The 283,695-nt window shown below is 50.2% G+C and overlaps 5 protein-coding genes and 1 long non-coding RNA gene across 14 annotated transcripts; 2 read left to right on the forward strand and 4 right to left on the reverse strand.

Annotated features, from left to right (window-relative positions):
* The first annotated feature begins 32,032 nt into the window (after window positions 1-32,032).
* Window positions 32,033-43,289, forward strand: EMILIN3 (elastin microfibril interfacer 3). Its single transcript, XM_040079974.2, has 4 exons — window positions 32,033-32,223; window positions 35,312-35,434; window positions 38,298-38,545; window positions 39,051-43,289. The coding sequence occupies exons 1-4, from the start codon at window positions 32,033-32,035 to the stop codon at window positions 40,943-40,945; spliced, it is 2,457 nt and encodes an 818-aa protein (XP_039935908.1). The 3' UTR covers window positions 40,946-43,289.
* A 2,899-nt stretch (window positions 43,290-46,188) lies between these two features.
* Window positions 46,189-54,895, reverse strand: LPIN3 (lipin 3). Its single transcript, XM_040079926.2, has 20 exons — window positions 54,686-54,895; window positions 54,258-54,353; window positions 53,270-53,490; window positions 52,942-53,046; window positions 52,419-52,539; window positions 51,832-52,261; window positions 51,125-51,221; window positions 50,842-51,005; window positions 50,666-50,759; window positions 50,417-50,486; window positions 50,238-50,327; window positions 49,607-49,668; window positions 49,355-49,459; window positions 49,032-49,161; window positions 48,643-48,791; window positions 48,400-48,486; window positions 47,331-47,483; window positions 46,945-47,056; window positions 46,750-46,853; window positions 46,189-46,643 (listed from the first exon to the last, which is right to left on the reverse strand). The coding sequence occupies exons 1-20, from the start codon at window positions 54,875-54,877 to the stop codon at window positions 46,532-46,534; spliced, it is 2,694 nt and encodes an 897-aa protein (XP_039935860.1). The 5' UTR covers window positions 54,878-54,895; the 3' UTR covers window positions 46,189-46,531.
* Window positions 54,896-62,637: 7,742 nt separating this feature from the next.
* On the forward strand, window positions 62,638-109,749 carry ZHX3 (zinc fingers and homeoboxes 3). Of its 7 annotated transcripts, none has more exons than XM_040080241.2 (4): window positions 62,658-62,705; window positions 80,710-80,816; window positions 100,435-103,155; window positions 104,556-109,749. In XM_040080241.2, exons 3-4 carry the CDS (start codon window positions 100,585-100,587, stop codon window positions 104,619-104,621), a joined length of 2,637 nt encoding a protein of 878 aa, XP_039936175.1. In that variant the 5' UTR covers window positions 62,658-62,705; window positions 80,710-80,816; window positions 100,435-100,584; the 3' UTR covers window positions 104,622-109,749. The 7 variants fall into 7 exon arrangements, with proteins under 7 accessions (XP_058278726.1, XP_039936175.1, XP_039936181.1 ...); XM_040080247.2 differs by having other exon boundaries at window positions 100,435-102,678; XM_040080242.2 differs by lacking the exon at window positions 62,658-62,705 and adding an exon at window positions 63,354-63,375.
* Window positions 109,750-110,332: 583 nt separating this feature from the next.
* On the reverse strand, window positions 110,333-151,262 carry PLCG1 (phospholipase C gamma 1). 3 transcript variants are annotated; one of them, XM_040080248.2, is made up of 32 exons: window positions 151,061-151,262; window positions 134,125-134,277; window positions 133,677-133,770; window positions 133,183-133,230; window positions 128,785-128,869; window positions 127,668-127,751; window positions 127,470-127,492; window positions 126,332-126,404; window positions 125,256-125,357; window positions 124,434-124,552; window positions 123,575-123,660; window positions 123,116-123,236; window positions 122,572-122,740; window positions 122,010-122,132; window positions 121,043-121,144; window positions 120,622-120,809; window positions 120,124-120,324; window positions 119,687-119,806; window positions 119,216-119,396; window positions 118,865-118,942; window positions 118,288-118,391; window positions 117,946-118,042; window positions 117,773-117,845; window positions 117,395-117,552; window positions 116,789-116,885; window positions 116,140-116,364; window positions 115,160-115,308; window positions 113,274-113,388; window positions 112,925-113,086; window positions 112,342-112,430; window positions 111,552-111,739; window positions 110,333-111,250 (listed from the first exon to the last, which is right to left on the reverse strand). In XM_040080248.2, exons 1-32 carry the CDS (start codon window positions 151,260-151,262, stop codon window positions 111,208-111,210), a joined length of 3,852 nt encoding a protein of 1,283 aa, XP_039936182.1. In that variant the 3' UTR covers window positions 110,333-111,207. The 3 variants fall into 3 exon arrangements, with proteins under 3 accessions (XP_039936182.1, XP_039936183.1, XP_039936184.1); XM_040080249.2 differs by lacking the exon at window positions 151,061-151,262 and adding an exon at window positions 138,685-138,905; XM_040080250.2 differs by lacking the exon at window positions 151,061-151,262 and adding an exon at window positions 138,685-138,900 and having other exon boundaries at window positions 110,334-111,250; window positions 111,552-111,736; window positions 117,773-117,842.
* A 4,857-nt stretch (window positions 151,263-156,119) lies between these two features.
* On the reverse strand, window positions 156,120-223,371 carry TOP1 (DNA topoisomerase I). The gene is made up of 21 exons (XM_040079976.2): window positions 223,231-223,371; window positions 222,710-222,734; window positions 194,236-194,338; window positions 184,491-184,617; window positions 183,902-183,960; window positions 181,078-181,173; window positions 177,267-177,342; window positions 176,232-176,329; window positions 171,741-171,856; window positions 168,352-168,473; window positions 167,556-167,678; window positions 165,939-166,126; window positions 165,160-165,304; window positions 163,978-164,121; window positions 162,762-162,947; window positions 161,193-161,261; window positions 160,479-160,593; window positions 159,668-159,795; window positions 158,528-158,622; window positions 157,661-157,810; window positions 156,120-157,529 (listed from the first exon to the last, which is right to left on the reverse strand). Exons 1-21 carry the CDS (start codon window positions 223,261-223,263, stop codon window positions 157,427-157,429), a joined length of 2,301 nt encoding a protein of 766 aa, XP_039935910.1. The 5' UTR covers window positions 223,264-223,371; the 3' UTR covers window positions 156,120-157,426.
* Window positions 223,372-241,228: 17,857 nt separating this feature from the next.
* Window positions 241,229-269,212, reverse strand: LOC120760132 (uncharacterized). Its single transcript, XR_005703307.2, has 4 exons — window positions 269,173-269,212; window positions 245,790-245,911; window positions 244,136-244,246; window positions 241,229-243,653 (listed from the first exon to the last, which is right to left on the reverse strand). It is a non-coding gene; the product is annotated as an uncharacterized LOC120760132 (long non-coding RNA).
* Window positions 269,213-283,695: the final 14,483 nt, after the last annotated feature.

The raw sequence follows: 283,695 nt of genomic DNA on the forward strand, positions 1-283,695 counted from the left end.
GCCTCGAGCAGGAGGTGGGAGATGTTTTATGAAAAGCAGTTACAGCCATTCTTGGAAGACTTTGGCTCTGAGCCCCTCTGCCACATTCCTAGGAGAGATCATATCAAAACCCCTTTTTTTACTAAAATTGTGGTGGTAACCGGCTCCAGATGTCTGTTGTTATGTAATCGGGTTTGTTCTAATGGATCCAGATGTGGGCTCAGGGTGTCTCCTTGGTCCTCTGTGGACCAGGGGGAGCAGCCAGCCCTCCCTGCTGTGCCAGAGGAGACAGCTGCCTCCATGGCAGATGGGATAGCTCCTGCTTCATGAGCACTGCTCTTCCTTGTCCTTTCAGGTACAGCTTTATTCATCCAGGGTGCTCCTCTCGGGTTCCACATCTCATTTTGGGATGAGAGCAAGAAAGGTCACTGGGTACTGGTTTGCTCAGCTCTGCATGGGACAGGAAGGAGCTCACTGGCAAGGCTGGGATGAGGAACAGTCCCTGGCAGAACTGTGGTCCTCCCATGGGACTCATTGGGACTCTCTGTAGGTATCACCATCACATACAGGAGAAGAATTGTTGGGGATTCTGATTAAACAGTGACTGAAGATTGGAAGCTAAAGGGAATTAAGGGACTGACCATGTCTTGATTTCCCAGGGCCCATTTTGTGCTTTCCCTGCTTTGAGAAAAACTTGGGCAGGAAAACTATTAGGAGCAATGAACCAGACAGAGTTTTCCTCAGGCAGAAATATTTTGGACTTGGAAGTGAAGAGGAAAAGCATCTGAGGAAAGAGATTGTCACCTTCCCATTGAGTCTGTGGGAACAGCTCAGTAAACACCAACGGGACCAGCCCACACGTCCTCCTGGACCAGTTTCTATGCTGTCATTGATGTTTTCCAGCTGAGCTCTTGCCTTGGTTCACTCTGCTTGGTGAGGTTCCCTTCCCTTCCCTTCCCTGCTGGAAGCTGAAGGGGAGGTTTTTGAAGGCATTTCGAGGCCTGGGGGTTTCCCCTTCCCTCAGTGCAGGTCTCGGTGCCACAGGATCAGTGTCCCCCTTCCCCAGCTCTGCAATTAGCTGGAAACATTGGCTGTCACCCATTGGATAGGAAGAGCTCCAAGGAGGGATGCAGCAGACGTCTGGATCCTGGCTGCTAGGTGGACAGGGGGATGAGTGCTGCATGCTAAGCCAGGGAGGATTTGAATTCAAAGTATGTGGCTCTGTGCCATTGCTATTAACATCTGCTAATGAAACGCTAAGACCCCTTAAGTGTCCAGATCGAGGAGGGAGATTTAAAGGGATGTACTTGGACTGAAAGCAAGAGGCTTAGGTGCTTTCTGGAGAGCAGAGAGAAGGGAACGCCCCGGGTTTGCTTCCCTGAGGAAAAATGGAACTGCCACCTGATGAGAGAAGGAAAGAGCTGGAGAGTCGATACCAGCCCCATAACACCCCATGGGACATGAGTTGAGCCGCAGCTCCAAGGAGAGGGGGAGGTCAGGGGGACAGATCTGCACCTGTGGAGGGGCACTGACCCTGCCCTGACATCGCTGACCAGCCAGGCTGCGACCTCTGAGGCAGCTCAGGAAAAAGTGTGCTGAGAGTAGCTTCCTTTGGGTTTGCCGTGTCTCAGTTCAAACCTCCCCGGTGCCAAAAAAATAAACAGAGGCCAGTGGGACAAAATCAGCGCTCCGCTGGAGCCTGGGAAGTCCAAGGGGGGAAAGAACTGGTCTGGGTTCTCGAGTTCACATCCACTCTTGTGATTGATTTTATCTGCAGCAAGGCTTTTGCAGAGCTGGTTTTGCTTTGCATTGCAGTCACGTGCTTGTCTCAGTGGTTTGGTTTTCTCTCTCCTCTTTGCAAAGCAGCACAAGGCGGGCTCTGGGGCTCTGCTGTGCACACGAAGGAGGCCTCGGCCACAGAGTCAATTGGAAAGCCATCTGCTCCCAAGAATGAGGATGTTTCCATGGTTTTGTGAAAGAAAGGGACTCTTCTTCTCTCTTTTTCCTTTTTCTTTGCTTTTTTTTCTTACGAGGAAGCCATACGTGTGCACAGACAGCCTTGCCAGAAACGTGGTGTTTATCAGAGGTGTATTCCCCCCATTGCAGTGGGACAGAGCCTGATGGAGGGGTGAGAGGGGAGGGGAGAGTGGACACAAAGGCATCCCCAGCCCAGGAGACAGCCTATGGAAGGTGTGGAAACAAAGCTGGGCAGGGGAAATGAATGAACACTTCATCCCAGGCCCTTCCCCCCAGCACGTCCATGTAAAATGTGGAGATTAGGTGGAAAATCCATACAGAAGGGAAACGTATGCCTTTAGCAGAGCAAGGCTCCCCACAGGACAGCTAATTGTTTTGAATGGATGTCCTGGCTCACAGACAGTCTCCTCTTAGTTTGTTTTCCTGCTTTGACCAGTGTTTCTGCTCTTAACCCTTCTTCCATGAGAGGACAGCGGGTGGGACAGGGAGAACTGTCCCTACCCTGTTTAACCAGGGCAGCAACACCTGACCCCTCCAAGAGCTTCCAAAAGTCACAAGGGGGGAAAACATTTCGAGATGAGGTGTGAGAGGTGAACACACAGGTCTGACAACAAACAGCCAAGGAAGGAGGGAAGCACTCTTGCTTTTTTTCTGGCCGGCTCCCAGACTGGCAGGGATAGGACACAGAGGAGACTGAATTAATTTCCAGGTTTAACCATTAGTTATTTTTGCAGTGCAGAAGAATTTCTCCAAAACCTTCAAATGACAACACCCTTAGGGAAATGAAGCCTCATGCGGCATTCAGAGCAGGTGAGTAAATGTGGAAAGATGAGCATGGAAGAGGTACCTGGACTCTTTGCCAGTGGGAGGTCACATCTGCCAGCTGGCTGTGCTGGGCACACTGGTGCAAGGCAGGGAGAGGGCACTGCCCTCCGAGGTCCTGTCTTGAGCCACCCCAGCCCCAGGTGTGGCCTTCACACCTGGTCCCTTGCATGGTAAAGAGGTGATTCACAAGGAAAAGGGGAGGGAGGGTTGTCAGACATGGGCCAAAACCAAGATGGGGAAAGCTGATGTCCTGGGGACGTTCTTCTCAGTCACACCAAGCACCCGGCTCATCCAAGTGCCAATCCTCTGGGGTCACCATTTCTTAGGGCCTGGGCTGCTCAAAGCAGCTTGGGAAGGGAGGAGGAAGCATCCACAAGATGGGAGAGTGGAGAGCCAAAGCAAGGGGCACTCAGTGCCCTGCTGAGGCAGGCAAGGATCAGCACCATGCAGGCGAACAGGGGAGGGTGGGACAGGCAGATTCAGCCCAGGTGTGAGGGGATCTATCAGATCTCTCATGAGGGACCATTGGGAGTCCTTCCAGCCAGCCTTGGTGAGGGTTGGGGATCAGGGTATGGGCAGGCAGGAGGCACAGGGTGGGATTCACAGCCCAGCTCTTGCTCAGCTTCGCTCCCTCCCTGCAGCCTTGGGGCAGGATTTCTGCTGCTGTGCTGAGCTCCCAGCGAGGGTATCCCATGGCTGCAGAGATCCTGGTGATGGCTGACAACTGCAGGCAGGCAGCAATGGTTCTGAGCCAGAGCCTCCAACTCAGCCCCTCACCCTGCCCCAGGTCTTCTCCTGGACATCAGACAGGTTATGGCCACACACATCCCCACTCCAGCCAGCTCCAAGCGGGATGCCAGAGGGATGGAGGAGAAGGCAAGCCCTTATCTCTTGCTTTGCCACAACCATCTTCAACACTTCTGTGGCAGACACATCCTGTACCCCCCGCTGCCCACTCACGTGGGGCTCCCAAGAGGTGCAGTAGCTCAGGAGAGGAGGGCAGAGCGTGGCCAAGGCAGCGTGTTGAAAATACGACCGCTAATTACACAATGGGTTCCTTATGTTCCCTGGAAATGCAATATGCGGCAGCACTCCCAGCCAATTCATGTTTTAGGGCAAATCAAGGCGATATATTACTCGACTCAGCTCCTAAATTTGGTCATACTTCAGCTGGTGTTTTCAGACGTTTGTGAGTTAGGCTGGCCGATGCCACAGAGAAAAGCGATGGGGCAATTAACCTAATGAGGAACAAATGCATTACTTCTGCAAGTTATTTGGTGCTTGGAACAAGCCCTCCCCGTTGCGTGACTTACTTTGTACGGAGTTAACCCCTGCTGAGACCTCTGGGAGGTCATTCTTCTGGAAGATGAGAAGGAAATTCGGTGCCCATCAGATTGCTGGGGTTAAACACTGCGCAATGCAGGGAGCTTTCATCTGGCAGCAGCCTCAGTGGCTTCAGTGGCGCTAAGCAGCTTTTGCCCTTCACAGGGGTCATGGATGAGCTGTGTGTCCTGCAGAGGTGTGAAGGACCAGCCTAGGAAGCACAGCTGCCTTTGGGCCCAGAGCAGCCCTGCAGAGATCAGCCTGGGCAGTGTGACTTGGACAAGGCAGCATCTTCACCACGTGGGTGAGCAAGGTTTCTCTCCCCCTAAATCACAGCCTGCAGGTGCTGGTGATGCCATGTGGGTGTCTCTCTCCTTGCTTTTAGGACCCTGGAGAGGAGCAGGATGAGCTCAGCCAAAGACCTGACCCTTCCCAGTTGGCTACTGGCTCTGTAGACTTGTCCCAGCACCCAGGGGGATTCTGAGAGAGCCAGCAGGAGTTCCTGGCCCGCTTGGCCCACCCACTATGCCTCATTTCCCCCTTTTTAGCAACATCCCCAGGTGATTTAGAGGCAGTAAGGACCATCCTGCCTCTGACCACATGCAGCCATCTCCATGCACAGACCGTCCAGGATTCACAGCAGCTCTGCTCTCAGCCCTGTTGGAGAGCCCATAGGCCAGTGGTGTTCAGGCTCTTGTGTGGCCTCAGTCACCGAGGGGACAGAACCTCAATCAATTCCCCAGAACCAGCTCCAGAGCTTTTAAATGGGCTTCCAGCCCTGACATCCCAGCCTTGTTTTGGGGATTCAGCATCTCAGTGGTGACTGACTGCTGTCCCCATGGCTGGGTGCCCTGTGGCGAGGGGGGCTCCAGCAGCTTGCTGCACCTTTCTGGCAAGCAGCCCCATCCAAAGCCAGAGCCCCAATCTCTCTGTAGGAGCCTGTGGCTCACACCAAGCTTCCATCACCTGCCCCAGCCCCATGGGGAATGCTGGGTGGGTGTCACGGGACACGGTGGCATTGCAGGGACATTGCAAACCCCCACCGTGCAGGATACACACAGCGGGTGCAGGAGCTGCTTGTCTCCAAATCCCTTTTTGCTTTTGTATTTTTCTTTCTCCTTTTCCTGCCTTCTCCAGAAGGGCCCAGATGCCTTTACTTTGGCCGGGCTCCCTTGGCCAGCAGCCCGTGGAGGCACCAGGAACGCCGTGTGTGAGTGCGTGAGCCTGTGTGTGCAATATTAATACACAGAAATGGAAGAGGACCAGCACATAAACATTCTTTACTGTTTGGGTCACAGCCCGGGGAGCTGTAAGAGCTTTTGTGCTGTTTTGAACACACAGACTAAATAGAGAGGGAGCAAGCAGAGCAGAGAGGATGAGGAGCTGGGAGAGACAGAGGGGGAGGATGAGCGGAAGGAGAAGGGAGGAGGATCCCCTGCACACCATGGGGTAGGCATGGGAAGGTGTTGGTGCAAGGCTGGGAGCTCCCAGGGACCCTCACATCTGCTCCTCACAGAGGGCCAGGCTGGAGGTGGGAGAGACCAGCTTGGGGCTGCTCATCACGCACATTTTTCTGCATTAAAGTAAAAGGTAAAATAATAACAATAATGACAGAAGTTGGCTGAAGGCTGAAATAACCAGGATTCCTGTGCAGATCTCGTTAGAGTGGCTTAAGTGTCAATTTGGGAATAAGGAGGAGGGGGCTGTGCTGGAAGTATTTCTGCAGCAGGCGAGGGGAAGGACGGTCTCTCCGGAGCTAACAAGACCCAGCTGGCTCCCAACTGCAGCCGAGAGTGTTAAATCAGAAACTATTCCGTCAACAGCCAGTTTGGCCAAATATGAAACATTTCCAGGGAATCAATGGCCGGTGCTGGTGACGCAGAAGCCAATAGTCTTGACTTCTTTTCCAGAGCCTCCAGAAATACACTCATCATTTTGGACTTAAAGGGACAGGCCACGCTTTTTCCGCTCATCTCGGCGGTGCTGGGCTGAGAAATCCCCGTCCCAGCAGTGAGAACGGTGGCTGGGCTGGTTTAATCCACTGGTTAATGCTTGCACAGGGCCCCAGGGGGGTTGGACCTGCCAAGCTGCTCCACATGACAAATCTGAACTGGACGTGTCCTCCCCAAATGTTTTCCGTGGAGATGAGCTCAGACAGAGCCTTGAGCTCGGTGCAGCTGAGCTCTGACTGCTGCTGCCCTCATCCTCCGCCGGTGTCTGAGCCTTTGACCCTCACCTGTGCAGAGCACAATGGAAACCAAACGCTCAGGCTTGGCCCATGGGGCTCCAGGAGGGCGGGGAGTCACCAAAGCCTCTGCGCAGACAGGGCTGACTGGTGTCCACCTTTGCACTTGGTGACACATTTCATGTCTCATTCTGGACATGGGCAAGGACAGCAGCAGGGCTGCAGCCAGCGTGTCTCAAGAACATTTAGATCCGTTATGAATAAAACAGAGCAAATGGTGTAACTTTTTCTCTAGGTCCTCAGCCCCTCAGCTCTTCTTCCACTTTTTAAGACACTGGGATATCCCAGTGGTTTGTCCCAGCCTTCCTTCCAGCCTGGGTCACACTTGTCTCATCCCAGCAGAGGAACAGCACCCATGGCACCTCACAAGGCACTGCTAAGCAAGACAGATAAATCACTAGAAGATAAAATAATGATCCCTGGGGATAACAGGTTGAGGAATACATTGAGCGCAGGTAGCCTGGGGTGCAAGCTGCAGAAAAGTTTCCTTAACAGACAGAAGGGGTAAAAGTGGGGGAAAAAAAAAGAGTATCAAATAATAGTAAATTGCTTGACAATGCAGCAGTAAGGAATGTGGAGCTGTTTGTGCTGCTTCTTGGCCTGTACTGCAGTTTGGAGCAAGGCAAAACGTGCCCAGGTCTGAGCTTGGCAGTGGCCATGCATCCGTGTCCTCTGGCATCCTCCCTGTCTCAGAGGGATCCTTCCCCATTCCTGTCCCTGATGGGTCAGCAGAGATCTTCTTCCCAAATGGCATTTGGTCGAGGACATGCCCACACCTGCAGCTTGGCACTCTAAAAAAGCCCTAAAACCCAATCTCCCACCGTGGTTAACCAGGGTTTTCTTCCACACAGCCAAAAGCTGCTGCTCAGGGCTCCCTGGAGCACAGCTGTCCAGCTGCTGGGACACTGGTGACATGGTGTGGCTTTTCCCAGGGTGCTCAAGCACACCTGGCTCCTCCTGCTCTGCACAGCTCCCAGCTCGAGCAGGTGAAGGGCACTCTGCAGCCACAGCTGAATGTGTACTCCCAGTTGTGCCTGCATTTTAAGGGCTGGGTTGGTGGTCTGCTCTGGTGGTCATAGCTCTTTCCAGAGGCCAAGGAGCTGGAAAAAGGAGCCAAGCATCCCGTTTCTCTTTTTCTGCTGTGAGCAGCCTGCATTCCCACCAGCTGCTCTGGCCACAAAAATAATCCTGGGAGTTCTCCTGTTGAACAGACCTGGGGAAAGAGTGAAGTAGATGGAGAGGTTAACCTGGGGTGGGGGACAGCCAGAAGCTGGGCAGAATTAGAGGCAGGGCAGGAGGCATTTGGAGCTCCCCAGAGAAAGGGGCTCTGCTGGGGCATGGCAAATGTGTCCCATTGCTTTGGAGGTGATAATGGAGCAAATGGTGTCCAGAGGGCACTGGGGTGACACATGCCCTCCCATAGCAAAGGATCAGCAGGGCTCCCTGGCTCCTGGGCATGGGCTCTGGATCCAGTCTTGCAGTCGAGGGCAGAGCATGGCAGGGAGACTTGAGCTGACGGGTGGAGAAGGAGATCGTGGTCATGCCACAAGGAAAACGGAGGATGAGCCATGAACCCACCAGCTGTGTCCCGTTCCCCATCCCTTGCACCTTGCTGTGCCTGCACCTATCATTCATGCTGATGCTCCCCCTCCACTGTGTTTCCAGAGGTACTTCCAGCATGGAAAGTTCTATTTAAAGGGTATTTTTCCTTTCTATTTCTTTTTTCCCCCCGTTTGAATGGGAAGCCAAGGGCCTGTAAAACACAGTTTCCCACCTAGCTGAACCAGAGGAAATGATGCTGACAAAAAGCTTAATTTTGCAGCATCAACAAATTGCAGCAGTAACAAGCACCAGTTTTTGGAGACGGACAGAAAAGCTGGAGCGGATGAGGTGGACTTTGGCTTGAGAGGAGAGGGGCTTGGCTCTTCCACTGCTTCCCAAGCAGCGTGCAAGGCACAGCTGGGAAGACCAGGGGGGTCAGAGCAGAACTGTCCCCACGGCTTCTTCTGCATGGCCCAGAGCACGGTGACACACCTCTGGGCACAGAGCAGGGCACCTCCCGTTCCAGCCGAGCACGGATGAGCCGAGCAGAGCGTGCCGAAGCTCCCGCGCCTCCCACGGCTCCAGGTCACCCCTGACCAGTCGCGTTCCCGTCCCGGGATGTGCCTGTGGAAGCGCTGTCCAGGTCACCTCTGACCCGTCACTTTCTCGTCCCGGGATGTGCCTGTGGAAGCGCTGTCCAGGTCACCTCTGTCCAGTCACGTTCCCGTCCCGGGATGTGCCTGTGGAAGCGCTGTCCAGGTCACCTCTGACCCGTCACTTTCTCATCCCGGGATGTGCCTGTGGAAGCGCTGTCCAGGTCACCTCTGTCCAGTCGCGTTCCCGTCCCAGGATGTGCCTGTGGAAGCGCTGTCCAGGTCACCTCTGTCCAGTCACTTTCTCGTCCCGGGATGTGCCTGTGGAAGCGCTGTCCAGGTCACCTCTGACCTGTCACTTTCTCGTCCCGGGATGTGCCTGTGGAAGCGCTGTCCAGGTCACCTCTGACCCGTCACTTTCTCGTCCCGGGATGTGCCTGTGGAAGCGCTGTCCAGGTCACCTCTGACCCGTCACTTTCTCGTCCCGGGATGTGCCTGTGGAAGCGCTGTCCGTGCCGGAGCCGGCGCTGCTCCATCCCGGCGGGGCTGGCTAACGAGGCGCCGCGCACACGCCCCATCAAACCCGGCTGGAGCGGCCCTGGGCTCGGCAGGGAGGTTAATCAGCTCCTGGGAAACCTCTGGGAAGCAGGCGGGGGGCAGGTCTGTCCGAGGCGCCGAGGAGGAGGGGAAAAGAGGAGCTGCCGTCCGAGGTCACTGCTCCCGGGGCAGCGCCGGGAAGGCTCCAGGGTCCCCTCGGCCAGCGGCTGCCCGGGACCCGCCAGCCTGTCTGGGATGCAGCACACCCTGTGCCACACGTTGGGGCGATTCTCTTGGGGGATTAGGCTTGATTAATGCTAATTCCTCTGCCGTGCCGCGGTTTTCCTGCCTTGCCGGTGCGCTCGGTTCTAACACATGCCGGGGGAGCCGCTGGAATGAGTGGGCAGCTGTCCTGGTGGAGCTGATGATTGTCTCTCACTGTTCCTTGCTGCTGGGACAGTTATTTCAGGGAATACTCGGCTCTCAGAGTCACAGAAACACTGATGGGACACGAGCAGGCACCAGAGAGGGACAGTGAGACCCTGTATCCACCTGCTGCTGCTCCAAGCAGGCAGGGATCTGGGCGTGAGGAAGGCAAGAAGCACATCTGTGTCCCTGCAGGCACCAGGAAAGTGATGGGCATAGGTGCAAAAGAGCTCAGGGGCAAGTCTCTGCTCCCAACAGAAGGACAGCTAGGCAGCTGAGATATCTGGGGGGTTTTGGTTCTCCTGAAAGCCTTTTTCAGACTCCAGACCGCCAGCATTGGGGTTGCAGTGATAATGAGCTCTAGGACCATCCCATGTTGCAGGAGGGGTGAGCTAAGGAGTGCCAATGCAAATGCTGGGGCAAGGGGCCAAATCCAGCTCCAGCTGAAGGTTTGGCTGTGCTGGCACTGCCAAGGAACACGAATCCTGGCCCTGCATGCACTGGCCAGAGGGTTGATAAGAGGCAGCCCCTCCTCCCTGAGCAGTCACCTCTCCACAGCCTGCACAGGCAACCGGGTCTGACCAAACACTGGAGGTCAGGAACCTCCTGGAGTCACTCATTCCCAATTAACAAGTCAGCTGCACACCAAGATCTGCCAGGTTTTGCAAGAAAGCATCCAGGGACAGACAGGGGCTGGCTCTGTGAGCACTGTACACCTCCACCATGGGACCTTGCCTCTGGCCACAGCCACAGAACTCTTTCTGGGCCAGGGCCAAGCTCCCCAGGGGTGCTCCAGAGAGCAGCTGAAGATCCTGGACTTGTTTGCACCCTTCACGGCGAGCATGCCGGGATCTTCCTCTTGCATGTGAGCAGATCAACATTTCCCTTTGCTCTGCTTCTGTGCTCTGGCCTGGGTGGATTTTGGGGTAGTACTGCCTGACTGCCTCTGGTCCTCAGCTGTTGAATGCCACTGCTGCGTTTGTGGCTGGGATATTCATGTGGGCTTCAGCCTCTGAGACTGCCCAAACTCAATGACGCTTCAAGGCAGCCTCAGTTTTGGGAAAATTCTGGCACCCTGATGCTTGGGTCACTCTCATGCTGTGCTCTTCCCATGCTGAGCTCAGCAATGGTCCAGTCACACAGGCAGATCCCCCTTTTATTCAGAACAAAGCGAACAAATAATTATTTTCCAGTGTTCTTGGTAATGGTACACCCTTTTTTGCAGTCCTCTTGGATGTAAGGAATTCTGCCTTGGCTGTGCCCCATTCTCTCTGGATGATGCCTTGGGTGAACCTCTAACAGCAGTGGTAGTCAAAGCAATACCCCTCTTGGGACAATGTCCTTCCTGAAGGCTGCAAACTGCCTTGGGGTTATCATTTTCTACACCAGACTCCACCGATGGGGACTTTTAAATTCAGACTCCCCATGGTGAAATCTGCACACGCTGCAGCTGTGCCCCAGCAGTGCCTCTAAATGCTGTGCTTCTCCAAACCGTGAAATATTTAGGATCTAATTGTGAGTTTACCTCCACCCTCAGATTCAGAAGTCACACTGGTAAGCTCAGTAAGCTTTGCATGCTGCAACACTGGGAGAAAACGGAGATAAAAACATCCTGTAGAGCAGGAGCAGGATGGTGATTAATCCTTGGAAAAGGCTAACTGACATGATCATCAATAACTACAGTAACTTGTTATGGCTGCCTCATTCCAGGAGGATTACATGCCTGAACACTCCTTAAAACATCTAATGAATGTCATTTTGTTTTTACTCTCGGTGCTCATGCAAGTGAAGCACTTGGCAGCGCTGGCCAGAACCATGGGGAGAGCCAGCAGGGCTGCTCCAGCTTCCCACACACTGATCCTCCTGCACCTCCCTGCTGACCTGAAATATCCTTGCTGGGTGCTCCTGCTGTCCTGCTGCCAGCTCTGTCCCACCAGGATCCTTGCTGTGGCCAAGTGCTGGCTCTCCCTGCCTTCAGCTGGCTTGGGTGACGTGTGGCTGCAGCACACCTTCCCATGGCACAGGCACTGTGGCTCTCACCTTGCTCTTGATCTGAAAGCAGAGTTTTAATCGAGCAGAACGTGGGTCAGATTTCCCTGCCTCGCCCCCATTTGGGGGATTTCTATGGCAATATTCACAGAGGAAGACGGCAAAGGCACAAGGGCTGACACAAGTTGTATTTCACAGAATCGAAGCGTCACAGAAGGGTTTGGCTTGGGAGAGGCCCTTAAGACCATCTATTCCCACCCCTCTGCCATGGGCAGGGACACCTTCCACTAGAACAAGTTGCTCAAACCCCACCGGGCCTGAACTCGAGCACTTCCAGGGATGGGGTTTGTCTGCTCCACCCTCAGGTTTATCCTCCGTGTCCCTGCTGAGAAAACAAACCAAACCAGCCATGAATCTGCCACTGAAGGCCGATAGCCACGAGCTCTGCAGGCATCAGCCAGCCAAGGCAAGGTGTGGAGTGTCCAGAGAGGGTTTTCCAGCCCCAAGTTTGTCTTGGTATGCACCACCCCAGCCATGAAAGTTCCTTGCATCTGTGAGATCCATTTCCTCTTAATTTTGCCAAGGAATGTTCTTTAAAAAGGAAGAATAGTGAAAGCAAAGCTGTGAAAGGTGTGTTTTGCACTGCAGGACGGTGTCATTTTGCCTCTCCTGAGCAGACAAGCAGTGATGAACTGCACCCCAGCAGGCTGGGGCTGGGAATCACTGCAGAGATGCTCACCTCCCTGCCACATTCCAGGGTGGGGCAGAGGGACTTTGGCAAAGGCTATGTATAGCTGCAGATCCTGAGGGTTAATTCTCTGCCTTGTCCATGCTGTACAGGGGCGTTATCGCTGAAATACAGGGGCCACTGTTTTTCCCCAAAACCCCACCATGAATCCACATGGCCCCAAGGAAGGCTTTTATATTTTCTGCTGGCAAGGCTGCCTGGGTTCATTCCAGACTCACCCCTCATCCCCACACCAGGGGCAGCCAGGACTCCTGCCTCACCCTGCTGCGGATTCATTTTTTTCAAGGTGCTGACAGTTTCTTGCCTGCTGATGCTGCGGGAGACATTCTGGATCCCGAACAAAGGATTTTAAAAAGGTCTGGAGATGCTCTCTGGAGTCACGCTGTCTGACCCCACCAAAGTCTGCAGCCATGCAAAGAGACCTTGGCGCTGACGGGGACATCAAAGCAGATCCAGACACCGGGATCCCACCCCGCTCCTCCCCACACCCTGCCCTACCACCAGTGAGTTACTGGAATTCCTTAAACACGAGCCTGTCTGCAGGGATGCAGGCGGAGCCCAGCCCCCTGCACAGCTCACACCTGACCTTCCCTGATTTCCTCAGCCCCGGACCGCTTGGCTTTTCCTATTAGCAGAGGACCTTTTTGCCGCTTCTTGTACTCTCAGCCTCATATTTCAAATTCCTTCGCGGCTGTGTCTGGTTTTCATTTGAACATATTACATTTAGATAGATCTATACGTATATAATACAACGAGAGAGGATTTTCAAGGTAATAAATGGAACATGCGAGCCTAATTATTCAGGATGACCCAATGCAATTCGGTAAGGCCAGCGAGTTGTTTATACTGGCAAGATGAGAACAAAATATCATTGGATATGGTCATTACTCTTATAAGATTCCAATATATATACATTGTCAGGAGTCCCTGAGTTATGAAGTCCTCCTCACTGGAGGAATAAACATGCTGGGTAGTAATCCTGGAAGCAATCAAAATGCCTTCAGCTCGGTGCCTGCAGAGCCCCTCTCTCTGCAGCCAGCCCCGAGCCCGTGGGCCTTGCTCACAGCCCAGACTCACCCACAGATGGTTTATCTCTCTCTGAGCCCACGGGCAGAGCTTGGAGAGCGAGCAGAGAGGCAGAAATAGGATTCTCGGCGTTTCAGGTTAAATTACTGGAGCTGACTATGACTGGCCCCTGTGGTCAAATAGGAAAAAATAACAGGAGGGAGCTGGCTTCGCTTTCAATATGGCTGGGGGAGCTGATGGGCGCCTGCTCCTGCCTGCTGGCCTGGGAATGGCCTCAGGTGTTGTGGGATGGGGGAGGCAGGACTGCCTGCTCTGTGGTTTGTCCAGGATATCCCACCTGGGGACGCTGCCCCTGTTCCCCACCCAGCTGAGTATGCCTGGGCAGCAGCTCCTCCCTTTGTGGATGCAAGAGTGGGCTTTGCTGGGAAGGATGCATGGAAAAGGGCTGGCCTCCACTCCTACCTCTTGTGCACACCTTCCTGCCACCCGAGAAAGCTTTTGGAGCTTCTTTATTGCCATTCTTTGCCCGTGATCCAGGGGAGCGGGGCACTGCGGGGGTGCAGGTCAGGGCAGCACTGAGACAGCAATGCCAGAAATGCCACCACATCAGCCCTTCAGCCACCACGGGAGGCCTCCAGCTGCACAGGAACCTCTCTGTGGTGGTGATGCACAAGCTCCTCCAAGAAACAGGGAGAATGGCACCCTCCCAGCTCCTGTGCAGCCCTGGGTTTGCCTCTCCTGGGACCCCGGGGAATGTCACAGGGTGCAGGGGCACCAGAGCTGAAAACACTCATCAACTCCCAGCCGTGGTTACTGTTTGTCTGTCCAGTGACACACAGCTTATCCCCCACAGCTCAACCCCTGCCTGTTCCCAACAGGGCACCCAGGAAACTCCTGGCAAGGTTCTCCAGTGGGTAAAGGACTCACCCCTCAGCTGGTCCTGTGTCTGGGGGATATAAATCAGCCCCAAAGACAGCACCTTCTCTTTCGGGGAGAAGTTAACTTTCCACTGAATGCACTGAGCTGACAAGCAGTGAAGCCTTGGCTGTTTACCCCAGAGCCCAGGCGTCATGGTCCACATGGCTGGAAGTCTCAGCAGGGCTCTATTCACTTTGATTTTACACCAGGGTTAACTAGACCCCGGTAATTATCCCCTTTTAACAAGGCAGTGTTTACACCTATGAGAAAGGGTCAGCCCCCGACTTGCTCACTTCGGCTGGAGGGAGAGTATTGCTCATGGCAGCTGGAGAGGTGATGTGACCGTAGGGGGGAAAGAAAAGATGGGAAGAAAGAAAGAAGTGGAAATAGGAAAGGTGATCTTAAAGCTGAGATGAAAAATATCCCCCATGATCCTTGACTCCAGAGCTTGCTGCCTCCCCGTCCCTCCTTCCCCCACCACGATGCGATGCAGCCTCGGAGCGCACACAGAGATAGTTGGAAGCTGGGATATGTTGATGGATTTCTTAGCTCCTGGGCTATTAAATGTCTGGACCAGCTAATTTTAAAGCAAACAAGCAAAGGCCAAATGACAGATTGTTTGGGAGGCCCTTCAGGAGGAGGATGGAGTTTTACGACCACCAAGGGCACTGTTGCTGCCATTAAATCTGTGGACATAGGGGAAAAATAAGATCTGATTTATTTGGTGATGGTGGAAAATATTATCCAAGCTATAATTTATTGATCATTGCATCCTCCCAGTTTTCAAGGCCTCTTTCTTGTGCATATGGAACATATACATATTTTTTCCACACATATGGGGCTGAACACATAGTGGCTGCTGCACCTGAGGAATTCTTGCATGCTCTGCTGGCTGTGGGGCAGGAGCCAGCAGAGCATGCAGCTCTCTGCAGTGAGGGATGGGTCACCTTGGGGCTGGGACTGCTCTTCAGCCAGGCAAGGAGCTGTGGGATTACTGGGAATCACTTGAGACTGGCAGGTCTCTTCCTTCCTGCTGGACACTCACCACCAGGTCACTGCTAGAGGATCCTTCCTCTCCCATCCTGCCCCTCTCAGCCCCGTGCCTGCCCTGCCTGCTGATCCCCAAAGCATCGTGGAGACACAGAATGGTTCCTGTTTGGAAAAACCTGCAACATGTGTCCAAGCGTGCCATAGGCATGAGGCACAGACACCATTAACCTGGCACTGCCAAGGCCATCACTAAGCCGTGTCCCCAAATGCCACATCTAAGCATCTTTTAAATCCCTCCAGGGATGGTGACTCCACCACTGCCCTGGGGCAGCCTGTGCCAAGGCTGGACAGCCCTTTACATGAAGAAATTTTTCCTAATCTCCTATCTAAACCTCCCCTGGCACAAGCTGAGATAATTTTCTCTCGTCCCGTTGCACCTTGCTTAGGAGAGACCTGCCCTTACCGCACACCCACAAGAAGAAATGCTGTCCCTGGGGAAGGAGAAACTGGCCAAACACCCCTGCACACCCGTGGTGAGGGGAAAGCAGACCTTGAGGAGGTTTGGTCTTTGCAAAGGGGAGCAGGGACACACAGCAGCGTTTCCCAATGCTCCCAGCCAGGCTCAGAGGCTCGAGGAGCCCAGCTGCCTCTGGTACCTGGCTCAGGGAGCAGGATTGCTTCCCACAGCCAGCACGGGTGGTGGGAGCAAAATTCAAGATGGCAAATGAAAAGAGGGCAGCTTTGGGCCTCCGGGAGCCTTTCTGGAGCTGGAGGCTCTCTAAGCCAGTCCATCTGGAGAAGAGAGAGCCAGGCTCTGCAGGGATAGCCGGAAATAACAGCAATTTATGCAGTTATGTTTCCAGATTTTTTTTTTTTTCCTCTAACCATCAAATAATACCATAAGGAAAAAATAAAAAAAAAAAAAAAAAAAAAAAAAAAAAAAAAAAAAAAAAAAACCCAAAGGAGAAAGGAAATAGAAAAAGCAATATAGGGACCAGAGCTTTTAATCCTTCTGCTTTCCCAGAGAAATCCAGGGCCTCTTTCCACCCTTTAACTCACTCCTGCTCTCCATTAAAGCCTCCTCCAGTAGACCCAGGGAGAGGAGCCCAATTGTTCTACACACATCCTGGGACACCTTTTCCCTGTGCAAACAATCGGGTACAAAACCCGATCCCTGCAGCCTGGGGGTGACCGTGGTGGCCCTTCTGTGGCAGGTGACATTTGCAGAGCCCCAAGCTCCTCCAGCCTGGCAGCCCAGGGGAAGCAGGAGGTGCTGGGGGATCTGTGTGAGCCAAGCACTGCTCCTGGAGCAGCAGGGAGATCCCACCCAGCCAGGACAGGCTGATTCCCGGTCAGACACGGCATTTCCCTGGCTGTGTCCATCCCTCAGCACCTCAGCCCCGCTGTGCTGCTGAGCCCTCGGTAGCTGCAGCTCTGCCCCGCTGGGGAGGGACAGCAAAAGAGCTTGGACAGAGGGAGGCAAAGCCTGCCAGCCCCTGCTGCACAGCCGGGTGCCCACCTGCGACCCCCAGCCTGAGAATGCCATGGGCACTCCCAGAGCTCAGGATGAGCTTTGGCTCAGGGCAGAGCCCTGCTCTCTCTGCTCTCTGCAGTCCCCGTCGCCCAGCCCAGGGTGCCACATGGACACGCCCGGATCTCCAGCATCCTGCTTGGAAGGCGAGCGCAGGCAAAGAGCAGCTGGGAAGGCGGTGAGGTGGAGAGCCCTGTGAGCACAGAGCCCCTGCAGCGCCACACTTGTTTTCCTTGGTTTGGGGAGCAAAGGCCGGGGCAAAGGTGGGTTGCCCAGACCACCCAGAGCCCTTGGTGGTGACAGGGAGCGATGAGCCCCGAGGGAGCTGCCATCCCCTCCGCAGCACGGCCACAGCCAGGCAGGGCATGCAGAGGGCATGAGCACAAGCTGCAGCATGGATGGGTTCCTCTGGTGGTGCCTGGCTGCTCCCAACAGCCTGAGGATGGGTGAGGGCCTGGAGCGCCTGGACAGCAGCGTTAAAGCTGGTAAAACATAAACAGCACAGTCTGCTTTTCTTCTAGCATAGCATCTGGAAATGAGGTGAAGAAAACATTTTTGGGTGGATTGAGTGTTCCCATTGCTCCTATCAGGTTGGGAATCAGGGAGAAGATGGATAACTGCGTCCTCCCACTTGTCAGGCAGAAAATAAACAGTGTTCAGAGAGCTGCTGGGGCTCTTGCCTCTGACACAGATAGACCAGAGTACAGGTCCTCATGCCCAAATCTCCTCTTTGGAGACCAGTGAGAGTATTTAAGTGAATGGAATGTCCCAATGAACACCTCTTCCTAAGGCTCTTCTCTTGCTGGGGTAAGATGATGTGGTACCCAACCAGGCTGTCCTGATCAGTGAGGAGAGGGGGCCCTGGGAATGATGATTTCCTGCCTCAGCCCTGAATCAAATAGCAAATATTTTTTCCTTTTCTTGGAACAAACTGGGAAGAGAGTTGTGCTGCTTCCAGGAGAGAGCAGAGCCTTTCAGCGTGCTCATGCATCAGTTGGACTCGGTGCCCAAAGCACGGTGCAGCATTTCTGGCATCACCCAGGCTGGCTGGACGAGCTTCCCGAGGGACAGACAGAGCTCAGGGTGAGCCAGCCCCTGTCAGCACAGACCCCCCTCGATGGGTGCAGACAGAGGACATGCAGCCCTCTCACTGTGCAAACAGAAGAGGATCTCTCTTGGCACCGGAGATGTTTTCCCTTCCCAGAGTAAAAATGCCCAAGTACTTGCTATATTTAGACACCGGGGCTGTTCAGGAAACACAAAGAAGCTTGTGTGAAGCTCCATATTCACCTCTGGAGATGGCTCCTGGCCTCCTGACTAGGGCTGGCTCCAAAGCCCATCGTTGCATCGGCGCCAACCCCACATGTCCTTCCTGCCCCACGGGCCTCCCACAGGCACTGGGGGTGCCTGAAATGCCCTTGGCCCAGGACAAGCTCTGTGGGCTCTGACCAGCCCCCTTCTCACACGGGGAAAGGGCTGGAAAAGCATGGGGAGGGCCAGCTCTGCCATGGGGAGGAGCAGCAGTGCCTGACTCCAGCTGCCCCCAGCCCTGGCAGCTGAGGCTGCTGCTGCAGGGTGGCAGAGGGCACTGAAGGTGGCACAGCCGTCCCACAAAAAGAGCTCCTCCAGCCTTTAGTGCTTTTACCTTGAGAGAAGAAGAAAAAGGTGGCGTTTGTGACTAAGTTAAAGGCTTGCCACCCCTCCTTGGGGTGCCCGGGCTGGGGTCCCCTTCCCCGTCACCCAGCTGCAGGGCAGCCCTCCCTGCAGCGCTCCCCTTTTCCAGCTGGATGGCTTCCCAGCAAGGAGCAGCAGGAGGAATCTTGGCTTCTGGTGGGGAAAGGCAGCCAGCGGCAGGGAAGGGCGGGGAGGAAAGCGCTGCATTTCCAATGCTCGAGCGCACCATCCTCGCAAGCATCCCCGTAATTGCAGCCACATGCCGGCTCCCGCAGCCCTCGCCTCCGAGCCCCAGATCCCCTTCTCCGCTCCTGGGGCTCCTGTAGAGCCCTCCCCGACCCAGACGTGCCTTTCATCTCCTGCTTTAGGCCAAGACAGAGCTGCACCCGTTCTGCATCACGGACCTGTAAACCCAGCGGGGGCCGCGGGGGAACTTCCAACACACCCTTAAACCGCGGAGAAAAATGATGGACCCTGGATTATACCGGTCCCCAGGCCCTTCTTTCTCTTTCTTTCCTCCCTCTCTCCTCCAACATGAATATTTATCCCCTCGTCTGGGCTGTCTTCTCTCCGGCCGTCGCCATCGGCATTCCTGCAGGAATTCCTCCTTCTCCCGCCACGGAGCGCGGCCCGGGGCCGGGGCGAGGGGGGGCAGCGCTTTTCATCCGCAATCCCCCCATCCTCGGCGGAGGGTAAACATTGTTCCTCTCACAAAGGCGGGCATTGTGGCAGCACGGGGGGAAGGCGAGCGGGAGGAGGCGCGGGGGAGATGAAGTGAGAGCTGCGGGGAGGGAGGGCACGGGAGAGCCCCCTGAGAAGAGGGAGAACGGGATGTGAATGTAAATTCTGTAAATATTTTCTTTGAGGTGCTGCGCGTAATCCCAGGAAATAGATCCAGTTTCACGGGAGAGTGGGGGCAGCGGGACTGACTTGGCCGCGGGTTTCTCCACATGATGGAGAGGTTGGGGGAGCACCGCAGGCAGCTCGGGAGAGCACCAGGACCTCCCTCTGCCGCCGTGCTGCCTTCCCTCCACGGCCAGCCTGCAGCCAGCAGCGCCTTGGCCCCTGTGCTGTCCCCACTTGCCCTTCTCCCTCAGGATAGCACCTGGCCAGGGTGGCAAAGCAGAGGAAAATGAGGCTCCAGTCCTGCAGCGAAGGGTTGAGACTCCATCAGGCACATCACCCTGAGCAGGGACAAGGCTCTGGGCTGAGGTGGGGGCAGGTGGCACCCAAGGGAGCTGTAAGGACAGCTCAGCCTGGCCACGACCCAGTAAGTCCAGCACAAAGATTGAGGTTTATCCACAAGGGACAACCCTGGTGATAGTGTCCCATGGGAAAGAGCAGCAGCCTTGGGACAGCCCCACCATCCCCTTTCCTGCCCAGGAGCTGCTGTGCCCATTCCTCACCCACCTGGGCCGGCTGCCCTTTGCCAGGGAGGGCACAGCAGGTGGGATGCCTCGGACTGGCGCTGCTGGCCATGCCACAGGGGACACTGCTGCCTGCCCCCCTCGATGGGGCAGGGGCTTTCCCAGCCCTCCCACAGAGCTGCTCCGGGAGGATGAGCCTTTACCCCGTTCCGGTCGGACGAGCCATTGAGTCTCCTTCAGAAAAGGATTACCAGAACATCCAATTATGCTTTCCTTTCTGCCTGTCTCGCCTCCTTTTGATGCACTTTGTCTTTGTATGAAATGACTGTGTCCAGAAGTCAGGCTTTCCATGGACACTTGCTTTAATGGTGATTCTTCACATGCCCAGGTTTATCCCAGAACCTCATTTACACTCCTGCAGGCACGGCTGCTCTCCCCACCCCACAACCTGCTGGTCTCAGGGCTCTGAGCAAAGCACCCACTGCTGGACAGGAACCAGGACCAGCCCTGCATCCCACCCCTCACGTGGGAGCTCCTCCACAGCCTCAGGTCGTGCCTCTGGGGCAGAGGAACGACCAATGATTTTGGTTATCCCACATCATCCCCCCACAAAGGGGAAAGGCTGGGAGGCAACCATGTCCCACCTGCTCCCTGAGCCACGTGCAAGCACAGAAATCCCTGATTCTAAGGCATTTCTAGGAATTCAACTGTTACCCTCTATAATTATTATTGTCCCCCTGCTCACAGGGGATCCCTGCCGCCGCCAGCTGGTCCCCCACGGCCCCAGGGGAATGCATGCCGTGGTCACAGTCCCCTTTCACCAGGGGCACCGTGAAATGTGGCATTGGTGGTGGGGCAGTGGGGAGGTCAGAGGTATGACCGCATTGCAGAAGAGATTAGAGAGGTTCAGGGAGGTCCCGGGGGGCTGCAGGGGGCTGACCTGGAGGTGTGCCTCACCCTTTCAGTGCCAGGAGCATCCCTGCACACTCACTTCATTCCTCCAGCCCCAGTTCCTGTCTCGGGCTCATATTTGAGAGGTGACGTGCGGCTCCCCAGGCCTTTGATCTGCTCCAGCACAGCTGTTCCCAGACCTTTATGTAAGGGACAAGAAATGTGACTGAAATAACCGACAGAGTGAACAGAAGCAAGTGTGAAAGGCTATAAATAAATATGACACAATAGCTGTGGTCACTGCTAAATAAGTTTTAAATTGACTTGATGGTATAAATAGAGTCGAAAGCAAAGATGCCACCAGCGGGTGACATGGATTTGAGGTGGGGAGCGACCGGGGTGATGCAAGTGCAAGCACATGGAGGTCCCACATGTTCTCACTGCCCTGCTCCACCCTCGCTGTCTGTCAGCCATGGAAGTGGTTGTTTTTTGCCCTCTCCTACTCTGCAAGGGATGTTGAGCAATAGCCAGTACTCAGCAGTGAGTCCTGCTGAGGGTCAGAGTGCCCCTGAGAGGGGAGAGGGGGACAGTGGGATGGGGAAAAGCCAGAGGGACCCTGAGCATCCTCCTTCCTTCCCCCCCTTGCCCATGCTGGACCTGGCTGATCCAGGCAGGCTGGGATGTGCCAGCCCAGCCCTCGAGGTACATGAAGAAGGTTGAGCCCCTTCGAGGGATGTAGAAGCTCGAGCCCCTCTTGCCACCCTCCCAGAGCCCCCTTGGACAGCTGACAGCCTCACATGTGGCCTCCATGCAGCTATTAAATGGAGTTTACATTTCACTTTCAGTGTTTAAAATCTTTTCTCCCTTTCCTTTCCCTTCTTTCCCCAGCAGATGTGTTGTCCCTCGCTCCAGCAGGTCCTGGCCTTTCACGGGGCTGCAGCACTTGGCAACAAGAGCTGTGCCTGCATTGACTCCCTTGCTGGCTGATGCAGAAGCCTCGTGAGCTCCTTAAACCGGTCATTTTGCACCTATCCCTCAAATTCCAGAGGCACAAATGCTCTGGACACCTCAATTCCAAACCCATATAAGAGTGCAAGGGCTGCTTCTGGTATAAGCACTGCAGTTCCCACGTAACCAGGGCACTGTCCCTTGTGCTTGGCCACAAAAACAGACCACGGAGCAGAGCCAGGGACCTGCCCCCCTTGGCTGACCTTACTCTTCTGGGCACAGCAACTCAGCAATACTCCAGAGAAGCCCAGCAAATGCTGAACACTGAGATCAGCCACGGGAGATCCTGGTGGGGACAGTGATGTGCTGCTGTCCAAGCCGTGCCACAAAGGGGCTCACCCTGCCAACCTCCATCAGTGCCAGCACAGGATGCTGCCAGCTCCACAATGCTCAGCAGCACGTGGGAGGACATCCCACCAGTGGTTGGTGGGGCAGAGACCTCTTCTGATTTCACCCATGGATGATTTGCCCAGCTCGGATTCGCAGCGATCCTGGCAGGCTGGAAAACTTGGCCACTCTTTTCTCCCTCTTTTCCACCTTCCTTGCTGTGGGTCCAAACCAATCCTTCTCCCAATTAATATTTGGGCAAACACCCCCCTTGGTAGAGAGCTCTGGGCTGGCTTCAGCTCCATGCAGGGGCGCAGCGGGAGGACAGGGGGGAACGTGTGGGAAGGGGCGAGGGGCTGCAGATCAGGGCTGATGTGGCCTGGCATTTTGGCAGAATTTTCTAGGACAGTTTGTACAGTGTCTTCCCCATACAATGGTTATGTCTAGCCGCCGCGCTGCAGCTCTCATTTCCATGAGCAAGGAATTCAACCGAAAAGTAAACAGGAAAAAACGTTACATCTCGCAGTTTATAAATATATACGGAATTATTTAGGCAGTCAGGCCAATTTGCACAGATGCCACATATACGCTGTGACAGATCTCTGTGTTGTTTTGGAGCCACCCCTTGTGAATGGGAAACAGGGCTGGTTTCTCGCCATGTCTGCATGAAATATCGGTATCCTCCTGCAAGCTGGCTGCCAGCAGCGAGTGCTCGGGCTCTTGGGAACAGCTCTGTGAGCTGATGTGAGCTATTTGCACGTAGTGCTCACAGATTCGAGCCCCTACATTTCCAACTGGGGCTGCACAAAGCCTTGGGAAGAGGCAGGGGAGTTTTTCCTGGGGATTTCAGCCTGGGATCGGCTGGGACAAACGGGGCTCTGCTGGGATGGGGGCAGGATTGCCCTGGCACACACACCTCCATGAGGGTGAGTCAGCATTCTGGAGCCCCAGTTCCCTGTGTCTGACAGGCTGGAGCAACAGGTTCCCAGGGCCTGGGGGCAGAGATGGGCACAGGCAGGGCAGAATTGCCTCCAGCTCCACATTGCCATGGGGAGCAAGGGACCTCATCCCTCATCCCTCATCCCATCAACCTCCTCCACAGGGAGCATCCCACCGTGCCCCAAACCTGGAGCCACAGTTGACATCAAAATGATGGGACTGGGCTTATTCCCTTCCTCCCCCTCTCACACCCAGCCTGAGCCCAGAGGTTTATTCAACCTGACAGCCGAGTGACTTGATCGTTCGAAGCGATGTCTTAATTACAGGACGTCCTCCGTGGCGTTTTCTGGCTAGCGCCGGTAAAAGAAACTTCTCTTTGCCTTCCTGCCGCTGCCCCCCCAGCACCAATGAGCCATGCCGAGCCACGAGAGCTGCTCAGACAGTGGAGATATTGTTTTGCCCATTGCCTGAATGGCCCAGCCTCCTCAGCTGTAAAATTACCTAGAGGATAACTAAACAAACCCCAGACAAACAGTTCTTTAAAGGCACTGCTTACTTTGCAGCAGCCATTTCCCCCTGCTCGCCACATGTGCTCATGCTGGGTTTTCTTTTCCTCCCTCTCTCAAGGGTGACATGCTTGCAATGCCCCTGCAGGACGTTGGATGGGGAAGGAGGGACAGCGAGACACGGGGGGACCTGGGGGATGCTGTGGGCTCTCCTGGACCCGGCTCTGCTCAACCCAAACACAGGAGATGGAGACCTTGCAATGCCGAGACATCCCGAGCAAACAGGGAGGTAGCGAGCAGCTCCCTGGGCTGGCTGTGTTGGAGCTGGGAGGAGGATGGTGTATCTAAGGGTTCAGCTCTGACCCATTGCCTGCAGGCTCTGGGGATTTTTTCCCAAAATAGCATTGCTGGCTCGCAGGAATTCTGGTCCAAAGTCCACTGAAGCCAGTGGAAAAGCTGTCCCAGACTCCAGCACCACGCATGACCCAAGGGGGCTGCTGAGCTCCTGGGGACAAACCCAGGAGTTAAGGGATGATAAAACCCCTCTGAACTGTAGTGGTTAAACGGGGAGGTCAGGACAGGTCCCCTCTGGGAGGTTTTGCTGTTTTCCAACTATCTTTATAAATAGGAGGAAAGTTCTGGCCAAATCCTCCTTCAGAGTCAATCTAAGCATTTCCTGAGTTGGTGTTGATTTCACAGATTAAAGCTGGTCAAAAACAACCTGGTTGCAATCCAGACAGCATTAATTTTTGGAAAAAGACCTTGAGGAATTTCGTTTGAGTTTGTTCTGAGGGTAGGGGCTGCGCTCTTCCCACCCAGGACCTAATTTGCTTTTGGAATACATGCAATAAACATATGAACACCGAGCCCCAGCTATAAGCAGAAAGGCTGCCTTCTGCTGCAAAAGGGGTTTTTAGGGTTCTTTTTGGTAAAAATATGGGTTACTAGTTAAGCTGAGATTATGCCTTTAATTCCAGGTCTGCCAGTGAGCCACTAACCCAAAGTATTACAGCTGCACCCAAGTTTCCATGTTCACGAGGGCTGCAGTAAAAGCCTGGGTTTTGGCATGTGGAAGCAAGACAGGAATTTAGGACCAAAAATCCCATTGATCCCATAATAAAGGGATGTTAAACAAATCCCTCTGTATCCCTGCAGCCTGTCTGTTGTAGTTGACCCATTCAGAGGGAGCGTGCCCTCGCAAAGACAGGGGTGGAAACCTAAAACACACCGCCCCAGCGTGTGCTCTGGAAATACGCACAGCCCAACCGAGGCAGATCCCAAATTTTGGCAGATTCCTAAGATCAGGAAATTCCTTGAGAGTTCGGGAAATTCTCCAATACTGAACCCAAGCTAGTTCACTTGCAGAAGATATCAAGTTCCCCTCCTCCTCCTCCTCCTGTATTTTTTCTGTTGCTGGTGATGGGTCAGTGGGACCTTGGCGGGCGCACGTTGCTGTACAGTGAGAGAGGATTAGCACACGCTGCCAAAGGCCAAGCGCAGATGCGGGGCCTGCAGGAACAGCTGCTTGCAAAGGGAAGAGGGTGAAGCCAAGTGTCAGCCATGAGCTCCAAGCAGGGCTGGAAGGAGCCCAAGCTGGTATCAGTTACTCTTTCTTCCCTGTGCATAAATAACCACCTGTTATTTACGGCCATTCTCGCCGCACCCGCGTGCCTGCCGTGTTGCCTCAGAGGATGGGGCAGAGCTGGCTGCAGCAACAGGACATGAAGGGCCTTCCTTTGAACCCAAAAATAACTGCCACTCATCCCCTTGCCTCAAGTGCAGTGGATGATGGCAGGGTTTCAGCCCAGCTGTTCCCACATTTGGTATATCCAGAGTCACCCAGCGCTCGGGGACATGTGGGAGCCGTGCTGCCCGTGGCTTGGAAGAAGCAGCTCATGAGCACAGCCAAGAAAAAGCAAACCTGAGCTATGGGAAAACTTCCTGCTGTCCCAGGACCCCCATCTCCAGGCAAAATGTCCATGGCTTGGCAAAAATAGGCACAAAATAGAGAATCAGGTGTGCAGGATAACTTATCCCAGGTGGGCTGCTCTCCATCCTTCACCACAGAAACACCCATTTGCCAGTGGGACAATCCACATCCAAGTGAGTTGTTGGTTCATCCAGGGAAGTTCTGTGTGGCTTGTGCCTCTAAAATCCAGGAGATGGGGGAGAGAGGACAACGTTCAGGCTGCTGCTTCACAGAGCTGTGGAGCAGCTTCTGCACTTGGCCATCATCCCTGCGGGCCCATCATGTACAGGGAAACCCCTATCCACAGCTGTCCCTCACATCCCTCTCTCTTGCTGAAGTCACCCCAGCAGACCTGGCTTCCTGTCCTTCCCTTCCCTGCACAAACCAGGTGCCTGTGGGTGAATTTAAAAAAAAGAAAAATCACCTAGGAAGTTCATTTGTATTATTGCCCTTCAATATTTTCCACATCCCAAAGGAGAAGTTTTTTCTTTCTGCTCCTGTGGGGCTTTTCTTCCTCTGTGTGCAGCAGTGAGGACACTGAGCAGAGGTTCTGTGACTCAGTTGCTGGGTGGTTGCCATCATCCCAGGAAAGGCAGAAAGAAGGTGACTCAGCAGGACATGGATCTTCCTAAAACCCAAAGGCACAGCCCTGCAAAGGGCCGGGCTGAGCCATGGAGAAGCAGTCAAATATTCCTCTGGTTTGGGCTGGAAGGCTCCTTAAAGGTCATCTAAACAGTTCTGGGGCATTTACTTAAACCAAAATCAGTGAAAGTGTTTCTTGCACCAGGGACAGTCCCTAGAGATGGACATTGACACAGGAGCCCTGAAGCCACACAATTCAAAATCAGGGCCCCTCAAGCCCTGCAGACAGCAGAATCTGTAGGATAATGTGCTGCTGCTGGGGATGAGCTGGCACCAAGCCCCTCTCCCACATCCATGGGACTGCCAGCACATTGCACCAGGGACCCCACAGTCTCAGCCAGGCTGAACAAGCCCAAGACCTGCTGCCAGAGCCCTCTCCAGCAAAGCCAGAATGGACAAGAATCACCTTGCAAGGACCCCTGCTGCCAAAGCCCTCCAGCTGCCCCAGTACCTTCCCTCACAGCACGTGGCTTCAGTCCTGCTGCTCCCAGAGCAGCTCTGTGCCTGACACAGCCTCAAGCCGCACTCCAAAGGCATTTCCCTCTCCTACTACCTTCCTTTGGCTTCAGGGATATCCTTTCAGGTAGGCAGGAGCTGAGAAACATTTTTCTTGCCCTAGGGATCCCTCCCAGACCTTTACCTGCCCCCAAAGCAACCTTTTTTCTCATACCCTGGATACCCTGAGAATCAAAACCCCTCCTCCTCCCTGGCCCTGGGCAACAGCCTTTTACTGCATTCCCAGACTCCTGCTCAGCTGGGATCAGGGCTGCTCCTCCTTGGGGCTCACAGGGCCAGCTACCCCACCACCACAGGGCCCCAGCACCCCACCATCAGCATGCTGGGGTTCACTGGGAGGCTGTCAACTCCTCCTTTCCTCAGTCTTCATCCTCTCCATCCTGACCCGTGTGCTGCTAAATCCTGGGACTGCTCCTGCTCCACCTCCATGGCTGTTGCTTGTTAATGCTCTCATCCCTGGAGTCCTGACATAGCTGGGAAAGGTTTTTTAAGCACATCACCTCCTGCCTGCCCCTCACCCTGGCTAAATCTCCCACTGCCAGTCTCCCCGCGCGTTTTCCTGAAGGAAAGACGCTAATGGATATATAAATAAAGCAACCTGTGTATTCTTTTCCCTGCTCAGAGCTTGTATAACCTGTGGTTGACCCCTCCTAGTCCTCCCCAAACCACAACCCCAGTATGTGCCGCCGCCGCCGCCGCTGCTCTGGCATTTTTATGAATGGCCGCGAGCCCAGGGAAGAGATGTGAGCATGGATTTGGAACAGCTCCATCCCTTCTACCGCACGCGCTAATCTTGACAAATGATCAGCGTGTGGCTTTCGAAACCAGAGATAAGGCTGTCTGACCACTTCAAGTCGCTCTGCTTTCCCACGAAGAAAGGGATTTTGTTCTCAGCCCCCGGCCGCAGCTTCCTCCATAGCCTGGGCAAGCCCAGGTGCCCCCAGCCCACAGTTTGGGGGACACACGCTGCAATCGCACCCCTGGGACCGGGGCCAGGGGCTAGTTCAGAACAAATACTGGGCAACCTCCGGACAAGGCGAATGTTGTGACCTTGCCTGTGTTTCTGCTGCACCAGGGACGCCTCCTGCCCGCACACCTGCATCCCCTTCTCCTTGAGACCAATGGGAGAAGTGGTCCATGCCCAGCAGGGAGCAGGGATGTGGCAAAAGGATGTGCTGGGAGCCAAAAAGAGCTTCCAGTCCTGGAGCTGAATCACGAGCATGGTGGACTTCCTTGAGCTCAGTTTTAGCTGGGAACTGGAGCAACTGCTGAGCTATCACTGTTCTCCTTGAACTGGCATCCCACTGCACTGCTGTGGCATTTGGGACACCCGTCCTGCCTGACAGTTTGGGAACCACAGCGTCCCCATCCCTCCCAGGGGCTGGGGAAGCAGTGTGGGATAGCTGTGGGATCTTCCCAGGGATTATGACATGGGAGAATGAGCCCTGAGTGAGTCCTGATGGATGTGCACCTGGGAAATCCAGGCTGTCCAGAAGGTTCCCTCTCACACAGACACAGACCCGCTGCCAAGAGAAAAGGCCTCTGTGAGTGCCAATTCAAGGAATGCCTTTGATCCAGTGGGAATCACTAGGGAGAAACTCTGCCTCTAAATAGAGCTGCTCTCTTGCCTTGCCACTTTGGGAAATGAATTTGTACTTGGAAAAACTCAGGCTGGGAGAGCTCTTGGGAAGCCATCCAATCCATTTCCCTACCCCAAATTGGTCCTGACAGTTTTTTTTTTTAATCTAACCTCTCCTTTAAAATCTCCAGATGGCTCAATACAGTCTCCTCCAGGGCTATATTATTTTTACTAGCAGATACCATTTTATTATTAATATTTAACTTAAATTTCCCTTTTGCTGCAATCTGCTCCTATCCCATGGCAACAAGAGAGAGCAACTGCCCTCTTATTGCCCAGCATGGTGGGGGGTTTTCCACCAGTGGTACCTATTTAAAGCTTAGCATTAGGGTGGGAAGGCTGGTCTTGGCCAAGATCACGCTGAGTTGCAGAGTTCCTGGGCTGTGCTGTCACTTTTGCTGTCCCTGTGGGTCTGGTGGAACCAGAGCACACAGCCCCTGTGCCCTGTGCAGGCACCAAACCTCGTGCCCAGCTGGGAACGGGAGGTCAGGGGCTGCTGGCTTGTTGACCCATGAAGGGAGGCAATTACCCAGCTGATGAGGCCATGCAAGTGTTAATTAAAAAGCATGGGAAGCAGAACAGGTCACTGTTTGGTGTCATCCGCTCGTGAAATTAGCCTCGTGGTGGTTCCCCCAGCCCTCCCCAGGAGTCGGAGCAGGGGAGTAGCTGCCTGTAGTGTCTCTGCTCTTGCTCCCACCTCTTCCTGCTCAGCTCCTGTTTTCTGGCTGCCTCCTGTGTCCTGCAAAATGTCGTCTGCTGGATCCTCGGTAGGGAAAAGCTTCTACCTGTACCTTTCTGAACTGGCTTGGAGCGTAGCTGTGTGGGAGTGAGAGGTGGAACCGAAACAATCAGCTCCTGGCAGTCCAAGAGAAGAAAGAAGCTCCCTAAGCACGTGGTGAGCCACTGTGGGGTGTGCTCATATGGAATTGCTGATGGACACAACCCTCCTGGTTAGGCACCCCTGTGGGCAGGGTTTTCCCAGCATCCAGATTTGAGCAGCAGCTGTGATCGGAGCCCCTTTACTCTCTAGGTGAAGCCAGAGGAGAAGCGGATTTTTCCCCTGGGAAGCACCAAGAGCTGGTGCTCCCTGACCAGAGAGCAGCTCTGCAGAGCCTTTTGGGAACAGTTCAGTGTGGCAAAGCCCTTCCATCCTGCTGGAGAGCTCAGTGCTCGGCATGTGCTTCACATCTCTGGGAAATGGGGCTTGGCACCTCTATCAGCCCTGGGGCGTGCCCATGTTGGAAGGATGCCCCGCAAGGAAGGAGTCTCCTGTTTGTTCTCTACATCAGACCTCTCCAAAGCCAGGTTGCCATGCCAGGCTCCTCATGGGCACCCTTCTGTGCCTGGCCAGGGCTTGCATTGTTGTGGGGACTGGCAGAAGCACAGCTGAGCACCAAAGAGTTCAGCCTGAGCTGCTCCCTGATAAGAGCCACTTTACAAACCCCAGTTTCCTGCTGCTCTGTCTCGTGGCTGGATTAGCTCACTGCTTTCCCCATGGTTTGGGGCACCCATAATGGCTCTCTCCTGTATGGACCCCTTGATGTCTTACAAAAGACTTGATGATGAATCCATTTCCTCTGTTGGGACCTAAGTTTGGCGTTCTCTCGTCTACTCAGATGTCTTTTTTCACAAACAATTAGACAATAGAATAAGAAAATGGGACTCAGTCTCTCTGAGGACCCTGCCTCACTCTGAAATCTGGCAGAAAGGGATCTGGTGTTTCAAAGGTGGGTTTGGACAGACAGACAGACACACCCACCCAAGAGCAATGTCTCCCACCTCCCTCCCTTTCCCAGCCAAGCTGGTGAGAATGAACGAGCACTTTTTCCTCAGCCCCGTTGTACCCATTCAGCACAGCTCAGGCTCAAAGGCCGGGGCCAAAGGCTCTTTCTGAAACCGTGCAACACCAGATGTTTTTTTCCGGAGGCCTCAGACACACACGTGCAGCATGCTGTTATTAGAACTGGCTCACACTCCCTGCGCACAGGGAAAAAAAATTAAGGCTCTGCTCAAGCTTCGTTCTCCACTTTGGCATCCAGCATTAAACCAGGCAGGCTCGGTCGGCTTTTGTTTGTTTTTATAGAGTTGCTTATGGACCGTCCCTCCTGCAGCATCCCAGCGGAGCGGAACAATTCAGTGCACCAGCTGGATGAGGAGTGCTTCATGTGCTGCCAAACATACCACGTACAAAGCACGCTGCAGCACCTCTGGGGTGCAGCCTGACAGGCGCAGGGCTGCTCAGCAACACCCTGCAGCAGCTTGAGCCGAGAGGATGCGCTGCCTCAGTGCTCAGGCTTCCTCCTCTTGGTTTTCCGCCTGGTCTGTCCAGCTTGTCTCTCCCAGCTCGGCCTTCTGATGGATTTTTCTTCTCCTGATAATGTTTCCGTACTCACCTCAGACTGAGCCAAAGACTCACTTTAACTGAAAAAGGCTGTTTGTCTCAGTATCTTACCATCTCTCTCTCAGCCCGAGCTTTGATGTGTCAGTGTCAGCCTGAGCCTTGATGCCTCCTTCCCCCAGCAGCAGGTTTCACTCCTTCATTTGGAGTTTCACCCAGCCACCTTTTCATAGCCACCTCTTGTTTTCCTCCAGGAGTTCTGGAGAAGCATGGCACTCCTTGTCACGGTGCTTCCCTGGCTTAAATCTCACTTCTGCCAGCCAAGACAGGAGTCTCACCAAAAGACCTCTGGTGAGGTTTTGGTGATACCCAAGGGTGTAACTGTCTACACATTATCACAAAATCTCCTGCTCCCTGGCATGGCTTCACCTCCGCAGGGCTTCAATATGACCTCCACTGGGTAGCACTGGGGATGTCACCCCCTCCCAAAATGCCCAGTACCCCAGGTGGGGGTCCTTCCCCCCTACCCAACAGCTGTGGCTCACACAAAGGGCCTTGAACCGCTGTGGTTAATGGTGTGGAGCATGGGGAGAGCTGGGCAGGGTGCTCAGGGTGCACCGCTGGGTGGGAGCATCGGGGTGGAGGTTAGCAGGGATCTCTGCAGAGCAGGATGGCAGGGAGACACACACATGCCTTCCAGAGCCAGGAAAGATGAAATGTGCCTGGCTATGGGAGATCCAGGGTTCTGCAGGGAAAGGTGAGAGATTTCTCCCTCTCTCCCGGAGCCTGGATCCAAAGCCAACATCTGGAGAGGGCTCCAAAATAGCACCGTTTCCCTCTCCCCCCTCCTGCAGGTGCTGGGTTCGCTGAGGGATGCTCGATGCATCAGGCTGGTGCCAGCCATATGACTGACAGCTGCCAAACTCCAGCAGCGCAGATACCCTCGGGGGGCAGAGTTAGGATCGCTGCAGCCTTTCTCTCGCTTGTGCTCCGCGATGAAGCAGGGCAGAGCTGGGGGCTGAGGGGAGCCAGAAGCCGGAGAGCTCCAGAGCCCGCTGCACCTGCTACCCCGCGGGGGCAAACGCCCAGCGCGCAGGGAGGGGGCATCGGGAGAGGGGGAGAAGAGGGAGCCGGGGCCGGGAGAGGGTGCGAGCCCCTCGCATCCCCCGCCGGGGTCGGCAGCGCGCTCCTCCCGGGCTGCGCCGGGCGCCGCAGCGCCGCTGGCGGGGGCTGGACGGGGGGGAGAACGGGGTCGGGGGGCTTCGCTTTGTCTCCCCGCCCCGGGGGCCGGGGTCGGCGGCCGTGGGAGGGCGGGAGGAGGAGCGCGGCCCGCCCCCGCCGCCGCCGTACAAAAGGGGACGGGTGGGCGGCGGAGCGGCGTGTGCCGCCGGGCAGGGCCGGGCAGGGACAGGGACGAGGACAAGGACAGGGACAGGGACAGCCAGGGCGCGGCGGGCGGCGCTCCGATCCCCTCCGCAGCGCTGTCCCGGCGGGGCGGCCCCGTCCTATCCCATCCCTTCCCATCCCTTCCCATCCCGTCCCGCTCCACCGCCGCCGGGCCGGGACCATGCGGCGGGCGCGGGCGCTGCGCCGCCGCGGAGCGCTGCTCGCCTGCCTCTCCTTGGGGACGCTGCTGGCCCTCGCCGACGCCAAGGGTGCCTTCTACCCCCCCGCCGCCCCCCTGCCCTACGGCGGCAGGTACAGCCTCTACACGGCCGGCTCCAGCCCGCAGCTCGGCAAGCCCGTGGGCAAGCACAAGTAAGCCACCCCCGGCCGCGGCCGCGCAACCCATCCGGAGGGCACCGGGAGCCGCCGCCCCCGGGCACCGAGCCGCGCCTCCGTCGGGCATCCCTTACCGGGGACAGACCGCGGGCACCGGCTCTACCGGCAGCATCCCCGGGGGACGGGCTGCGCGGGGACACAAAGCCCGGCGCCCACCTCGGGCACCTTCCCCGGGGCTCGGTGCGGGCATCCCCGGCTGGGCAGGATTCCCTGGGTACCTGCCGCGGGCATCCCTCTCTCCCTGTCATCTGCCAGCTGCTGGGCAATGGCTGGCGGCAGCGCAGCAGTGTCCCTGTGTCTCAGTGCCCCCCTCCATCTGGAGGAGGATCCGGGAGCTGTATTTCCGAGAGGGAACGGGCTGCGTGCGCTGGGGACGCGTGTGCTACGGTCCGGTGAGGGACGGGGCTGGCGGAGGTGGGGATGGGGATGCCCGTGTGTGGTTTTTGGGGTAGGTGCATGTGCCCGTGTGTGGTTTTTGGGGTAGGTGCATGTACCCGTGTGTGGTTTTTGGGGTAGGTGCATGTACCTGCTCTGCGTGACACGGGCACGGGGGGGCAGGGGGTGGTGATGTGCGGGAGGGGAGGACGGCAGCGCACAGACCTACGTGTGAAAACAGGTTGGTTTGGAGGGAATTTGCAAAATACATACATACTGGAGTTTAAGTACGCTTTCAAAGAAGCTGGAAAGCTCAGGCAGTGAGGAATGTGGGTTTTACACATACTATAGACTTTTTCCGTTTAGTTGCATAAGAGCTGTTACACTGGGGACGGAGAGGGGGGTGTCCCTTCCCTCTGCCTCTTTGCTAGAGCAGTTTCTGCCGGGCTCCTTTGAACGAGGGAGGATGTGGGGTTATGAACAAGCTGAAACGAATAAAGTTACACTCGGGACAAACAATACTGGCAGTGCCAGTGAGAGCTTTCAAAAACCCGTAACATTTTCCAGCTGCTCACTCTAAAAACATCAGGCTGGAGCTATAAAACTGCTTGCCACAGGTGTGTGAGGAGGGAAGGGGTTCTGAGAGGGAGAGCGAGCCAGAGCCACGCTGACCCGAGCAGTCCCGGGTCGGCAGTGTTCATTAGTAGTGGCTGGCAGATCTGCCTGCATTGGCCACTAGCTAACTTAGAGGCAGCTGGTGGTGTGTTTGTAAGCAGGTCCTGGATTTATGGATAGACAGTGATCCTAAGTTTCCACCTACACACATGAACCCCCTTGCCTCCAGCTAAGAGAAGTGGCTGGCCCTCCTCCTCCTGTGGTCCCGTGCATGGATGAATGACTCACTTGTGGAGGAGCAGGCGGCAGCAGCGCAGGGCCCTGCTCATGCTCTGAGCCCGGCAGCCCCTTGCCAGGACAGAGCTGCTCAGGTCTGGGCAGGCTGGAAATGCCAATCACAAGTGGGAGCTGTGTGCCCATCCCAGGGGATCAGAGACAGCCCTCGGTGAGGGGCTGGGATGGAAGTGCTGGTGCAGCTCCTGGGGGGAGCAAATGGGGCGTGCTGGAGGCGTGGGATCAGGGGATCCCTGCTGGAAGGGGGCAGAGAAAGGCTTGGAGGGAGGATAACCCTGCTCACATCTTGCTGCTTCACAGAGAGAACTCCTGCCCTGGGCAGGCATTGGAGATCGTGTAACCTGCTCAGGGCCTCTGAATGGGGGCACTGGGAGGCAGCTGGGGCTGCTGCAGCTCAGCTGCCTGCTCACAGGCTGGGATGCAGAGTTCCCTGGCATGGCCATCACATGGCCTGTGGAGAGCAGCCTCAGGGCCTCAGCCCAGCTCTCATGGGCTTGCCACGATGGTCTGGATGGTGTTGAGACACCTCTGGCAGGTGGAGGCAGAGGAAAGGGACTGTGAGGATGGAGCAGAAGGGTTTGGTAAGAAGGTGTCTCCTGTTGCAGTGTGTGTGTGCATGCACAGGGTGGGTGTGCACAGCCCTCCCCCCGCCCCCACCATGTCACTCCCAGGGGCCAGAGCAGCAGGACTTTGGCTCGCCCTGAGTGGGGAAAGGTCGATGAAGGAGGGAAGAGCACTGATGGCAAACAGGTGAAGACAAATACGTTCCCGACCCATCCATACCAAGCCCCCCAGCTGGCACAGGGGAAGCCACGTCCTCCCGCCTCACTGAACACCTCTCTGCACCTGCAGCTTGCGCTGGCCCATCTGCTCCATGCCGCTGACCTCCTGCCTCAGCTCTGCTCTGCACCGTGGGCCTGTGCCCTCCTCTCCTCCCGCTCTGCCGTCTGCCACATCCCCCTGTCCTTAATCCCTGCCTCAGCACACATCCCTGCTGTCTCTGCCCCTGTGGACCAAGTCCATCTGCTCCTGCCGGCAGCCCTGCCTTCGGCTGGAACAGCCTTGGCCTCCATCTGTCCTACCAGCAGTCCTGCACCCTTCCCACACTCTGCCTTCCTCCCAGCCAGCTAATCCTCAGCGCCTGGCTTTGCTGCTTGGCTCAGGAAAGCTGACTGGTACCTGTGGCACCCAGCTGCAGGTGGATGGCAGGAGGGAAGAGGCTCTCTACTAACTGTCCTAGAGATCTGAAGGGGTTTCCAGCCTCCATCACAGATCTACTCCGTGTCCCTGCCTCCGTGATGGAGGGACCCATGATACTGCAGCCCTACAGAGCAGCATCTCCTCTCTGTGCCTTGTCTGTGGCAGCACCCACAGCAAGGGCTGAAGGCTTTTGGGTTGGCCCCTGCACTGGCAGCACTCCAGAAGCTGCAGCAGGACAGATCACCCCTGCCAGGCACTGCTGGAGCTATTTCTGGGATGCTATTCCTACCACCGCTGCTGCTGGGATTCTGATTGTCCTCACAGCCTGCCTCACCACACAGTCCATGCTGTGCCAAGCACAGCTCAGCTCCGGGGACACCACCAGCACTGGTGACAACGTGGCTGTGACTGTGACAGGAACCACGCTCCTGCAGCATGGTTGTGATGTCCCTCCCCAGCAGCTGCCCAAGCTGGGGGCTCCTTCCAGCTCCTGTCCCTCGACCTGGCTGGCAGTGTCCCGCAGTGCAGGCACTGCTGTCTGCTGGGAAGGGGGTGACAATGTCTCCTGTGTTTCCCCCAGGAGCTACTGTGCCTACGTGGTGCAGCGCAACGTGACGTGCACGCTGCAGGACGGGGCCGAGAGCTACGTCAAGGCCGAGTACCACAAGTGCAGCTGGGGACCCAAGTGCCCAGGGAAAGTGCTGTGAGTATGGGGGACACTGGGGCATGGCTCCCTTCCCTTCCCTTCCCAAAAACCTCTCTCTCTCTCTCTCCTGAGACCCTGTGCCACCTTTCTGACCATGAGCCCCCAGTTTCCAGAGGGCAGTGAGAGGGGATGAAGGACTTCTCCTGCACATGGCAGTCAGTGGTGTCGGGAGGAGGCAAGGTGGGATCTGTCAGGAGGGAGAGGGAGATCTATCCCTCCTCAGAAACTGTCAGGGAAGGTTTAGGTTGGATATCAGGAAAAAGTTTTCACCCAGATGAGCGCTGGAAAAGGCTCCCCAGGGAAGCTGATCACGGCACCAAGCCTGCAGAGTTGAAGAAGCATTTGGACAATGCTCTCAGGCCCATGCTGTGATTTTTGGGGGTGTTCTGTGCAGTTGCTGGGCGCAGTGATCCTTATGGGTCCCTTCAAACTCAGGATATTCTATGATTCAGAAATAAATCTGGAAGTCATGGGAATGGGGAGGTGCCTGTGCACGTGTGTAGGAAAGCAGTTTGTGGCAGAATGATGGCAGCTCGGTGAGAACCTGACTGACAGGAAGAGGAAACACAGCCTGTGGCTGGGGACGGCTCAGTGCTTCCTGCTGCAGGAAAAGATTTGCAAAACTCTTTGCACATCGTCAGTGCTGGAGGGAAACACTTTACTGTGCCACAGCTGGAGCCACTGGTGGTGCAGGGCAGACACTGGGGCTTTGTGCTTCACCCCCCACCAGGAATGCTGCTCCGTGGGGAAAGCTGTTCTGCATCCTGCCCAGGCTTGAGGAGCAGAGCTGAGCACAGAGGAGAACTGGGATGAGAGCAGGTTTTGTCAGAGCCTAGTAGCCATCCTGTGGCAGCTGGCTGGGACTCTCCATGTCCTGCTGGTGCCGTGGGCTCTACTGGCAGCGGCAGACAGCCAGACCCACTCTCTCACTTGCTCTTTCCATCACAAGTGTTTTAGCAGCATTCAGGGACTTCAGGACATCCTGCAGCTGCTGGTACCTGTGAAGGAGATCTCCAAAGCCTCTCCCATCTCCACAATGTCCTCTCTTTGTCTCCTTCAAACTAAACCAGGGTGTTTTGTGAGGGCAGATGGACCCACAACCAAATTTGCTGCAGAGCCTCAGATGCTGCATCCATGGACAAAAGGGAAACATGGGTTTTCCACGTGCTGGGGCCATCAGCTAATGTTTGTGCAGCTGGCTGCAAACACTTCCTCTTGCTGCCCTGTTTGGAGCAGGGGTAGAAAGATTTGAAGGTTCCCAAGGCTTTGAGCTCCTCTGCAGAGGCTGGGATGACACAGAGAAGGTGCTGCGATGACACAGAGAAAGTGCTCTGCCTTTTGGATGCCATCCTCCTCCTTTCTTCACCCCCTGACAGTGGCTGGAGCAGCAATCTCCCGTGGTACATCCAGGGAGGTTTCTACGTGCTACAACAGAAGGAAAGAGCATTGAAACTCAGCAGCGTCTGTGAAGAGGAGTAACAAGAGCTTGTTTTGAAACTGTCCCTTTGGGAAATCGATGTTGAGGAATTTTGAAGAGATTCAAGGAGCAGAGGATTTGCGTTTGGTTTATCCCCCTGCCCTGTGGTGTGTGTGGAGGTGGCTGTATCTCGCTGGGAATCGTGTGGAAGCAGCACTGCCAGGGGCTGCAACCTGGGCTGGGGACACTGGATTTGGACAAGGACACGGATGGCAGGGAATCACCCCATGTGCCGCCCTGACTGATGGATAAGTGCCTTCTGCAGCCCCTCTGCAGCATGGGTGGCTGTGCTGCTCCTCCAAGACTTGCTGAACATGCCGGAGGAGAACAAGAGGCTGACTGTGTGTGTTGTTGCAAACCAGCAAACTTCAGGGTTTTCAGGCCCTGGTAAATTCAGATTGGAAATTTCCAAAAGGCTGGCTTAAAACATTGGTGTTTTGAGGTGGTGAGAAAAGGGCTGTGTCCAGCCCTGCACAGCTCAGCTCAGCTGGTGGGGGTGCACAGGAGCCAGCAGGGTCCTGTCCCATCACTGCTGCCTCACAGGGAGGTGCCAAGGAGAGGCAGGGACAGCTGAATCCTCTCCCTTGGCGGGTGGGACCCCATCCAGAGCCAGAGCAGAGGGGGAAGGTGTGAGGTGAGCTTGTACCTGGTGTGCTGGTATGGGAGGATCAGTGCTGTAGTACCCAAATCCATGATGGAGACACTTCCCAGGGCATCCCAGCTGGGGCAGGAGCAGTGTAAGGAGCCATCCCTCTGCACACCACAGCATCACCCTGGAGACACTCACCAGGCCAGCCCAAGCCCCTTTTAGGTTTCCCAGTGGACTGATGCCCTCCACACAGAGAAAACACCCTTCCAAAGGCCTTTCAGCCCTCATGGGGGCTTCCAGACAGGATTACAGTTGAGAAGAGATTTCTTTGATCCCACTAGGAAATTCTGTAGGTCAATCAAAGTGCGAACCACTTTTACACTTCCCTCTTGGAAGTGATGTGAGCTTGCAGGGCTTTTGAACTCAGTTCCATCATTTCATTTTGTGCTCTGCAGGCCAGAAGTTGCCAAACAGTGTGGTATCTCTCACTGTGGTCACGTATCACAGGCATGGGACTGCAGCAATACACTTAGAGCTGCAATTCTAAATCAACACAGTGTCCCAGGTTAAAAAATACTCAACTAAAACCCCACCATAATGCTACACTGAGCTATGGTGCAGCCAGAGCTCTTGGAGAAGATGGGCCATGGTCTGCAGGTGCAGCACAAGGGTTTCAGCCAGGCTTTCCCACGTGCCCAGATCTCCCACATCCAACAGGACCATGAGCCTGCTCTATTTCTTGGTGTTGTTGCTTCTCTAAACTGTCTTCTCTCTCCCTCCCGTCTCCTGGAAAGGTACCGCACCTTCTTCAGGCCCAGGTACAAGATTGGATACAAGACAGTGACCGAGCTGTCCTGGAGGTGCTGCCCAGGCTTCATGGGAGAAGGGTGCCATGACAGCCCGACAGACCAGCCTGGCCTTCTGCCCCAGCATCCCAGCCCTAAAATGCCTCCTGGGCAAAAGATGTTTCCAATGCCCAGGCTTCCTCCCTTTCCCAAAAGCCACCCTGACCTGTTTCCGGGACCAAAGAAGAGTCAATATGGTGAGAACTTGCTCCTGCTTCGTGTCCCCAGGTCACCACACCATTGTCATGCACTCAAACCTCCAAGTTCTCTCTGTTCCAGCACAGAGCATGAACCTGGCAAAAATTCAGTGGGTGATACGTTTTCTATCAGAGACCTGATATTTGATTGCTTTGAGGACCACTTGCTTTCGAAATCTTGCTCTTTCAAAACGTGCAGCTTCAAAATTGCCTTTCCTCATTGATTTAGAGCATTTTTCCATTAATTATGGGCTTGATAGGGTCGTCTCAAGACTAAGCTCTCCTGGGCTATTATCACCACCTGCTGTTGAACTTGGGAACAGAAGACGATCCCAAGAGGAAAGAGGGTTTCCCGATAGCTTAAGGAGAGGTGTGGGCTGAGATTTTGCCGAAATGACAATAACAGAGGGCAGGACACAAGGTTATTATGGGAAATGACTTGAAGGAGGGAAGTTAGAGGAGCACCAGCCCTCACTGTGCCCTCTCTGTTTCTTTCCCTGTGCAGGCAGGAAGCTGCCTGGCCTCTTCGGGGACCGCCTGGATCGGCTGGAGGAGGAGGTGAGGCGCCTTTCCCAGTCCTACGACAGCCTGCACACCATGGTGAGTGGGCTGGGGGACCGCCTGCGCTTGGCCATCCAGGAGGACACCACCAAGATGATCGGCTCCCTGATGAACAGCCCGGGCACGCCAGACTCCTCCGTGGGCTTCGGCATCATTCCCGACGGCCTGGTGGATGTGGCAGACAAAGCCGACATGGCCACGTTCCCTCCCGTGGGGGAGATCCTGACCAAAGTGACGGAGGTGAGCGACGTGCTGAAAACCAAGGCAGATCTGCTGCACGAGGTGCGGGGCATGGTCCTGGACCACGACGGGCAGATCAAGCACCTGCTGGAATCCGCCCGGCCCTCGCCCCTCACCTCCATCGACCTGCTGGAGGAGTATGTGGACACGAGGCTGAGCAGCCTGCGCGGAGAGCTGCTCGACGGCTTCGAGAAGAAGCTGGGCAAGATCCAGACCACGTGTGATTTCCGCATCCAAGAGGTGCGGCAGCAGTGCGAGGAGGAGAAAGCTGCCAACCTGCGGCTGCAGCAGACGCTGGATGGGAAGGAGCTGGAGATCAAGAAAGAGATCTCTCAGCTGGAGACCCAGATCCAAGGGCTGACGGTGGTGGAAAGCTGCTGCAGCAACCTGGACTACCTCACCGATCGCATGAACATCCTTGAGAAAGGCCTTCACAGCATTTCTGAGTCCCAGAAGAACCTGCACTCGCGCCTGGATGGAGAAATCTCCACTGTCACCCTAGGGAACCTCTTTGAAGGGCGCTTTGAGGACCTGGAAGCCAGGCTCAATGCGACAGAGAGTGAAACAGGGAGCTGCTGCTCTGATATAGAGGACAGCATGAAAGGCACGGTGGTGGCAGAGGTGGATGGCATGAGGACTGCCTTTGAAGACAAAATGCAGACCCTGGAGGACAGGTTCATGACCATCGTGGGGGAGCTGAACAATGTCAGTTCTCCCACGGGCATGGACGGAGCAGTGGTGCCTGTGCTGGAAGGGGAGCTTGCCAGCATGAGGAAACGGACGGATGAGACACTGGAGGCGCTGCAGAATCGCCTCATCACGCTGGAGAGCACCTGCACCTTGGGCTGCACCTCTGCCTCCAAAGATGTGGAGACCTTTCGGACGGAGATCGAGGATTGCCAGAACAAGAACCAGGACCTGCTCCTCCGGATGGACAGCAATTACGACCTCCTGCGCAAGCTGAACGCCACCATCCTGGAGATCCAGCGGCGAATCGAGGAGGAAGCATCGGGGGCTTTGCAAGGGGAGATCACCTTGTTAAAGATCAACCTGAACACCGTGAGCAAGTCTCTGACAGGGCTCAAGGACTCCGTGTCCCAGTACTCAGACACCGTGACGCACGTCAACTCCTCCCTAGATGAGCACGAGCGGAAGATTGAGGATGAGGTCCACTCCATCCAGGAGAAAGTCAACGACCAAGGCTCCCAGCTTTTCTTCAGCAACCGCCGTGTCCTGAACCTCAAGGGAGACCTGGAGCGACTCAAAGCCAGGATTGTCAGCGACCTGAGCTCCTGCAAGAGCGTGGCCCACGGCCTGCAGCAGGAGGTGTCTCACTTCGACGAGCGGGTGGCGCGGGTGGAGAGCGCCTGCGGCAGGCTGGGGGCCATCACCGGCAGCCTGGACGACATCAGGGAGGAACTGGAGAAACACACGGGCAGTCTGTGGGACTACATGGACCACATGAACGGGACGCTGGCTGCCCACTCTCAGGAAATAACGGGACTGAAGGACAACTTGCTTGACTGCCAGGCCAAGGTCTCTGAGCTGGCAGAACAGGTCGGGCACTTGGAGGAGAAGGCAGAGAGGAGGCAGCATTAGCCACACTGTCATGGCACATGTCTTCCTTCTCCCACTGTGAAGGACAGGATTAAATTATATCACACAGACTCGCTCCAATGTGACAACAGTTCTTGGGATAATTTTTTTATGAAAAGCTGCTACTTCTTTTTTTTTCCCCCCTAACCTTGTTGGTCCCACTTCTTAACTCCACCGTGCTGGTACTCCCCCTCCTGATTCTCACAACTGTCCTGAGCCTGGTGCAGCAGGTCCTAACCTGGTGTTGCTTTGGCTCCTGGGCTGATGACCCCAGAAGGACAATTCAAGAGTAAGCTGGAGGCAGAAACATTTTTTTAAAATTTATTTTTGTGGATTTATCATTTCTTGAAGAATAAAACCCTGTAGTTATCAACTGAGGAATAGTTTCTCTGACCTAAACATCGCCTGCATCTTAATCCAGAGACTGAGCAGAGCCAGGGCTCCTTGCAGGGTACAAAACTCACCATAGGAACTGTAGATTTCAAAGAACACACGTATTGACACATCCCTCTGGGAACTGGCGTCCCTTCTCCAAGATGGCAGCCCTCCTTGTGTATGAGAAATCCATTTTTAATGCTCCCTCCTCCATGCAGATGCCTTTTGGAGCATACAAGGGTGTGCATTAGGAAAACACATATGCATATGTATATGTATATATATGGTATGTATATGTATATTTTTGAACAATCCTGTGTCTTGGTGCTCATCTGATTCCAGTTTCCTAATGCTGCCCCTATGTCCTTTGCCATATTCCAAAGACCCACGCTGAGTAGCTAAAAGCTGTGGCAGCAGTGTTTGGAGAGAGCCCCACGGCCCCTGGGGCTGCTGTGCTTTGCAATCCCACTTTGCTGGGTTCTCTGGTTACAGCTGGGCTCTCTGGTTATGGAAAACACGTCTTTCCTCCAAGGTCTCTGCAGAGACAAGCTGGGCACAGAGCGGTCCTGTCCTGTTTTATTGCTTAAACTGTGAACTCCATCATCTCATCCCAGGCAGGAGAGTTCCAGCTGCTCCAGGGTGCGAGTGCAGCAGTGTTGGATGGATAAGTTAGCAAAGTCCCATCATGCAGTGTGGGACTTTCAACATGTCTCACAGGGGTTCCAGTCCAGGAACCTTCCTCAAGCTCTTCAGATCCCACTGGGATGCTGGTAGCCCTGGGACCAACACCGATGTGGAACGATTTGTGAGAATACCTCTGGAGACCTGTCCTCAGCTGTGAATGAAAACCCCACACCATTTACCCAGCTTGACTCCGGTATCCCGTGAATAGGCAGGCTGGAAAACATGCACATTCCGAGCAGCTCCAGTCTTGCCTACGGGGCTGTTGCACACAGAATCCACCTCTCCTGTGGGCAGCCTCTGCTGATCAGCCAATGGGGCCTTCATTACTAGGATGAGGAGGAAATTAAAGATCCTCCATTCAAACAACTCTGGCACTTTATAGCAGAGGAACATATTTTTCTCTCATCATTGTAGCTCATGAACCCTTCCACCCCAGCCAGCCTTTGGCTCTCACACAGTGCCTGTCACCCTCACCAGGCTGTGCCTGCTCTTCTGCACCCTGGTTCTCTCCCTGCAAAAACGAGCACCTCTTTGCTCTGATTAGCACAAACCAGCAGTGGCTCCCAGCAGAGACAAATCTGGGCACCTTTTCTCCCTCAGAAAATCTGGGTGAGCTCCCTTAAACATGTTTCCATGCTAGGGAGGACCACAGGGATCACTGAGTCCAGGAGCCACACCATGTTGCCCTGGGGCAGTACAAGCTCGTTCCCCTGCCAGAGGAGCATGAGCCATCAGCTGTGGGAGCACAGAGAGGACCTGTGGTCTCCCCACCACTTGCCAGAATCCACTCTCACTGCTCTGGGCTTTGCTGATTTGGAGCTACCCTCCAGCTGCTGAGACACTTCTCCAGCTGAGGAATGACCTCCCGCTGCCATTGGGCACCCTGCAAAACCCGCTCTTACTTTTCTCCTGCCTAAGGAAGGAGTCTCAAGCCAACCCTCAGTACTGTGTGATGCACCAGGGAAGCCCTGCACCGGGAGCATCCTGCCTAAGCCCCCTTTCCATCCCCTCACACCAGGGAGAAAACCAAAGAGAAAACCAAGCCAAGGGCCAGGCTCCCTGTTCCCCAGCCAGGGCTGGGTTAGAGTGGCTGAGCAGGAACAGCTTCCCAGAAAAGAGGGAGCCAGGACTGGCTGTAACAAAACTAGGACAAGGAAGAAGTCTGACCCTCCGGAAAATGGTGCTATGTTTGGACTATTCCTGACTAGTCACTTGAAGCTATGGACAGTTTGGTTTTTTTCAGTTCTCAGCTACTCACGTTTAAAAAGCGAAAGGAACTTTGTACAAAACTGGGCATTTTTAAAAAATTGCTTGCAGAGTAAGGAAATGGTGCCCAATGAGGTTGTCCTTGCCTGGGCAGCTTTCTGAGGCAGTTGATAACTGGTCCTGTTAAAAGACTGTGTTCTGTTTTTCTTTTTTTTTCTTTTTTTTTTTTTTTTTTTTTTCTTTTTTTTTTTTTTTTTTTAAACTATGTCTACTTGTTCAGATTTTAAAAGCTGAAAAGCTGTTTGTACTGGAAAGGAAAAAAAAAAAAATAAAGTATTTCTTGCTGAGGTGTCCAGGATCAAAATTACTTGTGTGACTTCCAGAAGCGGCAGACAAGGAGATGCCTTACTCTCACACACAGGGATCAAGGAAGGAGAAGGTAGATGCCAGACTGGAGGGAAGGAGCCCAGCAGTGCTTCTGCCTTTGTTTTATTCTATAATCTCCCATGAAGAGAGAGTTGGGGATGCTCAGCCTGGAGAAGAGTGGGCCATGGGGACGCCTCAATGTGACCGAGCAGGACTTGAAGGATCCCATAGGAAAAATGGGGACAGTATTCAACAGGGTCTGGGGTGGGAGGAGAAGGGGGGTGGCTTTCAACTGCAGGAGGTCCATTTGGGTTGTATCTAAGGAAACTGGTACTTTACACTACAGGTGATGAGGCACAGGCCCAGGCTGTGCACAGAGGCTGTGGATGCCCTATCTCTGGGAACATCCAAGGCCAGGCTGGATGAGGCTCTGAGCAACCTGGTCTGGGGGGAAGTTGCTCAGATTGGAACAAGATGAACTTTAGGGTCATTTCCAAGCAAAATCATGAAAGGATTCCATCGTTCAACGGTCCTCATTGCCTGAAGCCGAGTGGTCCTGGAATTCCTGTGAGACATGATGGAACATTGCATTTCACCTGGAACTATCCAGCAAAGAGCATTGTAAAATGACTTGCCCTGCAGCACCACGCCCTGTTCAAAGTACACGCGTGGAAAAGTGCAGGCATGGGAAAATGCACAGGGAAGTGCACGCATGGGAGAACGCCAGGAAAGTGGGCGGGGAAGTGTGAGGTAAAGTGGGTGGGAAAGTGCGAGGTAAAGTGGGCGGGAAAGTGCGCGGGAAAGCGGGCGGGAAAGTGCGAGAGCCGCCATCTTTGATTTCGCTGCCAGTCCCAGTATCTCTCTGCTGCCTGGATCTTGCCACCCTCCCTGCAGGATGCTCACTTTTGTCCCAATGAAGGTACAGTGCCATTCCATGGGGGTGGACACCCCCAACTGCCTGGGGTGGGCTGGGGCTCTGTGGGGATGGGACAGGGACCCCACTCTGAGGTTTTGCTCCCAATGCAGGCTGTCAGAGACACTGGGGAGGAGATGGAGGTGGGCATTAAGATTGAAATGGAGGAAAACATTGGAGAAGATGGAGAAGATCATGGAGAAGAAGAGATGGAGGTGGACATGGAGGAGGAGAGGGAGGAAGAGATGGAGGTGGATGTGGAGGACTATGCTGAAGACATGGAAGTGGATGAGAAAGGTGAGGAGAAGAACATGGTCTTGGGATGAAGACCAACCCCAGCAGCAGGACAGGCAGGTGCTGGCCATGCTCTGCCCACGGGCAGAGGAGGTCCCCTGCTGCCAGGCTGGGCTGGGCTGGGTGGCCCCACTCAGGGACACGGTGCCCAGGGGGTGCCCTGGGTTCTGGTGGCACAAACACCACCCCCAGCTGCCCTGTGCTTGCTTTGGGCCATGCTTTGTGTGTCATTGCCTGGGGCCCAGCCCTCAGCCCGAGGCAGGCTCAGTGCTGGCAGCAGAGTCCCTCTCTGCCCACGTGTCCCAGCCTGGGGGCACAGGGAACAGCCCTCTGTGCCTGACTGGAGTGACCGTGTCGCTTGCTTTTCTTCCAGGACTGATGGAGATGCCGGACAGGGATGCCAGGCTTCTGGATAGATGTTTCAGAGTTTGTTGTTACATTTTCCTCTGTAAATATGTTTTAGAGTTTGTTATTCTCTTCTGTATGTTTCATACATTGTTTATAGGTTTCGGTAATGTAAATATGTTTTAGAGATTGTTGTTGTTATAAAGATTCTTACATTGAAAATGCATTATGCAGTTTGGTTTTGGTGCTGCTCTTCTGTAAATAAACAATCTTTATTTTTCATGCCCCAGATCTACTTACATTTGCTTTGGGCGCAGGGAGCATTTGCAGGGTTGTCGGTCCCTGGGGCTGTTGGCATGGTCTCCCTGGGCCTACTTGTGCACAGAGGGGTCCCACTGACAGGTCACACTCTCCTTGCAGTTGCTCTGGACACACATGGTAAACACAGAGGCAGATCCCAGCGGCTCTTGGGATCCCATGAGGGAGCAGGGCTGAGCCTGCATGGTCCTGCAGAGCCTCACCCAGGGCTCTTCCCTGGGTGTCCCCAGTGCTACCGAGGGTGCGCTGGGCTGCGGGCAACCCCTGCTCCCGGGAACCTCGAGGGGCTGGAGCCAGCCCAGAGTGAGCCTCAGCACAGGGGCCGCTGGCTTTTGCAAGGTTTCCTGTCCATTCAACCCTATGTACATACAGAGTAAGCCTGGATTTGTTTTCTGTTTTTAATTAATTTTGCTACCTTAGCTAAACATAGTAATTTTAAAAAAAAAAAAGTAGGAATAAAAGCCATTTTCTAGAAGCTGGTCCCATCACCTCCAGGACCCATGGTAGGATGCTTGAGCAGAATAAGTCAAATCACATTTTAGAAAGGACTTGGAGTCTGACTCCCACTTCTATGCACAGGGCTAGAGCAGACAAGAGGCAGCCTGGATTAAGGCACTATTTATTATTGCTTTTAGTTCAGAACACTCAAAACTCCAGCATTTTCCAGCAACCTTTACAAGCTGATGGGCAGTTTCAGCTACCAAACTGCAAGTAGCTGGACTGTTTGGAACACTGGTCATATCAGAGGTAGTAATAGCTATGTCAGGAGCTCATCAATAAATACAACAGGGAACAACCAGAACCTTTAAAAAAGAGCCAGGCTTTAGAGGAGCTACAAACACCAGAAGAGACACAGCTTTCAGGAATTTGAATTTAGCTACTGCAGTTTTTGTAGAGTCAGAGCTCCCTCTTACACCCCTTGGCTTCCAAGGGGTGTTCTGACCTCTTATTACAAATGCAAAATGCCCAAGCAGTCAACAGGGAGGATGAGGTGCACATGGAGCATTTATTCCCGGCAAAGAACATGCAGGAGAGCTCTGGGTCAGGTCTCCACTGGGATGGGTCAGGGTAAGCCATCCAAGTCACCATCAGGCTGTGGAGTAGGTAAAGTGGCTGCAGTCTGGGAACCCCGGAGCAGCGCTCCTCCTCTGTCCCACAGGAGGGAAGAAGACCTCCACCAGCTCCAACAGCCGCTCGTATCTATGGGGTAAGAAGTTATATTGGGGTCATTGGGTGTTTGTTTGATGCTTCTCTGCATCAAAGCTGCCTCATCCCAAAGATGCTGAGGAGTAAACACTTTGCTTACGTTGACTTTTGGTCCTTTGTGAGCTCCTGGATCAGCTCTCCCTTGGGGTTTACTGTGAATATGCGGCTCTCTGGCAGCCCCACTTGCTTGTAAGCATAGACATCCTGCCCAAGGACAGCCAGCACAGCATGAGAACTGCAGGAAGGCACCACCACCCAGCCTCAGCCCTCCCTGCACACCTGGAGACCCACTCACATTGGGCCTGTTCCCAAAGCCCGCGTAGAAGGGGCTCTTTGTAGCAAACAGTTTTCGGATGTCTGTCAAGCAGGTGACCTTAAACACCTCTGGCTTCTTCTCAATCACCTCCCTGCAGCACAAGAGTCACAGTCACAGCAGCATGAGCTGGCCAAGACTGTGGGCACCAAACCTATCTGGGGCTCAGGGAAGTGATTTGTGTTTCAGTGCATCAGAAGCTTCACTGTGAAGCTCCAGCAAGGTCGGACAGCTCCCTCGCTGCCTCCCACGAAAGGCATTGCGCACCAAGGAGGGCAGAGCAGTTTAAGGCCAGGACATCCCTCGGGGTCAATCTGGGGAAGGGGATGCTGTGCCAGGGATAGAGGAAGCGCAGGGAAAGACAGTACCTGTGGAAGGCAGATAAGAGGCTACTGGGGGAAAGCAGCATTGGGCCCATGGGGAGGCCACAGCCTTGCTCATTGACCCATTTGAGGTAGCCTTTGGTGATGTCGGCCATGCCAATAGCCCTGGCTGAGCAGTAGAGGAACTTGTAGCCATTCCTAGAGAGAACACAGGAAGCCCCTCTGAGCTGTGGCCTGGGCAAAGCTTTCTCTTACTCTGAGCCAAGTACCTGGCCTAAGACCATATCTTACTCCAGTAAGCAAGGTGGTTCCACAAAGAGCAAGAATCCCTGATCTGGAAAGCCAGACTAAGCCCAATCCCCACCTGCCTCACTTTGGGGGGCACCACCCTCCATGCTCGTCCCAGCAACCACACACCCACCTAGCGCAGCTGCACAGCACCCATTGCTGCTCAGCACCCTCACACAGCACTGCCATCCCACAGCACTGCCTGTCAATCGTGGAGAGATGTAGCCAAGCCTTGCTAACGCCCAGGCAGGGGACAGCTCAGACAGCTTGGCAGAAGTGGTACTGGGTGGCCAGAGACAGCCGAGGTGCCGATCCAGTCCCTGCAATCCCAGGAAATGCATCCCTCGCTGGGGCCAGAACGAGTCATCCACGGGCCCACAGTGCCTCTCAGTGGCCACAGAGGCCAGGGACCAAGCTAGAGGCTCCGCAGGGACTCACTGCTGGTGTCACCCCTCGCAGGTGTCCCCTGGACTGTGAGAAGGATCGCTGGGTACACAGAGAGGTACCAGCACTGCCGTGCTGGGGGCATCCGTGCCACCACTCTCAGGTGTGACCTTCGGTGGTCTTGTCTCCTCTACTGCTCAGCTGTATTTCCTCAGCAAAGCCTCCACTGACACACACTCCTTCCAGGGAAGGTAATGCCAGCATTTGCTCCCAGGGGAACCTCTGCTTACACCCCTCAACATCATGTAGGCAGCGCAGCCAGCATCAGCCACCACTGACAGCAGACAGTGCAGCTATCTGGGCCTGCATCAGTGAGTAAAAAGCCCTGACTGGCTCCATCAGTTTCCCACTTCCCCTTGGCCTCAGCTGATCCAATACCTACAGGTGAATTTTGTGGAAGAGCTTAACAATCCCACGGTGAGTCCAATCTTTACCCAGTTGTGGCAGGATCTGTCCAAGAGCATCTGATCTGAAAGGAGTCTGGGTTAGTGTCATCCAATGTGGTGAGTATCCACCCCCACCCCAATGAAGGTTGTGCTCCCTTCTGCCTGCTTATGCAAGCCTTTCAAGGAGACTTCCTAACAGGGGAAAACGAGGATTTTGGGGTGGGAGAAAGGCCTTTTACTTGGTGATGGTGCCATCAATGTCTGAGATCACCACTTTTTCGTTCCAGTTCCACAGGAAGATGGTGGCCTCACAGCGGCATGTGCCCTGGTACTGAGTCGTCACGCTGAATGCCACCTCGTTGGGGCCATCCTGCAGATTCAACTTTCCCTAGGGCAGAGGGGCAGCAAAAGTGTTACACCAGCACCAATTCACACCACTCCAAGGCTTGCCAGAGGCCAGACTGCCACCCAGCCAGGCCAGTGATCCCAAGACTCTACAGGGTGGCCAATAAGGCAAAATATTTGGAAGTCCTATGAAAACACGAGGTCATGAGTAGAGAAATCCCTGTTTAAGGGTTGTCTCACCCCTACATACATGGACAGTGAAGATGGAGGAATAAGTACATACAATTTGTTCAGAGGAGAGCCGCAGGGATTTCTTATAGGTTGGCAGAGGTTTCTGAGCAGAGGCTTCCATTGCCAACGTGTCCCCAGGGTGGAGGAACTGATTGTCACTAGATGGCTCCTTTTCCTCCTGCCTACACAAAGAAGGGAAGGGGTCACCCAGAGTCCTAACAAAGCTTTTTACCCTCTTTTGTTAGGCAAACTTGGGAATAACTTGTGACGTAGGAGAAGAGACCAGGAGCATACAGAGTCCTGAAGGTGACCTGGGAGGGAGGCTCTCACCTCTGCTGAGCAGGGTCGGGCTGCAGCATTCCCACACTGGCTTACCCTTTCTTGTAGGTTGGCAGAGGTTTCTGAGCAGGGGTATCCATTGCCAACATGTCCCCAAGGTGCTGGGGCTCATTGTCACTGGATGACTCTTTTTTCTCCTGCCTACATAAAGAAGGGAAGAGGTCAGCCAGAGTCTTTAAAAAGCTTTCTACCCTCTTTTATCAGGCCAACTTAGGAATAATTAGTCATATAGGAGAAGAGACCAGGAGTATCCAGACTCCTGAAGATGATCTAGAGGAGGGCACTCACCTCTGCTGAGCACGGTCACGCCACCATGTTCCCACTCTGGCTTTCCCTGGACTTGGCTGCTGCTGCAGGCAGAGAGAGATGTACTGGTTTGGGTTCATTTTCTTCACAGCGACTGGTATAAGGCTGTGTTCTGGATTTGGACTCAACACAGTGTTGATAACAGAGATGTTTCTGTTATTGCTGAGCACTGCTTGCACACAGCTAAGAGCAAGAGCAGAGGCTGCTTTGCTTTTCTTCCAGTTGGAACAGCAATGCCAAAAGAGGTATCACTGTAGTCCTGCCTTCACAGGGACATTGCTGGTGGAAGAGGAAGCACAGCCTGGTGCTGTGGGGAGGTAGGGAGACCAGCAAGCACATGCGGGTGCCCAGGACTGGCATGACGGGCACATAGCAGAAGGTGTCACCACTACAAGGTCCACATTACTGCATTACCAGGTGCTGCTCTGCTGTTCAGGCATTAACAGACCAAAGGGGATAGGTAGCAACCTTAAGAAGTCACCTCGTCAGGTCCTGGATGTCCTCATAGTCAACCTCAGGCCATCCCCAGGACCCTGATCCCACCCCTGCCAGTCAGCAGAATGATGTCTGTCCCCTGGGAACATGGTTGTCAAATCCACTGCTCCAAACATACCCCCTCTGTTGGGAATTCTCTTCTCCTCCAGAACCAACACCTTCTGTTTCTCTTGTGCATCTTCTCCTTCACCAATTCATCAATGATGCTCTGTGAACACGGCAGAACATGGGATGAGGTCAGCCCTCAGCCCAAGCTCTGCTGAGAATCATAGCCAGTAAATGTGTTGTATCACTGACCTCAGGAATGTTCCTCTGGAAAGCCTGCAGGGCCAGGACTATGGGACCAGCCACTGCCCAGTTGTAATACCTGGAAAAAGCAAAATGGATGGGCACATCACCATCCTGCAGCATGGCCAGCTCCCATAGCTGCTTTGGTACAATCATGCTCTGGGATGGAGTCACATTCCCACAGGAGGGTCTCCACAGGGACAAATGGACAAAAATGTCCATTGTGGGATGAAGCAGCAGGAAGAGCAGGCCACTCACTTCTTGTTGATCATTATCACCAGGTTTGGGTCACTGATGAGCCTTGGATTCTCAGCAAACTGCTGGTAGGAAATCAGGTGTTCCATGAACGTCTCTGGTGGGATAGAGGCTGTGTCATGCCATTGGAGGATAGAAAGGATTTCAGGGATGCAGATTCCCCCTCCACTCCTACCTACCATTAGAGATCTGCCTGTTGCCTCTGAGGCCCCCACACAGTGACAGAGCAACTGTAGGCATTGAGTCAGAGTCCATGGGGCTGTTGGCAGGCAAACTGGATGGCAGCTGGATACAGAGAGGGTTGCTGGAGTCTGTCACAGGCCTCAAACTCTGCTGTGTGTCACTGTCAGCAAGCGAAGAAACAGTGGTGACACCAGAGAATAGCCTTAAACATACCTCCATCCTTTGTGCCAGGGGAATTGCTCAAAAATGTCTGAGCTTGGCCAGCTGGGGCACCCATACCTCCTGCGGAAACAGAGAGCCACTGGCTTGCTGTCCAGCTTGGAGAGGTCTTCCACGTAAATGGCACTGGGACCCAAGTGAGGACTTTTGATGGATTCTCAATGCATAGACAGAAGAGAGAGAGCTTAGCTGAATCACCTTTCCAATCACCCCAGCATCTATTGAGCAAGCCAACAGCATTTTCCTCAATCATATCCATGTACCATACAAACAGGGCAGCCATCTCCTCCTGGAAAAGCTGCTGTAAGTCAACAGCTACAGGAGTGCCTCAAGATACCTGCACTGGAATAATCCTTACATACACTGTGAAAGGGGGCACATAAATGCTTCTCTGTGATTCTCCCTGACTTGGCAAGTTCAGGATGAAGACATAAGTCATGCCAGATGCTGTCAGACCCTTGAAATTAAGGTATGGCCTGTACAGCTGAGAAATCTTCTAAGTATGCAAAAGCAGAGACATCGAAGGATGGACTTCAGGGAACATAAGGCAAAAAAGCCTTCCTGGGAGCTGGGTGGTCACTGAAAGGTGGACACCTAAGGGATGTCTCTTCAAAGCAAAGGAGTTGGTAGCACACAGAGAAGGCAAAGCAAACACACCACACCTGGAAGACATGGAATTACACTGAAGGAACAACCCAGGTGCTCATTTAAATCAGACACATCCACAGGCTCAACACCACTTCAAGCAGCACCAGCCATCCTCTCACCTTGCCTCCTCTGCCTCTCCAGCTGGGACTCAGGGCCTTCTGAACCTGCCTGCCTTGGAGCAGTGGCTCCCTCAAGGGGCTCCACATCTGTCTGAACCTCTGGCACAACATTCACATCTCCCTTCTGTTTCTCTTGTGGGACTGAGTGGGCCCCCAAAAATCTCTTTGCGCTGACAGCACAGAGGATGTCCTTCAGCCTGGAGATGGTGTTCTCCGCCTGGGGTGCAAGTGTTGGCTCAGTTACAGACACAGCCAAGGAACCGGGGACGCCCTGTGGTTCCGCTGGGCTTGAATCCCCTCCCGGACGTTCAGAGGTGGCAACAAGAGGGGTTGCCTCATCCACTGGGACCAGTGTTGCAGAGACGGTGGTTGCTGCAGGAGCAATGATCTTTGTGGACTTGGCTGGTTTAACTTGCACCAATTTATTCACCTCAAGGAAAGCAGAAGAACAGGTTTGAGGATGAGAAGTTGCCCAAAGCATCCCACAGAGGACAACTTCCCTCAGGATGCCTGGCCACAGCCTCTTCTACTTTCTGCAGGTCTTTTGGACACCCATTCCCAGCAAAAGAGCAAGAGCAGAAACTCACCTGAGGGAACTTTCCCCAGATCCACTTCAAATGGGATTCATATCCCAGAGCAAAACTTTCCTGTTGTTTGATCTCCAGTTCAGAATCACTTTTGGGAGAAGATTGATGGCTCAGCATGAAGCTGCAGGAAGAGAAGGTGATGTGAGGCTTCACCTACACTACAGCCCCATGCTCTCCTATCAGTGCAAGGACATTTAGGGCCTGTAACACTGGCTTCCCATAAAGTCACTTCTACCCTATAAGACTGTCACTCCCAAAGGACCAATACCTATGGAAGCTGAGGCCCAACTGCTATGCCAGCAGTTGCCCAGAGCAGCTCATCAGCAGACAGCCTTGTGCACACAGGCTTCTCACATCTGTGACCATGGCCACAAGTGTCCCTTGTGGCATCTGAGCTATCAAGCTAGGAAAACTCTCCTCTCCTGACACCTCCAAGTGACTTCTCCGTACCTCCTTCCCTGCCATGGGGCATGTGCCCTGCTCTCACCAGAGTGGAGCAGAACACCTTGGCTCTGCCCGTTACCTGTCCACTGCGAGCAGCTCCCCATCGGAGTATGGATGTATCTCTTGGGGCTGCAATGACACAGATTCTTCAAGGAGATCAGCAAAGGATGAACCTGCTGCACCACTGCAAAGGAGGAAAGAGAGGGAACTTGTGCTACTCTCAAGCGGCAGTCTCCTCTCCAGAAACTGGCAACATCCAGCTTCACAATTCCCCCTGGCTTTCTACTCCACAGGAGGCTGGGCTCCAATTTGCAAAAACTTTCCCCCCGTTTCAGTACTGCTGGGTATCACCAAATGAACCCACATGCTTGACGGCTGCATCACTCTGCCCAGACCAAGCAGCTCACCTTAGGGCTGGCAGCTTGCATGGCTCCTTTATGGTCTCATCATAGCTGTCAGAATCCGAGTCCAACGCCACCTTCTTTCTGGGCCTCCTCTTGCGTCGCCTCCTCTGGTGCAGGTTCACTCCAGCGCTGGGGGCCTCCGGCCCGCAGGAGGATTGAACACCGTAATCTGAGCTCCGCCTCTTGCAGATGGGGGATGTGCAGAGGTAGCAGGGGATGCTGCCCTGGAAGAGGGATGAGGAAGAGCCCATCAGCTCCCTCCAGCACACTCTTTTTCAGCCTAGCAACTCCTTGCTGTCTATGGCGCATACTATGGAACAGCACAACCAATACCACTGAGCCCTCAGCTCAGGAGTGGTTTTGTGACCTGGCCTAAAAGGAAAAGATTTGTACCTACAACATGTGAATAAAAGAACATCAGCGTGATTCAGCTGCAGGCTAAAGACATCTTTTAACACAGGCAAGGAGAGACAGGCAGGAGGTGGCACCACAAGACCAGAATTGTGAAGGCTGCAAATGGGATTTGACTCCAGAGCCCTTTCCTACTTCCAAACCCAGCCCAAGCCAGCAGTGACCCCAAGTATGCCTGAGAGAAGAGCTGGCGGGATTTCTGGAAGCCACAATTAGTCTAATCCCACTTCCCATTGGAGCAGGCAGCCTGTCACAGCATCTGTCTCATTCTCATCCCTGTCACAAGATCCCCCAAGGGGCCAAGCTCCAAGATATCCACCTGTCTGGCCAGCAGCCATGCCCATTGATGGAGACCAGTCTGGGATGTAGATATTTGGTCCAATACTCCCTCAGGATGCTCCACCACACAGGTTGCAAGGTCCTTTGAACAGGAACCTTTCCAGACACAGAAAACATCAGACAGGACAATGGAGTCACTCTGGGGAAGAGCAGCATTCCAAACCTGGTCATTCCACCTCAACCCTGCACTTCCAGGTAGTCACACTGGGACATAGATATGCAGCATCTCCTCATAACCAACCTCACGCTCCTCTGACTCCTCAACAAAGAAGGCCTCTCCATTGTCTCCCAGCTTCATGTGCAGATCCACAGGCTCTCCGTTGATTTCAATGTCAACCTAGCAAGGAACAGAAACAGCCTGTCCATCTGAACCCCCCTCATCCACTGGAGTACAGGGGTACTTCCAGATGGAGGGGATGGGTTGAAGTTGCTCACAGCCACACAGCCTTTAAGGCAAGGGACCTCCCCCAATTTTCCTGGAGAGCACATTCCTCCCTGGAAATGAAGGGGCTCCATTTTGGGGCATCCCCTGAAAAACTTGGCAAGCACCTCTTTCACTGGGTTCCCATTCCCCTCAAAGAAAGTAGTTCCATAAGCTGTGGGTTATAGAAAATCCTGGGTCTGGAGACACTGGAAAGGAAGGGCAGCCCCAGGGCAGGCGCCACTTACCACCTTCTCCTTGGAGCGCAGCACTCCCAGCTTCCCAAAGCGCACATGAAATGGGGAGCACTTGAAGGAGTTGTCGGGCTGCCTCACCACGACCACATCAATGCAGCCTGACAGGGTGGCAGGGTTCAGATCCTGGTACAGCTCCTTCATCGTGCTGAGGACACTCTCAGCCAGCTGCCCCACGTAGTTCATGGTTTGAGACTGCAAGTGAGAGACAGGAATAGACCCAGTTAGGGGAAGAGAACTCTAGCAAAAAAAGGCAATATGAGTTTACTGTAGGAGAGTCATGTCATGGCTGCAACATAGCCCCATCATGGGGACAGGTAAACCTCTAGAGAAGCTGAGGCAAACACCTGAGGGCCTTGATGAAGATCAGCCAGGGCCTCTAGGAGCACCAGAAAACAGGACAGAAGCCAGAGCATGAATTATTGCATCCAGCTTGGAGGAGAGATGCCCTGGCTATTGGGATACACCATCACATTTGCTTCTTGAGAGGGCAAATACTACCTCACAGCAACACTGCACAGTCAAGCTATCAACATCTCATCCAAACAAGAATTGGCCTGGCAGGAGACCTCCTGTCCTGAACTGTCCTTAGAAATTCCCAAACAACTCACAGCAGAGAGGTTGGAAGTCTGAGCTGCTCCATACACCACACACTCACTTTGAATAAAGTCCAAACCTAACATTTCCCACTCAGAGGGAAAGGCATCCCACTTAGGCATTGCAGAATTGGCTAGACATGGCTCCTGTTCAAGCCAGAGCTCTTGTGCTGGGCAGCACAGCCAGGTGGTGGTGTGGTGTCCCCAGGGACTCTCAGCAGAGTCCCCAGTGCACACTCAACCCAAAGGGTGGCTGGAGGGAGTTGGTTCCTTACCCAAAGGGACGATGACAGGCATGTACCCCGCGACAAGCCTTCTGCCCCAGCAGGTCTCCAGCCTCTCCAAACTGTTTTGCATAAGCTCAGCCCTGTGCCATTCCCAGACATCCCTCCTGGAAGGCAGTCTGAGTGGGCAGACATGGTTCCTGCTCCATGTCCCGTCCCCCACCTCTCCCTGGCAGCCAGGAGTAAGCCCAAATCCCAGATCCTCTCTGGAGGATGATAGCAGGGAAGTGCTAGCCAGCTCCCGAAGCTTCTGTGGCTCCATCAGCTGTGCTGTGAGCGGGGCCCACATCACGGGGCCGCTCACCAACCTGCTGAGCCCAGCTTTCCCAGGCATTGCTGCCGGGGTGGGCAGCCCTCCAGCTGCCTTCCCTGCTGTGCCGCAGGGCCTGGCAGCAAACGGGAGACAGCTCCTCTCTGCACATGAGGGCAGTTTTGGAGACGAGGAATGAACAGACTGACCCTGGTGCTCCCTGGGCAGCACTGATGAGCTTTCAGTTGAGAAATACACTGACACAGACCTGAAAAGTGCATAGGGAAAGTCCTGGGCAGAGAAATCCCATAGGATTTGTGGCGGGGGCTTGGAAATTATCCCCAGATACAATGCACTGAGCACTACCTTCATGGTGAATGCAGGGTGCAAAAGCTTAACATAACAACTGCAGCCACACAGCAAAACAAGTGCCAGGGCCATGTCCCCTCTGCAGAGCCACTGTCCCCCCTTGCCTCAAGGGCTGCTGCCCCTTCCCCAGGCATCTCATTGCTGGGGACTGCATGGCTGTGGTACAGTTTTCAGCTCACTGAATTTAATTCCCTGTGGGCCTCACCTGAGACGGCTGGAGGAAGGCAGGGAATGGAGAGAAAGAGGCTTTTCCTGGCAGGCCTCAGCCCCACCACGGATGGAGCAGGCCCGTTAGGGAGGTGAAGGGTAGGTCATGGTCTGGAGGGACATAAATAGGCAGACAGGGCAAGATAAACTCTAGCCCTCAGCCCCCAGACCAGCCAGGATCGCAACCCTCCACCCTGCAGCTCTTGTGGAAGATGAAGAGGACAGTCCTCCCCTGCCGACAGCTCACATCAACCTCCAGAGCCAAAGAGCTGCCCAAAATAAACCAGGTGCTTTGCTGACTCCGGTCTGCTTCGCTCCTGGTCCACCCTGCCCACATCCACATCCACATCCACATCCACATCCACATCCACATCCACATCCACATCCACATCCACATCCACATCCACATCCACATCCACATCCGTGCTCCCATCCACTGCACCCCGCAAAGCAACAGGACCTTCCTCATTACCCGGGCAGCTGCTGGGCCTCAGCACCTCCTCGACTTCGGGGCAAAACCAAACCCCAGGGGTTGCTCTGCCGGCAGCAGCACTCGCCCTCGGCTCCTCCTCTCCCTGCCGCGTCCTTCCTCTCACCTAGCCGGGGGAGGGCCCCTCTCCCGAGCAGCCCCAGGCTGCGCCCCCGAGCCTCTGAGGGCCGGGCCGGCCGGGGCGGCTCTGGGCTGGCCTGGGGCTCATCCAACAGCCCCTTTGCTCCAGCAGCCCCGGCCTCAGCTGCCTTGTGCCCGGGGAGAGCCTTCCTTCTCCAGCCCACCGTCCTGCAAGGACACGGTGAAGCCTTAATCAGACATAAAGGGCGGCCAAAGCCCAGGGGCTCCTCTGTCCTGAATCATCACCGTGGGGATGGGAAAACCGGGCACGGTGAAAGGAAAGCACATAAAAGTAGGCACTTTAAGAAAATTGATGCTCTCCGGATCTAAGGGAGCCTGAGAGAAGTGGGGAAGTGATGTGGGAATAGCTGGCTGGACTCAGGTCAGAAACTGACGTGGCAGGGTTTTTTGTGGCCCCCAAAAAGTGCACTGACTCCCACCACACTATAACTGCAGGGCAGACTTGTGGCTGGTGTGAGCTCTGTCCTGCATTCACCTGGCTTCTGTGCTGGTGATTCCTCAGCAGCCTCTCTGCTGGATTTTGGAGTGATGGGGATTGAGTGGCGGCACTTTAGGGATGGCAACCCTCCAGCACATCACTCATGGAGCTGACATTGTGCTGTGAGGGCAGGGAAGTGCCAAAGCTGGACAGTGGCTGCTTAGGACATCTGTAGTCCCTGAGAGGAAGGATTCAAAGCTTGTTGGTCCCAGCTGATGGGCTGATTTGCAGAAATGCTACAACTCATTCCTAGGCAAGTCGTGTCAGCACCCAGTGCCTCACTTTCCTCAGCTATGCTGATGGCAGTTGGGGGCACAGAGATCCCCCTGTGCCTGTCCAGTGCCAAGCATGGCCTGGACACAAGATCCCAGTCCCAACACAGGAACTTTCCTGTAGGCTGTGACAAATCTGCTGAGGAATGAAGCTTATTTTCCAGCAGTTTAGACTTCTGAGAGTCCTGTCCCGCAGTGAAGTTGGATTAAAACCAGCTATTATGGGTGGCCCAGCATGGCTGTGGTCTCTGAGGAGGGTGGGCTGGGACTGCAGGCTGGGCAGCTGCCACCAAACCCCACAGGCCATGGCCAGGTCACTGGGCACTTCTGCCCAGCAGAGAAGGAATCTGATGGAACTTCCATCAAGACACCTCGGGTGTGACACTTCAGGTGATGTCCTTAGACTGGTGCTTGCTGATGCCACTGGAGTGGATCTCACCCAGGACAGGGGGCTACATTCTGCAAGCCCTGAGGGTGTGACAAAAAACCCAGGGCTGGAACACAAAAGCAAGGACAGATCTGGGCTGCAGGTGCCTGGTAACTGGTAAAAAATGCTGCAGAGGACATTCAACAAAAGACATTTGGGTTCAGGACACCATTTTTTCCTCAGCCAGCTGAATGCATCCGCAGATGAACATGGAAAAGGAACAAAATGCCAGCAGGAGCAAGTGGGCAGCTCAGCCTTGCTGTGTCTCCAAACACCCACCCTCTGGACACAGGGATGAGCTCCTGGCACTTGGGCACCCTACAGAAGTACAGACCCCATCACCTACCTCCAAGGCTCCTTGCCCAGCTGGTTTTCCCCACCAATCCATACCCCTGGTTCCTGACACACCAACCTTTATTTGTGCCCCCATGCCCCTGAAGCAGATCCCCACCTGTGCCATGGCTGTTCTGAGTGATAGCTGTTCCTCTCTGCATTCTTCCCTGAAATCCAGGCTTTTACTTCCCTCTCCTTTCCTTCTGTCTCCTCCAAAAAGCTTAGAGCACTTTTAATTGCCGTGGTAATTTTTTGCAATGCCATAAAATCATCCTTGGTTCCTGACAGCTACTTTTTTTACTCCCTCTTACTCCCCTTTCCTCTTTTTTGGAAGGTGAGACTTGCAGATCCATCCCTCCCTGTGCTTGTAATCCTGCACCCCTCAGTTTCTCTGCAAATCTTGTGCATCCTCCCCCAGGAGCTGCTCCAACCGGGAGAGATGTCTTCCCCCTTTTGGGAACTCCACAACCCACAGATGTTTGCAATGAGCCTTTGCATAACAAGACAGATTTTTTTTTAGTCAACTGAGATGCAATATTTTCAGCTCCTTGCATTTCAAAAAGCTCACAGGCACATCCAACTTTTGTCCACCATCCCAGCACTCCCCATCCTTCCTGGATGGAAGCCTTCACTCCTAACAGGGCACCTCTGCCTTGTGGGCCCCCATACTTCCACTGACTGTCATGCTGAAAGCCTTACATCCTGAGATCCTGGGTTTCTCTAGAAAAACTCCATCCATCCATCCATCCATCCATCCATCCATCCATCCATCCATCCATCCATCCATCCACTTAGCAGTTGGGAGCACACACAGACTGCCCAGGAGCCTCCTAAATTTTCCTCTCTCCCAAAAAGCCAGTTATGTCTTCAGTCACAGGGTAGGAGAGTGGACAAGCTGTATCAAAAAAAGTGGGCTTATTCTTTCTCCTCTTCACATTTTGGCAGCTGCTGCAGCCCAGCCAGGCCACAGCCAGTTCTCCAGCTGCCTCCAAGGTGGGAGTTCATGAGGGGTTTGCCTCCTCTCTTAACCAGTACACTATTTCTCTGGGATTTCCCCAGCTGTTTGATTTAATATTTGAGCTGCCTGGGATGCATCTCCTTGGATCCTGCCTTGCTCCATGCCTCTTCATGGGCCTGAAATGTCTGCAGGGAGGTCAGACAATGCAGCAGTGAGGCAGACTCGAGGCATGATGGCTGGAAACCCACACTGCAAACCCCTGCAGCATCTGAATCCCCTTTTCAGAGCCAGGAAGCTGTGTTCTCCTGTTCCCTTTCCCACATGGAAGGATGCTCCAGAACCTCACTGTTCTGTGGCACAATCCTCTGATGACCACTAGCCTGGCTCCTTTCTCCCTGGATCTGCTCTGTCTTCACCTTTACCACTGTCCCCTTTACATGGGCTTTTCCTGAGATGCTGATAAAACGCGGGCAGCAGGCAGGCAGGCTGAGGCACGGCCGTAAGGATGCTTTTTCCTGAATGCTGTGCGCTGAGCAGGATGCTGCAGGCACCATGTCTGGTGAGGGATGGCCAGAGCCGTCGGGCTGGGTGACAGCAGTCAATCAACCCATCAGGTCCAAGGTCCTTGTGCCGGGCAGCTCCCCGGAGCAGCTGCCTGCTGCTGGCAGGGCTGTCATCCCTGACTGACATTCCTCCGCTGTGACCCTCCAGGGAATCCCTGCCAGAAGATGGGATGTGAAAGGGCTTTCTCATTATCATGGCCCCTTCTCCCAGCAGGGAGAATCGGCGTTTTAAGAGGCAGGGAGAGCTTTGGGAAGGTTGGCAGAGCTTTCTGACCCTCAGCTGACTAGGCTGGGGCTCCCATTTCCTTTCCTGGATCGACAAAGAGCTCCAGAGGCTTGTGAAAGGAGTGATTCAGCAAAACAGGATGAGAGGAGAGGCAGAAACACCAAGTCAGCACAGCTGGATGGGGTCAAATTCCCATCCTGTGAAAGCCGTGGGGAGCAAGACTCAGGTGTCCTGCTCCCTCAGGCACAGGGACAACTCCTGAAAGTCCAGCTGTTCTGCATACCAGCTCTGGATTCAAGAATACAACAGGAAAACAGTGTTGTTGGCTTTGTTTTTTCTTTCCCATTCCCAGAAAGATCAAGTCAGACTGGCCTGGCATGCGATGGAGTGGGTGGGAAAGCCATTTTGCCTGAAGAGGAGGAAATGCCATCCTCAGTCCCCAATCACAAGAATTGAAAAAGTTGAATTGCAGCCGCAGGACTGGTTGAAACCATCCGTTCTGGTTTAAAAACATGCTCTGCTGATTTGGCTCCTAGTTTCTGACCTGTTGGAAGTCCACATTTCTTCTGTAAACACAAAGGGTTCAAGCTTACTTTAAAAAAAAATCAGAAAGCTGCAATTCCCACACAATTGTGTGGCTTCAAGAGCCAGGGCTTGCAGAGAAATCCAGCAATACCCTCAGACCGGGAGCGCTGAGAGCCCTGAGAAAAACATGGTCCGGAGAAATGAAATCTCCGAACTGAGAGCTCTCTGCTTTTGTGTCCCAGCTCTCGACCATCCAGCCAGGACACACACTCTAAAGCAAATAGCTTTAGATAAGCGATGTATTTACATCAATGTAACTGTGAGCAGAGTCTGACCATCAGCTCTGAATCCAGGAAAAGTGGGACAATGTCCACATTTAGGCAGCTGGAAAATCGTATTTTTTGTCCAAAGTTGGTGTCTGATTTCAAGACAAGATCTTTCCAAGACACACTTTATTTAAAGGAAATAGTTGGGCGCTCGTTCGATTCCTGACCTGCTCATAGCAGTCTGGGAGTGACGCTGCCAAAACTTTGGGGTGCAGTAGTTTGGGGACCCCAAGCACCTCTCCAGGTCGGGCAGTGCCGGGGGGCCAGACAGCAGCTTTGGGGTCCAGCCGCCGAGCGCCGCTCACCCCGCAGCTGGAGCCCTGAGCCCCCCGCCCGCAGCAGCCTCCTTCCCTCCCCCGGTGGGACAGTCCCACCTGCCCGGGGGACAGCGGCTGGGAAAGGGAAGGGGCTGGGGGCTTCCAGCCACACAACCATCCGTGCCGGGTCCACCGCCTGGGACGCCGTGAAGGGCTGCCCGCCCCGAGCCGCCCGCGGCTCTTGACAACGCTGATGGAGATCGCGGACCGACCGGACTCGCCGCCCTCCTCCGGTTCCACGGGAGCCCAGCGCCGCCGGGCCGGCTCAGCTCCCAGCGGGGAGCGGCACAGGCGGCGGGCACAGCGGGGTCCGGTGTGCACGGCTCCATGCCCGGCCCCCGGCGGTGGCCGCTCGCTCCTCATCACCCTCCCCGTGTTCGGTGCTGCTCCCCGGGACGCGCACCCCACGGGCGCTCGAGGGGCTGCGACGAGCACTGGGGCAAAGCCCCGCTGCAGGCGCTCGCCGCACTCCGGGGTGCCCGGTCCAGATCCCAGTCTCGGTGCACTGTCCCGATCCCAGATCTCAAATCCCAGATCCCAGTCCCAGTGTCCTGTTCCGGTTCCGATCCCAGTTTCGGTGCCCTGTCCCGGTCCCGATCCTAGTCCCGGTGCCCTGTCCTGATGCCGGTCCCCGTGCCCTGTCCCGGTCCCGATCCTAGTCCCGGTGCCCTGTCCTGATGCCGGTCCCCGTGCCCTGTCCCGGTGCCCGGTCCCGGTGCCCTGTCCCGATCCCGATCCCAGTCCCGGTCCCGATCCCAGTCCCGGTGCCCTGTCCCGATCCCGATCCCAGTCCCGGTGCCCTATCTCGGTCTCGATCCCAGTCACGGTGCCCTGTCCCGGCGCCCGGTCCCGGTGCCCTGTCCCGATCCCAGTCCCGGTGCCCTGTCCCGGTCCCGATCCCAGTCCCGATCCCAGTCCCGGTGCCCTGTCCCGGTGCCCTGTCCCGACCCCGATCCCGGTCCCGATCCCGGTCCCAGGACTGCCCCGACCCACCCGGGTGTCCCGGCGCGCACGCGCGCCCCGGCCGGCTGCGGTGACGTCACGCCCCCCGCCCGGCGATGGAGCCCGGCTGATGCCGGTGTTTGTCGCGCCCGCCCGCCCCGCGCTCCCCCCGCCGATGCCTGGGCTCGGCGGCGCCCGCCCGCCCCGCTGCGCCGCCCGCCCCGCGCTCGGGGCCGGGGCCTCCGCCGGACCGCAGCGCGCCGGACCGCCCCGCACCGAGCCGCGCCGAGCCGCCACGGACCTGCCGCGGGTGAGTGCCCGGCGCCCGGCGCCGCGGGGAGGGTCCCGCTCCCCGCGCTTCGCTCTCGCCCGCGCCCGCTGCCCCCGGTACCGCTGAGCCCCGGCAGGTGCGGGGCAACGGGGCCGGGGCGGTCGCACGTCCCCCGTCCCCGTACGGGGCGCCCATCCGAGGATCGGGACACGCGTGGACCCCCCCGCCCCGCCGCCGCCCCGGTGCGCCCAGCCCTGCCCTGCCCTGCCGCCGGCCGGGGAGCGGCGGGGCTGCGCTGCCGCGGGCTCGCCAACAATTAAAATTGAAATAAATCCGGTTAAAAATCGGGTCCCGACGCTGTTGGGAGTATTTGCGTGAGCACTTGGTCTGCGTGGGGCAGCCCGGGATCCACCCGGCTGCGTGGGGCGGCTCGGGACCCCTCTCCCCTGGGGTTGTCTGGATTGTTTTGATTTTAGTCTGGGTTTTTAGAGGAAGAAAAGTGCTTTTTTCTAGCCCTAATTGACTGCTTGCTCTAAGGGCGGCGGGGCAGCGGACCCCACTCGTGTCGCAGCTGGGGGCTTGGACCAAGCTTGGCTTGGTCACAGTGGGGATTTTTGGAGCTCTCGGTGTTGCGGCGGTGCCCGGTTTAAAGTGCCGGTGCTTGGGACAAACCGGGATGTGAGCAGACGGCATCTCCCTCTTCTCGCAGGTAGGAAAACGGAGCGGCCGCGAAGTGACGAGCCCGAGGCCGCACAGGAAATCTGTGGTCGAGCCGGGGCTAAACCCCAGATTTCCCGTTCGGTGCTTTTCGTGCCCGCCTGGGGACAGTGGTTTAACCTCACTCCCTCGGGCTGCCGGGGTAAAGTCCTGCCTGGGCTATGCCAGCTCCTAGCCAGGGCTCCTGCGGTGGCAGCAGGGCGTGTGGCCAGGTGCCAGCAGACTGAGGCCTCTCCACTGTGAGAGGTGGATTTGGAGAGCAGAAATGTCCCTTTGGATGGGATGTGGGTCCAGGGTGGAGACTGGATGTTTGCCGCTCGGGTGTCACAGTGGCTTGGCAGGCTGGCCCGTGTGAGAAATGGCCCCATCCTGCTGCTCAGGGCACACTTTGTCTGCAGCCTCAAATCTCAGACAATACAGTTTTTCAAAGGAGTTCTCTGCTATTCTGATTACATGATGGGAAATTTTTGGGGGTGAGGTAGGTGATGTGTCTCGTCAGGCCGTGTGACGTACCTTGAAAAGCCCATATACAAGCCTTTCTTGATCTGATTTTTCCCATTTCTGCCCAATAAAGGCATGAACTCTGCCCGGCCATGGGCTTTCTCTCTGCCCAGTGCTGTAGGGTGGCTCCCGTTGAACAGGGAGGGTTTCCCTGCTCTTCTCCTGACCACCTACTCTGGCTGCAGTCCCCAAACAAGGATCAGAGTGTCCTGAGGAACACTTCTCCATGGATAGGAAGCCAGAAGTTTACTTCATTATCTGGAACAGCTTATTCTAAACTAATCTTACTTTAAGAGATGAGGAAGAAGGGAAAAAAAACCCAGATGCTCAGATGCGTTTATTTACCATAAAAGAAAGCAGCAATTTAATGATAACTTCTATTAACTAGGATGGGTCTGTGACCTTGATGTATTTTATAACATAGCTGAGAAGAGGGAGCAGACTGTTCCAGTCTGTTTATTGTTTCCTCTTAGTGCATCCCAGTAACTTGCAGCACACGGATGCCCACACAGTTCTGGAGTCCTGACCCACCTTTGGGGGCGGGAAGGAAGAGGTTGTTGAATCTGATTTGCTTCAGATACAGCCTAATCTGTAGCTGATGTTAATTATATATAGATGGGTTGGGCTTTAGCATAGGTTTTTCTGACAGGGCTCAGCCTCCGCAGTTCTTGCTACTGTAGAAAAGCTGTAGTAACTTGAAGCCCTGAAGTCACTTGTGGGAGCACATCGCTATCAATAAATTCCTTGTTGTAAAGCCAAGTAAAACCAGCCCCGTGGGACTGCTGGCTTTCATCGGGCAGGCACAGGGATGGATGCAGGCGGTGCTGACAGCCTGGAGCAGGTGAGCCAGGCTGGTCGTGAGAGCCATCTGGGTTGTCAGTGTTTAAATCTCAGGGAGATTTAAACAGCGCTGTGGCTCCAGTTCTCCTTTACGTAAGTCTCCTTGCTTTGCAGTGTTCTCCTTCTACTTAGACCTCCTGCTCCTCCTCTCCAAAAACGCTGTCCCCTTGTGTATGCGAGCTTTTCCCTCGGCTTTGGTTACTATGGTGTTACTGCGTAAAAACAGCTCAGCTTGTAGCTCCTGGAATTATCTGCAACTTGGGTTTGCAGTCCAGCCCTGGGACACGGGCCTGTGTCCATCTCTTGTCCAGCCTTTCCCTGTCTGTGTGACGGGACAGGTCTGGAGGCAGCGTTGTCAGCAGGGCGCGGCTGTGCCTTGGTGCCACCGGACCGCCTCCAGGTTTCTGGGCGCCGGGATCCCACTGCTTTGTGCGAGGCTGTCACACGGGTGCATCTCTTGCTGTTCCTGAGTGTGGGGAGGTATCTGGGCTGTGATGAGCCCTGCAAGACCCGCTCACGTTCATCCCCTCCAGGGACTGGGCCAGCTGCGGACAGGGCATCGGCTTCCCCTGAAAACTTCTGGGAATGGAGACAAACAACCGGGAGTCTGTCTTGGTTTGGAAAAGACAGGTGTCTGCCAGGGAGGGCAGGGCCTCCCTTGGAATGAAGAATTCAAACCCCCTCCCTCCGAATTTTTATAATTTTGAAAGTTAAGAGGGCCCTCATGCAAAGATATGGGGATAGGAATAACAGTTCTTTTTTTTTTTGTATGTATAACAAGGCAAACAAACAACAACAACCACGGCATTAACAACAAAACAGAACCAGGAACTTTGAGGGGCTTTTCTTCACAAAACCCGGGGCAGTCTGATCTCTTGGGACTCCGAGAGCACCAAGCTGGAACGGTGTAGGATCCCGGGCTGGTGGATGGGATACATCAGAAGCTCCGCGGTGGTGGCTGGAAAGAAAGCGATGTCCCGGCAGGGCAGGGGATGCGGGGCCACAGAGTAGCAGAAAAAAACCCTCGGAGCAGTGCCCAAGAAACGGCGGTGGGACAGAGCAGGAGGAGCTCAGAATTCCTGCTCACACGAGCAGATGGTGGTAGATTTCTCAGGACCAGATTTGGTGATGACAGTGAATTCTCCCCGCAGTAAGCAATAGCCCGGCCGTCCTCCTTCCGATGCCGAGAGCAAGGGAGGGCGTAGCTGCCGCCAGCCCCGTCCTTTACCTGCCCCCGAAACTCGCATTATCGTCCCCCTCCGAGGGAAACTCCCGGAGACAAAAGAAGCGTAAACCCCAGTGCTGCAGTCCTCTCCCGACTTTTGGCCACCTCTTTGTTTTGGTCAAGCACCCACAAGTACCCAGTAGTTAGTCTCCTAGCAACTTATGGGAAAAAATTCTGTAAGTAAAAGCGAAGCAAATCTAACCCCCGGCAGTGTCTGTAGGATCTGTGCAAGCAGAAGGTGGGAGCAGACATCTCCCCCCATCCTGCTCAGCCCCCCTAGCTTATGCAAGTTAACTCCCGTGGGCTGGTTTGTTGCTGCCCTCTTTGCTGCCATGCCCCCTTGCTTCCCATCACCTGATATTGTTATTCCTTTCTGGTTTTTTTCCACCTGATTTGCATGTAAAAAAGCACGAGGCTGGTTCAGCCCATGGAGAGATCCTTGGTTTGCTCAGAGCTAATGTAAATTATTGTCACCCTCATTCTTGCAGGGGGTGGATCACCCTGGAATAGAGGGATTTTGCTGGGAGAGCAGGAGCCCGGAGCCAGGTCCAGGTTCCCCCCACACTGCTCATCCTAAGGGTGATTTGCCCCATGCAGGCACAGAGTCGTACTGAGTTGGCCATCTCTTCGCAGTAACTGCACAGGAGATCAGGAGGGTTATGGTGGTAACTTAAACACCTGCTCCAGGTGGAATGAGTCTAGTCCTGCCATGGAGGCTATTTTGGAGCAGATCCTGCTTACTGGTGCTTGATGGTCTTTGTGGTGAAGGTCAGCAGCCTCTCCCTCTGGCAGCTGTGATGGCTCTTCTGCTCTGTTAAGCAGGAGTGGGGTGATGCTTCTAATTATCAAGGAAAAAGTCTTGTACTTCTCCCCCCTCCTTTGTTTGTTTGCTTTTTCTCTTCTTCTTTTTTTTTTTTTTTTTCCCCTCTTGACAAATGTTCTAAATAACAATGCTTAAAATGCAAATGGATCGAGCTTGTGAAATGACTTCGAAGGCCTGGTTGGGACGGACTGTGGTGGAGCTCAGGAGCTGGTGATGACACATAGCACAAGAGTAGAGCCCAGCCTTGGCTCATCTCCGCGTGGAGATGCTCTCATGTGCTTCGAAGGCTTTGGGGTTTCTCTTTCCTCTCCCCATTCAGAGGGACATTGGGAAGGTGCCATCTCCTTGTTCTACAGGCGCAATAAGGGGACATTTAACTGAACTCCCTTTTATCTGTGTGCTCTTCTCTCCCTATTACTTTTTTTTTTTTTTTTTTTAATTAGAAGTAGGAGAATTGAAGAATGAGTCTTCTAAACTCTGTGTCCAGTTGCAGGCGTAGCATCTGTAAGGTTCCTCCTACTGCAGGCAAGTGCTGCCCTTGCTGTTCCAGCCAGGTCCCTCATGCATTTTAGCACTTGCTTGGGGAAAAAAAAAGAAAGAAATAACATGGTGTTGAGGTTGCAAAAGTTTCCATTATAACTCCACCCAAACACTCCTGCCCAGTAATGCTCAGAAAATTCAGTCTGGGTGATGGGGCTTCCCTGTCTGCTGGGCTGCTTAGGGGAAAGGGGAACAGGTTTTGGGTTGGTTTGTTTGTTTGTTTTCCCTATGTTGTTTTTTGGTGGTTTTTTTTTTTTTTTTTTTAATACAGAGATGCTTGAGAGCCATGTCAGGAATAGGGTGGGGAATGAGCTCTGGCACCTGGCTCCTAAGTAAAGAGCCTGAGTGGTGCAGGTTTAAAGTGTGAGCGCTCAAAAACTCACTGAGCAACAGGCCAATGGATCAGTAGAAAGGGGCTTGCAGCCGGGCAAAGTGGCTCTTTGCTGTTTTTGTCCGTGTTGTTTGACTCCTCTGAAGAAGTGCCTTGATGTTGTTTTCGGGCTGATTTTGTCCTACTGCTGTAAAGGAATCACTTTGCTCCTCTGTGAAGGATAAGAAGGGAGTTAGTTGCTCCTGGAACACGGCTTGTTGTGTGGGATGCTTGCAAATGCTCTTCTCTCATGCCTCAGTAAATAAAGAGGTTTTCATGGGACTTATAAAAAACTTCTCTTATGGAAATAGGTCAAGCAAATATTTATTTCCCTAAGGTGTCATGCCAGTGTCGCACAAATACTTGAATGGGTAGTCATTTTATTTTTCACTGCTTTGTTTCTTCCTAAGCACATCCAGTTCTTTTTTCCAGTGGTGTAGGGACACACATTAATAATTGCATGCAATCAGTCCTGTCCCTCTCTCCATCTGGAAGTCTGTGCATCTTCTGTGGGCTTGTGCTCTGCAATTGCAGTGCTGTAAATTGGAAGCTGTGACACTTCTTTCTTTACATCCAGGTGCTTCTCAGCTGTGGGGATATTTTTGTTCTCCAGAAGAGTTTCAGGTCAGTGGTGGGCCACCTGCTGCAATGAATTTAAAAACAAAACTCCCAGAATACAGCAAAGCTGAACAAAATGGCCATACAGGTGTCTTGCTTTCCTGTCCTAAAGCCTCAGCTGTGGTATTGCTGGTGTCCTTTTGGAAAGTAAGTCCCACACTTGGGTTATCCCACAGATGGAGAGCAGTTATTGCCAAAAGCTTGTGCCCTGCTGTCTGGTGGGGCTCCTGTCTTCCCCAGATAATCAGGGATCAGCTGGTATGTGTCTTTAAAGAGGGAGTAAAACTTCTTGTCTGCTCTTAAAATGGTAAAAATAAAGAGTTTAGTTAAGAGGACCAAAATTCGTCTTGAAGTCTTGAATACTTGATCTTACAGCTCTTCATCCCCAGAAGTTCTCAGTGTAGGAGTAGCAAGGGTCTGTGCTGGAGTGCACTGGAGTATTTGGAGTATACTTTGTGTAAGGGGATGTTTGAGATGAGATTGTCCTGGATGCTTTTTGCTGTGTAGCATATTTAATGAGCTGGACTCTTGGGTCTCTGTGTGAAGGATCCAAATGCATTCCAGTGGCTGGAGACCTTCCTGGCGGCTCCAGGTCCTGCCTTGGGACGTGCACAAGGATCATTCCAGCTTCCAGTGATAGAAAGCACTGGGCTTTTCTCTTACAGCCAGCAGCCTTCAGGCTCTGGTCAGCCTTGCAGAGGTGGTCACCTCTCTACCAGCTCCTTGAGCAGGTGGCTTTGGAGACCTCGAAGGGTTGAATGTGATGCCGTTTTTCACAGCCCTGCTAAGATAGGTGTTTACGCTCTGCATTAAAGGTTAATTGGCTCTTACATTTTTTCCTGGGTGTGAGGTGGCCCTTAGAGACAGATCACCCTGACACCTGTGCTGGAGCTTGTGCAAGCCTGCTGTGTGTTGTGTTGTGCTTTGATTTGTTAAACAGGATGTAAAAGCAGGCTCCCCTTCTGAAATGGATCCTGCTCTTCCTTTCTTTGCTAGGAATCATTTCCATGTCAGAAAACATTTAAGAGAAGGGGAGTGTCTCTGTTTGATAGAGGCAGAGCTGACTTAAACCCAAAAATCCAAGCACAGACCTCCTCAGCTGTGCTGGCACAGGGGAGGCAGGCTGTGGTCTGGGCTCTGAGCAAACAAACGATGTGAATATTTAATTTAGACCATAATCCACCTGTTGGGCTTTGCTCCCCCAGCCCTGCATGCACTGGGAAGTGCAGCAGATGTTTTAAATGGCAGCCAGCATTCCCTGCTCCAGTGTCTGGCATCTCCGTGTTGCTTTACAGGCAGGAAAGACAGAGACTGAGGATGATGTAGCAACTGCTGCAGGTCCTTTGTTTTTAGTTATTTTCCCTGTGTTGCTCTATCTGCCTCAGTGGTGTGGTGTTCTCCTGCTCTCACAGCCTGTGCTGAGCTGTGGTTGCTCTGCCATGTGCCAGCATAATTTCTAGAAGCTGGAAATTTGTCCCTGGGAATGCAGGAGTGCTTATTAGAGCACTAGAAATGAAGGTGTGAGGGAGGTATCTTTGGATTTGGTGTAGTGGGGGTTAATTTTACAAAACCCCTCTCCTGTGCGCAGTCACTGTGTGTCCACCTGCTCCTAACCCTTTACCAAGGTCCTTTTGCTACTCTGTGTTCTCCTGAATCTCCTGGCATCTTTCTCTTTCTTTGTCAGTTCTTTAGATTTTTTTTTTTTTCAATCTTATTTTCTGCTGTGGGGTCACCTGTGTGTTTCCCTTTAGTGTTGCAAGGCATTGCTATTCTTATTACCTTTAGGGTAGGTCTCAGAGCAGCTTGTGGGTGCCAAGCAGTTTGTGGCAAGCAGGAGATTGGGGTGTTTAAAGGAATTTTAAAGCCTTCGTGTTCCTACTTTGATCTTCTCTGGCACCCGGGATGTGTTTTGTTTGTTTTTCGGGGTTTGGTTTTTTTTTTGTAGTTTTCAGGGGGATGATTGGGACGGAGGGGGTGGGGATGAGAAGCAGCCCTTGCTTTGAGGGATAACCACAAATAAACATCGCTGCAAGGCAGACACTACATCCCTTGTGTGCTCAAAGCCCTGCTATTGACAAGATTGTTGTGCCTGTCCAGGTGAAACGAGCTGGTGAATAGTATTTGGGATGCACTAGTGAAATCAGGGATCTCTCTGCTGGGTATCTCTGAAAAAAGGGTTCCATAAGGAAGATCTGATAGCAGGATGAGGTGGTCCTTGCTGCTGGCTGTTGTGGGCTGGTGTTGCTCTGTCCCTTGTGCTCATCTGGTGAGAGGATGGAGCCACCCCAGTCCACCAGAGCTGCTCAGGGAGCAGGGGACATCATTCCTGCCTCTGTGTGGGCATTTCAGCATTGCTGGAGCCTCTCCCTTGGAAATGGGGGCTCGTTTCCCACACGTGGGGAGATTTCCCTTCTGAACTGCAAATGTCAGCCAAGTGGAAAAGGGTATGGTGTGGTTGGTGGGAGGCAGCGGAGGATGGGGGACACAGCAGAGGTGTTGATGAACATGGGAGGGTTGCGTTGCCTTCCCAAAATATCCGCTCAGTGGATTTCATTTCTGCTCCAGTCCTTAGTGCTGGGAAACGCTGCCTTGTGCATCTGCTCTGCTGGGGCTGAGTTTGTCAGGGCATTGTGGGCATGATGCTGGGAACAAAATGGGGGAAAAAAAAAAAAAAAACAACAACATGTTGAATATAAAATGTCATTGATTTCTTTCTCGATTTTTTTTTTTGTATTTTTCTTCTAATTTAATAAATTCCCTACTGTGTTGTAAATTCCAAATGTGAATGGGAAATAATCTCACCAGTACAATAATTAGCATGTAACCAGCAGATGAAGAAAACCCAAGCTGCTGAGCTGATTGGTGAATGCTGACTGTTTTCCGAATTAATTTCAATAATCACATCTCCCATTAAAAAGAGGACGGGGTGGGGAGGAAGTCTTAAATTTTCGTCAAGCTCAGTGTAGCAAAAAATGGTATGTGCAGTGTAGCTGTTCTGCGTTTGATCAGAAAAAAGGAGGGAGGGAGGTTCTTGGAACTGAATTAGCAACAAAGTATTGCTAATTTTGCAACCAAGTAGCTCAATTTCACCTGCTTTTATGGGAGGAGAAGTAGAATCGTAAGGCAAATAGCCATAATTTTATGTAGGTGTGTAACAGTAAATAGTCTACTAGAAGAGGAAAACATTCTCTTGCAGTCGTGCTTTGCTGCAAGATGCAAAAGCAAGTCCACTGGAGACCATCAGTAGTGAAATATGTTTACTGTGCATCCATCCAGCTCCCAAATATTTTACTTTTGTGCTTTGAAGGGAGAGATGGAAATCGGTGTTTAGGAAGATGTGATTTCAGAGCCTCCAGGAGCTGCACGCCCTCTTGGCACAGGGATCTGCAGCCCTGCTCTGCTCTGCCTTCCTCTCCTGCTTTTTTTTTGGCTGATTCTGCCCCAAAGGTGGGTGGCATTTTGAGGAGGGTGAAATCCTCTCTCAGCCTTGATAGCTCCGTGGTGTGACATCCAGGCAGCACCAGGAAAGGTCACCTCTGCAGAGCTGTACCTGGCAGCTGGTCTAATTATGCACCTGAATTCACAGTCAGGATTAGCAGAGATGATTTTATCTCCTAATGATGTTTTTTCCCTCATGGCCATGGCCACCTCACCCTCAGGGCTTATTTTCCAACAGCAAAGCACAGGTGATGCTGCTGCCAGCTGTGGGACCAGAGCATCACTTTAGAGATGCGTTTTCATCCCAGTTTAAACTCAATTTTAGGAACATTTGTGAACTTGTGACAGAGCTTGGTGCTTGGAGGCTTGAAATGTTTCACTTAGAAGTGCAGGGATGGTCTGCTGAAACCCTAGGCATGCAAGAGGTGTGTCCATGCCGTGCTGCAGTGGTGAGAAATCCTGCAGCCATCTTTTAATTAATGCAAATTGCTCACTTTGGCGTGAAGCTGGTGATCCCATGTGCTCCCTGTTTTCAGTGTGGGGAATGACACCTGCCCAGAGCCACCTGTGGTGTGACAGCCAGCAGGGACACCAGGTCCCACCGAGCATCTCCAGTGTGTGGCACTCGGGTCCCCTCCCTCCAAAGCCTCAGGATGTGTTGGTGTATAATATTACTGTCATATATTATTTTAAAAAAAAAAACCAATTTGAAAAAGCCAGGCTAGCCCAAGTGCTTTGAAACAGAATTTATTGTTTTATTAATTTGAGCTTGGTGCGCTGTGGGGAAGGTCTGCAAGTAGATCACTATGGGATTTTCTTTGCATGTTTTCCTAATGTTAGAGACTGTCTCAAAGAAGTATCATATTGTTTCATTTCCCCATGACACTTGATAAAAAAACCCCAAAAAACTAATGTCAACAACTCTACAATAACCAGTGAGTGAATCTGCACATTCTGCACCCAGTTAATTTTTTTTTTTTCCTGTGAAAAGCAAGATTTAGCTGACAATCCTGAGCTGTGGATAAAAATGTATGTTTTAAACCACCTCACTGATGGCTTTTGCTTTTTGCCTTTTTAAAAGGCCATTAATTAAGTTAGAGACTGAAAAAATAAACAACAAAGCAGAGACCCAGAAAAGTCATTTGAGGTGAGTAAACTAGTTGGCTTTTTGTGTTTAATGAAAGCTCAAAAAATGGCCCATTGCCACTGTGTATGTTAAAGGGTACCTTAAATACAGAGTGTCCTTCAGTGCTGACAGGCATCCCAAACACCTTTTATAATAAACCTCTAATTATAGCTTGGTGACTTTGTAGGTTCTCTGGATCAGCTTGGGAATATTGCACTGAAATCAGGGAGAATATTTATATTTCCTGTGTCCTATGTGTGAACCAGATTTAGAGGTGGACTTGGTGAGTGTGGTACCGAGTGCTGTATTTATGGCGTGTTAGAGAGCTGTGCTTGCTGCTTCACGATGCAATTTTGGGGTTAAGCTCGGCGTTTTGGGGACTGCTTCCTGAATGCAGCAGTGTGGATTCCCAGCCCCAGACCCCAGCTGAGCTGGTTGGAAAAGGGTCCGGCTGGTGGCCAGCGCCTGCAGCCCATCGCTACCTCCTCATGCCTGGCTCTTGGACTACAGCCCAGCACTCAGAACCAGAGACTTCAGTGAAAATCTCGGCTTCTTAAAGGGAAACAAAACCTCCAGAGCTTTGTGGTCGTGGAGGAAAGTTGGAAAATGGGAAATTTTGGGCAGAGAGTGGTAGGGAGATGCATTAGCCTGGTTGTTTCTCAGTATCCCAGACTGGGAATTTTGCCACGGGGTCCTGGGCTTGACTTTTGGCTTTAGAAGCTGGCATGGCCAGACACTGCTAGGTTGGTTCTTTTCTCCTCTCTTTATTTGTTTCTTCCCTCCTTCATTTTAATACTGTCTCCTGGGAGATTCCAGCTGAAGTCTATTAATTGCAGAGATGTTTCATTTCCCCCGTGTCGTGGATGCTGGGTCCAGCTTGGCTGCGGGTCGTTTCTGGCACAAGGGGAGGAGCAGCAGGACAGAAGAGCTGTGCCTGTGCTGGGTGTGTGTCTGCATGTCCTGCAGAGGTGCCCTGTGGGTGCTGCCCACTCGTCTTTGGGCTCAGCCACACTTCCCCAGCAGCAGCAGAGCCGCTGCTCTTGTCCCCCATCAGGAGCTCTGTGTGCCCCCCAGGTTTTGATGGAGCTTGCTGAGCCATTGTGGGGTTTTATTTCTATTTATATTTCTCTTGCAAGCCTAACTTGGAGGTTTGTGAAACGGCTGATCTGATGCTAAGGGATAACTTTGGGCATCTTTCCAGAGCTCTTGGAGAGATCTGGGAAGATCCCCCCAAAAAGTAGTCACCAATGGGACACTGCAAAATCCTGAGGATGGATCAAATCAAGTGATAGTTCATCAAAGGTTCCTTCTGCTTGGCCATCAGTCCTTGAAAATCTGGATCACTTTGTCCTCCTACTTGAGAGATTTTTCTCCAGAATTTTGTCTAGACATTTATCTTTTTCTTCCCCATTCTGGTCAATCTGAGGTCCTTGTGACCCCAGGAGATGAAGCTTTTCTTACACTGAAGCTCCCTGCAAGGGCATCTTTTCTCTCTCCAAGTATTTTGGAGCTCGTGATAAAATTGCAAGGCTTTGGCAGTGCCCATTTGGGCGCTATTTGTGTGCCAAACCCTGCTGAATGCATCTTTTATCACAGATTTGTAACAGTAGCTCTTGGAGGGGAGCTTCACGGGAGAAGTGCTTTCAGAAGAATGCTTTTGTAAGGGAACACTGTCCTGCAAAAAAAAAAAAAAAAAGGAAAGAAAAAAAAAAACCCAACATTTTTTCATGTACTCAAGTTGTAAAATTTGCCCATTAATTTGGGTGAATCAGGTTTTGCTTCCATTTCTAGACAATTCTGACTGTCCTCTTTGTATAAACAAGCACTGTTATGCTCCAGGCATTTTCGGGGGGTAAAAAAAAAAAAAAAAAAGAAGACATTTAGGTTCAGCTAAGAAATGCCAGAATCCTTTTTCTGTGTAACTCTCCCCAGGCTGAGCCCCAGCCAGGTCCCTGCAGGAGCTGGGGTTGGGACCCAGCTGGCACTTGGCTCAGGCTGGCCCCTTGGTGGTGAGGAGAGCAAACTCACAAGATGGGTCTGTTCATCTGGTCCATCCTAATAGGGGAATTTAAGGAGGAGAAAAGGCAGGGGGGTTTCTGAGCAGTAGATGGAGTAGTAATGGAGTGTGTGCAGCCTCTGGGGCAGGGCTCTGGTGTGCTCAGCTCTTGTCTCTGCTCGAGGTCCCGCTGACGGGTCCCTTTGTGGCCGCTGTTGAGCTGAGCTGTGTCTGGTCTCTGCAAGAGCCTGGTATTTCTCAATGGCAGGAACATCAAGCTTGTCCTCCCACATGTTTGCCCCGCAATTATCAGTGTTTTTCCTTTAATAAAAGGATTTTTCATGGGAAAACTTGCTTTAAAATCACACTAGTGTCCGAAAGCGTTCTGGCTGCTGAGCATCCCGCCTCCAAGGAGGGGGAACACGGCTCTGTGCTCCATTTCCAGTTTTGGTTTGGATCATTGTTCTTAAGTAGCCATTTACTCTCCTTCCCATCTCTCTGGCACAGGAGCAAGAGAATAATACATTAAAAGAGGAATGTGATTATAATCCTGTAAAAACTGTCAGAGGAATTTGGCAGTGGTTGCAGCTTGTGAGTGTAATACATAATATTATATTCATTTTTTAAAATGATTAGATTTCAAGCTGACAGTTTAAATGACAAGTCACCTTAAAATGATATTATGGACAGCGTAAAGACTGTCAGTGTGGTTTTTTTCTTTGCTAACTGTGGTGTTTTCAAGGTCTGTGCACCCCCCAAAAAATAGGAACCCTTGCTTTTTGGCAAGCTGCATGTGGAAGCTGAGAGCAATGAGGTCCCTTATATTAATAATTTGTATTATAATAGCATTGTCACTGCTGGCTCCCAGGCTTTTTTTATCCCTGAGTTAATGGCAGGGCTGCCTGTCAAAGGGAAATTTTGTTGGAAAAAAACTATTTTTGCTTTTGTTGTCTCTTTGCTCCCACAAAGCCCTGTGTGAATGGCACCAGTCACTGCAGCTGGGAGAGGCTGGAGGTATAAGGGCAGAGGAACTGTTCAGCCATGCTATTGAATGTATTGACAGTTTAAATATGGTATTCAGCATGGAAAGCAGATCCCAGGAGGCTGACAGAGTTCCCCATCCCAGAATATCCCAGCTCACAGCAGGAGCTGAAGCTAAAGATGCCAAAACCTCCAGGCAGTGCAGGAACGGAGCCGCAGCTTCCCACGTCCTGCTGTACGCCTGGGATTTTTGGATGAAAGGGAAACCAGTGCTCTCCTGTTTCCTCGACCTGGATAATCACACAGCTGATCAGAGCCCCATCAGGCCTTGAATAAAACATGGAACAAAGTGATGATTACTGCTCTCAAATAATAGTAAAATTTAGCTCTACGTGTCCCCTGTGCTCTTCAGAGCATCCTTTGGGCAGTGAGATGAAAATGAGAGGAGTGGGAGTCTGTTGTGTTCTTTTCTTGGATGAGAAGCTGACTCTCATTTGCTGACTTTTACTGCTCCATGTTGTATATACCTGCTTGGTTGTTTTTAAACCCAACCTGAATAGGATGTGAAAATTTGAAAAGTCTGCAATAGGAATTTTTAGCGTCATGGGAATATTCCATAAGGAATATTGGAATATTTCCTTCTCTTTGCAATGGAAAATTTATTCCAGTAGACATGGATTGGACCACGATCTGCTTGTAAATTCTTATGGGTTGGGCATAAAACTCAGCTGAAAATAAACATCAGCATCAGGAGTAGTATAATGCAGAAGGATGGGGGAAACTGTCCTTGTCTGGCTCTGGCAGGAGAGAGGAGAAGAGTTTGGCTGGAGGAGATCCAGAGTTGTAAGGAGATTGACTGGAGGTCTAGAAATCCCTGGTCTGAACAAACCTGAGCTCTTTGGCTCTAGATGGGAGAGGAGCAAGGCAGGAAGTACATCTTCAGGTGCCTAAAAGGGAAGGGGGTGGTTGCTCTCTGTGTACACAGCGGGGAGAGCAAGAGGTCACAGTCCTAAAATTGTAGAGGAAAAAAGTTCGGATTAAATATTGGGAAAAAATTAGGGCAGCACTTTCCCTGAAAGTAATAACAGGATTTGATGGTCTGAAGAGCTTGTGGAGCAGCAGTTGTCAGAGGTTAAAACAGCTTGGGAATATCTTTCTGATATTTCTTGATGGTCATGGTTGCATGTGGAAGATGCAGTTTATTCCCCTGCAGTGGGAGTTGTCTCGCTGCTGTCCTGTGCTCCCTTCCCTGCTGGCCTGGAGTGGTGAGGCTGGAGAGGATTGTTTTTGGTCTAGAATAAGCAAGAGACGAGAAATGATGTTCTGTGCCTTAAATTTTCAGGCACTTAAAAAGCTTGAAGTGACTAAACGTAATGTAAGTTTGCATGCCTCCCTACAAAAGCAGATGTTGCCTAGAAATATTTTATGCTCTTTGGTTCTGAAATTGAATGTTATGGACGTTAAATTGTACAACTTGCTTCTCTCAGTGGTGAAGCTTTTCCAGGACGCTGGTTCACTTGAGTTGGAAGAGACAGAGAGGGGAGTGAATGTTGCTGCCTTTAGTAGAGCTCTTTCTCTTTTAAAGAAATATCAGTGGAGTTCCCAGCTCTGTAAATACTGGAGAAATAAAAACAGCCTGAATAGAGATCTGAATAGTAACTTGTCAGTCCTTTAATTGTACCTTGGGAATGGTAAGTTTTTAAAATCAGTGATCCAGAGGCTGCAGGGCCAGGCAGTCTCACATGTCTGAGAAGTTTCCTCCAGGTCCTTGTGGACACCTCAGGAAGGTGCCAATCTCTGCCAAAGCTGGGGTCTTGCAAAGCACCTGCACAGCTCAGCTATTTCTTAGTTCTGAGAACAGCGTGAAAAGGTGAAGCATCCCTCAAAGCATCTCCTTTGGAGACTGGTGGGCAGAGGAGCTGTTTTTGTCTTTTTCTGTATCATTTTGTTCTTCCTCAGCCCAACCTCTGTCTGGAAAGAGGTGGGCTTGGTCTGCTTGTGTGAGTCTCAGGTTGAATCAGGCTTTGCTCTGCAAGGAGGCTTTATTCTGGGGCAGCCTAATTCCCTTTTCAGCCATGTTAAAAAGAAAAAAAAAAATCCCAAAAGAGAGCAAGAAGATCTGTTAAGATCCCAACAGAGAGCTAACAGCTGTTTAAAAAAAAAAAAAAAATCTGAGGTGGGTTTGTCAGGTAAAAGGAGAACAGAATAATCTCTATTTTTGAGTCTTTGCAGTGGATTTGATTTTGAAATGTTCCATCTGTCAGTGGATCTCACACAGGGGTGCTGCTGGGGGCTGGAGTTTCTCTCTCCCCTTTCATGAGCCCACTGGTGCAGCCGGTTCAGACATTGCAGTGTTTAACCTCCAGGTGTGGTAAGATGGCTTACTGTGTGCGTTGAATTTGCCATTTGGGGAAGATATTCTCCATTCTGGAACCGTTTGCAGGTTTTGAGCTGCTCAATCAAGCCTTGGGAAGCCGTAAGGACAGCAGTGGGCTGGTAATGATGGCTGTGGTTCTGGCAGACAGTGCAAATAACTGAGACAGAAGGACCTCAGTGTATCTTGGCTGTTGGATGCTGGGATTTTAATATCTGAAAGAAGTTAGGGAAAAAAGCACGCCTTGGTTGTCCTTGTTGCTGTTCCAGTTTCAGTGATAAGCAGCTGAGCTGTTTGCATGTTCTGCTCCGAGGAAACCCCAGTCCCTGCTCCCTCGCCCCAGCTCTCTCTGTGTTACTCTTCTTGAAGCAGCAGTTCCAGGGAATTCAAGGAGGAGCTGCCAGGGTAATCATGGCTCATGGTGCCAAATTTGCAGGGGCTTTACTCCATATTTCAGAACGAGGTTTTGGGAGACTCCGATTTATCTCTGCCTCCGGCTTAAGTTTCTATTTAAGCCACCTTTAATTTCTAGAAGCGCGGAGCTGTTCTGGCTGCTGTGATCGAGGTCACCCTTTAATTTAGGTACTCCAAGAAATGCAAAATCTTGTTTGGTAAAGTCTTAGGCCTATGCTGAATCCCTGAAGGAGTGAAGGATATTAAATGTACCACGGCAGAGGAGCAGCACTGTTACAGGAGGGGAGGAATGGCAGATGAGCGGCGGGGCCACGCTGTAATCTCTCTGTTTGGGAGGTGCAGGGGTTGTGCAAGTCGATATAGGACATTTACACAAATTGCTGGAATAAAAACCCACTCCATCAGCAGTCTTGTATTTGTTTCTTATTATATGTTAAATTTTTTCTGGCATAGCAAAGTTTGTCACCTGTTATGTCAAGGTCTCGGCATTCAACGCTGGGATCTTTCCAAGTGTGCTGAAACCTAATTGGTTAGGGGTAAGCCTTCCCTTCATTTTAGGGGAGGAAAAAAAGAAAAGCGAGGAAAAAAGAAAAAGCTGTGGCATCTAGCAGGCATTTGAAGCATTTTTTTCTTGTTCTCTCAAGTCTTGCGATTTGCCAGATGTAGGCCTCCTGATTTTTTTTCTCCCCTGGTTCTGGGCTTGCTTTGCTTTTCCTGTGAATTAAATTGGGAAAATAACATACAGCAAATAAGGTATAACAAATAACATAGAGCAGCCAGCGCTGCAGGTGTGGGGAAAGCTTTCTCCAAGCATGGCTCTGCAGCAGGGAGTGTTGGCACACCTGAGTGCTCAGTGAGGGAAAACCTTTGTGTCCTCTACCCTTGTCCAATTGCTTTGCCTTTCTTTTATTATTATTATTATTATTCTCTTTTCTTTTTAAATCCTGCTGAGTTTGATCTGTGAAATTAGAGCCAGAGTAGAAATTTCTTCTTTGCAGGAGGTTAGATGGGTTTTGGGAGCCCTTTCCTGAGTCGTAATGCATCTCTGGTAGTTATTATGGTGAAGTCTCTCTGTGCCACTTACTCATTTAATCCAAGAAATTCGACATTTGTGTGCAAAGCACATGGTCAGCAGGCTTCAACATGAGAAGCAGTTCAGTGGGGCTCTGGCAGGGAACTTTAGGGACTGGAGCTGGCTGAAGCACAGGGACACTTCACAGAATGGTTTGTGTTGGAAGTGACCTTAAAAATCACGTTGTTCCAGCCCTCATGCCATTGGGCATGGGACACGTGGGACATGCTGCTGGGAGAGGAGGACCTGTCAGGAGCAACAGACAAGTTTAGATTTTCCTTTACTTGGGCAATCACAACCTCATTTTCCTGGGTTTCATCCTTGTTACAAGCTCTGGCTCACCTTTCCCCAGGGTGACTCTTTGTTTTTCCATATGCTGTTTTCCCCCGCCTCTGAACTTCATCCCAGAAACCCACTTGGCTGGTTATCTCTTTAGACAGTAAAGTTTAAAAATTAGGAAATACATGGAGCTGGCTCTGCTGCTTCTCCAGCAGTGAGGGAACAGGGCTTGGATGGCAGTGAGGGGAAACGAAGGGGAGAGGAGAAGGCCACAGCTACAAGCAGAGCTGCATGTTATATTTAGCTGCTGCTGTGGTGGTGGCACTCAGGGTGCTGTGGCTGCTGCTCTAAATATGTTCTGGCCAGCTGAGGTTTCCAGCCCTGTAATGCACCAAGTCCACAGGGAGCTGGGCAGCAGTGTCACTGGTCTCCAGCACGCTGCAGCTGGGGGATTGCTTTCGCTGGGTTGGGGGCTTGGTGATTAATTTAGCAAACTTGGAAACTTGGTTAACTTCTGGTAAATAATGTCTTTACTAATTGAGAGGAGGGGGGAAAAACCCCAAAGATGGGTGTTTAGGGTGCTTCAGTGGGGATGTACTGTGGGAGCATGGCAGGGTGGACCTCGAACTGATCAGTGTTTTATTTTCACTTTTAGCCTTTGCTAACCAAGGGCTGCCTTCTCCTCCAGGGGTGCAGCAGTAATTCTTGGTGTAATGTCTTCTCTTTCAGCCCTGAATCCTGGTGCTGCTGAGGCAACTGCAGGCACTTTAAAGATGTGGGTGAGCACAGAGGAGGGGCAGGAGAGCGACAGGCTCGGGCCGTGGTCCCTTGTGCAGGTAGGACACTGCTGTCACCTCCGGCACCGTGTGTGATGGGGACCTTTCTGTCCTGTGCGCCCTGGACAGGGAAATGTGGGGTGTTCCAGTGCATCACAGATCTCTGTGCAGGCTCTTGGAGCCTGATGGCTGAAGGAAGTGATCATGCAGTGATTGCCTCTGTTCCCTTGAGAACAGGGGTTGCTCTGTGGTCAGATCAACCTTGGCTTATGCTCCCGGGTGTCCCTGGGAGGGGGCAATTTTTTTATTTTCTTTGCTTTTGGCTATCATTCCTTGAACAAAACAGAGTTCAGATAGCCTGTGTGCTTGTACTTCTCTTCTGGCTGGCTCCTCTGTGCGCTAGTCGCTGATTTACTTTATTTCCATATAACTTCATAAATATCCATCTGTCCCATGGTGTGGATGAGAGGTCAGGAGAGCGATGCCTTTTCCCTTTGGCTTCTGTGGATGGAAGAAGTGTGCTTGGAAATAACACTCCAGTTTTCCATTACACCGTTCCAGGCTTTTGAAGAAGAAATTGGGTCTCCTAGCAGAGCCAAGCCATTTTATTTGTACAAAAAGTAAGCTCCATGGTCGAACATTAGTGAGCAGACTGGCGGGGAATTTGTTCACCCAGTTCACGGCTGTGTGATAAATGACGGTGTCCCTGTGGAAATGGGGATTTTCAAACCCAAGAGTGGTTTCTACACAGCTTGTGCCACATCTGGAGACTGCTTGTTTCTAGACTTTATTAAATAATCAGCGTTGGGAGTACAGTGACCGGACTGATGTTGTTTGCTGCAGCTTTCCTGACACGCTTCCAGTTCTGCATCCTGTTAAACTGGTAGGAGTAAACTAAGGCACCCTGCTGAAGCATGAGTTGTGCTGGGATCCACGTGCACCCTCAGCCCCCTGAGAGCTGTCCTCCTTGAAGTTCCCTCCATTAATTGCATCTGGGTGGCTCCTCGATACCTTATGGCAGTAATTGTGCAAATGCAGTGAACATTGTGGCTCTCTGGTTGTCTGGCTATTATAAACGGAATTTTGCGGGAGGAAGAGGGTGAAGCTTTTGTAGCTTCACTCTGCCTTTGTAAACAGGGTCGGTCTCTTAGGAGGGAAAGCAGGGAGAAGGGCATTGCGTTTTATATCCCTTGGTATCTGCCATGGAAAGACAGCAACAATGCATGTGGATGGTGAATGGGTAAATAAGAAGAATTCCTTTATGCTCCACCTGCAGAAAAAGTTGTTCATTACTGAAGGGCCAGCGCCCAGAGATGGCTTGTGGCCTTGTAGCAAAGTGTGCTGTCCTCCCTGCAAGCTCACAAAGGCTTTTCAGTGTCTTCTGAGAGAGCTTTAAGAACCAAACTGAGGATCTTTGCTGCAGAAGTTGGCCCCTGTCTCTCTGCTCCTCCTTTTCCCCCACCCTCCTGTGGTGTCCTCTCCCTCCCAATTCATTTGTTTTTAAACGATTGTGCCATTGTGTGCATCAATACGCGCATGGCCTGTCTTGTTTTTCTCTTGGCCTGAAAGTGCAAAGCAAATCTGTTTATGGTTTTGGTGAGCTAATTCTTCCCCACCCTAGATTTTTAAATAGACTCTTTCTTTACCAAGCTTGCAGAGCTTGCAGGATGTATTGAAGTAATGGGAAAAATATGTTGTGCGTTAACCTTCCTTTTTTGTAAAACTTTATTTACAAGACCCTATTCCTGGCAGCGCATCTGGGAAGCGAATATCTGGATGCTGGAGAAAGTAGAAGACTTTGAAATAGCCAAAGGGGTGTTTAATGCATTCGGGGAGGAAATATTTTGAGTTTTCCACTTTCAGCACTTGCATTGTGAAGCAAGGTCTAGCGAGCTGTGCTCAGTTGTCCCTTTAATTATTTATCTTCTCCTGCAAATCCCAGTTTCTAGGCTTGGCTGTTCCCTGGGCTGTCTGTTACCTTCAAACAGGCTCCTCCAAGGCAGCTGCTGACCCAGACCTTGCAGCTGAAGGTAAGAGCAGCAAGGAATGCGCTTGGCCTGTAAATAGTGCCTCGGATTAAGGGCTTGGTATGTCACTGGTGTGTTGGAAATGTTATTTTTGCCTCTTGATTTCATCCTTCCTGCGAATCAATCTCAGACCTGTCTGTTTAGCTTAGCAGCCTTCTCTGCATCCTTGCGAGGGTTGCAGAGCTCCGTGTGCAGCGTTCTCACCGGGGTGTTTTTGCTGCTGGAGCAGAGCTCAGCTCCGCCGTGGGAGCTCTAGAGAAGCCCCAGGGACACCCCTGTCCTGCCTGCTTCCCAGCCCTTGTGCTGGCTCTCTGCTGTAGCCTGCCCTGCCACGGCACTCCTCACCTCCAGTCTGGCTGTGAGTTATTTCTGGTGAAAACTCTGAGCTGCTTGTGGCTGGCCCTGGGGCAGGAGCTCTCTGTGTGGAGACGTGGAGCTTTGTGCAGCCTGGTGTGGTGGATGGTGTCCCTGCCAGTGGCAGCGGGGCTGGACCACATGATCTTTAAGGTTCCTTCCAGAGCAAACCATTCTGTGGTTCAATGGCCATTACATGTCCAAATGCACTTCTCCAGCCCCAGCTCTGTAGGGCTTGGCTGGGGCCTCTGGGTACTCCTGTAACGTAAATAAGCAGGAGTAGGATTTCAAAGGAAGCAAATTTTTGACATAGTTGATGTCACGCCTCTTCAGCCCTCTGTTTAGGGCCCAAGGATCTGCAGGCCCACAGCTGCTAGTTTGGTCTTGTTGCTAATAACCCTCTGGAGGTGTTTCTGCTGAGCTGGTTCTTGCAGAGAGCTGAAGGCTTCACCGTGATCTGACAGTGTTAGGGAAGACAGGACCTGTGGTGGGAAAAACATGAGGTGCTTTCACAAAACTGGGTGCCCTGTGTGAAGCTGCAGCACTGGACGTGCTCCTCGCTGGGGTTCATGGTGTGGAGTGACAGCAAGGACTTCTGGTGAGTAGCCTTGAAGCAGAAAGGGCTGGGGCAGGGTTATCCCACTCATACAGCCCTTCCACCCAGAGCCTCTGCTCTGCCAGTGAAGAACAGATGGGGAAGAGATTTCATTTCCTCACCCTGAGAGGTAAATTTTTCACAAGCGTTTTGTTCACCTGCATATTTGCAAGAGAGCTCAAAGCAAAGAATTCCCCACACAAAGGCTTTGCAAAACAGGATTTTCCTTTGTCCATGTAATTTGGTAGCACGTGGGGTTTCTTTCTGTAACAGAGTCTTAGAAGAGGTGAAGCTCTCTCTCTTTCTTCCTTTTCTCTCTTTCTGTTAAGCTGGCAGTGTTGGTGCTCCCCAGGAGGGTGATGGCTGGGGGCTGGCACTGACCAGTGCCCCTCAGTCCCCAGGCAGGGGCTGCAGCCCTGAGCATGGAGCTGTGAAGCCTCTTTTACCTCCCCTTTTCCTGTCTCCCCAGTCAGTATGTGTAACTGTAAAGCTTCCCAATTTGCAGATCAGATGGAGTTTTCCAGATGCCCTTGCACCCTTTTCCCTCATTCCTCCCTTCCTACTCCTCTTACTGACCTATTTGCCCAGGACATGTATACAATATCAGTGTGACAAATTAAATTGCTTGTACTCAGAAAGATGAGGCCACTGCATGCCTAAATGCTGCATAAACTTCTTGGCTAGCCCCACACTAACAGTTGTGACTCCTGCCCCTCACATTGCTTTTTGTGAAAGGCGAATTCCATCCTTCGTGTCCCTTTCCAAACCTATTGCCCAACACTTCCACTATTTGTCAGCAGCTGAAAAGGATCTGAGCGCTGCAGATAGCCACAGATGTGGTTTGGCTGTGTGTCGTGTTACAAACCACATCTGTGTATCAGGAGGGTTTGGGTTTGCTGTTCCTCTTTGCAGGGCTTCTCCCCGTGCTGGGGTTTGGGATGTGCTGCTGTGGCTCTGCTGTTCCTCTGGTGAGGTGAGCAGTGCCCCAGGAAGGCACTGGGCTCCAACAGCACGAGACTCCCAGGAGCAGCCAGGTTGGATGTTCTGGACATTCCTTCAACCACCCCTGTCTGGCAGGGGTGCCCTGAGGCTCCAGTGAAGGCTGTGTCCAGTCTCTGGATGCACTGGGGCATGCTTGAACAGGTTTCTTTATGAAGGGAAGGAACTGTGCCTGTGAAAGTCTGGATAGAGTCCATTCTGTTGTTTTGTACCAACACAAACTGGTGGCACATCGGGTTCAAGGAGAGGCTTGCTGCAAAGGGAGAGGCTCTGGGATGTCAGGCTCAGAGCCAAGGCTGCAATATTCCTTGTGGTCAGAGGTATTTGTGAAAGAAGACACAAATTCAAGGTGAAATGGTGAGTTCTTACTCACCACTCTTCAAACTGTGGACTGGAGGCCACCCTTCAAAACAAAGTGGTTCACTGCAGAGGGAAAACAGCTTCTTATTTCCCAGCTTGATCTGGAGCCTTGTAATCGCTTTGGTGGTTCAGCTCTCTGCAGCGCTGAGGAGTTGTCTGTTCCAGCACACTGACCATGCTGCAAGTTTCATTTTATTTCCAAAACAGCCCTTTAAGCGTGTTGGACTGTAAGGAAAACTCATAATAATTCCCTCTGCCAGTATAATTCAGCAGCAGCGCAAAATAGGAGAGTGTCTGACTAAAGGTGACCCATTAAAGGGTGATTTCTGATAAATAACTAGACTGGGGACTCACAAGCCCTGAGTTCAATTACAGACTTTGCTATAAGCTTCCTGTGACCTTGGGCGAGTTATTTAAAATTGCTTTGTGCCTCATTTCCCTTTCTGTAACACACTGGTGACAGCATTTCCCTTCCAGCCAGGAGCTGTGTCAGTGGGAAGGTGTCCATACCCTTTTCTATAGCTGCTGTGTGAAGAACCTGGATGGACTAGGAAGCATGGGCCTCTCTTCTGTTTTCCTGGGGAAGACAGAACAGGATGATCCATTTAAAAGGTTTTGTGGGTACCCAGAGGATGTATTCCATGAGGTCCTGGGGCTCCTGGCTTAACTGCACTAGCAAGGTGTTTGCTCCTTGAGCTCTAAAGTCTTCTTTAGCACTGCTCTCAGGTCTTGACCTTTAAACTGATGGCCAGTTTGGGCACAGCAGGTTTCTGGAATACCTTTGAAGATAAAGGTAATGGCACATGGTCCTGTTCCCCATGGCAGTGTGTAGACAGACCTCAGGAAGATCATTTCATCTCTCCCTGCTCCTTCCCAGCATGGGATAACAGCACTGACCACCCTTTTTACCACTCCCTAAATGGGAGAAGCTTTCCAGCGTGCCTGAAATGTGCTAAAACCTCGTGGCTGGAATAGCAGACACCTGAGGGGAGCAAGGGGCTGGCTGTGTGCTGTGTGGTGCTGTGCAGGCTCCCTGCCATCCCCATGGGATAAGCTATGGGAAGCCCCTGTGACAGCTGTGCAGGGGAGAGCTGCCTCTGGCTGCCTGTTTCAGGTACAGCAGAGTTGAGGAGTGATGCTGAGCCTCCTTTGCCATGGTGCCATGCAGTCCCTCTTCCCTTTGCCGTATCCAGGGGTGAATCTGGGAGAGCACCAGCCTGAGACCCCCATCCTGTGGCGGTGAGCGAGCTCCAGCTGGTGTGGGATGCTGTGGTTGGATGGAAATGATCATCCTTGGGATGTGGCAGAAAATCAGGCCTCGTGGTTGTGGGTGGGAAAATGCTCTGGGGGAGTATATCCAGGAATATTAAGAATGCTGTTATCTATATTTCCCTCTGCTCACACAGCTGGTCCAGTGGCTTGTGCAGGCTGCTGAGAACCAGCAGTGTGAACTGTGGGCACTCTTTTCATCTTTGGTGTGAATATATCGTATGAAATTTCTATCACCTGTGCAAGAGGCATGGCCCAGCAGCTGGAAAAATCAATCCATTTTGGACAGAAGCTTTGCTTTCAACTCCACCCTTCTCTTCCCAAGAGCCAAAACCCCAACCCCCTTCTCCTTCAAGGTGTCCTGAGTTACTGTCTGTCCTGCTGGGTGGGATGCTGCAAGGCTGGACAGCTGGCAGCAACCAGCTGCGGCTGCTTCTAGACCAGGGATTGTAAAGCTCAGGCTGCAGGTAGGTCTGCCTATTTACTCAGGCTCTGGCTGTAACTAGGAGTAAAACTGTCTTGAACAGCACTCCCGACACTAGTGAAAGGGGAGAAATTGAATTCTCAATGTACAGGATGTGGTATCATCAAGCGCTTCTGCTGTCTAACCCTCTTGTTTTTCCCTTTTGCGGTTCGTGTGATCTTCCTGCTGGGCCAATAAACATTTAAGGCTGAGGATTTTTCCCCAAGCTGTGAGACTTTAGTTGTTCAAACCACTTTATGTGTGGGGGAGGGTGAGCTCCAGAGTGGTGTGTGTGGAAGATCACATGGGTGTGTGACTTCTGGGAGTCTCCAGGATCTTGGAGCTCTGGGGAGAGGCTTTGCACGTGTCTCTTGGGAAATTCTAAAATGCCATGGAAATAACTACTGACTGAGGAAGGGAGGGATATGGGGAAGGTGCCAGGCAACAAGGAGGAGGCTAGCAGCAATTTCATAGTGGAGCTGAACCCCGGTGAATGGTTTCAGGACACTGATGTACTCTAGGGGATGGCAAGGGACTGTAACCCAAATATCCACAGACAGGGAGCTGCCATCCCATGGGATCTTGCCCAGGATGGCAGCTGGAGCCATTCAAACAGGGAGGGTGTCTCCTGCACTGGCAGCTTCTCAGCACTTGCAGGTGAGGTTGAGAATTGTGCCAAATTTTAGAAGGATGGAGAGGATGAAGGGTACAGATAGCAGCACCATGAATTTTGCATGTTGCCCCCGCGGTTGCTGATTGCTTTTGATGCAAAAACAGAGGAACCCCAAACGTGGTGGCAGTGCAGCTCTCCAGTGCTTTGGACAGTGCTGCCAAGCACTTTCCCAGCCACCCCTGGAAGGCATGGGCAGTGTTACAGCAGTAACCCATGGAGAGCTCGCTGAAGGAACCCTGCTGCCTTTGGGAAGCACCTCCATGTGACGGCTGCTGGGGTTGATCACCAGGGTGCTGCTCTCGTGGGGTTTCTCTGTGGAGCTGCCCTGCCTGCTCCTGATGGGAGCAGGGATGAGTCCTGCAGGCACTGAGGGCTGGGTCCTGCAGTGTGAGCGCTGTCCTGGCTGCCCTGAGGTGGGAGGCATCTATTCCCTCGATCCTCTGCCGGCAGGTTGTTACTGGTTTGTGCATGCAGGGAGTTCCCGCTGTCCTGAGCCGTATCCAGCGTGGCACGCTGTCATTTCGGTGCAGGATCATTGAGATGCTCCCAACTCTGTTCACTCCCAGCCCAAAGAAGAGGGCAGGTGCCTGTAGGACCATGTTCTCCAAACCTGACCGTGATTTTGGCCGCTGGCCTAGAAATGAAATGCTCCATCGTGGCATTACCAGTCGGTCATCCCCGTTCCTGTGTTTGCAGGCTGCCTGCTGACACAGCATGGGCATTTTTACCTTACTGTCCCCTGTGCTGACTCCTGCAGTTTACTTTATCCTGCTGTTTTCTTAGTGCCGTGAAACAGAGTTAATAGTGTTGCTGTGCCCTTTACCCTGATGAGGATAATGAATATTTTCAGCTGGTGTGATGAGACCACTCTTTGTTTTTTTCTGAAAAGCCAGGAAGGATTCCTGATTTCTGTCTTGCTGAAGTTATAACCCAGTCTGTGATGTCTTTGGTGTAAACCAGAAATATTTCTGTTATTCATGGGACATTTAGCAATGAGAACTTTTCCATGTTCACTTGAAACCCTGGGAAATCTTAAATTTGTAACAGATGGATTTTCTCCAAAGGCTTCAGGTTAAGTCAGCTCTAAGGAAATTACAGTCTTTGTATGGCAAACTGATTTTTTTTTTTTTTTTAAATTGACTCTTATTTCATTTCATTCCCTCATTTCCATGAAGGATGTTGTTCCCCTCTGCTACTCCTGCACCTAGTCTAACCTAAGTTCATGCAATTGTTTGTGAAGGATGGGATGGTTCAGGAGGGCAAAATGCAGCAGTCAGCTCTCCCGTGAGCACTGTCATAATAGAAAACAGTCACCAGTCCTTTTTGTTTTCTCTCATCACTCCCCTTTGTCACCTGTCTGCAGGTCTGATTTGGCAAATGGAGCAGCTGTTAGTGAACTCCCCACTGTGAACTGGGGTGGTGAAGCGGTAACAAAGTCTCTTTGCATTTGTTTGAACATATAAAATACTTAGAAACGTCATTTATTACAGCTATTGAAGATTTACTAGTAGGTTCACACCTGGCTGCCTGCACAGAAAGTGAGGATTTTCTTGGGCTGTCATTTCTAGGGTGGATTTTTGAAGCCTGTGGCCAAGACCTGAAGATAGGTTTGCTATCAGTTGGAGGTAATTGGGCTGTACTTGCATAATGATAGTAATTTCCTTCTTCTTAGATCTTAAATTTGATTTATAAGACCATGCTGCAGTGTGACTTAAAGCTTTAAGTGTTTGTCTCTGCTGGCAGCTGGCAATATATTAGCTGTGATTCTTTACAGAAATGAGTGTTCAGTGTTGGAGCTAAATTGAATAATATGGTGGTGTTTGTGTCTTAATCTTCCAAATAGCTCTGTTAAGTTTGCTACATTGATGTCTGAAAGGCTTAAAAATAATAAACTCCATTGTATAAAGCTTTGAATACAGAGTGGAAGCTTAGCAATTGCTGGCAGCTCATGGGCAGACTCACTAAAACATGGCAAGGAGGCAATTCTCCCAGCACGCCTGAATTTTTTAAAAGAATCTCCTTGTATCAAGGCCTTGTGATCCATAAGGTACAAAGTACATCAATATGAATTCAGGCTTGTGGGACTCAGTCTGAAACCCCAAATGCTTTAGCTGCACTGTAATATCAATTTAAAACACTTTTCATCTTCCTCATCAGTGTGCTGGGAGCTGTTTGCATCCCCAGCTTTTGGGCAGAGTAGGTACAGTGGGCTCATCTTGGTTGTCAGCAGAGAGCTAAAAGTCCTGAGCCCCCATCCCAGTTCCCAACATTTTGCTCTTCATAGGAAGTGGAAAAAAAACCCTAAATACATGATGGTTTGTTTTGTTTTAATGAGGTTCTCAGGAAATCAAGTGTCAAAGGAAAAGCTCTGAAATCAGGGATCTGGCTTTGCTGTGTTTTCTCAGAAGATGTCTGTAGTTCCCCTGCATCCTTGTGAACGAGCTTTTAAATGAGTAGTTGCAAAGAGCAGCTGAGGAAAAGGCTGGTTGGAGTAGCAGGCATGATTTAAAAACAAACAAAAAAAACCCCAACCAACCAATCCCCCCTCCCTGCCCCCCCCAAAAAAACCCCAAAAAACCCAAACAAAAAAACCCCAACAAAAACAAACCAAAAAATACACCCAAAACAAAACAGGAGAGGGAAAGGAGGAGAATGTGATTTGTTTATCACAACTGAACTTGAAACTAATTTTAAATGTCTGTCTTCTGAGAGTAAGGAAATTCCTTTAGCTTCCAGCAGTAAATAACTGGGATGCTTTCAGCTCACAGCTGATCTAGAGGATGCTAAGTTTTCAACTAAAAAAAAATAATTGACTCTCCAGTAAGGCCAATCCATTCCAAGTGTCACTAAACAGCTGGAGGAAGAGGAGAGTCCTGAGTGGCACGGTTCATATCACAAATAACCCTTGAACTTTGTTCTGTGTCTCTGAATTCTGTCCAGAGTGTCTTGACAAATGGTTTTGAGCAAATACAGTTTCTAACCAGGGAGCAAATGACCAGGATTGCATCTGGCTGGCAGGTGCGTGATCCAGATGCCCAGATTTTGCCCAGAGAGATCTCAAATTGAGTCCCAAATCCATTTTTTCCTGTTGTTGTCAATCCTAAAAGGCATGGTATTTCAGAGAAAGGGGGAAGGTTGTCCCATGGGAACTCTTGGGGGTCAGTGAATGAGGGTGTGCTGGTAGGGATGGGGTTGTTCTCCATGCCAAGCTCTTCCTGGCAACCGAGTGGTGAAGGGTTTAATGCTGGCTGTGGTGAGCAGGATTTCTGAAACTCAGTTTCTCTCCAGGCTCATCTCAGCAAAGGGTTTGGCTGTCAGAGATACTGAGCTCTCTCCTAATGGTCTGCCCTTCTCCTTGCCAGCAGGGCCGGTCCTGTGCAGTCCAGCTGGGACTTCTGGAAGTCTGTCACTTATGTAGGTGCTAAAAAGGAACTGAACTGATTTGGGAGCTGGTGTTCCAGCTGAAGGAGCTGAGCACTTGCCAGTCTGACCACGTCCTTCTGAAATCCTTGTGGTTCAGTGCTTTAGTCCAGGATATTGCCTATTTAAGGCAATGGAAGAAAACCCCGTGCCACTCTTGCAGAGTAGGTATGTGAACTTGATGCATCAGGACCAAATGGTAGTTCTAGAATTAGATGGTGTCCCCAGTTTCCCTCTTCAGTTTTAAGTGGATGCAGCGTTCTTCACTTACAGCCTCAACTGTTGTGTTGCATTGTTGTATGGGGTTGAACATCTGCCCCTTCCAGCCACAAAAGTGGCTGTGTTCCAGTGGTGGGTGGTTTCTTTCTATTCAGGGATCCTCTGAGGCCTGGAAAAGCTTGAGTATTAGGGATGACATACTGTCAACTGCTGTAGATCCCCTTGGCTCCCTCCTCCCAACATCTGCAAGGCCGAAGTTGTCCATCTTGGCTTGTCCGTGTACAGTGCACAGGGCAGAAAGACCCAATTCCTACCAGCTGCTGCTGCTGAGCAGGGAGTGGGGTCCCACCAGGAGCCTGCACATCCCATGCAGAGAGCGTTTGTGGTCCCAGCCTGTAGCAGCAGAGAGGGAAGAGCCATCACCAGCTCCCTCAGGAGGGCTGTGTTGCTGGGACCACAGTCCTGGGATATTTCCCCACACTCACAGGGATGTTCATGCTCCATCCTGCAGCTCTGCTGTAGCCGTGCTGTGCTGTGGGCTGGCAGGGCATGGAGCAGGCAGAGCAGCAGACCTGGCAGGTGCACCATGCACCACGTCAAAGGTTTGGATGCTAAAGCAGAACCGTGGTGAGGGACAAGGTGCCTGTCTCACACAGGTCTCTCAGCCCAGTGGGTTTTTTTTCCCTGCAGCATTGTTTCCCTGATTGACTGGCGCTGGCTTGGCAAAAGCCTTTTGAATATTCATTTGGCTGACAGGAGATGAGAGCGTGGTAGCTCCTTGAAATCAGCTTGGGGAGGGGAAGCAAATAAGACTGCCTCTTTCTCACTCCTAGTGCTACTTGAACTCTCTCAAATGCATGCTTCTCATGGATAAATGATTGCAGAGGCCTCAGCTTACCTAACAAGCCTGCTGTTGTACGGCAAAAATTATAGTGCCTGCATATTTGCCTCATTTAAAAGCCCATTCCTCATTAATATCACTTTATACATATTATTGCAGCTCGAAGTGCCATTCCTCTTCTCCCCACCCATTTCCTTGTCTGGCTGTGACATACAGGAACTACACCCAGTGCTTGACTCGCCTCTCCTGACCTTTTGTAACTTGGCTCCAAACTCCTTTTTTTGGGTCTTTTGCAAAACACTGTCAGAAGGGAAAAATCCTTTGTTAAAACACAGCCAACTCCTGCCTCAACGTGGAACAGTTTGTTCTGCTGAAAGAATGAGCCAGTTCAGTGAGCAGAAAAACATTGCCATAAACCAGCGGGCTCAATAAGCTGCAAAAGCCATCGGCTGCGCGCAAGGTCTGAAAGGACGACTCTGAAGCAGAATCCATGGGGATGGAAAAAAATAATCCACGATCCCAACCTGCCAAACCCCGTTTCTTTGCTTTCAGACAAAGTATTTTGCAGTTTTCTTTTTGGTTATAGCAACTGTAAGTGGAGGAATGGGAGCCGAGGCTGAGCCAGGACGGAACGCCGGCTCTCAAAGCTGCGTATTGCAGAAGGGCACGGGGGATGAAGTAATCCAAAAATGCTCAGCTGGGAAGGGAAGGGGCTGCAGGACTTGTAGTCATCAGGCTGTGCTGCAGATGATCAGCTCCAGCGCCTCTGGTACTGTTTAGTAGCTTGGTTTAGTCCTTCCCACCCACATCTTGTTTTAAAGCTCTGGGCACTCTTTACTTCCCTGGAATTGCTGCTGGTCTGTCCCTTATGCGGCTGCTCGGTAACTGGTGATCAGCCTGGCTTCAGCAAGCGGTTCTTCAGTCCACAGGGGACTTGGATGTCGGTGAGAAACCTGTGTGACAGGCTTTTGGGTTTGTGGCTGCAGTGGGATCGTTCTGGTGCTGGTGTAAAAGCTGACACTGGTTTTCTTTTAACAGTAAATGTCGTGCTGGCATTAGAGCTGTGGTTCCTGCCCCTCGATTGAGGTCACCCGTATGGAGGTGATGTGCAAGCCTGGCAGTGGGGTTGTGAGCAGGGGACATCAGAAAGGTGGGCTCCAGGGCTTCCCCAAGATGATTCCTTGGGAAGGGGCAGGCTGTAGTGGCACTGAGAGCACAGCGGGGCTGGGGCACTGTCGGTCCTCTGTTGCCATTGGGTGCTCACACCTGTAAGCTCTTCACCAGCTCAGCCAAATGCTGATTGAAAAGTCTCAAATATCGTTGTCAGAAATTTGACGTGGGCAAAGATCTACCTCTGGGGTTTATTCATTGCTCTGATCTCCCCAGTAGGTTTTTGTCGTGGAGCCAGTTCAGCAATTTCAGATAATAAAAACACAAAGAGGTGTATTTTGGGTGTGACCTATTCATCTTCACTTTCTGAAGGGCTGCATCTGTCAAAGCTGGGCTTGTCCTACAGAAATGGTGATGCTTGCCAATGAGCTCCAAGGGTGGGATCACAAGGTACATCTGAAGGTGGTGTGGCAGGCTATAACTGATGTGTGAGGAGCTCTTTGAGGTGCCTGTGCTTCAGATGAAATCACAAGCAAAGCCCTGACAATGCAAGCAAAGACAAAACATCCTAGAGAAAGCACAAGGGGCTGAAATGGGAACTCCAGTGTGTTTACAAGGTTGGTCATACTGTCCTGTTCAGGCACAAACCAACCTGCTGGAGGTCACCAGCTGAGTGTGAGGTGATGGGACCCCCAGATACTGATGAGCTGAGGGACTTCTTGAAGCTCCATTAACACTATTTGGTGTCCTCTGCTGGCAGTGCTAACCTCAGAGCTGGCTCTGTTGAGATGCGATTATCTGTCTGCTGGGCCTTTTGCTCTGTGGGAATGCCGGGAATGTTTTGCAGCATGGACAAAATCTGAGAATTGAAGCTATGGAAGCGGGTCCCTGGGATGCTGGAACTGTGAACCCTGCTAAGGTAGTGCAATGCGGAGCAAATCTGTAATGAAGCCTCTGTGCCAAAAGAGATTATTACTTTTTTGGAAGATGTTAATGGTATGATTACATAACGTTTATTTTGTGCTCAATCAAATGGATGAGGACAGAGGAAAAGGAGTGAATTAATGTTAGTGATGTTCAAACAGAAGCACGCAAAGCTCCGAGGGACGATCAGTGGCTTTGTTTTGATGTGTGTCGTGGTGGTTGTTTTTTATTCCTCACATTCTCCTGAAATATAGCACACAGGCTTGTCTCTAAGGGGGGGCACATTGCCAATAGTCTAAAGGTTATATTATCCCAGTGACCTATTTTTATACTCTAATCGTGTTCTGTTTCAGCCAGCTCTTTCTAACCCTCTATCTTGCACAGTTTTGAGCTTGTCTGGGGAAAAAAAAAAAAAAGGGCAGAGATAATTGCTCTTAGTCCCCAAGTGCTGAGGCAGCCTCTGCCCAGATACCAACACACAGGAGAGGTGCTGCTGTTACAGCACAAGAGCAATCCAAACACAGCTCAGAAATGGGTGACTGCTTGAGACAGGGGGATGAGGAGCACTGTGGGGCAGAGGAGAGAGGGCTTCTCTTCAAGGCAGGTTTTAAATGGAGAAGTCCATCAGTTGGGCGAAGGGTGAAATTTTAATGAATAGTTCTGTTTAACTGGTCTAAATGGAAAAGACGCTTTTCTGCTCCAGGCCTGCCAAGGAATGGAGAATGAATACGATTGTTCGGTCAACCGGCTCCCACTGCATTTAGACTGTACCCGCGGTTTCAAAGCCAGGCTTAAGCTACAAAGCACCCTGACCAGTTGGCATAAAGAGAAATTGTTCCTTAGTACAAACGTTGACTGTGAGGCTGCTTGAAGCTCCAAACTGCTGAAGTTTGTGCGTGTGTTTGTACATTCGTGCAGTGCGAAATAATAAGATGTGAAGAGCTTTTCTAGTCTGGGCTCTCTGGGGCTGTGGTTATTGTATTGCTGGTGGCTCTGCTTGTTCATGTTAAGATCACCTGAGGTTTGAGTGCCTGCAGAGTTAGTGTGGTACCAATCTGCTCTGGAGGGGAAAATCTCACTAACTGCTCATTGACGAACTTGCAGTCCTGAATGGGGTCAAACCCCAGAAGAATTAAGTGTGTCACGACTTTGGTCTGGGTTGTGAGCCAGGTTTGGGGTGGCAGAAGCTACCTCCAGATGCAAGGGCATAGCATGGGGATGTGTGCCAGAAGCCAGGGTGATGCTCTGCTGCTGGCATTTTCAGGCTGCTGGAGATGTTCCCATCTTGTGACTTCCTCCCAGCTGCAGCCTTTGCAGAGTTACTCGGGGAGGATGCTGGGCTCCAGCTAGCTGGGATGCACAACTGCAGAGCGGGAAGAGAGGAGCTCAGCCCTGCCAAATCTTGCCCTTTCTCCTTCACAGAGCCATGTTGGTACAGCTGGCAGAGAGAGAGGTGCCGCCCACACCTTGGAAATTTCTCTGGAGAGGTGATCTGTCCCTGCTGGGGACATCACCTGTCTGTATGAAATGACAGGGATGTGGCCTGGAGAGGTCTTTGCTGAGATGTCCATCCACGCTGTGTGTCCCTGGGATGGATTAGCAGTAGCCTCCACTGGGCATATTTCAGCAATAAATAATTCAACCTGGTGAAACTCCTACATGAGCGGACTGCAAAAGCAGAAGGAACGTTAATACCCAGCCAAAGAGGAAGAATCTCAGGACTGCCTTGGCTGGCAGCAGGGTGGCCATGGGCCTGTACCCCAAATCCATGGGCCTGTTTATCCTCCCTTCCCCAGCACCATGGTAAATGCACCCAGTCCCAGGCTGCTGAGCTGGCTCCCAGTGCTGCCAGGGCAAACTGGGTGCCTGTCATGGGTGAGGAGGGACCTGCTCTCAAACACAGTGGGGTGTTTGTGGGGGTGGAAGGGCAAAGGGGCTCAGCCTTCAAGTTTGGGTTAATGGTGCTCGCCACAGGGATCATTTATTTAATGGCCTGGCTAATTACAGTGTGATTGGGAAGTCAACTGGAACTCCCAGAGACAGCACTGCATCTTCTGACCCTGGCTGGAGGTAGAGCCTGAAGGGGAGAGACAAAAACCTCAAAAACATCAACTTCTTTTCCTCCTTTGATTTCTTGCTCTTTTCTCCCTCATATGATGCTATCAGCTGGGCCCTGCAGAGCTTCAGCTTAAAAACAAACCACTTTTATGTAAAGTGCCAATATTGTGCTTGGCTCCATAAGAGACAGAAACATTAACTTTGTCTCTGACCTGGGGAGCGTGTCTGCCTGCCTAGCAGGCACTGAAAGTGTTGAGAAAACTGTTATTTTGCTTCTATTTTAGTGCTGATTTTTAAAAATCTATTTTTTTTTTCTTTTTTTCATAATTTCATTTTATTTTAACGGAGCATTCCCTCTTCAGCAGAGCACCAGAGCCCACAGAATTCGCAGCCATCCTTTGTGTCCCCATGGAGCTATGTCCCTGGTGTCGGCGTTGGCACCCAGGAGCTGGCAGGGCTGGGGGCAGGGAAGGACAGCTGTCCCTGGATTCCCATGCCTGGGCAGTGGGACTGGAGCTGCTGTGTCCTGGCTGGTGCTGCTGCCTGATGGGTTTTCTGGTTGCTGTTTCTAGGCGAGGTTTGCAAAAGGTCACAAAAAATTAATCTTCTAACTGGGGACCTTGGCACCGCGCGCAGCGAATGTTTTGTATTAACAACCTAACTCGTTAATTCAGTGAAACATTTAAAACCAAACCAGTTACATCCAGCCAAGCTGGAAAAAGCTGAAAGTTCATACTCAGCAGTGCAGATTTCGAAACCTCCCTTTGTTAATCTCTGCAGAAGTAAATTTTCTGCTATTGCAGAGCTCACTGTGACTGGTCTGGGCATTGTTTCCCTCAGCAGAGGCAAAGCTGCTCTGCAGAGGGTTGGTTTTGTACCTGGGACTGCCACTTTTCCCTCCAGCCTTAGTTTCTGTGAGCATCGCTGTGAAAAAAATTGGTTTTACTCTGCTTTAAGTCAGTTTTCCCTCAAAATTCCCGCAGCAGGGATGGTTTAGGTGCACTGGACATTTGGCCTGCTTACTCTGCTACCTCTCTATGAAATTAGCTGGTATAAATTAAATAGGAACCATGAAATTAAGTACAAGAGGTTTGTCTTCCTGGCTCCAGGTAGCTCTTTCATTCAGCTTTGTCTCTTTGTTCCAGTTAATCGTAAAGTAGTACATAGGAAATAGAGTTCTTTACTCATGGCTGTGCAGATGGGTCTGAGGCATCTGCAGTGGTGATGTATACACTGAGATCCAGTTGTAACAATCTTTTCCAATTGATTATTTTTTCTGCCATTGATTTACCCTATCCATTAAACAGCCTCACTTACTTTAATGAGGAGAGATCAGTGAATTATCCATTCTGTTATATATTAGTGGTGTATTAAAGTATTAAGTGCATTCCAGAAGGTGAGCAGTGAATAAAACATGCTCCCAACATGTGGTTATGCAACTGTTCCATGGAAATGAAATGGACAAGCAGTACACTTGATTAATTTTTTTTCCCCCCAGTAAATTGCCTCTGTGATTCACTTCCAGCTAAAATTTGCAATCTGTGTTCTCAGGTGGCATTAATATTGGAGCCCTGCAGGAGAGCTGTGGTGGCTGGGGCTGCTTTGATTGCATTTTAAAGGAAAGTTGTTGGAGACAGCACAGAGTTTGATGCAAATGCGCTGGTAAATGAAATGCAGAGCTTTTAGGTTCTCTGTAGGTGGGTCAGGCCATTCACATTTACCAAAAATAATAGCGATGGAGTGCTCGGGAGAGGCACTTTGTTAACGTGGCACAATGGGGGTCTTTGTGTGTCGCCCTTGCTTTGTATCAAATTTACTCTGTTGACAGATAAAAATCATCTTTTTGATATCTGGAGAGTCCATAAACACTGGGTCAGATCTGTCAGGGACTGGAGCTGTCTCAGTAATGGAGACTCTGGAGTTTGCTGGAAAGAAAAAAGCTTGCAGAGGACCCAGCAGATTCTCTCTGTGTTAAAGCTGCAGGATAAAATAAAATAAGTATTCCCTTTTACCATTGCTTTCCTCACATGAAACTCCTCTCAAGCCTTTAAAGCTGTATTTTGTAGCCTTCAGGCTGATCTTGCTGCTTTTTCCCTAATTGACTGGACTTGGAAAGGTCATTGCAGCCTGCTAGACTGTGTAATATTTAACTTAGCATCAAAAATGAGGATCTCGGCATTGGTGTCAAATGCACGCTCTTCCCCTCTGAATAGCACAGCCCATTCATAATCATCCAAATATTCCACTTGCTAATGCTTATGAATAACTTTGTGGCCCTCTGCAGAGGGCAGGACTAACCACCAGAAGGTGGGATGACAGTGGCATAAAGCAGGTATTGAGATGTGCAATCCACACCGTCTAAATCCAGCTCACAGCTTTAATACCTGTTTTATTTATAGATTTTTTTTTTAATTTTTTTTTTTTAAGTTATAACTTCTAGCTCTTCACGATGCCTTAGCATAGCAAGCAGTCTTTTCTGATGCCAAGTTCAGTGATGACTAACACTATTTACAGGACTGTTTTGTAATCTCACATCAGCCCACATTAACGGGAAGTTACGTTTTCCCGTCAGTCTCTCAAACGGTGCTTGAGCGTTGCTGAGGCCAGAGCCAGCCATCCAGGCTCTCCTGTTTGGAAAAAATGATGTCAGCTTTCAGAACAAGCTTTTTTTAAAAAAAAAAAAAATCTAATAAAGTGTTAGGGAGGTCATTTGAAATTGAACTTCTTCCATTTGAACTTTTTTTCTTTTATTTTGCATGAGGATCTTTCATTTCTCTGCTCTAAAAACTAAGCACAACAAAACTAAGCACAGGAGGTATTGCATAAGCACCACCAAGCCATTTGCCTGATCTGCATTTCTCAGTGCATGAGATCAGCTCCAAATATCTGATCTGAGAAAGCTGCTGGTGCACAACTGCTGTAACTGATAGGAATTACCTCTGTGAGTCATCTCATAGGATGGTAAGTGGTGGGTTTTTTTTGGTTTGGTTTTTTTTTTTTTGTTTTTTTTTAAGTTCAAGTTTTTATGAGTGTTTTTATAAAGCTCAGTTGCTGTTACTGTAAATCTCAGGGAAATCTGGCACAGAATCTTTGTAATATGAATCAGTGTGTCCATGTGCTTCCAAGTGACCTTGCAATCTGGAAAAATACCATTTTATCCCTCTGTTGAAGAGAAAAATAAGCGGACTTGCTGTAGAAAAGGTTGGCAGAGGGGTGTCACCAGGCAGATGACTCCTGGTGCCAGCTACAGCAGCTTTACTGCCCTGGGGTCATGATCTCAGGCACAGAGCATTTGCTGTGCAACTGGGAAAGCTGCATCAGGCCAGGAATAAGGCTAATGCCTCAGCCAGCCCTGGCCTTCCACGGGCTGGAGCACTTCAGGGTCTGCTTTAGCTTCAGAGGAGGGAAAGTAAAAAAAAAATAAAGGAAAATGTTATTGTCGGCTAGTTGGTTGGGTTTTGCTTATTTTTGTTTGGGTTTGGTTTTCAATGTAACAAATCTCTGGTTAACCCAAGCCCAGCGAGATGGCCTTGCACTGACGAGAAGTTACACTTTGTTAGGGAATACCCCAGTGCATTGGGTGGTGTGACTGCCAAAAGCTGCAGAGGTGGTGGGAGGGGAAGGCTGGGAGCCAGGAACATTGTGATGCTGCTCTGGAGCTTTGGGGCCTTTACCTTCTCTTGCAGCTCCAGACAAAGATTCACAGATGCTGTTGGAACAGTAATGAAGTGTACACAGGATGGGAAGGGCATCTCCCAAATGCTTTGCAGGCTTGCTGAGCAAGAAGAGCTAAAATACTGCAGCCTCCTCGCTCCCAGCAGCAGCTCTGGGTGCCTGCACAGACTCTTGGCACGGACACAGTGCTCTGAGCTGGCGAGAAACTTCCCGACGTGATGGATGGAAAACGCTGATTTTGAAGAAATTGAAATGTTCTGTGGGGAATACGTGGATTTCTCATCCTTTTTTTGTGATGGAAAGCAGGTGGCTTTCCCAGGTGACCCTGCCTGGTGTCACTTCCTGCATGAGGCTGAGCTGGAGCCTGGGCACACAGGGAGCCCAGCACTGCTCTCCCTGCTGAAACACTAAGGACAGGTCTTGACAGGGCAGAATGAGGGGAAAATTCAGTGGTTTTCCTTTCCTAAATGAGAATGTGATGTGGGCTGTAAAAGTGGCATGTTTTTGTGTTTGCTTTGAAACAGATAGTTCACAGGTTTAGGTGTGAAAACACACTAAATCCAAGGTTAAGTTAGATTTTTCCAATGAAAGAAGGAAAAGTATTTATTGAGTGAAGCAGTTAAATACCAGAGCAGTTGTGCTTTGTCTAATACCAAGGGAACTAACACCTCCTCCTTCTCATTATCCTCAGGTCCAGTGGCAAATATGAACATTTGTCGACAACTCCTTGGGACATCATGAGTTTGCTGGAATCTGGACCACGGAGCACTTGCAATAGCGCTTTCTAAATTTGAATTTAATTTAAATCAGAGAAAAATAGTCCTCTGGGTCAACTGTAACGATGGCTAGCAAAAGGAAATCCACAACTCCCTGCATGATACCAGTAAAAACACTGGTGCTTCAGGAGACCGAACAGGATGCTGGAGAGGATGATCATGAAGGAACACAACCAGAGGCTCCTGCAGAAGGACCAGCAGCGAGTGATGCTGGGGCCAGCAGCAGCAATAACGGAGCTTTGTCCAACGGGCACCGTGGCATTGCCGACGGTGACACTTACATCTGCAAGCCCTGTGACTTTGGGTCTCAAGACCTTCACCAGTTCTTTGGGCACTTGGACTCTGAGCACTCAGACTTTAGCAAAGACCCCGCGTTCGCGTGTGTCGGGTGCAGCTTCCTGGCCAACAGCCACGAAGGGCTCTCGCACCACAACGCCGAGTCGCACGCTGGCGAGACCAGCTTTGTCTGGCGGCTGGTGAAGCAGGACAGTCGTACAACCGTGGAGCAAAGTCTCTGTGAGGCCACCAGCAGCCATGACCCGCCAGGAGAGGTCCCTGAGGAAGGGGCAGACGGCCAGTCTGAAATTATCATTACCAAAACCCCGATCATGAAGATAATGAAGGGTAAACCCGAGGCCAAAAAAATCCATACGCTGAAGGAGAACGTGTCAAGTCAGTTGGGCAGTGAGTCAGAGGTGAAGGATGGAGAGCATTCATTCCTAAATGGGTCCGTGCCAGTCAGCCAGCCCCCTGCAAGTTCAACAAAGTCATCCCACGTAGTGAATGGCTCCATCATAGGAAACGTGCCTGTTCTGCCGGCAGGTGTTGCACAACTTGTGTCGCTGCAGCAGCAGCCCCCGTTGCATCAGCAGCTGCCTACATCCAAGTCCCTTCCCAAGGTGATGATCCCACTGAGCAGCATTCCCACATACAATGCCGCCATGGACTCCAACAGCTTCCTGAAAAACTCTTTCAACAAGTTCCCCTACCCCACCAAAGCTGAGCTCTGCTACTTGACCGTGGTGACCAAGTACCCAGAAGAGCAGCTGAAGATCTGGTTCACTGCCCAGAGGCTGAAGCAGGGCATCAGCTGGTCGCCAGAGGAGATCGAAGATGCCAGGAAGAAAATGTTCAACACTGTTATTCAGTCTGTGCCACAGCCCACCATTACAGTGTTGAACACGCCTCTGGTTGCAAATCCTGGCACTGTTCCCCATCTTATCCAGGCAACTTTACCAGGCCACGTGGTGGGGCAGCCGGAGGGCACGGGGGGGCTGCTGGTCACGCAGCCCATCATGGCAAACGGGTTGAAGGGCACCAGCTCCTCCTTCACCTTGGCAGTGACTTCTGTCCCCAAGCCGCAGCCGGCGGCGCAGCACAGCACCGTGAGCTCCAGCAACACGTCGGGGGTCAAGGTGGTCAACAGCGCCCAGTCCCTGCTCACGGCCTGCCCTGCCATCTCCTCGCAGACCTTCCTGGATCCCAATGTCTACAAGAACAAGAAGTCCCACGAGCAGCTCTCAGCCCTCAAAGGCAGCTTCTGCAGAAACCAGTTCCCTGGCCAGGCTGAAGTCGAGCGGCTGACAAAGATCACGGGCTTGTCCACCAAGGAGATCCGAAAATGGTTCAGCGACAGGAGGTACCACTACAGGAACGTGAGAGGCGGCCGGGCCGTCTTCCCTGGAGACAGTGCTCTTGATTCCCTGCCCGAAATCACCTTTGACGTCCCACCCAGAGGAGCTGAGCTGAGCCCCGCAGCGGTGGCAGCCACGCCGGCCCCTCACCACCCATCACGGCGACAGTCCTGGCACCAGGCGCCCGACTTCACCCCCACCAAGTACAAGGAGCGAGCGCCGGAGCAGCTGAAGGCCCTGGAGAGCAGTTTTGCCCAAAATCCCCTTCCTGCAGAGGAAGAGGTGAACCGCCTGAGGGGGGAAACGAAGATGACACGAAGGGAGATCGACAGCTGGTTCTCAGAGAGGAGGAAGAAGAAGGTGGCAGAGGAAAATAAGAAAGTGGAGGAGGTGGCTCAACAGGAGGAGGAGGAGGCAGACAATGGCGGCGGCGAAGGGGAAGACTCCTCGGATGAGCAGAGGGCCACGAGTGAAAACGGCTCAGTCGACGCCTCCGGCAGCAACCCCAACTCGGCGGAGCGGAAGGTGAGTCCCATCAAAATCAACCTGAAAAACCTGCGAGTGACCGAGTCCAACGGCAAAAACGAGGTACCGGGGACCGGCGCAAATGAAAAGGGGGACGGCAGCTCCAGCCGGCCGCCCACCCCTCCCAAAACCAAACTGAACTTCAAAAAAACGGCCCAGCAGCGGCATCTGCTGAAGCAAATGTTCGTGCAGACCCAGCGCCCCACGAACCAGGAGTATGACGCCATCGTGTCCCAGACGGGCCTGCCGCGGGCCGAGGTCATTCGCTGGTTCGGGGACAGCCGCTATGGCTACAAGAACGGGCAGCTGAAGTGGTATGAGAACTACCGGCGGGGGGTCTTCCCCCCGGGGCTGGTGGAGGTCAGCCCCGCCGGCCGGGAGGTGCTGGAGGACTACTACGAGAAGCACAAGGGGCTGCGGGAGGAGGACGTGCCCGGCCTGTGCGAGCGCGCCCGCCTCGGCGCCCGGCAGCTCAAGGTGTGGTTTGCGGTGAAGGCGGAGGAGGAGGGCAGGGGCTCGGGCCCCGAGGCGGCCGGGAGCCGGAAAGGGCCGTGCGAAGCCGGCGCGGAGGCGTCGGAGAGCAGCCAGGCGTGGGAGCCGGGCGGCCGGGAGGGCAGCGCCGGGACCCCCGACGCCCCCGGCCCACCGCCCGCCACAGGGCTGGGTAAGGCCCCTGCCTCGGCGTGGGAGGGCTCGGGGTGGCACGGGGCGCTGGGCCCCTCCTGTTTCGGAGGAGATAGCGTTTGAGGTTTGACTGAGGAAGTGGTGAGGAGCTCTCTCTGTGAAAGAAAGGAGTAAAGGGAGGAGGGTCTGGCAGGATGGCACGAGTGCCACTCCCTGCCCTTTCCTGCCTTGGCCATTGGGTGCTGGTACCACTCAGAAGCCAAATCCTGGCTTTATTTCAAGCTGGAGTAAAACTTTAGGAGTGTCTGGTCATTTTACCTGCCTTGTGGGAAGATGGCCCATGGATTTATTTATTTATTTGGGAAGAAAGGGGCCTGGCTGCTTGTCCTGGTGCCACTGGTTCCTTCCATGGCCCTGCCTGACCTCCAGCAGCAGACACACCCCTGCCTTCCTTTCTCCTCCTGCCTGCTTTCCAGATGTGAACATCTTTGTTTGGCGTGGAGAAAGGCTCAGGTGATGAAGGTGGAGGCTGCAAAGGCGGGAGGGGACATGGAGTCTCCAGAACTCACTTTTGGAAGGCGTGTGTCTGCGTGTGCATGTGTGTGGTGGAGAGGAGAGGTGTTTCCAAGCCCTTTGTGGGCTTTTCTGCCTGGTAGGATTCCCACCAGATGGGGATGGCCGAGTGCTGGCCCTGTCCCATGGTGGTCCGAGCACACAGCTCCTTGCTGGCCAGTGGGATCTTCTCCAGTCGCACTGCCTTGCTTTGGAGCTTACCACACACCTCTGCCATGGCTGCAGGCCTTTGAGTAAAATTCATTGCTTCTCTTCCCATTTGATTTGAAGGAGGTGGAGTGTGGGTTTCATGCCTTTGTTGCACATCCTGTGTGCTTTGCAGGGGAATGGTGGCTTTGGGGACAGGTGGGGGGACAGCTTTTGTGCTGGGGAGGTGGCTGTGCCTCTGCTAGTGCCCTCTGAGCATGGCTTTGTACCAGCCAGGGCAAGGGGGTCCTGTCAACCCTCGTGGCACAGAGGCAGGCGGTGCTTAGCAAAGCTGCAATCCCTCCTTAGGGGATGCAAAGCCAGCTCCTCTCCCTCAAGGATTTTGGATTTCCTGGCCCCTCTGAATGTTGCAGCTATCAATCAAGGCTCCTGATCTTGCTAATCCTGAGGCACTCCTGCGTCCCCTCCTCCCCACCCAGCACCCCACCTGGAGCAAGGCCAGGAGCATCTCTGACACCTCTATTCTTTTCCAGAAACAGACTGAACTCAAACCACCAGCCCCGGAGGATCCGCTCTTACCCTTGAGAAGAAATGTGTGATCTGTGAGAAAACCCATGGGCCGGCCTGATCCAAGCCTGAGGAGCAGGACGTAGTGATGAAGCACTGCCATCCGTGAGAGCTTTGGGCACAGCGCACGAGACAGCACGTGCACAAACTGGGCGCTCGGTGCTGAGCTCTCGGTGGCCCAGCCCAGGAGACGGCGGGCGCTCAGCTCACACCCAGGAAATAGGATGCTCCTGTTTGCTTTCCAGACAGACTTTCAGATTTCATATTCATATACCGATGCCTACAGCTGCCTATACAAGCATAACAAATCTCAGACGTTGCGTAAACAAGATCATTGCTTAGATATGGACTATCATGGCATAGTACTTGTTTCTGTTTTTTGGTTTTTTTTTTTTCATCTGTCCGTTAAGGTGTTTGTTCTCTAAAGGTTGGCATGACTGCATATATCCTCTCTGCCTTTTCTGGTCCTTAAACCCTGGCAGTGAAGAGCTGTGAGCACACAGGTGTGAGTGTATTACAAAAGGGAAAGGATTTGAGAAGAAAACTGCCAGTCTTGAATTTGAGTAAGATTCTCATCCCTCCAGATGAGGTTAGAGTGAGCATTGCATGCTCTGATAAGCAGCAGGTTCCCAGACCTGGGCAGCCAGGAGATGGGGTTTGGTGTCATTTGTCCCTTGCTGGCTGGAACACTCTCCCCTGTGCTCTTGGAGACTGACTGTAACAGGCTGTTAAATCTCTCTCTTTAATCTCGGAGAACTAGCACATAATAATTTTTTGCATCCTGACCTGGAATCCTTTTCATTGTTTGGAGAGAACAGCCTGTTCTTCAGAGAACAAATGCAGAGAGTCACAGCGTGGCTGTGAGCGGTTCAAGTCATTGTTGTCTCCAAGGCAGCGGCTCGGCTGCCATCGGGAAGTTTCCTTCTTTGCAGCCCTACATGGCAGATCCTCCTGCAGCACCGCTGGTGATTTCAAGTGTTTGATCCAGTCCTTTTTGGTTTTCTTTTGTTATTTTTTTTTTTTCCCTTTTTATTTTCCAGGCCACGTGCAATAGTTCTGGAAAAAGAGCAAAATAAATTTCCCAGTTATCCTGCCTGCTGGCTGGTACCTGTACATTTTTAATGTCTGTTGTCTTGGGTGGTTGCTGTGTGATGCAACCATTTGAACATTTTTGTTTTAAATATTCTTTTCTAATAGAAAACAAAGTCTAGAAGGGAAACTGTTGAGCTGAATAGTCCGGCCAAATGCTGTGTCAGATCATTCTGTCACAAACTAATCAAATCCCAACTCCAAATTGGTTCCATGTTTTGCCTTCACTTTTGCTCTTGGTAGGCTATTCCAGAAATTGACTGCCTTTGAGTGGTTAGAAACTGTATTTAAATTTCTAGTTTGAATTAATTCATGGCTGGTTCATTCCTGGTTTGTTTTGGAGCCAACATTGTCCTTTAACTTAAATAGTTTTTGGTGTTTATCTGCTGATGTATTTATGGAGAGTAGTCATAGCTGCTTATTTTTTGCCAAGCCAACTCAGCCAAGCTTTTTCAGTAGAAGGTTTTTATTTAGTGAGAGCTTTTTAATGTGGGAGACTTTATTGTTGGTGGTAAATGATATTTATTAGGAGGGTGGGTAGCAAACCCCAGAGGATCGGATCCAGAGATTTACAAACAATCTGGTTTAAAAGCAAAAAGGCTCTTTCAGAACCTCATCCAAAGATGGTGTCTGATTTCTACCTTTAATTGCCCTTGCTTTTGCAATTCTTTCTTTGCCTGCTCTTCAAGAGGCCGCCTTGCTCAGCTGCTGGAAGGGGCTGTGGCTGCTCAGTGCTTTGGCACTCGCCTGGTGGGATGTGCTGGGCGCTTGTGCCTGAGCTCACAGGGCTTCCCTGGCACAAGGTGTGAGACCGTGGCCGGGTGTGACCATCTGCTCCAGACAGAGGTGACCTGCACCCCACAGAGAGCGGGGTGACACCTTGGATGTGGCCACTCGCACTGCGCATCCCGTAGCCAGGCCAACCATCCCACCACGCTGTGAGCAGGGGTGGCACTGGCCTGGAGCAGCCTGTGTGCCACCAGGCTCCCGAAATTTGCCTTTGGAAGTGCTGTTGATGGTCATGACACAGTTGGAGGCATGACCAGCAGCCATCCCACCTTGGCTGGTGATGGCTCAGCCGGTGGCATCCCCCTGGCTCTCGCTGGGGACCAGGGACAGCTGCCTTTTGGTGACAGCCCCAGGGGTTCACCCTCATGCGTGCAATCCTGTGCACCCCAAAATATCAGAGGGGGGGCAGAATCCGGGTGGTTCTAGAGCTGAAAGCAGGTCTGGGAGTTGTGCAGCCTGAGAATATGGATGTATGTACAGTGTCACCTTCAGAGAACAAATACAGGTAGGTCAATTTACTCTGTAGTGTCTGTGTACATGCAGGTTTATTTAACTACACATATATACAGTTCAAATATGCCATTGATTCTTTATTGCATTAAGATGTACATGAAATATGTACACTTTTACTAACTACTTGCTATATAAATACGTTGGAAGTGTAGTTTGCCCATTCAAGGTGATTTTCTGTGGAATTTTTGGTGTACACTTAAGGGCCTATGGCTGATTGGAAGAGTGATCCCCGCTCCATCTACAGGAATGCTTAAGGACTATGGTATGAACTGGTCCCTTCAAACCACGTTTTGATGCACTAGCTGAAATATTTTGCACTTGGATTGTATTTAGCCGGTTTTCCAGAAAAATTGAAAAGGAGTCTTGTGAGCTAGAGGGAGAATTTCCCGGTGTACACAGAAAAACCAGCCTTGAGGGTTGGAAGCTGCTGAGGTTTTTGAGCTTTGTCTCCATGCATTCATACAAGCACAGCAGGAGTTTTCTTTCTTTTGGGTCAGAGGAATTTTAAAAAGTGGTTCCATGCAGACTCCCCTTGGACATGGCAACGGGGCTGGCAAATGCTTTTGTGTGGGGAGGGTAAGGTTTAGAGACAAAAAAGAAATCAAGAAATGATTGAGTTCCCTTTCTAACTCCTACATTCCTTGTTATCTGCATTTTTTAGTTGACTTGAAATCTCCATAAAAGTATAAGCTGAAGATTTTTGAGGGTTTAGCTCTGTGATCTTCTTTTTCTCTGCTGAGGAGGAGAAACAGGTGCCATCTCCAAACAGACTCGGGTTTTGGTGCAGGACATTGGAAAAATGTTTGCATCCGAAACTGAAAAGAAAAATTGAGAGGTGGCTTGACAGTCCCAACAGCAGCTCTTGTGGTGTTAAGAGGAAGTGTCACCACAATTCTTCATAGTGTGTGAATATTTATCATCATCTAATCAAAGATGACTATCTTGACTTGAAAGGGGTGTAAGATCAAGGTGGTGTAGCCAGCATCAGTAAGGAAGGGAAATTAAATTCTCCACCTCCATCCGCTCTGCCTGAGCTTGGCAGGCACAGCAGAAACCATCAATTTTAATCCATGTGAATCTTGTTACTTCTGTCTCCGAGGCTGCTTAGATTAAGGGCACAATCCAATTGCTTAATAACCTAAAACCCTGACTTGTGCTGGCTCTGGCTTGCTCATGGAACGGGCTGCTGGTTCTCCTGGTGCAAGGAACTGAGTTTCTTTATTCATTGATGTCAGCAGCCCTTGCCATGAGATTTCTAGACATTGTTCCACATTTCATTTGGGTACCTTGTTTTTCAGCTCTGTAAATAGCAGCCTTAAAATTTTGGTGTGGTTGTTTTTTTGGTTTTTTTTTTTTTTTTCCAGCAGAACACTAAACAAACCGTGATCTACAGGCTCCTATCTCCACTTTCCTGAGAGCTGAGTGATGCTGCACATCAGTGTGGTGGGAGGGTAGGCACAGGTGCTTGCAGGATCTCAGTGTGATTTCATGTCCCCTCCCTGAGCTGGTCACCAGGAGAAGCCACCAGCTAAAGCAGTAGCTGCTGGCAGAGAAACACTTTAGTCCTTAACCTCACACAGGAGTTGGAAGACACCTGCTGGGTTAATTTTTGTTATAAAACAAATTCAAAAAAAAATCTGACAGTTTCAGAGAAGGAAGCTGTAGTAGACTGGCTTTTCATGTAGGGTTTTGGGTAATTTTTTTTTTAATTGGGAAGCAACAGGTTTTAGTCACCTGTAGAAGTGTTGTATTGTTTTCCCTGCAGCCCCTCTCTTACAGATAAAACAGAGGCAACCTGATCAGAAGCTGGCTTATTGGGAATCAGAATAAAAACACAATTTTCAGCACTTGGGCACAAATTACAAAGTGAATGTGATGCTGCACATTCCCATCAGGGTGACAGTATTTAAAATGCTTGTAAACTTCTTCTACCTATTGTCCAGATCATTTTGGCTTCACTCTCTTCAAATCAGTCAAGGTCCTGATGTGATTCAGCTCACCTGTAAACCTCTGGCCTCACTTCTCAGCTGATCTCAAAACCAGCAGGGTAAGATTAGGCAACACAACACATGGAGGGGAACAAGGCACTTGCAGGCTATCCATGTTCTTCTTTTTATTGGGAAATTTAGTTTCTGCTGTATGTTTTACTGGCAGTGGTGTGTGCCAGGAATGTTGGATTGGCATCACAAAACTTTAAAGCAGAGCAAGGGAGCTCTGTTATGTAAGCAGTGATTTTTTTTTTTTTTTTTTTTTTTAAATTTTGGGTTTTCTTGTTATGGCCCAAGTGTTCTGTTGGCTGACATTTGGCATATTCTGGTGGCACAATTTAAAGCCCCTTTTTCCCTGTACTGATGGAAGGTGGTGTTAGAAGGATTCTTGCTTACTGGTGCTAGTGAAGGTTGGGCTAGGAATCCATGGCATAGAAAATTTCTAGCTAAAAATTGCACTTTCTCTCTGCCCCATCTGGCTCGTGGTGGTGTTATGGGTACGTGGCTGTGATTCCCCTTGCACATACTAACATTGCACTAAAAGAGAGACTTTGGGAACAGCGTGTTGATCACTTTGTTTCTCAGCAGACCACAAAGTCAGCCTAACGGGGTCTCTTTCTTTTTTTTTTTTTTTTAATTATTGTTATTTAGAAATCATGCTGGTGCTGAATGACCTGGAATTTTTGCTTGGATTTATCCAAAGGAAAATGTAATTGTAGCTGCAACGGGACCTTTCATAAGGGTGGCCGGTGCAGTGAGGATGCAGGGTGAGAGCTCTGCTGGGTAAAGCTGTCTTTGTACCGGGGAGGTGTGGGGGGGTTCCAGGGGGGTTGTTACTTTGTTGTTTGGGTGTGTGGTTTGTTTTTTTTTTTTTTTTTTTTTTTTTTTTAGGTTTTTTTTTTTTTTTTTTGTCCCAAGACCACAATTTTAAATGGTCACTTTGGCAATCGTGTGAAACAGGAAATAGTTTTTACTTTTGGTAAAGGTTTTAAAGAGGAAACAAAGAAGCTGCCTGTGATTGTGGGCTGTAGCTATTATTAGGGCTAGGGTAGCTTGTACGTGCTATGGACTTTACCTGCTCTCTTACCCTCTGAGGGCAAGAACTCCCTGTAGCAACAATGCCACTTCTGAGAAGTGAACGGCAAGTTTCCCTTCCTTTTGTATATGTGGATGTGAGGGTGGGCGAGGGGAAGAGCTTGCTTGTACAGTTTGTTGAAATGAAACCAGACATTTTTGGTTGTTCCTAAATAAAGAGCGTAAAAGACAAACGTGAGGCGAGTGGTTGCTTGCGCTGGGGTTTGGGCGGGCCCAGGGGTGTGCCCTGGGAATGGCTGTGCCTGGAGTGCTCCATCACAGCCTCCTCATTTATTTTAAAGGAATGACAACTTTTCCATGGGGTAAGCCCATGAGTGAGTGCCCCAGCAGGATCCTGAGCCCACACACCTCCTCCATAGGGATGCTTCTTCACCCCCGAGTTCTGTCCCCAGGCTGCCTCAGCACATCAGGCACGCAGCTGGGGCACATCACTTTGTTTTATCCTTTTGAGTGAGCAGCATAAAACCTGGGGCTGTTCCTGGTTATTTTCCCCACCCCTAAAGCCAGGAGGAAGGAGGGAGCAGTGCAACCTCCCTTCAGGAACGGCTGCACCTCAGGGCACACACCACCAGCCACCCGAGCCAGCACACACGTAATACTGACACTTTTATTGTCGTTTAAAGCTAGAGCGGCCCTGTAAATGTAGAGTTTCACTACTGGACCCTTCGGCAGTGGCTATACAGGTCAGATCCGGTGTCACCAGGACAGACAGGTGCTGCTGTGCTCACCGCACTCACGCCTGGCCCGGAGCTCTGGGAATGGACACAGCACGGGATGGCTGCAGCCGGGCTCCGGCAGCTGCACACCATCTCTGGATTACAGGCAGAGCAGCGACACAGAGGCGGCCTGGAGATGGTTTTAGGTCTCCTCTTTGTGGTTATAGAGTTTGTTCTCTCGCCTCTGGCAGCCTGTCCGCACCGACGCGCTTCTTAAGGGCTTCGTGGTGAAGGTTGGTGGGTGCTTTATTTCCAATATTTTTCTTTTTTTTTTTTTTTTTTTTAGTTCTCCACTCGAACACACTTCGGCAGAGAAACTGGAAAAGCTGCCTGAAAGTAGGCCATAGCAGTGCCGTTTCCATAGAAACCAGTTCACAGCGTGCTGTGAGATTCACAAGCACTGGAGGTGCTTTCCCCGCCAGGATGGGCTACAGCCGGTTGTCCCCGTTGACCCGGGTCCTCCGCAGTACCCTGCAAGGGGACACAGACAGGGGACACGGCTCAGCCTCACCCTGGCACCAACAAGGACAATGCTCCGGTGCTGTTGCCCACTGGAGGAAAGCAGGGGCTCAGCCACATCCCCCATCCCCTGACTGGGGATAATGCCACCAGCTGTGAGGTCCCACCCTACTGCCACAAGCAACGTGCAGCTCACATTTAGGGTTTGCACGCAGCAACCAAGGCTGCAGCTCCACTTTGGGTTAGGGGGAGGCTGCATTCATCTGCCTCCAGCTGCAGGGGGAAGAGCTGAATGAGCACTGGCCTCGCTCACCTTCGCTCCCGGCTCTCGAAGTGGTCAGCGAGCTGCTCTGGGGACACACGGAAATCCTCGAAAGGCTGCTGGTACCGCAACTCAAAGGAGCCCTCTCTGCCTCTGCTTGCCAGCAGCTGGCTGGAGCCATCCCCTGCTCGTTCCCGTAGGGATGAAGCATTGAAGAGGTTTATTTCGCCATTTTCCTGCTTGGATGAGGAAAAAAATGCTTCAGTCAAGGGCTCGTGATTTCAAAGCGTACATCCTGGAGGAAGGGCAAGTGTGGTGCAGGGCCCTGGCTGCCCTGCAGGGTGTCCAGGGCTCATGGGGGCTTGCACTGCGCAGCTGCTCTAACAGCCATCCTTGGCTCCCACCAGCACCATTTTAAATGAAGAAATAAAAGAACCATCTGTCTCAGAAGGAGCCCTGCCCTCTGTTTATGCCAACAGGAACAGCCCCAGGCCAGCCAGCTCCGTGATCCTGAGCTGCAATGTCCCTGGAGCACACAGGCACTGTGACAAATCCGCCTCCTCCAGCTTTTCTTGAAGGGATTTCCAGGCAAGTCCAACCTGGACCCTGCCTGAAACGCCCTGACTGCTGCAGGAGGCAAAGCCAGTGCTTGCTTTCCTGCTGGGCATCACTATGGAGCAGCACTGGGAATCCAGCCATGCACAGGCACTCAGGTCAGGCACCACGGAGCCTCACTGCCCCAGCTGGAGCAGGAGAGTGGGCAGGGCCAGGCTGGGCTCACTGGCTCTGCTCCTCAGCCCTGTAAGCACTATCACCTTCCCATGTGTGCAGCCAGTCTCACCTTGCACGGGAAAATGTCTATCTTGACAAGCAGAGAAGCCAGCTCCAGGTTCTCGCTGTAGTTGTTCTTCAGGGGAACAGCTCGGAAACCTACGGCAGAGACAGCCCTGGGGTCACTCACTGCACAGGTGAGGTGGCAGTGCCCTGGCACAGAACTCAAGGGGGTCTTTCTCCCACAAGACTCTTGCTCTTCTGCCAAGAGAAGCTGTGGCTGCCTCATCCCTGGAAGTGTCCAAGGCCAGGTTGGATGGGGCTTGGAGCAAGCTGGGATAGTGGAAGGTGTCCCTGCTCATGGTACTTGGGCTGAAACAAGATGGCCTTTAGGGTCTAATCCAAACCAGTCTATGATTCTGTGATTCTCCATACCCCCAAATCTCCCTCCAAGTGGGGGGTGGCCCCAAGGGCTGTTAGCAAATGGCTCTGCCTTCCCTTGACTGGTTGTGGGTTGTGACCTGTCATGGGGACAGGAGGGACTGAGCCAGCCTGGGGCCCAACAGCAGCCTCCCATGAAACTCAGCATCTCCCTGGCTAACGGTGTGAACTGGTGAGCACCACCATGACCCCCGCTGCCCCAAGTGCTTCACCTGTCTTCAAGCCTTTCACCAGGAAGGTGGCCTGAGCCAGGAAGTTCTCGTCGCTGAACATGTCCTCCTCGTACACCACGAAGCGGAGGAAGGCAAAGTCAGGGTTGCTGACCTGGAAGTGGAACTGCTTCGGGGTCCAGAGAGGGTTCAGGCCGTTGTCAGCTGCTCACAAAACACAGTTGTCAGCCCCACTGAGTCCCCCCACTGCCCCCATGGCTGACGCTGGGCTCGGGGGCAGCACGAGGGCAGCTCCCAGCTCAGTGCCAGGCTTTACTGCAGAGCCCAGAGCTCACACTGGGATCAGGAGTGCTGGTGCATCCTTCCCCCCTCCCTTCACCACCCCACTCACCCACGATCTCTGTTTTCTGCTTGGCGTTGTCGTACTCAGCACCAGACACCTCCACCTCCACGAAAGGACAAACGATTCCCCTCCCATTTTTGGGAAGGTGCCGGGCCCCCAGGACCTGAGCAGAGAGCAGGAGAGACTTGGTAAGAGACAGGAGCAGAGGGGAAAAAATGTGTTTGCATCCCAAGACATTTTCTTCCCAAATAAATCACCCTGGCTCTGCAAATTGGAGAAAGAAGCAGCAGTGACAGCCAGCCCAGCCTGGCATTTCAGAGAGAAATAGTTCCCACCCCTGGAAGCTGCCATAGTGTTCTTGATCCCCAGTTTGACTTGTAAGCCATAAAAAAAGGCAGCTGAACTGCTCCAGGTTGCTGCTGCTGCCCGCACAGCCAGGCCTGGGCCACAGCATCCCTGCCCCAGCTTGCCAAGCTGGAGCTGGGCTCCCAGCCAGCACTGTTCCCTGCCCGGAGCACCGCGCTGGAGCCCCTCATCTTTGCCGAAACTTCTCGGCCCTCCTGCTTTGGTGGAGGAGGAAAAGGAGCCGCTCTCCACCAGTGCTCTGCCTCGTGCCTGCAGCACAGTCTGTGCCCCACTCAAATGCCAACCTGCTTCCTCGCAGGAGAGAGCAGTCGCAGCTCCCTCTTGCCCGTGGCCATATGTCGCTCCAGCGTGCTGTCGGCACGCTGCTGCTGCAGGGGAAGGACCTGCTGCCAGCACTGCATCATGTGCTTTGAGTCATGCTGGGCTCGAGATGGCTTCTCCATCCATGAAAGCTGGCTTTGGTGGGGACAGCAGGCAGCTTTGCCAGAGAACGAGAGGCTGAGCCTGTCTCTTAAAGGCGACACTGACTGCCCGTGGCACAATGACTCCTGACACTTGGTGGTGGCAGCCGCACCCTGAGGTGCAGGAAGAGCTTGAAAAACAGATGGGGCAGGGAATTTTTTAGGGAGACGTGGGGTCAGTGGTGCACAGGGTCCATGATGGGATGTCCTCATGGAGAAGGGCTGTGGCTTTTTTAGGTGGGATCACCCTGAAATAGAGGTGGCTGCAGAGGAAACCTGTGAGCACCAAAAGGCAGGACCTCCGCTGCATCCTCCACAAGGTCTACACGGGCTGAGGGGACTGGCAAAGGAGACTCTTGACCCATAACTTGGTTCCAAGACCACAGGGAATGCCTGTACAGGGTACTGGACCCCACTGGTCCAAACACGAGAGCCAGCTGCTTTGGCACAGCCCTACAAGAGCTTTGCCTGCTGAGCTGTCCCATGTCCCTGCAGAGCTGCTGCTGTGCAGCTCTGAGAGCTGACACAGGAACAATCCAGCCTCAGTTCCACCATTAGGGAAGTAAAAAACCTCATCCAGCATCCACAGCCCATCCTCTGGCACCCCCCACTCTCAGCTCCCTTCCTCTTATCAGCACAACATAGAAATGGCCTGAAATGTTTGCCCTGACCTCGAGCATCTTCTCAAGAGGGGCCATGAGCAAGAGGAAATGGAAACATGGAGCCTGGAGGAACTGAGTGACAAGGAGGGGACAAGGCACGGCTCTTGCGTTGTTAGCCTGGGGACGCAGCCCCGGCCAGGCTCTGGGGACAGGGATGCCACCTCTGCGGCTCGTGGATGCCACCTGCTGGCACTGGGACCCGGACAGCAGGAGTCCTGGAGGGAGCATCCAGGGATGCTGCTGCTGCTCCTCTCCAGGCACCCTCCGTGCCCCTCCTCAGCCAGGGCTCTCCCAGGCTGTGCTGCGGGACAGGGGCTGAGGGGCTTGGTGAGGAGCAGCTGCAGGCAGAGCCAGGAGCCCAGATAAACCATTGTCTCACCCCAAATCTGGTAGAACCACTGGGGTCTGACGCTGCATTTCCCCCACACCGGGAGGAGGCACTGACCTCAATGGAGATGGAGAGCGGTTCTGTGCCCCGCAAGGTGCTCTTGTCAAAGGGGTCAAAGATGTCGTCCCTCATGTTGGTCGGCTGCAGGACGTACCCACACTGGCCACTGGACATGAACAAGGCCTGGTTCATCTGCATGGGCTTGTCTGGAGAGCACAGGCAGCAGATACAGGAGATGAAGGAGACCATCTTTCACAAGCTGGATCATCACCCCATCACTGATGCTTCACAGGAAGCCTTTGGCAAGGGGACCTGGCTCTCCCCTTAGCAATCCTGAGCAATTGTGTCCCCACATCCAGTGTCCCCACTGCAGCCTGTGCACGTGTCGGGGCCATGAGGTGACTCCCATGCACGATCTGCCCAGCTACCCAGTGCTCCATGGGTCACCTCCCTCTTTTCCTCCTGCTTTTGTCAGCTTTCCTTGTGCTGACTGCAGGTTTGCCAAACCCCCTGCGAGACGCTTGAATTCACAGAAGGAATGAAAAAGCCGGCAGGAGAAAAGAAGCAGGTCGTTTGCTGGTGTGTCGGTGAGCTGAGCAGCTCCCAGCGGGGTTTGGCAAAGGCCAGGGAAAGGAAGGCTGGACTGCACGGCAGGAGCAGGAATGGAAGCTGGGGAAAGGCAAGAAGAGCAGCCAGCTGGACTCAGACCATGCAACCAGCTGGTGTCCCAAGCCTGGGGCTGCACCATCCCCTCTGACACCTTCCCTGCCTGCCCTGCTGGTCACCAGGGACCTGGGAGAACTCCCTGCCTCCTCTCCATTTCATCTTGTTCTCAGGGCACAATCCCCAGCCTCAGTCCAGCTCCTTGGCTCAATCCAGCCCTGTGGAGCGTGTTAACCCGGGTCTCAGTGCCTGCAGAGACCACCCAAGACCCAGAGCCCCTCCCAGCCCCCACTTTCCAGGAGCTGGGGCTCAGCAGGTGGCTCGGAGGACCCCCAGAGCACCCCCAGGAGCCAGCCTACCCTCCCTGCCCTCACCTGGGGTCTGGAAGTTGAGTGCCACCAGCTGGCTGCCACAGATCCACATGGGCAGGGGGTCGTAGTTGGAGGAGTCGAGGCGCTGGCCCTTGGGGTAGATGCGGGAGAGCTGCAGGCGGTTGTACTGCAGGAACTTCTTGCCCTTGACCTTGTTGACGTACTTCTCCGCCTTGGTCTCGGGAAAGGAGGACATGTCTCGGTAACAGGCCCTGTCTGTGCCGATCTCTGGGAGGGGACAGCACCGTGTAAGACAGCAGCACACTCCCTTTGCTGACACTTAACCACCCCAGCTCCTTCCTAACGCCGTCCTCTCACCCCTGGCGCAGCCGGCAGGGCTGTGCAGACCCTGCTCTGCCCCAGGGCTGTTTGCCAGGTGTCCAACAATGACTGAGAGCACCAACTCAGCTCCCACTGACCAGGCGTGATGCTCCCAAGCCCCACTCCCTCAGCAGCTGCTCTGGGTGCTGACACACCCCAGCAGCAGAGGGATAGGGAAGGGAACTTGTACCCAAGGTAAACTGGTGATTTGGGCACCTTGGACACCTAGCCTCTGCTGAGATCTAGCCAAAGCAGCCCCTTGGGGCACACCACAGGGTCTGCAATGCCACAGTGACTGCCTGTGACAGCCACCAGCTCATCAGATGCTCACTCTCTTCATCAAAGGGCACAGGTCGGCAATAGACCACCAGTTCTGAAAGCTCCAGGGCAATCTTCTTTCTCCTCTCCATCATCTTCCCTTCAGAGAGCTGCCAAGAGAGGGTGAGAGAGGTGTCAGGCCAGGGAGGAGCAGTGGTGATGGATAACCCAACTCAAACCCTCCCTGCTTGGTGTGGCTCCTGCCCACCCTGTGGGGACCACCAGCAGATCTGCCAGGTCTGTGCGGGGGACATCACTTAGGTCGGGCCTGGGTGGGTCCTACATCCTGCCCAGAGCAGGACCCGTACCAGCACAAGGCATCTGTGGCCTTGCCGCCCTCCACAGATGGAGATCCCCCCTGTCCCAAGGCTGCAGCACCCACACAGTTGTCCAATCTTCCCAAATATCCAGCCTGAACCTCTCAAGCCGTGTGGCCACCACCCCTTGCCACACTGTCCAAGATTGCTCCGGCTTTACCATCCCTGTAACTGCTCTGACAGCCACCACAGGCTGTCACCTCACCGTCCCCCACCAGCCTCCAGCTGCTCCTCAGCTCCTGCAAAACCCAGCACTTGGCCAGGAGGTGCCTCCTCCCCTGCCAGGGGCTCCCCAGGCTCACCCTGGCATCAGCTGTCTGAGCTGCCTCCCGGATCTTCTTCACCCAGTCCAGCAGGTCCTCGTGCGTGTCGGCCGCCACGTCCAGGGACAGGCGCGACACCGAGGACATGCTGATGGAGAAGACGAAGAGGCGGCTGTTCTTCCCCTCCGGGCGGATGGCTGAGGGACAGGGAGCAGAGGGCAAGGTCACAGCAGGTGCTGAGCCAAGCCCTTCACAGGGAGAAGACAGGCACAGGGACTCATGGCTACCCCGGCACTCCACAGCTACAGGAAATTCCCGTTTCTGGCCGCTGGAGGCAACAGATGGAGCCCAGGAAGCAGAAAGTGAGGGCTAAGAAGCCTCAAGGGGCCTTTGCAACGCTCCCTCCCTGGCACTCACCGATCTGGCAGGAGGGCACGTCCAGGACGCCTCCCAGCAGGTCTCCCAGGGGGCTGTTCTCATCCAGCTGCTGCTGGGAAGGAAGCACAGCAGGATGGTGCTGGGCACGGTGGGCAGAGCAGCCAAGCTCGGGGGGCACAAACCCTCCTCGCTGCACTCGTGGCCACACTCACCTCTCGCTCTGGCTCCAGGCTAGTGGGACTAGTGATTTCCTCTACGTAGTTGGAAGGGAACCACAGCTGCTTTTTGCCACCATAATCTCCTCTCCACCTGGAAGGGAGGGAAGGGGCAATGTCAGCACCCACCACGGGACCCCAGAGCACTCTGAGTGGTGGTGAGAGGAACAGACAGCTCTTCCATCATCTGCTTTTAGGGTTTCTGAGGCTTTGGAACTGTGCAGCTCATGGGTAATCCCCAGACAGACCCGCTCCTAGAGTGGACACACCTTTGTGTGGATGGTGATAGCAAGGTTTGACCATATCCCCAGGGAAAAGGGAGGCGCAGGACCAACTCACCAGCCTCCTTCCTGTTTCTCCACATTCTGGATGATGGCATTTTTGGTGAAGGTGAGCTCGTCCTCCCTCTGTGCCTTGTAGTCAAACAGGGCTTTGACTGCACACTGCAATGAGGAGGGGCCCCATCAGGCTGGGCAGGGAATGGATGTGTGGACAATGAGCCCACAGGTTGAGAGATCACCTCCCACCACAGATGTGTTTGTTGTGGGGCTGTGAGGCAGGCAGACAGCATCCAGCCCTGCTGCCAGAGGCTGCCAGCCCCTAGTGACACCCTGCAGGGCAAATCAAGGCCCCCATTTATGCCAAAGCAGAGCTCACAAGTCTGGTATGACCCCCACACAGGCCATACTGTGTCTGTGCACTCTCCTCTGTCCCAAGAGCCACTGATGGGCTTAGTTTGGAGAGCTCAGAACAAGAGGCAGCCCAGCCTGGGAACCTGGAGGTTCAACCTCCACTGTCTCTCTCTTCATGGTTTAGAAATGAGTGTGCAAAGCAATGCAGCTCTTGGAAAATAAAAAGGCCCTTGCTAAGCCCTCCAGCCCTGCAGTTTGTTTTGTGCCAAACAGTGAGAGTCTACCTTGAAGGTGGGCATGGGGTTGGCTTCCACATAGAACCCAGGATGGCGTCCCTCATACAGGGCTCCATAGTCCGGCTCCTGTGGAAGTAAAGGGACAGTGGTTACAGCAGTGACTGCAGGAGAAAAGCTTCCCTGCCTTGGGGCGGGTGGGAAAGCGCCCCAGGAAGGCACAAGACCAAGGATGATGCTGCAGACAGCAAACAACAGCCCAAGCCTGGCTCAGAGGGGCAGCACCAAACTCCACTCAAGTGTCAGGAAGGCCCAGGAGGTGTGGGCTGCAAAGCACAGATGGCTTCACACACCACCACCTCAAAAATGACCCATCCCTCGTTCTTTGGCTGCCGCACTCACCGCTGTCCCGATCTTCTCCAGGGTCTCCTCGTTGATGGGGTAGCGCAGCTTCATCTTGCGGTACAGCGGGTGCTTCTCGTAGTAGCTGATCAGGTCCACCAGGCTCTCGAACTCGGAGTTGCCCAGCAGCACGGTCTGGCCCTCCTGCTGCACACGGCAGTGCTTGATCTTCCCTTCTGCCCTGCAGGGAGGAAGCACAGGGAGAAGCCACTTGGCACCTGGCAAGAGGAGATGCCAAAATAAAGACACCACGGAAAAGGGGTGGCGCCCTGGTGGGGTGGCTGAGCACAGCCATCTCCCCCTGGAAAATGGGAGAAAGGGCAGGATCTCCAGGACTTATCCAAGGGCCATCCCAGAGCAAGAGGAGTTCTGGGAGGGCTCATGTCGGGCTGATGGCACCTCTCCTGCTCTCACACACTGAAGCATGCCAGCTCCACCTCAGCACCCTCCACCCTTGTGGCAGGGACACACCTGAAGGAGATGGCGTAGGAGCTGGGCTCGCTCCTCTTGCGCACCAGGAAGGCTCCGTCACGGGGCACCCGCATCAGCATGTGCTCGGCTTGGGCCCGCGTGAGGTTGGCGTGGTACCACCTGGGAGAGAGACATCACTGCACAGGTCACACACACACACACAGAGCCCAGCCCAGATCTCTGCCACAGCACACGGCTTCCTCTCCAGCCCCTAAAAGGCTCCTTGAATCCTCCAGAGGAAGACAGGGACTGCAATGGGGCAGGCAGGGTCAGAGCCCTTTGGTGAGGTGTGGCAGCTGGCCAGCACAACTGCTGTGACAGAGCTCCATGGGGACAAAGTGGGGACCAGAAATCTCCAGAAAGGGAGGAATGGCTGAGGAGAGATCTGGAAGACCTTCCTACAGTGTCCTGGATGCCCAACCGGCCCACACACTCACTCTTTGCTCTCGTGGGCGTTGGTCTGCGGCACTGGCTCCGTCAGCCTCATCTCAAACTCATTGCACCTCAGTGGCACCTCCTGGTAGTGGGTGATGAGGTCGTAGAGGCTGTCGAACACCAGGTTGTCCGTCAGGAAGAACTTGGGGCTGCCGGCGTCCTGCCGCGAGTGGATCCGGCAGTGCTGCACCTTCCCATTGCGCCTGTGGGACACGGAGGGCACGGAGGGGCTAAGCCAGGGTTGCCCATGGAGATTTTGCACCTGTCTCAGGCACAGCTCCAGCCTGACACGGCATTCCTGCCCCACGGGAGAGTGACTGTGTAAGGATCCCAAGAGACCTGAGCCTTCTGCACCGGGACAGGGAGCTGCCATGATGCTGGGGCACAGAAAGAGGGCAGAAACTGCTCATTCCCCCAGGAATGGGACCCCACCACTGAAGAAAAAGAGCAAACAACCCCTGGAGCGACACAGAGCGGCGGGCTGGCGCCGGGGCCCTCACCAGAAGGAGAGGGTGTAGTCTCCCACGAAGGTCTCGCTCTCTCTGACGAGGAAGGAGCCGTCGGGGGCCCCTGTCTCGATGCAATATTCCGTCAGCAGGCGCTCGGCGATGTGCCGCCCGTCACGGCCCGCTCCCAGCTTCCCGTGGAACCACTTCTCCGTGGAGTGGAGCTCCGTGCTGTTGCTGGCCTGGCAGGGGGGAAAAGCCATCGTCCTGGGTTACTGAGGGCAGGCTCGTGGTGCTGGGTTCTGCTTCGCTCAGGGGCCTTCCAGCTGGGACCAGGGAGCTCCTGAAGCAGCTCCCATCTTTCCCAGCACAGGATCTCCCCCTGAAGTCAGCTGGAAATGGCAATGCTCAGCCCCGTGGGCAGACAAGTCCTTTCCTTAGGGAACAACTCAGAGTCACATTGGAGAACCCTCACCTCCTTTTGCTCTTCCTCATCCTCGTTTCCTTGGTCACTGGTTGTCTCCCCAGAGTAATAGATCTTGCTGCTGGTCAGCACAAAGTAATGTGGGTTCCACTCCTGCAAGGAAACAAACTCTGGCAAAGAGGCCCCTGGGGAAGCACCAAACTGCCCACGACCTGCCCCGGGGAGCATCTCCTCCTGACCAGCACAAGCAGGGAGGGATGATCAGATTTGTGAAGGACAGCCACCAGCACTGATTCCAGTGAGTCACAGGAGCTTCCAAGACATCCCCCCAGATCTGAGGCATAGATTTACCAGCAACAAAAAACCCAGCATGTGACAAATCACACTCCAAACACTCTAACACTTAATAAAAGGAGATGACCAAATGAAGAGCAAATCAATGGAAAAGGAAAATAGTCTGCATGGACTCAGCAGAGGGGCAATCTGAGGTGAAGATATCAGAGATGATTACGTGGATTTACCATTGCACTTGACTGTTTTTTTTTAAAAAGCCCTGTTCCATTTGCATGTGGCTTTCCCAGACAGACCCTCAGCAGAGTAAAGCTGTGCGTAAATGCACACAGCGATGGACACTCGGTGCTTTACAAAGCTAAACCCCGGCTTAGGTGTGTCAGGTGTGCAGGCACTGGGCAGGAGGCAGGGCTGGAAGCGCAGCCATCTCCAGAAATTCCTGCAGCACAAATCACAGGCTGCAGTGCCTTGGCCCAGAGCTCCCTCTAGCTCAGCCTCCTGCCTCTAGCAAAGGCCCACAGGAGATTCCTATGGAAGAGCACAGAGGGAGCCAACATAAAACACCCCCAGCCTTCAGGGACACCTGAGAAACCAGGCAGAGTGAGAGAGCCCCTTCAATGATTTGCACCACAGCCCTCCCTTGCAGCACACACAGCACCTGACAGAGGCACCAGCTCACTGCTGGAGCCCTCAGAGCAGGGTCAGGGTCACCGTGGCTCAGACATACGTGATTGATGGGGTCTTCCAGGTAGAGGATCCCATTCTTGATGGAGTTGCTGATGTCGTTCTCTGAGTACATCACGGACGTGGGCAGCTCCTCGTAAGCGCTGCCCTCTGCCAGCTTCTTGTGCTGTGGGGTGACAGAGGGGGGCAGGCACCTTGAGGGGAGCAGGCACCCCAAAAGCAGCAGAGATTTCCTGGTGAACAGCTCTAAAAGCCCATGTCTGCTGCAGTGGGGTTCTCCAGCTTAGGATAAACAAGATCCATGCCACAAGGATCATCAAATAGCACTGAAGTCCCACCCCTGCTCCCCAAAGGTGATTCCTGAAGCAGAAGCACCAACACCCCACCCCTTGCCTTCAAAGAAAGGCAGCACCCAGCTGCTGAGCCCATTTCCCAGCAGATTCTCTGAAGCAAGAGAGCTTTATTGTGTCCAGCTGTTCTTAGCATCAGGTCCCTACTTCCACCCCCCCCACTGGCAATCACCCCCTTCCAAAGGCAGCTGCCCTCACTCCCACACCCTCACTCCATTCCCTCACTTGGGAGCCCTGCTGGGCATGGGAATTCACCTTGATGAGAATCTTCCTCTTGAGCTGGTTTGGAGATGGAAGGCCATCAGCAGAAATATCTACTGGTTTGGTCAAGAGCATGTCCCCAAAGACCTTCTTGAAATTCTGAGCCATGTTCCTCTGCTGAGCAATGCTGCAGTGGTCCTCAATGGACAGAATGACGGGGAAACTGGGGGAAGGAAAAAAGCCAGCATGGGATCTGGATGCTACCAAGGGCTTCTGAGCTCCGTCTCAAAGCCTGGCCTCTGTGCCCTCGAGGAGCAGCTCCCATCAACAGCCATCTGTGCTGCTCCAGCACCCAGTGTAGGCACCACAGAGCGCACAGGGTGGAGGAGGACTGGCAAACTACTGGGGTTTACCCAAAGCCCTTCCTCCCACGACTTTTTTCTGGGAAAAATGTCCCTTTGGCTGGGAGACACGAGACGCTTTCTGCCCACCACATCCAGGCCTCGCACTGCAGCTCTGGATAAAGCGAGCTCCTCCTTGCTACAGCCTTGGCTCCACCCTCCCTCCGCTCTGCTAGCTGAAGTCCTGCTGTACTCACTCAGAGGTGACAAAGGCATGCTCCTTGATAGTGACCAAGACATCAGAGAACTTGATCTTGGTGGTTAAGGTGTGTCCGTGGTAGATGACCGGCATGCCATCGGGACCGTCCCAGCAATCCACTGAAAGAGACCCACGGGGGAAACTCAGCCCAAAGGCTGCGACACAGGCAAGCCACGGACACGAGATGGACCGAGCCACGTGCTGCTGGGAAATGTGCAGGAAGGCAAAAAAGGACTGAGGCGATCAGTGAAAGCCCTGATCTCTCTGTGGGACCAAAACCTCGGGCACAGGTCACCCAGCCCCACAAAGCAAACCACCTCCGCTCTTTCTGCACACCACGGTGTTAACGCTGCCACTGGCCACGCCGACCTTCAGCTCTGCCCCCTGGCAAAGCCTCCCCTGACCAGCAGAAGCCGCGGTGGTGCCAGAGACACGAGGGCCAGGCGCGCGTACTCACGTTCGATGCAGCGGCAGCCCATGCGCAGGCAGCGGGCGTAGGCCTCCAGCGAGGACTCGCTCGAGAACTGATCCCCCGTCAGGTACCTTGCAGGCGAGACAACGCATCAGCACAGCGACAAACCCACCGTGGGCGCAGCCTGGGACCTCGTGGAGCTGCCTCTGCCACGGGGGAGTGGCAGGACAGCGTTTCTCCACACACGCCGCTTTCCCCGCTGAGGGGTTCAGCTCTGCCCCCGCTGCCAGCGCTCCTCTGAGGGCCAGCCCCAGCTCCTGAGATAAACCTCAGCAATATCAGCGCTGGTGCCACAAAGAGCCCCTGCAGCCTGAGAGCAGGCTTAAACAAACAGAGTTAAACAAACTCTTGCAGGCGGACAGGACCTCACCGCCCGCCCTCAGGGCTGCGAGCCTGGCTCAGGCTCCCAGTCCTTAAAATTTGGGTTAGCATGAACACAGAGCACAGACAGAGCCTGTCTGCACAGAAAGCAGCTCCTGCAAAATTATTCTAGCAGCAGAGAGTGGAAAATAGCCAATTTCAGCCTGACAGGGTTTATCACATCCGTGCTGAGAGGCTCTGGAAAATGACACTGCTAATGGTGAGAAATTACCAGAGTGACAGCTCAGGACGTGAAGGCACCTGAAGGCCTGTGCAGATGTGTGCTGCTGACAATGTCTGAGCAAAACACTTCTGGCTAAATGGGGCACCAAGAGGAAGGTCTCTGACATACTGGCCTTGGTTTGGAAAAGCCTGCTTGACCCATCACTGGAACCGGGCAAAATCGGGATACTCCCACCCTGGCATGAGAAAAGGATGCTGAGAGCAGCTGGGTGGATGGAGAGAGCCCCGCCCTCGTCCTTACGTGTTGTGTGAGGAGGAGATCCAGTAATGGGAGAGAGGGTTGTTCATGTTCTCCAGACACACCATGTCCAGTTGCGAGTTCCAGATGCTGTTCTCTTTGGAAAACAGGAAGGTGAGAAACTGCTCAAGAAGAAACAGAAACGTGTTAATGATGCAGAGGAGCCAGCTGCTGTGGTTTAGCTTCGCACATCTCCCGTTCTGTGCCGGCAGACATCCAGCACAGACGGACCAGGGCTGCCCCACAGCACACCAGCCACCTGAGCCAGGCTGCCTGAGTGACCACAGCTTGGGCACTGCCACCTACCCACCCAGCTCTGCCAGATATCTGTGCCAGACCCTTTGACCCAGCTGGAGACAAATTAATGGCTCTGCATTTTATTTTGCAGCTCACATGGCAGGCAATAGCTTACTAAGGCCATGTGGGTCAAGGGACCTTGGCTTAGTCCAGAGTGCCAGTGGCATGGTCATCTCTGGCTGTTTTCATTTTTTATTCAGCTCTTCTTGCTTTGAAGAGATCCTTCCATACCCCAAAGCAGCCTGAAGCCAAAGGCAGCCCCTCTCCTCCTCCAGATGAACTGCTGCTGAGTGCTCCCAGCTGCACACACTCAGCACAAAAGCACAGCCCAGACGCCATTCCTTCCCTCTGCCAACCACGTCCATCTCCCAGGGCCACGCAGCTCGCAGCAGCTGTCACCCTTCCAGCACCCCCACCCTGCAGCAAAGGCGCAGACAGCAGAGCTGTCACAGCACAGCATGCAGCACACCAGGGATGCCATCCCCTGCCTCACCCCACTCCACACACGCCACCTTCAAGGTGTCTTACTTCGTCCAGGGAGAAATAAGGCTCATCAATCTCCCTCAAAGGGTCTCTCAGGAAGTTGAACATGAATTCCTGTACCTGAAGGGTATCTGCAGCCCAGAGTTCCTGCAAAGCCCAGGAGAGACATAAAAGAAGCCATTTCAGAATGTATGAGTGCAAACCACATGCAGCTCATCCAGTTTGAAGCTTTAACCATTAAGGAGGCGGTTTTTGATGCGAGACCATCTCTGCCAGGAACTCAACTGTCAGCACAAATGCTGGATAGCACACGAGGACGAAATCTGCCCTGCTTCTGAGTGGGCTTCATTTTCTCAATGCTGTGCATTTTTCTCTCTGATAGCTCCTTTGAACACATCTGCCATCCCTCCTCCTTCAGCAGCAGAAGCCAACCCAGCTTCCTTTGGCTCTCCCTCCATGGGTTTCTTTCATTAGCCACCAAAACACTGCATCTCCCCACTGCTTAACTCCCTGCTGGCTGCAGACTACAGGCTGGGAGGTGGCAGAGGGGGACAGGGCAGAACAGGAGTCACGAGCCACGGCAGTGCTTTTGCCAGCCAGCCCTGCACTCCTGGAGGAGACCAGCAATGAGACAAGAACCTGGCAACAGCCAAGGGGTCTGTGCTGCCCTCAAATGCACTGCTGGTGCATTTGTGTGTCTGCACATGCATGTTGTGCTTGTCGAGTGACTCAATACTGCTTTGAAATTGAAGAATCAGCAGCTGAATCCACCAGCTGCTCCTCAGGAACTGCTGACACCTCCTGAGCAGCAGGATGGACATGATTTCTTGGCCGCAGCAAACCTTTGGTAATCAGCTGAGGTCACGAGGACTGGGTCAACCTCCACTGATCAGATCCCGCCTCCTGGGACCCCCACTCTTCCCAAATCTCTCTGGCCAGATGAGTTCAGGTTTGCCCTCCCCAGCGCTTCCCCTACAGCCCCTGCTGCAGCAGGATGTGCTGTGGCAGGCAGAGCAGCCCACAGCCAAACCAGGCCAGCTGCACAGCCCTGGGAGCACTGGAGCCCCAATGTCACCAGTGCCTGCCCTGCTGTCCCTCCCCACTGCCCGTGTTGAGCTCACCCTCTGGTACTCCAGCAAAAACTTCTGCAGCTCCAGCAGCGACACCCTGAAGTGCTCAGACCTTTCTCCACCCCTGACAAGCAGAGAGAGAGAGAGAAGCTTCAGTCCCCAGTGCAGCACATCATGTGAGATGCCATCTGCCACCTCCCTGGCACCTGCAGCCAGATGTGCCCCGAGCATGCAGCACTGAAGGAGCAGAGTGGGATGAGCAGAGAGCTGAAGAGAGCAAAGACATGTCCACATCTCAGAACCAGGGACTACTCCAGCAGCAGCACAGGGTTCACACTGATAAGGGCATGACAACGTGAAACTCTGGTGAAAGGCAGCAAAATCCATTAGAGGAAAAGATTAGTAAAAAAAATTAAAAAGAAAAAAATTGAGGGTCTGGTTTGTACCTGAGTGTAAAGAACTGAAGAGGTGCAAGGCAGTTAAGGGGTGACTGCAGACAGGACAGACCTACAGGTATGCAGAGAATGTGGGATCATGGAGGCAAGACACAGGGAATGAAGAAGGGAACTGTTGGTAGCTGATAATCTCAGAAGACTGGTCCACGACTGCTCTAAGTCACAATGGGCAGCCAAGGGCCATGCTGGGCACTAACACCACAAAATCCAAAGTGAACTGGGCAGTGCTGGCTGCTCTGGCAGAGGGATGAAACACACAACCTGCTGAGGGTCCTGACATCTCTTTTCTATGGTTATAGGAAAAAAAAGGAAGGAAACCAATGGGAATTACCTGGACAAGTCAGCAAGTCTTTCATTCTTTAGCTCCAGTATCTAAATTCAAGCTGTTTCTATCAGAGCCAAGGTGAGCAGAGGGCAGGGAAGGGCACAGCTGGCTCTGGCACCAGAGGCACTGCCTGGGTGAGGAGGGCTCTGCAGCCACCACAGGTATAATCCCTGGGAGATGGTTCGAGGTCTGATCATTTCAACCAACTGACCTGAGCTGGATCCCTGTGGGATGTCTGGGAGGGAGAGAGCCCTCCCTGCCCTGAGCTGAAGTGTCTGCAGAATGATGCTTGTTCAGAACCACAAGCAGCACAGAATGCCTCACCCCAACATGCTGCTGCAGGCCCCAAAGCATATTACAGAGCAAAAGAAAACAGCCCCTTCCCCAGAAAATACGGAGAATTATCCACCTGTCCAAGAACGGGACATCCATCTGCAAAAGAAGAAGCACAAGCATTAGGTTTGCACTCGGTAACTTCTTCACTCCCAAGAGATGAGCTCACCCTGAGGGCAGCAGGCTTAAAAAGTGAATTAAGTGGGAATGCCCAGTAACAAATATGGTTTCTCCCTTCCCTTTCCTTTCCTCCCCTGGAGAATTCAGCTCTTACTGTTTTCTGGGCGCTGAACATCAGGCTGCGGTAGAGCTGCGCAAACTGCCCGTACGTGATATCCCCGTTCCTCTGCTCCACATCCTGAAAAAGAAATCAAACCCCGGGGTTTGACATGGGCCAGGTAACTCTGACAGGTCACTCTGCTTGGCTTAAGGAATGTCTTTTCCCACCAGTATCCCTAGGGAAAAAAAGAAAGAGAATAAAGGCCAAAACCCATGCAGACTTTGCCTCCTGCAGGGAAGGATTAGATTGGATATTTTGAAAAATTCATGAAAACAGTGGTCAAGCATTGGAACAGGCTCCCCAGGCAGTGGTGGAGTCGCCATCCCTGCACTTGTTCAAAAAACACGCGGATGTGGCACTTGGGGGCATGGCTTAGTAGACACAGGAGCGCTGGGTAATGGTGGGACTCAATGGTTTTAGTGGGCTTTTCCAATCTGAACAAAACTGCCAGAGTCTCTGCTGGGGCCAGCAGGACTCTGCAGTGCCCAGGCCACAGGCACATCCTACAGTGGGCTCCACAACTCCCCAAACTCACCCACACGAAGGCATCACCATGCTGATAAAGCGTCACCGCTTACTCGAACACTTACAAAAAGATAATTTGATTTTTTTTGTTCACCCAGAGTATCTGAAGCGTGTTCAAGACCCAAAGTGTGTGCTCTCCTTTGGACACACCCCTCTTTGGCCTGGGGGTTCTGTGCTGGTGGGAAGAGCTGGCCAGCACGAGATGACCCCTCATCCCCAGGTCAGTGGTGACGCTGGCAGAGCATCTCTCGGTGGCAGTGGTTGCAGCAGCCAGGATGCAGGACCTGGTAGTTGGTCTGCACTCTGCCCCACCAGCACCAGCCCATGACTGGAGCCGGGAGCAACGAGGGGAGTGTGGGAGGCAGGGTGGGGTGAGGAGAGGGTGCTGGCCACAAATGGGCCAGGGTGCGGCACCCAGTGGGAGCTGGCACCTCTTCAGTCACCACCGTGGGTGGGGGCCCTCCCAGGAAAGGCTGGGAGGCTCTGCAATATGCAAACACTCCCTGGGAGTTTAACCACCACCAGGCTTTGCTCAAAGGCAGGCAATGGACTGCTGAGGGGGAGACTGCAGGGGTCACACACTCACCGTGAGTCTCTCCCGCAGGAACCTCATGTTGGGGACCCGGTAGTTGACCTGAGACAGCATGTTCTTCAGATCCTTGGCAGAGATCCTGGCTCGGCAGGGAGAGAGGGGAGACACGTTCAGGGGGTCTGGGATGGAGGGGTCTCACCCTGGGGCTGGAACACCAGAGAGGCCGTGCCCAAAGGGACACAAGGATGTGACAGGAGGATGGATACGTGACCCCAGAACGGTGCTGAGGCTGGGAGCTGTGGGGAAGACGTGGGGAGCAGAGAGAGATACCTGCATGTCAGGGGGGACTGTAAATGCTGCTCCTACAACTCCTGACAGAGCAGGGTGAGCCCAGCACCCTCTGCCCACTCGAGCTGAGGCCACAGCTGACAGGCATAACCCACTGCTTTAAATGAACAACCAGGAAGAAGCATTTTTCAAGTATCTGTGCCCCAACATGGATGCTGGGAGACCAACTCCCTTCCAAAACCTGCTCCCTGGCCTGCTGGAGGAGGAGAGGCTCTCTAAGTGGTTAGGACTCACCTAATTTTATCTTAGGGAGAAGAAAAAAGCCGTTTTTGGTTCCCAGCCACAAGCACAGCACTGCCACGTTGTGCCCAGCTGTGCTCTCCCAGCCACACACACCGCAGGCAGGGAGCAGCCAGAGTGGCTGTGCTTCCCAGAGCCCTCCACACCAAAGGTGCTGCTTCCTGGACCAGGGAAAGCTCCAGTGTCAACCCTGAGCAGGATCCCAGCCCCAGCAGGCAGAGCCAGGCAGGAAGGAGCTCAGGGCTGCCCTTGCCTGCTCCAGAGCCGTCCCCACATGGGGCACCAGCCCTGCTGCAAGGAAAAACAAGGATGCCTCCCATCTGCAGGATTTAGAAGCTGAGGGGTCTGTGTCCAATCATCTTCTGGCAGCTCCTGCCTTAAAAGCAAGTCCTGGGAGTCCACCCCTGCAATCACAGATGGTGCTTCTGTCCCCCACCGAGCACGTGGGAACACAGGATCCTACAGGATGCTCCCCTGTCCCACAAAGCATAGGGCAAGTCTGGAAATCCTTATGGCTTTGGGGTGCAAATATAAAAATACCAGGGAAGACGTCCTGCACAGGGGATTTAACCTGGCTGCATGCTGGCATTCACATGGGAGCCACATTTTTTACACTCTTCCCTGAAAGCAGGGTGATCTCAAACTGCACAGGAAGGAGGAGGGACGCAGAGAGCTCCATGGAGAGGGAGAAACCGGCTGGTGTCAGGCGCTGCGGAGACACACAGAGAGCCCTTGTTCCTGGGCTCCGAGCCTGGGCGCAGGGACACACACGGCCAGAGCAGGACCTGGCCCAGCTCCTGTGCCGTGCTCAAGGCCAGCACCCGGCCATCCAAGGACTTTGCAGTGTCCTGCCACTCACTGGCAGAACAGAAAAAGAAGGAAAAAAAAAAGCTGAGAAATGGCCCCAGCCTCTTCTCTCATGGCTGTACAGCCAGCAGAACACACTCAGCACTAGTATCTCCTCCCTGGGCAGGTGAAGTTACCCTGGGGGCTCAGAGTGAGTGCTCTGCGGGGGAGATCCTGCCCCTTCCCTTCTCCCACACACCCAGCATCCACAGTCATGTGCAGGGTGCTGTGTGCCCCCCAGGCAGAGGGTCCCAGCTGTGGGGTCCTTGGGTGACAGGGAAACGTGTGGAGTGAGCCAGGACAACGAGAGCTGCCCTCACATGTGAGGAACCACAGCACCTAAGAGTTGTCATGGGACCCCCGACAGGACACAGAGTCCCCAGGGCTGCCCAGCAGCAACCCCTCCTTGGTGAGAGCATGAGGCTGCCAAAAAACTCACAGAAAAAAGAGCAGGAGGGGCTGGAAGGGCAGAAGCAGCAGCAGCCATCTCTGGAGACTCGCTGGAGCCGACACTGAGCTCTGGTGATGCTGAGCTGTTTCACAGGAGGTGCTGGACCACAGCCCTGCTCGCTGATGTGACAAGAGCGAGCCCTGTCAAAGCTGTGACCAGCATTTCCCTCTCAGCTACAGAAGGAAGACGGTACGGAAGGATTTTATTTATTGTGTGTTACTCATCATGTTAAAGTGCTGGAGACCTTGGATAAACAGCTTGGTAGTATTTTCAGACTAGAAAGTAAAAACAAAATAAACTGATTTTTTTTTTTTCCTGCGGAACTTTTTTAGGGTTTCACGACAAACATGCCAGAGGCCCAGCCCTCTCATAGGGGATGGAAAACATTCCCCTGCCAGCCCTCAGTGCTGTAAATACTGCTCCCAGCCACGGGCAGCTCTCCTGGACAGAGGTGAAACAGTCTCCTCCACAGCAGTTAGGAAAAAAAACACCCCAGCATCCTGTTATCCTCCTTTTTCCACCTAACCTCTCTTGGAAAAACAAATCCCCAAAGGCCCAGCAGCCAGGGGAAACAGCCAGCATCTGCTGGCCTGCTGGAAGGGATGTCCCAGCACCCAGCTGGGGAAGGCAGAAAGGAGAGAGGAGAAAGGGCTCCAGCAGAAGAGGCTGAGGCATGGGGTACACAAATGCAGGGAATGATTCCTGCAGCTGTCAAAACCCTATCTGTTCCAGAATGGACCAAGGATGGTGTGCAAGTGGGGTCTGTTGTTTTTTTTTTTTTAAAAAAAAACACAACTCACTGTTCCCTTTTGCAAACCCACTTCCAGGTTGAGAAGCAAAAGCAAAGAGCCCAGCGACATTAAACTTAATGCTGAAATGCCTCATAAGAGCCAAGATTTAATCCAGGAGATGTGTACGTCCCAGAACTGCAGCCTCTACCTTGAAGAAAACACGTGGATGCTTGTAAAATGTTTGTAAATGGGAAGACCCCAACTCTTTCCACATGCCCTCTTGTTGCTGTTTTGCTCCTCTCACTGCCTAGGCTGGAGCAGCAGCTCTCCTAAATTAAGGGTTTTGCAATGAAACCTCTCCCTGTGGCTGACAGGTAAGAAATATTGGATTTTGCTGCCGTAATTCTAAATGCTAATAGAAAGATGATATCAATAGAAACAGCAGGGACGCAACAGGCTGGCTGTCAGCTCTGCTGACCTGCCTTGGGCACACAGATCTGTACACAAAATCTCTTTTTGTACTGTTGGGATGCCATTTCATCGGTTTTACTGCATAACCAGAGGGAAAAAAGGACCAATTATTTCCACTTTCCCTGCACTCCTCCTCCTCCAAAACCTCCACAGCTACCCCTGCACCAGCCCCAGTGCTGTCCATTGCAGAATCAGGAAATACCCTGCCCAGTCACCACTGCGTATACAACCCAAGCCTGGATTGGAAAGGTGTGTGGCTTATGCAGGGCAGCTGCAACAGATTAAAGCTCCTCTTCTTCCCTTTCTGTGAGGATTTATTTCTCCTCCACAAAATCCCCGTGGACCCAGCAGTGCTCTCGTCACACCGCAGTATAAATCACTGCAAAGGCAAAAATGTCCAGTGCAGCAGGATTTCCCCCACACAACACAGTCCTGCTCCTGGACAGGTTGAATTTGTCCCTTGGTTGGCTGTCCTGGGAAGGACACAACAAGGACAAAGCAGAGGATGCTCTGGACCCCAGTGTTCTGCAGCCAGCCCTCTCTGGACATCAGGGCATGGAAGAGGGGCAGGTGGGACCCACATGTCGCACAGCAGCTGGGGGCACAGGCTGATGCCCCCAGGGGAGCACATTAACACGGGAATCAATGCTGAAAGGTTAATGGGCTCAGTTAACATCACAGGGGAGAAGCATGTCCCACGGATGAGAGGAGGTAAACAACAGCAGCTCAGTGAGAGCAGGCTGGCAGCCAGCACTGGGACTGGAAAAGCCGTGGTGGCAGTGGGACAGAGAGCAGAGCACGGTGGAACTCGCCTCCCCAACAGGAAAATGTCCCCTCCCTTATCTCGTGGTGAATCATGACCCAATTCCCTTCCCTCACCTCCTCATGACAAGCGTGACATTTTACTTGCAACACTGAGTATTCACCTAAGAGCCCCATAAGCCAAGCAGAGGGATAATCCATGGCCTCAGAAAAGGAGAACAGAACAAACAGGGTGCAGAGTAATAAACACAACCCTGTTCAGCCCTGATGGGGTGCCCTGAACTGCCTCTTGGCTCTTTGATGTCTGCTTCCTTGGGTGGTGCCAGGTGGGGGGAAGGTGTTTCACAGCTGTGGCCTCTCAGGGTGCTACTGGGTCTAAACAGCTGAGAAACGGGCCAGGAAAACAAGACAGCTTCTTAATGCTTTTTTTAATTCAGTGAAAAAATCAGCCAGTTTGGGACTTGGATTAAGGTTCCTTGGAAATAAGCATTAAAAGCCTAAAGAACCCAACAAAAAATCCAGAGGCTGGGGTTCCAAGTCAAAGGTGAACCCTTCCAGCTCAAACCCTTCCCTGAACACGACTGCAAGTTCCTCCCTCCTTACCTGTCCTCCCGGTTGCGATCCAGGGAGTAGAACTGCTTCCGGAGCCACCTGCATGGGAAGGCAGGAACAGGCACGTGCTCAGCCCCAGCTCCTCAACAACCAGCCCCCCTGAAAGGTGCCCAGTGCCACACCATCCACCCCACATCCCTCCTTCCCACCAGAGAACCCGGCTCTGCCCCCTTTCAGAGGCAGCATAGCCTATCCTCATACAGGTGACAAGTTCTGCTTTAAAAATGCCTCTGCGCTGAAGTGCTACAGATAACACAGGCTGTGCACACACAGAAATGTCAATTTGTGTAAAACTCCTTCTCCCTGATGCGTGGGATCAAACTCTGGGTCAGCAAGATGAAGCCTCTCGGGTGCAGAGGCAGAAGTGCTGGGTCAGCACGGCTCAGAGGGGGAACGAGATGTCGCTGTGCTCACCTTCTTCTGTCAAAACAGACAGAAAGGGGAAAAAAGAAAACAAGTGCAGGAAAAGGATGTGTTTTCCTCACCTTTCAATCTGCAGGGGGGTGGGTGCCCTCAGAGTGTCTGCCACCAGCCAGTTCAGCCCCTTGATCCACATGTTGACCTCATCCTCAGAAGTGGCTGTGGAAAATGCACAGGAGCGGGAAGAAGGGACACACAGGCTTGATCACAAACCCAAACATCCTGGGACTATCCCCAGCACCTTATATGCCCTATTCCTTGCTTCATCCCCTTTCTGGTAACATTTCCCCCCCTGCAGATGCCCTGGCTGGCTCCTCTCCCTGCCAAGCTCCTGCGGGATGGATGTGGCAGGCTGGACCTTTTGCCCCTGCATGTCCCACTCCCTCCTCCTTCAGAGTCCCCAGGAGCTGGGAGTTATCTTTGCCCCCAAGCAGCGAAGCTGTTCGGGTCCTGGGAGGATGAAGCTCTGGCTCAGCCCTGTCTGGCACAACCCCAGGGCTATGAGAGCTTTACCTTGCAAGCTGAGGGTCTTCAGCCGGAATTCCGTGCCGTAGAGGACAACGAAGCAGTGGGAGTGGTCTGGGCGGAAACACGGATCCTCCTGGTACCGGTCAAAATCACGGGAGTTCTTTCCTGGACGAATCTCCTTGATTTCACGAATATCCACTAAGAGAAAGGGAAAACAAAGGGGACCTTGGGTGAATAGCCTGGAATTCCCACAGCATCGGAGAAGGAAGGGCACAGATGAAGCGGATTTAGTCGTCTGAAGAGCTGGGTTAGCACCTATCACCCGACAGCAGCCCCAGGCCTACAGCCTGTAAGCACAGCCCCCTCTTATTACTTCCCTAGGAGGTTTCCCCAGCCAGCACCCCCTTGTTTAGCTCTGTGTTCCCCAAAAATGGCTGAATGTCTCCCCCACAGGGATCCCCAGCTGTGAGCCTGCTGGAGCATTAGCGCCAAGCAAGGAGGAGCTGAAGAGACACTGGTAGGAGAGCATCTCACAGCCTCCCTCCCCAGAGGAAATTCTGGGAAAGGACTCCTATTGCCATAGAACAAAGAGAAAACAACAGCAGCAGCAAGGGAAAAAAAAAAATGAAACCCAACCCAAACCCAAGAATTTTTGCTTCCTGGAAAAATAGTTTCTTAAATGCTCATGGGAATCAAATAACAACATTTCTGAGTCACGTTTCCACAGCAGATGATGCTTCTGAGCAATGCAGGATGGAGATCACTGCAAACCTGGCATGTAATTCATCCCAATTAAACTCCACTTACTGCACTCACTGTGCATCGTCTCGCCTTTCATTCCCATTTACTGCAGTTCAAAACTAGACAGAAATGTGACCTGCTCATCACCCACAGCAGCCACTGACAGCACTAAACTGCATCATTAGAGATGATGCTCTCTCCAAACCCCACGGCAAGGCAGACTTTGGGAGGACTTGTAAAGCACAAAGAACGTGGGATCCTCTCTTGGATCCTGTGCAGCACTGTGGGTGCATCTGGAGGCAGTGGCAGCCTGCTCACTGCCTGGCACAGGACACATCCAGACTGACCACTACGAATTTTGGGGGTGTCCTGTGCAGAGCCAGGAGTTGGACTTTATGATCCTTGTGGGTCCCTGCCATTCAGGATATTCCATGAATCTAATAACCCTCCAAAACTCATCAAGTCGTGACAAGAGCATAGAAAGACCCAGTTCCTTGGGGCTGCAAAGGAAGGACAGACAAACTTCCTAAAATAAGCAAGAGTGTGACTTTTTGAGACATCATCTACACTTTGGAAAGGAGCTGTCTGTCAGTTCAAGTGTTAGCATGCCCTGCCATAACCCTACCCACATGCTCATATCCTTAGTGACACAGCAGGTTATTTCAGCCTGTGAAAACTCACATCACAGTTCAGGTCTTTGCATCCGGAACACTCACAGCGGGGTTGAAGGCTAATCCTGTCCTTGGAGGATGCAGGGTTTGACCAACACGGTGGGGGAACCCCTCTCAGATGGGTTTTCATGGCAATCCACAGGGCAATGACTACCAGAGGAAGGTGCTGGGACATCCCTGGCCTGCCTTTGCACCACGCTGCAAGCATACTGACTGCACTCTGGGATGCTGCAGCGTTGGCTGTGCCCTGTGCTCAGCCCTCCCTGCACAGAGCAGCTCCAGGTCACTCCCCAGCACGGCAGGGCTGTCGTCACAAAGTGCATACCTAAAATCCACGCAGTGGAGAGAGCCCCGGAGCAAGTGAGGTGCTTATCAAGGACAAAAGCACGCAGGGAATTCCTAGGGCAAAGGGCAGCCTCCGTGAGGAACGGGCAGGAACCTCCAGCCCACGCATGCTTGCAGCTGCTTGCTCCTCTCTCTCATCCTCCCAAACCTGCCTGAATGTTCTCAGGTTGGGGTTTGGTTTGCGCAGCCCTCCTCTCCCCGCAGAGCAGCCTCTCCCACCCGCTGCCCCCAACACCTTCCCGGCCCCCTGGCAGCTGGAGGGAAGTGGCCCTGAGCAGGAAGCACAGCGAGCACAAATGCCACCATCCCCAAGCAGCAAGGGCTGGCACGAGGTTTCCCTGCAGCGATCCTCGCTCCGGCAACGCAGCACCAGGAGCCACTGGAGGCTGGAGGGGTTCTGCCGTAGCCCAGGTCTCACAGAGGCACTCTGGAGGCTGTGCCACGCTCAGCTCCAGCTTCCCAGTCAGTGGTGGCACGGGCTCTGTGACAGGACACACGTGTCCCAGCACGGGGCTGCACCTTGAGTCCTTGCTGGGAAAGGCCTGCCGAGGATGTGGGCAAAGACACAGCTCCACAAGACACATGCACACCTGGGCAGGGCAACAAGGGCAGGTGACCTGGGGTAAGCCCTCCAAGGACAAGTCCTCTGTCACCAAGGTGAGGACATCATCTCCTCCTCCCCGAGCTGCCCCCTCCCAGGGCGTGCTGTGGGAGGCAGAGCGTACAAACTGCTCCTCATCCCATCTGGGATGTGGCAAGAGAGGAAGAACTTGGTCCTGCAGCGACGGCAGAGGGAACCTCTCTGGTGGAACACGAACCCTGCTGCAGCCTGGCAGAGCTGGATGCCCCAGAGAAAAACCAGCAGCAAGCAGGGACAGATGAGCTCGGAGGCCTGGAGCAGGCTGGCTGCTCTCCAGCTCTCCTGGGAGTGTGCAGAAAGGAGCCAGGAGAGGCTCCGGGAAAGAGGCAGCAAAGCCCATCCAGCCCAGAGATGCTCTGAGCCCCTCACATGTACAAAGTTGTGCCCTTCACAGCCTCCCAAACTTTCCCGCAGCCCACAGCCAGAAGAAACAGCCTGGCTCTCTCTTTGCCTCCAGCGCTGAAAAAAAAAAAAAAAAAAAAAAAAGTCACATTTCTGGGCAAAGAGCCCTCCTTTCAGCAGGAGTGGGTTGCATCAGAAAGAAAAAGCTGACCCCAGATCCACCTCCCTCACCATGTAAGAAAAAAAACCCCCACCAAATTACCCTCTGGTTACATGAAAACCAGATCCACCCTTGAAGTCATTTAAAACTGAAACTTCATCCAAGCCTCATTTACCCGCTGATGGATAGGGTGTTGCAACGTGTAAGGATAAAGACAGCCTGGAACAGGCTCTGAGGGTTGCAAAATCGCCACCTCCAGAGGATTTTTTGGAAAGATGGAAAACTGATTACACTTAAAAAAAAAAAAAAAAAAAAAATTAAAAAGCCGACAAAAAGAACATTTAACCAGATTACTTTCCAGAACGGGTTTATCAGGGACAGCCTCCAGGCAAACACCCACCCCCTCAACAGGCACTGCTGGGTCTGTGTCCCCCTGGGGAGAAAAGATGCAGTGAGAGCCACAGGGTCACTGCCAGCCCAGCCTGACCTCAGCTGGCTGACACGGACTGATCCTGCTCAGGAAAAGCCTCCAGCCTACTGATTCTGGCAAAGAAAAAGAGGTTAAAAAAAAAAAAGAGTCTTCCTGCAATTTAACATTGTGGATCCCACTGAGCACAGCCATGTGGTCATCCCCAGGCTTCCCATCACTGCAAGGGGCACCGGAGGGTCAGCTGGCCCCCAGGGAGAGAGAGGAAAAAAACGTGGATGTGCCTGTGAGTAAAACACAAGAAAAATCTATTATGCAACAGCGTGGAGAGCAAGGCAGTGCCACCTCTCCTATATCATGCCAGTGGCAGCCCCTGAAGGGGACACCGGGGCCAGCAGCGGCTGCCAGGAGCCGCGGGAGGATCCTGCCCCACCTGCTCCTGCTGGCACCCACCGGGATGATCCCCCCGAGCAGCCCTGCCCCTGCTCAGTGCCTCGGCTCTGCTGCTGCAACCCAACACCGCCGGCAAGAAAAACAAACAAAAAAAAAAAACCCAACAAACCCACCGCGGCTCCCCCGTGAGCTGGGGCAGCTCTAAGCGCTGCGCTGGCCGGCGGCCAGAGCCCGCAGCACCTCGCAGTCCGCAGCCCATGGCTGCTCATCGAGCCCCTCCGGCCAGCCCAGCCCGGCCCCGGGTTTGCCCCTGCACAGCCCCAGCCCCGGGGAATCGGGCAGACAGCCCCACCTGAGCCGGGGTCTGGCTGTGGTGGAATTGCGGGGACACGAGTGCCGCCCCGCAGTGACCGCGGCAATGCGCTCGGCATCCCGCGGGCCAAAGAAGCCGAGCCCAGGAACTGGGAGCGCACCTGGCGTTAGGATCGGTGCTCAGAGCGACAACAGCTCAGCCTCTCAAGGCCACAAGCTGCCCTTCATCGACGAGCCTAAAGCAGACAGTAATGGTGAACTGAACATCCCTGCTCGGAGACGAGCTTACCGCATCCCCCTGTGCTGCTCAGCATCGCTATCAGGTTTCCAGAGGAAGAGCCAGGGCCATTAAGAGATGGCTTATCCAGACAGCACAAGAAACCAGCTGGGGCCTCTCGTTTGACCTTAACTGGTTTTTCAGAGGACAGGGAGCACGGCTGAGGCATCCACGGAGGCCAACAATCACCAAACCAGCAGCACCCTGTGCCCCAGGGCATCCCTCACCCCCTATGAACTAAAAATGCTCTGCCCTCTCAGTTAAGCACTCAAATCCCTGTAAATGTTCCCTCATTACCCTTGCTGTCCCAGGGAGCAGCCATCCGGGTGCCCAGAGGACCAGGGGATCCCACTGCTCTTGTTACAACATGCAGGTGGTACTTCTGCCCCAGGAGAAGATGCAGGTAAAGCTGTTTTCCCCTCCAGACTCAGCTCAGCTGTGTCTCAGGTTGCTCGAACAAGGTGCTTCATCTCACCTGTCAGCAAACTGGATTTTTTGCTCCAAGCCACTGGATTTTGCTATGAAGCAACTGTCTATCACTACCCCAGAGCCAGCAACATCCATGCAGAAAGCACCTTGGGAGAGGAGATGCTGGGGGAAAAACAGCTCAGCGGGCTGGAGATGGGACCACGGGGAATTCTTGATTAGCCAGAGTGACTGAGGCTAGCCTGGATCCCCACTCAGACCCTGGCTCACCTCTCAGCAATCCCTGTCACTCAGTGTGGAGTGAGAGGATCGGCAGAGAGCTTAAACACCACCTGGGAAGTGTCACCTGGGCACCAGTGCCAGCAGCATGCCCCCACACAGGGACACCGGGGCTTCCTGCCTGAGCCTCTGCCTGCCACAGCCTCTGCTGTGCCCCCCAGTCACATGTCCTGTGGCTTCTGAGCTCCTGTTCCTCCCACCCCTGGTCCCCCCTCCAAAATCCTTATCACCTGCAGAGGAAGCTGCAGGAGATGCGCAGGGAGATTAGGAGCTGCTGCGCTGCCGCACTGCTCCGGGGGCTGGGGGAGAGGATGTGAGGAAGAGACCTTCCCTCCTCCGCCCCACACACATGCCACGGCAGGGGCTGGAGCAGGGCACAGGTCCTGCCCAGACATTGCTTCTACAGTCCATGGTGGCCTCTTCCCTTGCCAGCATCAGCCTCATGCAGGTGGCCTTCAAGAGCTCTTGAACATCCTCTTGATGAGAGAAGCGGAGGCAGCTGTGGGCTGGCAGCTGCCTGACCTGTTATCGTCAGCACATCTCTCCCGCTCACCCTCAGCTGCGAGAAAACATGAGTGAAAAACCAAAGCTGATCCTCCAAGTGTGCAAAGCAGGATGCTGCTGCCTCACGGCCACAGCCAGCGGTGGGGAGCTGAAGGGGACAGGCAGCAGAGGGCAAATGCCAGGCAAGGGCTCCAGCGATCCTTCTGGAATGTGTTGGGGCTCCCTCTTGTCCTCCACAGAAATTTTGTCTTTGTGGGGTTTTGTACCAAACCCCAAGCTGGGCATCCAGGGCTGCCGCTTGTACCCAGTCCCACATGCAAGGCTGGCACCTCTGAGAGCCCTGGACTTGTTTCACTGTCACCATACAGGACACAGGAGCACATTTCCACCCCAAAGAGAGGGAGAAGCCCCAGTTTTTGTTTGCAGATGCTGCTCTGAAGATGTTGGTGTCCCTGTCCCAGATGAAATCAGGCCGGTGGCAGCCAGCAGAGACCCTTCAGTCACCGCCCTGTCTGAGAGGCACAAAGTTCCACTGACTCATGGGGAAAGGGGAAGCTCAGCACTGGTGCTCTGGACAGCCTGTCCAGGGAAGGCTCCACAATCCAGCCCCAAGGTGACCTTCCTCCTGCACGGCATCGCGGGTTCCATCCCCCTCAGCCCTGCCGGGGGGAGAAATGCAATGGCCCTAAAGGAGCAGAATAAACCAGAGGGAGGATGGGATGAAGATCTGTGAGCACAGCCCCTGCCTCTGCCACTCTTTCTCCCCCCAGGGAAGATCTCCTTACAGTGGTAAGGATCCAAGGGTGGGCAGGGACAGATTGATGAGGCACCAACACAGGCTGTGTCTCAGCATGGAAGAGGGTGGGAGGCTCAAGGGAGCTGCTCTCCAGGCAGGTATCCTCCATGGAAGGGCTGAGCAGGGAACCCTTCCGTGCAACAGCTCTGCATCCCTCTCCTGGACCGTGCAGGGTCACTGATGTCCCCAGGCTCTCAGCCAGCCAGAGTACTCACTGCCAGTGAGGGGAAGGGGATGGGACCAGGCAGACTGGCAGAAACCAAGCAGCACAGAAGGGCAGAGGTGGCAATCCAGCAGCTCTGAATGCACAGCTCACAGCCTGACAGCTGGAGCCTGGCAGGGCCAGGGAGGAAGCCCTGGCAGAGGTGGATCTGGGGACCCAAGTGTGCAACAGCAGCAAGCTCTCCTTGGAGCATTTTGGGGATTTCTGCACACAACAAAGGTGCCTTCCCAACTTTCATGCCCTGTCCCAAAGCAATTGGAGACAAGAGTGACCACACATTGTCCCCAAGACAGGGCACAAAGGTGAGGAGTGAAAACCGAAGGACAGAAAACATTTGTCACAGTGGCAGCAAATGTCAGCGATGTTCAAATGCTGTGACTCAGCTTTCATCCACCCCATTAAGTTTCCGTGACAGCGATTTACAAGAGGTGCCTGCTGGCCAGGAACAGGCCTACAGCCCCTCAGTGGGCAGTAGGGAAGTGGCTTGTCCCTGTCCCTGCCAGGGCTTGAACTCTGCAGCGTGAGGGCAACACTGGGAAGAGAAGGATGGGTCAAAGATCCCATCTGCTGCTGAGCTCCTCGAGGTCACCACAACAGCCTGACCTCTTCCTATCCCACGCTCAACTGAAAGCTATTCTGAGACTGGCAGGGTTGAGTATTCACCAGAGCACAGATGTGATCTCCAGATGTGTGCCCTCCCCTCGATCTCGCTCTGTGCCACTGTCTGCAGAGAGCCCCAGGGGCTGGACCACCTCAACCAATACATGCAGGAGGCACCTCCTCCTGTCACCTCCTCCTCCAGCTCTCCACCCGAGTCGCTTCTTCCCACCCCAACACAAACCAGACCCAAAGTTAGCACAGGAGCTGCTGGTGAAGTCAAACCTGTCCCAATGTGGTTAGAAATGGAAACAGTGACTCTCTTCCTCCTTTCCATCAGATTTGTTTTGTGCGCTCTAACCACGATGGGACCCCCTGGACTGGTTTCACCTTCCAATGCCAAGGCAAGATTTTGGGGGATGCCAACGGCACTTCCTCACAGCACCATCCAACTGAAGATGTCCAGGCAGTGAGCAGACACTGTCCAAGCCACACACTGCCCTGGCAGGTGACAGCGCTTTCAGTTTATGGGGGAGAAGCAGAGGCTCATAGTGATGGTGTGAAACCACTTGGGATTGTTTTTTTTTAATGACCTCACCTGGGATTTATTTGGCCCCCAGAACTGGAGACCTCTTCCTGTTTATACTCCAACCTACTCCATGGTTCATATCAAACTTGATGTACCAATACTCCAGGAATTTCATTCCCTCACCTCTAGACCTCTCACAACATGCCCCAGAGCCTGAGCTGCCAGAGATTACAGGGACAATATTCCAACTGGCAGCAAGACCTTGAGAACAGGCTGACACAGGCACTGCAGGACATGTGAGACATGGAGGAGGAAAAAAAAAAAAAAAAGACAAAAATCAATTTCTGCTGCTTTCCTGGGACACAGAGACAAGCAGAGCCAACTCCCCACTGCCCTGGCACTGCTTGGGTCTGCTCTGGAACCAGGGACACAGCTTTTTGGTCTCCTGAGGCTGAGGAGGACTGTGGGCTGGCAGGGATTAACAGGACAAGGACTGCAAGCTCCAGAGAGAAGGAGGATATCCAGAGTGCTCTGGAATCCTGGCAAGAGGAGCCAGAGGTGGATGAGTGATGTCTGAGGGACAAGTACCCAAGCACAGGAGCTTGGAGAGATGAGGCAGCAGGCTCTGTGTTCTGCTCTGATGAGCCCAGGGGCACGAGAGCCTCACACCAAGAAGGACCTTGACAGGCAGTGTCCAAATGCTCAGCAAACAAACCCAGCCAGCCCCTGCCCCACCTCCTGCCAGCTGGGAAGCAGATTTATGGGGTGCAGATTTCCAGGGCAGGGAGCCAAGGAGGTGAAAGTCCTCCCGGACATTCCCTGCTCCCAGCACGGCCAAGCCCCCACCTGCAGCCAGCCCCCTTATCTGGGCTGAGGATTACAGCACCAGAGGTGAGGAGGAGGAGGGATGAAGGATGCACACAGGCAGGGGGGATGTCCTTTAATCACCACACCATCAGCACGCCTGGGAGCGAGTAAACAGGAAAAAGACTCTCAAGCAGCTGTTCTGCCCAGTCCCTGCGGAGCACAGCCCTCCCTGATGTGGGAATTTCCAGCTCTGGCTGCTGCGGCCCTAGCGAGGGGTGATGCTCAAAGGGAGCAGGATGGGGCTCTGCACGGGGCAATCCCAGGAGCAGAGGAGCACAGGATGCCACAGAAGGAATCAGAGCAGCTCCAGCAGGAGAGCAGGACAGCTGGAACAGCTCCCAGAGTCAGGAGGCAGCAGAGCATCCACAGCATCGCAGCGTGTCACCCAGAGCACGTGGCCCTCCTGCAGCCATCCCTCCAGGGATGCTTGGGCAGCCAGGAACGCTCTGGGGCACCCTACTGACAGCACAAGAAGGCACCGACCAAAACCTCAGAGCCACAAATGTTTACAAACAGAAGGGAGGGCCTGCAGAGGAAAACAAGGGAGAGGTCCATCCCAGATTCTGGAAGGCGTTCCATGGCTCCCCAGCCAGCCAAGTGCAGGACCCCAGATCAGGCTAAAGAGCCATCAGACCACAGGGACAGCAGAGATGGGGCTAAAAAGCAGTTTGAAAATCACAGAGACTTTTGGAGTATGGACTGGCAGCATCCTAAAGCTCTGCTGACTTATGCAGATTTAGAGTGGCCAGCTTCTGCTAGAGACATCAGCCCAAGGCTGTTTGGGTGCTCAGGGGGCTCCACAATCCTGAACCCTCCTGCCATCCAGTGTATCAAGGTGTCCAACAGATGACAAGGAGGATCGAGAGGCAGCAAGGTGCTCAGAGATAAGGACACCTGGGACACGGGGGGCGAGGCTGGCAGATCAGAAGCAGACAGCCCTGGCCTAGAGTTCCAAGTACTGGGGATCTTCAGAAAGGCTGAAAATTCACAGAAATGAGGAAGTGTCTCATTGGAGTCAATGTCAAAAAGCTTTTCCCATGTAAAACAGCACTTTGTGCAAAATAAGGATACTCAAAGATTAAAACCATTTAGAAGGACAGCTTTTTCCAGCACTACAGAGTGCCTTTAGGAATGGCTGCTGTCACTGTGTCCCTTCCTAAGGGCTCTCCCTGGTCTGGAAGACACCCTCCCACCACAGTCTGATGTAACACCTCCGGCAGCAAAACCGCGCTCGGCGGAACAGATGAGCAGGGAAAGGCCGTGAGATCAGCAGCCACCCCCGTGCAGGCAGGAGTCACTGCCAGAGGATGTGCCACATGTTCAGCTGATCTCAGGTGGGACACCAGAGGCAGCAGCCACCACGACCAAGTGAGTGAGGAACCTCGCAGGGTTCTGTGAGCATCCCCAGATGTCAGACAGCACCACACAGCTCTCTCCATACAGCTGCTGTACATCTGCTGAACACCCTGTCTCCTTTTATCCTTCTCTAGACAGGTATCCCTCTAGCTGCTCTGCTCCAGCATCATCTTCTACCATCCACTTGCCAAGTCCGTTTGGCCAAAGGGAAGAAGGGAGAATGTGGGGGCGGGGGGGGGAACTCTTCAAAAGCACTGTAAGAGCTTCAAATTTTTCTGATTTCTACTGTAAGAGCTTCAAAATTTTCTGATTTCTACTGCTCTCAGACCTCAGAACACTAGGAAAGTAAAATTTCTCCTCCGCTGACTTCACCCATTTCCTTCTACTGTATGGTAAGGTGCAGCCAATGGCTGTTAAACTCAGAGCTGCTCGGGTTTTCTGTGCTCAAAGGCCCACACCTCCTCACCACACGCTGCAAGTTCTTCCTGGACTCCCCACACCCTCCTTCACTGAGCTTTGCTCTGGGTCTCACAAAACCCACAGCAGCTGAGGAGCAGGGACACAGCGCACGCTCAGAGGCGCGTACCCCTGAGCCCCAAACCACCAGCCCAGCTCTTGGCTGACCCAGCACTAAGCACAGACTGTCACTGTTGGCCTCTTCACCCACCAGACCACAGCCCACCAGCAGTGGAGTGCTGGGGTACCCCTACAGCCCTGCAGGACAGCAACCACAGGCTGATCCCAAAGAGATCTCACAGCTCCTGCCAGCCAGCCCCACGGCCTGGATGAGATGCTCAGCACAAAGTGCCTGTCAAGCCAGCCCCAGCAGGATCCCACCTTGGTGGAGACAGAGGAGTTGGACACACAGTCCAACTGTTCCACTCCCAGCAGCTTCTGAAGTCGCCATCCACGAGCTGAGCTGCTGCAGCTCAGCAACAACCCTGCAACTCCAGCAGAAGTTCGTGTGATGTAGCAAAAACCGTAAGTCACAGGTGAGGGTCTGTTCTGAGAGCTGCTGCTCCATTCCAAGTGCTCCCAAGTTTTACATCCTGGCCAGGCTGCTCATGACAGCACACTCTGACAGGGGTCAGCTCCAAAAGGACACAACAGCCCCGGTGCTCCCTGGAGAGGAAGATCCCAGCCAAAGAGCAGTGCCCAGGCTCCCAGGAACACAGAATTCACACCAGGTCTGCACCATTTACACCAGAATTCACACCAGGTCTGCACTCCTGGGCGACTCAGTGGCCAATCCTGCTCTGCCACACGCAGCACTTGGGGACTGGGACCTCAGGAGTGCTCAGGGCCGGGGACTTTAGCACGGACTCCCACGGCTGCAGCCTGGGAGATATGCAGGAGGTCACACGCCTGCTCACACGGGGACAGGCCAGGGGCATCGCTGACAGCCAGCATGTCCTGGGGATGTTCACAGTGCAGCCGCTGCCATCAGATAACAGAGCCCAGCAAATGCTCTGAGATAAGGACGGCCAGGCAAGGAACCCCCCAGAGCAGCACAGAGATGGGAGACGGGGCTGGGCAACTGCTGGCTCAGCTCCTCAGCTCGGAGATGGGGCACATTAAAGTCCTGGATAAAACCCCACAACAGGAGAGCCCCCGGTGAGGGGAGGTGACGGAGCTGAGCACGGCACCCCGTGGCACGCGCTCTGCCGCGCCAGATGTTCACACCCAGCTCGCTCAGGTGCTCCTGCCGCCACACATGGTGTCCAGCCAACAGCCAAGGAGAAAGCCAAGCCCTGAATAACTCAGCCCCTTGATGTTGGTGAGGAATAATGAGCCCAACGCTTTGCAGAAACTCTCCAGCACTTTCTAATTAGTGGGCTTGAACCCCACAAGCCGATCCCTGCCACGTGGCTGACGGGCAGAGGAAGGAACCAGATGGAGGGATGACGTGGGCGCAGGTACTAGAGGAAATCACTGGCCTCCCAAGCCAACTTGCAGCTGCTCTCCAGGTTGCAGAGAAGCTTTTGAGATGCCAGGGGAGGAGGTAACATGTCTTACTGCACCGGGAGGGGGTTTCTAACCTGCTCCTCCTGCAAGAGTGAAACGGGATGACAAAGGGATGTGAAGTGAGGGGAGAGGCTGTTCCAGTTTGGAGGTGAAGGCAGAGCAGAGCTCATTTGCTTTGTGTGTAGCACAAACGCGCTCATAGGCAGGAAGGGGGACACAAAAAACTTGCCCTCAAAAAACTCCCACAGCTGAGCATCAGCAGGGGAAGCTTCAACCATCCCGAGAGTCACAAGCCACGCTCTCCCCTTCCCACCCCAGCCCTTCTGCAGCCCCCTGCTGCAGGCACCTCAGGGGGAGCTCCCCCCTCTCATTCCTGCCCGCTGCAGGGGCTGCATCCTGCATCCGTGGGGACCCGCCAGTGCTAGAGCTGCCCTGCACCCCAAGAGGAGCTCACTCTGAAGTTATTTTATCCTTGAAAACTACATCTGGTTAGCTCGCTTCTTAAGAGCTCCAGGCTCCTCAGCTTAAGCAAATGGCCCCAAAAAAACATAATTAAAAAAGCTGTGCCCCAGTGGACTAATGAAAGAGGCTGATGCTTGAAATGGCTGAGGCGAGTACGAGCCACACTTCAGAGCCACTTTGCATTAATATTTTACAGCTCATTTCTTTTCTTTTGCACAGGCGATGGCTTTTCTCCACCTCCAAGGGACTGAGCTCATTTCACTGAAAGCAAGAATGTAACCAGGGTTTTTGTGAGGGAGTTTTTTTCTCCTCTCTCTCCCCTATAAAACAAACATCTGCTCCAAATTTTCAGCTCACTTTCTGAGCAAACTCTCTGAATTTTCTGACGTGTTTCAAGGCAAACAGTTCAATTTGAAGCTGGCTTATAACCCCCCAGCGCAAAAAAAATAAGAATGCAAGACCCTTTTTTATTAAAAATAAAGAATCAGTTAAAACAGGAAGTTTAAAAGAAAATAAATGCATAAAAGACAACTGACCCGAGGGATTAGGTCTACTTCGCTCTGGGTACTTAACAAAAGGAATAGAAAATTATTAGCACTCTTCCTATTGTAGCAGCCAAGACCTCTGCAGAGTTGATTAGCAAAAAACCAGCACATTGGTAATTAAACCTGGCTGGAACCCTATGGATAAAAACAAGTATTAATTGAAAAAAAAATTCCCCTTTTTTTTTTCCTTTGGCACAAACCAGGGTTGCAATTTTGTACAGGAGAAGGAGGCAACTGCTTTGGAAAGGGAAAGGCTTCCTGCCCAGGGGAGTTTACCCCTTCTCCCAGTCCTCAGCCCAGGGAGATTCTCATCACTCTGGAGAGAGCTGAAGAGCTCAGCCAAGAGCAGGGTCCTGTCCCAGAGAAGAGGCTCTCCATGTGGAAGAAGAGGCCCTGCTGTGCCCTTGGAGGGCAGCCGTGGGACACACAGTGTCTCTATGCAGCGCTCACAAAGCCACACAAGGTCACAAAGCAGGGGACGAGGAGAGGGCTGTCACACCAGCAAGGGCTCCCTGCCCCTCCTGGCTCATGGGCACGCAAGGCTGCGCAGCTTCACGGTGGCCCAAGAGGCCAGCTGGTTACCTGTCCATCTGCAGCCCGTGTGGGGATGCCACCCAGCCCTGCACAGAATCATTAGGGTAGGAAAAGTCCTCTAAGACCATCCAGTCCAAGCACCAGCCCAGCAGTGCCGGGCCCACCACTGAACCATGTCCCCAGGTGCCACATCTACACAGGCCAGCACCCCCCTGGTCCAACCTCCCTGCTCTCAGCAGATGCCGTGGGACAGTGAAGCCTTCGTCCTCAAGCGCCAAAAGTTCCTTGCAGAGGCCAGTCAGACCCTGCTGGCTTCAGCAACCTGAAATAAAGGGTGGCACATCACCTCTGGGCATGGCAGAGTGAGGGAACTCACACCAACAGCACCACGCTGTTGGGGCACCAAAGGCACAGAGGACTGGGGGTCCCTGGACCTTTCTCTTCAGCCTGCTCAGGCTCTGCTCCCCTCTCAGCTTCACATCAGTGTGCACAGAAAGCCAAGCACCACCCAAACACTGTTTTTAAGGCAAAGAACTGGTTGCCTGTTGCACTCCCCAGAGTTCAGCAGAGATCAGAAGTAGTGACAGACCAGCCCCCACAGATCCTGGGGCAGCAGCTGCTCCACAACCCCTCTGACAGCGATGGCAAAGCTCCAAAATGAGCTCCACCACACCAAGGAACGATGGCAGTGCCTGTGCCCAGAGCCCTCTCCTCCTGGCACACTGCAGCTTCAGCCCACGTGCTTGAGGCCACCTGCAGCTGAGCCTCTGTCCCTCCATGCACTGCCCACCAGGCAACAGGAGCTTCCCAAGCTGCAGCCACAGGGGCTGTGCTCTTCCCAACACCGTCAGCCATGCAGCCAGGTCCCCCAAGCTCACCCACCCCTCCCTGGGACAAATACACATCTCCTTCCTGCACGACCCAGCAGGAGCAGGGAAAGGAGCACAGATCCTCTGTCCTTGGTGTCCATGGAGACAGACCTCTCCAAGACATGGCCATCCACACACACACGTCCCGAGCCCAAAACCTCCATATGTGATATACTGTGGATATTCACCTGTTCTGAAATGGATAAAAACCCAGAATCAATCCTACTTAGACAATTAACGTGTATCCACGGTGGTCTAAAGCTCCCTGGTGGTCTCCAGCTCTCAAGAAACACAAGAACATCCGTTACTGACCCATGAACACAGCAATCTTTGGCCTTCCAGTCCCCAGACACCGTTTGGTGGAGATGCTGTCCCATGGGAAGGAAAATCTCACCTCCTGACAGTTGGCTACTGTCCTCATAGAGCAAGCTGGAACCAAACCAGTACCACTACAAAAAGCAAAACCCAGTCCTCCTAGCAGTCCCAGCCTACTGCTCCCTATGCTGGCACGGGGAGAACTGGATCAGTCATCACCCACGGTGGAAACTACCCTGCACTGAAAGTGATGAGCTCAGCTCCAGGTTCCTTCTCCCTTTGGTTCTCGCCACGGCCATGGCAATGTTGACCTCAAGGGGAGGAGCCAGGAGGGGAATACATTGGTGTATTTGCCACATGAAGTGGAGCTGTCACACACCTGGCTTTTCCCAGGCATCCTCTTTCTGCCCAGAAAGCACATCCAGATAAAAACAGGGAAGCTGGCCAAGAACCTAGAACTGCTGGCCATTGATCCCGTGGCTTTGCCTTGCCTGCCTAGAAACCCAGTCACTATTTGTGTACACAGGCTGATATTTCCACCTGGAGCCCCACGGTTCTGTCCAGGAAGTGTTAAAGCGAAGCTCTGCTCCTCAGCCCTGCAAGCTCGGGGTGCTGGGTGACACCAGAGGAGGGGAACTGAGCACAGGGCGAGGTGCTCTGGTGAGGGAGGACACCATGGGGAAAGCACCTGGCATCAGAGATGGGGCTAAAGATACAGCAGCTCTTCAGCCTGATGTCCTCTGTGTCCAGCAATGCCCACCTTGCTCCTTGGGAGGGTCACATGTAAAATATGGGAACACCACGAGCGTTGGGAGGCACATGTGGGGAACCCAGTGCCCAAAACCACCAGCCAGACAACTTGCCTGTGGCACAGCAGAGAAGCTCTAAGGGATTTTCCTCTGTGGCATTAAAAGAAACACAGTCATCTTTGCTTTCACTGGTCTGCTCTTGGACGTCTGCACAGCACGAGAATTCCTTGCAGCCGTGGCTTTGTCACTGACAGGCCCAAAGTTCTGGTACCGAAGCTGAAGTTCTCTAGATTTGCCCCAAGTTAAGGTCCCAGGTTACAGGGACACACCTGGGTCTGTCCCAGGAACAATCCCCCACGCAGACACCAGTGGGGACCTCTGTCCACCATGGGCACTCGTGCTCTGTAGGCTCTGCCCGAGAATCTCCCCAGCAACACCAGCGTTTGCTGTGCCTTCCTTTAAGAACAGCTTAAGCCCAGGGTCAATAGAATGCTGCTCTCTCCTCCCTCTCACAGTGCCTCATCGTTCCCAGAGGCCATTCTGGGAAAGAGATGGGGGAACTTCACATCCTCATGATGCTAAAGGAGCCCAAGGCTCCCTCCAGATCTGCCTGCAGACACCACAGGGCAGAACGTAGAGGACTCGAAGGGTCTTAGGGCAAACCAAAGCCCCAAACTGGCATTTTGTGGACCTGCCACAGAGATGTGGCCACCATCCCCAAGCCCTTTCCTCATCTAAGCCCCTGGTACTAACAGCATCCCACCTCTCCACCCTGGAGCAGCAGCGCTTGCCAGGAGAGATGAGAACCCCTCCCTGACCTTGCTGGGCCTCAGTCACATCCCTGAGCATGGGAAGGTCAGCACCAGCTCTCCCAACACTTGGCCTTCGTGCACGGCCCCTCTTCCTCACGCCCAGCACAGAACAGAGACCCTGTCCTTGTGCTGGTGCACACGGGGGCGGGAAAGATAATCTAAGAAAACCCAGGAAACCAACACCAAGGTTAAGAGTGCAGGGCACGCCAGATCTCACCCCCTTCCCATCCATCTTTCTGGTTTTACACTCAGGTTTCTTCCTCTCCTCTGTCCCCCTGGTCCCCATCCAGCACGGGAACCCGGGGCTGACACACAGAGAGCAGCGGGGAAGAGGACGGAACCACAGCACAACATTTTGGGTTGGTTTTTCCTACTTTTTCACCTTTTCCATTTAGTCTCATCTGTTGCTCCGAGCTGCAACCGCAGAAAGGCTCACACTAACCCTGCCTCCTCCTGAAGCTCCCTAACAGCCCTTAGGTGCCGCTCGCCAGGGCACCACCCGGGAAAACACCTCGTTTATCCCAGGGGAAGTTCGGTGCCGAGCAGGGATGCGGAGAGTTGGGAGGCGGCGCTGGGCGGGGGCGGTGGCGGTGCCGGCCCGCGCATCCCCCGCGCATCCCCCGCGCACAGGGCGCTCGGGGCCGGCCCCGCGCCGGGACCCCGACCCCTCTCCGCCCCCCAGGCCGCCCGCGGGCACGGATTGCCCGGCGGTTCATTATTTTTCAATCTGTTCTCCTTCCTCCTCGCCACCGAGCCCCCGGCGCTCCCCGACCGGCGGCTCCGGGAGGGCTCCGGCCCCGCACCCCCGCCCGAGGCGGCGCAGCCCCCGGGCCCCCCGCACTCACCGGCGCCCTCCACCTTCTCGGAGCCGCGGCTCCAGGTGACCTGCCGCGTCTCCAGCTTCACCTGGAAAGTTTTCCGCTCGGGTCGCTGCGACTTTTTGGAGTAGAAGAGGGTCATGACGGTGCCCACCTCCAGGCTGCGGCACAGCTGCGCCGCCTCCGCCTCGCTGGGCGCCCCGGGGCCGCCGCCCGGCCCGGCCGCCATCGGCGCGGCGAACAAAGGGGAGCGGGAGCGCCCGAGCCCCGCCGCGCCCCGCGCCGCCGCCGCGGGAGGGAGAGAGGAGGAGGAGGAGGAGGAGAGCACAGGGGGGAGGAGGAGAGGGAGAAGGAGGAGGAGGAGCGAGGAAGGAGGAGGGAGGAGGGAGGGGAAGGGGCGGAGCGCTGCCGGAGCCGGGGGCGGGCGCGGGGCGCAGCGCGGGGGTCCGCGGGGGGATGCGCGCACGGTGCTGCGGACCGAGGGGCTCGGGAATCTGCGGGGAGACACGGGGGTCTGCGGGGAGACACGGGGATCTGCGGGGAGATCCGCACACGGTGCTGCGGACCGAGGGGCTGGGGAATCTGCGGGGAGACACGGGGATCTGCGGGGAGACCCGCACACGGTGCTACGGGCCGAGGGGCTCGGGGGTCCGCGGGGGAAACGGGGGCCGTGGGGGGACCAGCACACAGTGTTGCGGGCCGAGGGGCTCAGGGGTCTGCGGGGAGACACGGGGATCGCCGGGGGGACACGCACACTGCTGCGGGCCGAGGGGCTCGGGGCCGGAGCATCCCCGCCCAGCGGCCCGCGGGGATCGGCAGCGGGGCCCTTTGCGTGGGGTTATGCGGGATGCCCGTGCCACAGGGCAGCCAGCCAGCACAGCGCGACCCGCCGCACCATGGCACGCCTGCGGCACCGGGGGGCTCTGCACCCCATGGCACGCCGGGGAGACCACCCTGCATCCCACAGGGTACCTCAGGGCCCCGGCACCCACAGCAGGGTTTGCGTGGGATGCTGGCGTGGCACAGGTGGGGTCCCTACACCATCCCACGGTGGCTTTTCCTGGGGGCAGACCCTTCCGTATGGCTGCCGCTGGCACCATGGTTGTGGCTTCTTGGTGAAGCCAGGTCTGCTTTTGCTGTAGTTTCCTGCACACGGATCCCGGCTGGATCCGTGCTGGCAAAGCGGGATGGGGCTCGCAGGATGGCCTGTGGCATCCCCGCCCCTGGGGGACGTGTAGGGAGCCGGGGGTCACTGGACACTCTCCAGCTGCTCTCCGGCCCCACAAAAAAACGGGGCTAGAGACCACACAAAAACAGGGTTAGCGAGGGGATAAGTGGTTGAATTGAGAAGCGTTTCAGTGCAGTTTGCTCCATTCATGTGGTTAAAGCCTGCAATTTCCCTTTCTGTGTCCCACTGACCTTCCCTGCGCTGTCCTTTCCATCAGGGCACCCCATGGCGCACTGGGTGCTCAGGCTGTCCCATTTATATGTATAAATGGATAAACATAGGTTAATGCTTGGACCTGATGTTCTTAGAGGACTTTTGCCACTTTATTGATCCTATGATTTTTTTTTTCTTTTTTCCAAAAGAAATGGTTCTGTGAATACACGCACGTACACACACACGTGTCCACAGGCCCATGGCAAGGCAGCCTGTGCTCAGCAGTCCTTATCTCACCCCCCCAGCTCTGGGACTGGGAGGGGCATCATTTTCTAAGTGAGGGGCCCATCCCTGAGCGGATCCCACATGTGAGCAGCTCCCTCTGTCCTGTCACTTTACCAGCCTCCACAGGGACATTCCCCAGCACACAAACGTGCACACACGGTACGAGCCCTATAAGGTCCTTTAGGATCCTACCTGGCATCTGGGCATCAAACAGGCAAGGACAGACACACCGGGGTGAGAGCCTAAACCTGCCCTGATAGAAATGAGCAGCAATGTGAGGATGCTGGGGACGTGCTCAGCTGAGCCAGAGCTACCTGAGCCTGTGCTCGGTGCTGGCACAGCACTCTGGGGCTCATTCTCTCCAGGGTGAGCTGCTGTGGCCGCTGGGGAAGTTGCTCCTGGCTTGTGTAATGGCCTCGCTTGGGACCGGCAGGAAGCAGCCGGCTCCTAGTGGACTCAAAATAGCTGAGCATTATGGGCACACCCTTGTTTTTGAGGGCAAAACCTGAGGAGAGAATGTGGCCACCGAAAAGGTAACTCCCTCGCTCCCAAACATGGCCTGTTCCTGCTGATGGAGAGCGCCCAGCAAGGTGTGTCCTCAGCTCTGGAGCTTGAGGTGGCTGGGGCCAGCACATGGAGGATGTGGTTTACGGTGAGTTGTTTGCGATGGGTATTTTTTATTTTCCGAGTTTGATTGATCACCTTTCAGCCTTGCATTAGCTCTCTGTGTCTAAGATGCTGCACGCCAAGGAATTCCACTGTTTAATTTGACAGCACAGGAAATTTGACAGCCTTTGTGTGCCTGCTGCCTGACAGCCCCGTTTGGTGGTCCCAGCTCTTGTATCAGCCAGGCTGTGAACAATCACCCCCAGCTCTCAGGGCAGCAAACCCTTCCATTAGATTCCTGGCTTGCTTTTGAAGAAATCCCCTGGGTTGCGTTCATCATGTGGCTGTGGAAGCCTGGGGGTTCTGCAATCTCCCCTTGCAAACACCTCAGGGAAAAAGGGGGATTTTCCCCTCGGAGTGGCCCCAGCACCTCCCCCTTCCCAGTTCCTGAGCACGGGATGCCATCCCCCATATCCTGCAGCATTCATGGAGCAGCTGCATCCTCCCACCAGGAACAGGCCGACGGCCAGGTGACCTCTGGCTTAAGGACAGCCCCAGGCATGCTCAAGGCCTGTGGAACAAAATCCAGGGAAACAGCACTCTGAGGCCACCCCACAGGCCGGTGCGGGGGGGTCCCTGCAGCCCAGCATCGCTCTGACACCGGTGGCTGGGAGCGGATTCATCCCCCTCCTGCCCCGGACAGCACGCGTGGAGAGGAGGCGTCCCATACTCATCAAACGAGCGGGGCAGTCAGTCCCTGGGAGAGATGCCGCTCTGCGGGTTATTTATCCATTCCTGCCTGCTCCGTGCTGCCTGGGGTGGGTAAAGACAACACCAGAGAAAATCACCGCGGGGGAAGAGCTTCGCTGGCGCTGCAGGGAGCAGGATGCGGAAGGCCCTGCGGGAAGGCGGCGCGGAGCTGCCCGGGCTGGTGTTGGCAGACACGGCGCAGCGCTGTGCCGGGATGGATGGAAAGCAGACCCGGACCCGCCCGGGGCAGCGCTGGCGCGGTGCCGCTCCGCGCTCCGAGGAGCCGGGCAGAGCCGTGCCCGCAGGCCGCCCCCCCGCAGCCCCTGCCCCTTCCAGGCGCTGCCAGTTCCCCCTGGATGACAAGCGGCACCTGGAGAGAAACCCACTGCGGCTCCGGGTTCCCTTGTCCCCGCTCCCCAGTGCTGCGCGGGGAGCACACGCTTTTTTAATATCCAATTCACCTGGTTTCAATTTTCAGCCCTGGAATCCTTAAGACTTCAAGGGGGATGGGGCTGCATCCTGCAGGGTTTTGCACCTCCCCTTGGCCGCCGGGCCCTGTCCGTGATTGCACAAGATCCAGTTCAAACCAGAGGGCAAAATGCCCTCTCCGCTGGTCATATCGCTGCTGCCTCAGTTTCCCTGGCTGTCGAACACAGGCCCTGCTTGTGGGTCAGGAAAGCCACCGAGGGGTGCTGGCACTGGGGCAGGCGAGCACAGGCACTGCAGCCGCGGAGGGATGTGAGACAGGATGTGGCACGTTTGTGGCCATTTCTCTGTTTGCGCAGTGAGTCAGTGGGGTCTGGGAATTCTCCACGGAAAGCTTGGGGTGTGTGGTCCTCACCCTGCTGTGCCACAGGCAGAAGCACGGATTAAACCCTCCTCAGCTCCCTGCCCGGGACAGAGCCTAGGCTCCCGGGGGCTGGGAGGGAGCTGGCTGCATTCTCACGGGTGGGTTTTGCACCAACATCCTTCTGCTTGCTGACAGAGAGGCACAGCACGCTCCAGCTTTGGGCATCAGCCTGGCCTTGCACTTCCAGGCAGAGCACAGATCTGCCAGCCTGGCCACAGCACCCCACAGCACCCCAGGGAGAAGGTGGATCTGCCAGCAGCGATGCTGGGGTGGGGGATCCCCTCTGAGGCACAACATCCCTTCCCACTGCGTTCCACAATTCCCCGTTCAGCGGTGTAAGATACTGGAATTTGTAAGATCTGGAATAACTGGGCCAGGTCTGCAGGCGGGAAGGAGAGCTGTATAAATAGAAATGATATTTTTACAGGCTGCATTGTTCAGGCACGGGCAGGCCGGGAGCACAATGAGCCCCTTTCCCTCTCCGCTGGCATTTTCGCCGCTGCACCTTGGAAAGGCCCCAGAGAGCAAACGGCAGCTCCTGCCAAACTCCAAGTTTGTGCAGCCACAACAAAGTGCCTGGAGGATCGCAGCGAGCAGCAGGAAGCCCTGCTCAGGGCTGGCTGCCCAAAGGCTCCTCAGCTGGCTCAGCCTGACCCCACAGCCACCCCCGGGGGTCTGGGAGCCCACCCCAGCCCCGGGGTCACAGGGAGGTGCTTGCAGAGGAGCCAGGGCCGTGTGTGCTCCACACTCCCCAAGGACACCAGGCCAGGGCTGCTCCAGTGCCAGGGAGGAGCATGCATCCATCAGCCTCACCACCTGTGTCCTTGCCCAGCCTCCTGCTTTTCCCAGCAGTGAAAGGGAAGGAGCTGCTCTCGCTCCATCCTGCTCTGTGCAGAGGGCTGGGGCTGAATAAAGAGCAGCAGAGGCACCAGGAGGAGCAGCTCTGGTGTCACTGCATCCCCCTGCTCCTGCTCCCTGCTGTCCCGGGCAGGGCTTTTCCCAGGACAAAGCAAACGGAGCTGTGCCTGCGTGGAAACCCACAGTGAGCACAGAGGGCGCAGCACAATCACAGCGAGGCAGGGATGTGCCACCTCCTTCAGGGAATTCCTGCTGGGGCTGGGAACAGGAATTGCACCCCACCTGCACCCCCAGCCCAGCAACCACGGGAGCCACACGGCCAGGGCCGGAGGTGAAAGAACACAGAGACACCAACACTCAGTTAAGTTGTAGGAATTTATTTTAAATAACCTACAGTTGATTAAAAGGGAATTCATGATAAAAATAGAAGATACTTGTTGAGGAAAGGCTGCAGGAAATGGTCTTGCACACACACTACGCTAACAATGCCTCTAAGACTAATGATTATAGCAAAAAAAGGTTTCACATTAAAATTCTGCTTTTTAATTTTTAAAATTTTTTTACACAATTACAAAAGAAAAAAATAAAAGCCCTAAAATCTTGATTATTTTTCTTTTTGGACCAATGCTCATTTCCCTCGAAATTTTATTGACCTGTGAAACTTCTTTTTACACAATAAAATCTTTCAAGTAAAAGAGGGGAGTGGGGCTTAGAAAAAAAGGAGGGGGGGGAAAAGGTAAAACAGTCTGACAAACCTAAAAAGTAGACAATTCTTGGAAGTGTACAGAGTGTGTTCAGAACAAAGGGTGATGGGAATGTCATTTGTTTCCAATTTCACTTGTCCTCAAATTCCACACACATCTTTCCATCACGCGGCCCCCTCCCCCCACCCGCTCCCCAAACCTAGATGATCTTTAAGATCATAAAGAAAGAAAACTGTTTAAATACTTTAAAATAATTAAAAAGAAATAAAAATTCACATTAAAAATAGGAACACTCAAGTCAGGAGGCCGATTTCCCATCACGATTTGCTCTGAACAAATGTGGTGGATATTTGTAATACATGTTCCAATGCCACGACTGTTTCGAGTGACAAATCGAAAAAGATTTGGGTATTTCCATGACTATAGTGACAGCTGTAACAGGTGCGTTGGGTTCCTTAAGTTTTGTTTATTTGTTAAATTCTGAAATGGGGCGGGAGGGGGAGGGGAAGGGCAGGGGTTAAGGAGTCCATTTTCTATTAAAATATAGAAGTTATTGCAAAACCCTAACTGTAAAAACGCACCAATATAATTGGATTTTGTATACAGTAGCTAAAGATTCCCACGCTCTCAGTGTGATGGTGAATTTGCCTGGCGGAAGGTTGACAAATCCCCCATCCACTTGCCCTGCCTCAAGAGAAAAACCACACAAACCAGACAGCTAGAATTTGGATCTCTGAAACATTTTTAAATAAGTTGTCCATAGGACAACTGGCTCAGCTCCTTTAAGATATTTCCAGGTTATGCTTTCTGCAAGATGTTGGCTGTTTTATCTGATGCTCACTTGCCCCTTTCCTCCCCCTTCCCCAGCATCCGAGGACAAGTAAGGCTCACAGTTTATCAATCTCCCTAAAAACCAGGCTACTCCCTTTTCCCATAAAATTCAGCTCAATAAAAACAGGTTAAAACTCATAGTCTTCCTCTGCCATGTCGATAGCCCAGGCAAATTTCTCTCGCTGGGTTTTGTTATATATCTTCTCTATAGGAATTCCCCACTTCTTACACCTGCAGGAGAGGAGATGCCGTTAGTTAGGGATAAAAGGAAGGCCAGAGACCCTGCCCTTGTTGCTATGGAGGGACAAGACAGGTGAAGGGGTGGGGTGGATCACTCCAGGACACCTCAGGCAGGTGCTTACCAAGCAACAGAGATCCTGGGATCCAGATAGTTGAGTTTGGAGGTGCCCAAAGCGATCTGCTTGTTCTCCTCCCTATCTGTAGCCTGAACCTCCAGCTTCATCAATTGCTCCTCGATCCTCTGCACCGCTTTCTTCTTGCTCTCCACTGTCCTGGGGTGGCAAAGAACAAAGCTTTGAACTCCTAATGCTCTGCCAGCACTGCGGGAACCCGAAGGGATTCTGCTCAAGGTAAGCAATGCCACCAGCCACACAGGGCAGCTGTGTCAGCACAGATGGTGACAACACACTCAGCACATGCAGTTAAGGACTGACATTTTCCAAGAGGCAGAGCAGGATTCTTAAGCAGCAGTTTTGTTTTAAAGGGTTGGAAGCAACAGCCTGAACTGTTCTGATGCTACACCCACTCCCACAGCAGCCCATCTCTCCCCCAGTAAGTCATGCTGTGTGTGATGCTGCTTCCAGAGCTCCTGTAACTCAGCTCCCCCGGGGCTGCTCTGCAGAGCCCACACGGAGCCCCAGCACACGGGCTGTGCCCAGGGCTTCCAATGGGGAGTGCAGAGCTCAGCGAGGTGCCTGTGCAACTCATGAATTGTGCAGGGCTTGGCTCCCCAGGAACACAGCAGTGCTGCACACTGGTCCTGGGCAGCAGTGGGGTGGGTGGGTGAGCACTGGCTCAGCTCCCGGGGCTGGGCACGAGTGACCACGTTAGGACCCGCAGCGTCAGACCACCCCACAGGCGGCTGTTTCTTCATGCACAGAGTGGAAAGGGCAAAAGAAAGCCTTCCCAAATCACAGGCCAGGAAAGTGGAATACAGGGTGAAGGCCCCCTTCTGGAAGCATTGCACAGCTCAGTGACACCAGCCTTACTTTTTAGACTTCTCATCCCTCCGGACCTTGGCATCAGCTTTGGCGCTTTTCAGTTCCCTCCTGGCATCAGCTAATTGCTCCTTCTTGGCATCAATCTAGGAGAGGCAAAACCACATGGCAGCACTGAGAACAAGCTGCTGACAGCTGTGTCAGTCACCCCTGGGCAGCACGACCCAGGAAGCCAGTTTGTGACCATGTTCAGGATCTACCAGCAGTCAGATCTGCTCCTGCAGAGCAATCAGGCTGCTGGCCACTGCGCAGCCAAGTGCAGTGAGATATCCCCCTCAGAAAATAGGGCCTCACTCATTCCCAAAGACAAGCTGGTGCTGGGAGCTTTCTCACACAGCTACAACCATGCAGGCCTAGGAATTGGCTTGGTCTGGCCTGGCCAACAAATCCCTCCTGGCAGCTTGTCAGCCTTCACTGCATCCCACCACTACCAGCTCTCTGATGGCTACATGGAAGGATGATTGCTGATCCCTCAGCAGGAATCAGCCCCAAATCCTACACACTGAAAGGTGTTAACACTTCAGGCAGTTCTTCTTCAGAAAGCTTGGGATTCAGGGAGATTTAGCATTTTGCAGCCCCTGTTCAACCACTCCCCTAAACATCCCCAAGCTCTAGGGTGAAGGCAGCCATGTTAGGTGTTATGGAAGCAGGGGACACTGCAGTGCCAAACCACAACTCCTTATTGTGGAGGTTATTCTAAAGCCAGACCAGGAACAGACCTAACCCCTTTGGACCTCATGGCCTTCACCAGAAACAATCTGCAAAGGAAGAGGTCAAGTGAGAGGGGTAATGTATCATGTACACACTGACAGTGGCCTGGGATTCACACAGCAGGGGTGGATGCCCACTCCAGGTTCTTTAGGGGACACAGAACAGAGCCAGACACTGCTGCTCTCAAGTTTCAAAGGCAGCAGAACACACAGCTATAGGATGAAGGGCAGAAAATGATCTGGTCTTGTTCTTTACAGGTAAAAGACAACTCAGAGGAGCCCCTTCCAGCTCACTGCTCATCTCTGAGGCACACCTGACAGGGAACAGCAGGCCCTGCTTTCCCCCAAGGGAAAGGAATGCTGACTCCTGAGATGCAGCACGTGGAGCCCTGCTGCCCCAGAGCTGGGCAGGGGGAGGTACCTTGCTCTGCAGGTTCATCATGGACTTCTCGAAGGTTTTGGGCGGAGCTCTCTGGTGGTTACACAGAATGGCCACCGCTCTGTTGGCACGGTTGTAGGAGAGGATCTTTGCTGGGATGTTGTCATCCGCTGTGAAGGACAGCAGAGTGGTGAACAAGTGAGTTCTCCACGGTGTGGTGCCCCAACCAGTGTCCCACAGCCACTGCAGAACCACCCTTCCCCTCCTATGTCCAGTCTCAACACTGCACTCCAAGCCTGGCCACTTCCACCCCAGCCCCTCACTCCTTCTGGATGTTTCTCATCACCACTGACAGCACCTCAACTCGACAGAGGGGAAGCACAGCCAGAGCAGGGGACAGCAGGACCACCCTGCCCAGGACACTGCTGGGCTTCACAGGTCCAACGTGCCCACTTGGTAAAGCTGCAAAGGGCACGGCTGCACTGCTCACAGGGGCTGTGGATGAGCAGCCAAGAAACATGGGGCTGTTACACATGAATCTGTCCTGCCTGTCACCTACAGCACCTTACGATTAACAGAAAGCAAACGGATTTGCTAAAGGATAGGCACGACCTGGAAAGCACACCCTGGTGTGCTCACAAGTCAGTTCTGTTCTGCCCCAGGGCTGAGCTGCTCAACTACCCCAAAAGATTGCCTGACAGCAGATTTTTGGTCAGACCTCAGCTGCCTGACATCTGCACTGGGAGAACTGTAACAAGGAAGTGGTGAACAGATACACGACTTGTGGCTCAGCCAAGGAAGCCAGGTCTGTGTTGCAGGCTAAGATCTGCTCCCCTCACAGCTTCAGACTTACGATTAGTGAGCTCCTTGAGCTGCTGCTGTAGCGTGATGGAGGCGTTGTAAGTACGGAATACCTTGGCTGTCAGTCCCTCCATAAGGTCTTGAAGGTGTTTATTTAAGATACTGGTCTAAAGAAGCAGAAAGGAGATGACAGTGAGCACCAGGAATGACCACAGCATTTGTGAAATCCCTGGATCCATGGCTGACACAGACGTGCACAGCTCATGGCTGAGGCCTGGTGCACTCAGACCTGACCACAACAGAATAGCCACAGCGTTACTGAAACCACAGCAGAAGTGAATGAAGAACCAACGAGTATTAAACTGGTAACAAGTACCACAAGTGGCCAGAAAGGATTTCTTTGGTGTGGAGGTTTTGGTTTCCAGCAACAATAAACAAGCCTGGACCACCACAGTGCTCCCACAGAGCCAAGTGTGCAGATGGGATGGCACGTGAAAATCTGTCACCTCACACATTCATCGTCTCTGAACTCTGAAAAACCTCCCCAGGTCAGAGCCAGGCAGGCTCACCAGGACCAAGGCCCAACGCTTTGGGAACCTGTGGACAATTCACACACCAGACTGAGACAGACTCTCACTGCTTTGAGGCTGCTCTGGAAGAAGATTTCCACTGAAACCATTCCTGGAACAGAGCAGCTGTTACTGCCTGGTGCAGAGCAAGCCTGTTCAGGGTGCTCCAGCACCCTCACCATGAACTGTGTGCTTACATTGAGGCGGTCAAAGAGGTCATCCTCAGGCTGCTTGTTCTCCATAAACAGCTGAAGATTCTTAAACACCTGCAGGAGAAGAAAACCAGGAACATCAGGCACACAGACCAGACAGCACGGGGCAGTACCAAGTTGTATGAAAGCAGGACTGTAGGGAGCCATTAAACTGCTTTCAGGAACAGTGATGATGTGGATGTTACTTCCCAGCAGGCAAAGCCCCATCTCTCGATGCAATGCCTGTGCTGCAGGTTCCTCCCCAGCAACAGGAGTCCTGAACCTTCAATGCCCTCTCATCCTCTGGATCAAAATTACAGTCAGGAGACTTAACTGCTCTGGTGTAGCTGCCCAACAGAGAAAGAGATCCCAAAGCTACTGCCTTTTCCTTACTCTCCCATTATTACTCAAGCCCAAGAGACTTGTGAGCCATTTCCCATGGATTGAAGCTCCAGGAAACCAACCCTCCTCACTGCTGCATTGTTTAATACAATTTCATCCCAAACATGTCTCACTGGGGTAGGAGAATAATCAAAGCATCTTTGATTATAACAGAGACCACAAATCCCAGCTCTGCATGCGCCAATTCTCCAGCTTCTCAACAACACACATTCTTCTGTAGACACCCAGAATACAACTATTTCTAGTTCCACAATAATCAACTCCCCATTTTAAGCACTGAAAAAACACCATGAGATACCAATTAATTTAAACAGAAAAATGTTTTCTTCTTTACACAGAGAACCAAGAATTCCAGCACACATTAATTTTTTGAGCAGCAGTAGTTTGAACTTTTTTTCAGTTGCTTTGCTCCTCAAGAGGCCAACATTTACTGCTGACTGTCATGACAATTACCACAGCATTATACACAGGGTGTCTAACTCAGACCACAGAGCTGTGGGCTAGATGCAAAGCTGTTACACCCACAACAACATTTTGGATAGTGCCCTCCAGGATTGCCCTGCTGGATAGGGATTGATTCTGAAATGAGGCCAAAATCACAGCAAATTTGAAACTGGTGGGTGACAGTAATAAAAGAATTGACATGGCATAAGAAGCCTTGGCTGGCAGACACCCAAGTGCACAGGCCAGAGGTATCAGTGCACCTTCTCCATAGGCTCTGGAGCAGCCAAGGTCAAGATCTACCTCTGGGAGGGCTCAGCTCCAACATGACCCAAACCACTGTGACAGAGGTGTGTATTATCAAAGCCCCAATCAAACTGCTGCTCTGCCAGTGCCTGCAGTATCTCTGAACCGTTTATGCAGTTACTTGTCACACAGGCCTGCAACTCCACCATCTAGAGGTGACAAAACTAACTCTGATGACGAGAATGAGACCTAGAAAGCTTGTCTAACATAGCTGTTATGTCAACTCTTCACACAGGGAAGAGCTGTAAGACGTCTGAACATCTCATCTGCTGGGCTGTGTCACACCACAGGGATGTCACATTAACTGACTTATTTTCTGGCTTGGTATTTGAGCAGTGATAAAACAACCTGTTAATGCCATCCAGACTGTGCTGAGCACATCTCTGTGCTCCTCAGTCTGTGTGTGTGCTCGTGGAGGTGCCTTACCCTCTTCTCCACAGGGACTTTGTTGTAGTATCGGATGGAGTCCTTCCCGAGGAAGTCGAACTCAACCACGTATTCCTGCCCATCCAGCTCAGGATGCAGCTTGATGTGCTCTACTCTCAGAGAGCAGCAGCCCACGGTGTCAGCTGTCTCTCCTTCTTCTTTTTCATTGCCAGCTCTCAGGGCAAGCTACATTTATATCAAGACAAGAGAGGTAAGGATTTCAAACTGTCCCCAGAATAGAGAGATGCTGCAAACCTACAGATACTGTCCTAGAACCAGCAGTGTGCAGAGGAGAATATCTCCTTTTTTTTTTTTTAAGAGTTTAAGCCAGGATGCTTTTCCAGCTTTTGTTCATTAGGTAACTCAAACTGTGAGACAGTTCTGACTAACAGAAATTAATTCTCAAAAGTGTGGCAGTTTTTAAAAATCAAATTGACTTCCATGTGAACTCTACTTGAAACAATTCATATGGTTCAGTTGTTCATCTTCTATGTTCCTACCTATTCACTGCACACTAAATACATTTCAAATAGCACACAGGTTATGTAAATATTGGCTTGTATAAATTATCTAAAGGCTACATTTGGCTGCAAAAAACCACATATTTTAACAGTGCTGGCTGAAACAACTTTTAACTTTTGAAATCTTCAGTGGTCATATGAAATCACAATTATTCATATCAAAGTTCTCTGGTTTACATCAAACCATTTTGAACAAAACCTGCTAATTTACTTAGTCAAGACACCATATGCTACTGGGGAACAGCTCTCTGGGAACTGGTTTTATGTTGCTTTAAATGCATCAACACAACTGCAGTTTTCTTTATGCTGCGGTGAAAAATTAGCATAATTACAAAACCTCACAACTGTGACCTCATGCTGAAGAGGTGACAAACCAGCAGAAATTCCCAGCAGGAAAACTAAAACAGCTGGGGACAAAAGGTCCACACAAACTTCCCAGTAATGCAAGTGGGTGATTCTGGAACCAGGCTGTGAGCTTTGCCTGAACTAAACAATGCTGCCTGAAATAGCCGTGTTTAGTACAATAGTTTATCGCTCTGGATTCCAGGTGATTGGAAGGAAAAGGAGCCTGCCCACCAGGAAGTCTCAGGATACCTCAGTAACCGGGCTCAATTCTGCCCTCCAGACAAACACACAGCATTCCCAAGTACTCCCAGCAGGACAGGGAAGGCGAGAGGGCCAAGAAGGAGCCGCACCTTATCAATGAAGTACAGCGCCACAGCCCTCTGCCGCACTTTCATCTCTTTGGATTTCCAGTCTTCTCGGTATTGATTCCGGATTTTATCTACACACTTCTTCAACCTCCGAGCTGTCTCGTACTTCTGCCAGTCCTTCTCGCCCTGCAGGGAAGTTGGAACAGCGTCAGCACTCCAGGGCAGGCAGAGGACTAGCTCCAATCTGCATCTCAAGGCTTTGCAAGCCCGTGTGTGGTGAGCGCTCTCGCTGAACAAAAGCACTGAGATGCTGCTGCTGCACAGCTCAGCTTCACGCTGTGCTGCCACACAGCTGCAGGTCATTCACATTTCCATGATATTAAATACTTCCATGGAAGCAACTAGAGAGAGACACAAAAGACACATCTTCCCCGCTTCTCAAAATACAAATGGTTTCCTTTGCTTTAGTCAGATGGCACTTATGTTCTTTCAGCTGTGTAATTAAATACCCATAAAAGGCAAAAGCAACATCAACAGTTCATCATCGTTATTATATATTCAAGACACAGCAAAAAGAGGGCAGGAATTCACAAGGAATAGAGATATTTTCCCTCCTGTATTTGTAGGACAAACTCCTTGTTTCCAATCCAGGAAAAAAATCTCTTAGAAAAAGACTTCATGAAAGGAGCTTAAATTCTTGCTTTTATGGATTTGATCCACATACTGGGTATTTGCTCCCACAGCAGGAGTTTGTTTTCCCTCAGTCATGAGCTGCTTACCAGCCTTCTCAGCCAGGAGCCTGGCCGGGTTTTTAATTTTACAAACAACTAATTAACAACCCACAGTTAGAACTTCACTCCAATACCAGGCAGGGGAATTTAAGGCCAAATGTATGTGAAATATCCACCAGAGCAAGACCACTCTTGGATAAATTGCTTCCTTTTAGGTTTACACAGGTTAAAGGATTCCTACTGGAAACGACACAAGGATGCCTCTCAGGAGACATTTTCCAGATTTCACCTGCTCTTGTGGGCAGTAACTGCATCCTCTCTTTTCAAGGGGGAACAGAAGCAGAGAAGCTTCCCTGTGTTTTTCAAGCACTGTAGGATGAAACAGCCAGGTAGCTTTACCTCCTATCACTTTCCTAACCAAGAGCTACATTTGCTTCTTGGAAACATGACCAAGAAGATTGTTTCAGTTTTGTTTTTCTAACTGGATCTTTACCTTAATTCTTGAGCTAGGGTTCAACATGATGTATTTGATAGAACCTTGGATGTTCTCAGTCCATGACACCAGCCAGGTCACCTTGTTATCATGCCGGACCTCCTTCCATTTGTGTCCTGGTGGAGGGGCAGGGATTTTGGAATCCCTACAGAGAATTAGAAAACAGATGATAAAAGCTATTTGAAGGAAATCCCACCAGCATCAAAACAGAGAAGGTAATAAACAGCATTACACAAAGAAAGAGCAGGGAAAGGAACTGAGGCAACAGCAGTGCTTTATCTCCACAAGCAGGAAACCAAATAAAACAAAATGAACAAAGATCAGGAATGTAACTGCTACCAGCATGCACCTGCTGAAGAACTATACTGTGGGTGGGACACATTGCTAGGACCAGTTTTGATTTGTGAACACTCTAATAGTGTGGACACTTGTGAGACTAGAGAGACTGAAGAGAAGCCCACTAAACCTTAGCCTTCAACATCAAGGAAGACAAGGTAGGGCAACCTATGTAGAAGAAAATTATGTTCTGGAAATACCAGCAGGAGAGGCAGTTTAGGCAGATGTAGGCTGTAGGCGTGAGGAAGAATATATGTTGAAAAAGTTCTACATGAAACCCATGATTGCCTTGCTCAGTCTTTGCCTGTATGACTCAGTTGCTTATCCATATGAGAACAAGATAAGCTGCATCCCTAATTCTGTGTTTGAGTATCAACTTCTACAGGGTTTTAAAAAATGAGCTCTAGAAAGCAAAGCCAAGGGGTGAAGCCTGCAGTGCTCACTTGCTGCAGTTAATGATGATGTCTTCGGGCATGATGCGTCTCTTCAACATTCCCATCTTGGGATGGTTCCCACGACCTCGGAAGAGACCTGGGGGTTCAATTTTAAAGTTGGCAATCCTCTCCTTGTGGTTGTCCATCACACAGTAACCATATTCCTTCAATAGCCGCTCGTTCTCCTCTTTGATTTTCTGGGAAAAGCCAAAAGCAAAGATGATATAGCACATGCAGCACCACACGCACCTTTGTATGTCAAGACTTGAAAAATTTTTATATCTGTTCCACACAAATGCTGAAGACCTAACCAAAAAGCAGATCCCCATCATGGCAAGTGTATCAGACTGGCCAGAAAAGCATTCATAAAATGCACACAGCAGAAACAAACTGGAAAAGGGGAAAGAATGTGTGAAAACTCCCTGAAAAGCTGTATTTGAAGGAAACAGATCAGTGCTGGTGAAGGCAGCTACAATTTTGCCACAATAGAGGTGTGTATCTCTATCCATATAGCTCATCTCCAAGGGTAGCCCCAGCACAGTACTCCTACTTTCTATTTTATACTGAGCATTTGACATCCACTGGACTTCCTATCTTGTTGTTTATGTATAAAAATTCTGTGGATAAAAGACTTCTGTGTTTGAACTGAGCATTGGAAAGCAGGCAAAGGAATGTCTCCAGGCTGCTGCATGTCAAGCCTGTGTCAGCAAATGGTTTCACAAGCAGAACACAGTCTTCTAAGAAAGAATGTGCTGAGATTTCACTGCATACTTCTGTGCCTGAACTCTAATTATATAGAAGGAAAAATAAAAACATTGCAGCTCAAAATAAAACATCTGACCCACAGACAGCACTGCTGCACCAGCTAAGAAAAAGAAAAAGCCACTTCTGCTCCATTTTAAGACCTATAATGGACAGGAACTGAAAGGCTCACCCACATTTATCAAACAGAAACAGCAGGAAGACAAGGACTCTCCATTTTGATGGGATCCCTCTGATCCCAAAAGCTGTAATTCCAAACTGCCAGGCCCTCCATTCAAAGGACAACTACTAGAGCATTGCAGAAGATCAACTGAGAACTCGGGGAAAGTTTCCACCTTCCGTCATCCATTGCAGTTAATTTAATTCTTAACCTACAAGACACTGTAGCCATGCTACTGGATAATAAAGTTCATTTTATAGTCAAGCATTACTTGATGTTTAAGATTTCTACTCTCATTTTATTCACTTATGGCATTGGTGCCTCCTTTCCACCATCCTGATCTATGCCACCTTTAACTGAGTACCCACTGCTCATTATTTCCCAGGGACCAATGCACCCAGAGGCAGCATCTCTGACTCTCTTAATTAACTTAAGCAGTTACTTAACTTTACTTAAGCACTTACTTACTTAACTTCATTTCCCTAAGCAGGATCAGCACTATCAATATCATTTCAAGTCAGGATGAAGATTCAGCTGTAAACACAGAGCTCTGCCCTACCTGAGCTGCACAGCGCAGACTCCTACAGCTCACATGAAAGCAATAATCTGAAAGCTGGTGAAAACCACTGCTGTATGCACAGCAAGGAGAATGACTGCACAAAGATGTTTACAACCACGAAGTCTCCTAGAATTCCCGCTGGTACCTGTTTCTCCTCCTTGGACATCTGTTTCCTAGCTTCCGACTGAGCTTTGAAATACTGGCTCATGTGGGTGAAGTCACACTTGCTGAGGCTGGTGATAGTGCTCTTCTCTTCAGAGGTCATTTCCTTGCAGAAAGAAAGCAGTGCTGTAAGTTTCCACACACATGAAGTTTTCATGCATAGCAGAGCTCACCCTACTCCAGGCAGCTCACAACGGGGCAGGTTCCCACAGTAACCCCCCATGAACCCCGAATTCTTGCACAGGCTCACTCCAGCTGAGGTCAAAGAGGAAAGGACAAGCAGCAGATCCTATGGAGCACTGGCCTTGCAGGGTTCTGATCTCCCCAGGCACTGGGCAATGCTGCAGCACTTTCCAAAGAACTCCCACACCCTGACCGGGACTGCTGAGGGGTGGGGAGAAAATCCCAGAAACATATCCAAGAAAACTGCATCAGACTAATCTAAAGGTTTGCTGTTACGGCTGATGACTGAGGTGAGCATCTCTGTTTTAATTCTCTGGAAGGGGGTTCCTTCTTGTAAATCTGTCTCTTACACAAGGCATGTAACAGGCAAGGCAGCTACACCCCATCGTGCTGCCACACAGAAACCTGACGTTGTTGGTTTAGAAAAGCATTTATGGTAGGATCCTTCCTGGTGAAAATACAGGATAAATGGGAAACTTCACTGCTACAGTCTGAGACAGCTTTTAGCTGCCTCAAGCCAACATTTGTGTGCATGGAACAGCAGCCCCTTTTCACTGGTTGCACAGGAGATACCTGCAGCCCAGGACTGCGCTTACCTTTCTCCAGTCCTTGAAGAAGTTTTTCCTAAAGATCTCCTTTGTAGTGTACTCATGATCAAGCATTTTTGCAAAGAATGTGGCAACTTCTTCTGCTTTGGTACTCAGCTTCATGACTTTACCTACAAAGAAAGGTTTTCTTCTTAAAGAAAATGGTAAACAGGAATCAAAGTCATAAAGAGAACATAGTAAATACCCTAAAGGATTACATTTTTACTACAGAGAAGTTTGTCTTAAAATGTTACATAATACAGCAACTTGAATGGACAAAGGAAACAGAGGAGCACAATTGTTTGACTTCCACCACAAACATTTTGAAAAAAAGTTTCCTCTGGAATCTAAACATTCAAAAAAGCAACAGCAATCCGATGTGAGGCAGGTCTGGGCTGCAGGGCAGGAAGGGGAAAAGGCCTGCTGCAGGAAACCCTCTGCTGAGCCACCCCCGTGCTGGGTGTGCTCCCGGGGAGACACTGCCGCTTGATGTCAAACAGGCAGGGATTTTATTAAATTTCATATTCCAGCACTCAGACATATGGGAAATACAGTCCTTGGATTCCTTTTCAATGCACAGACAGACTCCACCTTGGAACACCCCTTCCAGCCTTTAGCTATTTCTAGGCAGGAAGAGCCCTTCCTCTGGATACACTACAAATAGGCTGGGAAGAGATGCCAAATATTGAACTCTCTTTCATTGCAGGGAAACGTGTCAGGGTCCTGCTAATTGTTCCCTCTGCTGTGGGAACACACTCCTGCATCTCCAAAGCAGGCTCCAAAGGCAGCTGTTTCTAAGAAAGTCTGAGCTGTCAGGGAATGGAGGGGTCACATTCCAGCCTCTCTGCATGACTGCAGCACAAAGTGGAATTGCTGCAAGGGAAGACTGAAACACAAGGGAAAAGAGGTGGCTGCAGCGTCGAGGCTGTGGATTCCACGTCTAACATTCCTATCGAGCGTTTTTTGGCCCTGACTGCATTCCTGATGAAACGTGGGGTGCCAGTGATCCCTCTGAAGGATTCTGCATGCAGCTCACATCTCCAGCTAGTTTAGCTGCAAGAAACATTTGAAGTTCCAGTGGCTGGCAGACAGTCAATACCTGGGGATTTTTAACAACCATTTTGCCGCACAAAAGTGAACACAAGAAACTGTTCAATCTGTGCTCTTGGAAAAAAAATAATACCACGCTTTGGATTTACTACATATTTTCAAAAGTTGCATCATCTCTAAAATTAAATCATGGGAGTCAGCTATAAAGCCTTAAGATCTGTAAACCCTCGTAAAACAGGACTTAGCAAAAGGTCCTCCCGATGATCTGAGAATATTCCACAATTAAATTAAACCAACAGTAACTCTGCCAATTTTTAAGCTGTAACCTAAAATACAGCATTTGTTTGCTTATAACAGGAAATGGGGGAAGGGAGAGACAGCAAGGGAAACTGTTTTTCCAGGCTGCAATTTTAGCTTGACAGAGGCTGTGGAGTTAGTAACATATTATGGGGCTAAAATGCCTGATATTTTCCCCAGCTAGCTGAAGGCTCAGTCACCTTTATCTAATCACTTTAGAATATATTTCACTGGACACAATTTCCTTTTTTTTTTTTTTCCCTACAAAGGTTTGAAAAGGCTCTCAGTGACAGAGCTGGTAAAGAAGGGATTTATTCCAGAGGCATGAGTATTAGCTACCTGATTTCAAAACTGAAAGCCAGAGAGCAACCTGGGGCCAAGAACAAGCAGAAGAAAGCCCATGGCCATGACTGCAACTGCCACCACCTACACTCTTACCCTGCCCCATCTACAGAAAAATGTGCAAGTTTGAGCCACCTCTGGATGATGAGCAGTGACTGGTTAACCCAGAGGCACTGAAAAAAGATGGCTTTGGCATTTCAAGCTCCTTCTCTGAGTCGGTGTCGCAGGCACTTCCAAGAGCCCCAGCAGTTGTTACATGAGATGAAAGCAGGCAGTGAATCCCTAGGCCAGGGACAGATTCCTCCAGTGCGAGCCGGCTGCTGGCCAGCCACAGCCTCATTATTGGGCTCTACAAATCACCCTGGGATAATCTTGAAATGAGACAATGCCTTGTGAGCACAGACAGAGGCTCTCAGCAACTGCTGTGTAAATCAGACATCTGATTTTTTGCCTAGTTTCTCAAGGAAGACTTAGGGGATGTCTTTATTTGCCAGACCCCCTCCCTGCCCAGTCCATGACTGTTGAGCTTATTGATGAATTTCTGTGATGACAGAGGCAGAGGCTGCAAAAATCCCTGCAGAGGCTCTGAGAAATAGATGGCTGGAGGGACAGGGAGCTTATTGCTGTCTGCACCAAGGGATAGCACAGTGCAATCTGCTCCTCCCCTTCTCCAGACAACAGGAGAGATCATGCATTTTTCAATACAGAGAAACAATTTCCAACTTTGTATCAAGTTCTTATCAAACCCTAAGAAAAAAGGCTGCAGACATCCTTGACCACTGTGCTACTACTTGCTTGGAGATGGCCTTTAATAAGCTACAGCATATTTATTTCACTACTTTGCTGCTGAAAATGTAATGCCACCTATTCCTCAGTATTTAAAAACACTGCGTCATGCCACATGAAAACAGCACGTTGCTCCTGGAAGAGTTCCATGCGCAGATGTCTCCATCACCAAAAATTACATTTTCATCCAGTCAAATACCTCCCACTTAATTCAATCCTGGGTTAATTTGATCCCTCATTTAACATGATCACAGGACTAAAAGGAAACACACAGGTCATCAAGTCCAGGCTCCAACAGGCATCACATCATGTAATCCCTTCCACGTGAGGCTCCACCAGCCCAGGATACTTGAATCCCACAGCGAGCAGTTCTACCACACGCCGTGGCCAGGGAATGGGAGCATGACTTACATCAGAGGGCTGTGTCCTTGACAACAGGGTCATCCCTTTCATGCCTACAAGATCCTAATTATCTGCACCCAAATTCCATTGTCTCTTATTTTGCTCACACCACCGAACAATAACGAATTTCACCACAGATGATGGAAGTTGCAATTCTCAATGTCCAGGAAAACAAGAGCAAACCTAAAGAGGACCAGTGACGAGGCAGCTACAGTTACACACTCCGCTGGTCACTGCTACTCTGAGGCATCAGACACCCTCATTCTGCAAAGGAACCTGAGAGATTCACCACCCTAAGGGACTGAGAGCAGGTTCATCCCTGTGTCACTGCAGTGAGCAGAATTCACAGGCTCAGGTAAATTCCTTTTCTTCCACGGACCTCATTTTGCTGCTGAGGAGCTGATTTAAGTGAACCACTAAAACACAACCACCTCCTCAGCTCTTCAGTCCCCAGAAGAACACTGCAATACCCTGAGATGCTTATTTCTCTTCCTAGCAAGTAGAAACGCAGATTAACTCACCATCATAATAAAACTTGACATTTTCAGGCAGAGGTTCATATGGTGGAGCAAATACAGGACCTTTGTGCTCTAGGAACTTCCATTTAATGCCTTCAGGGTAGCGCTCTTCTTCCCACCTTCAAGAAAGAAATATGAACCAATACAATTTTAAGCTCCCAACCTTCATTTTATTACTGCGTATGTATGAGAGTGTATTCTTGCTAAACCAGCAAGAAATCACTGCTTTGTCAGGCACAGACCAACAACAAACACTCAGTGTACTATCACCATTTAATTCCTTTTTCCCTCCTTTTCCTTTTTCCAAAAGCACAGTCATATCCATGAGCAGAACACCCTGGGCTGCAGATTATCTGATGCCATCCTATCTCTCACCTCTCATTTGCTCTTCTTTTCACAAAATCACACAGCTGAAATTGCTTAGACCTTAAGAAAATAAGACTTGGACCCTGTAAACCTGCTAGGATCATGCCAAATTAGTTTCAGCTGTGATCTAACATCAGGTCCAGGATGCCTGCTCAGCAAAGTCAAACAATTGTGGCATATTATGCAGCTGCTTTCAGATGTGGACAATATGCCATTAAGGGCAGAGATAAAGAAACAGATGTTCATTTACGACCTAAATGAGAACAAACCTGCTTGGACTAGAAAGCCTAAAACCTGCTCTGTCATTTTAAATTCATTCCAATTCTCTGGGTAACAAAAGCATACTTGAAGGAAAACAGAGCAGCCCAGAAAACTGCACGTTTGCCTTAAGGACACGCTCTGTAAAAAAATGCTCTACAGAAACGCTTTGCAAGCGATGCGTTTGGTATCACAACACAGCAAGGCAGGCGCCACCAATCCCACATTCCAAGGGAACAGGGTCAGCAATTCATCTGCAGAGAAAAGGGTCCTGCCAGGCCAGGATCCTCCCCCCAGTTCCCAGTGCCCAGGCCACTGATTCCCCCCTCCTCCCCTCCAAGCTCCTTTCAGGATTCCTGCTGCACGCTGCTGGCACAGGGTTCCCTGCTGGGAAAGGTTATTTCACCTCAGCCATCAATCAGCTGCAAGACCATTAACCTGTCACAGCACTCAGTCTCTGAATCGCCCAGGCAACTTTGTTGAGCAGCCATGACAATAATAAAAAAAGGAGTTTAAGCTTCTGTCTGGTGTCAGCCCTAAGGAGCAGCATTCCCATTCCAGGTGCCACAGCAGCTAAGGAATGCACTGACTGCATCTCAGGAGTTGTGATGCACCAGACTGCTTCATCTTTACTGAGATAAAAGTCATGGCATGGAAGATAAACACTACAGAGACAAGAGTTTCTGCTGGAAGACACAAAATGCTTCACTCGTGTCTGTACATCAACAATTTAGGAAGAGCAGCAACACAGCAGCTGGCTGGAGTTTGAAAGGCACCATCTTTGACCACACCAGTGGACCTGACTTCTTCTGATGAGAAGGAACAGCTTTAAGAGCAAAGCACCCAAACCCAGCTGTCAGTACAGAACTGCATGTCAGACTTCAGTCCCTAGCTGGGAAGAAGGCTAGAGTAAACCATGTTGATATAAGAAACCAATATTGACACAGATTCCAAATATTTACATTCCTAATGATTGTTATGTTTTGTTGTTTTTTTAAATTAATTAGAAGCTGGAAATATAAATATTTTGTCAAACATAGGCCTAGGTTCTTCCACCCAGAAGCTCCTTTCAGCAAAATAAATCTAAACCACTCTCAGCCAGAATAAGCTACTTCCCTCTGACACTGAGCAATTTTATTCCAGTAAGAACAAAATAGGGGCATCATTCACAGTAGTTACTGCTTTTCAGGAGACGGGTTTGTCATTCTTGTTTTTTTAAATTTATTCCTCTGGTATTTACTTGGTGAGAAATTCAGCACCTCTATCCCTTCCTGTTCTTTTACAAAGGCCACATGTAAAAGCAGTACTAGAAAGGCAGCAGTTTAAATAGATAGCAGAAGGACACTGTGCCTTCTGGGAAGGCTACAAGGAAAACATGGGATTCATGGGGAAATTTCTAAGCTCAAAATACCAGAAAGTGTGTCACAAAAAAGACCACAAACCACTCCCAATCCCACCTCCACCTTCCTAAACATCACACACAAGCATTAAGATAAAAGGTAAAAAAGTGAGTCTCCTGAGTGCAGCTCATTTTTCATCCTCATTTAGTTTCAAACTAAAAGCATTACACTTTTACAAGGGCAGCACCGCTGCCCTTGGCAGCTTCTGGTTCTAAAGCAACGTTCTTTCTACACATGATTTTGTGGGAGAATGCTGCCTGTCAGGAAAGCTGCCTCACTGATTCCAGCAACAGCTCATCAGTCATAGCGACTTCTTAATTAAATCCCACATCAAACTTATCTAAATATGCCAGGGTGGCTCAGGAAGGAAAAGCTGAGGAAGATCTTTCAAGTGGAATGAAAAGGGAGAACATTCCTGGGAAAAAAACCCCAGAACATACCTCAGGGATATGTCATTTCAAGGAAATGAACTTGCTGTAGCACAAGGTGGGAGAAGTGCTCCTAAGGTGCACTTCTGGATCACATTCTTCACACGCTGACGGGGCGTGAAAATGACCTCTGCAAGAGCTCCACAGGGTGATGAACGAGGCCAGTGCCTCGGGGATGTCTGCATCAAGCATCCTCACAAGCGAGGATGAAAACGCTCAAGGCAGCAAGCACTTGAGGAAGCGACCAAAAAAAGGTATCAGAACGCTCAGAAAATTGACTCAGATGGAACATAAAATGCCCTGAAGAGAAACAAGTGAAGTGCAGATGAAACCTTGTCCAGCAAAGCCAAGCTACACAAAGCTGCAGATGGATGACAGGAACATCAGCAGAAGGATGCAGCTAACCTCACGCCAAATTCTGCAAAACACGCTTTCCAAGGCACTTTTCCTCAGCAGTAAGCACAAACTGCAGAGCTTAACACACCTACAGGGGCCTGTGCTGCCCAGGCAGGTGAAGGGTGAACAGCAGAGCTTTCCATAAAGGTCTGCTGTTCAAGGACACAGCCCACAATAAAAGGGAGCTGGGGTACCAGAGTATTAACTTAGAACCAGTAAGGGGAGCTGAGACAAAGCCAAAAAGAGAACAGATCGTTAAAGCTTAAAAAGATCTTCTGCAGCTTCCTAATGCTTCATGTCCCTGTAGTTTGGTAATGTTACAGTACATTAAAAATCCGCTGTCAAAGGATTTGAGAAAAAAGTGGATTGCCCAGGAAAAAGGGAAGTTTTGGGGAGGGGCTGGAAACCCAGGGAGTTTCTAAGGGAGTATTAAAATATGAAAAAGATGTGCAAGTGCTGATGTTCTGAGGAAGTTGTGACAGTCAAAGAGAAATATGTAAAGACTATAAACACTACAGAAGATTTTTTTTTTCTTTTTAAAGATGAATCAATAATACTGTCAATAAAGGAACAAAGGACTGAACCTGAAAGGATTGAAGAAGATTGCAAAGACTTTCCCCAGCTCTACAGATCTTTAAAACCAGCCAAATGATCTGAAAAAAGATCAAGGAAACATCCCTGAAAGGTCATAAAAATACATTACAGGTGGGCAGAAGACACACATGCTTTTGAGAAGAATGTGTCCACTAAAACAAGGGAAGTACTAAGGCCAAAACTCCAAACCACACAAACGGTAGCTCCCTCAAATCTAGAAATAACAGCTTAAATTACTATGGAGTGTTAAAAAAAATCCAGCAGGTTTCTTACAAGGAGCACTACTGATGCATCACAGGTCTGTCTTCCAAATGAACCACAAAGGTCAGACTTATTTTAAAAAGGTTCTAAAAAAATTTAAGAGTGGGTGAAAGTACACCTTCAGTGATGTTACTTAAGGATCCTGGGCAAGACAGGAAGTGTTTTTCATTTAAAACTCATTTTCCAAAATCATTTGTGGAACAGACTGAGCTAACTGGCCACTTGATCAAGTTTCATTTCTGTGCCAGAGGCAGGAGCAGTTTGGAGAGGCACAGCTGACACCCAGCTAGAATGAAAAGGCAGATACCCATTCATGCTGTACCCCCATGGAGCACAGGTAAGTTCTACTAGAATACTGCCTAACACATCTGCACATATTAATATATTCCTTAATCCACCTGCACCTATTAATAGAGTCCTGCTGACACGCCCAAGCTTTCGTACTGCTCTGAGGAGTGTCAGCACAGAGCAGCTTCTGGGCACAGGAATATTGCTATCTGATCATCACAGGCAGCCTCTACACGACACAGAGAGGGAAAAAGAAAAACCAAAACCAGACAACCCCACAAAACACTTATTTCCTGCTTTAGGGATATCACTTCTACTTCAGAGGATGAACACAGTGAATGAGATATTTATTTAGAGCTTACCAGAAAGTAAGCCAATTATTCAGAACAAATCCTCATGAATCAACAGAAGAGAAAGCCAGATGTGCTTATTCAGCCAGCATGGGAGGTACAGGCAAGTCCAGGTGCAGATGGGAGCCTACAGCACTGACTATATATAGTTACCATTTCCATTTTTGCTCCTCTTCTTTTTTCGGCTTCTTTTTTTTGTCCACTTCAGGTACTTTCTTATCTTTGCTCTTGACTTTCTTCGCTTTGCTGTCCTGCAAAATGAGTAAGCATCTGTTAGAACAAGCTACTGTATTTCCCCTTCCCCTGAAAAGATGTGTTAAAACTAAAAGGCTCTCTCTCGGGGTATATAACAGCTGAATTCTTGTGGTTTCACCACACAAATGTGCTCTTAGATCATCCCATTAAGCCAAAGTCTGCTGATGGCCCCACTCAAGTTTTCAGGCAAATTCTTTTACTTTACACTGGGGGCATGCTAAATGCACACAGCCAGTTATCACCTGATAAGGGGCAAGTCTGGGCCATGGGAACAGAACTGTGGTGTTACAGAACCTCCTCCCTGGCCTGCACTGCTGCGTCTGGTCTGGCAAATGCTACAGAGCACAACCACCATAGTCAGGTGGCCTCTGGGATTATCCTGGTGGATGCTCAGCGTAGAGACACTTCCTCTGAAGGGAAACAATCAACCCTCTTGCCTGGAGGTGCTGCAACATGTGTCTCATAAGGATGTCTTTGATAAATGTTTGTAGTTTGTCAGTCTCAAATTATGGCTAACCTTTTCCAAGTCCCTCTCCAAAGAAATTTCCACCTAGGTTCCATCTAAATGCTTTAAGCTTCCTTCTAGCATTTAATCTCTTTTTCATCTCCCCTGCCTGTGAACCCTGCCACATCATCTGTGCAATTACCACACGTTGTGAGCAAGGCTCCCCTGCTCCCTGCCAGCTCCTTAACAGGACTGTGAATTGCCTGGCAGTTCATGTCCCGGAGACATCTTCTCCACCCATTGTTTTAAGGGTAGGAAAGAAAGTTTCCCTGACTTTTTATACATTACAGTTCCTATCTGCACCATGGGTGGGGATCTGCCACGCAGCTCTGTTCCAGACAGAATCAGATTCCCCCTGCTCTGCATAATCCCACACCAAATAGCCTGGCTTTTCTTGATCATAGAAATAAACTCGTCTGTCACATTACCTCTTCCTCCTCTTGTTTCCTTTTCTTCGCTTTCTTGATGTCTTCTGTTTTGATTTTCTTGGGTTTGTAGTCAGCACTAAGAACAAAAAGACTTGCTGATGAAATCCATCATTTTCCAGTACAAATAAAGAGAAGTCATAGATGTACAAAGTTTCTGTGCACAAGCTTGCAGCATAGCTGGCATTTTTAATTTCTAAAGAATGCAATTTATACCCTGCTCTCTCAGAAGACTCAATAATCCCAATCCAGCACAGAAGTCTACGAAACCTACAAGATGTTATTATCAATACCTCTCCACAAGTTTCACTGCTGAAGCAAACATCTTCCTTGATGAAGAATCGATTCAAAAGCATTAGCAGCCATGCAGTGATTCCAAGGGATGGGATAAATGGGTAAATCTTATTGGCATGTTCAGTCCCAACTCTCTTTCCAGTCATCAGTCTGGGAGCTTGGCCACAAGGTTCACTTTTTGCAACCCCCACTAGTTCAAACAATAGTGAAATTGAGTACTGGCAAATTACATAAACACAAATCTCATTTCCAGTGAGGTTGGAAAAGACCTCTGAGATCATCCAGTCCAACCTGTGATTCAACACCACCTTGTCCACCGGACCAGGACACTGAGTGCCACTTTCAGTCTTCCCTTAAACACCTCCAGGGACAGTGACTCCCCCACCTCCCCGGGCAGCCCATCCCAATGTCTAATCACCCTTTCTGTGAAGAAATTCCTCCTAATGTCCAACCTAAACCTCCCCTGGCACAGCTTAAGACCATGTCCTCTTGTCCTATCCCTTGTTCCCTGGGAGCAGAGCCTGCCCCCTCCTGTCAGGGGGTTCTGGAGAGTGATAAGGTCACCTCTGAGCTCTCTCTTCTCCAGGCTGAGCCCCTCTAGCTGCTCCTCATGGGACCTGTGCTCCAGACCCTTCCCCAGTCTGGACTTGCTCCCCAGTCGATGTCCTTCATGAATGGAGGTGCCCAGAACTTGAGGTGCCCCTCACCAGTGCCCAGTAAAGGGGCAGAATCACCTCCCTGCTCCTGCTGGCCACACTATTCCTGATACAGGCCAGGTGCCATTGGCCTTCTTGGCCACCTGGGCTCATGTTCAGCTGCAGTGGACCACCATTCCCAGGGCCTTTTCTGCTGGGCACTTTCCAGCAACTCTGCCCCCAGCCTGGAGCACTGCAGAGGGTCGTGGTCAAAGTGTCACAGCTGGCACTTGGTCTTGTTGAATGTCACGCTGGTGGTCTCAGCCCATTGATCCAGCCTGTCTAGATCCTTCTGCAGGGCTTTCCCACCCTCCAGCAGATCAACACTCCCACCCAGCTCGGTGTTAGCCACAAATTCATTAATGGTAGACTCAATCCCTGCATCTAGATCATCAGGAAAGATATTAAACAGGACTGGGCTGAACACTGACTCCTGGGGAACGCCACTAGCGATGGTGCAACACCATCCCTCACAACTCTCTAAACCTGGATTGTCCAGCCAGCTCTTAACCCAGTGAAGAGTGCACTTGCCCAAGCTGGGGGCTGATGGCTGAAAAGGAGGAGACACGAGGACGCTGTGGAAGGTTTCAGAGGCTCTGGAGAATTCCAGGCAGACAACAGGCAGATCACCTGATTATAAGAGGGATTTGGGTTGGTCAGGCAGGCCTTGCCTTTCCTATACCCACACTGCCTGGGTCTGATCCCCTGGCTGTCCTGTGGGTGCTGTGTGATCACACTCAGGATGATCTGCTCCATAACCTTGTTGGGCACTGAGGTCAGGGTGACAGGCCTGGAGCTCCTTGGGTATCCACAAGAAGGTGTCACACCGGCACCTCAAGTCATCTGGGACCTCCCTGGTGAATCAGAACTGGATAAATGATGGAGACCAACTTACAGAGCTCTTCCACCAGTTCCCTCAGCACACCTGGATGGATCCCATCCAGTTCCATAGACTCCTGGACATCTAAGGAGCTCAGCAGGTCACTGATTATTTCCTCCTGGATTGCAGGGGGTACATTCTGCTCCCCATCCCTCTCTACCAGCTCAGGGAGCCAGCTGCCCTCAGGATAACCACTCCTGCTGTTGAAGACTGATACTGAAAAGGCATTAAATACCTCAGCCTTCTCCTTGTCTTTGATAACATATTCCCTCTGGTATCCAATAAAGAATGAAAGTTTTCCTTGGGCCTCCTTTTGTTATTAGCTTATTTATAAAAGCACTTATTACCCTTTACAGAAGTGGCCAGATTAAGTTCTAACTGAGCTTTTGCCTCTCTAATTTTCTTTCTACATGACCTAAACAGATCCTTAAGCAGCTTTGGAGTGGCCTACCCCTTTTTCCAAAGGTGACAGACTCTTTTTCTTTGAGTTCCCATCAAAGTTCCCTGCTCAGCCAGGCTGGTCTTCTTCCCTGCTGGCTCATCTCCTGACACAAGGAAACAAGCTGCTCCTGTGCCTTCAAGATTTCTTTCTTAAAGTTTGTCCAGCCTTCCTCAGCCCCTTTGTTTCTAAGGGCTGTTTCCTAAGGGACACTCTGAACAGGCCAAAGTCTGCCTTTTGGAAGTCCAGGGTAGAGGGCTTCTTGATACCCCTCCTCCACCAAGTATTGAAAACTCCATCATTTCCTGATTGTTAGTTATGCCCACAACAGCCTCCAACCACCACATCTCCCATCTGCCCTTCTGTTCATAAACAGCAGGTCCAGCAGGTACTACCCCTAGAAGGCCACAGCTGTCCTTACCAGCTGAGACAGAAAGTTCTTTTCCACACACTCCAGGAACCTCCCAGCCTGCCTCCTCTCTGCTGTGTTGAGTTTCCAGGAGCTATCCGGCAGGTTAAAGTCTCCCACAAGAACAAGGGCTGGCAATGGTGAAACGTCAGCCAGCCACTCGCAGCATAGCTCATCCACCTCCTCATCCTGGTTGGGTGGTCTGGAACAAGACTCCCAGCAGGATACCTGCCTTACCAGCCTTCCCCTTGATGCTCATCCATAGGCACTCAACCTTACTGTCACTATTCTTGAGCTCTATACACACAAAACACTCCCTAATGTACAGAAACACCCCAGTCCTTAATCTTTCCATTGCAGACGTGAGAGGGGAGGTCATACAAAGCTAGCAGAAGGCAGCAAGTGATTACACAAAAGAAAAGATGTCCCACCCATGTCTCTTGGAAACTGAGACACAGAGGGATGGAGTGCCACCACGGTGAAACCCTTCCAACCCTTTCACTCCTCACTGCTAGTAAGGACAAACTTCCTGAAGAGCTGGAGGGGCACAGAGGCAGATCAGTGAGATGGAACTGAGCTTGTATTTCAGTGGGTTCCTGCATCAGGCAAACGTCAGGGGAGTTTCTCTTTGAGACAACAACCCCCAGCGTAACTTATGGCACACTGAGACTCCAGGCAAACCTCCCCTGCCTCCAAACACGCTGACAGTGCATTTTCTGCCTCCTGTGCAGTCATTTCCTTGCCCAACTGAAACCACTGCAGCCACTTAGCTACGTTAATACCTCACGTGCTCACATTTCTGTTTTACAGTCTTCATCAGTCTTTACCTGCCTTCTGGGGTTTCTCTATTTACTAGTTCTGCAACATTTCCCAGCACCATCTGTGGAGGCAGGTAATGGCATTTTGCCTTGCACAGCACAAACACCATCCCTGCCCTGCTCAGAGAACTCAAAACAGCATAAGGAGCCCGGTCTCAGACCTCCAGTACCCATCTCAAGAAGTCTGTGCTGATCACTTGAAGTCCCACCTGCTCCCTCAGTGTTCTCCTTTTAAAACCAAGGGCAAACATCCAAGTCACCAGCACCCACGGTACTTACTCGTCATCCTCTCGAGGTCTCTTCAGGGGTTTGGAGTCCTCTTTAGGAGGTGCATAAAACCCATCATCATCTGGTTCATCTTTAATACGTGGTGGACTGCAGAAAGAAGCAAAGAAACACAGTTCTACTTTCAGAGAAGAAGCTTCTCGGAAACCAGCAACAACTAAGTTCTAAGAAATAATCATCTGTAAAATGGGCATGTCTTCCACAGAACGTGCTGCCATCACAAGGCCCCAAAGACTTGAGATGTGTCATTTCCTGAATACCCACAGACAGTGTAAGAAGAGCCATTCAATGTCTACACATTTGCCATTTTCTCAAGCAACATCAAGTTCAATTTCAACAGCTCACAGCTCATTTTGTTTCTCTGAGGTTTTGAGTAAAAACAACTGTAGCTTCCAGCACTTTCAAATACACTTAAAATCTGAAATGCCTGCGTGGAGTCAAATGCAGGATGTTACTTAGTTTCAACTCAATACCCTTATTGAGCCTTCTAAGAGAGAAAAAGATTATCAACTAAACAAAGATTTGAAAGCTATTCCCCGGAATATTTTGCCAACTAAATATTGAGGCATGTGAAAACCAGAAAAGGAAACAAAGATTTGGCAAAGTTAAACAGATCAGGCTCTTTTTCACTGTCCAAACTGCAGGAAGCAAACAATCCTGTCCTTTTCAACAGACCACAAAGTTAGGCTTGATATTTTCAGCCATAACGTCCCAAGACATTAGCAATAAGAAAAAAAAAAAATAAAAGAGTACAGTGCAAGAGAGACTATTCTGTTAGACAAACTCATTATTTCTAGATTTCACAGAAGCATTTCACTAATGTTCATAAAGAAAATGATGCCTCAAAGAGTCCAAAATTACATTTTGAAGTACTTAGTGCCATCTTGGGCTTCCTTATTCATGTCCCACCAACAATTTCTGTATCGAACTGACTCAGTTTCCAAGCCAACATGGGGATTTTGCAATCAGATGAAGTAGGAGTTAAAATAAGCAGCATTCAGCTTTGTAGAACACAGTCAGCAGGAGACATTAGGGAGTCTCATGTTAGCTGGCAGTGTGTCCATGAAGCAGAACAAGCAGTTTGCTCCTTCACAGCTCTAAAGCCACTGCAGTGCTGGAAGATGCAGCTCAGGGGAGATAAAAACAAGCTGCTCTACGAAGCCATTTCTGTTGCATCGCCTGGAACTGACTAAGACACAAGTCTGCAGCACAGAGACAGTTGAAAAACATCCATGGAAAAAAAGGTAATCGCCCCACTTGATATATTCTCCCTTTCAGGCAGAAATGCAGAACTACTGTAAAGTCACTAGGAATTTTATCTATTTTAACAGTGAAATATTGCACAATGTTTTGTAATGGAAGAAATAAAGTGTGAATCTGTGAAAAGAAAGGAGCTGTATGATCAAGCTGAACCTTGACTTGCATTGTTTCCAAGACTGTAACGCTGCTTATCGTACCAAGTCTTAAGGAAGAAAATAAAAACCATCTGAGTGAGGATATTTTTCTCTGCAGAATTTGGAAAAGATATTTCAGCAGGGGAAAAGAAGAAAGTAATTACTTTATTCTTAGCTAGCAATTGGCCCTGAAGAAGGCACAAATGCAATGGCTCCTCCAGGCTTTCTCAAACACATGAAAAAATGCTCTTGGACCTATGGAGGATTCAGCTATCTTAATATGAGAGCATCCAACATCCCTGGTGAGATTAGCACATCATGCAATTCTGCCGAGCAGCAGAGGCTAGAGAGAGTTATTAACTGTCTGCTACACACCATGGAAGAGCCGAATGTCACTGCTTTCGACTTCCAGAGCATTCCCCAAAGGGCCTGGAGATGGCGCCTCTGCCCCGCGCCAAGCCCGGCTCCTTCCTCTGCATCTTTAACTAAGAGCAGGGAAACGAAACAGATGGAAGGGCTCGTGCCAAAAGGGCACACTCAAAACAAACAGAGAACACATAAAAGGCACGGGCCAGGCAGGTGCCTTCTCCCAACCCCTCTGTATCCACAGAACATGGTGAGACTGGAAAGGTTTTGTTTGTTTTGGTTTTTAAGTGGACTCATAAACTGAAAGGATTCATAAAGTGTTGCTCTTGACTAACAGAGATGGATGCAAGCATCCACCACGCCACACACCTTCAGTAAGTCAGTGGACTGGACTTAGCAGCTTAAAACATCCAATGGCTGCACTGTAAACAAGTCACAAGAGATCTTGTTTGACTATTAAGAAAAGGTACTCTTCTATCAATTGCTCACTTCAGGTTTTTAATAAGACTACTTAGCGATGACTGATACAACACTCAAGTCCAGGAGGTTCTATTATAAGCAGGAATTCAGTACTAGAGTAGGACATCTATGCATTTCCTGAAGGTACTTCTGGTTTTACACATCACTCCTGTCACTCCTCTGCAAAGGCTTCAGGCTGCAGTCACAATCCAGGAGAGACACACAGAGGCTATCTGGACTGGCTTTGCTGGGTCCTGTCTCCAGCAGACTGTCTGCAGGGTTCAATTTTACAACAGAGGTTCTTTCAAATCCAGCTACCAGTGTTCCCATAGTCCAGTCTGTCCTCAGCAGAATCCAGCTCCTGAATATTTAGACAAACCCAGCAAGTGCAGGCAGACACCAGGTATTCCACAATTCCCATCTCCAGTTACTGGGTAAGCAGATCCACCCATTCTCATAATTGAGAAGAACTGAGTATCTTCTGAAGGGCTTAATAGGGCTCCAATTTCTTCTCAAGATCAAATGTGAGAATTCAAACACTGAGCACCTATGAAAAGTCACGCTACAGCTTTTTCCAAATCATAGACCTGATTTCTTACCTGGAGAAACCATTTTCCTTTTCCTTCTTTATTTTTATATCACCAGAAGATGACTTCATCTGAAAAACATAAAAAGTAGGAGACGATCAGCATTTTCCAAAATACAGAGTATTTAACTTGCAGAAGGAACTGTGACTATCTCCATCCCCTGTAGTCACTAGCGACCTACATGACTGAAAGGCAACATTTTCTGCAAGTCTTAGTCAATTCAGTATTTTTGGCCCTCCAATTTCCTCAGCAAATTGGAATTAAGCATACACTTTGTTCTTGCATGGACTGAATGTGATGACTGATTTTTCTCCCTTGTCTCTGAACTCAAGCTTGGCAAAGTGAAATGTAATGGGAGAAAATGTGGAGCCAGCGGACACAGCTCCACGGTGGAACTGTTTCTATTCACGTACCTGCAGATAAAGCCCTCATGAGTTCATGTCTAGCACTCCACAAGCAAAGTGTCTGCATTAGCATTGGGATAATTCTCTCCAAGTTGATAAAAACTCGAAGTACAAGCTACATCTAACCCACTGAGTTTGTACTATTCCGCATTATAAGCCAGACCCATCCTCTTGTCTCTCCCATAGGAGACACCCACCTTCTCTTCCTTTCTCTTCTCCTTGTCTTTATCTTTGTGTTTGTCTTTGTGTTTCTCTGAGCTGCCATCTTTGTGTTTGGTTTTCTCCTTGTCTTTGTGTTTCTTTTCCGAGGAATCTTTGTGCTCACTGCAAGACAAGAGAGTGTGTTTGCAGAGGAGAACACAAGGAGATTTGACTAATACAATTTCCAGTGGTAAAGAATCACAGGTTTTGATGATTACAAACCCTAAAAATAAGGGATCACCTTAACAGGAAGATCCACCACAGTCTCCTGTCAGGCATGACCCATTCTCCTTGGGAGGAAGAAGAACAGGAGGGATACCACAAAATCCCAAGCCTCCACTTCAGGAAACCCATCAGCCTGGATTGCTGGGGAAATCCACAGTTGCTACACTTAAAGCTCAACACTTTGGGATGAATTCCCACTGTCTCTGCTTTTCCTCTTTTCCTAGTCCACATGAAAGGTCACTGGAACAGAGCCGCCAGCCCCGTCAATGCCCGTGTCAGCTTTTGCTCAGACAACAGTTTGTCATTGTAGCAGCTCTCATCTCTGGAACTTAAAGAGAAAACCGCTGATCTCTATTATTCCCAAACAGATGGGAAAACCAGAGCAAACAGGATATGTGATGTCCTTGTGTTTATGCAAAGTCAAACAGAAAAGGCAGGAATAATGCTGCAGTCCTCAGCTGGAGCTGTTGATGCCATCACAGCGAGCCCAGCTTTGCTGAAACAGCTCCATCCTGCGAGGCAAGAACCCAACAAAGGTGTTTCCAAGTGAGAGTCTGTCTGTAACTACTCTGGTGTTATGAATAGCAGTATTCAGAGTTTAAATACCTAGAATCTTTAGTCAGAACACAGGAGAAAACACATACAAGGAGAAGAAAATCAACCTTTATTATTCCTTTTCTACCCACTTCTGATTTCTGAGACATTAGGATAAACTTCTATCACATTTTCAACTCTTTCTTATCAACTAGAAAGACACATGGCTGTTTTCAAATGAAAATGAGGTTTTTCATGGAATGACAAACCTTGAAGCCAAAAGTGAGGCAATAGTCTCAGGAGACTCAGAATAGAAACATCAGGAACTGGCCACAAGGATTAGCAGCAGTGGTGTGGAAGCCAAGCAACAAGCCTGGCAATTCTGCAGGCCTTCGGTACACACTTATAAGGTTGTGTGGGCTCCCTGAGGTCACCCAGAGCTTTAGCAAGTCAAAGGCATGGTGTAAATCAGCATGGATAGGCACCAAGCAAGCTGCCTTCCTCAGGGCTGGCTGTTCACACTCTCCCTTTTCAGCACTTGACTCCCATCACTGCTGTTCTCTGGGACACACTGTGCTGCTCCTTAGGATTACAAAATGCACTACAAAGCTTTACTAGAAAAAGGCACTTTCCTTATTTCAGTTATTTCAACACTCAGGTGTGAGCCCAAAGCAATCTGAGTAAACGCAGCACCGAAAAACAAGCCGGGAATGCTGGGCAAGAGCATGATTTTTAAAAATGACAGATTCTTTGAGACTTCTTTCTATCACAGAAACAGGCTGCAAAAAGGTGGATGGCTACAGAGACCTAGCAGCACATTAAGCAGTTCCCACAGTCTGTGTGTGAATAGGAGCAAGGCAATCACAGTCACAAATGCACCAACCCACACCCAGCTTACAACTGCAGGCACCAGCGTGGACAGATGGATGTGAACCCGCCAAAGGCATAAATAATTCAAACCCAGAGTAGCTTGAATAATAACACTCCAATAAATATACACTGAATAAACTGAATAAACGCACACCAGCCATGCAAGCTCAAGCAGCTAAAGCATGAAAACCCATCTCCGAAGGAAACCAGTGTATTCCCATACGGTGTGACACTAAGAGACCAGCAGCAAGAGAAAGCAGTTTCATTTTAACTCTCTTCATACAGAGCAGTGAAGGCCTATCCGAACATCAAAAGGCAACAGGCACTCTAGGAATGCCTGTAGTTAGACACACAGCACCACACGTTGCCTGTGAGCAGACTCAACAACTGCAGACTATTCTTACCCAGCAGATCATGTTATGTACAGTGTGCTCAGGACATGCGAGTACAGCCACGGAACATCCTGACACTGGAGCCTGGAAACCCACAACATGCCTGCTGCTGCTCAGATCTCTCATCCCAGGTTCTGTACCTTGTTTATTCATCAGTATTCTAAGCTCAAGACACCTATTTAATTTTCCTTTGCTCCAATCAGATTCATTGACTGTCTGAAAGCGAAAAACCCACCCATTACTAATAATTTTTAAACTCAGGAAGGTCTGGGAATTCTGACTTGATACCTTGCACTGGTATCTGTATGCCAGGTACCCCATTTGCCAAAGATTTAAGGTTGACAATTTAAAAGGTATCTCAAACTTCACTCATAATAATAACAACATTCAATACCAATAATCAATATCCAACCTCCCTCTATCAATCCAAGCTGTGGATGCCCCATCCCTGTATTCAAGGCCAGGCTGGACAAGCCCTGGATAACCTGGTTTGGTGGAAGGGGTCCCTGCCCATGGCAGGAGGTGGAATGAGATGAACCTTAAGGTCCCTTTTATCCCAAACCATTCTGTGATTCTGCAATTCTAACGTACCAAAAAACACATAACAAATGCACACAAGGCTTGTTCTTGTTCCCATCTTGTTCCTTCCAAGTCTACTTGTGTTTATTTTCTGACTCTTTCTTGTTCTTATTTGAAATTTAAATCCTATCTGAAATAAAGTGTTTTACTCAGACATTAATTTGTATCATTAAAGCATGGGACACACTGCAACCACTGGAGTTAGTGCTCTGAGGTAAAGTTCATGGCAGTGACTGTTGCTTGGGAGTTTGGAATAGCTAAAAAAAACCCCCAAAACCAAGAAACATTTTGGTTTTCCAAAGCATCATAGTCAATCTCACTAGCAGCCAAAAGCACTAGCTTTCAGTGCATGACTGGAAGAGCTCTGGGATGTACACAAAGCATGATTAAAAGCAAACTAATGGATGAAAATCTATTATCTGCAAAGCTAAGACGGAAACAGGAACAAAATCCCATTGGCCTAGAGAGGCAGAGACAATATTTGTGTGTGCTGAATGCCTACAGACTGCAGCAGGAAGAAAAAAAAGTGCTAAAACCTCAAAAAACTTAGGCTTGTTTAAGTAGAAGCTCAAATGACATCCCTCTTGATAGAGACTAAGTGGCCAGCATTGAAAAGCTGTCATGCAATCGAATCTAAATTTTTCATCATAGTTTCTCAGATTTTTCAGCATCAGAGCCAGAATCAAGAAGCCTGGCTTCCTGACTCAGCCTTAGCTGTTGGTCTTAATGTCATTTTTTTTTATCATAAGACTATCCTTCCCCTTTGCTCTGCAATGAGCAGTAAATTTCTCACCCAGGCAATGTGGGCTCAGATAACCTAAGGAAACTCTGTCTCCAGTTTCACTCTGCAGCTTCATTTTCCAAAGATCAGCACTGGTGGCTTGGCCCCGAGGTCCTGCTTGCTGCTGCTCCTGGTGACTGGAAGGAGTTCCCTAGATAAAAATCTGATACTGTGTTCTTTTCACTCCAAAGTTAAAAGAGAACATAAATTTCTTTTTCCTGTTTGTAAGTAGCCTTCTTGCCAGCCCTGTGTCCTTCCAGACACTGGAGCACAGCTCTTCAACAGCTCAGCAGAAAACTTTTGACATGTGCATCAAGGAAGGCTTGTGCCCCCCTTCTCTTGGAGGGATGGAAATCTCCATCTCCCAGAAAAGCTCCCTTGGAAATGAGCTGATAACAAAGGCCTCAAGCAACAATCCTTACAAGAGGAACTTCTTTTTTCTCCCAAAGCAAAGCAAGTTGCTCGCATATTAACTGCAGTCAAGCTGAGCTGCTTTGGTCTTTCATTTGGCTCAGATACACATGTGAACCTACAGGGAACACAATTTAACCACCACCCTAATCTCAAAAGAAAAGAGAAGGCAACAGGATGCCATCCTTACCCTGAAGATGGAGTTTCAGCCTTCTATCAGAAAGCTATTTCAGACAATCCCAAAGCTATTATTAGGAAGGACTGGGAACAATTTAAAGATCAGAAGTCTGTCTTCCTGGTCAATTCAAAACTGGGAGAAAAAAAAAAATCACTTTTCTTTAAAGAAACCAAGCAAAATGGTCTCAAGATCACATGCACACTGCTAATTTTATCTCGAATTCATTGTTCAGAGCTCTGTGAATCCTTTGTTACCTTTCCTGCACATACCTCTCTGCCAAGAAGCCAGCTTGGAGGCATGGAAGTAGGACAGCAAAACCCCTATAAGATGGAGGGAAGCTCCAGGGGAAGCTAGCCTGAAAACAGGACAACAGGATCATAACAACTGCTCATACCCAGCCCTGCTGACAAAGTACGGTCTTCCTTCTCACCTAGACCACTGCAGTTGCATCACTGCAACAGAACTCAGAGATATGCCTCTGGAAGGTGTTTAAGGCTGACAAACTCGCACTGTTAGTGTTTTTTTAAGGTAACCTAGTGCAGCAGCAGATCACATTAACACAGGCAGAACAAGGGATTACATCATCTACAGGTGTATCATTGTACTACTGGCTTAGTTCAGACAAAGGCCAGGTGAGTACACACATCTCCTGAAGCACTCCATCCTTTGTGCCAGATTGCTTACTGCCTTCCATTTACAGTTTTAGTGTAAACAAGGACATCCAAAGGCTGTGAGGAGCTCAGGCTGAAGCACATGAAGCAGAAAATGCAGCAGAAGAAGCCATTTCCCAATCAGGATGCCTGCAGGAGAGAGGAGAGGGAGAGGAAGGGAGCCCGGGCACCTGGCAGCAGCTGCTCAGACCCAGATCACATGGGAAAGTCACAAGTGGAAAGTGTTTCCAAAGAACAGCAGATGTGCAGATCACAGCTTCCTCCTTCAAACTGCAACAGCTTCGCAGTAATTTAACACTGCGTTCTTCAGGTGCCATTTATGTACGTTAATAATCCCTTCCCAGGCCCTTTCCATTCCAGCTTCTGAACCACAAGCTGGGAAGGATGCTTTATCTAAAGTGTCTCTTATTTCCTCTCTCTGCTGTAATTAGCTCGTGGCAGGGAATCTGCTACTAGCGAGTGCCAGCGCCGGTTGCCATCGGAGCCGTGCCTACTCGGGAGCCGCTGCAGCACAACTGAAGCGTAAAATAACAGGGAGTTGTGATTTCAGGGCAGCCTAAAAACACGACGGGGACAGGGCACAGGTGACACAGCCCGCATCTGGTTTGACGCAGTACAGCATTAATGGAAAGCTGCGATCACATCCAGCTAATGCGCACCAAGGGAGAGCCGCCTGTGCAGGGAGCGCTTCCAAAGCAGCAGCACCCCAGGGAAGGACAGGTTTTCAGCTGGCTTGCAGGATATTATGCTGTTAGAGGGTTATCATATGGAATTACAGGGAACAAACACGTGAGTCCCAAAGGTTTTGCTGGGTTTCTGGCAATGCAATAAAATAACCTGAAATCGTTTTTCCCAGCGGTGAAAGGAGTCGTTTCACAGATAAGAGATCAAGCCTTCAGCGAGAGGAACAAGATAAAAAGCTGGACTAATCAACAGCTGATAAATATTTTAGGAAAAAGGGCAATATTCACACATTGAAATGAGGATCATGCTTATTAGCACATGCTTTCTACGGAGACATGAGAATTAAGAACACTACTAAATAAAAAGCAAAAATTTTCACTACTGGAAAGCAGTGTCACGTCAGAAAACTGCTCACAGTGAACTGTGCACTGAAATGGGGTAGAAGAACAAACCCACCCGTGCTAGTGAACTGCAGGTGTGAATTCTGTTAATTTTTTAAATTTGTAAATTTTTAAAATTCTGTAAATTTTTTAAATTGCCTTTACCCCTATCGGGTATCCCTGCCTCTTCCTGTCCCCAACACACACCATTCCAAGCAGATCGGGATCACATAATAAACCAGAGGAGGTGTGCAAGAAATCTGAAGTAAGATTTATATTCATATCCACAGCGAGCAAATGCCCGGAATCTGTGTTTTTCCTAGCAAACCCATAAAATGACGCCAGCGAAGATCAGGTCTGTGAATCCCTTCCGCGTTCCACGCCTCGGTTCATCCCAAGCTGGGATCACAAGAGATTTAGTAAATGGAGGAAACATGCAATCTGACAGAAGATTTTCTTCCTGCGGCTCCGGTGCCTGTCAGGCTGACGGCACGGCTCAGCGCCGCAGAGCAGCATCCCCGCTCCCCTGTCACAGCCAGCCCTGCCCTCCCCAGGCTCCTGGCAGCCCACTCTCCCTGCAGAGAGCCCAGGACACCTGGCACAGACACACCTGGCACTGCCAACACTTCCAACCCGCTCCCTAACGAGGCTTGGCTTCAAAGGACCTGTTATTCCATTATTTTATGTGGTCTGCTTGCCTGAAACACTCACCTCCCACAGATCAGAAACCTTTTGCCACATGGGATTTGTTTCATTTTATTTTTATAACCACTGACATTTATATTTAATGGATGTGTATCAGATTTTTGTTTGGAGACCAGGAAGTACGGGGCTGAGAAAATGAGCAAAAAACCCACACTTTGTTGGACAGTGATGCGGATTTATTCCTTGATACAGACTGTTCTTAAGTGGGCTTTGCATTTTCTTTCCTTGAGGGGTGACGGGGAGGTCTGAGGCACACAAATGTTCTCTCCCAGTTTACTACAGCTGTAAATGAGTGGTTAAGACACAGAAGTGTCATCTTGTGAGTGGGAGAGGAGGAAAGCAAGAACCAAAATTAAGAAGTTCTACATACCACTCCACACACTTCTGTCATATGAAATCAAAATTGTCTATTTTAGGTATTTCGGAGACTTATCTTGGCAGTTTAGATCCTTCAAAGTCTGGATACAGGAAACATTTATTCTCCTGCATTGGAGTTGTCCTGTCTTCTTGATGCAGGTTTTATTTTAAAAGCCTTTTTTAAGTACAGGACAGGAAATGAAACTGTCAAACTATTACAGACAGACACAAAAACGATCTGCTTCAAACACAACCACACACTGCTCTTAACTGTGCTTCTCAGAATGCAATCAGGGGCTCTTCACACACCACAGATAAAATGTCACGGAGGTACCAATCCAAGTCTCCCAGAAAACAATGGCTTCGATTTCTGCTAAAGCACCATTCAACCTCTTTTGAGAACTACCCAAGATACAGCACAGCTTTTGCAGTAACACAGCAGCTTTTCTGAAATACAGAATGGATTTTGTGAAGATTTACATGCAATTTGATAAACCTAAGATAAACTTATCCAAAGGATCAATATACAGCCTTTTATGAAGTGCTTTAAAAATTCTTCATAAGGGTAAAAAACATTGAAACCCCTCTCCTACCCTGTTCTTGTTTCCTGGAGAATTTTTCCTTTAATTTTTTACCAGATTCAAAGCTATTTTTCACTTGTTTCTCATTGTCAAAGGAAAAACTTCAGTACAAACCGGCAGGCTTTTTTCCTTTGACAATGGTCACCTAAAATCTGAATCTCACAGCAACTTACATTTATGGAATTGTATGGGTGACAGCTGAATCAAAGCATTTAGGGAAGAAATGTTTACATTTCAATTATTTCTATGAAGTTCTGTTACAAGTCTGCTGTTTTTACACAGCAAGCAACCCTGTGTATGATTGAGCATGAATGGGACGGTGAAGACTCCGGAGCACTCCTACAGGGGTGATCCCAAGAGGATCACAGGTATGTGCATCTATGTTAACTTCCCAGAGAACACTTTCAAAACCAAATCTCCAGATTCAGCACTATAATACATTCATTTTTAAGGTGGCAGCTTTGGAAGGCAGAGTGTGCACTCAGTCTGGGAAGGTGAAACCCTCCCTTGTGAAGGACCCTGAGGAGCAAAGCATTATTGTGTAATCTCTCCCCAAAAATGCCATGAACAAACCCCCTGCACATGCATGCACTCAGTGATGCCACCCACAGAGAGGGACCTTGCTTTGGACCCCAGGATGCAGCAGATACTGTGCTCACAGGACACACAAGCACTTATCAGAGCCATGAAAACAACCGGGAACAACAGGCACAGTGCCTAGAAAACATGATGCCTTTCCCAGAGGGATTTCAAGACAACATAGCAGGGAGGAAGTACTTCAAGATAATGCATGATTACACATCACCTCCTGAGCTGCACCTCACAAAACATCACAGCCATTCTGTCTTCTTTCCACTGTTTTGGTATTTACTGTTTGCAAAGTCAGCTTCAAGTTATGAGCCGTAATTAGTTTTTCCAGTTAAAAACACGCTGACCATTTCCAACTCCTACACAAATGAAGTCAAAGCATTAATGAATTTGAGAATTTAAGGACAGTGCTTACATTACTCCTTACAAAAGAATGTGCTCTGCTAAGATTTCAGGAGAATGGTTTTTGAAGTGAAGCAATGAGCATTTGGAAATGTGAGGCAGTCAGTTTTCGGGTGTATGATGATCAGGAAAATGGAAACTAGAAATCAAGGCAATATAGATGTGGGAACAAAGGCAAAGAACATGTCCAAAACATTTCATCCTTGTTGTGAGAGACAGCAAATGCAAGTTATTTGGCCTAGGGTTTTTTCCCCATCAAAGACACATTATGGAACAGCACGCTCGTGTAACTTCTCCTAAGATCACAGAAAATTCAAATCAAGTGTGAGCTCAATAAAGCAAACCCAATGCTCTGCACAGACTCCCTCCTTTCCATGCTTCTTTTTAATAGAAATTATTGTTAACACACTTTTTTTCTACCTTTCAGACAGTGCCATCATAGTTGCACAGCAATTACTTAATACACTTGCTTGCCCACAGCATAAACACTATCTGTCATTCACCAAGTGACACAACAGAAACTTTCCCCCCAGGAACTAGTTTTTTCAAGTTTTGGTGGCAATTTAGGCTCCACAACACTTGTGTGTCAGGAGTTACAACAGGGTAAGTTCCCCTGTGTAACATCCTAGCTGCTATGTACTTGCCCCGTGCTCCACCACACCAAAGCATCACACAGACTCCACATTCTGCCTCCTGCAGCTCTCAGACCAGGCCAGGGAGCAACTGGACCAAGGAATTCAGCAGCGTAAGAGATACAGGCTATCACATCAGTGTGGGTGACCTGGCAAGTGACTGGCATCAAACACCTTCCCCATCCAATGGCAGTGTAGTGTACAAACCACATCGGACAGAACAGCACACAATCCTTTTGGATCCATCTAGGCCAGCAGTTTCCCAGTGCTGCCTCACACAGCTGAGATATTCAGCCACTATGGTGACAGGCCAAGGACACCACCATGGTTCTGGGGGACCAGCTTTCCAGGCACTTCTACTTATGAGAAGGCTTAGTAGCCACATGAGGGTCTCATGTGCTAAAGCAGTGTGGGTTTATACCAGCAGGAAGAGAACTCCACGTTTCTGACAAACAACTGGAACCACAGACAAAAGATTATGAACAAAACCCACCAATCTGCGTGAAGGTGAGGCTGAGCTAGTTTTCTATACCTTTAACACTAAGCTACAATAATCATTTATACATCAGTATCAGCTCACATTTGCAAGATGCACAGCTTCAGCCGCCCACATGGGAATGCAGGCAATGACAAAAATCAGGCACCTACACTCATAAAAACCACACTCAAAATGTAGCAATTCCGTACCCATTTATTATCAGAGTAATTCTTGTAAGACTGTACATTCAATGGTGTTTTAGCCTACAAAGACTTCATCCACTTTTTCCTCACCTATTACTGTGCTTGGACTTTTCCCGGTCTTTTTCCTTGTCCTTCTTGTGCTCTTTGTGCCGGTGTTCTCGGTCTTTGTGTTTATCTTTGTGTTTGTGAGAATCTGTAAGCAAAGAGGCAAAACAAAAAAAATTAAATTGGGAGAAATCTCCACACCTCCCTCGTGTAGCTCTGCATTTTTCCCCACCGCATTCTAGTATTTCGGTGATTCAAAATTCGTTACAAAAATCTTGGTTTCAGACGTCCTAAATGGATTCATTGTTCCTGCAGCACAAGTTAATTCATCTTGGCAACAGCTGCATTTGCATGGTCTTCAGTTCAACGACCTTTAAATGCTTTATAGACCCTGAAGAAATGCAACCCTTCCATTAACTAGGTGCCTATTGATATAGCAAGTTCAACCTTATTTGGCTTCCTATGCCTCCAAGCATTCATGCTGAATACACAGAAAGGACATAGGAACAAAGCAAAAAGCCGAGGTGTCAGGCCTGTTGAATCCCAAAATTTAATACTTCTACTTCCACAAGTATTTAATCTTGACAAAGCACCCTTCCCTTCTCCCTGCTCTGAAATAAAACCATTTTATTCTTATCTCCGACAGTACATAACATGACAGGCAGAAAGCAAGGAAAATAGGGAGTAATGGCAGAAAGTGAAAAGAAAGGGTGAAAAGGAGGAGTCCTCCTGCTTCTCTACTGCAGGACACATTTACCTCCCTCCGATAACAGCCCCACCGAGAAAATCCAACCTGACAGCTGTAATGAGCTGTGCTGGTGGTCACCCACCTACACAGGTCAGGGCTGGTCCCAATTATGTGACAGGTCAGAAATGGGAGTTGGCACTCAAGTGAATCTACGGGAACACAGTAATTTTATTACTATCAGCTTCTACTCTGAGTGACACTTCCCATCCTCACCGACAACTGTGCTGTACAATGAAGTCCTTCAAATCACCAAGGAAATGAATTCAGCAGAGAAAAAGAGCAACACAGTTGAATTGCAAATAAATGCATTTACAAGCATTTTTTTACAAGGATATTAAAAAGGAGCTGAGGCTGAGCTAGCACCTCAAAAGACCATTTACAGTCAAGGTCAGCGTGAGGGGAGGAATAGACACAATACCCAAAGACTCCCCCCACGTTTTGTTTTGAACATGTTACTCAAGTAACAGTAACAGTAAAGTTAAGCAGGCTTTTCAGGAAACCCAAAAGTTGCGCTGACTTTGGTTATTTTTTTTCAAATATCAGTGCTAGAATTTCCACCAGAGATCTTGGATGTAAGGTATTAGTGCTTAATTAACTGTAAAGATGTTACCATGCCTCTAAAAAGACTCCTATCCCTGCAGTAAGAATAGGAAACAGCAACAAAAAGATTTTGTGACTTCCACAGTCACATGGGAAATGCACTGCAGAGCCAGGAACAAGCCTCATCCACCTGACTCCAAGTCTTTCACCACAAATTCATTTTTCTCCTTAACTGACACCAGCTCTTAAAACTTCAAAACATTCAAACGGATTTTAGAACATACCCAAAGAACATTATTTTAACCTATTGCTTTCTGTAACTTCAGGGTTTGCTTTCAGACACCTGCAGAAAGACAACATAAACCAACAGAGGAATGCTGATGTTCAAACCTCCAAGTTGCCTTCTGCACCTTTCCTCCAGGCCCCCGAAGCCAGCAATGTGCCCTAGTGCTCTGGTGTACACAGTACACACATTTAAATCACAGGGCTTAAGTTTTTCATATTTTGATATACAGGCACGTGGCAGATTATGTGGAACATTTGGCGTTACAGCACAAAGCACCCAAGAGTTTTCGAGTACCTAAAGAGCAAAATCTCTTTCGCAGCAGGCAAGAGTCTGCAGGCATCTTCAGCAAACTGTGTGGGGACCAGACACCCACACGCTCTGAACTGCAGAGAAGCAATTTCTCGGAGCCCTTCTTCCCACCAGGACAACACACATTTCACTGGCAAAAATGTTTTCGCAGTGCGTTTCACACTTGTGATTCTTCAGTTCAGCCAGGAGCTGGAAGCTCTGGCTGTTTGCAAACTGCCTGGGGTTTATTCCACAGAGGGTTTACTCACTGATTCCCACAGCCCTGGCTGCAGCAAACAGCAGCTATTTACACTTGATGAATAGGTAAATTGCGAGAGAAACCAGCGTGATGCTGCACACAGAGCTATGTACAGTCACCGTACAGCACACACACAATCAATTTTTCCTACCAGCCAATCAATGGAAAACGTGCGTGACCGTGCTCAGTGCTATGCTCTTTGGAACTAAGAGCCACACGATGACTTGTCACCAAGAAAAGCAGAAAACACAACAGTTTACCTTGATCACTAGATTTCCTTGCAGCTGACTCGTGCTTTACAACTGAAATTAATATTTACTCTCGGAAAGCAGTTCCAGGGATATACCCTAGAACTGCTGGAGTTGGGTATCTTTCCTCAACACTTGGCTCTGCTTACAGTGATTTGGTATTTTCACACAATTAAAGCCTGGTACTGCAGGAGAAAAAAAAAAAAAAAAAAACAAAAAACAAAAAAACCACTTGACTAGTTCAACTAGCTCTGCTTGCTAGGATTTGTTGCCAGACAGCTTTCCTTTGCTCCTCTGCTGTCTACCAAAGGACTGCTAACAGCAAGGTCTTCCATGGAGCTTTGCGGCTCCGAGGCCACAGTGGTTGTGGAACAATGGGTCCTGTGCGTGGTCTCAAATCAGAAACAAAAAGATGTCAAGGCAGAGCTACCTGGTGTCTCTCACTATGAACAACACTTTAAGTGTAGTATTTCCATGGACATCTACCTCCCAGGCATATCACCTAAGGATTAAGTTATTCTGGAATATTTGCCTAGTATTCAAACTCCATGGTGTTGCCTTCTGACACGATGCCATGAGGGTGGTTAAGAATGAAGACTTCAAAAGAATTTATTAAATAGTCTTGTATGTCCTGAGAAGGCATTAAAGCTCTTGGTCTTTTTCTTCTGTTGAGGGTGGAGCTGGATGAAGTTCAGGAGACTGGGTCATTAAAAAGCACAGGATTCTTTTTTTTGGCATTCTACACAAAATCGCTTTTTTCCAGACTGGCTTTATCTAGGAGTCCATGCCAATGGTTATTTGGTGGCTGACACGAAACAAGTTTAAACCACTTCACTCCCATTTTTGTGTACCCACTTGCCAGGAACGAGTGCAGCATCACCTCCGACTGAACTCCACAGGCAACAGATGCCTGAGTTGGGAACGGGGCCACCTCACTCCAAGCCTCATCAGCACACAGGCAATCAGCGGGAAGTGTTCCTGTCTGTAATGCATCTTCCTCGATATATTTAGCATATTGATTCCTAGAAGAATCTTCCAGCCTCCAGCAACTCTCTCCCAGCTTGCAGCTGATTAGTAGTTGACTAAGTCCAGGCTCACATCAGCTACGGAAAGAGCTCTGGCATTATCACACATTCAGATTTGTTTCCTGCCTTTTATGTCTTCCAGTAAGTATGTCTGTTCCCTCTACCACTAAACAAGGAGGTAAATACTATTCCTTCTTCAAGACCATGAGCAAAATCCATCATCTACTGTGAGTAAAGTTTAAACCTCCAAAAGCTTATGTGACATTTAAATGTCTCTGAAAATTCAAAGTCTCTCTTCAGCACAAGGTTACAGCACGGACAGGGGTTATGCTCACTGGGCAAGGATCCATTACCCCTGAGGCTTTCCCTTCAGTATCCTCTAACCCAAACAGAGCTTTTGGCATCTCCTCTGTTCTAGAAAGCTTGATGTCTCTGGCACTGGATCTCTGTCTGTTAATGCTGAGCCTGGTGTGTCTCCAAAAGATTACCGCAGTCCCTGTGCTATTCCTGCCATCCCCTGTACCTCCAACTAATCACGAGCAGCTCTGCATTTTTGTAGGGTTGATTCATCTTTTAACTCTGTCAGATTACAAGGACGCTGATTTAAGGATGGGAAATTCTATGCACTTTTGGTCTGTGGCTCTGTGCTGTTCCCTGCTCCGCCTTCGCTCCAGCGCTGAGTCCCCGGGGAAAGGCTGAGTCATAACCCTATTTGCAATACTTGTATATACGTCTGCCTGGAACAGGGAAGTTTTACTCTTTATCCAGGAACAGAGCTGTAAGAGGTCAGGCATCTCCAAGTGCAGCATGGCAAGAACAGGGATGAAGGCAAAGGCAGGCTCCTCCAGCAGCTGCTGTCACCTGCAGAGGAAGAGTCCCAACAGATGGCAGAGGTGAGCGGTCCCCTTCCATAACAAGGACAGCCCTCGGCTTAATTAGTCTGGTGACAAAACAATTATGTGGCACTTTGATCTTTTAATTCATGAGCCAAATTCATTTGCCTCAAAAACACTTCTGAACACCTGTCTCTGCACACATTCCAAAATACTACTTGCATGTCACAGTCAAGGGAAGTCGGGCTATTTCCTACATTAATATTTCAGTTTTGACAGCAACTTTTCTAATAAAATACTGAAATCAGAGAGGGGTGTAAGCTCTTGTATGCCTAGTCAGTACAGCTGTCAAGGGAATAGTGCTGGCACATGACACAGGATGCTACAGATGCCATGTTATCCCACTCCCAACACCCACTTTTATTTCTCTTCCATCATTTTGCACTAGAATTACATATTTTTTTAAAGAACCGAGAAAAAAAGGTGTGAGTACAAGCTGGTTCCTTCTAATTTTTTCCCAATTAAGTGAGGTAGCCAGCAAATTAACACCTGGTAACCTCAATTTCTGGTCAACAGTAGCTTTTCCAGATAAATATTAGCCTTTCAGATTTGCTGTCTTTCTCTTCACCTTCTTCTAAGTTTTTGTGGGCACAATTTGAATAGCTTATTAACCTGCTTAGAGAGAGGTTTCTTTGTTCTTTAAAACGTCTTAATAGATTCTACAAACAGGGACTTTTTGTATTTTCCATCTGGTTCCAGAAACATCCCAATTTATTTTCCTCTTCCTAGAAAATACTTCTAATGCTGAGTGTGCTTGAGTTTACTCTGTTTGAAGCATCATCTCAATACTTCTCTACACTGATGTCCAGAAAGGTAATTTAAGCTTTCTGGTTTCTTGGGATCGCAATTTGTGCCCAAAATCTGAGGACACAGCATGAAAAATCCATCTTGTTACCAAGATTTTGAACTTCTTGTTATTCCAGTAACACTTTGGATGAGTGGCTGAAGTTTCTGCCCTGAGTTAAATCCAACGCCTCAGTGTTGAGCTGTGTGTTACAAGAGAAGCAGATGAGCTCTCAAGGCTTTCAGGATCACCGGTGTGTGTGAGTACAGGGCTCTCTCTGGCACTCAGCTTGAAGCATGAGCAAGAAACCCTCTGCCATTGGCAGAGATGACACCAGCAGGGTCTTTTCAGCCTCTCTGGAAAGGGGAAGAAAGTCTCAAAAGAATTCTCCAGTTCCACTGCTGAATTATGCAGCTGAAAGTGAGGTAACTCTAACACTGGATTAAGTTCAAGAGCTGGTCAAGTTCGAAAACTTCCTGTCCCTGGAGAAATGGTCAGTCCCTTCTCAGCTGAAACACCACCTTCATGTAAGACCAGGCGCTCCACAGCAGCCTCTTTAGTAGTTAGGCTGAATTCTTCTCACTGGTTGTGATGCAATAATAAGCAAAGCTTAAAGTCTCTTTATTGTTGCCTAAATGAAAGAATTTTACTTTTTTTTTCCTCCCCCACAGGCCTCCCTTTAAGCATTCATCCTAAAATCCTAAGATTATCAGAAGAAGACTTCTTACTTTCAAGTTGGGGGTTTTTTGTGCCATTTAATTTGTCAAATCTATTACTTTCAGAGTTTCAACTTCTTACGTTCTGCATATAAAGACTACAATTAAAATTACCACAGTTTAGTTGATGAAATGATGCCAGGAAGGGTTAACAGTGTTCAAACATGTGAATGTAGTCCAAGGTGTCTAAAATATTATTCATGTTCCTGGCAAAGAACACATACTTTTGCCCTTGGCACCTGACCAGAACGGTCTAGTGTTGCACTAACTTTTACAATACACAGATACCAGCCAGTAGAAAGAGTGTAACATTCAGTCATTATCCGAGATCTTTAACACAGATAATGACGGGGTTATAGTACATTACCTAAACAGGCAACGTAATCCCACGTGTAAAGGTCACTCTGCAAGGTGCTGGTCAATTTATAAATCTTGCCTGAGAAAGCAAACATGGTGCAGAGTTAAAAAAATCTTATTTTCAGGCCCTGTGTGGCTCAGAAAAACCACCATATGATGAACATGGCATGGTCTGAGGCACAGGGACGCTCACTCTTAAACAGGTTTTAACTCTGGATAAGTCATCTGACTTTACATGTTTTGACTGAACAATTTTAAACCCACACACAATAATCCCACGTGAGTAATCTGGAAGAGGTCTAAACTTTTCTAATATTCCAGTTAGAGGAAGTCACTTTACGGTCATGCTGTTCCAGTAATCGATTAAACAGCATTTCTGGGATTTATTTAAATGGATTGACATTGCTGTAGCCCAGGAAAAAGAGAAGAGAAGCTCCTGGGCAGAAAACAGAACTGCATCTAGGTATGGGAGACAACACCTTCCCCAATAAAGCAAGGCAGACAAAGAAAACCAAAGTGTACACATGAAAGGTATAGAAACTGGAAAACCTCTCTACACAGCTACACGTGTCAAGAGCAGAAAACCATACCCAGAAGGCATTGTTCAGAGAGATGATGGCTTTGTGGATGATACACTGGGGTAGAAAACTATAATCTAAAATAAACTTCCTAAGTGAAACTGGATATGTCACTTACTGGCCCTATTTACACAACTGCAGAATCCACATAAAACATTTACCCTGAGAAAGTATTGCAGGTCTGTTTGCTGTGCAGGTTTATTTCTGCAATAACTCACTGCAAAACGTTTGGAATACTGAAATGAGAGTGACTGAAACAGTGAAACCACCACTTGAGTCTCCCATAACCTAAGCCTGAAATTCAATAGCAGAAGTAGGATCAGGGTTTTCAGTGAAAAAAGGAAAGAAACTACAATGGTAATGAAGCAAGACTGTCTGGCTTCTGCTTCCTCATTTTATACTGCCATACTTAATGGCAAAGATACCCATTCCAAAAGCAATGTGACACAAAACCTTTTACCAGTGTTTATAAAGACACCTCCACAATCTACATTGCTACAGAAATCTAAATCCTTCAAGCCCTTCTTGAAGTCAAATTTAAAAATAAGTTACTGTGCTATCACAAGCTTATTTCACTTCAGGTGTCTCGCTGGGTCAGGTGCAGGAGATCAGGGATACTAACACTTCAATACTTCACTGTTTCCCTCCACAAACCAGATAAAATCAGAGTTTTATAGTTTACTGCAAAACAACTTAACTAACTGAGACTAAGCACCAGTGGAATACATACTGTGAAGTTTAGATCTGCAGTCATTCATTTTCCAATCTTACAAGAAATAGAAGAAAAAAAGTTGTGAAAACTCAAAAAGGGACCAACCCAACAGATTTTCCTTTCTAGGGCAGGAACTGTATCACTAAAAGTAAAACTCTGCCAGAGAGCATTCTTACTTTTTCCAAGGGCTCAAATTAAGGATTATAGCACAACTGAATAGATTTGAGTATATCTGTTCCCCAGACTATATTTACTCTGAGACAAAACCTGTTTTGGGCTGAGCCAGAATTGACCACGCCACACTGTAACCAGTTCTGCCAACGCTTGGAAACGTAGTACTTTAGATAGAAACAGAGTAAAACCAATGATATCACTACCCCTCTCTAGACTTCAGCAGTTACTTGAGGCAAAAGATACTGCAGGGCCAGACAGATATTAGGTCTTTCCCCTTAAAAGGACCTGTCTGGGAAACTTGGCTTCAGAACAAGACAGACCCCTTAGATACTGCATTCTTCATTAGTCTTGTCATTTGAAGGCTCAGTGTTCCCTGCTTTCGAATAAAGGGAAAAGAGGAAACCAGTGGAATGACTTGGATGAATCTTCACAGGACAATAGAGACAGGTGGACAGAGAATTGTCTCCACCCATTCTCAGCCCTTTAGAACAGCTCCACCAACTTCTCAAGAATTTCCCCTATGCTCCAGTTTTAGTACGCAGACAAGAATATTACACGGATTGTTTCAAACACAACGTTTGCAAAACAAGATTAACGCACCTTTTCCTCCACTGAAACCTAAGGAAGGACAACTTCAATCTAAGGAAGAGAGGAAAATCAGCGTGACAGCACTGCTAACAGGGACAGCACATGGTGGCCACAGGACACGGCATGCTGTACGCTTGTCCATACCCCAAATATTAAAAGCTTATCAGGGAGACGTTAAGGACGCCAGAGAAAAACCCGAGCGATCACTCCAATCTTGTGTGACTGGAGCCTCTGGGAGATGAAGTTAACCTGAAGCAAATGTCACTGCTGGCATTTCATCGATCTCACCCAGACTGCAGAAGCTCAGGAGGCAAAGCAAGATGTGCTGTGAGAGCCTCTTCAGAAAGAGGACAGACACTCCTACTGCACATGTTTTGAGGCCTTCTTCAAGTTTGTTTTTTTTTTCAGCCACAGTGGATTAATTACTTATTTTCTGTGCACCTCATTTTTTCACCTGCTGGGGAAGTGGCTAATACTCTGTAGGTAATTAATGCTTAAGTAATTGAGATAGCTGTGTGGCATACAGGGCTGCTGACCTTAAGAAACTGCTGCACTACAGGCATCTTGCAACAAAGCAACAAATGGTGTAGACAGAAGCAGCAAGTTTAATGACTTGTCAGCACCTTTTACACGGCCCCTTCTCAAAGAGGGGCCAGGTTCACATATTCCCGTTCCACAGCAGACCTTAGTTGTTTCAACAAATGCACAGAAATCACTTCAAGTAAAATTGCAGCAGACAATTTTACACAAAGAACAAGTCCGAGGAAGCCTTATAAAGCTTGAAAATACATGTTTGATCAGTACAGAAAGGCTAAATTAATTATCTGCTTCTTACACATGCCAAAGGGCTCCCGACCGAGAGGCAACAATGAAGTTTCAATCCATTATTTGCATTCAAAACCAAAAAAGTTCCATGTGAACAGAAACACGTGTTTCCAGGGATTCCCAAGATGCAAAACATTCTCCTGTAATTGTATAAATAACAGTCAGAGACTGAAACCCATTAGTACGTTGCCACTAACAAAGCAGAATAAAACAGAACAGCAAATTAAAACTTCAAGCAATGACCACGTCAGTGAACAGCTTAAAATGCTGCTGTGTTGGCATGAAGAGAGAAGAGTCCAGAAGAGCCTCCCAAGGAACCAAGAACAAACCCATTCTTGTCCCTAGCACTATTTATTCTTATAAGGCTACACTCTTATGAGTGGAAGTACTTATTTTCCATTGCCTCCTCCATTCAGAACTGGAGTTCCTTGCCTTCCCTTACAGGGGTAGAAATAGTTTCAGCAATTTTTTCCTACTGCTTTATTAGTCTACAACCACACGAATAAACAAAGCTCTGCACTGCACGTCAATCTTTTAAAAGGAGCGAAACTAAGACACACTTTTGCCTCACAATTTAACAGCCATAGCCCACACATCAGAGGCTGGGATGATGCTGAGAGTGGGATCTAAAGAGCACAAGCAGATATAGGGGAAAGAAGTTTGATCACAGTTATCTCTGAGGTTTCAAAAGCCTTACACTTATTGTAGCTCCATCTGTATCCCCATTTGCCAATACACAAATATACAGGGCTGGGATCCTGAAGGACTTCCAGGTACAGAAAGTGACTGTGGCTGAGCACAAACAGCTGGTACAAATCAACAGGAGGGGGAAAAAGTTTTGATAAAGTAGTTGTTAAAAGCAGGTTCCTTGTGGATTTCAGATCTACAAATACTAAAAACTTTTACTACACCCTTTTCCAAATTCTCTCCTGCTTCTTCCCTATTGCGCAAAGCACAGTTAACATAACCGGCACAGCAGGACAGACAGACTCACCAGGAAAGCCTGGACAACTGTTCACAAACCAGTCTGGCATCCAGGGGTGTAAAACAAGCTTAAAATTAGGAAAGAAGGTAAAATTTTCGGGCATTCACATAGATAATGCAGGGGGGACTAATCCTATTTTCACAGTCAGAAAGAAACCAACCTTTAGCACAGATCCACGGCTTAGCGCACAAACTGTCACGCGGTGCTGTCACACAAAATCTTTTCTCGGGAAGAGACAAAGGGAGGGATGTTCCCACCGCACCGAGGGACGCATGTGCCGGGAGACAGAGACAGAAAGAACTGCCCAGGGTCACCCACGAGTCGCTGAGGAGAAAGAAGCAGGGCAGAAGGCGAGCAAACAGGGCAATGCCAACATTTACAGCCCTGTTTAGACTTCGGAGCTATCAGGGACTGCAGGAGATAACCTGTCCCTTACTTCAACATTACCTAAAGCAAACCCCTTCCTTTTATTAACCCTTCTTTTTCTGGTTTGCAGGGATCTTTTCCTTCAGGAGCTCTTGGTGAACCATTTGGGCTGTGGAATTTTGGGGACAACACATTACTTTTCATCAAGGACGTGCAAGCCAGGGGGACTGAAACACCAAGAGAGGCACTTGAACTCTTTAGTTGCTTCCAAGCCGGGAGAACCTGAGGCAGTGCTCAGCTGCAGCACAAGAAACAAGCTCCAGCATGGCAAGCAGGGATAGTGCTGCTGCTTCACTGCAGACACAGGTAGGCGAGAGCTGAATCACCTTTGGGAGATTTTTGGCAAAGAATTACCCTGGGAACAGCCCTGAGAGTTACTTCAACAGACTGGGTCAAGAGCAAAGAGAATCTTTTGGTGCAATCTGCACAACTTCGCGCTGCAGACAAGAGAACTTCATGTTCTGTACACCATCCGCAGACTGAGTCAGTGCCCCCAGCACAAGCTCTTTCCGCCTCCAAATGCTCTTTATACCATCATTAGACTGGAAAGGTGCAAACAGCACAATTTGTGATGCAAAGGCAACCACTGATTACTGCATGCAAACTTACAAGGTGAACCAGGAGAAAACAGGTGCAAACTACAGTAAATCCTAGTTCTTCCAGATGATAACAGAGACTTCAGCCATATTTAAAAACCAGGCTGATATTATTTTGGGGTGTAAATTTAAAAACTGTAGTAGACTACAAGAAAACTGCTGTGCTGTCAGGAGCAATTATCCCATGATGATGTCAACTAGAAAAACATTTTCTCTTGCTGGCTGTGTAAATCACTACTGTACTTGGACTCACCTTAGCACAAGTGTGGTGTCCCAAGAGCAGCTCACACAGAGCCTGTATTCACACCAACACCACACAAGGACAGGGCTGGTGTGTTTGACTGTCCTGGGTTTGATCCAGAACAAGGGCTCCCCCCAAGGAAAAATCTAACAAATCAAGGGGGGAAAAAAAGCAGTGGCATTGAACTGCCTCTCCTGCAGCCGTGCATGCCCAGCCTGTGTCAGCAGCCAGGATCACACAGTTCATACACATGGGAGTGGTACATGCTCAGCGTCCTCAGGGAGAGGCTCTAATGGCATTTGCTCCAAGTCTTTTATTAACCATCGCCTGACAACTCCTCTTGGCTTTGGCCAGCGCTGGTCTCCTGCTTGCTGCAGGGAGGAAAGACTGAAGAGGCATCACCCTTGGGAACAAGCCTCTGCAGCGCCTGGTTTGAGAGCATAAACTGACTGCAGAAGACAAAAAAAGTGGCTGGTAGAAGCTTTAAATCACCTCTGCCAAGCAATACCACTGCTTTATGCACTGGAGTTAGACTATTCTCCTACTACTTGTTTAATATCATTCCTATTAAGCTGAACTGATGGGGTAGCATGGCCAAAGTCTTAGAAAGAAGTTTGTTTCAGAAGACTGAGAACTTCTTTTTATTGTACTTCAGCTGATTCCTCACTGTGGAAGCAACTCCCACACTGATCCCAGACAGTTTTTTTGGTTGGGTTTTGTGTGGCTTTTTTCTTTTTTTTCTCTTTTCTCGCTTGTATCTACAATGATTCCTTTCAAGTGTAGGGCTGCAGTGGATGGATGCAGCCCGATTTCACCTCTGTCCCCACTGTGGGTGAGCTAATTGATCACTCACCCACAAGGGGCCAATTCCAGCAGTGTCTAGAAGCGTTTTATCAGTCTGCCTTGCCACAAGTCCCGTTCTCAAGTCAAGGGAGGGAATGCTATTCTCCTGCCCTAAGGGGGTTTTACCACAATTAGCATACAAGAAGAAATCTGATTCCAGCTGAAACACACAAGAAAGTAAACAAAAGGTAAATGTTTAATGACAGTTGGGATTTCTGCACTTCTGTACTCCTGAGTCTTCTGAAGGGAGGGAAAGAGGATGCAGAAAGAAGGATCAACAGAGCAGTGTAGGACACAGCAGTTTTAAAGTAAGGCTAGGATTGCAATATTTTAATAATACAGCTCCTAGATATGGTGCATTAAATTCCACTGGAAGTCTTCAATTTACAAAATGTTACTTTAAGTCACTGATATTAATCTCTTCAAGCAGCTGTAATCTGTTTATTATGTTAAATCCAGGCCAAATCTCACTAGTTGAAAACTGTTACATCACACCACTACAAATACCTGAATATAAAACATAACCTATTGACACAGGATAAAAGGCTGTGGCTACATTATTATGCATGACACACTCCTAACTTCTTCAATTAAAAAACCTCCATGCAGTGTATTATTAGTTTAGTGAGATTTTTTTGTTGGGTTTTGTTTGCTGAGGGTTGCTTTTTTTTTTTTTTTAACTAATAGCTGGCATCTCTTCATGGAACACACAGCCAACATTTTCAGATTCCACCCTATGAAAAACTCAAATCTGCCTTGAATAAGACATGAAGGGGAGGAAATGTTTATGTAATTTGTTTCCCATCTAAAAGAAAGCAAGAATAGTCCCCAAAAACTGAACTGAATCAATTCTGGTTACTTTGTGCCTCAATTTAAAGAGCAATCATTTCTTTACCTATGCAGAAATAACAAGGTGTGGAAACAGCTTTTCCTTTTTAGCTTTCAAATGCCCTCCACTACCACAGTCACTAAATGAGCTGTTTAAACCAAAGGAAATAGGTTGCAGGTGCAGAGTGTCATCAAAAGTTCATTTATCACCACACTTGAAATTCCAAGTGCTTAGCTAAAGGCTCCCATCATATCAGAGCTTCTGCTTTACAGTTACTGCAATATAACCACATGCTCTGCTTTTCAGTTTTCTGAACTTGGAACCTGATACTTTTAAAAGGTTGACTGGTGAGAGGGGTAGAAACATTCTTGAAAAACTATGAGCACTACAGAAGCGACCATTAAGATTCAAGATTCTGTTATTTTTCTTTAATATAAACTCGACTGAGAAACCCAAGTTATACATCTTCTTTTCAGGGATATTCCAATGCATTAGGAAATATTTATTTCCACTTGATTATTTGACAGCAGAAATAGGCAAAAGGAAACAAGATGAACATCTAAGACTATTCACAAGCTCATAATTTATTCCTGAATGATTCAGCTGTAATGCTATGAAATATTTTGAAATTTCTTGGCTGCCAGCTTTATATATGTTGAGACTTTTTAAAAAAGTTATTATAATTCTTACTAGAGTCCAAATTAAATCAATATATCTATTAAAATTTATTATCAATTTTACGTGAAAGACTAATACCAGCGTGGAAGCTGCAGCCACTCCAGCTGATTTAGCAGTTTGCTGTTACACAAAGAGCCCAGAGCAGCAGCTGCACCATTCCCTCCTATCCTGATCTACCAGGTTTTTCAAGCCTGTGCTAGACAAAACCACATCTGGGAGTGAGAGCACTATCCAGGTATCCGGCAGGGAGCAAGGCTCACTCTCCTCTGAGCAAGCTTGGCTTTACCCAGGAGTGTACAGCCGCCCCAGCAATTTGTGAAACTGCAATACCCAAATACATTTAATCCGTTTGAGTTTCCATGCATTTCAGCAACATTATTCTGTGAGTTTTAAAGTGTACCATGTTATTTTTGAACTATCTTATTTCCTGTACTCCAGTCTCCAGCAGACCAGGGAAAATTCGCTCTTTTTCCTGTGGTCACCTTTTACTTGATCCTATCAGATGTAAAAAGGTTCCAACAGTGAAAAGTCTGGAGCCTTCTCCTTTCATGAATGGGCTGTGTAATACTAAACAGAGTGCTTAAGTGGAGAAAACTACATGACAAGTAGCCCTAATACCAGAAAAAAGAGTAATTGTGAAAACCCTATTCTGAAAATTAGCAAACAACATGAGATACTTAACTTCACATGTCACTCTCAAAACTAAGCAGCAGCTCCAACAGGTAAGATACTCCTGAAGAAGGAGGTTAATAAAGTTGAGAATAAAGTAACAGCTTGTAACAGAATTACTTTTCTTCTAGCGATGCTCGGCTAAATACCCCGAATTTGTTGGATACAATATAAATTCAATCCAGTTTCCTAAGGATATGTTTGTATCTCTACGAGGTAAAGCAGCGCAGCAGTCTCTGCTCAAGAAAGGATCTACAACCAGAGAAACAGTTCAGCATCAGGTATTCACAAGAGACTTTAGACTATGAGTTACTTGAGATCAAAATATAAAATAAGACACTTTCTGTCACTGCAGTCACTGTGACAAGTAGTGGAATCCTGTCATACTTCACAGTAAGACAGCTACTCTGATACAGAAACTGCAATTTTCCTTTTTAAGTGAAAGCCATAAGCATGGACGAGTAAAACAAGGAGGTAATTTGCTAATAAAGCAAGATATGCTAAAAAACCCCAAACAAACAAACAAGCACCAACAAACCACCTAACTTTGCTACCATGAGAAGTGTACAGCTAAGGTCAAGCCCAGCATTTGTTCCATAACAGAGTGTTTTACAAACTACATGCACATCTGATGTACAAGGGTAATGCTGCGTGGATTAAGTGCAATGGAAAACTGCAGTGCCCTTCAGGGAGGAAACATCTTCTGGCTCTTGGTGTACAAAGATGTCTGACAACCTCAGTCTGCGCCTTTTTGAAGTACCAATCTCCCCAGGTAATTTGATCTAAATGTAACTAAACCCATTCAGATGACAGGATTTGGACATACCTGTAGTTAGCTAGTAATATATACACACTGCAAGAATACCTGGCAGTGATAGGGAAGAGACAGCAAATATTCAAAAAAGAGCTTAAGCTTACAGGATGAGGAGTTGAACAAGTGTCCCTGACCCTTGCTGAACAAATGACACCATCTCAGAACTGGAAATAACAGACCTGTGACAAACCTAGAAAGGACACAGATTTGCATTAATTCTTGAGCCTTCAAACATTTCATGGATCCTCAGAAGAAAGACCTTCTGAACACTACATTCCTGAACTGAAAACCAGTGGAAAACTTCCTTGTCCAGCCTCTGGAGCTACTATGATAAAAATTACCACTATACATATTTTTAGTCCATGTACTACAATAATTTTTAAATACTTTTCTTAGTACTGGGGAAAAACAAAGTCAGGGCATGTTTGACTCTGGTTACCTATAGAGCCAATTGCCAAAGACTAATTCCAGAGCTCTGCTGAGATTAAAATGTTAATACATATAAAAAGACAATATAAAAATTCACCTTAGGAAAAAAATCACACACTTCCAGATTCCCTCTGGAATTCAAGTTTTCTTACTCTGGATTAGAATCTGAGCATGAGGCTCCTGTGCTAGGGTGAATGGATGAGGTATTTACAAAAAGGGAGATAAAATACAAAAACTTAAATTAAAACCAAACTAATTCTGCCTTTAATAAATGAGGCACACATCTGTTTTGAACGCTGTTCCATGTTATTGTGAAACACAGCTACAGGGGACTTATTTCACAAAACAATGCTCCACAGCTTTATTCCCTACAAAGGAAACCGTTTAAAAATACATCCTAACTTCAGTACACAAAGACTTAGCAAAGCTCCCGATCCCCCAGAAACGTGGCCGTGGCGTCACCAGCGTCTCTCATTCTCACCAAGCACACCGAGCAGCGATGGGCACAGCCCAGGCACAGATCAGCTCCTGGCAGATGCAGTGCCCCTGCTGAGCTGGCTATCCCTGCTGTCAGCACTCGTGTGCCCAGCTTGCTGAAGTGCACGCAGACCAGATTCAGCTGGTGTGCAAAGACAACACTGGCAGCTTTGAAGAAAAATCCATCAGACTCCAGAAAGAGGCAAATATTGCGCAGGATGAGTGTTGCAGGAGAGGCCCACTCATGAACACAGGGAAGGAGAATTTTAACTCAGGCTACGGTTCACAGGTAAATTCATGTTTAGCTGTGCATAGACAAGCTCAAGTTTTGACAAGTGATGCGGAGAAAAACCACAAACTGACGATTAGGCATCAGTGGACAGAAGTCACAACAGGGCAGGACAGGAAGGAAGGGGAAAATGTGTTAGACAGAAAGCAGAACAACAGTTTTACACCTTCGCTTGTGAAATAAGAAAATGATGCACTTGCCAATTCAACTGCTTCTGCCTTTTGCCCAGGATTCAATTTAAGAATTAAATTACTGGGATAGCCATCTTACTGCCAGCTGCAGCCTCCATCTACTACAAGACAAGCTCCAGACTGGGGCAAATAAAACTACACTGTGCTGGGCTCTCCCAAGACCTTGTGCTGACAACTAAAACTGCCAAGCACAGACCATCAAGGGCCAGGCTGTACTTTTTATATCTATATTATTACAACAGTCTAAAACCCAGAAAGCAGCTTCCTTTACACACAGGCGATGCTGAATAAGCCCACTTGATGATAAAAGAAAGACATTGTTTATGACAGCTACCAAAGTCCAGAGAGCAGCATATTTTAAATTAGAAGACTCTATCTACTCATAAAAACAGGTATTTCAAGGACAGCCTGCTTATGCTCCCTAATGAAGTGCAGGTGACATACACAGTTATGATAACATGATTTAGACAAGATGACGGCTCCTCTGACAGTATCCCAGGTTTTGGAGTAGGAAGAAGGCAGGAGGATAGGAGATTGCAAAAGTGTAAAAGGCTCTTGAAAAATGCAAACGTTCTCCACATTCATATCCAAAGGTATCCTGGACAGCTGGAGAGATGTCCCATCTGATGGAGCAAGACAAAACAACCCAAACACCTACACACTTCTAGGCTGACAACTTGTGAGTATCAGAGTTAACAGCGCTGACATTCAGACTCTGATTTGTGCCAGCGCTTGCTTACTGCAAAGATGGATGGAGATGACACCTACAGAGGGATTGGGCAACACTGCAGAAGTTAATCAAGGTCACTTGTTATGAGTTCATCTCACTCATCTTGCACTGCATTTCTGTCCACATGAACCTACTGCCCCTGGGTGTCTGGCCACTGACACAGTGCACAGGAACACAACCTTACACCTTAGTTTTTCAACTGCAGAAAGCACTCAAAGGCTTTTTGCTCCGTACCCCTGAGGTGCACTGTAAACTATACTGCAAGAATCTCATCTTCAGCCAAAATCCATGCTAAAAACCAAGTGTTGAGGGCAAACACCAGCAAGGAAAGCTAACTCTGATCCACACATCAAGGGGTTTGCTGTGCACAAGCAGCATTACCACAGATACAGCACTTTTTAACAGCCTCAATGACATTCCCAGTCCTCCAAAGAAAAGCAGGCAGCCTTTTATTCCCCATCTGGTGGTCATTAACTCTAGAGAACAAACCTCAGAGTACGTCACTAGCTCTACTCCATCCCTCCATTTTGTACATGCTGCTTGTGTTGCAATGAATCATCCCCTTCACATGGATCTCCAAAGAGCTCCAGCTTCTTGTTTCCCAAAAGGCTGGATTAAACTGGAGAGTGCTTGTCTAACTTGTAAGGTGCCTTCCTAAGGCAAGTTTAAACCAGTACCTGCCCATCCCAGCTATTTTATCTTTCCAAAAACTGATCTTACTCACACACTCACCAGCATTCATAAACTGGGAGAAGACTTAATTTGCTCTTCCTACTGCTCCAGGCCCAGTTAGGAGACACTCATAGCAAGGTGGCCTGTATGGTGCAAGAGACTGATGTACCTGATACCAGAATCCTGCACACAAACCAGGGAGACACTGTCTCCCTGCTGCAAATCCAGTGATTTCACTAATTGCAGGACTCTCCACACAACATTTCTAATTTGCACTGTATCATAAGTATTTGTAAAATAATATAGTACCACAGAAAAAAATGCCCACTTTAGCCCACTGAGATGAGATTTGTATATAAGAATATTCTAAAACTGTAGAAGCTCCTTTTTTTTTTTTTCTTTTTTTTTCTCTTTTTCCTCTGTGCTGCCTTTTGAGAAGCACCTCAGTCTTAAGCTGGAAAAGGAATTAAAAGTCAGAAGAAAATGTCCAAGATGGAACTGAATCTCAGCCCTAGCCAGGCAGCTTTACATCTATTTCTATGCTGGAAAAAATCACTCCCACTATGTTCTGATTTCTCCAGCTCTGAGAAGAGCATAGTACTCCCTCTTTCCCCATTGTGTCGCCTATTTAAACAATATGGCCTTAGGACAAGATAACAATACAGCACAAAGGACCTTAAACCCAGACACAGCATCCACGAGTAACAAAATGTCCCTCCCTGGTGCTTCCTGCCTTCAGCTTCAAAAGAACCTCTCTTCACATTCAACCCTCCACCCTCATGTCCTGAGCAGAGCACCAGGCACCCCACACAAGCTGACAGCTGGCAAGGCAGCACTGCACCAAACTAGAGGCTGCAATAAGAATTGCCAACTTATCAGCTACTAATCTCCCTAAGGACAGCACAAACTCCATCCAGCTGCACCTGCTGCAGAGCAGATGAAGGAAGACAGCATTCCCACCTGTATGTAACAGGGTGTCTGTCTCCTGCCACTACCTCTGTTCTTCTCCTCCTAAAACTCTGCTTACAGACCACAAAAACACCAAGTCTGCTTAAATCCTAACTCCAGAAATCTCTGATTTTTGGTTAGAAGATCACCACGTTTCTCAACTCTACCTCCAGCTACTGGAAAATCTGCAATAGACACTATAGCTCAAAGGGGAAAAAAACACTGAAGCATCTTCTCTCTTAGGTCTTTATAAGCCACCTCTGCCAAACAAGAAAGTGCAACCTCAGAGGAAGAGGAGCAGCTGTTTTGACAAGTCTGGCCCTTGTTCAAATACCAGGATAAGCCTTGAGTAGTAAAATATTGCCATCACTAAAAAGTTCAACTAAAGTACATTGCCCCGGCCCTAAAGTACAGGTCATCTATTCCATGTTACATACACAGGAAAGGCTGCAGCAATGTTCAGCTGAAAATGTGTACAGAAGTGACAAATGAAAGAAAAAAATGTTCTGGATAACACTCTGTAAGTTCACGATCTCGTATGTCAGAAGCTGTGTTAGGCAATAGAGCAGAGTATATGACAAATGCCAGGAAAAAATTAAAAAGCTATCTGCACTTGGGGATTGCTCCATCCCTAGGAATTATTTTCTTGACTTTTTAACTACGAAGCCACGTCTCCGGCCAATGTCTAAAAAAATTATTCTTAAAAAGTATTTTAAATTATTCTCTTTAGACACTGCCACACATCTAGCTGCATCAAACCGAAAAGATGTTTGGATGGAAACAAGACAACTTTTAATTTCCTGCTGCATATACTGAGTAGTACAGTGAGCCCAACACTCCAGAAATTCCAAAGCATTCGGTAAAACTTACTTCAGGGCAGCCCAACAGTGGGGTTTGGACAGAAAAGCTGTATGCAGTTTATGCATGTTCAAGACCAGATCTCATATTTCATTTCCTCTTATCATTTATTCTTAAACACAGCAAAATACTCAACTACTGAGGTCCTGGATGCTTGCTGCAAAAATTAGTAACACTATGCAAATCAATGACTGGGATTACAAAATGAGCAATAAGGAATAAAAGCCACCAGAGTCTTATTTTTAGAAAATCATTGAAAAATAGCATTATGGAAGATAAATGGACATCTTGAAGAACCATAACTATGCCTTCATTGAAAATGCAAGAGTATTTCTTCCCCAAATAAAGCTGCAGTATGTGCTGAATGCTGTGTGTGTGAAAGAAACTGTCAGCTGTACACTGCAGCTGATGAGACCAAGCAGGCACTTTAGCTAGTCGTTCAAACAACTAAAACATCAGTGTGTTTGTTACCAACATACTAAATCCAAAAGCACAGCACTGTACCAACTACTGTGAAGAAATTTAACTCCATCCCACCCAAAACCCAGACACAAGCAGATTCCCACCATGGAACACGAGTTTAATGGACACGGCCAAAGATGAGTTACACAGACTGATCAAAATATTTTAGTGAAGCTACAAGTACACTCCAAGCTTTCCTGAGGCAGAAATCAATCTCTGTCCAGTGATGGAAAGATACAGGCCTGTACTCTGCTGCAAAGCTGAATTCCATGAATGTCCATCTGTCTGTAACAGGCTGGGCAGAATTATGAAGGGAAATCTCCATCTTTTGGCGGGCACCAAGAGACTCAGCATTCTGTGATACTGATAGAGAAGGAAGCCATTGTCTTGCTAACACTCCCTAAAAACCTCCTTCTCTGACGAAGGTATAAGATAAAAATACTTACAGCGACACCCACACAGCTCACAACTGCACAAAGCATATGGCAAGCTTGTGAACATGAACAAATACACTCACGTCAAAAATATTGATAAGGAATCCAAAAACATCTACTGATCGGAAGCTCTGTGGGAAGCAACTTTTGTCTCTGAGACTGACAGGAGCCTCCACTTAAAACCATTTCCCAATGGTCTGCTGCCTTCATCCCAATTTCAGAAGTCAACACCTTCAAACTTAGAAAGGGATTTGAGTACTGCAGGTGGAGATGCAGGTTGTTTTTCTTGAGGAGACACTGTCTGCCAAGGCTGAGTGACAAGCACCTACACTAATTTTCCTGCTGTGCCTCCAGTGAGCCTGCACTGCCCCCATCCCATCAAGATAAGCATTTCAGACATCTTCCAGCCCCCGTCTCCAAAGCCTCCCAAGACAGGAGTAAGGCACGCTCACTGCTGCCTGTCCTTGGGACTCCGTGTTGGGAACATCCCAAACCCAGAGCAGCTGTCAGTGCAAGTCATTCTTCCAAACTGAACTACTGCTGCAGCCACCTTTGAGAGAAGCTGTTGAGACTCAAGTAACAGCCACGAAACAAGGGGAACCTCCCCAGGGTGAAGCAGTAGTAGAGTGTTTCATTCTAGCAGAGGAACAGGTCTTGAGATGATGGAAAACATCACCAGAACTCTGTGACAACTCTAGAAAATTTGTGAGACAATTCTTACTTGAACCACTGTCCCTCTCCTACTCATCTTCCCTCATTACAGAACTCCATCTCTATCATTAGTATTAATAGAGAACTAATTGCCAAGGTCTCCCACGTCTCCAAAAGCATCAAGCCTGATCTCCACAAGTTGTGTTGGAGATCTCCCAGATTATTGTTTGCTGCAGGGACTGGCACAAAAACTATTTCCTGCCACTGCTCCTGCTGACACAGACAGGGATTTAAAAAAAAATCCTAGTTTTATGTTAAAGAAGTCTGACAATCATTGATGCTAAGTACATGTTATAAAAGAACAAATTTCAGGAAGACTGACTACTGCTTCATATTCTCTGCTTTCCTTCTCAACTCTGGAGGTCTCACTTGTTCATTAGCTGAGCAGCTACAGAAGTCAAATTTAGAAACCAAATTTCCACTTGAAAACATGCAGGTATGCTCATTTTTCTGAAGCCCAAACCAATTTTTTAATCCTCCTTATACCACGCAGGTCACAAGAATCCAAAATTAACTTCAGCCCTTCTTCTCACACCACTTTCCAAATGTCCTAACTCTCGCTGTGACACCACAAGATTGACTAAAATCAATTGACTAAGATCATTAGTTTAAAAGGCAAGCATTCAAGATGAAAATATTTCCAACTATAAACCTCATTAAATCCACTGGAACTATTTAGCATTTATGTCAGCCAGGACATTTTGAACAAACGCTGTGCTAAAAATACTGTAGTCTCATACACACCGGGAAACCACTACTACAACATGTTCAGCTGAGCTAGGAAATAGCAGGAGCCTGCAGCAGAAAAGGCTCTCTCTGCTCTGCCTGGAACAACAATTCCACGCTGTAGTGATTCCAGTGTTCAACCAGGGATGGACGGTGGAAGCCACCAAAGCACACAGAGTAACTCCCTGGAGAAGGCAGCTACTGGCAGAGTAAGGACAGCAGTAACTGAGAACACTGTTTAAAAAGAGTAATCCTACACTGGGTTTTAAATTTATTTTCTACTGTTTTGTTCAGAAGAGAACAGCAACAAGCTCACTGCTGAAACCACAGCAAGCCCATACCCTTCTCCCGTTCCCTTACGAGGAGGAACCATTCTGAAATCTAAATATGATCCACATTTAAACACTGACAGTGCTGAACAGCTCAGAACAGAGTCCTGCAGGGAGAAGGTACAGGCAGATGTGTCATATGCTCTGTCAAAAGGGACAGTCCCAGGACAGCAAGGTGATAAACACTCATTTCTACACTGAATATCTTCTCTCAGATTTGGAAAGCTAAGACAGACCTTCAAAAACCCAGGAAGAAGCAGAATACATAACACTAAATAGATTTTGCTCCCATGTTTCAGAGTGTGAGGTTTTCTATAAAATGAGGAGTGGTATCTATAAAATTGGAAGCCACAAAACCAATGAAATTTAATAAGCCAATAAATATTTGTGAATGACTACATGTCCTACAAGGATATGAGAAACTGTATCAGCACAACCAGCTCAAGCAGACTTGAAAGAGAAACTGTCCCATCTTGAAAACCACAGGAAAAAAAAAAATCTGCAATGATTTCCTAGGTTAAACTGTATTTCTCTTAAATAGCCACTTAGACATTAAAGCCCATCCTTGCAGTCCAGTAACAAAAAAGCAGATACACTGTCACCGCTCCACTGATTTTAGCAGTACTAGAGCAATTTACAATACCAGGAAGAAACTGACCTGGAGTCTCCCTTTAACAGGGCAGTGGCTTGTGCTATTTCAGCAGGTATTACTTTAACAGGAATCCAGTGAAATCATTAACAGAGGAATTTGAGTCAATGAGATGTTAAGTACTTGCTATAATTACATATTATTGCAGTTTCTGCTGACAGTGCAACTCAGGAGGTTGGAATTCAATGAACTAACTAACGAATATCTGAAGTCACAGTTGTAAATGAAATTAAATCTGATTTGTGCTTGATCACATTTATGAGCTGTGTGTCTAATTTACATGAAGCCATGTAAAAAAAAGCACACTTTTACACAGGTCCCTGGTTCGAAATTTTTCATGTTTTACAAAGTAAACAAAGAAGCCCTGATAACACATTAATAACAGAGAGTGCTTAACACTGGAGTAAAAGGAAAAACATCTTAAGAAAACCTGCTAGGAGGAAGAAACGCATGGGCCATTAACCCCTAAAACACATCTTCCAGCACATTTAAGTAATTCTGCTGAGTTTTAACAAAAACACAAGTTGGCTGCAGCTCCCAGAAACGCACTCAACTCCCCACTGCCACCAGACACCCATTAAGTTTTAACCTAAATGCTGAATGTGTCAGAACAATTAACACAACAGACCTCAAGGTCTTTAGCAAAGCCCTTCTGAGGCTTCTGCTGGGGAAAATAGATGCAACTTATGTAGCATGTGGTAGTGAAGAGCAGCTTACCAACAATATGTTTATTTACATTTCTGAGAAGTGTCATGAATGATAAATTTACTTCAGAGTACTCTCACCTATCACAAACTGAAGATTCCCATACTGAAGCTATGCTGTCATATCCTAACAAGCCCTGCGAGAGATTGCTGTGAACATATTGGAAATCAACGCGAAAACAAAATTAAGAAATTTTGCGTCTTATGTAAAATACTTCTGAAATTAAAAAAAAAAAAAGAAACCCAACTAAGTGGTTGCAGACTTAAAACTACCCAAGTATTGTTCTGAGGCTGTGGGCAGCACTTCCCACAATGCAGGCTCACCACCAGCACTGCAGTCTGGAGCAAAGGCAGGGAGCCACGCAAGGAAGGAACAAGCTACATTCCTCTGGAACGAGCTACATCGCCATGCATCACAGAAAAGGCAAAGGAAATTTTCAGCAGAGATATCAATCTGCACCTAAATACCATTAACTACCTTTTGTGCTCTGGATCCCTTGCCAAACGTTTGACATTTAAAGCATTCGTGAGACATGTTCCCAGGGAACTGAAGAGACAGTTTCTCCCTGACATGTCACACACACAGAGCACAGGCAGTGCCTTCACGCTTCCTAAATCCGTGCAGTTTGTTTAGCACAGTGGCTCTAACAGCAGTGCTAAGGTACACACAGCCTTATGCCAGAAGTGGCCCTGCTCTCCTTCAAAAAACTCTCACCCATCCAGAAGGCGCCAGCAAAGGCAGCAGCGAGGAAGCACAAATCTGGTCTCCAACAGACTGTTTCACAACCACTGAGAAATCCTAAAGATCTCTGCTATGTTGCTCTACAGTTTGTTAGCATTTAAATCACCCACACCTCTTATTGCACAGCTCTGTCATACATGAAACATGAATTTAATGCAAAACACAAAACGTGCTGAAACTCCTTAACTTGTAAGGCATTTGGTTCAGCACTCCTGTTATTTAATTTGAATTTCCCTCTTGCTCATTCCTTCACGTTGCCAGCCTGATAAATAGACAGATGCCCCATGAGCGCTTGGGCCAACATAAAAAAACCTGCCAGTTCCTGATAAGATGCTGCAGCAGTAAGGGCTTCTTTTTTTTTTTTTTTTTTTCCCAAAAAAATACTCACTGTTAAAGCAAGCCCCACCTTCAAACAGGTTTGAAATCCAGAAGCCACCTCTGTGACGCTGGACAAATTCACACTTGACTCCTGTTAATGCACTGTAATGGTTACTCCAGTGATACTTGACCTCGAATTGCATCTTAACATTACTGGCCAAATCAACTGGAAGCAAAATGCACTGCTTGGGGTGATGTCCTCAGTCTCCACACTGAGCAGTTCTGGATTTTACACTAGTTCTGATCACAGGCTGCTGAGCAGCTAAGGCACTAATAGCAGTTAGTGGGATTTAGTAGTTTTGGAATGCAATTTGATTATTTTGCAAACAAAAGTAATTTTTATCTACTGCACTCTGCAAACACAATGGGAGAGCTGAAAGTCAAGATAAACTGCTTTTAGTCTCAACATTGTCCTCAGTAGTAAGAGGTTGCTACATCCAACCTGAGTAACAAAGCTCTTAAAGGCAAAACTCAATAGAATCCAAATCTGTGGAGGTGAGGACATTTTCAGCATCTAAGCTGTAGCTGGAAACAACAGTTTTGGACTCCATTTCCCTTCTGAATGCTGAAGGCTGCAAGGATGTCACTTGCAGAAAAGGCTGGCTGTTTTAGCACAATACTGCTCTCAGCATGGTCTGCAAACAGGCACTGCTAGGACTGAACATGGAAAATTCTTTGCAATGCGTACGGATACTAAAAATACAGCAAAGGTGAAAAAAATACCCACTACAGCCAAACAGGAGGGAGAACCTGGATATTGAAATGGAATGCAATTACTCAAGCTGGAATTTGCCCAGGACACTCTTGCTTCGAGTGATCTGGCTATTTAATGACGAGAAAAGGCCAGGAACACATATTTACTGCTGGCACCCCCTCTCATACCCAACAGCACCCTGCTATCAATGAAATGGGTGTGTAACCAGATCCAGGCTCCCAGCTACAACCGGGCTGTGCTGTGGAGACCTGCAATGGGCAGATCCACCCAACCCATCGCAGTTGCAACAACTTGTGTGACCACAACCCCAGGTAGTGTGTCCGCTGACCCAGATAGGAACATTAATAACAACAGGAAGCTTCAAAGTGCTTAAGCTGCCCTGCTACTGATACACTAACCAAAAGTCACCCCAAACATTCCTTATTAACAAAAATGTTTACTGCTGCTACACTCAACATTTAGAATGAGTCAGTACCAGCCCCCAGAAAAACTTCCCCCAAAATGTGAAGCAGAGGAGGCCTAAAAGGAGAGTTTGGCTCTACTGTTTAGCGCTGCCTGATAATATTCAAACACAACAAATGTTATTTGTTGTAACTTATTCAAAAACAATAATCAGAGTACAAACCAATTCTAAACATCGGGGGGGGGGAGAAAAAGGGCACCTGGGATTCCTACTATCCACTCCTAATCTTTGCCACTAAATAGGATCAAAACAAGAAAATAAGAGCACGAGCCGCAGTGCTCTGCCTGAAGGAGGACTGCTGCTCTTGCACCCGCGTGTGACAATTCCCGATGCACGAGTGCAAGGAGCTCCTGTGCACAGGAAACAAGGCTCAGAGCAAGGAGAGGTGACAGCTTTTCAGGGACATCAGGGGTGGTCACAAGGTCACTGAGTGCAGTGCCTATTCAGCATTATTCCCTTAGCAAGACTAACAGGGTTACACATACCTTCCAGTGCTTAAAAGGGTTTTGGGGTTTAGGGTCCTCTGATCAATGACAATGATGTTACATGACTGCCACAAATAAGTACAACAGGAGGGAAAGGGTGCTGATGCCTCCACTGGTATGGATTTGTTGGGTGCACTTGATTTACCAGGAATTCGGTTTTTCCGTCAAGGTGTCTTACTTTGAATTTCTGTATTGAATTCCTTAAACACATGGTAGAAATAAAAACCACAGGAGTTTTAAGAGCTGTATGACTAAAACTCTTAGAAGAATAAAACACCACATGGTCACAATAGAGAAGAAAAATCCCTCTGAAAGCTTCACTGGAAGTTGGGAGTCAAAAGGTGAAATATCCATCACTTCCTCTGTATACAACAGTACTAAATAACTAAAGCTTACCAGGGAATTCTTTCCCTAAATAAAGACGATCCTTAGAAGGAGCAAGTATTTTCCAGCACAAGAAGGCTACAAGCATTCCTATACAAGCTTATATTAAGAAAGCTATAAGCATTCCTATACAAGCTTATATTTAAATTGCTTCAGGAGTTACACCTGTACTTCTTGGGAAATCCACTGCACCTTTTTTTCCTGATAAGAATTACTCCTAGAGCCCCGCTATAAACTCAGAATGGAAATGATGAGTTCAAAACTTGCATATTTGATGCTGTCTGCTCCTGCTGCACACACACAATCACATTCCAATGAACTGACAGAAAGAAAGGTGCTCGCAAGCGTAGATCTGTAAATATTTACATGCAGTAGCCTACAAAGCAACCAGGCACGTGGACATCATCCAGAAAAGCATTCTAAAAATTAGTGTAACTATAAGTCAAGCAGATATTTTCAACCACCTTTTTTGTCCTCTACCACCTCAGCAGTCAGGGGACAGCTCAGAGCTCCTAACACACCCCAAACAGTGACAGTAACACACACACCAAGGTTGGTTTTATGTCCTCAACTCCCCCTCACCGTACTCAAGCCCTTCAATTTGACACCTATCAAATGAGGCAGGATTGCAATTAGCTTGCTTCCTATAAAAATGAATAAATTATCAGAAAAAGTTAGCAGTCATCAGACTGATTAGAAAATATAACATGGTACGTCTATACATATATAGGAATATAAATATACATATAAACAGATATATATTCATATATAAATATATGCATATACAAAAATTATACATAAGTGTGTGTGTATATATATATATATATATATAAAATTACAGGACTCCTCTAAATGTTTCTGAACAAAATGAAGTTAGCTTGCAAAGTCCCTGACATGATGCTGTCTACCTTTCTGGAATTGTCTACACTATGGTCTGCTGTTTTTTTTTAAATTAAAATAAAAACCTACTTTAAAAAAAACCCATCTAACAAGGTAAAGTCACATCATTTAAATAGCAAGGAAGAAAATAAGACTGATCTTAAAATGGATGCAGCAGCTTCTTTTAAAGAGCAACATGTTGCAATCACCTTTCATTTTAGGGGAAGGGAGGGATTCCCTCAAAGGAACAGAGACGGGGAGCAGTGGGGGGAGGGAGCCTGCGATTTAAAAAAAAAAAAAAAAAAAAAAAAAAAGGTGACTTGGGATTTTAATTTTTTTTTTTTTTAGCTAAAAACTTTGCTTTCCCCTCGGTTACAAGGGGCTGGTGCCGGGGATGGCGGCCCGGTGCCTCTGCAGAGGCGGCTCGGCGGCAGCTCGGGGAGGAGGAGAAGGAGAGAAAAGCCACAGAGAGAGAGAGAGAGAAAAAGAAAATGGCGCAGAGACTAAGTCCCGACCGTCGACAAGGCGACTTTCCAGGGAGGAATCGGGGCCCAAAGGCGACCCCGGCAGAGCCGCGGGGCTCGGATCGGGGGCCTGCGGTGCCCCCACTCGGGGCGGCGGGGGTCGGGGGGGGGCCGATCCCGGCGGGAAAGGGGCGCTTTTGGCAGCTCGATGGGAACAATGGGGCCGGTGAGCGCGGAGCCGGGACTTAGTCTCTGGGACGCCATGTCTGTGCGAGGGGCGCGCCGGGGCCGCACTCACCGTTCGCTCGGAAATCCGCCTCGATCTGCGGGGAGAGCACACAGGGACACACCGTCAGCACGCCCGGCTCCGCGGCGCTCCGGGGGACCCCCACCCTCGCCCTCACCCTCATTTTTAGAAGAATTAAACGCCAAGTGAGAAAAGCCCGGCGCGATGCGGAAGGTGATGGGGGAACGGGTGAAGCGCCCCTGGGCCCCCGCACATCTCATGGAGGGGATCCCTCCCGAGCCCCCCAAAGGGCAGCGAGCCGGGGGAGCGCGGCAGCAGCCCCCTCCCCTTCTCCGCTCAGCCAGGGGGTCACACGCGGGTCCCCAATCCCACCGCCCCCCATCCCACCGCGGGGGGACAGCTGGGCTGACAGCGTTCTCCCAGACGCACGGGGGCGGCCGTAGGGCACGGTCCCCCCGCTGGGGTTACGGGGGGCGGCGAGGCGGCCAGCCCAGGGCCGGCACGGCGGGATGCGAGCACCGCGGCGGGGGTCCCCCGAGAGCGCGCCCCGCGGGCGGGCACGGGGCGCTCACCTGAGAATCGTTGTGCAGCTGGTCCCCGCTCATGCCGGAGGCGCGGGCGGCCGGGCGGAGCGGGAGGAGCGGCGGGCAGAGGAGCGCCGGGCGCAGCGGGACGCGGGGAGCGCAGCGCGGTTGTGTAACAGACTAAGTCCGGCTTTCGGTGCTCTGCGCAGGCGCGGCGCCTTTTAAAGCGGCGGGGGAGAGGCCTGACGGGCAGGGGGCGGGAAGCGGCCGCGCGCGTATTTGCATCCGAGCCACGCCTCCAGAGCCGGCATGATTTGCATGTAGGCCACGCCCCACCGGCGTGACCGCTCCGACCCGCCGCGCGCTGGGCCGGCTCGCAGCTTTACATATCCGGTGCCGCCCCTTCCTCCCTTTCCGCCAATGGCTCGGCACAACCCGGCCCTCATTTGCATGCGAGGCCCCGCCCCGCCCCGCGGCCGCCGGCCCCGGTGCATTGTGTAAGAACCCGTGCTGCTCCGTGCGCGCAGCGCGCATGCGCCGTGTCCCGCCCCTCCGGCCGTATTTGCATACGAGCCCCGCCCCTGCGCGGAGGCCCCGCCCCCAGGGCCGCATGGCGGGCGGGTGGGAGGGCGGCTGTGAGGGGAGGTGTTTCCGCTGCCTCCCTGCGATAACCGCACGGTGACACCCCCGCACCCCGCGGCCCCTGGGCGCCACGGGCTGTGGGGCCCTCGGGGCTTCTCCTGAAGTCCCGCCGCGCCAGACCCCTCAGAGGCACCAGCTCATGGGCAATTTGAGCATTTCCAAGTGAGAGGAGGCTGGCGGGGTTTGGGCGCCTGTCCCGCAGACCCCTCGTTATCAGTCTCCGTTATCAGTGTGGCTGAGCCCTCGCTGTCGCTCTCTGTACGCCACCGCTCCGCGCTGGAGTGCGGAGGCCCCGCAGGAACCACGGGGAGATGCAGATCGGGCAGGTTTGGGCTCACTTGACTCGTTCAAGTCAAGGACAGCGCTGGTGCATTGCATACAAGAGCATTAAAAAGGGATCAGCCTGCAACGTTTTTCTTCTGGTGTAAGCAGGTTTTTAAAATTTATTTCTCCTGCAAGGAAATGGAGGGCAAAAGGGGGCCAAAGCTTTATTTTCTTTTAGCTAATGTGATAATGAAGCACGTGCCTACCTAGAAAAACACCCCTCCTTCCTCAAACCAAACCTAAAGACATTAATTTCTGTTCCGCAGCAGCTCTTATAAACGGGTTTTCTTGTCGGTGTACTAAATGGCAGGTTTAGTATGCATGGCTGGTACGTGTCTCACAGGACTGCCTCCAGTCTTCTTGGAGCTTCCATCCTCTGCTGCAACACACACTGTACCTTTCCTCAGCTTCTTTACACAACCAGAGCTTTGATTTGACACTAAAATAACCTGGCGCTGCCAGGCTATCTGAAGAGATACATCAAAATGTAAGCAGTGACAGCAACCACCTATTTGCGCTGCATATTTATATCCTGCAAAGGGAAAACTCTGTCACTTTCTTACCGTCTTCAGAAGAGGATCTGAGGACTTCCTTTTTTTTACCAAGAGCAGGCAAATATTTCTGGCTCTGGAGCTGTTTATTATGCAAAGTGCTTTAGTCACTCTTAGATTTTTAAATATAAACATAATGAAAAGGCTGTTTCAGACGCCGGGAAGAGGTGTGTGCCCCTGGCTCACAAGAATGAGGTGAAAGCAGGCTTTGCCCTGGGTTTGAGCCCCTCCTTGCTGCCATCCAGGGCTGCAGGACTGTGTCTTTTGGGACAGCCTGGGAGCGGGCTGGCACCTCCTGCTTCCAACATTAGAAATTCCTAAAAGCTCTTCCTTAGAAGCAGCAATCCCACATCTTTGTCTCCCCAAAGAAGCCCTGCTCAGGTGGCTGTGCCTGCCACAAGAAGGGGCCCTACCATCCCCCCCACGACATGCTGCAGCTGCAGCCAGCCCTGTGCAGGGGAAGGCAGCACGGTCCCTTCCAGCAGCTGCCACCTTCACAGGCGTTTGCAAGCACGTCTGGTCGCAAAGCTGAGCCCTCGAAACCGGCACACGAGAGGTTTAGTGCTGTGCTGCCGGCAGCAGCCTGCTGACAGCCGGGTGGGAGAGCTCTGAAGGAAGAGGGAGCTTCCCAGTTTGGATTCTGGGGTCCTGACAACGACCACTCCCGCGGCAGCAGTGCCAGAGCCATTAGTGACAAGCAAAACCTTGTGTTCTGCTGGGGAACACCCCTCACACCGTGGAGGGAACCTGCGGCTGAGACAGCCGCGCTCGAGCCACAGCGAGCTGTCTCCCAGGAATCGCTTCCCATCTGCTGCACGGAGCCTCCTTCGAAACCCACCTGGACACAAACCTGTGCGATCTGCTGCAGGTGAGCCCGCTTTAGCAGGAGGCTGGACTGGGTGTTCTCCAGACCCAGCCATTCCGTGTGATCCGCTTTATCCCCAGCCTTCCATAGGGTTATCCTGGAGCTCTGCTGTTAGAGCCCAAGAGGCAGGGAAATATACGGCTTCTTCAAAACACATTAAATCGGAACACCTGTGTGGCCCCATCTGTTTCAACAAGCTGTACGATAAAAAAACCCCTTCCGATCTGCAAGCCTATAACCTACAGCACCACCGTCCGGGAGGCTGAACCTCCCGCGCCCCCTTCCACGCTGGCATCCCTTGGGATACGGGAGGCTCTGCCAAAGGAGAGGAAAGCTCATACAGGACACATCACTGTACCCAGGGATGTGGTCGTGGGCCCAAGCCTGCCAGAGTTAGAGAAACATATGGACAATGCTCTCAAGGACGTAGATTCTTGGGGTTGTCCTACGTGGGAGTTGGACTCAGTGATCCTTGTGTGTCACTTCCAGCTCGGGAGATTCTGATTCTAACCAGTCCTTTCTACGGTGGAGGTTGGCAGTGAAGGGGTTAACGTGCTTGGACCTGCTTCCCTGGCGAGGCTGAGCACGCTCCATCAAGATAAATGGGGGAAGTTCACACCTCTGAGTGCTGTGGTCTCTCCCCAGGGCTCCCTGGGACCAGTACATCACCATCGGCTTAATGTAGCCTAGGTGATTGCCTGCAAAAAGAAACAGCTGGAAACTATGTGTTTAAATTAAATCATAAATCATCCAAGGTACAAAACCAGTACAAAAGCCTCCAGTTCTTGATCCTGGTGGATTATGAGATTTAATTTATCTTGTGCACTGGGGGTCTCATGCTGTGCTCGGGGTGCATATTTTGGGAGAGGGAGGTGGGTGCTGTTTTCCTGGGCAGCTTTGTGGTCCTGTATCAGGATGGGATCCTACACCCTGCTCCAGCCTCAGTCCCCACTCTTGTGCACGGACCAACACAAGACAAGAAACATCAACATCCAAACCCCTAATGAGACAGATTTCACTAAACCCTCCTCAGCCCTCTTTCCAAGCCTTGCTCTTAGCCTCAGGTGAAGCTATCTACAATGTGTTCCTTCAGGTAATTTTCCTTTATATTTAACTTGATTATATGATGCATTTCAAGTTTGAAAGCAAAACCTGGTAATTAAATATGCTCATATCTTGGTATTTTTTGATTACAATATCAAAAGTTCAGGCCTTAGAGCTTATTTTGGAGTGCAGAGGAAGAGCACAACACTGCCAGCTCATTCAATTTTGTTAGTAGTCCCACAGATCCAAGTTGTTTAGTTTCCCTTTATGTAATTTTGTAAAAATCTCTACTTTGTTAGAGGCAGCGGCCAGTTTCTAGTATTTATGTTTTAGGTGAAAAAAATACAACAAAACCCCTCCATCTGATTATGAAACAAATGCATTTTGCTTGTGAAGAGACAAAGAGCCAGTTACAAAACACACTTAAACCCAAAAATCTAATTTTTAAAGGCCTGTAATGATTTTTTTTTTTCAGTCTCAGCTCATTTGTAAGAGCTATGGTTTGTATATTTCTATCACTACTGTACATTTTTTTCACAGCCAGAGACCTGCCTGATGTGCAGGATTCCCAACTGGCGTCAAACCTGCTGTCTCTAGAGCCAAGTGACACTGGTACAAAATAGGAACAGTCAGATACACGACTCCCCACTCATTCTGCATTAGCATGACCTGCTGGAAACACTCATACTTATTATGAACTGTCGGATGCATTGAAACGAAATGATCTCAGTGCTCTGAAAGAAATGCGCTTTAATAAACTGCAGCAATTATTCACAGTTTTATATGTAAGGCAAGGGAGCAAATTAAACAGAACCAGCAGATAGGATTGTAAGTGGGAGCTTTCAAAGGTCGGTCTTAATTACTGAGTTTCACCTGGCATGGGAGAAGCTTGCAGAAGTCCTGGGAAATTACCAGTTAGAAAACAATAGCTGATATCACTTGAACTTTATTATGTCCTCATTTGCCTTGATCGAGGGAGCCAGCAGTGGTAGAGAGGATGGTGTAATGGAAAGGAGAACATTCGGATCATAATCCAAAGAGCACGTACCTGGATTTTCAGCTAACATTCCCAAGCGCATGCACATCTGCCGTGAAGGTTTGTGGCTGCTGCGTGGCCAGTGTGTAACGCCAAATGCAGTCAGGCACATACATCCCTCTGTGCCTCATTGCCTTCCTGCTCCTAGCAAATAAAAGCGACTCTCCTGCTTGAGAAAACAATGAGCAGCCCATAAACAACACCTCGCTTTAGCCTGGCCTCCTAATTTTGCCGTGCAGAGCAGTCAGTGCCCAGTATTTGGAGATTACCCCACACTGGGGCTCCTGGAGCAGAGCGTGGGTGCTTTGGGAGCCCCGGAGCACGTGAGAAAAACCACCCTTGCATAACGTGGCAGGCGTGGGAGGCAATAGGATGGCTCTTTTAGAGCATTCACATGTTGCAAATATAGCTGAGATAAGGAGCCATTTCATATAATCTGTGCCCCTGGAATGAATTTCTCATGAATTTAGGCTTGCTGGTTTCACTTTTATCTCCTGTAGTTGATTTCAGAGGCTGTTTCTCACAATATGACATAATTCTGTGATGCAGATTCCTCACATTGCAAGGAAAGTGTCCAAGCATTTCTATTCACATCAGAGTTGCTATTAAAAAATACCCAGAGTTAAATTTGGTACCCACAGCTAATAAATTGCTCTCCCTCACAGTACAATGAGATAATGTTTCCCTGTCTCTACTGTTCTCCATCCAAAGGAGAGAAGAATCCCCATTTTGGGAAAGAAACTGCTCACTTGGAGTGTTTCCATTTCTGGACTTGCGCCACGTGGAGAATGCTGGGCCCAGCTCCAGGAGATCCAAGCAGCCTAAACCCATCCAAAATCCACGGGAGCTCTGATACTCGTCACTCCAAGTGCCAGTCCAAACGTATCCCAGAGCCTGGCCCTGCTGAACTTGGGAATACTTTAGAAAAGGAGCCTTGAAAGACTTCGCTCAAGTCAGTGGCAAGCACTGAAAATTCAGCAGAGACTCTTGGCACAGCTTCCCTGTGACGTGCCAGTGTGCCATCGCCCTCCCGTCCCGTGCCAAAAATCTGCTCTTTGCTGGAGGGCTTTGAGACAGCCTAAACTCAGCCTAGCCTGGAAAACTCAGTGGAAGAGAGCTCCCGAAATGTGGGGAGCTAACTTCAAGCTGGCTTGCCCTGCAGGCTGGAGAGGAGTCCTGCCAAACGTGGGTGCATTCTGACTTGGAAGCTCGAATGAGGTGTGAATTGCTCACGCCTTAGTCAGGAGGTGACATGTGGCCCCATTAATGGCTTTATTAGCTTTGGTGTTCCCATGCAATCGGGCTGCACTTCCCAGCGGGAAGGAGAGCCCTGTGCTCGCAGGGCTGCCAGCGCTGCTCTGCTCGGTTCCTGCTCTGGCACAGCTTTGTCTCGGTGTCTGTGCTCACTGAACTGCTGCTTTCTCACGGCAGGGATGGCCCCAGGAGTGCTGGGTGCTGCTTGGTGCAGCCAGCTGTCTGGGGGATCCCATCCTGCACCCCTTCCAGCACAGTCCTGGGACACCAAGAAAAGTTTCCCGAGTGCCTCAGCTCTCTTTTGTGGCTCTCCCCAGGCTCCGGGTAGACATGGTCCACTCTTGGCACAAAAAGAAAATAAATCAGAAGGTCTTTTGGAAGCTGACACTTGGTAAAGGTGAGAGAGAGACCAGCCCTGCTTTTCTGGATGCAAACTCCTTAATCTAAGGAGGGTCTGCTGTAGGCTACCTTCCTTTTGGGCTCTGTGTGCTTCAACTCATCACCTGACAGATGAGGCTCACGATTCCTTCCTGCCAGTGCAGGTGATGGGTGAGAAACACAGGTGTGGGATCCTTTGCTGATCAGGTGAGAACAATCCAAAGTAGTGGGGGAATTTTCAGGTCTGAGCTAATCAGACTCAATAATACTGCAATTACTGAGCAGCTGTAGCTCAAGGTGGAGTCTGTTAAAGTCCCTCCTCTTCCTGGAGGTAGGTTAGTTCTTAACATCCCCTCCCAGGCCATCAAACCGTGTCTGGGTGCAAATCCTTGGATTAATATCAGGATGTGGTGAACCAGAGGCAAGTGCAGAACATGTCAGGGCTGTTTGTTCAGGGCAGGGCTCCCAGAGCCCACCCCAGAGAGCAAACCCACGAGCCAGCAGCACCTGCACTCTGGGTGCTAACCATGAATTCCCTGTCACAGCTGGATGCAATGTCCACATGCAGCGCCACAGCAGGCTGGAGAGGTTTTGGAGGGATGTTTGTGTCTAAGCTTAGGGCTGTCCTGCTGTCAGGCCAAGGCTGCTGGCTCTGAAAATCCAGTGATCAAACCTGTACATTAGATAGCCCTGCTCAAAAATGTCCACATCACTGGCTTTGAATGTGTTTATCATGGGTTTTGCTGGAACATACATTGTTCCTAAAATAACTTGCAATGTAAGTATTGTAATAGAGCTACAAAAGCCAAAGCATGAACCCTTCATCAGGAAATCCACCAAAACCTCAAGTGAAAGCAACTACTTTAATGTAATTGTGTCAAGGAGGAAGTAATGAAGATACTTCATAAGGAAACAATAATCAATCTCAAATAATGAATGAAAATAATAACAAAACTGATTTTTAAAATAGAGAGGCTTTTGGCATGCTTTTTTTCCTTTATTTTTAAAAAGAGGATTGTCATCTATTGTCATCTTCATTAGAATTTAGATTTTTAAACTCTCTAAACCCTTCTGGAACATAAAAAAATATTTCCACGTTCTGTAGAGCTCTTGATGAAATGTGAGATGAATATTGTCAAGGCCAAGGATTTCATACCTCCTTTCAAAAATCCCTAGAAATAATGAGACTAGATTTAAATTAATAAATGTAACTTTCTGTTTAAATTCTTTGCACTGATGTCTTGAAAGCGCTTTTTATTATCATTTATTAAGACGAGGTGGAATAGAAACATAGACCTGATCTGCTCGATATAGCTGCACTGATTTAACACAGCAGCAAATCTGTTTAATTAGATCAGTGATTAGACCTTATGTGAGCACTCCTCCGTGCTGAGGGAAGCTTACACTGCGGGTGAATTACATCTTTGGGTCAGAGAAACAAACTGCTGGCTTAATAATAATAACAATAACAACAATAATAATGATAATGATGATGATGATGATGACAACAACAACAAAGTTTTTCCTTTAATGCAGATTTTTTTCCTTGATGAAGCCAGAAAATGGGGCAGGCAAGCGGCGAGGAGGGAAGTTGCAATCACCGCCTGTATCAAGGTGGTGGGATAAACTTCTTAGGGTGGTAACCTCTAAACCCTGCTCAACAACATGTCCACGTCTGGTTGGGCAAGATGGAGCAAGGCAAAACACACAAACCATAACTAGGAAAAGGATTGTCCAGCAGATCGGGTCCTTGGTCCGTGCCATCTGTGTCACCCACCACTTGTGTCAATAGAGAGAGAGGCAAAAATCATCACTGCTTTAGAGAGCTCAGATGCTGTGGAGACAGCTCAGAGATGGGGATAAGCAGCTATCTAAAATGGTTTTTAACCTAATCTAAGGCCTCTGCCCGATGCTGGTGAGGATGCTTATCTTTTGCTACCGTTCCCAGAACAACAGGAGCTCTGTGCAAGCAGCCCCTGGTGTCTGCTTGGTCTGGGCACACACACAGGCAGCTGGCAGCAGGATCAGCCCTTCTCAACACAGGGAGCTTTTCTTAGTGTTTCTGAGGGTTTCTTGCATGCAGCCCCAAGACCTCCTGGCAGCAGGCTGTGTCACAGACAGCAGATGACTTCCTAAGGCTTTTATCAGGGGAGGGCAACTCTGAATTCATCATGGAGATATGTGAGTATTAATTCTAGGTAATAAAGTAAGGGTGTGCAGGTGCAATTATAAGGAGAGGCTTAGCCAGCTCAAGGTAGGTGGTTTGAAATATAGGCTTAAATATCTTTCTGTAGGGTTGGTATAAGTGGTGTGTTTATAGGAAATCTGCCTGGTGGCAAAGCAAAGCATAGCTCGTATCACAGCCCAGCCACGTGGATGTGAAGAAGTCTCAAAAAATAAATGAAAGGAACAAGGAGCCCATGGGAAAGTGTCACTTCAGAGCCTGGAGCTGGAGTGGGAAGTCAGCAATAGTGGTTTTGTCCAGCTCTTGGTCTCCCTGACTTCCTGCAGCACATATTTCCCTCCAGGCACACAGGAGAGGCTCCACGAGCCCATTGCAGCTGCTGCAGCCAGACTCTGTGGCTCCGAGGGGAGCAGCCAGCATGGACATTGTGGGGGAGACAGGATGAGGGAGAAGGGTCCTGGAGAGGATGGAGATGCAACTGCTGTCTGCTTCCAGGTATCAAGTGAGAACCCATCCATGGGGGACCAGCTCTGTTCTCACCTCCGGCTGGGCCTCAGCTCTGGTTGCTGCTGCCCCCTTTTCTTTTTCCAAGACCTTCCAGATGCAGCAGAAGGAAGAGAGTCAGAGATGAGGCTCTACAGCCGTGAAATGCCACAGAGCAGCAATTTCCATTCATTCTGCCCATGAGGACCCTGCAGTGCTGGGAACTGTTTTTTTGATGATCATACTTAGAGCAATCAACAGGCAGAAGAAATAAATGCAAATACACTGGGCCAGCTGCTGGCACAACGCTGAGCCAAAGCCACTCTGAAAGCAGCAAGAAGGGTTTGTTATGGTTCACAGAGCTCCAGGAAGGGTCCCAAGCCAGGCATGCAGAGGGGAAGGGACACATGACACCAGAGCAGCTACTCACTTCCAGTGTGGTCTGGAAGCATGGGGTGAAATCCTGGCTCCTCGGAAGCTGTGGATGCCGAGAATCAACACTAGCAGAAAATGTTTGAGGTGTAAGAGAGCTCAGTGTCTGAGTGACAGGATCCTGATGAGCCCTGACCTGGCTCAGAGAGGTGCTGGAAGGGTTTTTCCCGGAGTACGGGCAGAGCTTTTGGGCACACGAGGTGTTGGGCAAGCGAACGAGCTGTCACTGTCAGGTTTACACGATGTGCCTCGAGCCTGTGATGCTGCCGAGTGCTTTGCCAGCTCCATGTCTTCATTTTGCATGGAGTGTGTTGAAATCAGCCATCCTTCATCTGCATTGTGTTAGCTGGTGGTAAAAACACAAAGCGCTGAGCGTGGCCATGCACAAGGGCTGCAGGCCAGCAGCTTGAATTGCCTGCCTGCCCGAGGTCCCAGCCTTGCACTGGGGATGCCTCTCTCCCAGGAAAGCAATGGAATTTCCAGCCCAGTGTAGCAGAGGGAGGCAGCACCAACACAGCCTGTGCTGCTGCTCCAGGACGTGAGGACCCAGGAGCTGTTTCCCATGCAGCGGTGCCAGCTGGCAGCCTGGCACTGGCAGCTCACGAGTTGTAATCCAAAATAGTTCCCAACAAGTGGGCATGGGGCCAGGCTGGGGCTGGGAGGGGAGCATGGCATTCTGCCCTCTGCGGGGTGCAGGCAGTGCACCCCAAAGCTCTGCCATCCCCATCCTGTGCTGCTCCTGATGTCAGTGACATCCCGCTGTGCCTCCTCCCTGGAGCGAGCCAGCCCAGGCTGGCAGAGCCTGCTGTCACCAGAGCAGGGCACTCATTCATAAATCCAGCACTGGCCGGGATGGGGCTTAGGGGAGGAGCTGGGAATGGAGCAGGGAACAGGGACTGCTTTGTTGGGATGGAGCTGGCATGGAGAGCATGTGTGCATGGATGGAGCCGGGGGACGAGGATCGGTGGCTTTGTGGTTGAAAGCTCATGGTCAGCTGCTGCTCGCACTGCTCGTGGCGTGGCTCAGCCCACCCGTGGCTCCCAGCAGCACCCTGAGCCCCTGCCTGGGGTCAGCCCACCCCAACCCCTGCCCTGCTCCTCCCAGAGCATGCCTGGAAGAAAAGCTCACGGCAGGGAATGGTGTTGGGAAAACCCCCTTATGCCAGTGCACAGGACGAGCCCCAGGGACTGCAGGCTCTTCTGGCTGCCCGCTTGCTGGAGGGTGCTCCTCAGATCCTCAGTTTCCCCAGCTGCAAAATGGAAAGGGTGATGCTATCTCCTTCAGGTGCTTCAGAGGGAAAATCCTGCAGGAAAAGCTGGCAAGGACAGGAGCTGCCCTCAGCATTGTCCCTGGGTGGGGCAGGGATGGGTGCTGAGCAAGGTGAGAGGGTCCCAGCTGGCAGGGAGAGGCAGCCCTGAGCTTGGCAGACTGAGGGGCAGACAATGGGGCAAGTGCTGCCAGTGCCCACAGTGCCTGCAAGGATCTAACCCACATCACACCTGGTGCTGTGACACCTGCAAGGTGTGACTGGAGTCACTGTGAGGCTCCTGGGTGCAGCACCTGGCCCCGACACTCCAGCATCATCCCCTTCCTCTCTGAGATGGCCCAGGTAACTGATTTCATCACGGATGCACCCAGGGTCTTCCAGCACATCACTGCTGTACTCTGCCTCTCTGCCTCTTCCTGCTCTGCTCACACCACTCCAGCCAGCCTGGAGTTACTCCTGATTTACACCTCCTCTGGCCTCATTTTTTTTTTCCTCCTTCGTAGCAAATTGCTGGCGCGTGTCTGAGATCCAATTATTTTCATGACCGTTATAAAAACTAATAAACTTCAGCAAAGCCTCTGGAAGCCCCATTGCCCTGTTTGTGAGTCTGTATGGCCACCAGGGCAGGAAGCATTAGAGCTGTCAGCACATCCAGGCCCTTACAGACACCCCCGGGGCACTCAGACACGGCCACAGCGCTAGGGACCCTGTACTGCAACTGCTTGATAGGGAATTCAATATAATGAAGTTGATCAGCACCAACCCAAATTGCTGTGAGCAACAGAACGGAGGGAAAGGGCTCTGGGAAAGGTTTTCTGCTTCAGCCAGAGAAGAATTACTGCTGGCCCCTGAGCATAAATCCACATCTGTGAGTGAGAAGGTGCTTTTGCCCTTTCTGTTCAGTCTGACTGTGCCCCATCACACCCCTGTCCTTAGGCAGGGATGGGGACGTGGCCCTGGGAGCAGCTGATGGTGACAGTCACCGACAAAGGCAGGAGATGCCCCAAATACAAGTGCAGCGGGTTGGAAATCTCCTCAGCCCTCGGTTCCACGACCTTTGGGGCCCCCAGGCTCTGATTAACATGGGCTTTGTGCTGCCAGGGGTTGGCTGGGTCCTGGTGCTGCTGCCCAGAGGAGCCCCCCGAGGCTGTCCCCCCCTGCCATGGGGTAAGTGCTGCCCTTCCATCGGGGCTGGAGCAGCTCCTTTTGCCATGGATCTGCACTCACAGGTCCTGCCCTCCATCCTCCACCCACCCGTGCATATCCCACGGTGGCACTGCACACTAGAAAGTGAATTTTCAGGGCAACTCCTTGAAATGGGCAGCTCAGATTTGTTTCTGAATTACTGTGCACGGCTTCCTCTCTTGAACTGGGGGGCTGTGGGAGGGGGCGGTGGTTCTGGAGAGTAGAAACCCGAGGTTTGATTACACGGGTGGGGCTGTCTGTCCTCACAGCCCCAGCTGCCCTGATCATCTCTCCCTGCCTCACGCCGAGGTAAATGAGAGAAGTCCAGGACAAGGGAGACGCTGGAAGGCTGTGGGTGGAGGCACAAGGCTGAGCTGCTTCGCCTCCTCTCCCTTGATGCATCGACTCCTTTTCTGCTGCTCTCTGCTGCACCCTTCTGTGGCAGGGTTGCAGGGCTGATCTGCCCTGTTAGCAGCTCCATCAGCCGCCTCCAGCCTTGGGAGCCAGGAATAAGGAGCAACAGCAAAGCATTCACGTGTCTCAGGTCTCCCCTGATAATTAAAGAGCCCTGCAGTTGAGCCGGTTTGAGTTGTCCCACGTGTGCCTGCTGAAATCTTCCACTACTTGCCAGCAGAGGAGCCTGCCTTGTCAGTGCTTGCAGCTGGCAGCACCTGCTTGGATTTTCATGTTTTCAGACTGGTCGTTTTTAGAATTCAAAAGTTGCAGCCTATTTAATTTTTTTTTTTTACGTTTCATTCATCTTGGCAACTGAAAATAGCCCGAGCAGTTTCAGATCCCTTTTTTTGCTCTTCTTTGTTTTTTAAATCATCGGTTTCAGGTGATCAGACAATCTCACTGCTGGGGGAAAAAAAAAAAAAAAAGGAAAAAGTGTCTTTAGATTAAGAGATTTGTGTTGGTTTAAAAGCTCCTCGTGGAATGATCACCTCTGTGTGCTCTGTGACCATAAATCCTGCCTGTGCTCCTTGGCTGCCAGATTCTCCTGCTGGTAGCCAAACTGATCCTGAGCGATCATTGTCAGAGGGCTTATTTTTACAATTCAGAAATGGATTAGATGTTGTGCTTCTGAATTTCCAGAAAACTCGCCACAGGACCAGGGTGTGGGGCTGTGCACGTTCGGGGTTCCTTGTGCACGGGATGAAGGCAGCCCCATGGCTCTGGGCTCACACAAGCCCAAACCACTGCGCCCCAGTCCCCTTCCTCTTCCCAGGACACACACAAACTGTACACAGTACCTAGCTAGAAATGAAAATTGAGTGATCCTGTGATTTCAGATTAAAATGTATATATCCATGTGCATTCGTGCAAGGGCCACAAAGCACAGCAGCAAACACTCAACACTGTGTCAGGGAAGGGAAGAGAAGGGAGCTGTGTCTGTTAGTGCAGGAAGAGTGAAGGCATGCCATTGGATTTTGGAGGTGAGCATCCAAATCCAAACTGCAAGAAATCTTTCTCGCTGGGCCCACTCCATCAGCATTTCCCATCCCAGGGCTGCAGTGCAATACTCCTGGAAAGCCCAAGCCCCTGGTGCCCAGCCAGAGCAGGTTCAAGAGCTCACTGCAGGGCTCTGCTGAGCTCTCAGAGTGCTGGATTAGTTATTAGTCACACCATACAGAGCTGCTGTCACCCTCTACTTTGCATGCCTGAGATGGGATTAACATCTGGCAAGTGCCACAAGGAGACTGTCTGGTCAGGCCCAGCTCCTCACCCTGCTCCTCAGCTCGTGGCTGAGTCCTCGTCCACTTGATCTGGGGGAATGAAGATAAACAGACTCACAGCTCTGCTGCCAGTCAGGCAGAGGGGATGGCTTCAAGCCTTCATTTGGATTGGTTACAGCAGCAACAAAGTTATAACAGGAACTGATATTTTTATTCTTTTCATTTGCATTTGAAATGTCACTCTGGGGACTTCACTGTTATTGTTACTGAAAATGCATGCCTTGATTTTTCCAGTCCTGACCGTGCTGCATACATGGATACTGGGACTGATCTCCCGCCCTGCAGAGACCAGACATCCAAATTTCACTGCCAGGCAGAGACTAATTGGAGTAGGAGGCAAGCAGAAATTAAATGGGGTGGGAGAGGGAAGCATACACTCTTCACCTGAGGAGTGTGTTACAGACCTGCTTCCCCACCCGTGTCCATTTTGACAAACTGATAAAATCAGCTTGGCAATAATAAAGTTCCTCCTGACTGTTGTGATTTATTTGTGATTAATTCCTACATAGCCCAGAGCAGAGGTTTCTACTTTAAAGATATTCTTGTTGCTAGTAATTTTGGAGTAACCCCCATGGGAGCCATGGCTGGGACCCTCTCTCTTTAGGTGCTCTACAAACACGGGAGCTGTATTTCAGCTGTACGCCAGAGGGGCTGAATGAGAAGCTAAATCCTGTTTTTTTTTCTAGGAGACCTCACCAGAGCCCCTGTACCCAAACCTCTTATTGCAGCAGCGAGAGAGTCTCTGTGAGCAATGCGTGTGGCCAGAGTAGGTGCAGTTGTTACACATGAAAGGAATCTGGGTCCTGGAAATGAACCCTTGGATTGTTTCCCAGCGCAATGTGCTTGTAGGGGAATAACAAACAGAAGATCACAGGGGGCTTTAGCAGGTCACACACCATCTGGTCTCTCATTCTTGGCTCCAGCAAGACTGAAGGGCTTGTCTCAGCCCACCATCACTCCTGGAAATGGTTAGCATATGTGAGGGCTCCTGGCAGTCCCTGGTGCTGGCCAGGGAGAGCAGGGTTTTGAGAGGAAACTGAGGTGAGCTGGCCTCCCCTGACCCTCCTGGTTACACCAGAAATATTTGGGTGCTCAGATCTATGCTCAGCTCACCAACCTGGGCTGGAGTCCATCTCTCTGTCTCAGGTGATGCTGTGATGTGAAGGACTTGTGCTGGTGAGGCAGCAAGAAGAAAAGGACCCGTTGTACCCCATGCTTGTGACCACCAGACCAGGAGCTGCTCTCCCCCCTCTCCTTGCCCAGGCCTTGCCAAGTGCCATCGCTCTGCATCCAGCTGGTGATAGCTGGTGCCCTCTGTGTCACCCTGCCAGCAGGGCTGTCCTCTCCTGGGCAAACCTGCTTGGCTCCCCCAGGCTTTGGTGTGGCCAGAACTCTCTCAGCTGTGCTGTGCTGAGAAACGGAGACCTGCTGCTGGAAGGGGCTGGGATCTGCAGTGGTGCTTTTAGTTCAGATGTTCACATTCTTTTCTCCTAGAAAACACTCCAGCTCTTCCTCCTCAGCAGGGGAAAAGAGAAAAAGAGAAGAAGCTGCAGGAAAGGATCCGGAACATGCTAATAACTGCACCTGCCTCTCGGGGCACATATCAATCTTCCCACGATGTTCCCATGGAGATGACCCAGTCCTCCTTCTCTTCCAGGGCTCTTGAACCTGCTGCACAGGCAGGGAAAGTTTGTTAAAACCAAATCTCTGAACAGCCAGCTTGCAAAAGTTCTTTTGGGAAGGGAGATGTAGGGGCTCCAGCTGCAGCAGGGCCACCCTCTGCCTCACCCCAGGGGAGGAAAGCAGTGCCCAGCAGGGAGCTCAGCCCCTTGGAAGGAAGGGAACGACCAAAGGAGCAGGAACACCCATCTGATGCCTGAGGTGACCCAGGGAAGTCACGGGGTGACCCACACCCATGTTTACCCAGTATGATGCTGCTGCCTGCCCAGCAACATGATACATGAGATTGCTGCCTCTTCCCTGCAGGCTCTGGAGTGAAAGGGAATGATCCTGGAGGGCTTGATGCTCCAGCCTTGGCAGAAAACATCATGCAAAAGCCATGGTTACATCAGCTGTGGGGCTGATAACTAGTGACCAGCTCTGCTCATAGCTAGGACAGGCCATGTGCTAGCTCTTTAAGGACAAAATGTGAGAGGAATGGCAGAAAAATATAGCTTTTGGACCTTTACTCAAGGAATTCCTCACTCTTTCAAGTCACCTTGGAAACTTTTGGGAAGAAAAAAGGCTTGGAATACACTAACACAAATTCCCAGTGGTCGAAATGTGCAGCTGGAATTGCAGTGTGAGAGGATTCTCTTTTTTAAACATGACCCACAGCCTTATCGCTTCCCAGTTTCTAACAGATGCACCCTTGAGAGTCACTACAGAAATAGACCAAATTCCTGGATGAGCCAGGTCGGATTTCAGCAATTCACAGTGACAAATGTGATGATCACATCCTGAACCAAGGCAGAACCTGTCCGTGCCAATGTGACAATGCCATGGAGATAATACAGCCCTGGGTACCCAAATGAGCTCTGGAGCACTTTCAAGTACAGCAGGGTGAGAGGCTGGGCAGGAGCAGAGGGGAGTGCAGACACCATGGCAAAGGCTCTTTGGGTCTGTCTGGGAGACCTGGCATCTCCAAGGGGCAGATCTGCCACAGCTTTCCCATGGGAGCCTCTTCCCACACATTTTGTGCCCTGTGCCCCCTGCTTTGATCTTTGCCTCCTCCCCTAAATCTGCCAGCTAGTAACCCTGCCATAACTCCCCTGCACAGGCTGAAACCTTTCTGGGCTAAAAAGAAACAAAAAAGTGCAAAAATACCCTCTCCATCACCCCAGACCCCTGACAACACCATCATTCTCTTTAAGTGTGTGCTAAATATGCTATATAAAAGTAAAATGAATATTTTCTGATGACACAGAATCCTAGTCTTAAAATGTAATTTATGAGTGAGGCAGAAATCACCAGCATTGCTTCTGCTAACTCATGAGAAAAAGGCTTTGTTCTGAAATCTTGCCTATGGTGTTATTGGCAGTGATTGTTCTTGCAGAAACCTCACCAAGAGTATCCGAAGTCCCTTGCAGACATCCCTGGAGTCACTGCTTCACAGAGGGCACTGCCAGCTTCTGCACAGTGGTAAATTGGGGTTTGGGCCACAAGTGGACTGAGGTGGGCTGTTTCCCCTCTTTTCCAGCGGGAATTGCCCAGGACTCCAGTTTTACTCCAAATCCACCTGAAGTTCAGGTGTTGAGATCAAAAGTCAGCACGGACACAGGCACATTTAGCAGGACTTTTTCAAATGCTTCTCCCCCCACCCCAGCAAAGAACTGAGTGTTAAGAGAGGGTGAGATCTAGCTTCAAAAATAATGAATTTTCATCACGTAAGAGGATAGTTGCAGAGTTTAATCAGATATTGCAATCTGATAGAGGGGCTCTGAGCGCCTGACACTTGCTTTTTGCTTTGAAAAGCATCACCCTGCTCAAGCCATCCCTGCTCTGTTCCAGCATTAACCAAATCCCCCCGCCCCTGTAGCCATGGGCCCCATCATTACGTGTATGTTTGTCCAAAGTACCCAGCTGGGATGTACTGGATGGGTGGCATTTTGTAGTGGGTGCAGCAGAGGCTGTCGCCCTACATGCCAGGACACTCCCGTGCCACAGGCATCGCCACACGCCAGGTTCCACCCTTCCCTGGGCCACGCTGGAAGCCAGCAACAGGAGAACCAGACTGAGAGCAAGAGGGAAGCCATGCCAGGGCTCTGCGCTTGCTGTGTCTGTGCTGGCCCAGGAGGGGCACGGGAGAAGTCCCCGAGCAGACGGGGAGAGCCCCGGCAGCGCTGGCCTGTGGGGAAAGCGGGAGTGAGAGCTCCGAGCACCATCGTGTGGCACGGACTGTGCTGGTGTGTGCCGCGCACAGCGTTCTGCTGCGCTTCCTACTGCTGCACACCTGTCACTGCTGAACATCCCACACTGCTGAACGTCCCACATTGCACATCCCACACTGCACATCACACACTGCACACCTGTCACTGCTGAACATCCCACACTGCACACCTGTCACTGCTGAACATCCCACACTGCGCATCTGTCACTGCTGAACATCCCACTGCTGCACATCTGTCACTGCTGAACATCCCACTGCTGCACATCCCACACTGCTGAACATCCCACTGCTGCACATCTGTCACTGCTGAACATCCCACTGCTGCACATCTGTCACTGCAGAACATCCCACACTGCTGAACATCCCACACTGCTGAACATCCCACACGGCACATCACACACTGCTGAACATCCCACTGCTGCACACCTGTCACTGCTGAACATCCCACACTGCTGAACATCCCACACTGCACACCTGTCACTGCAGAACATCCCACACTGCTGAACATCCCACACTGCACATCCCACACTGCTGAACATCCCACACTGCTGAACATCCCACTGCTGCACACCTGTCACTGCTGAACATCCCACACTGCACATCTGTCACTGCTGAACATCCCACACTGCTGCACATCCCACACTGCACACCTGTCACTCCTGCGTATCCCACATTGCACACCTGTCACTGCTGCACATCCCACACTGCACACCTGTCACTGCTGCACATCCCACATTGCATATCTATCACTGCTGCACATCCCACATTGCACACCTGTCGCTGCTGCACATCCCACACTGCACCTCACACACGTTCCTCTGCTGATGCACTGCACACACAGAGCTGCTGTAGGCGCTGCAATAACCAGCAGCAGGGTTTTTTTGACATCCTATCACCCACACACTAGTGCCAGGCACCAGGGGAGCGCTTCCCCACCTTTAACCACGGGAATCACTGTACGAGCCTCAAGCAGGCCCACACTCACTGATCAGGCTGGTTCCTGGGCTTCTCCTGGGCATGTTTGCTCTGGGCCAGTCTGGCAGCCCCCTCTGTGCCACCACCACTGCTGGATTGTATGCCTGGTCACTTCCATCGCCATAAATCAGACCTGAGCAAAACACTCTGGTGAGTTTTACCGGAAAAGAAACAAAAGCCTTTGTAAACCTCTGCAGGAGGGGCACTGCTCCCACATTATGGCCTCTGTCTCCTTTCCTGGGGTGCTTTGAGCATCTTCTCCCTGCAGCCTCACTGCCCTGTGCTCCAGCTCAAGCAATTCCTTCATTCTTCATTTTAAGCAAAAAGTTTCATTCCAACGTTGCCCTTCATTGAGATTTTGCCAGGTGCGGATGATACACCAAGAATATCATACAGTGCACAATTCTGGAGTTAAATCTTGATGCACAAAGAAAATTATCTCTCCTTAATGGAATATTAAAAGAGAAAAGAGAAGGCAGGTTTCAGTTTGTTACTTGATGCTAGAGGAGAGCCCCAAATTGAGAGCGAGCCTGGGGCACAACATCCCCTCCTGATCCCGAGCCTCTTGGGTGTGTCAGAGACCACAGAACATCCCAGAGCCTTCCGCGCATCAGAGCACACACAGCAACCGTGTCTGCCTCAGTTTCCCCACAGGACAGCGAGGAGCCCTGCAGCCGGCTGTGCCCTGGTACCCAGCGGTGCAGAACCCCAGGGGGAGGCTCGGTGTAGAGAAACTTTTCCCTCCGTAGTCGGGATTTACGGCGCAGCCCGGGGATGCTCCGGGGAGGAGGAGGGGGGTGCGGCTGCAGGCTCCCAGAAGATGGCACTCGTGGTCCGCAGATGGAGCCGCGCTCTCCGGCCGTGGCTACGGCGAGGGAGCCCATAAATAGCCCCGGACAGGCTGTCAGGCGGCCTGATTTAAGCACCAGAAATAGTGAAACTGTGGAGGTTTCTCAAAAATTAATTTTTCTAAAATGAGAGAAAGATGAAGCCAAGCAAATTTTTTTTTTTTTTTTTTTTTTTTTAACCTGCTTCCCTCACAAGCCTCTTCCCCACGAGGAAACCAAATTTAACTCCTTTGCTGCCACTCCTGCAGCATCCAGGTGGCGTCAGGTGGGGCCGGATCCCGCCTGTCCTGTCACTGCTGGGGCACCCACACCTTCCCCCATCCTCTGCTTCCACAGGGCAGAGCTGGCTGATGCTGCAGCCGCAGGATGGGGCAGGCAGCAAAGTTTCCATCCCTTGTCATCATTTATGTGAGGTTATCAGGAAAAACTTCTACACTGCAAGGGTGGTCAGCATTGGAAGAGGCTGCCCAGAGATGTGGTGGAATTGCTGTCCCTGGAAATGTTCCAAAAGGGTGTGGGTGTGGTGCCTGGGGACCGGGGTTACTGATGGGCTTGGCACTGCTGGGTCAATGCCTCCACTCCACAGTTTTAGAGGTCTTTTCCAACCTTAATGATTTAGCGATCAGGGCAGGGCTAATTTAGGAAGGAAGATGTGTTTACCACTGCCCTCCCTCTCAGTTTTAGATCTCATGTCCTTAATCTCATTTACACATCACCTCTAGAGACACACTTTAAGTTTAAGCATAAATTGTGGGCTGCTGTTATTCCTCACACTGACAGCTTGGGCACAGATTTACTGAGAAGTCTACAGGGTGATCTCCCTCCTCACACACATCAGCAAGCACTTACCCCAAAACCCCCAGGACTTCTCTAGCTTTTGCTGTATTGCATTAAGATTTTTCCTCCTGAGATCTCCCTTGAGTCCTACAGAGCCGAGTCCCTCAGTGGGAGTGGATTATTTGGCTCTGAACCATGATGTCCTGGCAGGGAAATGGTCCCTGAGGACCAGATGTAAACAGCAAAGGTACTTCATCCCAAACCCTGCAGGCCCTGGCAGGCAGGGGAGGTGGGCAGCAACGAGGACAGGTGACCTGCAGCGTGGTTGCAAGGCAGCTCCGTGGGCAAAAGGCAGAACAAGCACTGCACTGCATGTCCCACTGCTCCAGGCCTTGAGGATGGTGATGGGTTCGAGGAACCAAGCCCCTCAGAGGGCACAGATGTGCTCAAGCCACTGGTTCAGGCTGTTATGATGCCTGAGTTGAGACACAGGCTTGTGGGGGTCCTGGAACCTCTGGTGTAGGAGGGATGATGTGGATTAAACACCGAGAGAGGAAGAGCTGTGCCAAGGATCAGAGCAGAAAAATTTGACTTCTCCATCTGAAAAAAACCAGCAGAATTGTCACTGTGAGCTCACAGCCCTGATGAGAGATGGGAGGGGTGTACCCAGCTCTGCCTGCAGGAGCATCCTCCCCTCCAGCTGTGGGACAGACATCCAGGAAAGGAACAGGAGAACCAACAAAACTGCCTCTCCTCCCTGAGCCCAAACCCACTCAGTGTAAATAATGCCCTAATTATTGAGCACTGACTGGCCCTTATAAATTACGGCTCTGTCAGTGTGTGTTGTTCCCCCAGGAGGTGCTGGGCAGTTTTTGCAGTGCCCCTGCAGCTGCAAACCTGCCTGGGCCCATCAGCCCTGCAAAAGAATTCTCAAAAAGGGATTTTTTTTGTTTGTTTGTTTTCGTATTTTCCTGCTTTTCTTTCAAACAACTATTAATTGTGTTACAATTTAACAATTATTTGCTGCTGACTTGAGTGTTCCCTCTTGGTTATGGATGCTGCTGTTGATGTACCAATCTCACCTACATCCCCTCGATTCTCTCCACTCCTGTAATCTGGGATGGTGTTATTGTTTGGCTTCCTGTACTCCAGGATGCTGCTCAGCCACTGCTGCTCTGTGCCAGAAGTGCAAGCTGCAGTCAAAAAGCAGAGACATATAGCTGGGGTGGAAAAAGAGATTTAATTTGAGATTTTATAGACCATGCTAAAACTGAGAATGAGATACTCTCCCAAAGAACATTTGTGCTCCACCTAATATTTTCAGAGTAGTAGAACAATGAGATCTGGACAAGTCAGCAAAGTCAATAACAGGGCTGGGAGCAAAGTACCAGCCTGATGGGAAAATAGCCATTATATACTGCATTTACATGGGGTTCTTAATTACAGATATCAATCAATAAAACAAATAAAGTTCATATGATCTATAGCCATGTAAAACCAAGAGACAAGGAGTACAGGCCCAGAATATCCACTATGGACTTAGGCCAGTGATGGATAAAGAAGATCAAAAAAAGCTTCTTTAAGGTAATGGAACATTGCTCTTGCTAAGATGAATCACATTTTTAGCAAAAGATCATAAGAAAGTAAGGACTCTAAACGCATTTGTGGGCAGACATCAAGGTGAAGAATTTGGGGATGGTTTTGGCCCAAGCTCAGAAGCTTGGAAAGTGGGTTCAGTACATTTGAATTTACTACACAATGACGGGGTGAGGGACACCCCTGCACCCAGAGCCACTCTGGCTTTGGCCAAGTTATCCTCTGGTGCCCTGAACCTTCCTGCTGAGGGATGCACCTGGCACTTCACCCCGTGCTCAGATACTGAAAGAAAAAACTGGGACTGCCTCTGCCTGAATCGAGGCTGAGTAGAGCTGCAGCCTGCCAGAGCAGACTCAATGTCCCAGCACCTGCACCCCAGCAGGAGAATAAGGATGTGCAAGAGAAGAAAGGGAAAATGAGGATTCCTGCTGCACTCTTGTGATCCAGCACAGGGAGCATCAGGCCCAGTCATGGGGCTTTAGAGAACCTCTGCCTTTTTTGTAGTTGCTTTCCAAGCAGAAAGGAGCCTTAGAAGTTTAAGGCTGGGATTTGCAGAGTACTTCCCAGTTGATTTTAGGAAGAGAAAAATGACATTGAAGCTGAGCAGCCCTGGGGTGTCCTGCATTGCTCTTTAATGAAAGTGTGAAAATGCCAGGCAGTTCTGTAGGATTTCTTAGGGAAAGACCCCAAGACACAGAGCCAGTCCAGTCAGTGCAGAGCTGCTTTGGCAGTGCCCTCACCTCAGTGACACTTTCACAGCATCACTTCTCTGCAGGGAGAGGGGATTGCACAGGACCTCCTCAGCCGCACAGCCTGGCAAGGCAGCCCTGAGCTGTCTGATGTGTCATTTGAGACTCTGCTTTCTCCTTGAGATTACACAATTACTGGGAGTAATTGTTTAACAGAGTCACATCATCGTCCTCTTGTGAGAGGCAAGGGAACTGACCACCTCCCTTTGTCAAGGCAGAAATCCTAGGAGTCTAGATTAGCCAATTACCATAACCTACAAGTGTTGTGCAAGGTACTCTTGATGGATGAAACTGACTTAGGGGCCTGATAACTTGTCAATCTAAACCAACCAAACAAACAATTACCCTTGTGTGATGGCTAAAAAAGCTCTGACTTTTGTCAGCTCCCCACCTCAGTTTTAAAATCACAGTGGAGCCTTTTCTTCTTGTCTTTGCGGTCGCTTCTTGCTCTGCAGAGCGCAATCTTGAGCATCACGCTGCTGCCCAGTCCCAGGGTGCTGTGAGTCTGGATACCTGTGGAAAAAAAACCCAGCCGATCTGGGAGTGTTTCTCCTGATCTGGATTACATGGTTGAGACATTGGTGGGATGTCCAGTGCTGAAAACATGAGAAATGGACTTGTTTGCTCGATGTGCAATTTCAGGACCATTCCTGACAAACAAAGCCATCTGCTTACCTTAATCAAGGCATCTTGTTATGGGCTGGTCCTAGGAGTGAGTATTAAACATACTGTTCTGTGGCATTATTTATGACTTGCACTGACACCGCATCACTCTGTTATCCATACTTATAGAAAAAGACCCACTGTAAGTATAATTAGTTAATAAATCACCATGAGTGATAAACAGAATGATGGATGCAGGTTTCAGTTGATCACTTTTTTATTAAGGAGAGATAAATCAGCATCATATTGTTGCTGTAAACCTTTCAAATTGGCCAAAAATCTTGCAATGCTGAAATGCAGCAGGGAGGTGATTAACGTGTCAATTGTGCAGCAACAAATTGCACCTGATAATTGATATCAATCAATCCTTTTAATTTCTCTCCGATGTAATGGGTGTTATACATCATCCTGCTCTCCTGCCTCTTCACCCTGGCTTTTGCAACCTTTCCTCCTCACCCAGGCATCTGCTCCAGCCTCAGCCCATCTCCTGTGCCTGGCTGCTGCAGCTCCTGCAAAGACTTTCAGCCTTCAACTGACCCTGCATTGCTCTTGGTCTTCTGAACTCTGAACTTCTGGTTCCTTGGTGATTACCCACTGCTTTAAAAAGTAAACTATTTTGTTAAGGCAGGGCTCTTTGTGGTGTCTTCAATATATCAAAGGAGAACCCCCAGAATTCACCCCCATTTCCTGCACACAGTGGCCAGGGATGATTATCTAGAGATCAAGAGCTGTCTGCAGTGGTTGCACCCCTGGCATCAGGGAAAGGCTTTCTCCTGCATCATTTACTGTAGGATTTGGCCACACCAGTGTCTCCTGTTGCTACAGCCTGTGCTCATAACAACATAAGAAGGGACCAGGAGGTGGCCCAGAGACCTCCCCTGAGTGCTTGGGGTTGGACACCACAGGGACAGGGCTTGCACCAAGGATGCCGCTCTAACCCACGGTGCTTTGATGTCCTTTACCAAGTCAGTTTCTATAGTGCAAAAGTCTGCCTGCAGCTCAATGCAGAGGTGGTAAAAAGGTGCTCAGGAATTACTTTCAGCTACAGTTTTGCCAGACTAAAACAGAGAAGCTTACTTGGAGCAGGCTGAGAGCTTGGCCTGCACTGCACGTTTCAAGGAGTGAGATGTGCAGCAGACAGGAGCTGTGTGCTTTGCCAGCTGGAGAGAGCTCTGTGAGGACCCAGCTATATTTAGCCAAGAGTGAATTATGTGCCCTTCTGCCCTGCTCCCAAGGGAGCCTGCTGCTTCCTCCATAAGCCCACACCACCTTTCATAGCCCATGTGCTTGCATGGCAGAGTACAGCTAATGGGCAGGATATTATTGGGTATTATTGGAAGCAATCATTTTTCTCTTTGCAGCGTGGCCACACATTCACAGCTCATTCCTGGTGGTCAAAGCCCTTGATGCCACATGCACAATTCCACTGGAATTACCAGGCACATTAATGCCCTGGATTTCCCTTGTCCACTGAACAAAGCCAAAAGCTGAGCAGCTCTTACAATGGAGTTGGCGGGGAGTGGGACTTTACCTTGAGTCACAAGTGGATCTTCAGGGCTGTAATCACCCACTCTTGTCCTCAGCTGGTGGGTATCCACATGGCTCCATGGGAGTGATGGAGCTTCCACACGTGGAGGAGAGGGCTGGCATCTCCCTCTCACAAAAGCCTCTCCTGCCCTATCTACATTCAGCCTGGCTCTGGCTCCTCCTGTCTTTTTCTGTTCCATCATGGTTTCCCCTCTGTGTACACTGTATCTGTCAGGTCTCATATCCCCATGACATAGCATCCTCTCATACTGCACTTGCCATAATACAGGGAAGATGAATATTGCCCCATAAATGCCTCTTAAGTTAATGTGAAACTACATCTCGCTACATCATGTATTCAACAAGCCATCATTTTCCTCATAAATTTTGAGGAGCATTTTGCCTTCTTGAAACGATTGGCTTGTGTGTCCAGCTGGGAAATAATCACAGCCCGTGGCCTGGGCTGGCTGCAGGGGCTGTAAATCATCCCAGGGCTGAGCAGCCATCCTGCCCTCCCCTCCCCAGCCCCCAGTGCTGCTGATTGGCTTTATGGCATCAGCTCAGCACGAGTGACCCTGCTCGACTGCCAGCCCTTAAATCAGCACCAGACTGGTGTCACTCCACACGGGCAAGAGTCTCACTTCTTCCTTGGGACGCGAAGAGGAGATTTCTGATGCTGCAGCATTGATCCACTAACAGCAATCAGCACTCAGGTGCACATTAAACACTAACAGCCTATCACCTTTTACTTTACTGGGTTATTTCTGACATTTCCCTTCCTGCAGTGGTGAGTACATGGCACTGGAATCACTCAATTTCTGAATGCCCACCAGATTTTCCATGTTGTCCTGGGCCCATGGAGCCCAGAGACCTTCCTGCATCCAAGAGTCACACTCCTAGCTCCAAACTGTGCCACACCTTTGCAGTGGGCAGGGACCAAAAGGGAGGACTCTTACTTGGGGTGCTCATCTTGAAGGAGATGTGAATTTACAGAACAGGGACCACTGACCATTTTAACTTCTCTATGCAGGAGGCACCACAAACTGTAGAGATGCTCTACCACAGGAATGGACCTGTCTCACTAAAATTAAGCAGGTGATCCTCTCACCCTGGTGCTGTTCAGGACTGAACAGAGACCAGGGAAGCAAAAGCAGACAACCCCCCCTTCCCAACTCACACCAGACCTTTTTTTTTTTCTGGTAGCCACTGTGACCTTTAAACCACAATTGTGGGCTGAGCGCTGCAGCAAAATGAGTTTCCAGGCCTCCCTTGGCAGCCATTCCCCTTGACAAAATCCATCATGCACTTTGGCCTGAACAGCCAGTTCCAGCATTTGGTTTTGGGGAGGCTTGTCAGGAACGACAGCAGATAATGCACACTGTATGTGCCTGGAGTACACTTAGATACATCTCGGTATTAAATCCCTTATTTTTCCATATGCAGCTTTTGCTGCCAGAGGCAGCCCAGCTAAAGCCAGCTGATAGCAGCTTAAATGCTGTTTTCATCACATTTTTTTCCCCACTTGACAAAAGAATCCCCTCTCCACAAGCAGGGTCATGCTGGCCCTGGAGCTGGACATGCCCGTGCTCCGCAGGCAGCACCTCCCAGTGAAGCCCACCCTGCCCTGCAGCATTCTCCCCGGACAGCTGAACTGCCTGGAGCCTTCCTTGGAAAAGGAAATGAATTTCCTCCCGGCTGCCACTTCTCTGCAGAACTGCCTTTTGGGAAGCTTCAATAACACCGATTCCCTCCTGCATTCAAGTACCCCTGAACGAATGACCCTGCTAGTGGTGCAGTTTTTCCCTGCGCCCGCCTCCCTCCCCCCCATCTCTCTCTCCCCCAACTTTGATTTGATCAGGCCAAATCTGAAATGATGTGTGAAAGTAATGATATTTTGTAATTAAATCTCTGGTGATGGCGCCTCTAATTTGTGGTACATGCATTGTTCATAAGGAAAAAGGCATCAATTCATTTTCTGACTGGCTACTCCAGGGACTCGTAATTAGACCCAGTTCATCTCTTGCTGCCTTGCATATTAAAGAGCTACTGAAACGCAAAGGGAATTTGGGAAAGTTTTTTTTTTTTTTTTTTTTTTTTTTTAAAAAAAAACAAACCACCCAAAACCTTCTAATAATGTTAGCTCAATTAGAAATACCCAGGAATTAAAAAAAAAAAAAAAAAAAAAAAAAAAAAAAAAAAAAAAAAAAAAAAAAAAAAAGTTATGGATCATCCAGAAAATAGAGGTAAAATTCTGAACAAGTGGACCAGGGCAGGGCCCTCACTGACCTGCTCAAAGACCAGGGACCAGATTTACCTGTTCCCTGAGAAACTGTGATGTTCTCAGCATTATTTGTAAAAGAAAAAACATGTGGCAATACATGATACAGAATCCTGTCTTCAGAGGCTACTCTGCTGCTCTACCTCCGGAATAAAAGGGAGAAAACTTTGATTTTCTACAATTCGAAGAGAAGCATCAAGGAAACACACAAAACAGCACAGCGTTGTGGAAAGGGAAACAAGGCAGCAGAGACAAAGGTTATTTTGTAGGGTCAGTGCTATAACTGTGTATTTACATACCACATCATTGTACATTCACAGAATTTGCTGGGAATATTTTAAACAAGCCTCAGATGGAAAATGCTTGGTTCTGTCATAGTTATCAAATACCATGATGAAAGCAAATTCAGTAGGTACTGGCTGTAATGAGCAGCAGCCCCCAAAGATTCCCCGAGCTTCCCACTTGCAGCAGCATGAGAAACTACATTCCCATCCCACAAGGATTTTAAGAGAACAAATTCCCTCCCTCAACTAGTACAAAGTTGAGGTCTCAAAAGCACTTATGTCCTGGTTACCCAGCAAAAAATGTCACTGGGGTCAGAAGAGTTTGGGCTTGACCTTTTTAACTCTTTAAATGAATCAGTTCTCTCAGTGTTTGCTTCCCAATGAGAAGTCGCTTCAATATGAGAGTCAAACACTAACAAAGATGCCGAAACCAAACTCTGACATTTTCAAAACTTTTCCCAGCCTTTTCATTCACTCCTCAAGAAAAAAAAAAAAAAAAAAAATTCCAGAAAAGGATGCACATCTGGGGAATCTGTGTTCCCTGACAAAGCAGCAGCTTTTGAGATCCCTTCCCAGTGCTCTGAGCCCCGGAGCAATGTTGGCAATTTCTTGCCCACTATGGATGATGGCTGTTCTGGCAGCACCAGCTGCAGCAGGTCCCTTCTGCTGGTGGCCATTCAATCCATGCAAATGAGGCATTATAACAACTGTTTCCGGCCCCAAACCTCCCTGTCCCCCCAACAGCCACCCCTGGGGTCTCCTGGTGCCCTAAACGCAGGCTGTTAACCCGAGCAGCCCTCCCAGCCCAGCACAGGGGATAAAACCAGCTCCAGTGTAAGTGAGGGTTTCGCGCTCATCCTCAGAGTTTCACACGGGGCTCATTTATTGTTCCAACACCAACAAATCCTTGGGTGGAGGGAGGGGAAGGGGCAGCTGCAGAACAACCTAACTGGAGGGGGTTCACTGCACACCCAGCTCTGAAATGTTCCCTGCCAAAACAAGCCCAGGGAAAGGAGCAGGTGGTGAAGAAGCGGACGAGGAAGCTGCAGGAGTTAGGATCATCTCAAGAACAGCCAGGCTGGCACACACACAGCACAGGCACCAGCCAGGATCACCAGTGCTGGGTTTTTACTGCGGGACCTTTCTGGGTGCAGTTAAAATGCTGCCTTTTCTGCTCATGGAAGAAGAGACAGAAAAGCAGTGGGAGGTTTCACCTGGGAATGCACCCTGACCCCTCAGTTAACTGGGTGCTGCAGAGATGAGCAAATGTCTTAACAAAATCCACACGCTTCTAAAGAGAGCTATTTTCAGTTAATTCCTCTGCTTTCATGGGGAGCCCCAGCATCTGGCAGAGCCTCCCAGCCCTGTGCCATGCTGAGTTCAGCTCCTCTGGCTGGGCAATCCTGCTTTTTTTCAAAGGAAGCTGCAAAGACCCTGCTTCATGGCAGGGGAAAGCAGCCCCAAGGTGGGAATCCTCCTTCCCTGCCCACCCCAACCCCACACCCATCTCCAGCCAGGGCCAGGCTCAGGGTTCACTCTGTGCCAGGCCATGGCTATAATTTTGAACGGGGAAAAGTATAAACATCTCAAAACAGTTTAATTATTCTGAGAATGCTTAGCTATTAGCAAAGACAAGAAAGCTCAGGGCTATTTTTCAGCATTAATTTTCCATTTGAAATGAATTCCTTTTGGTTACACTTTTTAAATGTTTCTTTTAATTAGACGCAATTACTTCAGAAGAATTGCTTTTATTTCTAAGCCTGAGATCTCAATGATAAAGCTGTTAACTGGCTGAGCTGAATGCTGTGTATGGCTCATTTAGCTGGTACACTAAAGTATATTGAACTAGGAAATTATACAGTGAATCAGCTATTAATTCATTTTATGATCCTTTCACTCTAACATCCTGAATGAGATCTTTGGGGGAAATTTAGTCACAATACATATAATTGTTCAACTATATATATGCCACTGGTTTACTGCTCTGAGGTTACAGGCACTGCAGAGATAATCAGAGTGAACTGTGCAAACAGCATTGACTCCTGACTCCGGGGCTGCAGGGAGCATCCTTAGAGCAGGGAGAAGCCCAGCACAAGCCATGGACACATCCCCTGTCCAGAGCTGGGAAAAAATCAACCTGAAATTCTGCTGTTTGACAGTCCACACACCAGTGCTGTCAAAGCAAATCCTGTGCTTTCCCTTCTGGGCCCAGTTGTGTTATCACAATGTTTGGGGCAGGCAGGAGCTTGGTGCTGGCTGAACATCAAACCTCTGCAAACCACCTGAGAACTGTGAGGTTTCCTCCAAGGGTTTTGTGCCTTGGAGAAAATCAGTGCATTCCCTCAGACCATGCAGTACTTGAATCACAATTTGTACCTCTCAAACTAGGGGCTGGTTAAGCAGCACCTTCTAGTCCTGGTATGAAAAAATACCAATGCAACCCTGGATCCCCTTGCTGTGTGCCCATGGCAGCGCCTCACCCTGCAGCTCTGCCCCTCCTTTGGGGGTCTTGATCCTGCTGTGTGGGGCAAAAGATGTCACAGTGGCAACACACACATCCCACCAGGGAGCAGGAGATGGGCTCTGACCCTTCACCAGCTCCTCTGAGTCTGCCCTTTAAACTCAGTCTAAAGTTCACCTATGTCACTGCTGGATTTCAGAGCACCGATGGTCTGTAATGCTGATTTAAGCTCATCCTCACAGCTCAAGGCATTATTAAAAATGCCTGGTGGCCTAAAGCAAATAAGGATTTGTGTTTCAGGAATTTTCCCGTGGAAGAAAAACACCTAAATGCCACCTCCATCCCGCAATCAGTGTGGGAACCCAGCAAGAGCCTTATACCCCAAAAGGGATTTTCCAGCGGAGCACAAGCTCTTCTAGCATTGCAGCAGGGCTTGGATGCATGTTAAGCAGTTGTACATACTGCAGAGTCTCCATATGGATATCTCTGTAATTGAAAATGTAATGTAAACCTTGGCATCCAGGGTTGTCTTCTGGAGAAATCGTTGTGGAAATGTCATACAATTAATGAATTGCATCAGCTATCAGGGAAAAAGACGTTTTAACCATAGGATCATGGGACTTTATTACTGTAGATGGACTAAATCTATATCTTCCAGCATAGATCAGTCCTGACAAAAGTCTGAGGTTGCCAGCTGGCCAGGTTTGTTTTTACTAACTTAGCTCTCTTATTATTTTAATGAAGTTCAACTGATGCTGCATAGAAGCCAATTTCTCTAAATGCTGCCAATAAATTAAAATAAAGATGTTATGTGTGAAGATTGGCAGGTGTCCCCCTGCAGATTTTATCAAGCTTCCAAACAGAGCCCCCACTTGAGCAAAAGCTGTGGCCAAACGTTGCCTGTGGAAAGCAGCAAGGCAATGGAGCTTGGAGCAATTAGCAAACTTGTAATTAGTGCCAGCTCAGCACCTATCAGTGGGGGTGTGCACAGAGAGGGTCCCTTTGGACCATTGGGATGCAGGTCTGGGGTTTGTGACAGGGGTTTTGGGCTGGTGCTGCAGCATCTGTGGGAAGCTGAACCTGTGCCCTGAGACTTCAGCCTCATCAGGAGCTGACCATATCCAAACCAATCCAGAACGGTCTGTTCTGGATAAAAAGCAGGAGTCAGCAAAACCCCACTCCCTGAGGGTCTGATCCCCTTGTCACTACAAGCCCACCAGTGCCTGAAGCAATGCAGCTTGTGTTTCCTCTGGCAGGAGGGAAACCAGACGAGATTTGCTTGGTTTGGGAATTCAGTGGCAAAGTGCCAGTGCCACAGGCTGCATGGGAGGAAGATATTGGGTGAGCACTGGCTGTGATCTGGGCTTCCCCAAGCACACAGCCCTTGCTGTTCAAAGCATCTACAAGAGGTCAGAGCACTCGCACATCCTCCTGGATTACACTGCTGGATCCAGCAGAAAACAGTCCAGATGCTCAGGTGGGAGCCACGTTGTCCTGCCCACACAGCTGTGACACCCAAATGTCCCCAAATCATCTCTGCTGATGTGTCTTGCTGTTCCAAGAGAGGTGGTACTTAGCTGTTCAGGAGTGTTTGCTTAACCCACATAGGGTTAGCATCCAAAAATGCACTGTCCAGAAAGCAGAGCTACCAGGGTTATAGCAAAACTATGCAGTAGTATAAATTGTTTCAGTTCATTAGCCATGTAAATTATACTAATGCGGTCCCCTTAATTATATTTATCAATTAACAAAGCAGCTTTCTAGTATTGCTGTTTTCCATGTTTTCATACATTTAGTTGGTGACAAGTTTCAGTGAAATTCTTTGAAAATTCAGAAATGCACCTGTGCTCAAGCAGCCCTGCCACTTCCAGGGATCCATCCCAGGCTGGATAATCATCCCTGAGCTTATTGCTTTGCACTCCTGTTACATTCACACTTATAAATTCAAGATTGTTTTGGCAACTAAAACCACTGAAAAGTACTTTCCTACTTAAAAAAACCCCCAAAAAACAAAACAAACAAACAAACAAAAACAACGCTACCCAAATTTTGCACAACTTTGCAGCTGAACAGACCCCATCCACCTCTGGTATGACAAAGTCTTTGGCTACAGCATCCCATAATTGTCACCAAAGGCTTGTCCACCTTATCCTTTTCATAAGACAGAAGGGGTGGGAAAGATTTCACAGCTCCAGTGGGAAGCTCAGCCTGCCCTGTGCCTTTCCTCCAGAATCTGCCCCAGCCCTGCCTGGCCTGCACCTGCCAAGGACGCACTCCTGGGGATGCTCAGACCGTTCAGACAAAACTTTTTCCCCTTGGACCAGAGCTGCACATTGAGTCAGCCTGGACCAACTCTTCACACTCGGCTCCAGCATCCCAGCTGGAGCTGCACACAGACACCTGTGCCCTTACAGCTCACACAGTTTATTTGTAACCTCCCATTTTCCCTCCTCTGCCTCCAGAAGTCCAGTCTTCATCTCCATCGGCACCTTCCTCCTGATTCACGGTGCTGCTTGACTTCATATCAAGCAGAGGATGGATATCTCTTTATCAAGAGAAATAAACCTCTCTCTGAAGGGGAAGGTGAACAGCCTATTGAAACACACAGCCCCGCTCTCCTTTCTTGCATTGCTGCTGCCCAGAAACATACAGCAACAAACAATATGAGTCAGTAAAGTTATTGAGTGCCAGGCCTTCACATTTGTCTTCCAGTGACTCTTAAGTCTTCCTTTTCTCTATTGAGTTCCATCTCATTGACTTCCTATAAACACTAATACAGAGCCACAGACCTGCAGACATGCCTGGAATACAACCCACACCTCACAGACACTGCCAAGGGCTGGGCTGGGCTCAGAAAGTCCAGACTAAAGCAATACAACCACTGCAGCATTCAAAACCATGAGGCCCCTCCATACCTCAAACAAAGCCAGGCTTATTTTCTATTCCTCTCCTTTTCATCTGTGAAATTCAGGAACTTGTTCTGCTTCCTGGGATTTTTCCTTTCCTTATTTTTTTTGCCTCAAATGGAAGCTGATATTTGCATGTATTCTCTCAATTCCCAAAGTTTTTTTTTTTTAAATTATTATTTTTATTTTTTAATTTTTTTTTTGGAGGAAACCACTCCCTTTCCCCACATGGGCCCAGACAATGAAACCACCAAGCAAGACAACTCACTGCATGACACGGAAACGCTGTTAACGCTAAACCAGGCTCAGAATTCAAAGCGTGCCTCTAATTAATCACCAGTTACCCGGCGGCGTTGGGTGGCATCTTCCACCTTGTTTCCCACACAATGGGCTTCCTCCCCTTTTGTAGTCACACACGTTCCTCTTCCTCCTGGGCTCGATGACTTCCAGCCTCCTGCCGTCCCACCCTCCCGTCCATGCACGCTGTTGAAATATTAACCTGGGGCGGTGAATGGCTTTGCTGACTGGTACATAAACAAGTGTCTGCCACAGCCCCAGCCCTGCTCACATCTGAATGTCACCCCCCCTCAGGGATTGCTGGGGTGACAGGGAGATGGACAGACAGAACTGCCAGGGAAGAGGAGCAAAATTAAGAACAGGAGCTGAAGCAAAGCTGAGGGGAGGAAATGGCCATGGGTAGCCTGACTTGAGCAGCCCACCCTGCCCCTGCACTCACTGCCCTGGCATTTTTGCTGCATAAATCATCATTATTGACTCCTGCTCCCATGTTCCCTGCAAACTACTGTCCCCCATCCCAGCTGTGCTCCCTTGAATACATCAGTCAGGGGTTATTATACTTCTGTATTTATGCTACTCACAACTTCTGCTGCTGGGCTCTGGTGCAGGTCTTTTACAGAAAGGACATTAAAAGCTTCTCTGTTGGACTAGTTTGCTCTTTGGGTTTGTGCAGTGTACATGCCAAGAGAAGAAATCCTCTGTCTCCCTCAGACCCAAGACCCAGCCCTTGTGCTGCTCATAGGTTGGACTTTTTTAGCAAATTATTCGCAGGTCTCAAGCTTCTTTGGGATCTGCTTAGGAAGTGGTATCCAGGCTGGTCATGGCAGAGGTGAATCCAGGAGTTTTCCTGTGATCCAAACCCACATGGAGCTTTGCTTTGGCTCCTGATCCCTGGCTGGCAGCAGGGATAACCAGCTTGCTGCAAGGCCTTGTGCTCCCCAAATGCAGCCTTGCAGACTCGAGCACAGGTGGGCACAGACCTCCTCACAAGCACGAGCACTTTCTTATCCCAGCCCTGAGGGAAACAGCAGCCTGGCAGGGAAGCAGTGCAGCTACCTGTGATTCTTCACACCTCCACAACCTACACCAGAGCTCCCACGCTCTCCTCTGCTTTCCAGGCACTCTTTGTGGGATGAAACAGAGAATGTGATAAAACATCTGATGGTGCAGGTGGCACCATCTGCTCCCTCAGCAGCTGCTGCTACCATTTAGCCATGTTTCTCTATGAAATATTAGAAAACCGAGGTGACCACATAAGAAGCAGCTTTCAGGATGGCTGCAGCACAGGAAAGAGCTCTTGTCTTGTTAGCAAACCCTGAACCTACAGCCACCAATTGCCATTCCTTTCCTGTAAGCCAGGTGAGGCTTTGGTGTGATATAAAACTTGACAGCAGTGGAATCTAGCCAGCCCCCAGAGTGTCCAGTGTGTCTCTCCCCACAGATTTATTGCAGAGCAGAACACCAGGCCTCCAGTATAAATCACAGGACTGTAATGCACAGGCTGGAGTGACCACACTGAGGAGCACTTCAGCTTCTGTTCCACGAGTTCCTTGAGGAGGGAGAACAGGGCTCTTCTCCGTGCAGGATCTGTCAGATTGGTGCGTGGTGCGTGGGCACAGAGCCCGCTCAGAGTGAGGCACTCACCAGCCAGCTCTGCTCCCTCGGCAGCCACCAGCCAGACCTGGAGAGTGCCTGCAGAAGGGCCTGCAGTGCTTTGGTTTGCAGACCACAGCTGTGAGTATGTTCCTGGAGAAGAGGCTCCAACCCCATCCTCTAAACCATGCTCTATTCCCATCTTTCCTGTCTGTATCCAGGGAATTGCTCAGAGTAACCCATGGGGAAGAACCAGCATAGCCCATGGCTCAGGAGGGTTAAGACACCTTTTTATTTTATTAAGGGTCACATGCTGCTGAAGCGTATCCTTCACTCTTGTTTGAGAAAGAGCTCCAACCATCCCACCCAGACAGCATCCTTAGGAGTTACTGTGACAGTTCTACACAAAGCTCTGGGGATGTCCTTCTGCAGAAACACGTGTGAAGCAAGCGAGTCGAGCTTCACCCACCACCTGAATTTGTTCTTCCTGTGGAGTCCAGTTGGAGTAAGTGTCTGCTGCTAAAGACTGAGAAATTGACAACTGAAGGAAAGAAGCAAAAGCTGCTGAAATGAACAGCAAACCAAAGTCCTAAAATTTAGGGGTCCAATGACATAACTGCAGTTTTTAGCATTAAAAAGATGGTGGTACTAAGGTATCCAAGGTACCTTCAAGTGCAGAAACTGAAATGGGTCTGGGGCTTTTCCTGCTGCCTGCATATCCAGGATATTTCATATGAAGACAGGAACGGTTGAAATAGTGACCAATCATTATTCACATAAGACACTGATGCTATCATGCATCATTTGGTGGTTATTTCAAATATGTCTGGTCTTAAGGGCAGATACAATAGTTTCTCAATAGAACTGCAGAGGCTGGACCCTGGCAGCCCATCAGGACAGAGTCATGCACTTTTCTCTCAAAAGGAAGGAAGTTGGCTTGCGGCTTCCCTTCCTTATTTGCAATTTTTCTTTCCTTTAAAACAGCCTGGCTTTAATCCCACCTCTGCCAGCATCTCCATTTTGCTGACTCCTCTCCAGGTGTGCTGGAAAGGGAGGCTGAACTGCAAAGAGTGCTCACAGTTAAGTTTGAGCAAACTTGTCAACCAGCTTTCAAACACACAGGCATCTACCAAACCCAAACTACACTCTGTTAATGCAGCTCACTCAAGATCAGAATAGAAAAATGTCTTTGAATCTGACAGAGTAAAGCTGGTTTATGACAATTTAAAGAGCCTTGTAACTTTTGATTATTATTTTGATTATTATTACAAACAACCAGTGCTTCAAGTAAGAACAAAAAGACAATCCAAACCCATTGCACATCACCAGTGCCCCTTCCACAACTGTGGCAAGCAGGAGTTGCTTATAAAATCCAAAGTTAGCAATCCTCCAGACTCCATCTCTGCAGCTCAGGGACTCCTCCCTGAGCCAGAAAGGATCATTTTGTTTAATGGACATGGCTGGCTATTTCTCCCATGCATTTGTCTAATTGCATTTTGGAAGCTTCCTAAGCGCCACTGTGGTTTTGGAGCTGAGCTGGGATGAGCTCCACCAGCCCCAGGTCGGTCCTTGTAGGGGAGCAGCATCCCACATGTCATCCCCCCACCACGCAGGGGCTGGGGACACGGCTGGGACCTGCAGCTCACTCACTGCAGGTAAGAGGGTGCCAGAGCTAGCACAGGAATTGCTTTGCAAGAGCAGTGTGGTGCCTGGAAAAAACATTCCTCTGGCTGGGATTGGAAACACTGCTCTCCAACTGTTAATCCTGCCCTCCTGACCAGCTCTGCAATTCAGGGCCAGGACAGATCAATGGACAGCATGTTTTATCTTCCCTTTAACAAACAGCCCAGCCAAAGGTAAAAGATCAGTCACATCCCTAGGCTAAAGAAAAAAAAAAAAAAAAAAAAAAATTGCCTCCATTTTACGACAGAGGCACAAAATTGTGAGTTGCTGCTGAATTTTTATGTTGAAAGGCTTTTCTTTGATAGGTAAAGTGCAACTAGATAAAAGTGAATAGCCAGACAAATGCCCTTCCTTCCCCCTCACAGCCAGGCTGTCCCCTGGCAGACTAACAGGAGCTCTGTCTGTCTGGGCACCACAACTCCCACTCTTAGGGAGACAACTTGCAATGGTAGCTCTTTTAAAAGCTCCTCTTCCACTCAGACAGGGGGCAGAGGATGTGGCAGAGTCCTTGTGCCCAGGGAGATGAAGGTCTCAGCCCACACTTTGGTAGCTTCAAAAGCCCCAGCTCTGAGCGCAGAGCAGAGCACTGGGACGAGCACAGGGCTGAGCTGCTGCAGCCACAACCCCCCCGTCCTGCTCCTCCAGCACCAGGCCAGTCCCTGAGCCCCACCACACCAGCCCTCCACACCCAGGACCTGTTCCAACTCCCCTGATTTCTCAGGCAGGGGCTTCTTTTCTCCCCAATATCCAGCTGAGCCCCTCCAGAGCAGGGCTGATGAGGAGGCACCAAACACAGCACAGGCAGAGCCCTTCAAGATGAGACAAGAAAATCTTGTCTGCCCGATTAGAATGTCTTCCTGCAGAGCAGCATGACCCCAAGGCTCAGCCACATTTGAAAGATGTGCCTTTGGCATCAAAACACCTTCAGGGGCTGCCTCACAACCATTTTGCACGAGGAACGAGGAGACTCATCCCACCTTCCCAGGAGGAGAGCAGAGGCTGGGTAGCACCTGGGTTTGCCACCTTTTGCAAACAGCTGCCAAATTCATCACTCAGGAGTCTGCTTGTGATGTATTATTTAAAAATATCTAGAAAATACATTATAGATGCAGGGTGTTTTCTCTGCCAGTTCATTTTAATGTTATTGATTATTCTTTAAATCACTTATTTTGATTTCGCTCTCAAGCATTTAGTCTTTGGGCAAAGCTACCAAAAGCAGCTTCTCAATTTATGGCTGCAATTTTTGCTTCAGCAGTTCATAGTCTGAACAACTGCTGCCTTTTGTCTACACCAGTAAAAGCAATTTTTACAGGCAAGAATTCCATGAAATTTGAATTGTTTTTAGAAATTGTCCCTTACATGTCCCATACATTGGTTAATCCTTCCCTTTTTTGGAGTCTGATTGTGAATTCACCCTATGTGAAGCTGTTGGAGGAACCTTGTCAACAACGGGCTTTCCTTCTCTTTTGAAACATTATCAAGTCATTTAATGGCTTATTGTATTTTCCCTTTTATTCCCCAGAACACTACTGAATTATCTAATGCTAGCACCCAAGCACTTAGAGCTGCACACAGAAGAGCCCATGTCCTAACCACGACTCCTTTCTCCTCCTGGACAACAGATTTGGCAGGTTACTTTAAAGTAACGAGCTGCTTTCACCAAAGGGCCTGGTGACAAAGCAAATTACTACCTCTGAAAGGTTAGAGCAAAACAAATACCTATGAAAGCCAACAAAAACTTGATATACAACGCAGCCAGGTTGTGCAGTTGCCCATTACAGGACTGCAAAAGTGACTACTTTTAAATAAACAATCCCTCTCTTCACATCTTCCAAGAGCCTCTTGGCTCTTCCAATCTTTGAGGTATTTGCAGTCTTTTCCTGGCTGTCCTAAGAGTTTTAGCTCCACACAGGCTGAAGGAAAAGAAGCTTTAAGCTGAAAAGCACTTCTAGCTCAAAGTCCAAGAACAAGATCTGTGTTCCAAGTGCTTCTGCATTTGCTTCCCGTGCTGGAGAAGGCAGATATGCTCCTGCTGTGCTACTGCAAGGGTAGCCTGGAGCATCTCTGCCCTGTGCTGAAGTTTCTCTGAAACCATTTGGAGATCTGTGCCCCAAAACAGCACTGAAAACAACACCTTGGGGTGCCCAAGTCACACCAGCTGGCGTTGCCAGCAGCCTCTCAGCTGCTTTGCTCTGCCTGAAGCTCCTTCCCTTCCCCTGGCAGCAGGATGCTCAGGGATCAGCTTGTGCAAAGCTGTGGTTTGCTGACAGCTGCGCTGGGAATTTCCTCAGTTGCAGCTTTGTGCAGCTCTTTGCAGAAGTTGACAGCACGTGGCTGCTCCAGCAGCCTCCTGCAATGCCTCCCTCGGAGCATCTCTGCCCCATCCCTGTCCTCTGGGTGTCCAGTCTCAGGGTGAGCTGCCTGGAAAGACTTTGTGCTTCTTGCTGCTGCCTGCCACGGTCACACCACACAGCAGTGCTGCACATCTCTGTGCACAGGGCTGCCCACAGCGAGCAGCACCAGGGCAGGAGGGGTGCCAGCCACGGCAAGGGAAGGGAACAGGCTGGAGGGGTCTGAGCACAGGGACCTGGGTCCAACCCCTGCTCTTTCCACTGCAGCTCTTTGAATAGCAGGCTAATCAGTAATTCCCGGAATGCTCCCTTTGAGAACTGCACCCCAGCCTTGCTCTCTGCATTGAGAGGTGCTCTCAGGGGGAAGGGGCTCCATTCCTGGGAGTGCCTTTCCCCCACAGCTCTTGCTGTGTCGAGCTGAGCTGGCACAACCTACCCCAAGCAGGTAACGCCGCTGCACACCACATGCCATGACACAGCTCAGGATGGCCTCTGCTAGACTGAGCCTTGATGATCCCTGCTGTGATACCCCCTGCTAGCATCCTCTCCTGACTGAGCACAAAGCTCCGTGGCTCATCTGTTTTGACTGGGGAGTCAAACTGCAAGGCCAGCACTGACGCAACAGTCCCCCATTGTCCAGACACCCGCGCTCTCTCTTCCCTCTCTCCCCAAATAGCACCTCCTTCCCACTCCCCTGCCCACACTGGCCCTGTTGTTCTTCACATGTGCACCCCGAGCATCTCCATCCTGCCTGGTCAATGATTAACTCCTGGAGCTGCAGTTGCTGGAGCTGGGAGTTACCCCTGGCCTGTAGTAGATGACCAGGAGGCGAGCAAAATGCTTTTAGCCATTAGCTTAAGAGAAATGCTCAGCCCTCAAGACTGGATAAAACATTGTCTTTTAAAAGTAAAAGACCAATGGATACTGCCTTAAGATTAAAAAGATGCAGGAATCAAACTCAGCTCTGGAAAAAAATGCCCTGTTGTGGTCACTCAAAACTCCAGTTTGTGGGGCTAACACCACCTACACTGAGCATCATACCTTTGAAACCTGCCCTCATGGTCTGAAAATCAATTCCCAGCACAGGGAAGTTAAGTGGCAATTTCCACTGGCATTGCCTTGCTAAATTTCTGGCAAGGGCAGGCTCTTGCACTGCCAAGTGTGGTTGCACTGCCAGAAAAATTAATTCGTAGTTGTGGGGCTGAATGGGGGCTTGAGCAGCCCCCCAGCATCCCTATGCCATTGGGTCTGCTGAAGGGAGCCCTGCAGCTCCCCCAGCAGTAACCTCAGCTCTGGGGCCTCAGATAGCTTCTCCCAGGCACAAATCATCCCCGGACACTTCACGCCCTCTCCCCAACCCCAGGATTTTGTTCCAGACCTGGGAAACAGTGAAAAGCAATCGAACAAACATTTCAGAGTCAGAAAAGGTGTCTGCAGTGGATGTAAATTTGCAGAGTTGCTGGAGCTCTTGCTTCATAAGAACCAGCTCACCCATCTTAAGCTGAATCACTCTCCCACTCCTATCCCTGCTAATCTAGAGCTCTTGCCTCTCCAAGCCTCCAGAGAAAAGCGTTAGACAAGACTTCAGATTTGTGCCTAGAGATAATCTCCAGGAACGTTTTTTTTTTGATCCCTAGAGCACTTTGCAAGACAGCATGAGCGTTGTACTGCAATTACATTGGAGGCACTGGAATGAGAGGGTGAGGAAATTTGGGTACTTGGGAAAGTTTAACTATTATTTCAGTCTCGTGCAGAGGGCATTAAGGCAGCTCTGGTGAAGCCAGTGCACTCACAGGGCACAGAGCACTGCCACAACGCAGGAACACTTTCAGTCCTGGGGCAGAGCTGCTTCTTCAGCCAGGGCTCTGCTGCAGTGGGTTCAACATCCCCTCTGCTGGGGGGAGTGGAGCTGTTCTCTACTACAGGCTCTTTCTGGAGATAACACCAGCCCCTTGCACAGCACCATGCAGGGGACACACCAAAACCAGCCCACAGAGCATCCCTGGCTTCTGTGCAAGGGGCCAACACCAGACCCGAGCGACGGGGAAGAACCAGCCCCGGCCCCAGTAAGAGTCTTTGCCGGCTGAGTTGCCGTGTGCTCATCTCCTCCGTGTCCCAGTGCCTGCCTCCAGCACTGGGGCAGTGCAGGCTCTGCAGTGCACAGGCCAGGGCAGCGCTCCAATCACGGGGCAGTGCGAGCTGCAGGGATCCTCTGCCTCTGGGAAAATATATTCAGGCTAAAAGCAACTTCAAAAAACGCCTGTTTAACCTGAACTCTTATCTTTTATCCCTTTAAATATCCAAGCGGCCGCTTTTGCAAGCCTGAAGCCTGGACTCCAGCTACATTTATTTCCCTCTTTCATCCCAGCTGCAGCTCCTCAGAATTTATCTCTATGGTTAACTTCCCCTTTCATAATATTAGCACAGTTGAAGCACTTGCCTTCCTGTTGCAGGCAGTGATTATATAGCAAATTAACCACAAGCTGTTCAGTCCAAGTCCAGCAGTTGGAAAGATGCTCCTCTGAGTAATGGTTTGTGTAGTTGATGCTTTCATCTGTAATTTGCATTTGTAATAAATGCAGGAATAAAAAATGGGGGCCATATTTTAAAGAATAGCCTGGCATGGCAGGGGCAGGCAGACGAGCTGATGGGGAGGGAGAGTCCTCAGGGTGAGGGCTGCATCCCAGGGCACCACATCCTCCTGCACAGGGAGGGGAAGCACACACAGGCTTCTCCTGCACAGCTCATGGGCTGCCTGCCCGGGCAGATTTCACACATGGAAGAGGGGCACAAGAAATTAGAGCAGAAGTGCTTGCATTGCTTGCACTGACAGCAGCTCCCACCGCTGCAGACAGACAGTCTGCACACCCCCAGCCGTGCAGGCACTGCGAGCCCAGCTGAGATCTTGTGTGCCCCGTGGCCTCCCTGCTCATGATGGGGCACAGCATCCCCTCTGCAAGACCCGTGCAGACTCTGCTGGGCAGCAGGGGAACACCTGAGCCAGCTCTGCCAAGCTGCAGCCTGTGGGAAGGGGATCTCTTCAAGGGTACGAAGCTCAGCTGGGACAAGCTGACCCCACCATGGAACAAAACCCTCAAGCTGCAGGTTAATCCCTGCATTGCCTTGACAAAGCTGCCACCTCACCACACAGCCAGGGACACTCAAAACCAGTGACATTGAACCAGAGACCAAGCTGAGTATAAAGCTAAAACACTGGGGGGTCCACTGGTGATGCCTGGAAACAGGAATGCTGCAGCAGCGTCCTGGCAAAGGGGCAGAACTGGGAGGAGGAGAGAACCTCCAGAGTGCCTTGCTGATGCACCAAGCTGCCACATCGCTTGTGAGGCCCTGGAAAGGCATTTGGAGGTGGAAGGCTCTTCTGTGACAGCACTGATCCTGTCTTTGCCTCCTCAGTTACTGTTTATCCTCCCTTCAATCCCAATTTCACAAGTGTAAACTCGAGGTCACAGTTCCTGTCCAGCCCTGAGAAGCTCACCAGGACACGAATAAACCCCTGTGCTAGTGATTCCTGCCATCCCAGCAGCCACACAGCCTCAGGCAGCCCCATCCCCTGCATCCCTCCCTCCCTCCCAGAGCTTTAGAGAGCATCTGCTCTGTCCCAGGTTACCCCAAACACTGGGGCTCATCCTGCACTCTCTGCCCTGGTGCTCCTGTCAGTGTTTAGCACCCAGCACAGGGCACAGCCCGTGCACCTGCCCCAGGGAGCTGTGCTCTGCCAGCTGGGGCCAGGCTCCCTGTGAGGTGACAGCGGTCACGGCATCACACCGATTCCTCCAGGGAGATGCTCCTGCTTGCCTCACTCACAAATCCCGGGTTTGGTGACACACAGCCCCTGGAGCCTGAGAGAACAGCAGGCAGCAGATCTCACCCTCCTCCCCACGGACAGCAGCAGACAGGCAGCCACAAGCAGATTCCCATCCCCAGCTGTGCTTAGCCCACGCAGGTGAGCGCACACAGCCCCGGGGCTGCTGCAGGGGACTGTTCCCACTGCTCAGGATGGGCTCATATGCTGGGGCAGCCCAAGAGAAGCATCTCTGCTTCCTAGAGAGGACACCAGAGTGAAGGCAAGGTGGCTGCCTGCAACTTGTTCCACAAAGAAAGCTCTATGTTTAATTAAATGAGAAGGACAGACCAGAAGAGCCAGTTCCCTAATGAGATTTGGTAATATAATTACTTGCTACAATTAGGAACCAACCGAAAATGTTCCTTGCTAACACTTCGGAGAAGCCCAGCATTTTCAAGTTGACTTGTCTGATGCCAGGGGCCAATGTTACCTTTGCTGCTGTGCAGCAGCAAGCAGGTTTTTCAGCACCATGCTGTAGTTATTACTTAAAAATCACACACACATGCTGTGGAACCGCTGAAAATACATATCAGCCTTCTTAGATGGGTAACCCCAGGCCCAGGACTTAAACTTCCCTTGTAAAATAAATTTCTCTTCTCATAGTGATGCTGAAGTTCAGCCAGCACTGGCACAGGCTCTGCCCTCTCCCCACACCCAGCTGCAACAGGGCAGTTTGCCACGCTGAAATAGCTCATCTTTCTGACCCCCTCCATAGTCAGACACTAATCCCCAGGTTCAAAGGGTCCTACAGCTTTTAAAGATTTTCATCAGAGCTGGTACGAGCTGAGCTGGGACAGGCAGAGCGCTCCAGCTACAAGAAATCAAGAGCAAAGCAGGTATTTGTGGGCAGGTAGGAGCCACAGCCTCCTGTGCTGGGAAACAGGGGCTCTTCGTTCTCCAGTTCTCCAGCAAGCCCTCGCAGATAACACTCCTTCCTCTGCTCTGCAGCTCTGAGAGGCCTCGTGCTGGGGAGCTCCTGCTTTGCCTGTGGCCTCAACGAGTCCGAGGGCACTAACTAGCAAGGAGGTACCTGGGCAGAGGGACATGGGAAGGGAACTGTCCTGAGAGACCTCTGGGGGCACCCTTAAAAGCATCAAGGTGAGAGATGGATGAACAGCATATGCACAGGAGGGAAGTTACACACATCGCACAGAGGGGAGAGGGGGGAAAGAGAAGATTGAATCTTCCTGGAGACCAGTGAGATTCTATAAACATAATCAAAATGTAATAGAAACTTTTTGGAAATGCTGTTAGAAGGAGAAAGCATCAATCTTCATGGAACTCCACTCAACAGGCTTTCTCCAGCTAATCAATCACGGTCAAGACATGGGCCGTCCCATCTGTCTGTGCAAGGGACCAGGAGGAGATTGCTAAGTGCCTGGGCTGGAGCTACCAGCTCAGTACCAGGCAATTCATCATGCAGGAAGGCAAGGGGGGAGAAGGCAGAGAAGGAAAATAATGTATAACACTAATAAAGTTTCTCCCCCCTCCCTCATTCCCAACCAATTCTTAGCGAAGGGCCCGATCCGGAGGGGTTGTCAGCGGGGAGGTGCGAAGGGGGAGATGCGCTGGGGAGGACTCTGGGTGCAAGATGCACTCCAGTAAACAGAGACAAAGCCATCAGCTGCACAGCAGCCCCTGGGCACTGCCCACACTGCCACCCTGGCTCTTGGCAGCTGCACGGGAGCTGCTCTGCACCCAGCAGGGCTGGTGTCCCCTGCCCCTGGAGCTGGGGAGGACACCATGGGGCAGCAAGGCTGGGGACATGCCAAGGAGAGCCCAGGGCAGCCTGGCCAGCTGGTGCTGGGAGAAGATGCCAAGCCTCTGTGAGCAGACAGCGAGTATTTCCCCTAAATGTGCCACAGCATTTGTGGGGGGACCTGAAAAGGGAACAAAGAGGAGCTGAAGGACTGTCAGCCTGTCCCACCTCCAGCAGAGGGGTTTTCATGTCACAACAACATGTATGTGCACAGGATGGGGACTGACAGTGCCCACTGGAGCCCTGCACTTCTCTCAGATCCCTGCTGGCTTTGAGCTGCTGTCCCAGTCCCTTCCTTGCCCAGAGGATGCTGGCAGCCAGGATCTCCTGCCTTACACCGAGGGCCCCGATCCACGTGTGCACGGACAGGAACCACCTCCTTTGCTACACACACACTGCAGGGATGCAAGGCAATGCCACTCCCTTCCTGTCCCTCTCCTCCTCTTTCTAAACCTTGGAGGTTTCTCCCTTCCACCAGGTTTTTTGAAGACAAAAAGCACGTGGCAGCATCCTTTGCCAGAGCCAGTGCTTTAATGCACCGCTAAGAGATCCATGTACAACCCAGGTGTGAAATATTCCATGCTACTCTTCCCATCACACCTCAAAGGCCTTGACAAAACTCCCCTCACATTTACAAACAGAACCACCACAGGCTTTTACCTTCCAGGACCCCTTTGACCTCACTGCAGTCCAGCTCTGTGCCATTCCCAGTTCTTACTCTAACACCTGAATTGCCCTGGTGTGCATCTAAGCACAGGGCTGATTTCTCTACAAAGGACCTTTTCTTCCTCATTTTTATTGCACAAATATTCTTCCCACTGGCGTTTTTGGCCAACTTTTGTAGAAATTCTTGCATATTCAGCACCAGGTGAATGGGGAACCAGCAAAATGTGCTTCCATCAACTTCATAGACTAAAAGGTCATTTGAAATAGAAAACTAATAGAAATTTATGCCCTAAACATTTTTTTTCTTGCTCTAAATTTAATCTAGTGAATTGCCTGGGCTCTACAGGTGAAATTTGAAGAGTGACAATAAGTATATGAAAGATTTATTTTTTCAGAATATTTATTGTTCCAGAGCTATCATGACCCCACACTTTCCAGTAAATACCAAAATTCTTTTCTTCCTTCATGGATAAAAATAGATGCCACATAAACAGGAGCAACACAGGATTTTAGCCTCTACTGTTAGCGTAAATATGGTAACAAATTAGGTAGAACAACTTATTAAATGATGTTGATACCCTGAAAGTGAAGTTGCTTCATGTTTAACTCTTACAGGCTGCTCCATGACCAGTGACAGGAAGATTTAGTTCCACCTTCATAGTGGATTTCCTGCTGGTGTCAGTCCCATCAGGTCACACTATTTGTCCTCCTGTGTCAAAGCTCACTTCTCCCCTTTTCAGACCCCTACCAAAAAAAAAAAAAAAAAAAAAAAGAAAAGCCTGGCCAAAATTGTCCTGGGGTTTATTACCATGAGAAGACAGTGCAAAACTCTGCTCAGGCTACAGCAACAGAGAAATTATAAACACCTTAAAGACTTGAAGTTTCTTGAAACTTACTGATCTATCAGTTATGAGGAACTTAAAACACCAACAGGTGGTTTGTAGCCACCTCACCTACTCCTCCATGTGCTTTTAAGCACAGATAACCACTTATTCCTTAAGTACTAAGGTGTTTATAACCAGAGCTAGCAATTTATTAACCCTGTGCTGCCAGAGCCTGAACATAAGGCACAGCTCAGCACAAACCAAGCTAGGGAGGTCTCCAGCCCATGAAAGATGTCCACTATTCTTTACTGAATTCGGGTCACATTCCCCCCAGCCCTCACAGGGAAACTTTAGAAGAGCTGCCACCATCAAGCCCTGCACAAACACAAGGCAGGGATCATTGCTTGAGCCCTCTCTGGGGGCACACAAGACCAGAGACTGCAAAAGCCAGGCACAACTCCCTGGGAGAGCAATCAGCTAGCACAGCCATAGCTCTGCCCAGGCGTCCTCCCCTTTTCCTGCTCTCACAGCAAGAGGAGGAACCTCATACCAGAGAAACCAGAGGGGACACACAGCCCTCAGACCCTTCCGAGTGCAGCATCCCCCAAACACTGTACCTCTCCTGAAGACCTGTCCTTGCTCCAGCTGCTCCCCCAGGCAAACCAGCTCCTGCTGCTCCATTAACCCCTTTATACCCCATCCCTAGCCTGTGCTCACCTGGAAGGGGCAGGAGGCCTCCTGCCATCCTGGGAGAACTGGGAGCAGCTGCTCTGGGGTGTGGGGGTGTCTGCAGGAGCTCTCCCCACCCCAGGTGAGCACAGTTCCAGCCTGGCATGGCTAGTTTAGGTGGCAGCACTGGGGACAGGTTTCCTGCACAGAACCTCCTCTTTAGTTGGTATGCCCTTATTCTCAAACCATAACTCCCTCCCTAATTGCCATGAATGTAAACGACCTCTGGTGTAAGGTTTATTGTAATGATAATTGAGCTGTGGGTTTTTAATAACAACCTCCTGGATTTTCCACTTGATTTCCTGATTTGCTTTAGATTTCCAGGAACACATATAAGGGTGTGAGACTCACCAGGTTATTTGTATCAAGTCTGACCGTGACCTTCACTAGTTCTTCAGGCCCAGAGTGTTTTAAATTGATAAATGCATCCAAGCTTTTGGGTTTTCAAGGGTTCTTAGGGATTTGGGCTGTGTGACATGGCTTCCATACACTTGCTGTGGGACAGGGTTTAGCTGAACCCCATTGTCAAACACAGGCATTTTATTTTTCATCTCCATGTGGGCAGCTATGCCCACAAAGCACAGATCTCATCCTGGTGAAGGAGGGAATGCATCCAAAGAGTGACATGAAGTAACAGGGAAGGAGCTCAGTATTGAGAGTCAGGCAGCTTACTGCCTCAAAGAAAGCTGGGAGGAGAAAATCCATTCTGTAAAGTGCTGAAAGAAGTTAGGTAGTCAAAGCAGTGGAGAGAGAGTGTGGACCCCCAGGCAGTGGCAGACTTGGGTGCAGAAGGAAACTTGCAAGGCAAGAGGGGAAGATGCACTGCTCAGCCCAGCCCAAGCCATACCCCTGCAGAGACATGAAGGTGAAGACTTGCCTTGTTTTTTCAAGAACACAAGCAGCAAACAAAATCTCGTTTTAAAGATTTTTCTTAAAGATTATTCAGTTTAAGTGGGAGGTTGTGTTTTTACATTATTGCTAATAAAGCACACCAATAATTAATAAATGTTAACTAATCCCCAGGGCTTTCCTTTTTTCGCATGTTTATTTTTGTGTTATAAATTCCATCCATTTTCCACAACTCACTAAGCTGGTGGATGAGGAAAAGAATCCAAAAGAAGAGCCGTAATCCTCAAGGGGAAGAGCAAGCTGTTGTTCCAATCAAGATGTATCCTGACAAGTCAAGTTGTTGAAACCCATTAATTAGCACTTTTGGAAACAGTTGCAAAGTTAATTATTCTTCTCTGAGATGAAAGGAAGCTAATTTCTGGCATTTGCTTTGACAGTGACACGCGCTAACATTTTTAGAGCTGACATCCCTCAAGATAAATGATGCTCTGAAGTGTGCATGCAAACATTTTGACTGGGAGCTACTGTGGCGAGCTGACGGCACTGGCACCCCTTACTGCAAATATTTTGCATCTGTTGGGATTGTGATCAAAGTTTGGAGGCTGAGAGGAGGGTGGGGAAACTTTTCCAGTTTCAGGGAGGGTGTGGGTGACTGGCTCTGGATGGGAGGCAATAACATTTCACAGGCAACACAATATATTCTATTTAGACAACTCCAGTAGGGAATGTAAACCTTTCTAGCTAATTGCTGAGAAAAAGAAATCCATTTTTCTACCATTGGAATTGCCCTGCTGAAGGATCATCTTCCCTTCATGAGTTGGTGGCAGCAGGTGAAACAGAGGGTCTCCAAAGTGAAGTTCTCTCTTGGCACAATCTGGAGTCAGTATCAGCTCATGTGTATTTGAAAAGGCAAGATTTGGGACGTGGAAACTCAGAAAAACTCTTCTGCCAAACCCCAATGTCCTCACTGGGAAGAACATTGGTGTGGTTGGGATTTAGCTCTAGAAGCCCTTTTACAATTCTGGAAGATGCTTTGATCATGTCCTACATGTGCAGGGCACTGAGGAGAAGGAGGGTTTATCTGTAAATATAAGTTATATTCAAGTATAACCTGAAACCTTGCCTTCCACTTGCAATTTTTAGGGTGTTACAGAGCCTCCTTTTCTACTTCAGGCTTTTGCATCACTGGCATCACTCCATGATGGATCCAGGTCGGATTCTTGGACACTGGTTCATCAGTTTTTGTCCTCATCTCTGGAAGTCTGAGGGATCAGTGCCAGATGAGTAAGGACAATGTCTAAAATGCAGGGACTGCTTTACACAGAAGCTGCACTGCCAGGAGAACACATTAACCAGAGCTGCTCTTTGGAGAATCCCAGGCTGACAAGAAGGACAGCTGAATATCTGATCTGAGATGGCCAAAAATCTGAGAAGACCCTTCTCCTGTGAGCCATGCCTGGTTTGGGGGCACCCTGGGCTGGCCTGGCAGGGGAGGATGCTCTCTGCTCCATCCCCTCCAGTGTGCTCAGCTCAAAGCATTTCAGAGCAATCATCTTCTGACAGACAACCCTTAATAAATTATCAGCCCAATGTATCGTCTGGGGGCAAAACCACCACTTTAGCAACCTGTTTGCTCCTTTGATAAGATTCTTCAGAAATAATAAGTGCAGGCAGGTACATGAAGAGAGGAAATCGATGGTAGAAGAAGTATTTCATTTGCTTTTCAGCCGGCATGTGGGGGGAAAAAAACTTAAGCTGGGAAGGTGATCTAAAGGACTCCTTAACTGGTATGCAATTCACACACAGCAGGGCAACCAGGAATGTGGAAACACCGGGTTCAGAGGGCTCGATCCAATGTGGGAGGCAAACTCTACCTTTTCCTTCAGGGAGCCAAAAAAAAAAATGACGTGTGCTAGCGAGTCCCTGCAGACAGGCTCGCCATGCCGAGGCCGTTCAGTAAGGACAAGGCGGGAGAAAACAGAAAATAAATGAATTAAATGAAGAGCTTGCCTGGGAGCAGCTGGGAGGTGGCAGTCCTGAGCTGAGGCTCGTTCTTCAGCACATCCACACGCTGCTCTTTGCATATTCTTCCGTCGTGCAGAACACTTACAGCTGCACAAATTGCAGGGATTATTTTGTCTTAGCTGCTAATGGATTTAGAGACTGCGACTGGGGGTAGTGCTCCGTAATTTAGTGCCCGAGGGGAAGGTACCTGCATGGCAGATGAACTTTTTTCTGCGGGCACACAGAGTTATGGCAGGAATACAGGTAAAAGGGGAGATCACTTAGTAGTTCCCCACTTTTCTGGACTGTGGAAGGTTTAAGAGCTTTGGAGCATTTTTCAGTCAATGTAAGTAAGGAGAGATTTTTTTCATTTATCAATAAATCATCATATTCCATCTCCTTTTGCAATATGTGTGATAATACCAGGGTTCACTTAACAGCTGTAGAAGAAAAGACTTCACTCTATATAGCACAGAAAAATCAAAGATTAAAACAATTTGCTAATTATGGCTGGTGCTGTGCTGAGTTATGCCCTGAAATTATAACTTTTAAACCCCCTGTCTGATAATTTTCCCCATTTATTTAAGTATGATTTTTATGGTAAGGATATTTATCAGCCTTGCATCAGGGCATTAGCGGTTGATTTATTTAGCAATGCATATATTTATTTACATTTTGGCTTCCAAGTGAGTCATTCTTCTGACTTTGCTGTCAAAGGTTAAACAGTTTGATCCATCCTGGAGCAGACACAAAATGTGGAAATAAACAAGTACAGGGAAAGTGCAGGCCATGAAAGGCAGGATTAGGTCTGTGTTTACAGACCTAGCAGGCAACACTCATTCTGTGTTGCAAAACCAGTCTGTACTGTAACACAATTTTTGCACCCCCAGATAAGCAAATTACGTATTGTGATTCTCGTGGCAGAGTGAGAAAAGAAAATACGTGTGAAATTCGAGTGGAAAACCAGAGGTAGGAGAAGGAAATAGAGGTTGGAAACCCTTGGGAATGTGAAGTCGGGTCCAGAATATGGAAAGAAAATAAATCCACTTTCAGATACATCGTGACTATTTATTTTCTCAGGCCTCTGAAGTCCGTGCCCCAGCGTGTGGAGAGCATTCTTGGGATTTCTTCACACGTTTTGGGCTGTGGGGAGCTGTGTTGGGCCAGCAGCAGCGGGTGCTGACAGGCAGCACGTGCTCAGCTGCCTCCATCCCCACCACGACGCAGCAGCGCCTGAAAACACCCGGCACGGAGCTGCCTCCTGCTCCAGAACACATTCCAACCTGCCCTTCAGCTCCCTGCTGTCCTCTCCCCAGGTAGGATGCAACAGGGACCTTGTTCAAAAGATGACAGAGCCCATTTAAGATTCCCTGTAAAAGATGGAGGGGGACAAACGCCGGAGTGCGACGCGGGGCGGTGGCTCCACACACCCCTGCTCACTCAGGGATCTTCCTCTCTCTTCAAATGACAGAACAGTGAGAGCGCAGCAGACATCCAAGGACCACATGGACACGGTAGGACCATGTTCCCGTCGTTCTCTCCTCCATTTGGTGCTGTCCTGGATGTGTCTGTGTGTTTATGGTGGGGGGTAGGAGAGGACAAAGGTGTGAGTGGAAGTGCTGAGGCTCGACTCTGCTGAACAACTTGAAGCCAGCTCAGATGAACTCCATGATCTCAGAGTTCTTTTCCAACCTTAATGACTCTGTGATAGCCCTACTGTCCTCAAATCTTAGCTTGGTGGCAACCTGGCTCCTACAGATTTTGGCTGCAAACTGGAGGTTTGAGGAAGTGGATGGGTGCTCTCCAGAAGAGAAGCGGAAATCCAACAGGAGCTGTGCAGGCAGGAATGGAGAATGAGACTCCCGAGCTCCCGCCTGGCACTGCTATAGCAGGATGATAATGGTTCCCTTTGGGAATACATCAAGGTCTATTTATCAGTGTTTGCTGAGCACTTCGGGATCCTTGAACAAGGTGTTCTGAGGATTGTGATAAATGGCCTTCCTCACACGGGTCTCAAGCACATTCCTGTTCTGAAGTTCTAGAAATAAACCTCAATATTCTGTTAATTTGGAATAGAGTTTTTACTTTATATATGCATGTATTCCTCAATATACTTGCAGTAATTAACTATTAGCTAACGTGTATATCTTTTTTATTTCTATCCAATTTATTTCTAATTAACATAGATAAAGGATTGTATTCCTTATTAGTGCAGATGGTTACTTATTTCTACTTGTATAATTACAGTCATGTCCTGGCTTTGATCTGAATCCTGCTCTGTTGGATAAAAGGTAAAGTACAGAGAAACACAAGTCCCTCTCACTGATCTCTTGTGCACAGAACTCAGTGCTTTGGAGTGATGGTTTTTCTGTTAAAATCACCTTATTTGGTGTGTGTGACTGAGCAGAACCCTGTCCTTATGGCAGAATCACAGAACTGGGTTGGGAGGGACCTTAAAACTCATCTGGTTCTGATTCCTCGCCGTGGACAGGGACACTTCCACCAGCCCAGACATGGTGACTGCGGCCCATCCTCTCTGGTCGTTGCGGATGTTGAAACCAGCCTCTATGTGCCAAGAAAATGAGGATTCCATGGGCCTGGCCCCTCCAGGTGTTTATCAGCCCATCTGGGCAGGTCCAAGGATCAAGTCTTGCCCAGAAGGGATTGCAAATTATTTTCTGCGGAAGGCTGTTTCAACCCCTTTAGGAGCCCAGTCACTTCTCCATGTTGGGGCATGAGCCCAGCTGCAAGGATGAGCTCTAGATGCTGATGGGGGCAGCCAGACAGCTCCAGATCCTGCTCCCTCCCTCAGATCCACAGGGAGGAGCAACAGGGGCAGCGGCCATAGTTGGCAGCGGATGAAAAAATTCCGAGCGAGCAAAATTACCCAAGGAGTCTGGAGTGGCCACATGCATGATCCTGGGCTGGGAACCTGAGAGTAGCATCAACAGGGACAGATTTCATCAGACACAATGGATGCACTGAGGTGTAAATCAGGAATAACCTCACCAGTATGAAGGGGAAGTCAGTACTGGCCAGCTCTGGGATTGGTGTGCTGAGTGATGGACGTCCCTCGCTTTTGGTCCACTCTTTAAAGATCAGTTTGCATTATATTGCAGCTCCTTTCACAAGGGAAAAAAAGAAAAGGCCTCCCTGATTTTCTTGAAGGGACTCAGAGATAAAGACTGATCACGTTACGCAGTAATTGGACCTTCATATCTATAATTGCATTGATTTCTCCTAAGTTTCAGGCATTGACTCTGGTGAGTGAGAGAGCATTGCAGCAGGGCATGGCTGCCAAGAATCTGCCTGCTTTGGGAGGTGTCAGGCTGGGAGGCTCACTGTAGTTTGGAAACTGGCATTGCAAATTGCTTTATGAACAGTTTAATGCATTTAAGAGGGTAATAATTTCAGATCCTACCACACAATTTGTTGCAGTGGTGCAGAAGCATATCTAAAAACTTCCAGGGTGAAGGAAGGCAGGGGAAGGAGGGGAAAGAAAAAAGGAAAGAAGAGGGAGGGAGGCATTGCAAGGGGGTGGAAAACCTAATTGTTTTAATCATGCTTGATATTACACTGTGAAATTATAATTAACTTAAGAAGTCAGTCAAAACCAGTTAATAACCGTAGTGCAACGTGGCTGATTTGAAGTGCTACATGGAGGGGAGAGGAGCCAAGGGCAGCAAAGCTGCTGGGCTTGAGCCTTGCAAGCTGAAGCAGTGCAAGGGCCCCCCAGGCAGCTCTGCAGAGGCTCTGCACAAGCAGGGACCAGAACACACAGCATCAGCAAGGCTGGTAGCACGAGTGCTTGGCCCCTCCAACACCCCTGATGGTGGACTGAGAAACCCTCTCCAAAGGAGGATTGTCAGCAAGCTTCCCAGCACATGGATTGGAGAAACTGAGGCAGTGAGAGAGAAAATGATTTATGACGTGTCAGCAGACCACTTCCAGAGCCAGGGAAAGAGAGGGCAGCTGAGAGGAGGAAGGATCAGGCCTGACTTTCAGCCTGTGCTGATATGGTACTTAAGCAGGAGCCTCTGGAGAGTACTCAGTTTGTTCTTTAAACATCCCTTTTCTTTTGCTCAGTGGAGGGTAAAACTTTTCCAGTGACTCTGCTGCAGCCAGAAGAAATGCAGCCCTTAAAATGATTTGCACATATGGGAAAATCTCAATCCTCTTCAGCCACGCTGCTTTATTAAAAAAAATCTGGGAGCATAGGTAAGTGGAAACAGAGCTAGAGCTGTGCAGTCTGCCTCACCTGTATACCCTGTGTGTATAGGTGTAACAAGGGTTAATGAGTGGGGTAACAAGAGTGCCCTGATGGTATTAATATCCCAAAATACATATTAATATCCCAAAATACATATATAGGTGTGGGCAGCCCTGAGCCCTACGGGAGGCTGATAGTGATGATGGCAGTGACACTGCAACCAGCGACGAGGACAGCAGCAGAAACATTTGTCACTGAGAGGATGCAGCCAGGGAAGCTCTGTGTGTGTGTGCCACATGCTGCTGTCACTGGCTGCTGTGGCAGAGCAGCAGCACTGATATTTAGTCTGCAGGTTATACTGGGAGCACTGGGCAGTGGCCAGATATCAGCACGGACAGAAAAACAGGAGAAGAATTAGAGTGGAGTGTGGGAACAGGTCTGAAATCTCTTCTTGGGAGGTGTGCACTGAATGCCTGCAGATGGTTTGTGGGGACCTTTTACCATGTAGTGCTGTGCAGGAGGGAGAGGTGCTTTGAAATGGGAGCAGCACCCCAAGTTTTGGGTACTTCCTGCAGCCAGGTTGGGTGAAGCACTGTACCCAGGTACTGGGTGTGCTCAGCTGGGTGTGCTCAGTGTCCCCATCCCCTCAGACTGTGGGCTTTGGCCAGGGATGAGCATAAAAGCAGCACAGATTGGGACAGGACAGGGTCCTGCCAGGCCTGCTCCTGCCAGCAAACTCACAGGCAGGGGATGAGGAGCTCGTGACCATAACACGTGCAAATATGGCTCCTGGTGCTCTGGGTGGATGCTCAGATCAATTTCCTCCATGCTGGACTCCAATGCCTCTCCTGAAGGTGCAGCTCTGAGGGACTTGAGTGCCTGGCCAGGCTGGGCTGAGCTGGCTGCTCCTCACCAGGCACCCTAAACCCAACTTTCCCATTCCCCTCAAACCCAAGAACAGACAGCTTGTTCACAGGATTTTCTGGGTGACAACCACGCTCCCATCCCTTCCTCTATGAGCAGTGCACCTGGTTTAGGGGCACTGTAGTCATGGGACCAGCCCCGGCAGAGAAGTCCAGCAGCAGGGCTGGGACACTGACAAAACCAGGCAATTTTGGATGAAGCAGGGGCAAGTCCATGGCTGAAGTACCTGGCCCTGATTTTAGCAGCTGTGGCTCCTGCTCTGGGGCACCCATGGAGTGAAATCCCTCGCTGACAGGTGGGGAAGGGTCTTCAGGCTGTGTTAACAGCTGGGCACGTTCTGTCTCCCTGGAACATCTAAAGCATGTTATGGCCTTGCTGCTCAACTGCTGGAGAGGTGTGGAGTGGATTGTTTTGTGTTACGTGTTAATTTTCACCTTTGGAAAACATTGCAAATTATAGCTAATCTATTAATTTAGAAAATATCAACAACTGGAAACTTCCTTGAAGGACATCTGTCTGTCCACCTCCATCCTACAGCTGCTTTGGTTAGGAGCTGCTGGTAGAACAACCCGACTGAAATCAAAAGCCCTAAAAACCCTAAGGGGTTTCTTCCTCACCCCTTTTTTTTTTTTTTTTTTTTTTTTTAAATTTTATTCACCATCAGTATTTCTGTGACAACTCAGCCCCAGCAGCCCCAGGGGACAGGACAGAGAGACGAGGAGTGGAAGTGCCCTTTGACTAAGCGGGCATTAAATGTTGGCTAACAACCGAGAGACACCGTGAGACTGGAGAGGGGGGGAAAGTTAAAAAGAAAGAAAGAAGAGCTTTTCAATATGAGCATTCATGTAGTTTTGACAGGAGCAATTTATCATGGCTATGAAAGGCGGCTCTGCCTCCAGCGCTGAAAGACAGCCTGGTTAAACTTTTACCTGCCCCTCTGAAAAGGGAGCTGTGCCGCCGCCGGGAGGGGACTGCTCCCTGCTCCGGTGATGCATCTTTCCGTGGGGCTGGGGGAGGGAAGGGAGGGGGTTCCCAAACAGCTTGTGCCCATCTGTTCTGCACAGAAAGAAGCCCTGACAAGGAAGGGGGAGGGAGCGTGTGAGCCAGCAAGCTGGGGGCTCCCGGATGCCACGGGATGGGAGCGGGGCTGGGGAGCTGCCCCCCAGGAGAGGCTGCAAATTAGCGCTGAGGATCTCACCACCCACCCTCAGCTGCCCAGGGAGTGGCAAAGTCCGTGGAGCGACGCTCCCAAGCTGGACAGAGGGGTGACCTGACATCCTGGGCCGCGGTGGAGGGGGGGAAGTGGAAAATGCAGTGCTGGGGCGCAGGACGCAGTGACAGGTGGTGTTGGAATCCTGAGAAATCGTTTGGAAGAAACAGAAGAGGTTATGATAAGGAAAAAACAAACAAACAAACAAACAAAAAACTAAAAAACAACAAAACCACATGAAAATATCCCCCAGCAATATTCAGCTGAGATATTCTTTTGTCCCAGGGTTTGCCATGGGGAAAGGTGCTGGTTCTGCACCAGCTCAAGGCAGGCAGGAGCCCAGGCTGGCTGGGATCCTGTGCACAGCTTGTTTTTTGCCATACTCCTGTGTGGTTTGACAACCCTCCGAAAAAATAATTTTCTGCTGAGAATAATGTTCTATCTAAATTAAAGCATTTCACCACAAAGAGTGGATTTCATTGAAATTTTCAATGGAATGGTTAACAACTTCCACAGCCGTGCTTTTTTTTCCCCCAATAACTAGCTGGTATTAGGCTAAATTGTACTGTATTTTCAATATTTTAAGCGCTAAAATTGTGCTATTTAAGTGGCTGTATTTTACATTGTGTGAAAGAAGCCAACCAATATAATAATAAAACCTTTTCTTCCAATCACAAACTTCAGGATTTCCCATTTCCCCCCTCCCTTGATGAAGTTAGGATATTTTGAAATCTCAGATGAGCAACCACGTCTGACTTTTCCCTGCCTGTGCATCCATCAGCAGTTGTCCCTGTTGAAGCATGAGTGGGACAATTTGTATTATTAAAAAGAGGAATGTGCTAAAATATTTCCCACGTTTCAGGACAAAATCCAGCAGTGCTGTTTCACCCGAACAAAATCCAGCCACCTCTGTTTGACAGCTGAACAATTCCCTGAGTGTGACAGGGCACGCTGAGTTGTCAGGGATGTGTAGTCACATACCAAAGGGCTGAACTCACCTATCTTCCACCATTTCAAATTTCAGCTTCTTTTTTAAGCCAGCAATCTGATTTCTCTCTGGACACAAGAGAGGGAAAGAGGGAGACACGACTGCTAAAGAGAGTTTCCTCCCCTCTGAAACACAAGGGCTAAGGCATGGCTGGAGCCAGCTGAGAATTAAATTAATCTTATTTCTTATCCTCTGTATGTTTAAGTCGTGTCCAAAAGCTGTTGATCACTTTGAGACAGCTCAAAGAAACACAAGTTGCTCTAAGGACCATTCTGAGAGCCCTCATGCCACGGACAGGGGCTGTGTAGAACTGGAAGCAGAAGGAGCATTAAGTGTACAGATATTCCCACCAGGCTTTTCATGTCACTAATGGGTGATCTTCCGACTCTGAAATAACACTTTTCCCCCCTCACATTTCTTATTTCATTATCCCCAGTTCAATACACATCAGAGCAGGATGAAGCAAACTAGTTAGATATATCAGGAATTATTTAAATTAGGGAGAGATGTATGGGTAGTTAAATACTCGGTCTTCTATTCTACCCTAATTACGTATCAAATTAAACTCAAATTATACCCAAAAATAGATGTAGGGAGGTAGTCCTGAAACCTCCAGAAGATATCAGTGGGAGAAAAGTGAAATGAAGCAGGTGTTGCAAGTAGATCTGAACTAATGCAATATGAAAACCGTGCAGGACCATCATTTTCCATTGTGTCCTGTTTATTACCAACATTTGCTTAAAATTTCTTTGCAAACAAGACCCGGTAATGAATGAGTGTTCTCTGGGCCTGGAGGAAGCAGTTTATTTTACTAATGCAGGAGAATTTTGCTCTTGATTCTAATGCTGTTCTGATTCTCATTTGTCTTTGTGACAGGAAGAGTGTTCCGGTAATGGAGCAGGTTTGTCACAGTGTCCAGCCACCGGGGAGCTGGTGGGGTGCTGCTTCCTGAGCTGGAAAGAGCTCAGGCTGCTTCCACGACAGTGAATGTTGCTTTCATGGCAGCGTTGTAAATCTGCACTCTCCCTGGCACATTACACCGGTTAGGCTAAGCTGTTGCTGTGTGTCCTGATTCACTCGGTAAAATGGTTTTCATGCACTTAAATTGCTTCCTAGAGGATTGCAAAACTAACTGAGCTCTGAGAAGTATTGCCCAGCCTGGAATTTCTTCTTTGACATCCTCTTTAGGTGGTGGACGAAAGCAGAAGGTCTGCACAGCAGCACAGTGCCAGCTTGGTTTGGAGAGTCTCCAGAGCCCATGGCTGTACCCCCACTCCCCAGAAGGGTTGTGTCCTCATTTCTCTGGGAAAGGACAGGACTCTTGCACACCAGCCAAAGATGCCGCTGCAGCCAGCAGTTGTACCTGGCCCATGTCTTTACCTGCAGGCTGAGTTCAGACACCCACCCACTTCTCAGCTGGAGAGATATTTCTGGCATCAGCTTTGGAAAAAGCAGCAGATGGTCCCTGGAACCAGGTGTCCATCCAGGAGGAATGAGCAGGTACCCTAGAGCTGAGGGGAACATCATTGTTCTGTTACTTCTGTAAGAGGAAAAACCTTCTGCAACCTGAAATAAAAATCCAAACAACCCCCCAACCTGCCAGCATATTTATGGCCTTTGCAGAGCTCAGCATCCAACATCCCCACTGTTCTGTTGTTAAGAATATCTCAGCGCTGGGGAGCAGTCACAGCAGGTCAGTGAGTGAGATGGGCAGATTCTCACTTCCTGTCTGAGGTGTCTCTCCCCATCAGCTGCTGCAGGAGAGACACATGAAGATATATCACAAACAGGGGAATGGTCCCTACCCCTTTATTGCTTCTGGATCCAACATCAGGAGGAAGTGGAGAGTGGCCTATAAATAACAGCTGCTCTTCACTTGGCTGAGATTACAGCAAGCCAGACCTCAGCACAGGGTGGAACGTGTCACAGACACTTGTTTGCCACCCTGACAGGAGCACAAACTGGCTGCTGGGTAGAGCCCACATCTGTGGACTGTAGAGCATTCCTCTGGAGCATTAACAGATGCAGCATTGATTTTAGACTGGACAAATGTCTGCTGAGAGCAACAGAGGCTGAACTGACAGTGTGGCACAGAGGAAAGGACTGCAGGACCTTTGGTGATGCCTTCCAGGTTATTTTCTGTGACTCTGGGAGTCTGTTCAGCTTGCACCTATTAATTAGGTTCAGTGGCAAGCTCTGAGGAATAGGAGGTGAGGGACCAGCCTAGGGTCTGAGATGCAAAGCTGCACTCTGGAGTGAGGGCAGGGAAGCTGGCTGGGGAGCATCTCCAGCGTGCCACTCATCATGGCACACAGGAAAAGATTTTTTTTTTTTTTTTTCCAAGAAGAAGCCAAAATTCCATTTATGAAGCTATGTAGAGAGCAAAGCTCAAGTCCTCCAGGGCATCTGACTACCCATGAGAATGAGATCCAAAATAAAGACAGCTGACTACTTAGAGCTCAGAAATATTCAGGAAGCCGAGCTGATGTTAATATTACTGAGGCTGATTCAGAGCTGGAAGCTCATCTGGGCACCCTGGATCTTCCTGAATCTGTTTTTTCTTCACTTGTGCGAGCACTCAGAGAGATCAGCCCATTTGGTGATGGACCTACCCGAGCTCCTTGGAAGCTCCACAGGGAAGTCAGGGAAGAGGTCACAGTGGTCTGAAGTCCTCTGCCCCACATTGCCTCTGAAAAGAGAGCAGCAGAAAGGACACTTAAAGCAATCTAGAAAACCCATGATCTATTTCCCGCATCTCTCTCATGGGATAATTGCCACTAATCAGAAGTAAACATGCATACATATATTTATACATTCCTGTGCAAATTATGTATTTACATGGAACTGATGGACTTAGACATTGCTATTTTTCATGTCATTATGGAGCAACTCAGTTAGCAAATGCTAATAAATATTTGGCTTTTGCAAACGAAACATTTTTTATGTGCTGCACCAACAGGCAGGGTAAGAAATGCCTGCTGGCAGGAAACATGCCCTGCCTTGGCTTTTTAATCTGGCTCCCACTGGGCTGCATGGCTGGTGGGATGTGCTGTGTGGGTGTAGGACAAGCAGTTGTAGTGTGGCATAAATATTCTCATCAAAGCCAGGTTTATTGGTGGTTCCAGTCTGCAGTAACATGAAAAAGATCACAGTGGCATGAACTTATTGATGGGCAGAGCAGCAGCCTTGGACAGTCTGGTGTATAGAAATATGACCCTGAAATTGGACTGATCAGCTGTGTCACTCTTCTCTTGGTGGGGAGGTCAGAAACGAGCACAGTGAGGTCATGTTTCACTCTGTGTTGTAGAGCCTTTTTGTTTGTTTATTTTGCACATGGCTCCTGGTCCATCTGCAGCAGCTTGTGGCTTGACATTTGAAATTCAACCTCTAAGTGGCAATGGCTGGGTTGATCGGATACTTAGGTCACATATGACAGCCTTATTTTCTTGTTGGACTCACTTGACTCCTAGAATTAGAGGCTTGCTTGGTCCACATAGTTCTATTTTTATTTTTAGCATTTACCAGTAAAATTTTAGGATGGGAGCTCCAGCTTTTGTTGTGTTTGCACAGTGCTCAGCAAAGGGTCCTAATGCAGCTCGGACTAATTTTTTGTGCTATAATTCTAAAAAGAAACAGCTAATATACTGGTTCCTTGTATATTAAAATACCTGACTACGAAAAATAGGGATCTGAATTTGAGTTATAGCAAATTTGTTTGAAATATAAATTTTTAATAAAACCCCATTTTCTTTCCTAATAAAGTATTTTTCTAGCCCCTGCTATTTGTCCTTCTTCTGTGCCTGTCTCTCTCATGCCAAGCAGCAGCAGGAACTGGACGTGTACACCATGTCCTGACATGCCAGGCCTGACTTTTCACACTGATGCCCCTTTGCACACCACAGAAGCACTGCTCCAGAGGGGAAGAAAAAAAAATCTATTTGCATCCCATCGACTGAGCTCTTTAAGTGCTGAAACTAGTAGACCAAATGAGTTTATTAGATTATCATTGCGGAAGTTAATAAAGAATTAATTTCTCTTCATGTGACATCCAAAGGCAGTTATTTCAGTGGCCTGTCCATTTACACAAAGCCAAGTATTTGTCAAGTGTCAAACTCAATTCCCATGACCCAGGCCTCCTCAATAATTCTGGATTAGGAATACCCTTAAATGACATTACAAAAATTTTATTCCAAGATGCATTGAGCTCCTGGGAGTACTCAGGAATT

This window comes from Hirundo rustica, chromosome 16 (assembly GCF_015227805.2).
Source record: "Hirundo rustica isolate bHirRus1 chromosome 16, bHirRus1.pri.v3, whole genome shotgun sequence".
Classification (NCBI taxonomy): Eukaryota; Metazoa; Chordata; class Aves; order Passeriformes; family Hirundinidae; genus Hirundo; species Hirundo rustica.

Bases quoted from the DNA above. Each gene is read 5' to 3' on its own strand.
- EMILIN3 (XM_040079974.2), top strand. From the start codon at position 32,033: ATGCGGCGGGCGCGGGCGCTGCGCCGCCGCGGAGCGCTGCTCGCCTGC. The intron at 32,224-35,311 runs GTAAGCCACCCC...TGTTTCCCCCAG, and splicing joins AAGCCCGTGGGCAAGCACAA to GAGCTACTGTGCCTACGTGG. The intron at 38,546-39,050 runs GTGAGAACTTGC...TTCCCTGTGCAG, and splicing joins ACCAAAGAAGAGTCAATATG to GCAGGAAGCTGCCTGGCCTC.
- LPIN3 (XM_040079926.2), bottom strand. From the start codon at position 54,877: ATGAACTACGTGGGGCAGCTGGCTGAGAGTGTCCTCAGCACGATGAAG. The intron at 52,540-52,941 runs GTAACGGGCAGA...CTCTTCCTGCAG, and splicing joins GAGCTGCTCGCAGTGGACAG to CTTCATGCTGAGCCATCAAT. The intron at 49,460-49,606 runs GTGAGTGCCCTC...TTCTTTATGTAG, and splicing joins CGTGACCGTGCTCAGCAGAG to GCAGGAGAAAAAAGAGTCAT.
- ZHX3 (XM_058422743.1), top strand. From the start codon at position 100,585: ATGGCTAGCAAAAGGAAATCCACAACTCCCTGCATGATACCAGTAAAA. The intron at 103,156-104,555 runs GTGTGGTTTGCG...ATTCTTTTCCAG, and splicing joins TCGGCGCCCGGCAGCTCAAG to AAACAGACTGAACTCAAACC.
- PLCG1 (XM_040080248.2), bottom strand. From the start codon at position 151,262: ATGGCGGCCGGGCCGGGCGGCGGCCCCGGGGCGCCCAGCGAGGCGGAG. The intron at 121,145-122,009 runs GTATGTCTGAGC...GTTTCCTTGCAG, and splicing joins TGGAAGACCCCATCAATCAC to GAGTGGAACCCACATTACTT. The intron at 117,846-117,945 runs GTGAGTGTGGCC...CTTCCTTCCCAG, and splicing joins GCCTGGAGCCAGAGCGAGAG to CAGCAGCTGGATGAGAACAG.
- TOP1 (XM_040079976.2), bottom strand. From the start codon at position 223,263: ATGAGCGGGGACCAGCTGCACAACGATTCTCAG. The intron at 160,594-161,192 runs GTAAGCACACAG...CTGCTTCTTTAG, and splicing joins ACCTCTTTGACCGCCTCAAT to ACCAGTATCTTAAATAAACA. The intron at 157,530-157,660 runs GTAAGCACCTGC...CCTCTCCTGCAG, and splicing joins CCCAGGATCTCTGTTGCTTG to GTGTAAGAAGTGGGGAATTC.